Source organism: Zootoca vivipara, chromosome 2 (assembly GCF_963506605.1).
Source record: "Zootoca vivipara chromosome 2, rZooViv1.1, whole genome shotgun sequence".
Classification (NCBI taxonomy): Eukaryota; Metazoa; Chordata; class Lepidosauria; order Squamata; family Lacertidae; genus Zootoca; species Zootoca vivipara.
Window position 1 is genome coordinate 42,311,119 of NC_083277.1, and position 269,444 is coordinate 42,580,562.

A 269,444-nucleotide genomic window follows, 5' to 3' on the forward strand; every position below is an offset into this window, starting at 1 on the left:
AGGGATAAACAGAGGAGAAGATAGAATGGGGTGGTAGAGCAAGAGAGAAAGACAGAAAAGAAGGGGCAAAAGGAAGGGGAAATGTGTGCACAGGCCACAGGTGGACAGGACTGTCTGCTACCTGACATAATATGGCATCAGGTGATTCAAACTTTGAGCCATGGCTACAAAGCAATATTGTATTCTTGACCTGAATTCAAGCCGGGATGCAAAAGATCTTGGGCAGAAAAGGGAGCCAAATTCCAAAAGCGCCAACTTTGGGCAGCTTAAATTCAAGCCATGGCTGCATAGGTCAACTCTTTCTTGAACTTTCCAATACCTGACACCATATGACGACAGTCTCAGTCTCAGCTAAGATGAGGCATGGTTTGCCCAAAACAGCCTGCGAAGCCAACCTTCTTCAAGGCCTGTCAGGCCTAAAATGAGGCCCGTGGGGTGGAGAGATCATTATTATTGTTGTGACGTGGGGTTTGTGATTTCAGCTCTCTTGACATAACATGCTGGAGACAGTTCTCTAGTAACAGCTCTTTATTAAAGTGAACAAGACTGACTGTGAGGGCAGGAAGGCTACATTTATAGGGACAGGGAACTAGCTAGAAAGGGATACATTTTGGAGGGAACAATATCAGGCAATCACAGTGCTGCCTTTTTGGAGGGAACCAATAAGACAGAGGATCCAAATACAGCAGCTTAAATGAACCAATAGTAGCTGTACCCTCTGGAACCAAAAGGAAGTTACTTTATCCTAATGCAAATACAGACAATAATAATACAGAGATAAAATCCTTTGACTCAATACACAACAATTATTACCCAAAGGCCCGATGCAAACTGCTGCTGATGGAAAAATGGCTAAGCATGCTACCACTCTGACAAGGGCTTCAAGTGAGTCAAATCAATTAGACGTTGCCTCTGAGGCACAATGAGAGGGAAGAAGCAAGTAGCCTGTATCCCAAGCAAAGAAAGCAATTTCCTCTGCTGATTTGATTTGCTGAATGGAGTCGCTAGGAAATCGCGGTGCTCAGAAGCACGGGTCACCATACCGCAAAAAGTCATGAGGGGAAGGCTTCAAAAGGGAACAGAAGGACCCCACGTCTTTATACAAGCAAACAAAGCAAGGGCTATGCAGATCAAACAGTTTTTTTGTGCGTGTGTGTGTGTTTTTTTTGGGGGGGGGGGGTTATGTGGCCAAGCAGGATAAAAACACCCCAAGGGCAAGGGAAGAGTCCAATTAGCAATATCCTGTGGAAAGTGGCCCAGTCAGAACAGTTGTCTGGTTCCAACCAGCACTGAACGGAAACAGCTAACTACTCTCCTCCTAATGGCACGCAATGGTGTCTGAATCTGTGTGCTTGCTCTGGTTTATGTCTGAAAGGATTCCCCCCCCCCCCGGCTGCCCATCATTTTAGTACAGCGAACCTGAATAAAGGAAGGCGTACTCTGAGAGAGAGTCTATGTATTGCTCAGAAAGAGGGAAAGCACTATCACAATCCACCAGGTTGCTGAGCCGTCAATCACAGTTCATTTAGCTGGCTGGGTTGCAAGTTTTATATTTTATAGCTATATACTATTTTTTTAAAATAAATAATGCTACTTCAGCCTTTTGGTTGAAATGATGGTCAGTACTTAAGCAGAGGGGGTGGGGGGAACCTGGGGAAATGGAGAGGAAGCTTATACAGTGGTACCTCGGTTTATGAACACAACTGGTTCCGGAAGTCTGTTCATAAACTGAAGCGTTCATAAACTGAAGCGAACCTTCCCATTGAAAGTAATGGAAAGTGGATTAATCCGTTCTAGACGGGTCTGCAGAGTACTCAACCTGAAGCGTACTTAACCCAAAGCATGGGTGTAATTGGTTCTGGAAGTCTGTTCATAAACTGAAGCGTTCATAAACTGAAGTGAACTTTCCCATTGAAAGTAATGGAAAGTGAATTAATCCGTTCCAGATGGGTCCACAGCGTTCGTAAACCGAAAATTCGTAAACCGAGGTGTTCATAAACCGAGGTTCCACTGTACTCACATTCTTCATATTTATTGGGGCTTAGCAGGGAATGTTAAGCTGGTGATAGATGACAAGACTTGGGAATGCCTCTGATCTCAGCATTAAGGCTCCTGGATTTATAGCTGTATAAGCCACCAATGATATAGTAGGTATAGCAGCACCTGTCTCGGCACACCCTATCATTTATTGGGTTTCAGACTGCACAAGTGCTGGCTGAAGTTCACTCCAAGCTATTTATATGGATTAACTAGCCCTGAGTGGAAAGGGTGATCAGGCTGGGGCTACTCAGTGCAAAGGCAGGGAATCCACAGTTCACAAATCTTTTTCTTTAATAAAGATGGCAAAAGGACATAATTATTAAATATTTATTTTTTAAAAAAAGACAATGGTCGATTGTCAATGATCACACTGGGATGCAATGCTGAGCAGATCACAGCAGTACTAGTACTAACACCTTCCCAGATCTACTTTGAAAGCCGCCCCCTCCCACTAAAGCTGTTATATAACAGCCCTGTTCTCCACAATTGCATGGGTGACAGCTTGAAGGACCCTATTTTTAGACTCTGCTCAGCTTTCTCAATTAAAACAAAAAAGCAAAAACGCTCACTGGGGGGGAGAGATATTTCCATTCTGCTGTGAAAACAACTTTGCTATAGTAATTAATTGTGCAGATATCAAATCCCCACAAAAGAGAGAACGCTGTGGGAATTGGAGGGGGCAGCATTGCTTTGTTCAGCAGATCATGCACAAAGGAACCCCCCTGATGCTTCTTTCGGAAGAGAAACAATGCAGCAAATACGAAAAGCAAATTAAATCCCAAGGGGCACAAATGAATGGGATCAAGAGAATGACTCAGCATGGGTTTGGGTGTCAAGCGAAACCATAGTTTAACAAGGAAAGAACAAGCATTGGATTCATGTGCTTCCTTACTCTGTCCCAGCACTTCCATGAGGAGCCTGGAAGCTTTTATTTGTGGTTGAGACTAACTAGCTTGCTGTGTAGTTGATACTAACCACAGTTTAGGGTGCACATGGCATGCAAAACTGTGGTTAGTTGAAAACCAGAGCAAAACATTTTGAATTCCTCCTCACAGCCATGCCAGAAGAGGAGAGGGGGCTTAACAGTTCACTGCAGTTTCTTCTTATTCTGCTAAACCAGATGTCTGAAGATGGGCTTTGAATGTTTCGTGAAAACAAGCCCACCCAGATGATTTCAAGTGGTTCTTAAAATTAGGGAAATGCAACCCAAAAACTCTAGCTGAATCCAGGTGTATTGTAGCATCACCAACCTAGTAAATGTACATTTTTCAAATAAATATAATAGACCAATACTTTTGCCCTGGTGTTAATAGATATTTTTTAGAGATGTAGTGGTGTACAGAGGCTGGGAAAGTTTTCTAGATGCAAAACAGAGATAATGGTACACACTGCAATGCCTCTTTAATACCACCCCGAACCACTTTTCATGCTACCTTCAGCTCTCCAAAATAACTGTCAGCTGTTTCCAGCCAGAGTGCAATATATGCCAGCGTACCTCTTGTCCTCTGCAAGGCTAGCAGCTCAATATGAGATGGGTTTCCTTATCAGTTGAAATCCCATTACTTATTAGGCATGTTTTCCTTTGCACATTCCTCTGACCGTGCACAATATTCAGCAACTTCTAAGAATCAATTAGCGTAACACCCCTGAATAGATGTGGAAGTGGGGAGAAGACCCCGGGGGGCATGGGCAGCACTGCTACTCCCCCTCCCCCTCAAATTAGAGGAATGGGCCCATCCCATGTGGGAGTCAATCCATGGGTAGCATATAGCCCCTAAAACAGGCTGAACCACAACTTGTGATCCACAGGCCCATCCCACCATGTGCCACGTTCAGCCACATGGTTCAGAAAGTGACTGGCACATTGTGTGGGCCCCATCCATTGTTTGCAAGGCTGCCTGCCACCTTCATCTTCATTACCATCACCCTGTCTTCCCAGTTCACCGATTGGCTGCTGCCTGCCCACCTCTGTTGCTTTTGTTACTGTGATATTTGCATTGCAAAGGAGTGCCTATAGATATGATATTTTCTAGGTATGGTTTTGAGTGTTCTTTTCCACTGTTGTGGGTCTGTTTGCTAGGGTTGCCATATTTCAAAAAGTAAAAGTTGTTGAGCTTTTAGGAAGACCTTAAAGCTTTTTGTTGTTGTTGCTCAGCTTCTTTTGGGAGCAAACCCAGGTTGATGAGCTTTTTGCGGGAAAACCTCCCCCTGAAAGAGTGATTTTGGAGCTGTTCCCGCTGCTTTTTTCCGTTGTGTTGCCATACATCCAGGTTTTCTCTTGTGTTTTGTCGGCAAAAATCCCCCCTAACACCATTTTTACACCCCAAAACCAGGACATGTCAGGAATTTTCCTGATGTACGACAAGCCTAGTATTTGCTAGCACTGATGATGATGTTGTCTCTTAAGTATCAACGCTATATTAATTGTGCTTTGTATATAGCTCCTGATGAAGAGGATGTCTAGGAAACATAATGAGATGAATGAATGTTTGATTATCAGAAGCACCGGCGCTTATCTCTTTTTGTTTTTTCTTCCCTGGTCCTTTACCCTCTCGCTGCCTGCCTGCATGGCAAGAGAGTGGTCAGCAAGGTTGCCAGGAGGCCCCCGGAGCACTTGCCCCATCTTTTCTGAGTCATTCCTCAGAGCAAGAGGCATCTAGCGAGAGAGTTTCTGTGCTGCCGCCATCTTGCCACAACAGCAGCAACTACCATTTCAAGTGACTTGAAATGTTAGGGTTACAAAGGTACTTTTAGATTTAAAATAACTTTAAGCAGTTGTTGCCATTGTTGTGAAAAAGTGGCAGTCGCACAGGTGCCCTCTGGGGCCACCTCACCCACAATGCTTCACTCTGAGGAAGGACCCAAAATATATGAACCCCAGAAACCCACTGCCACTGCTAACGTAACAGCAAGACAATTCAAAAATGCAAGCCAGGGAGGGAAGAGGAGGAGAAGGTTGGGTCCTCCAACCTAAGACAGTACACAACCTTCCTGTTTTTTTGCAGGTTCAAAACAGGAGGTTTCACAACCTTCCTGTTTGTTTGTTTTTGCAGTTTCAGGCAGGGAGCAAAGCAGGGAGACTGCCCTACATGGCCAGTGAGGAGTCGCCAACTGATTTGCAAGCTTCTTCCCTGTGCCTTAATTAGCAGCTTGTTGTGCAGACCTTAGCAGGTGATAAGGCTCCTCTCCCCGTGCCATAAAAAGCTTCGGAGGCACATACCAAACTCCTTAAGTGCAAAGAACAGGCCAAGTTGCTCCTCTAGCCGCATTCATCTTGGTGGGTCCCAAGTTGTGCAGGCCGGTCGTAATTTTTATTTTTACCAATGCTAAAAATGTAAACTAAAACGACCGATTACAAAATAATACCAGTGTTGCTATGGAGGCGACAGCCTGGTTTCTGTCTGCATCTTTTAAAAAAGAAAAGAAAAGAAATCTGGCTAGGTTCGATTTGTGCTAACCCTTTCATGGATTTTGGGGAGAAACAGTTGACCTTGATGGGTCCAGAGACTCCTTCCATTAAAGCAAAACAATCCTAACATACAGAGCCTGCCTTTTCCTCTGCATCCGCAAGACGAGGTTGTGGGTGCCCAATTGGTCTCGCCCTGTCACAGGGGAACTGGCACCTTGTTTCCCACCTCCCCTTCTTTCCCTGGCTAGCGATAAGCATCCTTAACCACTCATCTCAGAGGCACCCAGTGCTTACACCAAATGCCTGTCACCACTTCCTGATGGGCAAAGAGCCCATCCAGCAGCTCCTCTGTGGAGCACACTGAATAAAAGGGGGCTGGTTGTTTCTTATTGAGCAATGGGGAAAGGCCTTCCAAGTATGATTGAAGTCACTGTAAGTCTGTCTCAAATGAGACTAATTAGAACTGTTTCGTGAGCTTTCTTTGCTAACTTCTTTTTTCTCCTACTCTCATTAAATACATCTGCATGCTTTGGAATCTGGGATCTTTCTCCTGGCTCAAAGGATCTGTCCCACCCATGAGCTCAAGCCACTTGGTCCACTTGGTTAAAGAGGCAACAAGTCTGGGGGGCAAGTGGGATGCTTTGCCAGGGGTGCCAACTTGAATAAAATATTGGGGGTGGGCAGGTAAGCCCCGCACCACATAATACATGACATGGCATGGTGCACACACACCATTTGAATGGCAATGCCCATCAACTCTGAAAGGGCCCAGCCCCATCAATTATTTTATTGAGGGGTGAGTTGCCACGTGTCCTCTTTTTCCAGGACACATCCTCTTTTTTCAAGGGTAGAGTCGTCATAGCGATCCATAGTTTAAAAGCAGAAGTTGGCAAATGTGTCCTCTTTTTTGCTCTTCAATATATTGTAACCTATATGTCTTGAGTGTTCGCTGAAAGGACAGATCTTGAAGCTGAGGCTCCAATACTTTGGCCACCTCATGAGGAAAAAAATACTCCCTGGAAAAGACCCTGATGTTGGGAAAGATTGAGGGCACTAGGAGAAGGGGACGACAGAGGATGAGATGGTTGGACAGTGTTCTCGGAGCTACCAACATGAGTCTGACCAAACTGCGGGAGGCAGTGGAAGACAGGAATGCCTGGCATGCTCTGGTCCATGGGGTCACGAAGAGTCGGACATGATTAAACGATTAAACAACAACAAAGGCTATTTGGACCATGTTGTCTGAAGTATGTATCTCTGGATCACCAACAATATGTCTTGTTAAGAGTACTCATCCCACTCTCAGGTAGAAGTAAGATTATTTTTAAAAGGTCATGGGGTGAACCGGCACCACACAGAATCAGATCCTTCCACTTAACAGCTATTAAGCAGAAGAATTTGATCCTACGTGTAAAGGTAAATGACCCCTGCACGGTTAAGTCCAGTCAAACTTGACTATGGAGCAAGGTGCTCATCTCTCTTCAGGTTGAAGGAGCCAGTGTCCACAGACAGCTTTCTGAGCCATGTGGCCAGCATGACTAAACCACTTCTAGTGCAGCAGGACACCGTGACGGATGCCAGAACGCACAGAAATGCCGTTTACCTTCCCACCACAGTGATACCTATTTATCTACTCACACTGGTATTCTTTCGGACTGCTAGGATGACAGGAGCTGGGACAGAGCAATGGGAACTCACCCTGTTGCACAGACTCAAACTGACGACCTTCCGATCAGCATACCCAAGAGGCTTGGTGGTTTAGACCACAGCACCACCCACCGCCATTGATCCTGCTCTTGTGCGAGTGATTTTGCTGCATGCAACTGAAGCTGTTTGTGAAGGAGCAGCACCACACAGGACTGGATCCTTCAGGGGGCAAACCAGGAAGGCAGAGAGTTCTGGAAGTGGCAAAAAGAGGGAAAGGCATAGGAAGAAGGAGATACCTGGCAGAAAAGGCATCCCTCACCTTTTGATGGACTACTGTATTTTAACATTTTGTTGGAAGCCACCCAGAGTGGCTGGGGAAACCCAGCCAGATGGGCGGGGTATAAATAATAAATTAAATAAATTATTATTATTATTATTCTGTGAAGATGCAACCACCGAGTTGGTCTCTCCATTTCATGATTTATTGGTTTTCTTCTCACTCACATCTGCCTCCCTGCCTTCAGGTGGGTTTCTTCTGACTGGAATGCAGTTGGATACAACCCCTTATTTCTAAATCTGCATTTACACAGAGAAATTAGCACCTGCAAATCTGATGCAAGTTGGTGCACTCTTTTGTGGTAACCTATTTCTTCTTTTCTGGTGATATGGTAAGTTGCCTGGGCACAGGTTTACCAGCCCAATGAGAATGAGGCCTAAGAGGAACACAACGTCTGCCAAGAGAGTGTCCCCCGCTGCCTCATCAACCTACTTTCATTAAAGCAAATAACAGAGGAATGTTTGAATGCTACTTGTGGCGCCTCTATTTTTCTTCTGGAAACTTCCCCTCTCTCTGCTCCATCACTACCACCACCAGAAGGAAGAACTATCCATCACTCGATATGCCTACAGGGCCAGTGGGAAGCCTTCACAAAAGATTGACTTCTAGCGATTTCCTGACCCAGCATGAGATTCTGAGCAACATGTTGTTTAAAGGAGAGGGCTGTCTGCCTGTGCCAATGCTGCAATTATCGCTCACTGAACAGCATGTTGTCCAGCTCATCGGGCAAGGGGAGGGGCTCAGCAAAAAGAAACCCACCACACTAAGAACTGCAGCGCTCCAGATGTGGATGGGAAATGTAAATTATAACTTCCTGGGAGTTCAGATTCATTAATCTCGATTATTTCCTCCATGGGAGATACTCAGATGAGGCTCTGAGCAGATTCCCACAAATCACTGCTTGAATAAGATAATGGAAGCAAGGCTAAGGATGTGCACAGTTAGCTTTTATTCTTCTTCGCTGATTCTCAGCTTCCCACTTGTTATGTCAGATCAGGGTAGTCATTCTCCCGCACTACCACCACCCACTCACCTCAGATTTTGATCACTGGATGCTGCCTTGTCTCTGTCTCAGCTTCCTAGAAGCCTTGAAATGTTGACAGACCTTTGCAGTAGCATAGGAGTGGAGGAGATGCTGTATTTAGGTAATTCTGTTAAGTTAGTCCATTTTCTACACTACACATCTCTAAGGGAGAGAGATTCAGTGTGTTCTGGGAAAATCTACCGGTATAAGGAAGCCTGTCAGGAGTTTGTGAATATCCTTAAAGTTGGTCAAGTTTCTTCATAAAATAGGGTGCCCTTCAATATTGATTCCCCCTTGTGCTGGGCTGCAGCAGAAGAGTTCTGGGTAATTTGTCGCATATTTTAGGGAGCAGCACAATGAGGCCCAAGGATGTCAGTGCCCTGGGTGAACCGTGTGTGGATTGTACAACGCTCCACAGAATCGTTTGCAACACAACAGTGTGGGAATGTTCAGGAAGGCAGGAGAGGATATATTGTTTAATTATATCCTTTCCAACTTGTGTTAACAAGTTCTACAATTTGGCAGAGTAACATTCCCCTTTTTAAGCTTGTGTAGCGGATAGCGTTTGCCAGGCTTGTATAAGCCTCTAAAATAAGTTTCCTGGTAATTTCCCCATCATTCCCTCTTAAAAAGATTAGACACGACACAGTCTTGTAGAAAGGTATAAAAAGAGTTTACTCACTCACATTCTGTTCACAGATGGATCCCAGAAGGCAGACTTAAGTTACAAAAGTAATATATCTGAAATATCTCCCATAAAGAGATACTCCCTTTGTCCTCTCTTGGCTGGAAGCCAAGAGAGCATCTTAGGCTATGCAGATGTTGCTTCTTCGATGAATGTAGTCAGAGAGAGGGGTGGCAGCCTACACTGAGGTATTTTGTTACCTGCATAGGTGAGGTCATGCCCACCTCTGGTCACATATAGAGGAAGTCTGTCCCAGCCTAGGATGGAACAGGAAGTTACGACTGGCTGGTCCAGACATCCCCTTTTTATGTCCACTCTAGGGATGTTGTACTTGACTGCTCTGTGTTTCACATCCCACAAACAGGAGTTCTCAGAAGAAAAGGGGGGAAATCATAGTACTACCTGCAGCAGGACCACCAGCTGAAGCTGACAGAAGGCACTCCATGCCATCAAGGCTACTTGAGCCTCAAGTGACAGTAGTGGATCCAGAATTACTCCTAGGCTATGCACCTGCTTCTTCAGATGAAGTATAACTCCCGTCTAGATCCCATCCATCTGGTGTAGGGAGCCACACACTAAAAGCAATCCATCTTGTCTGGATTAGTCTTCAGTTTATTAGCTCCATGACTGAGGCCAAGCATCCGTCTAGCCTCATCCGCTGCCACACCTGCAGATCTAAAGGAAATATAGAGCTGTGTGTCATTAGCATGTTGCAGACAATGCACCCCCAAACTCTGGATGACCCCATTCAGCTGTTTTCATGGAGATGTTAAACAGCATGGGGGACAAAATTGAACCCTACAGAAACCCCACCCTTAAGATTCCACAGGGCTGAACAAAACTACCAAGCACCACCTTCTGGAAATAGTCATCCAAGGACCACTGGGCTCTAGCCCCTGATCTGCTTGTATCTACTTTTTGGCACGCTCCTCTCCTGGTTTCTTCCTCAAGCACCATCCAGGTAGTAGACCTATGTCTTTCAAGAGTTGGCAATCCTACTGTGTGCCTACAATGCAGTGCCCTGGTGCTGACATAAACATTGGCACAAAATCATATATGTTCTCCTATAAAATTCAGAGACAGCACTGTTTGGGGGAGGGAAAATGTGTACGCTACGAAGAGGCAGTTTTAAATAGAGCAACTCAATCTGCAGCATAAACCATTGACCTTGATCTGACATTTAAGAGACAGGAAACCCAACCCCGCCTACAAGAGGATCTCATTGTTAATGGACTATAATACATTTAATGACATTAACCCTCTGGTGGCCAACATTACAAAGCTTTCTGGCAAACTAGTTTGCATTGAACCTAGGAGAGCCAGTCTCTGGGTAAAGGGCCTGTCATTTCCCTGAAAGAACTTCTGTTTTGAACGCTGCTAATCGTGTGCATGAGAAGAGAAGAATCCTTGGAAAAGACCATGATGTTGGGAAAGATTGAGGGCGCTAGGAGAAGGGGGCGACAGAGGACGAGATGGCTGGACAGTGTTCTCGAAGCTACGAACATGAGTTTGACCAAACTGTGGGAGGCAGTGCAAGACAGGAGTGCCTGGCGTGCTATGGTCCATGGGGTCACGAAGAGTCGGACATGACTAAACGACTAAACAACAACAACAAATTGTGTGCTCATGTCCCTGGATATGGGCCACATCAGCATGACAGGAGACCGGAGTGATGAATCCTGGACGAAACTGTGTTGCAGCCTCAGCGTTATCAGCACCAGGCCTCAGCGTTATCACCCAACAAACACATGTTCCTGTTTTATTTTTACTTTTAGAAACACACTCTCCAACCTGCATTCACCACAAGATACACAAAATATACACATAGTAAACATGTTTGCTGTGTCAAGCATGAATCAGCACAATGCATGGCGAAGCATGTGCTTTTAATAAGTAGCCTCACATAATTACAGTGCTTCTGTATTTATGCTATGTAAGGTATATGAACCATGCATGTCCCATATACAGATAAGAATCCAGACCACATTCATACCATACATTTGAAATACTATGATACTATGGAATACTATGATACCATTTTAATCAGTCATGGCTTCCACCAACAGATTTTGGGAGCTGTAATTTGTTAAGGGTTCTGAGATTTGTTAGGAGACCCCTATTCCCCACACAGAGCTACAATTCGCAAAGTTCCCTTGTGTCAGAGGTTCTTGCGGCTACTCTTGAGTAACGACGCTCCACACCTGCTTGTCTTGAAGGTGTTTTTTATTGTGCATTCTATTTACAGTGCAAAGTGTCTGGAAAACACGTCTGCTTAGTCTGAGTCAGAACCTCACAATGGCTTCTTTCTGTTTCACGCCCAACATAACAGCTTGGGAACCCCAAAGCGCCTCCCTCTTGTCCTATGGGGTGCCGTGCGCCTCAATTCAGACGTCAGGGGGAAGTCTTTGCCCTCTTCTGTGTGATAGGTATTCAGATATTTGAAGATTGCTATCATCTTCTTCAGGCTAACACAGCTGCTTCCTGCAACATTTTTTTCCATTAATAGGACTTTCTTCACCATGTGCACTGAATGGTCCTGCATGCCAGCCAGCTACAGTCACACTGGCTATTTGGGATCTTCGGCAGAATAAATGGAGAAAAATAAATTGATGTGTCAAGAACATGAGTGCAGGATACATGCCATGGGCGCATGATGAAGCAGCCACGGACTCATGCTGCAACACAGTTTAGAAGTCCCACAAAGCTGCTGACAGTACACCAAGTGTCGGCACAGAGTGATAAGTGTGACTTGAGTTGTGAGCTGGCCATGTGGTGGTGCAATCACATTTCCACTCCACCAAATGAAGCACACTAAGGTGTGGGTGAGGAGGAAAGGTGTTGGGGCCTAGAATACGTAGGATCTGGTATGGAACAAGTGGTGGAAAGAGAACAAGAGTAATTTAAACATGTCACCCACTAAGAGACCAAAGGAGAAGGCCTACACAACAGATTATTCTTGCCCATGTAAATACACATCAAACAACTGCAGAATGACTTCATCCCCTCCTGCATTGCCAAAGCCCAATCCTTCCAAATGACTCATTAAGAGCTGCTCGCAAGTGGAGTCAGCTCTTAACAGCTCCCTTCAATTACTTCTCCATAAACATTCCCTTTAGCAGAGGCACACAGCAAGATAGAAAAACATAAGGGGGGGGAGGAGATCACACAGCAGTAATTATATACTAGCAGAGAGCAGAGAGCACAGAGAATTTCTCTGCAAACCTGTCAACATTCCCCACCTCCTAACCTCTAACATTTGCTTGGATGCGTTAGGCTTCAATCAAATGTACTCTTAGGTAGGAGCAAGTCTTTCTTTTGGGTAGACATGCATACAGGACTGCAGCGAGGAGCAGACATTCTCATGGATGGCACACCACTGTATATTTTTGAATTTCTCCACTATCTTTTCTGTCTCTTGTGCATTTGCACTGCTAATGCATGTTCTTTCTTCACTTACACATCCAGGAATTTAATTGGAGGGCAGAATATAAATATAATATATATATTTTTACTAATTGATTCATTTTCTTACATTTTTATTGCACCTTTCTTCCATCATAGAACCCAAGGTAGCATACATGTGATTCCTAGGCTGTCACCTATCCAGGCAATGACCAGATCCAGACCTGCTTAGCTTCATCAAGGTGATAGCCTTGTGTGCCTTCAGACTATATATCAATATGTGTTACTTCATCTGATTTGATTTGATTCTGAGAATACCAAAAGATCAGAACTCACTACAGTAAGTCATAGCTCTGATGACCCCACTATCATTTTACCTAACCACTTAGTAGCCATGATTTTTTTTCCAGCTGTCTGATTTCCCTAGTTATATGTCCCAAGAGAAGAAAAGGACCTTGTTCCTTTTCTATGTCTATGGGTAATGATGAGTGCAGCAAGAAAAACCAACTCTTGGATGATACTGTTTGAGCAGTAATGCAAACATCCCTTTGCACAAAACAAAATTATAACAATAACATGTGTACGTTTATAAGTGTGTGTGTGTGTGTGTGTGTGTGTGTGTGTGTGTGTGTAGCTGCACAAAAATACAGTATATACACACACATCTTTGATAACATTTGATGTGATTTGGTGACCCAGAGATATATACTTCAGACAACATGGTCCAAATAGCCTAAAAAGAGCTATTTGGACAACATGGTCCAAATAGCCTAAAAAGATATTATAAGAAGTGCTATCTGTGGCAAAGCACTGCAAGTACAACGCTAATGTATCTTTTGAATGTCCCTTTAACACACCCCTTCCCCTAACTTCCACAGATGACTGACCTACACTCTCTTGCCTGCCTCCTTTCCAAACTTCATATATACTTCACTAGTCATGTGGCATGCTGAAGGTCATATCATATATTCTACAGTATTAGATTATGAGCCTGAGGACAGGGACATTGCTCTCACCTTTTAATATATGTAAAGCGCTTAGAAAATGTTAGGCACCTTAAAACTGTTTATCATTGTTACTGATGATGATACCATCTCAATGAGCAAGCAGATTTGGAAGCCTCCTCTTGACTGTCCTGGCTTGCAACAGCTACTACAGGCAGCCAAGACTGTAGGGCTCCTATCCAACCTTTACTTTGGGCTCACCCTCCACTCTCCTTTGCAGCAGCACTTAGCATTTCCTTGTCAGGCAGAACAAGGAAAACACTCCCATCTTGTTTTCTCTAGTAGCCTCAGGTACCTAGCCTCCATTGCTTCCAGTGCCTTCATTGCTTCTTTTAAGTCTCTCAGGAAAAGTCACGATTTTCCATACTGATCCTAATGTCATGGATTCCCCCCTCCTGTCATCCAGGTAACAGAAGTGGCAATTCTATTTGTCTCTTTTTTATTGATATTTAGTGTTCTAGCAATCATGCATGTTTGTAGTTCAGAGTTTTAGTGTATGCCTTGCATGCAAAAGATCCCAGGTTCAGTCTCTGTGAGAATTTGTGGCACAGAGGGTCAGTGCAACTCGCTATTAACCAGATTCAAAACCGTGCAGCTTCAAAACAGATCCTGTCAAAGGTGGGCAATGGGATCTGTACTGATCATTCACATCACACTCAGCACATATTTTCCAGTAATCACTTCTTGGGCTATGCACACTGTGATGTGGTTAATGTGTTCAATGTTGTTGTTGTTTAGTCGTTTAGTCGTGTCCGACTCTTCGTGACCCCATGGACCATAGCACGCCAGGCACTCCTGTCTTGCACTGCCTCCCGCAGTTTGGTCAAACTCATGTTCGTAGCTTCGAGAACACTGTCCAACCATCTCGTCCTCTGTCGTCCCCTTCTCCTAGTGCCCTCAATCTTTCCCAACATCAGGGTATTTTCCAACATCAGGGTCTTTTCAATCTTTCCCAACATCAGGGTCTTTCCCCACTTTTCAATGTAAGTGGGTTAAATACATGCCCCAAGGACACTGGTGGATCTGCTGCATTGAATTTAGACCTCCTGTAACGGTGTTAGTCGCTTCCTCACAAGTAAGCAGCTCCAAACCCTGTGCTAGGTTTTTACAGGGTTTATTTATATACATATGTACAAGACAGAGCATCAAAAAGCATGACTGCACTAATTCGATCCAGAATCCGGAAGCACCTCCCGTCGTGACTTTCACCAACACAGCCCCCTGGGCACCCTAAACCTCCTCCGCTGTTCTCTCCTCTTTTCCCCCCTTCTCTGTTGGGGTGAGGGCGCTGGTGGAGCGTCCTCTCCGCTAGATCTGCTTAGCTGAGGAAACAGTGCTGTATCCTCTGGAGCATCCCCTTCGGAAGTGCCTTGGTCCACCCCCTGCAGCCCTCTCTCTGGAAAGCTAGCCCTCTCAGCATCCTCAAGAGTCTGCACCTCCTCCTGAGCCCCAGTCCCATCTTCCGGTGGAAGTTGCAAGACACTTGGTTCTGGGGCGCCGTCTTTATCAGAGAGCCCTTGCCCCGATCTCCTGGGCTCTCCGCTGCCCCCCCCCTGGTCCCCTGACACCTCCCCCCTCTTGTAACGGTCAAATAGCACTCTGGGATTCTATCTCTTCACGTTTTCTAGTTCTGCTTTTTCTCCACTGGCAACATTATCAGCAAGGCACACCTGGCACCAGCTGGCAATCTCAGCAATGGAGGACATGAGTGATCTCTTAGCTCTGAAAGAGTACAAGGACAAAATGGGAGAATATTATTGGGACAAATTGACAATCTGCTGCAAACTTGTAAGTCATGGTGTCTCGTAAATAAATACCATTCTAGGAACAATATCCTCCTGACGTCAGCTATGGTGAGATGCAGCCAGAGCCCTAATACATCAATAGTCCTATTGTTTTCAGTGGAAAAACAGCCCTTTTGAGACAATGGAAGGATTAAATCTATATTAATCCTAGAGCTGAGCTGACATTTCTCAGAAGACACTTTCCCTAGAAAACATCTGAGTTCCCCCACTTTTTCTCATCCCCCACTCCCCAGAAAAAGAAAGCCCTGAGTTTTTTTGGGGTTTTTTTTTTAATTGTAGCTGCAATTTCATAGCAGGGTCTCTGGAGGGACTCACAGCAAATGACTCATGCAGGCGTAAATAACATAAAACTCTCAAATGTCAAACAATAGCCATTTACCTTCTCCACCATCTTAGTGCTAAAACCAAATAGTCAACCATGCAAGTGCCACATCCTGGCTCAGTCCTGACAACAGCTGTGGAGCTGAGGACCAGCAATCAACTGCTATATGAAGTATGAAGTAAAACAATGGGCAAATGCTAGCAAGCTAAGGGCCTTTTAAGATTCCTGCCCTTGTTTTGGAAGCAGGGGACAGCTTGGTCCTGGATCAGGAAATAATAAGAGATTTGCACAAATGGCCTCTCAGAACCCCCCCCCCCATCCCCACTCTTATTTGTGAACATAGAAATTGGAGGTGGCAGCAATTTGACTGAATCTCTCCAGGGGCAGGAAAAATATTCAACAGGTTTTTGGTGGAATAGAGATTCACAGTGCCAGTAGCGTAGCTTCTTTCTCTCTCCCCACCCCCACCCCGGCATCTCCCCACCCCCATGCTGCTGTGAGTTAGGATGGGTGAGAGATTTGGCCCAATACTCATTTTAATGCAGACCTACCTAATTCTTACCCGCCAAAGCCACACACAAACGGAAACAAAGCTATCCTTCCAACCTGGCACATTTTGGGATGTAGTTCTCCATTCTATTTTTAAAAAATGTGCAAAAATATTAGGGTGGTGCTACTGGGAGCACATTCCAAAATGTGTTGCTTCAGTATCACCAAGAGGAAGGGTGTTGTGGCTTCACAGAGACTGTCTCGCTGCAGCACAAGCTTCCGCAGGCACCTATCTGTTTCATTACCTGCAAAGAAACAGAGAAATCAGAAGCTGTCTTGTACTGTCTACACCAGCCGAATACATTTTGGCAACCCCCTCCACCCCATTGCGGCTCTTAATGTAATGATTTTTCTCTCTGCATCTCTTGTATAACTCCATTTTTATAAATCCTTCATCAATCCATAGTTCAAAATTTTACTGTACAAGCTTTCTGTCAATCCTACCAATGTATATATTTGTTTACAATCGTTTTTCAAATAAATTATAAACTTTCCCCATTATTTATTAAAAACCTCTTCTTCCTGGTTTCTAATTCTTCTTGTAAGCTTTGCCACCACGGCATATTTCATCAATTTTGTCTGCCACTCTTCCTTGGTCAGAGTTGTAGCATAAGAGAGTCTGCGCAGCCATGGTCGCATACATAAATAGTTTATTCTGGTCCTTCAGGATCTCTGATCCAGGAGAAGAAAGATAAACATTGGGAACTGCTGCCCTGGTGCACTTTGCCACCTGAGGCAGTCCCCTCCCCTTGTCTCATGTGTGAGCTGGCCCTGGTCTACATTAACCGGTAGTGCTAGGGGTTTGAGACAGGGGTCTTTCCAAGCCCAACCTGAAGAGGCCAAGGATTGCAACTGGTGCCTTCTGCATGCTTTGTATATAAAGTCGTACAATCGAATGGAACCAAGGCGCAGCTTCCGATTGGCTGCAGGAAGCTCCTGCAACCAATCAGAAGTCACAGAAGCCACAACAGATGTTCAGGTTTCAAAGAACGTTCTCAGACCGGAACAATCACTTCCAGGTTTGCGGCGTTCAGGAGCCAAAAGGTTTGTCTTGAAGGCGTTCAACCTCCGAGGTACAACTGTACTCTTAGTTCCTGCACAAGATGGACTGCTCAAATCAGAACAAGAACTGTGGGCCTTGAAACTATGCCCAGCGACACTGTCTGTAGAACCTGCTTTAGAGCCCCTTCCTCCTCCAAGCCTCGTTTCAGCTGAACTTAAAGTCTGTCTTTAGTCTCCCAAACTGCTGCTCCCTTATGTGACAAATGTGTTCATAGAGTGTGCAGTTCCTGTTTTACAAGCCAAAGGAAAGGATGACTTAGAAAATGCCCTGTGCCGGAAAGGTTGCTGCCCTGCGATGTTGGAAATGGGTGTGTAGCTTAGACGAGGGTGGGGAGCTACCCAGCACATCAGTTAGTCCTTTGAACTATTTATAGTTTCTCTGGATTTCTTTTCGATAGTTAAGCCCCCAGCTGTTTGCAAAGGAAAGAGTAAATGCTTGGCAGATAAACTTAGCTGAGGCTCTTCCCTTGTATGGGCTCTTTTCCTGTATGGCACAGGTCTACCTACACGTACACAAAGTTTGCTGCACCAGCAGCAGGATGCATGGGACGGGACTGAGGTTATCGCACTTGGCTCGGATTGCTATTCTTATTTTTCTGACATTTTCCAAGTAATATAACACCCCGGGATTTCGCCTGCTGCCAACATCAAGGTCACTAAGTGACGTCCTTTGACAGGGGGAAAGAACTTCCTCGCGCAAATATTTATCCCAGGCCTCTGTGCCGTAAGTGTGTGTGTGTTTATGAAAATTGAGGGTTTGCCTGATATAAGGTCACCCTGGAGCTCTCTGTCGGCACATGGCCTTGGTGTCTTGCCCCCTCCTGCCTTGTGACATGCGTGCTTTGACAGAAGACCTCAGGGATGGATCCCTCCCGACCCCCTCATGATCCCATCGTCAGGACAAAATCACATGGGATCAGTTTAATAAGATGGCACAAGCAGAATGTCAGATGCAGGCAAGAGTAGAAAACCAGGAATAAAAAAGCATGCCTTAATAGATGGCAAAGATAAGATCTTCACAATGAGTTGAAGTAGCAAGTTACTGAGCTCTAGAAATGCCATAAGCAGCATTTGCCCTCCAGATAGTTGTTGAAACTAGGGCCAAAAGCCACTTATGTATTTCTTAGGTGGTGGGGAACAGGCAAATGTTGGTTGGGATTGGTAAAATTTATAAAGTGTGGAATTGATGGGTGGTAATTGCTTTCAGAGGGAAAGGAGAGCATGGGTCGAAAGCTTGACTTAATTCAGGGATGGGGAACCTGCTGGTGTGTGTTTTATTGATTTATTTTATCACATTTACATCTCACCTTACTTCCATCATGGAATCCAAAGTGGTGTGTGCATGCGGTTCCCAGGTGATCACGACACTGGCCAGGGCTGAGGGCAGTTGGGAGTCCAACAACATCTGCAGAGCCAAAAGTTCCCAATCCCTGACTCAATTGTATGGACCAGATCTGGAAATCTAAACCCACTTGCAGGGTAGCCAAAGTCAGAACAGCCACAGGTCACTGCTATCCTCTGCCATGCTGGTAGGTTCTGCAGCTGGCAGACCCCCCATGCCCCCCAGCCCCAGCCCTTGAAACATACTGACTCATTTCACCCCTTAACACTGCACAGGCTTAAACCTGGCCTTTCTCAACAATGTTATTCCAAGTAGCCTTTGCACCAAAAATTACATAAACGTACACAGTTATCTGATCGTTCTGGTTCCGTCTTCTTAGTTTCCTAGCAAGAGAGAAAGATCTTTTAGAAAGGCTCATTTCCATAATAAACACAAATGCTGTTTTCCCAAGTCCTAGCACTTGCCTGAGAACATACACGATGTTCTTTTAACAAAGCCCCGGCTCCTCTTCATGATTAATAGAGAAGCGGGGAGAAGGTGTCTGATATGTCACATTTTAAGGCAGCTGAAATGCTTCAGTGAAATAAGCAGAGGGCTTCGAGTGGGCCAGCTGCAGCAGCATTTTTAAGATGCTTTCATCCTTTCCAGCTGTAGCATTTCACCCACTATGATTAGTTCAGGGCTAGACTAGCTAAAGAGGCAGGCAAGTAACTGGATCACCTTCCTAAAATGGAATTTTTCCAATTCACAACAGAGATGAAGGAAGTTCAAATGCCCTGCTTAAGCGAGCCCAGTGAGTCAGCGCTTCTGAATTCAAGAACAATCCTAATTTCCCCCCACTCTCTACATTAATTTTGTTGACACAGGTGGCCTGATATTTCTGCACAATGATGCAGGGATCCAGATGGGAATCCTGAAGGCTGTTTTCTGTTTCCATGATATTGCCTATTCGCTACATGTGAACAACAATATTTCCCCGTCTCTGCACTGCATACCAAGGCAGTTCATACCAAGACGTATCAAGGCAGTAAGGCAATGGCTTTATTTATATAACACAATTTATATATTGTTTGATCTGCACCTTTCCCAGCTCTAAAATAGCCTTGTTGAGCTGTGACAATCAGAACTGTTCCAAATGTGATCACACCATGGCTTTCTTCAAAGGCAGTACACTATTGGCAGTTTTATTTATTATTCCTCTCCTAATGATCCCTAGCACAGAATTCATCTCTTCACAGGTGCAGCGAACAGGTCCCACATTTCCCCCTTTCCCCCCATAAACAGCCCAAGAAGATTCCAAACTGTAAACTACTCATCTGATCTACAGAAAGGAGCAGAAGACTTCTGCAAAGCTGTTCTATGTTTTGTTCAAATATATATCTCCCCTGCTTTACTTTTGATCCATTCAAAGCAGCCTAGTAACAAATCAAATTCTACTGTGGAAAACCTGCAGTCAACTTTTCATTCTCCAAGGAGAGCTCAAGATATCAGGGCAGGAGAGAGCTTCTTTTTAGCAGAGTAATACTTGCCTGCCTTTGGAAACCTACAAACACTTCAAAGGCCCTTGGGAACATTCCAGTCTAATCCCCTTGGATTAGTGGCTTTCAAAAAAATTGTTCTGTTCTCTCCTCCCCTCTTTAAGAAAATCAGATTAATAGTGATAATTGTGCATAACAGCATTAAGGATGAGCCACTGGATACCTTATCTGGGCAAAGGGCATTGTGTCATGATCAGACAACAAGGGACTGTCACATCTTCAGGGACAGTAGCAAAAGTGTCTGTCTCACTCAGATGACAAAACACAGTCTAGGGCAGGCATCCCCAAACTGTGGCCCTCCAGATGTTTTGGCCTACAACTACCATGATCCCTAGCTAACAGGACCAGTGGTCAGGGATGATGGGAATTGTAGTCCAAAACATCTGGAGGGCCGAAGTCTGGGGAATCTCATCCATAGTGCCTGGGCTAGCTTCACACTCTGGTTTGGGGTCTCCAAAAATTGGACGGTACGCATTCATTAATGCAGGATTAGGATTGCTATATTTTGTTTACCTCTCCCCACAATCACCTATGTTATTACACTCTTTGTAACCAGCACTGGTTGGTGCCTATTCGGATTGGTAAGGCAGGGTGGCCAATGACAGGCCAATACATGCCCTGACTGGCTGTAAATAAGAGGTGTGTGTGTGTGTGTGTGTGTGTGTGTGTGTGTGTGTGTGTGTGTGTGTGTGTTGCATTTGCCCTAATAGGCCATCCTCCCCTGTAATATGTTGTTGTTGTTTAGTCGTTTAGTCGTGTCCGACTCTTCGTGACCCCATGGACCATAGCACGCCAGGCACTCATGTCTTGCACTGCCTCCCGCAGTTTGGTCAAACTCATGTTCGTAGCTTCGAGAACACTGTCCAACCATCTTGTAATATAGCCACAGGCAAATTGTTAAAATCACAGGAAGGGATTCTTATTATTCTCTCTCCCCCATAATTTCATACAAGTCAGTATCTTCCTCTGCCTACTTTTCCAGCTAAGTAAACTACCCCCAAAATGCTGGTGCCAGAGATTTGACATATCAGCTCGATCCATTCATCATCCTGCTAGCAGACAGCTGAACTAGCCTACATAGAGGCTCCTTCGCTGCAGGTGCTGGTCAGCTCCTGCCCACAAGGGGACAGCTGGATGAGTCACCACTCATATCCCCAAGTGGCAGCTGTGAATTTTGCTTGCCATGCCAAGTTACGTGCCAAAAATGGAGAAGCACAAAGACTGCAATGACCCAGTCCTGAATATATTTACTAGGAAGCAGATACTGTGGAACTCAAATGGTTCCAAATTAAATGTATGTATTTATTTATTTATTATATTTATACCTCACCTTTCCTTCAAGTGGCTCAAGACGGGGTACATGGTTATCCCCCCCTCCCCATTTTATCCTCACCACAACCCTGTAAGGTGGGTTAGGCTGAGAAGCAGTGAGTGGCCCAATGCCACTAAGTGAGCTTTGTAACTGAGTGGAGATTTTAACCCCAGTCTCCAAGGTTCTGGTCTGAAACTCTAACCACTACACCACCCTGGCTCTCAGTTTAGGCTTGGGATGCTAAGGTCTTTGGCTTACATCCAACTAAGTGATATTCAGAATTGACCCACTGAAATCAATGGACTTAAGTCTATTGTACCGAATATGATGTACCGTATTGGCCTGAATATAAGCCGCACACAAATATAAGCCACACCTCTAAAATTGGGGGGGGGGAGAAGAAAAAATACTCCAATATAAGCCACTCCATTCCTTGCTGCTTCTGGTTGCATACTGGGAGGGGGGGTGGAGCTATGCTGCTTTGCCGGCAGCCCTTCCCCTTCCTCACTCTCTCCCTTCCTGGCCTTGGGGGAGGGGACAGGGGACTATGTGTGGGGTGGGCGCCGTTTTGACATGCTTCTGGCGCTGTTTGCCCATGCTCCTGGCTACATACCGTAAGATCAGGAATATAAGCTGCACTTTAGCTTTTCATGGTCGGAATTTGGGGTGAAAGTGAGGCTTATATTCAGACCAATACAGTAGTTGAATGCATCCCTTTGTTCCTTGCTCAAAACAAGCCAAGGTGCAAGAACAGGGATGATCAACTTGTTTTGCATACAAAGCCATTTGAAGGCTACCGACCATGCACAAGAGTCTTATAATCAGTACTGTCTGTGACCTTATTGCATATATACCCTACATGGAAATGTAACCTGAATCATGGGCGTAGGCAGGGGGGGCAGGAGGGGGCAGCTGCCCCCCCCTAGAAGCAAAAAAATTAATGTATTTTACAGACCATAACCAGCACTTTTCCCATCCAAAAACTGAAGTGGAAAAGGCTTTGCTTTAGCAAGAGCAGCTAAGTCTCCGCTTGCTGGGGGGGGGGGGCACAGCAGTAACAAAAACACATCAAATAAATAAAGCAAAGTGGCTACCAGTAGTTAAGCAGTTAAGACAATGGAGCATATATCCCCAGGCAAGATTTGATAGCTGACCATTTCACCCTATTGTTCTTAAGTGGGACTTGTTAATGAGCATTCAGGAGCATTAAGAGTTCTATTGGCGATTTAATGAGGGTGCAGACTCAGAGGATTCAATTTGACTAAGGTGGCTCTGCAAGGCTAAAAGGAAGTGAATAAGAAAGGGGGGGGGGCTGTAGCTTTGACAGACACAGTGATGTTTATAAAAAGCATTGGTGTTCCAGTCTGCCCCTCCTCCTGCATCTGTATACCGTAAATCAGGGGTGGCCACCTCCCAAGAGACTCTGATCTACTCAGAGTTTAAAACTGGGGGTGATCTACCCCCTTTTGGGGGGTTCAGGTCAAAGCTGTTGAGTTTTTTTTAAAGGAAGGGAAGCCCTGTTTTTTTGGGGTTTAGGTCAAACTTGTTGAGCTTCTTTTAGGAGGGAGGGAGGCCCATTTTTGTTTAGGGCTTCAGGTCATAGTTCAATTTTTTTGAGGGAGGAGGAAAATTTTGGGTGAGCTTTTTTTAGGGGTGCCAGTGACCTACCAGTGATCTACCACAGACATCCAGTGATCTACTGGTAGATCACAATCTACCTGTTGGACGTGCCTGCTGTAAATCAAGCAGAGAGAAAGCTGCTTACAAGGCTCCTGTACATGCAGAGTTCCAGCATCACAGCGTCACCCAGAGGCACCCACAAATATGAGTTATCCCTCTCTCTATTTCTTCCTTCCTTCCCTCCCTCTTCCATCCTTAATAAAATACAGGGGGGGCAGATAAGCCCCACATAGAAAGCCCATCAACATGGGGGATGACTCTTTCAAATATGGTATTTACCAGTAATTGGGGGGGGGGAGAGGCACCTAGGCCTCTAGGAGTTGGCTGCTATGCCTAGGAGTAGGACAATTCAAGAAAGCAGAACGATGCATATGGTATGGTAATATATCAATAGAATCGTAGAATTGTAGTCGGAAGGGACCACAAGGGTCATCTAGTCCAACCCGCTGCAATGCAGGATTTTTTTCCTAAGGTGGGGCTTGAACCATGGTTGAAATATTATGCTGATATGCAGCAACGCCTCGGAGCTGTCGTAGCTGCGGCCATGCCTTGCCCCGCCCTCGCCCGCCCTTCCACCCCCTCTCGCCTGCTCGACCCTCCTGTCCTCTTGCTGCAGAGTTCCAGCATCACAGCGTCATCCAGAGACACCCACAAATATGAGTTATCTCTCTATTTCTTCCTTCCTTCCCTCCCTCTTCCATCCTTAATAAAATATGGGGGGGCAGATAAGCCCCACATAGAAAGCCCATCAACATGGGGGGATGACTCTTTCAAATACGGTATTTACCAGTAATTGGGGGGGGCACCTAGGCCTCTAGGAGTTGGATGCTATGCCTAGGAGTAGGACAATTCAAGAAAGCAGAATGATGCATATGCTATGGTAATATATCAATAGAATCATAGAATTGTAATCGGAAGGGACCACAAGGGTCATCTAGTCCAACCCCCTGCAATGCAGGATTTTTTTCCTAAGGTGGGGCTTGAACCATGGTTGAAATATTATGCTGATATGCAGCAACGCCTCGGAGCCGTCGTAGCTGCGGCCGTGTCTTGCCTCGCCCTCGCCCGCCCTGCTACCCCCTCTCGCCTGCCCGACCCTCCCGTCCTCTCCAGCCAAGCAGGGTAGCCACCAATGCTACCAGCCCCAGAAGCACAAGGTGGCCGCTGCTGCCACCGCCACGATGTCATCAGGCCCGTTGGCCCTTTAGCCCCGCCCACTTTGTGGCCCCTCCCCTTCTGTGCCTTGGCCCCGCCCCTGAACGACCATGGCTTGCCCCCCCCTAGTTTTGATCCTGGCTACGCCCCTGACCTGAATCCTGGTTGGGTGGCTGTATCAAAATTGAGACCCTGGAACCATATCCAGGCACATACAAGAAACTATTTAGAGCTATGAAGACAAGCTGTTCCAAATGCTAACCAGCCTCGCCACACCTACTAGTTTTGTTATAGTGTGTGCTCTCTTGATCATAGTGAATGAACCTATCATTATGGTTTTACCCAAGGAGTCACCTGATGGCCAAATAACAGAATGTTCCTTGATGGCTTGGGCCTTTGGAATGCGACATCTGTCACAGTTTGGAGGAGAGGAGGCTGGTTTTGACAATACTTCTCCCCTGTTCCAGCATATGGATGGGGACAATTGCACACAGAACCCACCCCGATCTGGCATGCGGTCTCCACATGTTGGAGATTGTCTGATGGTCGCCTGCACATGTACATAACGTATTTGTTTTCCGAATTAAGATCGATATATTTATCGCCTGCCGATTGCTATGACCTGACTGTGATCAACTCACAGGAACAAGAAGGCAGGCTACTTCGATGGAGACACCTGTATTACGGAATGCAATCCCTGATAAGAACCAAGAGGCCCCATCTATATCGGCATTCTGACGGCTTTTGAAAACGCATTCCTTGATCTCTCTCCCTGAGTCTCCTGTCCTAATTGCTGGGTTGTTTTCATGAGATGGTTTTACTGTGTATTTTAATTATGGGTGTCTATATTTTAACATTTGTATAACTAGTTTTTACACTTTGTGAACCACACAGAAGCCTTTTTCGACCCTGGCATTAAGCGTTAGATTAATGAATGAATCACCAGGAAAACAGCTATACAATTTGTACATTCATAGGTAGCAGTCAGACAACCCATGCCCTCGTGTGCAGGTGGGAATAGCATACGGTTGGGCACTCTGTTGTGTAACAGGGAAGACCTGTGCACATTCACTCCGCTCCATGCATTGGGCTAGACTGGAAAGGAGGGGTCAGGAAACTTTTTCAGCAGGGGGCCGGTCCACTGTCCCTCAGACCTTGTAGGGGGGCGCACTATATTTTTTTGGGGGGGGATGAACAAATTCCTATGCCCCACAAATAACCCAGAGATGCATTTAAAATAAAAGCACACATTCTAATCATGTAAAAACACGCTGATTCCCGGGCCGTCCGTGGGCCGGATTTAGAAGGTGATTGGGCCGGATCCAGCCCCCGGACCTTAGTTTGCCTACCCATGGTATTTTCTGAAGCGACCCAGAGACAGCTAGGAAGAATTCTGAGTGAGGATAGTAATTTTGAATTGAGAGAGGGGAAAGGGAAATAGTGCTATGTTGACAGTTTCTACTGGGGGAGAAACCTTCCTGTAATTGCAACGGTAAATTTCTGAGAATCAAACGCAATACAGTTGTTCCTTGGTTTTCGAACAGCTTAGTTCTTGAATGTTTTGGCTCCCAAATGCCACAAACCTAGAAATGAGTGTTCTGGTTTGGCGACCTATTTTTGGAAGTCTGACAGGGCTTCCGCAGCTTCTGATTGGCTGCAGTTGACTTCCAAGGTATGACTGTAGTGTATTAGTGGTTATGTTGCCTGCTTTTGTTGTTGTTTAGTCGTTAGTCGTGTCCGACTCTTCGTGACCCCATGGACCATAGCACGCCAGGCACTCCTGTCTTCCACTGCCTCCCGCAGTTTGGTCAGACTCATGTTCGTAGCTTCGAGAACACTGTCCAACCATCTCGTCCTCTGTCGTCCCCTTCTCCTTGTGCCCTCAATCTTTCCCAACATCAGGGTCTTTTCCAGGGAGTCTTCTCTTCTCATGAGGTGGCCAAAGTATTGGAGCCTCAGCTTCACGATCTGTCCTTCCAGTGAGCACTCAGGGCTGATTTCCTTAAGAATGGATAGGTGCAGTTGACTTCCAAGGTATGACTGTAGTGTATTAGTGATTATGTTGCCTGCTTACAGGTCTGCATTTGCTTCCACTGTGTTCTGCTTGCACATTAATAACCAAAACAAATAGTACAAAGACACCTAAGTCTCTGCCGATCTCATTCAAAGGAAACGAAACCTTGTGTAACATCACCACTAGACTTCTTACCACTTGGGGAATTGGGAGTGGGGTGCATAACAGCATCTAACACAAATGCACCAAATGGGATAAAACAGCCTTTGGCTCTTTTTCTTAAATTTACTCTTACAAACCAGTTTGGTTTGGTCAAATAAATACTGAAAGAAGAAGGCTTAGAGATATGGGAATGCTTGAATGGTAGCTTTTTTGAAGTGGTCTTTAATGGATTCTGCATGACAGCAGCGGGGGGGGGAGGAGATGCAGGATTTATTGGCTTGGGAACAGCAAGCTCTTACTCTGGGATAGAATTATCTGGATCTAACAATCTTTAGAAGCACACCATTCATGCTAATTTGCCCGCTCTAGCTTGCATGGTTAATGTAATGGCCTTTGTACCTGAGATAAAATTCTGGAACCCGTCGTAATGGCTAGTGAAGAGTTTCAACATCCTCTTCTGAGAATGAAAACACGGTGGTGCCAGATTCAACAGAGAAACTCCAAATGCTGAGAAAGTGACTCTCCAGGGCAACAATTAAAGGCACAGGATGTGACCTGCCACTGAGTCATGCAGTGCCATTTCCAGATTTCAGAGGATCCTGGGAAAGATGCCCTCTGGGGACCCCACCACCACCCTGTCACCTTCCCTCTCCCCTAACCTGGAGAACATGTCACTTTTTTGATAAGTGAAAAGGGATCTGTTTACCTACACACACCCAACCTGTTTATTTGTTTGTTTGTTTGTTTGTTTTTAAAAGGAGTGGGGAATGAGCCCTTTTGTCATTTTGATTAGAATATGTAAAACTGCTTTTTTGGATATATTTTTTAAACTGTTTTATAATGTGTGATCATTGCTGTGTCTGCCTCTCGCCCTAGGCTCCTTCAGGTGGAAAAGTGGGTATCATCATCATCGTCACCATCTAAAACTGGGATTAGAGAATTACAAAGGTTGCTAGCACACCCAGCAATCTCTAACTTAAGAAACTTAAGAAAGGTTAGGGGAAAGGGTCCTTTCCCCACTGCCTACCTAGTTACTTATCACCTTCCCCTGTTGTTGTTGTTGTTGCTGCTGCTGCTGCTCCTCCTCCTCCTTCCTAGGCAGGCAGCTGCAGCCCCCACAGCATCTTAAAATAAAATAGAAAGTACAGCAGGTGCACTGCTGCAAATGGAGCAAAGCGTGCCCTCTTCAGTTCTCAGAATACCCCTCTGGACCCACATGAGACCCAGAGGCCCTCTAGGGATTAAAAAGGGTGGACACAACTGTTAGTTTTGGTTGCAACAATAACAAAAATTGTTTGCATGTGTGCCTTTCAGAGACACAATAGGTCGGAGACTACTGGCTATTGTGGGGCTGGCATTTGGGAGCCTAGGTTCAGTCCCTGTCATTTCCAGGTAGTGCTGGGAACATCCCCTGCCTGATGCCACGGGAACCTAGGAAGCAGCCTTCTTCTGAGTCAGATTATTGGTCCATCTAGCTCAGTCTTGTCTGCAATGACTGGTAGCAGCTCCCCAGGATTTCAGACAGGGTCTCTCCCAGCCCTACCTGGAGATGCTGGGGATGGAACCTGGGACCTTCTGCTTGCAAGGTGGATGCTCTGCCCCTGAACCACAGCCCTTACCTGATCATGGCAGCCGCTGCAACTGCGACTGCCACTGAGCTAGATGGAGCACTGAACTGACTCAGCTTAAGGCAAGTACATCAGTTCCTAGGCGTGAGCCTACTTAGAACTGAATAAAGATCTTACCTCTGTTCTAAAGCCTGCAAATTCTTTATGCTAATGAAATGGGTGGAATATCCCACAGCTAATCCAGTGGGAGTTAAATTCATTCTGCCTAGTTGCTGCCTGTTATCTTATTTTGTCTATGCGGACACCCTCAGTCAAATTTAAGCGAGGGAACATTGGGAGGCTTGAAAATATAGCTTCCTCGAGACTTCCGGTGAAGGTGCGCCAGAAGCAGGCTGCGTTTAAGACGCTCCGCTCAACTTGGAGCGTTAAATTCGATAGCGTTTGTCTTCGAGGGGGGGGAGTGGCGCTAAACACCCCCCCGAAAAAAGCGGGAGTACGGGTCTCCCGCTAATATAGTGAAAAAGCGGCGCGAAACGGCGGAACTGCGTAGCGGCACCGCTTTGAATGGTGGAGCTACGGAGAGGAGCCAGCGCAAAATAAAGAACAGACGACGCTGCAGCGGCGCCCTAGACCCTGCCTGGCGAGCACCAGAGCTCTTCGGCTTGGAGATTAAACAAGAGCTACCGACCCGTGAGTGTTGAGATTGCTTTTATTGGACTTTTAAAACAGACTCCGGGCGGGCGGTTAAGCCGAAGGAACGCCTAATATACCGCTGATAGACTTGCTTTGAAAGCCCTGCGTGTGGGGAGAAATTTTGAGAAGGGAGGCAATCACCAAGACAGCGTGGTGGAATATTAGTGAGAGAAAATTAAAATAGACGCTGCAAGGACAGATAAGAATTGTCATTAAAGATGGAGACTTGCCAGTAGCTGACTCATGTCGGTGTGTTCCTTTCCGGCGTCATTGCGGAAGTGAAGATAAAGGAACAGCAGCAATAGAAGCGGTGAGAGGAGAGACCAGCAGAGTTAATCTCTGAAAGATACACAGCGACACCCAGTGGATTGAAGTGGTAACTGAGGCTCTTTCTTTCTTCTTTGCTGCTCTCATTTAAAGACATTTTGCAAACTGTGTATGAGACAGCTATAAGACAAATACCCACTCAAATTTTATTTCCTTTATTTTAAAAAAAAAAAGAGAGAGAGAGAGATGAGACCCATTTAAGGAAGAACATAAGGGAACTCCCAATTAAAAGGGGAAACAAGGTATCCGGATTGAAGAAATTAAAGAGAATTAAAGAGAATTGAAACACAAAGAGAACATATAAAGTGAAAATGGCAGGCAGACGACAGAATACAACAAACTCAACAGTGACAGCAGGTAACCAACCAAGAAGACAATCAATGAATAATGAAAATGATGCTCTGGCTGACTTAAAAGAGCTGATAACTGAAATGAACAAAGCATTAAATGAGAAGTTGGATACAGTGGACTCAAAAATTGAAAAATTGGACTCAAAGATTGAAGGAAATTCTAAAATGATTGCTGATTTGACAGGACAAATAAAAGATCTACATTGTAAAAACAAAGAACTTGAGAAATCGGTTAAAGATCTAAATGCCAAAGTAATTAAGCAAGAAGAAGTAATTAAGAAAATGACAGTGGAAAATAGAGAATTAAGGAGGACAAAGGAGAAAGAAGAGGAGGAAAATAAAAAAATAAAGAAAGCACAAGAAGACCTAGCAGACCAACTTTCATTACTTGAGATGAAACAGAAGTCCACGATTCTACGGATGAGGGGCATTCCTGAGTCAGCAAATGAGCAAATAGAAGAAAAAATAATTAAGGAATTGTCAAAATGGTTGAGCGTCAATGAGGAGGAGTTATTGATGGATGTGGATAAGATCTACCGAATCAGATTAGACCGGTCAAAGAACATCAGAGGCCCCGGGGATTGCATGGTTTTTTTTAACTCAATGTTACTCAGAGACAAAATACTGCAAAAGAAAAAACAAGAAAGTCTGATAATAGACGGGAAAATCATCTCTATATATAAAGAAATTCCCAAGAGGATTCGGCAGAAAAGACAGAATTATAAAGTATTGACGGATGCCCTATCGAAGCAGAACATGTGGTATGTCTGGGAGTTCCCAGAAGGGCTCACGTTTACATTCAAAGGTAAAAGGAAAACGATCAGATCGGCGGAAGAAGCGGAAAGATTCTATAACAGACAAAAGAAAGAACTGTTTGGGGAAGAAGAAGAGAATTAAGACGAACTGACTCTAATTTACAAAGGCGGATAATTTAGTTACCAACTTCTGATTTATTTCTCGTGTACATGATGGAATTGTAAACAATAGTTGCCCACCCTTATTGCTTCCCCCCCACACATAATTTCTCCCCTTCCCCTTTTTATCTTTAATCCCTCCCTTCCCCCTTTCCCTTCCCCCCTCTTCTCTTCACCCTCCCTTTCCCTCCCCCCTCCCCCCTTTTTCTTCTTCTTCTTCTTCCTTCCTCCCCCCTTTTGGTTGCTCCTATCCCTCTCTCCCCCCTTCCCCCCTTTCTTTTTTTTTTTTTTCTTCTCCTTTTCTTATCCTTAAGAGTTTTTTTTAAAATTAAGCCGGCATTGATAGCCTACAACTGGAGTGACATAATAAAGTTATGAATTTAAAAATTATTTCATGGAATATTAATGGACTAAATGATAAAATTAAAAGAAATAAGACGGAGCATATATTGAAAAAAGATTCCTGGGACATTATATGTCTTCAGGAAACGCATGTATCCAAAGATCATGAAAGGGTATTAATTAATAAGAGGTTAGGTACAGAATTTATATCATCCGACGTGAAAAAGAAAAGGGGGGTGGTTACGTATGTGAAATCTAGTATAAAGGCCGAAAAGGTATTCCAGGATAAGGAGGGAAGGATGTTGGGAGTGCGCTTGACGTTGCCGACAGGGAATGTGACAATAATTAATATTTATGTACCAAATGGATGTAAATTGGATTTTTTCAAGAAATTAGGGAAGAAGATGGAAGAATATATAGATGAGGAAGAGGTAATCTTACTAGGGGATTTTAATGGAGTTGTATTACCGCAACTGGATAGAACAAAAGGAAAAGGGAAAAATAGAGGTAAATTACCGGACGTTTTTTTCAATATAATAAGTAATTATGAATTAAAGGATGGATGGAGAGTAAGAAATCCCGAAGAAGAGAAATTTACATATTATTCTGGGGCTAAGAAGTCGGCGTCAAGGATTGACATGATCTGGGTGTCATCTAAATTAATGTCTAAGGTAATAAAATGTGAAATACTAGCAAAATCTATAACGGACCACAACCCGGTTATGGTGAGAATAAGAGAATATAACAGATTGATTAGAAGATGGCGATTGGATGAGAGAATTTTAAATGATGAAGTATTTGTTGAAAAGGTTAAAGGTTTGTTGAAAGAATTCTTTAAAAATAATATTTCAGAAGAAATAGATTTGACAACAACATGGGATGCAAGCAAAGCCTTTATTCGGGGCATATATCTTCAACAAAAAAATAGGGTTAAAAGAGAGAGAGAGAAAAATATGGAAGATGTTAGGAGAGAAATGGAGGAGAAGGAAAAGGAGTTAGCTAAAAAACCAGACGATAGGAATTTGGTAATGCAGATTAGACTCCTACAAAATAAATTATCCACATTGACGAGCCACGAAATTGAGAACAAAATAAAATGGATGAAACAGAAGACATTCGAACATGGGGGGAAAGCAGGAAGGCTTCTAGCATGGCAGATACGTAAGAGGCAGAGTGAAAGAATGATTACAAGTATAGTAGATAAAGGGAAAAGGTTGAATAATAGAGAGGATATACAGAAATGTTTTGTCAAATTCTATAAAAATCTGTATAAAAAAGAGAATATTGATGGAGAAAAATTGGGAAACTATTTTACCAAATGTGATATAGGTCAAATTAATGAAGAAGAAAAGGAGTTACTTAACAAACCGATATCAAGACAAGAAATGTATGAGGCTGTTAATAGATTGAAATTGGGTAAGTCACCCGGAACAGATGGTCTATCAAGCCGGCATTATAAATTGTTTTGGGAGGAGATAGGTGGTGTGTACCAATTGTTAGTGAACGAAATTTTAGAAAAGGGAGTGTTTCCAAAATCATGGCGAGAAACATTTATAACATTAATACCAAAGAAGGAGGGAGAGAACGACCAGGTGGGATCCTTCAGGCCGATCTCTCTACTTAATGTCGACTATAAAATCTTCAGTGATATCCTAGCCGGAAGATTAAAAAAGATACTAAACAGGATCATTGGGCATGACCAACAAGGCTTTTTACCAGGGAGAAAAATGTCAAATAATATGAGAATTTTCCTAGATTTAATTGAATATCTAGATTGGATGCCTAGCAAAAAAGCAGCTTTTATCTTCTTGGATGCCGAAAAAGCCTTCGATAACTTGACATGGGAATTTATGAAAAAATCATTGGGGAAAATTGGAATAGGGGGCAAATTTATAGAGGGGATAAACGCAATTTACAGCGAACAGAAGGCAAGATTGATATTAAATGGAGAAATAATGGAAGAATTTGAAATCCAAAAGGGTACCCGTCAGGGATGCCCTTTATCTCCTTTGTTATTCATTTTGTCAATTGAATTTCTGTTAAAAGACATCCAAGGAGACAAAAACATCAAGGGGATAACATTGGGGAAGAATATTTATAAAATTAAAGCCTTTGCTGACGACGTGATCTTAATGTTGGAAGAACCATTGGATTCGATAATTAATTTAAAGGAGAAATTGCAAAAATATGGGGAAGTGTCAGGCTTTAGAGTTAATATGGGAAAGACCAAGATGATAGTCAAAAATATAGGGAAGAAAGAAATAATGGATTTGGAGAAGATTACAAATTGGGAAATAGTTAATAAAATTAGATATTTAGGAATTGTTGTTACCCCCAATAATATAAATTTGTATGAGAACAATTATCTTAGAGTATGGAGGGAGATTAAAAAAGATTTGGACCGTTGGAAAGAATTAAACTTGTCCCTATCAGGAAGGATAGCAGTGATCAAAATGTCAGTGTTGCCGAAGATCCTGTTTTTGTTTCAAATGTTACCTATCATAGGAAAGAAAGAAATTTTTGATTCGTGGAGAAAAGACCTAAGCAAGTTCATCTGGCTAGGGAAAAAAGCGAGAATACAATATAAATTATTAACAGACAGCAAGGAGAGAGGTGGCTGGGGGGTCCCGGATCTCAGACTATATTATGCCTCCGCATGTTTTTGCTGGATGAGGGAATGGATAGTACTAGAAAATTGTGAACTCTTGGAATTGGAAGGGTTTAGGAATAATAAAGGATGGCACGCGTACCTATTGCAAGAAAACAAAGGAAAAGATAAAAGTTTTATAGATCATATAATTAAAAAATCGGTATTTAAAATCTGGGAGGAATATAAAAACCTATTAGAAGCAAAGACGCCCTGGTGGGCGTCACCATTAGAAATGACAACGATGAGTGGCCGAGGTAAAAATAGAAAATGGCCAACCTACCAGGAATTAACAGTAAAAGAAGGGGATCAACTTATATTAAAGCCATATGAAGAAATTAAACATCATTGTACAAGTTGGCTACATTATTTACAAATACAAAGCTTATTTAAAAAACATAAAGAAATAGGATTCAATGAGGGCAAATCTAAATTACAGGAAATTTTGATTGATAATACGGCTAAACCACTGTCTAAGATGTATAAATTTTTATTAGAGTGGGAATTAAAAGATGAGGAGATAAAATCTGTAATGATAAAATGGGCTCAGGATGTAGGAAGACCAATCTATAAAGTGCAATGGGATAAATTGTGGAGATCGACAATGAGATTTACAGCGTGTTCAGGAATTAAAGAAAATATGATGAAGCTCGTATATAGATGGCACCTGACGCCAGAAAGGCTAGCTAAAATCTATAAGACAGAAACAAAAGAATGCTGGAAGTGCCAGGAAAAAACTGGTACGTATTTTCACTGTTGGTGGGAATGTAAGAAAATATATAAATTCTGGAGTGAGATATATGAAAAAATGAAGAAAATGATAAAAATTACGTTTGAAAAGAAACCTGAATATTTTCTATTAAGTTTAATCCCAGAAAGTATACCTAAAGATAGAATTAATATTTTCTTATATGCGTGTGCCGCGGCGAGATTAGTACTAGCTCAGAAATGGAAAGGAACAGAAACGCCAACAATCCAAGAGTGGCAAATTAAAGTAGTAGAGTTTATGAACTTAGCAAGAATGACGGCGGCAATTAGGAATATACCAAAACAGAGAATAATAACAGAATGGAGATACGTAGAAGAGTTTTTCAAAAAAGAAAATATCAAAACAGAGCTAGTGATTTGTCTGGAATAGAGAAAACATGTAGGAAAAACTTAGTTGGATTTAACAAGAGGGAAAGCAAACTAAAGAGGGAAATAATAGCAAGAGAAGCGATATGTTGGCGATTGGAAGCCAATTTTAATTTAAAATGAATGGATTTGATGGAGATAGGCCCATGTGTTAAGATCTAAGCTGGGGCTAATTTTCCTTCTTTTTTTTTTCTTTTTTCTTTTTTCCTTTTCCTTTTTTTTTCTTTCCCTTTTCGTTATGTTATGTTATGTTATATTATTATGTTATGTTATGTTATGTTATGTTATGTTATGTTATGCTATGTTATGTTATGTTATATTATGATAGGTTTGCCTAAGTTGATTTTGTATATTATTTGTAGTCTGATGGATTTAATTTATTTAGACCAACCTTGATTTGTTTACTTATGTTGATTAAGTTACGTTGGGTGGCTTAAATATGTAGTTATGTTATTTATATTACTTGATATACTATAGTATTTAAGTTGCCAAGTTATTTTATGTTATTAAGTTACTTTAAAAATTTTTTTTTTGGTGTCTGTACATCTTTTAAAATTTTCTAATAAAGTCTATTTTAAAATTTAAAAAAAAAAAAAAAAAGAAAATATAGCTTCCTCTCACTTGATTTGTATACTTTGACAAGGCCAGTGTGACCCCCTGTAGCCTTTGCAGGATGCAATCAGAAAACTTGAGAATGAAATCTAAATGTTACTGGCATGTCCAGCTTATCACCAATATCCAGGTAGTTTGTCCCCTTCATGAGGTTCAAGAAGACCAAGCTGAGACTTACTGGATTCCCTGAATCACCTTCCAGCAACTAACTGAGCAATATGTTTGCAGCTTGCTGTCCTCAGGAGTTTCCCGGTTGTGCTAGCTTAGTTATTGCATTGACTTTTCCTTGCATGTCTCCAGTCATTTCAAAGGCTCATAACTATCTCTGGTTTCATGTTATTTTAAGTGATGGATCACTTCCCACTAGCATATAAATTTTTGTTGACTCACTTTCAAATTACAAAGGCAAGAACACTTTATAGGGACACACTCTCAATATTTATAAAACTTTGTATGTTTGGGAAGAAAGTGAGTCAGTGCAAGACGGTTCAGGTTAACTCAGCCTTTGCTAACCTGGCGCCCTCCAGATGTTTTAGACTACAATTCTCATCACATAGCTGCCAAGTCTCCCGTTTCTCGCGGGAAACCCCCGGATTTTAATCCGTTTCCCGCTGTTATCCCGAATAGAAAAAAATCCCGTAAATCCCTCAATTTCCTACCTGCCAGGGAGGCTCCATTTCGGGTGCCACTCTGCCCATGTCTGGGCACCGGAATTCGGGCAGAGTGGCACCGGAAATCGGACAGCGCCGGCACCGGAAGTTGCTTCTACGCATGTCCATTTTATAAGCCCTCTTAATTCCTTGGATTCCTTCTCCCAGATCACAGAGACTAGGTTTCTAGGTTAAGTGCTTACCGGTAGATCCTTGGAAATTGGACAGCAATTTGCTGTTTGATCACAGGTGAGTTGACTGTAAATAGCAGTCACACAATAATTGTCACATATCAATCAATCTAATATAAGCTCCTACTGTTTTTGTAGATGTAGATATGGATAGGGAATAAAGCCACTCCTTTCAATCCACTCATGGAACTGTGGGAAAGTTCAGGGCCAAGGCTGGCCTAGTTCTTTCAGGAGACCTATTTCTGGAATTTCCTGAGGTGTCAGGCAGTTAACTGAAAGATACGGAAACTTGGCTCAGCCTCTTTCGCCTGGATTACTAAGAAACGGGATTGTGTGATTACTTGTGAGTTCCTATTCTTAGTTAGCCTCAGCAGAACGAGAGCCAAAGAAACTTCTCATTTCCTGATCCTATTAACGAGGGTCTATTTTGTAACACTGGCTAACCAAATGGAGTGATACAAGAGAAACTTTCCCCCATACTCCTGTTTCACTACTGTAATTTCCCACCCCTTCCCCCACAGTTGTGACTATCAGTAACACTGTTTTATTGCCAGATTTTTTGGCAAGCTTCCCTGCTACTGCTTTGAAGGGGACAGAACTAGAGTATGGGCAGTTTTTATTATGATTTATTTTATTTTTAAAGGGGAGCATGACTCTCAGAAAGCTTAGAAGTTAAGGGCGAGGAGCTAGTGCTGTACAGTGGTACCTCTGGATATGAAATTAATTTGTTTTGGGGGGTCTTGTGCACCCCAAAACATTCGTATCCAGAGGTGCCTGTTCTGCACAGGTGCGCGCGGCTGTAGCCCACTTATGCGCAGGTGCGGCCGCCGGAAGCCTTCCCATTACTTCCAGGTTTGCCACATGCGTATCCTGAAGAATCTGCAACGAGGGCAGTACGTAACCTGAGGTTCCAGTGTACTGCATTCTGGTATGGCTAGAGATATGCAAGGAGAGGTGTGTGGGGAGCAATGAGAAGTGAATGATTTTGCAGGCAGAGTTCTTAACAGAAGTAAGGGGGTGCAGCTGAGATAATGTAAGTCTAGAAAAGAAAAGTTGGAATAGTTAAGATGAAAGATGCCCAGAGGGGGCAGAGAGGAAGGGCCATAATTTTTTTTAATGTAAGAGGAAGAAGTGGCATGATTTGGTGACAGACTTAATACGGACAGGTCATGGTAGATGGCAGTACCCACTACTCTCTTGGAAAACAGGGGTCAAACCAGAAATTAAGAGGTTTCCGCCATTTATGATTCCTGGAGAATTTACTCAAATGATTGCTTCACCTACGCAGGGGTCAGCTCGATATATTTTCTTGCCTGAGGCAGAACAGCAAATGATGCCCACTTCCAAGTATGCCTCATACTGTCCAAGTTGTTTCGGCACATGAGGCAGGCAATCCCACAAATGTCTTTCCCTGGGAGTAAACCCAGGGAATCATCAATGAAATAGCTAACCGCTTGCTACCCATTCACGAAACCCAGAGTGATTCCAGATGGGACTTAATATTGCAAATCTTTTGGATATCACAAACAGGAAATTGGCAACATGGGGTTTTCCCCCCCTTGACAATCTGGATTCAATGAAGGAAAAATGCAGGCTGGCGTTTTGATGCCAACAACCCATGCGGACAATGTGAAAAATGGGCATGCATGAGAAACACCCATATCACAATAACTATGGGGACGGGTTGTAGCTTCCAGGCAGAAATTCCCAGATTCAATGCCTGGCACCTTCCGTTATGGCTGGGAGAGACTCTTGCCTGAAACTCTGGAGAACCGCTGTCAATGTAGACAATGCCAAGCTTTATGGACCAATGGTCTGGTTCCATATAGAATCATAGAATTGTAGGGTTCGAAGGGTCCCAAAGGGTTAGCTAGTCTAATCTCCTGCAATGCAGGAATCATGGGATTCCTATGTTCTCAACACTCATCCCCCCAAACCAGCTGCCTAGGGTAGCCGCCACAATCTGCAACACAAATCCCTGCATAGAGGTGAGGTATCCATTCTTTACAAAGGTTTGCAGGCCAACCCCTTTAGACAGAGGAAACTTTGTATTTTGGTCCTTTTCTTCTCAGGATTGTTGGGTAACAAGCAGAATGTGGGACAACAGGGAACTCAAATGGGTAAAAGGTAAAAGAATTTCACGTGGTTCGTTATGTAAAGGTATCAAAGGGCATCGACTGCAAGCTTATCTGCTGGGGTTTTTGTTTTGTTTGCCCGGAGCCATCGACTTAGGTTATATTTAGCAAAATGCTTCTGCAACTGGACAAAACTTCCTGTCCTGGCCATTCCCTCTGTGTTTGTGTGTTCTTAGGACATTTACCTCTTGACCTCACCGTAGTTGCTTAAGTTTCCAGGCCTTGCACACGGTACGTATGTGGTCCAGGCACCCGTTACAGCTCTTCAGCCATGCCATTCCACTTTAACGCTGAATCAGAACAAGCAGCAATTCACATTTCCCACAGATTGCTGTTTGCTCCAATTTAATGGTACAGAGCGGGTTTTCGTGGGGAAAGTGTCAGGGCAAGAAAAGAGACATGGAGCTTTAAAGAATGAACCTGTACCTAGAAACAGGACATGAAAGGAAGTCTGGGGGAGCCCTGAGTGATGCAAAATCATCCTTGTCAAAGTTCTCTTTTGCATACCTGCCAAGTGTCTTGCTTTAAGTGGGACGTCCTAAGACAGCAGCCACCCTGGCAGCATGGGGCAGGGAGCTGTCCTGGATTTTGGTACAGGTATGCTTTTGTATGCTGAAGCTCTTGAGGCAGTGCAACTTGCTAGGCATAAAAAATAAGTAATATTTTCATTATGATACTAGAAGTAAAGATCATTCTCATTTAACTGAGGTCTCCATTAAAAATGGTATGGGGAGAGCAGTTTCCTCTCATCTTTAACAAGGGAACCTTCCTTCGATCTGCACAGATTCGCCATAGAGCCGCGTTACCACTGGTTCCATGCCACATTTTAGTTTCCCGTGTGTGAAACAATATCTGGCATGCTAGGAACTATGACAGGTTCCTCTTGGCCAGCTGAGCCTTCCAGCCAGCTGAGATGGCCAAGAGCCACTTGTATTGCTGACATCAAATGCTCAGAAACATGAGTCAACAGTCCTGAACAAAATCACAGAACAATAGATTTCAGCAATACACGCAATAGACCCAGTAGCTCTTTTGATTTCAATTCACTGCAATGAGTCTGAGCTTTTTGGTTACGCCGAGGTCACGTTTTCAGCATTTCTCTGCCATGACGAGGGTAAATGAAACCTGAGCTTCTTAAAAAGGAGAGCAGTCATTTGAAGGCCACACAAATGATCCTTCTGTGCTCTGTAGACCACATTCTGCAATGGTGCTCCTAAATGACAGCAAGCAAATAAATAAAAACCAGCAGCGCTATTGCCAGCCACAGTTTCCCATTATATGGACAGAGCAAACATTATGTAGCAGATGTTCCAGCTTGCCAGTTTTGCCATAACAGCAGGACTTAAAGGGAAGAGTGTGCTGAGAGAGGAACGAGATGGGAGAGGATTTCAAAACCGCATGCAAGTGGAAAAGCAACCACACTCTCAGTCGGCAGAGCATGGTTTTCTTAATCTCAGGGTTGTGGGTTCGAACCCCACGTTAGGATTCCAAACAGATTCCTGCAGGAGGTTGGACTAGATGTTGGTCCCTTCCAACTCTGCAGTTCTAGGATTTGAAATTTGCACCTTTCTGTATTCTGCAAGGCACTTCTCCAGCAAAGTATACAAAATTCACATAGTGGGGTAAAGTGTACATATACATGCATTTACTGGGGAAAGTAATGAAGAGAGAGGAACTGCAAAAAATAAGCTAGGGAAAAGTGCATACCAAAACGTGTATATTAGGAGAAAGCAGGGCGGGCTCTAGGGGTAGGCTGGGTGGTGCGGGGTGCCAGGGCGCCGGCCCGGCAGGGGGGCTCTGCGCGGCAAAGCCGCACAGAAGCTGTGCTGCGCTCTGCGCCCGCCCACCAGGGCGGGGGCGCCGGAGCAATCTCCGTGCCACGGCGCCCGGGTGCCCGACATGCTTGAGACGGCCCTGGGAGAAAGCTAAAATGCTGGTGTGTTTTCAGGAGCACTTTTTGCCCATAGGCTTTACATGGCCCCAGGACTGTGGGGGGTCACCCACCCCTGAAACAGAGCACTCAATAAATGATGGGTTTGTGAAAATCCACCACCTTCTGCCCTATTGGAATGCTGGAGCATGCATGGCATGCGGAGGACAGAAACTGGTGAAATGGCTCCATTGACAAATATGCACAATTCTTTGAGGAGAGGAAGGCTAGGAATAAAGGTAGGAAGAACGGAGCATAGCCTTGTTTTTTGGCAAGTGCGGCAGAAATGCTTCCTGAGGCACGAATTCTCTTTCGAGAGGCAGAAGCTCCAGCCCCACAGCGCCCTCTAATGCCACGTTGCAGCACTGCGTAAACAACAGCAGGGACAGGCAGACTGTCCTTTGCAGCATCAAACTTTATCTCCCATTTTGCCCAGATCGCCTTGCCCTCTGCTTATATCCATGCCATCATAATTAATTTATTACTCAGATGAGCTGACATTGACCGAGAAGGGAAAGACAAGTAGGTTGCTTTGTTTTTAGCCCTGTCCTTCGCTCATAGGGGGATGGAAACCAGGCTAACGCGAGATGCATTGGATTGTAAGATGTCCAGGCACAGAACTCGCCTCCAGTCTAAATAGTTCACCCAAAGTGAGCTGATGAGAATGAGTGTGACTGAGCCACATTCAGAAGTGGCCGGGACTGGTTTGGGTGCCTTGAAAAACATTACTGGGTGTTCCCTGCACAGCAAAGAGAGGTCAGGGACAAGTAGAGGTTTTAAACAATTAAACAAAAGCATTTCCTGTATAAAGAGGCCGGCTGGCAGGCTGTTTAATCTCCCTTCTTTTAGCAATAAGGACATCAAGGTAAATAGGGACTTCTTGCCAAAGCCGATGGAGTGAATGACAGGACTGCAGAATCAGCGAACATGACTCAGTGAATTTTGCTTTCCAAACACTCCTCTGATCTGAGACGGGCATTTCTCTCTTTTTTTAACAGCTTCACTATTAAAAGGTCATAACGACTGTTAAATTGTTGAAGGCTAACCAGTTTGGCAAAGTGATCTGAATTGGCAAAAACAATGAATGGCGTGGCTGTTCCCAATTGCCTGCCATTATCGTTAGATCTACCAACCAGCCAGCATTTTCTCAATTTGCTCCCTAAAATGATGTTCTTGCAAATATCTAGGAGTCTGAAAAGCCAGAATCTGTTAGGCTCTGCTCAGCTCAACTCTGCCCGTTACCTGTTTGGCACTGCCTATCAGATCCACCACAATCCATTAAAAATAAAAATAAAATCTGCCACGGTCTCAAACTGTACTTAAATCACAAGAGGTTTTTTGAAAATCAATAATTAGAATCCACCCTGATGAGTATTTTTTTATTTTTATTTTTAAATGACCCAAGGATGCATGATTTGTCTCACATATATGCTTGCAAAAACTCTGAATTAGAATCTCAAAATGGGCAGTTTATCAGATGAAGGTTTGACTGCTCTGGAGTTTAGCTACCAGTGATGTTGACAAAGTTTGCAATTCCTTGCCTTGGAATGTTGGCATCCATCTTTCAATGGAGGAGTGTATCTTTGGGGGTGAAGTAAAAATATGAATATTAATTTTGACCACTTGCAATGCTAACTGTTAATACAATACTATGCACAAGCTATGTGCACTATGCACCACCCCCAGCTCTGATTTCAATCTAAGTCAGAGATGAACACCTCCATTCCAGTCCACCTCTGCTACGACTGCTACTCCAGCAGCAATAACATTGCCCTCCTCCTTCATACAATGAATGCTGCCCCAGCAATAGCATCTCGGGCACAAAGAACCCTGGGAAATATTGTTTCTCCAGGGCACCTGCCACAGAAGCAGAGCCAGCTGAAGATATTTTGCTGCCTGAGATGCAGCAGCAAATGGCATCTCTCTCCCAAGTCAATGCACGTAGTTCCCAAGGCCACTAAGTTATTTTGGCATCTGGCAGTGGCACACAAAATCCCGCATGCACCTCTCCTCCCTGGAAGTAAAAATACAATAGCAATAAACTAAATAACTAACAATATGTCATCCTTTAATGACACCCAAAATCAGCTGCCTGAGGTGGCTGCTTTCCTTGGTCTAATGGTAGGGCAGGCCCATTCAAGGAAGAGTGATGGATAGAGAGGAGAGAAAGGGAACTCATTTCCTGTTGCTTGTAGCCATCAGGTAATGGAAGATTGTCCAGAGTGGTAGTGAGCTGGGGGCTCAGAGGTGGCAATTAGGAATGAATTTAAGAACTCTTGGTGAGGGATAAAACTTTTCTCCTCTTCCAGTCCTGGGACAAAGCATAGCTATTCCACAGTAAATGTTCAGAGTGGAAGCATACTCAAGAGAATGAATGAATCTCCCCCTATATCACACTGTTTATCAAATATTTTAGCACATTTACCTTTAACTTAAGATTCAGGACCCCAAACTGCATTGTGACCAACCTAAGGTGGGTTCCACTAACTACTCAACCTCCATTAAAAATGTTTTTGTCTTTTTCAGAGAGGGATTGATAAAGAAAAGGAGGAAGAGAGGAGGAAGTAGGAAGAAGAGGGAGATGGAGAAAGATAAACATGTGGGGTCAGCAGGCCAGACATATATAGCTAAAGGAAAATGGAAAAGTGGATTTCACATAGCAGATCGGTTGGGGTAAAACATGGGTTGTTGTTGTTGTTGTATAGTCGTTTAGTCGTGTCCGACTGTTTGTGACTCCATGGACCAGACAGAGCATGCCAGGCACTCCTGTCTTCCACTGCCTCCCGCAATTTGCTCAGACTCATGTTCGTAGCTTCGAGAACACTGTCCGACCATCTCATCCTCTAAGAGGTTAAAATCTACTGGAACAGACTATTTTCTACTCACAGTTGCTTCAGGTTTTCCCTCATGAATGGCTGGGCATGGGGAAGGAAAAGAGATGGGATATGCCATTTGTGTCTCACAGCTTTGAAGCAAACATATGGCTTTGGATTCCTAGAATTTCCCAATTCCAATTTGTCTCCAGACAGACCCATGCTTGCGTGAACATTGCCTTTGCAGATCTCTCAGCACACAAGGCCTGTCTGTCATAATCAGAGTATCCTGGGATAACCTCTTCAAACTACTTCCTCTTTTCAGCCTTTGGTTTTCAAAAGATTATACTTTCAGGCACCACGATATAGCAGAACATGCCCCAAACTTTCCATACAGGGGCACAATCCAAAGTTAAGGGCCCCAGTTCCACAGAGCATGCATTTAGCACAAGCACGGCTACATTTGCATATGTGAATAAAAGAAAACTGGTATCCAAGTCCGTTCTATACCAAAGAAGAGGGGAAGGATGAATCCAGTACCCATATATATCCTGCATTTTATCCTAAGAAGTTTTTTTTGTTTTGTTTTTTACATACACAGAAAGATACAGAGAAAGCCCAGTTTTTGGATTGGGTTTAGAATTGCACCAATGCCTGTATCTATTATTATTATTAATAGAAGTATTAGAGGAAGCAGCACTGGCAGTTTTATAACCCTCCTCCCTTTCAGTCATATTTCAGAGTAGCTTACAAAAGTAATAAAACCAGTGCTCCTGGGGGGACGCAGGGGGATGCATACCCCCAAACATTTTGTGAATCTTTGCACTTTTGACCATTTACTGTATTTATTTCCCCCGATTTCCTATAAAATTGTGATTTTCTTGAGTCAAAATGAGAGTACCCCTAAACATTTTTTTAGGGAAAAAAAAGCACCGAATGAAACTATCTTGCTTTGGATACAGCTCCTACTTAGATTGGGTCAAATAATCTTTATCTGTCTTGGTGATCCCAATGGAGAAAGTTAAACATGTGCTTAGCTCCAGATATAGAGAGAATTTGTGCTTTGTTATTTGAAGGATGTATGATCCGTCTCTCAGAAACCCTCCCAAATATTCTGCGCTGCATTCTGCACTCAAGAATCCCCCACCAATTCTGCGATATTCTCTTCCTCGCGATATCCTGCAATTTGGAGGCAAAACATCCGCAGTGGACCTAAATTCATGAGAGAGTATATTGCACATACTCCTGTTTCTCATATTTTAAGACATACCCATAAAATAAGCCATAGCAGGATTTTTAAGCATTCGAGGAATATAAGCCATACCCCCGAAAATAAGACATAGTGATAGGCGCAGCAGCAATGCCGGCCGCGGCAGGAGGAGGAGGAAAAAAATAAGACATCCCTTGAAAATAAGCCATAGTGTGTTTTTTTGAGGAAAAAATAAATATAAGACGTGTCTTATAATATGAGAAACACGGTAGAAATAGAATGATGGTTACTTTGAATCAGTTATAGATTCACACCCTCAGTGCTCAAAGATATTTGACTGAGAAATCACAGGAAGGAAAGCTATCTACTGCCCCCGCAAGGACTCAGGGCACAGAGTGGGGGAGAAGCTGTGAATATGCCCCTTTTGCACTGAGAACCAAAATGTCTCCCCCCGTTCTGGAAACCTTCTGCTCTGCAGCACATTTCCCCATTTGGGTGCAACGGAGAATATTTGGTTCAGATAACAAAAGTGTAGGGGTGGGGAGAGAGAGGCAGAAGCTAGGGAGATCTGCTCATGTTGTCCCATGCGAGGACGGCATTGTGCAAAGCGTAGCTGTTAGCAGTGTGTGTGTGTGTGTGTTTCTGAGTTGAAAACTCCCCCCCTCAAAAAAAAAATATACAAAGGGGGCAAAGGAAGAGACGTGTGGCCATTGCTGGAGTGTGACGCAGCAGCTGAGAGTTGCCAGGCTATGTTAACAATAGCAGTAGATATTGAAAGGTCAGGGGGAGGAAGGGAGGGAATAAGAGAACGGTTTATTTTAAATACAGTTGATTGAAGCGAAAATAAGCACACACAAAAACCCCACTTGAGGCCAGCATTGGTAGATTATTCCTGGTAGGCTGGAAAGAACAATTTCCAGGGGCAACAAGGGTGAGGTTACTTATTCAAAACCAGTGAAATTCTCTTTTCTTCCCTTCCCTCCCTGGTATCATTCTGCTTTCTAAAAATAGTCAGCTGTAGATGTTCTATTTATTTCATATAATTTACACACTGTTTGGTGGTGGTGGTGGTTTTAAAAATAAGCCCTCAAAGCCCTTTCTTTCCATTCTGTTGGTGCAGTTAAGGAAGTGGAGCCCAGGAGAGGTTGTCACAGAGGCACCTAAATGTCCCCTGGCTAGAAGAACATAGTTTCCCTTCCCAATCCATTTCTCTCCTAGGAGAGACTGATATCTCATGGGATCAGGAAGAAGACAACAGATCTAAAGCATGACATATTGTATGTCCAGAGAACCACCACTCGTATGTCTAGGTAAGAGTCACATCTGTTGCTCCGCCCACATTTTTCTCTGGCCACACCCACTAAGAGCAGGTGCTCCCAGGAAGGTTGCCTATTGGGAAATGTTGCCCTTTGTGGGAATGTTCAGGGAGGCAGGAGAGGACATATTGTTTAATTATAGCCTTTCCAACTTGTGTTAACAAGTTCTACAATTTGGCAGAGTAACATTCCCCCTTTTAAACTTGTACAGCGAATAGTGTTTGCCAGGCTTGTATAAGCCTCTAAAATAAGTTACCTTGGTAATTCCCCTTTATCCCCTCATAAAAATATTAGACACGACACAGTCTTGTATAAAAGTATAAGAGAGTTTACTCACACATCCTGTTCACAGAAAGATCCCAGAAGGCAGGCTTGGGTTACAAAATATATACACGTGGAATCTATCCCATCAAGAGATAGTCCCTTTGTCCTCTCTTGGGTGGAAGCCAAGACAGCATCTTAGGCAGGCTTCCTCAAACTCGGTCCTCCAGATGTTTCGAGACTGCAATTCCCATCATCCCTGACCACTGGTCCTGCTTGCTAGGGATCATGGGCGTTGTAGACCAAAATCTGGAGGGCCGAGTTTGAGGAAGCCTGATCTTAAGGCTAAGCATTTGTTGCTTCTTCGACAAATGGAGAGAGAGAGAGAGAGAGAGAGAGAGAGAGAGAGAGAGAGAGAGAGAGAGAGGCCAGTCCTATGCTTTTGTTACCTGCACAGATGAGACCATGCCCACCTCTGGTCACATGTAGAGGAAGTCTATCCCAGCCTAGGAGGAAACAGGAAGTTCCGACTGGCTGGTCTAGACATCCCATTTTTATGTCCACTCTAGGAATGTTGTACTTGACTGCTCTGTGTTTCACATCCCAGACCCTTGGACCGAGAAAGGTTTCCCATCCCTATTCTAGGGCACAAGAACATGAGAAGAGCCCTGCTGGATCAGGCCAATGGACCATCAAAGCCCAGCATCCTGTTTTCACAATGGCCAACCAGATGCCTGCAAGTCGGACCCAAGTACAAGAGCATTCCCCTCTCCTGTGTTTTCCAGTAACTGTGTATTGAGAAATATTGCTGCCTCTGACCATTAAAGCAGAGCATAGCCAGCATGGCTAGTAGCCATGAATTTGTCTAATCCTCTTTTAAGGCCATCCAAGATGGTGGCAATCACTGCCCCATGTGGAAGCAAGTGTTATACCTGAACTGTATGCAGCATGAAGAATACTTTCATCTGTTCTGAATCTTCCAACATTCACCTTCCTTGGAGACCCCCCAAGTTCTAGTGCCATGAGAGAGGGAGAAAATTTTTCCTCTATCCACTTTCTCTATGCCATGGATAATTTTATAAACATCTATAGTGCCAGCTCTTAACCACCTTTTCTCTAAACTAAGAAGTCCCAAACACCCCTCACAGGCCTTGTAACCTTCTCAAGGTGTGTCGGGGTAACCCCAACTTTGCATTGTAAATTATATTACTGGGAAATAGACAGAGGCTTCATCCTGACTCACTGTTACAGTCATTCATTTTCATACAAAAACACACCTGTGCACACCCACACAAGTGCCTCACTCACACAGCCAAGCATTTTGATTGCTGCTCTGCTAGTAGAAACGGGAGCGGAAAGATTTTGCTAGTAGGTGTGTGTCTTTTACTGACTTCTAAACATCAGGGTTACTAATTAGACATATATAGGACCTGCAGCCAACAATCACAGCTTTGAATAACACATAGTTCTCTGAGTTTTCTACTGGTCAGCACAGCTCATTGGAAGTGACAAATACAGCGGCCTTCCACTTATGAAAGATTCACATGGGTGGAGCGGAAGTTAAGGAGAATCTCAAACTGTAACTTGCCATACACTGAAGCACTGCATATTCTATATGGCTTCTGCATGTTACTCAGCCTCATGGATTCCTGCACCTTATCTAAATGCAACAGTTGAAAATGAAGGTGCTTTGTGGTGGTATGTGATCTGCAAATCATCTTGACTGGGAATGTAAAGCAACTCAATGCATATCAAATATGTGCAGGGGGGGGGAATATCAGCTCATTAAAGGTATGTGTAAATGTAGCCTTAATAATGTTCCTTAAAAATAGTAACTATTGCCTTATACAGAATTTGGGCAAAGCTAAAAATCTAGCCCCACATGCCGAGGCACGCGAAACAATAATCATTTCAAGCTAGGAAATTTTGTGTAGACAGGTAGTTTGATGTTCCTAAAGTTTATTTCAGAGCAATTAGCAAGATTGGTGTCTAAATCCAAACCATGTTGGATCAGGACTTTGATACCCAGGTGGTTTGTACAATGTAAAGGCTGCAATGCCTAAATAGCACACATACCAAGAAGATGCCCCATTCAATTGTGGGACTTCTGATTCAACATGCTTAGGGCCACACTGTCAACTATGCAGCTAGATTTTCTGTTTGCTAGGCAGGTGAGGTTCTTTGGGGTTGGCTCATCCCGCTTCACCACCTGAGGCGAAATGGGAACTTGCTGCTCCCCCTCTGCCAAAGCCTCATTTACAGAGGTCATGCATCGGCTTCTTGCTTCTCCAGTAGCTTCAATCTGCCTCACTGGTGGGCCGGTCCTGAGGTTCACATATCCTTAAGCAGGCTTCCTCAAACTTGGCCCTCCAGATGTTTTGAGACAACAATTCCCATCATCCTTGACCACTGGTCCTGCTACCTAGGGATCATGGAAGTTGTAGGCCAAAAACATCTGGAGGGCTGAGTTTGAGGAAGCCTGTCCTTAAGGCTTCACATCACAGCAGAACTCCAAAATGACATCTACCTTCTTGCATGCAAGAAGCCAATATAGGGGGATAAATCCTAGCAGAGCAGGTTGGAGAGGGGAGCAAGGAGAAAGAAGCAAACTTGTTACTCAGCATCAGGCTTCCACCTTCCATGGAGTAAATGGGCACCACAGCTTAACTTTCAGCAGATTGCACGGACAGTCAAATACCCGTTTTCTGATTCACAAAAAACAATGAAAGCATATCCTCTTCTATCAGTATCCAGCAAAGACTTTTCCTTGCTGGCAATCTTGCCTACAATTCTGAGAATGCCTTTTTCACCCGGCAGCCTTAAATGGGCACTGGCATGATTCTGTCAAGTCCATTCTGATGGAAAGAGCCTGGCAGCCAGAGCAGAGCCTTTTGCCCCCTGTGCTCTGCCTTCAGGTTCCGCTGACTTGAAAGGAACAGTTCTTGCAGGCTGTTCTGACAGGCAAAGAGATGGTTAGATGCTGCAGTGCAAAAATAAAACTCTGATTCACAACCCGTCGTGCTTCACACACTGTGATGGAAAAGTCAGGCCTTGTCCGGAACAGGGCCATGCTGTCCTGTTATTCAAAACTATGCAGGGGTGTGTTTACAGATGAAGAATGCCGATTGGCGGGTGATCGAGGCAGCAAATCACCTCTGCCACCTCGGAACATGCTCTTGAATGGTCAGCCCTCACACTCACTGCAGACTGGGAGGAGGTGTGAAACTGGTGTATCAGGTGTGGACCAAGAAACTTGAAAGTGGGGCTGAACCAGAGGAAGGAAAGGAGCTTTAAAAGCTTTTTTGGACCACCAACAGCATACAAATCAATATAGCTAACCTGATCCAAAATACCTACCCACCCCACTCACACATGAAAACAAAGACCACCACAGCCAGCCACAAATGAACAACCACACCCTAGGCCAACCCCTGCACAAGCGACGCTCACACAAAACCCCACATATATTAAGTAAAATAGAAACATCGCCACCCGACCCCAACGCCACTCACCTTTCCCCCCTCCACCTCTCTCCCCCTTTTCTTCCTAATGTCTCGACAAATGAAACCGATCTGTAAAAAAATGTTACATGGGGAAAAAATAAGAGAGAGGAAGACAGTGCACATACTTTTGTAAATCAACAAAAACTTTAATAAAAATACATTTTTTAAAAAAGAAATGTTTTTTGACCTGTCCCCTGACTGGTGGAAATTGAAAGGCTGCTATTGTTGAGTGCTGTTCTTTTAACTTTTAACTCTCAGGTGGGCATCATTGCCATTATAAGAGAACAAGGGACAGGTGTTCATGGTGAGTTCTGGCACCTCTCTTTCTAGAAAATTAGCACTGTGTGTAGTATACACAGGGAATGTTGACGTGCATGTGGGTTCAGACGTGCATAGCGATACTAGGGTAAAGTATGCATCAAAATGCATATATTAGTAAAAATAGGATTCAAAAATATTAGGAAAATATGCAAATATATATATATTAGGAAAATTGCATATTGTGCATTTTATGAGAACATACTGTATACTAAAATGCTGATGAATTTCATTGGAAAACTGATGTGGAGAACTGAAATTAAAACTGGAAAGGTGAGAAACCAAAATTGATCTCTCTCGCTCTCGCTCTCGCTCTTTGCTGTGTGCAGTGCTTTTTTCTCATAAAATGTTTTGGGGTACTCTCACTTTTACTCAAGAAAATCACCGTTTTATAGTTCAAATTGGGGAAAAGAAATACTGTACAGTAAATGGACAAAAGTACAAAGATTCACAAAATGTTTAGGGGGTATGTGTACCCCTGCATCCCCCTAGGAAAAAGCGCTCTCTCTTTCTCTCTCTCTCTCTCTCTCTCTCTCTCTCTCTCTCTCTCTCTCTCTCTCTCTCTCTGAGTGTGTGTGTGTGTGTGTGTGTTACAGGTCTAGGCCAGTTGACTCAGAAGTGGAGCATCCCACTGAGTTCAATAGCAATGGATCTCTGTTATTTCTTTATTTCTTTAATTTGTATACCGCCCTTCATCCATAGATCTCAGGATGCTTCACATCTCTAGTAAGTGTGTGCCTTGGACTGCAGCCTTGCCTGCCTTCCAGTTGCTAGAGAGAGGGACAACTTAATCTTGGTAAATTGTTGATATATATCTGCAGCGCTCCTCTTATAAGTAGGTGCTCTCTGTTTACAGATTACTGCTGAGCATTGTAAGAGCAACAATGGACAGTTTATCATCCCAGCGGGGGGGGGGGGAGCTCTGAGTTTTTGTGTTGCCAGGACAGCTAACAAAATGATAATGTTGTTTGTTTTCAGTATTCCTTTGCCTCTGTTGGGCGTGAGCCGTTCAAGGAAGGGACTGTGACTTCTGGTAATGTTTGCGCTTGGCCTATGATATGATGTGACAAAGAGGAGCTTGACATCCCTTGAGTGTTCTGTTCCTCTGTGGGTTCAGTGCAATGTAAGGATTTCCTGTCAAACCCCTAATTCCTTGGAACAACAGCGCCTCCGAGATTACTCTTGTCTGTCTTCCTTTCGTGTGCCAACCATAGCAGATAGGGTTGCTGAACAGTGAGTCATAGCTTCCAGATGAACCAATCTAGCTCTCCAGAGCTTAAATATCAGTTAGAAAGGTATGAAACAGAGAAGAGTCTGAGGCTCTTGACCTAGCTGCTCCAGCCAACTGTCAAATTCAGTGATTCATTCATCACTTTATTTGTATGCCGCTTATCCATAGCCAAAACCATGCTGAAGGCGACTTACAACATGACAAAAATTACATAATTATAAACATAACAAAAGTGGAATCATAGAATCATAGAGTTGGAAGAGACCACAAGGGTCATCCAGTCCAACCCCCTGCCAAGCAGGAAACACCATCAAAGCATTCCTGACAAATGGCTGTCAAGCCTCTGCTTAAAGACATCCAAAGAAGGAGACTCCACCACACTCCTTGGTAGCAAGTTCCAATGTCAAACAGCTCTTACTGTCAGGAAGTTCTTCCTAATGTTTAGGTGGAATCTTCTTTCTTGTAGCTTGAATCCATTGCTCTGTGTCCGCTTCTCTGGAGCAGCAGAAAACAACCTTTCACCCTCTTCTATATGACATCCTTTTATATATTTGAACATGGCTATCATATCACCCCTTAGCCTTCTCTTCTCCAGGCTAAACATACCCAGCTCCCTAAGCCGTTCATCATAAGGCATTGTTTCCTTTGACCTGGTTGCCCTCCTCTGGACACGTTCCAGCTTGTCAGTATCCTTCTTGAACTGTGGTGCCCAGAACTGGACTCAGTATTCCAGGTGAGGTTTGACTAGAGCGGAATACAGTAGTCATAAACAATAAATAAAACATCAAAAACATCAAAAACTACCAAAGTGAACAATTTTCACATAAATGATAAGAACAAAAAATAAAATATATCAAAGAATCAATTATCAATAATAACAACAACCCCTTCCCCAACTAAAACCCTGTCCAGCTTTTGTAGCTGGAGTCAGTCAGGGCAAGGGTTGTTGAGGTAATGCATCAGCTTGGACGGATGCCAGTTCTGCTAGTGATGCTTGCTTGGAAAATGCTGAACATTCAAGTCCTTCTGTCTCTAGGCCACATGACCCACATATGCATTCCTGTCAAATCAGGTCTGCACTTAGTTTCTGTGACTTTTGGTACCCACTGAACGGAACACAAGCCTGAAGTTGGGTGTGTTTTTCATTCATCCTACCAAATCCTGCTATGGCTTATTTTATGACTACGTCTTAAAATAGGGGAAACAGGGTAACTCTCCAAAACCCTCCAAAAAAAAAAAAACTTCAAAATTATCTACCTCAGAAACCTTGTATGTGTATTGGCAGGCTTATTATCTCAGGGGAGAGCAAGTGATTCCCTATTTATCTACCTAAAGCAGTAATGGCTGCCATAGTAAGAAAACTACTGCAGCTATTTTTCTAAAAAATTCTGAGGCTTTTCCCTACAAATTTCATCTGTTTCTGCCAAAAGCTTTTTAAAAAGTTACATACATTTCCTTTTTTGCTGGGGGTGGTGGTGGTAGGTGAGTGAGTGAACTTTAAAGGTGTCCTGCACAAAAAACCTTGAAATAGTTTGACTGTAATTTGGGAGGATTTATCCATTCTGGACAGCCTGCATATGCCTGCAAAATTTATCCCTTTCTGTCAAAAGCTGTTTTTGATTCCCCTTAAAAGTGAATGGGAGAAAAATAAGGGTTCTCTCCCCACTCCACCCTGGCCCGAAGCATATTCAGATTCAGGCCCCAAGCCAAATCAGGCAGCCTCTGAAGCACTTTGCTTTCTGAAGTACTGGACTGAGATCTAAGCCAATCTCGAGGCTTGTGTACACCTCTAGCTTTTACACAATGCAACAGATATTGCTCACATTAGGAAGTTGAAATGACAGTGGTAGGGAAGACACAGAGGGGTTTCTTTTACACTGACTAAAAGAAGTTAAAGATGACAACATCTACAAGATTATGTTAACTCAAAGGCCACAGTACAACACAGTGCTGGATTAGGCTAGGTAAATGTTAATATGGGCTAAAAATGATTAATAATGCAATTACAGTGGTACCTCGGTTTAAGTACACAATTGGTTCCGGAAGTCTGTACTTAACCTGAAGCATACTTAACCTGAAGCGAACTTTCCCATTGAAAGTAATGGAAAGTGGATTAATCTGTTCCAGACGGGTCTGCAGAGTACTCAACCTGAAGTGTACTTAACCCAAAATATGGGTGTAATTGGTTCTGAAAGTCCGTACTTAACCTGAAGCGTACTTAACCTGAAGCGAACTTCCCCATATGTAATGGAAAGTAGATTAATCCATTCCAGACGGGTCTGCGGAGTACTTAAACTGAAAGTACTCAAACCGAAGCGTACTTAAACCGAGGTATGACTGTACTGGTATTACAGAGCCCGAGTGGACAGGTGCACAGGCGGGGGACGGGGACGGGGACAAAATAGATTATAAAATATTTCCTCAGTAGAACATTTCCTTCTGCAGAAGTAGTTTGTGCCCACAAAAACAAAGAGAAATTCTCCAGGACTCAGCCTGTTATTCTTTCTGGCTCTTCCCACCAGCTTTTCCTCACCATTTTTAGATTGTTTTTCTAATCCCAGAGACACTTCAATGGATGAGATTCCTTTGGGTACTCTGCAATATAGATGCAAATCACATCTCCTTGACAGATACATGCCTCCGTAGTTGCTACTAAACCAGAGCACAGGGGCGGCAATCACCCTTCACCAAACAATATTGTGTGAGTGAAACATCCCACACTACTACAAGAGGAAAGATTTCCCCTTTAGTGTGGAAGCTCAGAGCCTTTCAAACATCTGGCCTGCTGGACAGCAGAAACTCCTCTATTTTCACTTGTTCTGAAGGGAGAGAGCAAACAAGGTCAGCCTGGATCAGCACACACACAGTTCCTGGGATTGTAAGACCTTTAGACTGCACCATGTCAGAGCCAGTTTAAAGGGCAGCTAAGGACTTTGGTACAGGGAAAGATGACAGCAGTGGGAGAAGAGGATGAGGAGACAACACAACGATACCACTAGAGGAACAAACAACTATGGTATGTTCAAAGTACAAGCCGGCATATCTGAAAGGATTGTTGATGCAGTTGTGGTAATATAGACCAGGTTGGATTGAGGGACAATGTTCTACTCTCTGCCTTATAACCAGGGCCGGCCCTACCAGCTGCGCCCGCCCGCCTGCTGGCCGCTCCACCTCGCAGCAGCGCCCTTGGCAGCCGCACTGCGTGCTGAGCCCGCCCGCCACGCTGTAAAACGGGGCGGCAGGGGGCGCCGGAGGGATCCGTCGCACCACGGCACCAGGGCGCCAGAGGTGCTTAAGACAGCCCTGCTTATAACCCCACACTGAGCCAGTGTGGTGTAGTGGTTAAGAGCGGCAGACTCGTAATCTGGGGAACCGGGTTCGCGTCTCCGCTCCTCCACATGCAGCTGCTGGGTGACCTTGGGCTAGTCACACTTCTCTGAAGTCTCTCAGCCCCACCCACCTCACAGGGTGTCTGTTGTGGGGAAGGAAGGGAAAGGAGATTGTTAGCCGCTTTGAGACTCCTTCGGATAGTGATAAAGCGGGATATCAAATCCAAACTCTTCTTCTTCTGCTGCTGCTGCCAAATCCACCCTGTGTCCACTCTTCAGATGTGCTGCTTTGTGCCTGGAACAAACCACAAACCAGGGCACTTCAATTTCACACCAGAGGCTCTGATACAGGGATGGCGCAGAGGGCTCAAACCCCTAAACCCCCCCCCAACATTTTCAGAGGGCAAACTGGGGCACCCCCTACACCAACCCCGCCGCTTGCCCACAGTTTAGCATTCTATCCAAACCATAGTTAGTCTGAACTATGGATTATTGAAGTCCAAAACATCTGGAGGGAACCAGGCTGGAGGAGGCTGTGAAAAATCTGAAAGATTTTGGACTAGAAGAATGAGCTTGGGTCTGTATTCACACAGCAAAAAAAAACCCCTCCTTTGTGCTGCTGGTCTTTCACACCTTATCATGCCCACACCCTCGTCCCTTGATACTTTATCCCAAAGATGCTTACGAGGCTAGTAAATAATTAGCTGTACTGGAGCAAATTGCTGACTGAGCCTGTGACTTTTGCCTTTTAAGGAAAGGAAAATATGCAGGATAGGATATTTCTCCCACCATCGCTGTATCTTCTTGTCTTCTCCACCTTCTGTAAATGCCAACCTGCCTGGAAAAAGGACTAAGCAAGTGGAGCTTGGAATGTCCTCCTAATCCCCAGGTCAGAGAGTGGTAACCGACGATTGAGAAATCGCCCTCGGGTGGTTTTCTCTTGAAGCCACAGCAATGGACTACTAGGATTGTTCGGCCAGCAGTCTTGATAGATTCTGTGCGTTTAGGGTAAAGGAAACCTTGGACACTTTTTTTTTTCCTGCCAGGGATGCTATGGAAAGAGGATGGGTTTGGGTAGTGGGACATTGCCCCTCTTGCATTTCAGAACAGCTGGTGCTGTGCTTTGGGAGGAAAGGTATTTAGGAGACTCTTGAGAGTCCCATGGACTGCAAGAAGATCAAACCTATCCATTCTGAAGGAAATCAGCCCTGAGTGCTCATTGGAAGGACAGATTGTGAAGCTGAGGCTCCAATACTTTGGCCACCTCATGAGAAGAGAAGACTCCTTGGAAAAGACCCTGATGTTGGAAAAGATTGAGGGCACTAGGAGAAGGGGACGACAGAGGATGAGATGGTTGGACAGTGTTCTCGAAGCTACCAACATGAGTTTGACCAAACTGCAGGAGTCAGTGCAAGACAGGAGTGCCTGGCGTGCTATGGTCCATGGGGTCACGAAGAGTCGGACACGACTAAACGACTAAACAACAACAACACCTATTCTTCCTTCAGAGTAGCTATTAAAGTGGGTCATGTACTAGATAAGATGGGGAGGACGAAAAATTTAAGCAAGGAAAGAATCACCGACAATGAACTACAAAATTATTTTACCAGGCTTCCTACAAATTATCAACACCTATATGACCATCGAAAGATTTATTTGGCAAATTACCTTAAGTCGGTAGATAATCCTAAACATCATTGGGCATTTTCTAGGGCCCGCTTCAACGTTCTCCCCTCAGCGCTATTAGCTGGTAGGTATAACAAGACTCCTTTTGATCAAAGATTATGCCCGTGTAACAACAAAGAGATTGAAACAATCAGGCACGTTTTGCTACACGGTTCGTTCTACGAAGAGACGAAAAAAGAGCTAATTGAACCGCTCCGAGCCAAACAACCCGGTTGATCAGGAGAAGCTTACACCAATTATCTGCTAGCTGACACAGATATAGAGACCACTAGGGCTGTAGCTAAATATTGCCACTTGGTGACAAGAATAAGACATGCCAGGACGAAAGCAACCACCAAAGATAAAGATCCTAGCAGATAGAGAGGCGACAGAGGCTCAGTTTTATAACAGCCATGTAATATGTCATAAAATTTTAAAACTGTGTAGTGCTCAATATTATAACTTATGAATTGAATTGTATTGCTCTTTTGCTGGTCTTTGACCGTATTAAAGTCTTACTTACTTACTAACTAACTAACTAACTAACTAACTAGATAAGATTGGTATTGTTATTATTATTTCAGTTATGAATCATTTCCTTTGAAATGTCTCATAATGAATTGAACACCTATGTAAAACAACTGCATGTATCAAAACAATTTTAAAACTGCATATAAAAGAACAATGATTTTATTATTTATACCCCACCCATCTGGTTGGGTTGACCCAGCCACTCTGGGCGGCTTCCAACACATGTAAAAACATAATTACAGGCATATGAATGCATGAAGAGAGAATCCTGTGTATGAATAAAGAATCCAGTTTTCCTTTTGCTAGTAAGAAATTACTCTATTGTTAGATCAGAGCCAGCTCCATACAGGGTGCTGTGCTAGGCAGGTGCCCTGAAACTAGCTGGAGGTCTTCAAACCGAACTAGATAACCAATTGCTGGGGATTTCTCTAGCAATGGCTTTTCTGCCTTGAGCCAAAGATGGCATTAAGTAGACTCATAGGCTGAGTGGGCCCTGAATGTTAAGATTGGTGAATGAGGGATGCCTCAAGACATAGGTCTTGTGCCCCCCAAAAGCCAGTGAACTGGCAGAACAGCTGAAGATAAATAGAAACAACTACAGTATATGATTATCCCTATTAGCAGTGTTTGGGGGTTTTTCTGGGAGGGATGCATACCCCTAAACATTTTGTGAATCTAGGTTTGGCCTCATTGAGGGGCAGTATTTCAATATGAGTAGGAAAATGAGAGTACCTCAAACATTTTTTTTTAGAAAAAAAGCACTGCCTATTAGGAATGCCTCTAGGTCCTTCAAGCATAGTTGACTTGTAGCAGGGCCAAGGGATGCATTTATGAAAAGCAAAGCGTTGCAACAGTTTCTGTCCCAAACTCATTATCTTGAAGCAAATGATTAAAAAAACAACAACCAACCACCTTTGGAAGAACTGTGCCTAGGATTGTACCCTAAGAGCATTTTCAGCCAAAGCGTCTCCTCCCTGCACTTTCCTTACCCCTCTCCAGAGACACTCTGCAAAGAAAGCATTTGCTCAGGAAATGTGCTGTGCAGAGAGAACATTTTCCCTCCCTAATTCAACGGTTCTAGGAAATGAAGACCACACAATGGACTGCAATGCATATTCTTTTTTTAAATTTGGTTGAATTCCAGACAGGAACGCAGCAGGCCGAGAGCCAAAGGTGATGGTGGCAACCATGTTTGCTGTTTGCCTGACTACGCAGTTCATGTCTAATGCAGGGGAGCAGTGGGTCATAGAGGTATAAGAAGAGTCTTTCCCTGGGGTGGCTCATTGCCCAAACAACTTTTCTGCCCAGCTTGGCTCCAATACCAAAGTGAGCTCAGTTAGGAGGAAAGTGTTTGTGGCAACAGCCCATGGGGAAATAAAGTGGAGCTGCCCTTATGCATGCACCTTTAACATTATATCCTGCCCACCACCACTGCCACCTTCTACATGAATATGGAAGATACAACCTAGATCAGACCAAGGATTAAGGAGATAGTTCATGAGACTCTTATTCTCACGATCATGAGTTCGAGTCCAACGTTCGGCAAAAGATTCCTGCATTGCAGGGGATTGGACTAGATGACCCTTGGTATCCCTTCCAACTCCCTGCCAAGATCCCATGACTTCACCAACCTAGGTTGTGTACACCAGCACACTCCAACCCCTGGTATTTAAAGCCAAGTACACATGATGTTAGCCACAATCAGTGCAGTTTTTCTCGAAAAAGAGGTGCCGGAACTCACTATGAACACTTTCCTTGTTCCCTTGGAATGGCAATGGCACCCTCCTGAGAGGTGCCGGAACTGAGTTCTGGTGAGTTCCTGCTGAAAAGCAAGCTCTGGTCACAATCCATTTTTACCCTGGAGTTTCTTGAGAAATACCCCCATTTGATGTGCTTGCACATGCTCAGTTGACAGCAAATGCACAGGTGACAATTCCCTTGCATTGAATGGGATTGCAGGTGCAGGGAAGCAAATCTGGTGATATGCATTGGGCAAAGACATCCTGGTACCTTTCCGGCATGTTCAGCAAGTGCAAATGCAACTTGAAACACAAGTTGGGAAACACAGCATATGGGAAAATCTTTGCTGCATTTTAAGCCACTAACACAGAGCTTTCCAAACTCTGTGTCGGCTGCAGAATGTGTCATGTGAACGCTCCCCGCACTCTTCCTGGGGCTAGAAAGGGGGTTAGTTTACCTCTGGTTTGCTAGTAAAACTGAATTACTCTGTCACGAAATGATGCATGTCTAAAAAGTGCATCGCCAACATGAAAAGTTTGGAAAGCTCTGCACTCGTGTGTATGTAGCCCTGGTGCCCTTCATCCTTCACCATTGGCCACACTGGCTGCAGCTGATGGGAGTTGGAGGTCAACCTCACCTGGAGGGCTCCAGACTAGGGAAGCCTCAACAAAATCGAGAAGTGATCAGGGCCGTCTTAAGCCCATCCAGCGCCCTGGCGCTAAGGTCCCTCCAGCGCCCCGCCTCCAGAGCCTCTCCAAGGGCCCGGGAGTGCCAAGCGGACCGCGGCAGCACCGGGAGGCCACCTCCAAGGACTCCGCGCTGTGCCTCCTTCTCGTTTCCCCAGCGCTGGGTTCCGCTCAGTCAAGCTTCGCCACCAGCGCGTGCACCGCGGGACCAGCAAGAGCTGCTTGGGCGCTGTGCGCACGCTGGTGGCGAAGCTTGACTGAGCGGAACCCAGCGCTGGGGAAACGAGAAGGAGGCGCAGCGCATAATCCTCGAAGGAGAGAGACGCGGCGCAGCCTCTCAGCTCGTGGAGCGCAGTCCTGGTCAGCGCCCTCCAGCACCCGGCGCCGTGGTTCTCCGCGCAACTAACCTCTATGGCTAGGACGGGCCTAGAAGTGATGCTAGGCAGCAGCTCATTGCCAGGTGGTTTCCATCTGGCAAACTCCAAGGGCGGAAGTAAGGATGTTGTAATGAAAATGAGAGACTAGGGTCAACAAAAACAACGAAGGGGAATACAACAGATTGATAAATTTCACCTCAGGGAACTTATATTAGATCACAGTTGCCGCAATAGGTTCAGGGGTCTCCATTTACTCTGTCTTCCCATTATTTGTGTCCCTAAAAGGGTCCCCAGAGAGTATGGCCATTTGAGATTAAAGAGCCCACAGTTTAGGATCATCTGCTTCTGGCGAGAAGGAAACCCAATTTCTGTATATTATCCTCAGTTGAACTGTTATACGAGAGAGACACGTGAAGATGGCCGAGTGAGAAATATAAACAGCATTTCTGCCAAAAGACAAGTTGAAAACTAGTAGGGAGGGAGGGGAGGAGAGGCGGGAGGTTGAGAGAGAAGCCAGGGAGGGTTTAAGATCACAGGCGCCCGGGACAAAAACAACAGCGAGGGCTAAAGCAATAGCATGGAAGTCAATGGCACGAGCTGGAAGTGCCAGTGGGGTGGGGGCTCGTGCATCCCCAACAAAGCGGGCGGCAATTTGCATAGAATGCACAAGTACTGTACCCATTTATGTGTATAGGTGAAAATTCAGAAGTAATTGTTATAATTTAAATAGAATTACTATACATCTCAGCAGAGTGGCAAAGGCTGCAACCCCCAGGTGATCTGAGCACCTGCCCTTTCCAGCTGTGTGTCCGAGGTCCCCTGGGGACATGGGTGGCGCCGTGGGCTAAACCACTGAGCCTCTTGTGCTTGCTGATCGGAAGGTCAGCAGTTCGAATCTGCACAACGGGGTTAGCTCCCATTGTTTTGTCCCAGCTCCTGCCAACCTAGCAGTTCGAAAGCACACCAGTGCAAATGGATAAATAGGTATCGCTGCGGTGGGAAGGTAAACAGTGTTTTTGTTTGCGTTCTGGCATTCGTCATGGTCTTCCATGTGCCTGTAGTGGTTTAGTCATGCTGGCCACATGACCCGGAAAGTTGTCTGTGGACAAACGCCAGACCCCTCAGCCTGAAAAGCAAGATGAGCGCCGCACCCCTTAGTCACCTTTGACTGGACTTAACTTCCAGGGGTCCTTTGCCCTTCCTTCTTAGGGTTATTTATGTTTAAACTGGGCTTGGATCATATAGGCCACCCAAAGTTTAAGATCCGGGGGAAATTAAAGAAAGCTGGTGTTTGGGGTGATGGCAGTGCAACTCAATGAGGAAGTTATCAGAAAGTGAGGCCAGAAGAAGATGGCTCCTCTTTCTTTCTTTCTTTCTTTCTTTCCTTCTTTCTAAAAGCACTTACTTAGTGCTTTTAGAAGCCTATTAGGGGGCTTGGCTTGGCTTATGTGTTTCATTAGCAGCCTTTCTTCCTACAATTTGAGCACTGGGGCACTTATGGGGCAATGCTTATCATTACCATCATTGGGTGGCATTCAACTAAGTTTTACTCTGAGTAGACCCAGTGAAATTAATGAACATGACTAAGTTAGGTCCATTAATTTCAATAGGTTTACTCTGAGTAAAACTTAGTTCCATGCCACCACATCAGGACCTAATAATCCCCACAGGCTAGAGCAGGCATGGGCAAACTCGGCCCTCCAGATGTTTTGGGACTACAATTCCCATCATCCCTAACTACTGGTCCTGTTAGCTAGGGATGGTGGGAGTTGTGGTCCCAAAACATCTCAAGGGCCGAGTTTGCCTATGCCTGAGCTAGAGTTTCACCCTGCCTTTAAAAGGAATATCTAGCTTTATATATATTTCTTACACAAAACTTTCTCAGGGCTCAGTTCAAGGTTTAAGCATGTTTCAGCATCGCTGTCATTCCTTGGTCTGTTCATGGCCCTTGCACGAAGTCTCTCGATGGCATCTTTGAGCAGCAAGAGGTCTTTTTTAAAAAGCTTTGGAGGAAGAGCAGGTTGAGAAAGGGTGGGGTTAGCGGCAACCATGAATTTTGTGAAGTAGCATGCTCAGAAAGCTGAGATGTTTTAGTGGGGCTAGCAGATGAAAACCTCCTGGGCTGCTGGAAACCAAGATATAGAACTGACCTCATTATGTCTTTCTAAATGGTTATCCAAATTTCTCAGAGCAAGCCTTTTAGTGTGGCTGCCTCTCTTCTGGGGAATAGTATTCCTGTCAAGATAGGACAGGAGCCCGCTGTCTACACCTTCCAGGAACAACTGAAGATAGTTTTTGTTCTGACTGGCTTTCCCAGATGGATAAATGGTTGGGTTGTTTTTGTTTTTCCACGAGTGCCCTCTTGTTGGGGTTTTAGTCTTGTTTTAAGTATATTTGCTGTTTTTTCCTGTCTTTAACAGTATTCAATAAAACTGCCTTGAGACAGTTGTTTAGAAGGCAATTAATAAACTGAGGAGGAGGAGGAGGAGGAGGAGGAGGAGGAGGAGGAGGAGGAGGAGGAGGAGGAGAGCCAGTTTAAAAATCCAGATTAATGCTCGAGATCAAATCACCACTCCTGAAACCACAGGTTTCAAACCAGGTATGATTTCCTTACCGTATTTAACATCGCTCTATTTGCCAGTGACTATACCCTGAGGCACGCTCTTACACCAATAAATCTTTACTAACTCTCAGTGCCTGTGTGTAGGAGTGTGTACGTGCTGGATATAAACTCCAGGGAAATATTTATGGGAGGGATTTTAATTCTTCTTGGCTACAGGATCTTGTTTGTTTCCTTGGGTGATGTGTTGGCAAGGGAGGGATGGGTAAGGGAAGCCTCATGAGAGAGTATGTGGTTCTTCGGAAGGGAAATGAGTCTCTGCTCAGGATAACGGACAGGTTTTAACAAGCAGTGGCACCGCACACCTAAGGCCGAAACTCATGGCGTGATGCTGGAAATTTGTGATCTCCTGATTTGTTTTTGTTTTTTTAAAATTAAAGCAACCACAAGCATCTCTGATTCTTATCAAAGCAGTAGTACTGGGAAAGTAGGTGTTTAACCCTTTCCTCTGTGCTATTTGCCCAATATACAAAGCTCCTTCCTGAAAAGCAGTCACATTAGGTTGGAAAGGCATGATACAGGTAAATAAAGAAACTAATACCAGGATATTTTTTTCCTGTAGGAACTAGGGGAAAGAATTTATATGGGATACTACTGGATCACCCCTTTCCACATATTTATCAACCATCTCAACAAATTCAAAAATGTTAGAGAGGACTTACTGCTTCTTGGGAGAAAAGCAATGACAAACCTAGACAGCATCTTAAAAAGCAGAGACATCACCTTGCCTACAAAGGTCCGTATAGTTAAAGCTATTGTTTTCCCAGTAGTGATGTATGGAAGTGAGAGCTGGACCATAAAGAAGGCTGATTGCCGAAGAATTGATGCTTTTGAATTATGGTGCTGGAGGAGACTCTTGAGAGTCCCATGGACTGCTAGAAGATCAAACCTATCCATTCTGAAGGAAATCAGCCCTGAGTGCTCCCTGGAAGGACAGATCGTGAAGCTGAGGCTCCAATACTTTGGCCACCTCATGAGCAGAGAAGAATCCTTGGAAAAGACCCTGATGTTGGGAAAGATTGAGGAAACTAGGAGAAGGGGACGACAGAGGACAAGATGGTTGGACAGTGTTCTCGAAGCTACGAACATGAGTTTGACCAAACTACGGGAGGCAGTGCAGGACAGGAGTGCCTGGCGTGCTGTGGTCCATGGGGTCACGAAGAGTCGGACACGACTAAACGACTAAACAACAACAACAACAACCTTTGGAGAAGCCATGCTTATTCTTCACAAGACTTGTTCTTCTATTTCAGGAATGGGGAACTTGTGACCCTCCTGATATTGTTGGGGCTGCAACTCCCATCAGCTCCAGCTACTGTTAAAATGTTTACTATTGAAAGGTGGTGGACTCTCCTTCAATGGAGGTTTCAAGCAGAGGTTGAATGGCCATCTGCCAGGAATGATTTAGTGGAGATTTCTGCATTGCAAAGAGCTGGATTAGATGACACTTGAGTCCTTTCCGACTCTACAATTCTGTGATTCTATTATCTCTGTCCTACAACTTGAAAGGATTTATAATAATATAAGATGACTCCTGCTAGATCAGACAAGGGAGCATCTAATCCATTTAGTTCCCATCCATCTGTGGAGAGCTCAGAAGCAGGACATGAGCACAGCAGCACTCTCTCCAACCGGTAGCCAGAGATGTAATGTACTATCTCTGATCCTGGAGGTAATAGTGCACAGTCAACATGGCTACCAGCCATTGACAACATTGTTGTTGTTGTTGTTGTTGTTAGAATTTATATACATCCCTATACCCGGAGGTCTCAGGGCAGTTCACAGAAAAGATCAACATAAAAACCACAATATCTATATAAATAAAAATGTAACTCTCCGTTTGTTACTAATCTATGCTCTCCAAAAGTACTTGACCGATTGCTTTGAAATTTTTACACAATGTTGCATTCGCATACGTGGGTGTTTTTATATACCTAGATTATATAGATGTCACCTGCGACAGGTAAAAACATCCTTTTTTAGAAAACCAGTGCCATCTGCTGGGTGTTAAAGCAACATAGCTGAGGATGCTGTATCATAATCTCAGGCGTCAGCTGCTGCCATTGGATAAAGATTATCTGTGACATCACAAAAAACATGGCAACCTACTGAATATAGTTCAGGCTGCTGGGAGTGAATATCCGGCGGGCGGGGAGGGCAGGGGCCGGATCCTGTCTCTTCATCCACCAGGACCCGCCAGGGGAAGGGGAACCAGCCCGGCCCTCCCCAAGATGTGCATGGGGTATGCAAGGGGGATAGGGAGAGGGGTCGGGGTGGTGAATGCCATCACGCGGGAGAATTATAACATCACCCGGCAGGGGGACCAGAGAGAGGGGTGTCATGACATCATGCGGCTGGGGTGGGGAATGGGGGCACTGATGGGTTTGGGGAGGATGAATTGGTCAGGACGGGGTGGGGGGACTTTCCACAATGTGCGTGGGTGGGGGAGTTACTTTCCTATTTAACAGACTGAGCCACAGTAACGCGTGGCTGGGAACAACTAGTGTATATATATATATATATGTATATGTATATGTATATGTATATGTATATGTATATGTATATGTATATGTATATGTATATGTATATGTAAAGGGCTCCTGACAGTTAAGTCCAGTTGCAGACGACTCTGGGGTTGCGGCACTCATCTCGCTTTACAGGCCGAGGGAGCCGGCGTTTGTCCACAGTTTTTCCAGGTCATGTGGCCAGCATGACTAAGCCGCTTCTGGCGAACCAGAGCAGCACATGGAAACACCGTTTACCTTCCCGCTGGAGCGGTACCTATTTATCTACTTGCACTTTGACGTGCTTTCGAACTGCTAGGTTGGCAGGAGCTGGGACCAAGCAACGGGAGCTCATCCTGTCGCAGGGATTCGAACCGCTGACCTTCTGATCGGCAAGCCCAAGAGGCTCAGTGGTTTACACCACAGCACCACCCACGCCCCTAGTCAATATATATAATCAAAATAAAAACAACAACTCAATAACACCCCACCCCAAAAAGAGCCACATTTTAAAAGGGCATAGGATGTCAATCAGATCAACCAAAGGCCTGGTTAAAAAGGAACGTTTTTGCCTGACGCCTAAAGATGTAGAATGAAGGCTCCAGACAAACTTTGCTGAGGAGAGCATTCCACAGACTTATTTTTAAAAACATGAATAAACCGTTTTTGATAGACTCCAATTTGGTGGCCATCACTAGATCGTGTAGGTCTTCCCCTTATGCAGACAAATGTTTCACCACACCTTGATTAAAATTTGGTGAAGTCACCTGGTAACATTTGTTCCCAAATCATAGCCCAGGGCCCATTTGCTTGTTGTGCCAGCTCCAGGGGAAGGAATTTTGCTTGTCTGAGAACCAAGCACTGTTCTAAAGTACCTGCTATTGTTTTCTTCTGCTGGGATTTCCCCACAGTCCCTTGGTTTGTTTTGAGGGGGGGCGGGGGAGATCTGAGTGAAAAGATGAAGGATCCACAGTGGAGTTACCCAAGACCTTTAATGACTTGATCCAGAGGTGTAAATTCTTACAGGGTCCTTTTGCAGACCAGTTAATGATTTAGCCTGTTCAGAGCTAACTTGCCCATTAAACTTCCAAGTCCAGATATTTTATGGAATAAGCTTTAGCCTCAACAGCTATCAGCTCCAAAGGGTCTGAAACCCAAACCCCAGGCACAGCTTGCTCTGCACATAGTAAAGTCTCACTCATTGCAATGCAATGGACATTCTGCTAATCTAGATTGTGCTGTGTAAGAAAACTTCCAAAGGACAGCACTGAACACGGTTCTTTATCAAATAATCACTGCAACCACACATGTCTCCTCAGATAAAAAGGGTAAAATAGAATCATAGAATCGTAGAGTTGGAAGAGACCACAAGGGCCATCCAGTCCAACCCCCTGCCAAGCAGGAAACACCATCAAAGCATTCTTGACATATGCCTGTCAAGCCTCTGCTTAAAGACCTCCAAAGAAGGAGACTCCACCACACAAAGCCGGCACTTTTTTATTTCCTCCCCCCTCAAAAACACACACACACACACACACTTTGTCCCTGTTTCCAACGCAGGACAGCAGCACCTCAAGGGACAGACCAGCCTCCCCTGACGCGGCTCTTTTCTTGCCGCCGCCGCCGCTGCTCGGTGCCAGCAGCCCCCCAGCGCGCTCGTGCCTGGCCCCACGCTCGTGCTCGCTCGCCATAGATTGATGAATCTAGACAAGAGGTTTCCTGTGCCACTAGAATGGAAGAGTCCTTCTTCACCTTTGGGGGTATTTGCTAAAGTGGAGCACTGAATCTCCATCCTGATTGTCTGACTTGCTCCTGTTCTGTGTGCCCTACCTTTTTGGGGTAGATGATTGACAGTAGATCAGGGTCTACTAACCAACAGATATTGTAGATGATTTGCAGTAGAGCAGAAACAAAAAGCCCCCCCCCTTCCAAATGCTGCTGCTAAAATGCTTGCTGGGGGTGGGGTGGGGGTAAATCAGGAGTGGATTTTTCTGTGACAGGATTGTGAGCTCAGTTCTGGTAATAAAAACAAAATCCTCATCAACTGAGCATGAACTCAGAGGCACTCCATTCCTTAATCCTAAGCATATGTCTGGTCCTCTCTGAGTTGCTATTTTACAACTGCCTTTGGCTGGTCAATCTCAGGGTTCCAGTAAAAATGAAAGGTAGAATCCAAACTGTTTGAAGCACACCCACCCACTCAAAAAAAGAATTCCGGGAAGCATAGTTTACCTCCTCACAGTGCTACCATTCCCAGCACCCCTTAACAAACGACACCTCCCAGGATTATTGGGGGAGGTGCTTAGAAGTGCACTGTGTATATACAGCCTGAGTAAGTTGAGGTTAAGTCTCATTGTCTCGCTGGTTTCAGTGGGACCCAAATCCAAATTAACTTAGCCTGGCTCCCACATCTCCTGAAGTCTGCCTGCCCTTGCTTATAGTAACTTGAACGGTCCAGAACAATTTTACTGCTGAACTTCTCAAACAAATTCAAAGAACAACCTGATTGGGTGTCAAGGAAGGGGAAGAATGAGACATTAATATATTTAAAATTAGGTAATCAGAATAGGCTTTCTCCACGTCTGGTTAGCCCCACCTAGAAATACCTAGGCTTGCACCAAGCAGAATAATCAAGAGACTACATCATCAACCCATCTAATGGAGGAGATTTACTTAAGCCATGTATCTTAGCCAGTGCTGAGCTCACCAAGGGGGGAGCGAGTGGGAAGAAGTGTTCGCTTTCCTTCCCCTTTTGTGATGGCATCTTCAGTTCCTGTTTTTAGAAAGGGGGGGGGCATAATTTGACAGCCTGCTTAAAGAGTTCTTCTAACTTTGGGGCCCGCAATTGAAGACCGATCTTCCTGATGCAGTCCTCCAGTCACACTAGCACAAAAGCATTTGTCTTCTCTTTCACAGCAGGCATCTATCAGCTGCCACTCCAGCCAGCTGGACCCAGTAGCACCCAGGCCACCAGCTTAACTGTGGGTCCACCTGTCTCCCCACCCTGACCCCCCCCCACCATCCCTGAACAGTTGCATTCAAGCTGACCATCCTAATAACTTTGCAACTTTATGAGCCAAGAGACTGCGATGTGGCAGAGCAGTGCTTTCATCCATCGCAAGGGACAGGGCAGCCATTCCTGACATTTATTACAACTACCGGTAGTATAAACAGCTCAGCAAAAAGGGTGGGTGACCCTCATGATTATTGCTCCAAAGAGAGTACTGTATTTCCTTTGCCGTTGTCATCACTTATTTTGTTCGCAACCTCATTTTCTAAATTACAGTATAATTCATCATTTACCTATATAATAATAATAATAATAATAATAATAATAATAATAATAATAATTTATTTATTTATACCCCGCCCTCCCCAGTCAAAACCGGGCTCAGGGCAGCTAACACCAATAAAATTACAATAAAACATAAAGGTAAAGGTAAAGGGACCCCTGACCATTAGGTCCAGTCGTGACCGACTCTGGGGTTGCGCGCTCATCTCGCATTATTGGCTGAGGGAGCCGGCGTATAGCTTCCAGGTAATGTGGCCAGCATGACAAAGCCACTTCTGGCAAACCAGAGCAGCACATGGAAACGCTGTTTACCTTCCCGCTATAGCGGTTCCTATTTATCTACTTGCATTTTGATGTGCTTTTGAACTGCTAGGTGGGCAGGAGCTGGGACCAAGCAACGGGAGCTCACCCCGTCACAGGGATTCGAACCGCCGACCTTCTGATCAGCAAGCCCTAGACTCAGTGGTTTAACCCACACGCCACCTGGGTCCACAATAAAACATAAAAAACCATAAAAAGCAATTAATTAAAATACAATATTAAAATTTAAAATGCAGCCTCACTTTAAGTAGTCCATAAATCCAAGCCATAAGGGAGGAAAACACAGGGGTCAGACTAAGTCCAACCCAAAGACCAGGCAGAACAGCTCTGTCTTGCAGGCCCTGTGGAAAGATGACAAATCCCGCAGGGCCCTGGTCTCCTGTGAAAGAGTGTTCCACCAAGTTGGGGCCAATACTGAAAAGGCCCTGGACCTAGCTGAGGCCAATCTAGCCACCTTATGGCTCGGGATCTGCAGAATATTGTTGTTTGTGGACCTTTAGGTCCTCCGCGGGGCATACCAGGAGACGCGGGCCCGTAGGTACAAGGGTCCCAAGCCGCATAGGGCTTTAAAGGTCAAAACCAGCACCTTAAACCTGATCCTGTACTCCACTGGGAGCCAGTGCAGCTGGTAAAGCACTGGATGAATGTGATCCCACGGCCGGGACCCCGTAAGGAGCCTCGCCGCTGCATTCTGCACCCGCTGGAGTTTCTGCGTCAGCTTCAAGGGCAGCCCCGCGTAGAGTGAGTTACAATAATCAATCCTGGAGGTGATCGTCGCATGGATCACTGTGGCCAGATCAGGGCGAGAGAGGTAAGGGACCAACTGCTTGATACGGCAGAGATGGGAAAATGCCACCTTAGCTGTAGCTATGTTCTACACGGGACAGTGTCTGCCCGCAAGCTTACAGACTAAAAGACATGACACAAAAGGTAAAAGGGATGGGGAGGAAAGATAACAAGCGAGCTCAAGCACCTAGCCAATATCATTTTACCATCACTTAAGCAATCTTGTGTCCTTTACAGATATTCACTGTACAGAAATCGTGGAGTAAACACCAGTGGCCACATTGGGATACACTAACTAGGCTAGTTGTGCCAGGAGCTGAAGATCAGGACCCTGTGTTTAAAACCCAACAAGCAGGCATTGTAGGAAGAAGGAAAAACAAATACCGTATCTTGGCTTAAGGAAAAGTACAAAAACTCCAGCAATCTTAGCTAGAAGAATCCTTTTAAGGGAGGCAATGCTGCCACCTGCTGCCACTGTTAGGAACTTGCACCATCCTCTGTACCAGAGCTTTTAAATGGCAAAATCCAGAAATTTGTCAAATCCCCTTCCCTTACCCTTTTTTCTCTTAGCCCAAAGAATAGTGCTGGGACAAAACGGGTTTGCTTTTTGCAGTTACATCCCCTTTTCTTCATTTGCTCTCCTCTGGGTCTTCATAGTTCCTTCAAGCCACTCCAAATATGGCTGTTCTTTCTTCCGAATAAATGATGCTGTTTGCAGGGCTTTGCTGTCAGCAATCAAACTGCACAAGCCTGGTCCTAGCAGAAAGCAAGAAGGCTGGATTAGCCTTCTGCCAGGAGATGGCCATGCTGTCAGATAACATTTTTTAAAAAGAAAATGTTTTAGATGAAGCGGTGTGCTCAGGAGCTGAAGGGTTTGTTTACGAGCAAATCGCTTCCCAGTGAAAACATGCAAAGCGATGAACATTTCAGCATTACATCCATGTCTTCAGGTGCAGCCTCAAGATGCACAAAAGCCACAGCATCTGTGTGAGGGCCACCCCTGTAAGGACTTCCCAACAGCCTTCCGGCCCCCCCTCCATGAAAACTGGCTCCTCTGTCTGTGGGGTTTGCTTCTGAACAGCAGCCCCTTTACCGTCACAAGAAGAACCAGCAAATCATTATCTGTGTGGACACGCATGCATGCCCTCCAAGTGTCCCTATTTTCCAGGGACCGCCCCAGAATTACAAAAGCCACCCCAGCTTCTGATTTGATCCCGGAATGTCCCTGTTTCCCCTGCCAGTGCCGCCTCTGCTGAGCTCAGGGAGGAGGAGGAGGAGCCAGCACTTGTCCCAAGTGGCGATGACAGTGGTGGTGGTCATGGCTGTGAGGGAGCATCCTATTGCCTCTTGGTGGCCTCCGCTGCTGGCCTCCTCCCTCCGTAGCAGCTGCTGAAGAGCAGGTGAGGAGGAGGAGGAGAGGCTGCTAACTCCATAGGACACACCACCACTGAGGGGCAGGCAGAGGGCAGGAAGAACGAGGAAGCAGAGCAAAACTCAAGGAGTCTTGAGTCTTGGTTTTTGTTGATTAAAAAAAGAGCTTTGTGTGCCTTCGTCTAATCTTGTCCCTTTCTAAAATTTATTTATTGGTGTGCACGTTTCTTTTTGTAAATCTGCTAAGGAATAAAATAAAATAAAATTGGGATTAAGGGATTTTCTCAGGACGGGGGAGGGTGGGTGTGCTGTGTCCCATTGGTGCAGTGGTGCCTTTCTTCTGATAGGAAATTGTCTGCGGGGGCAGGGGACAAGAAATGGGGGAGTCAAGGAAGGCCACTGGGGTGGTGGTGAGAAAAGTCCCTGTTTTCATCTGAAGAATGTTGGAGGGTATGAACATGCGCACGCACGCACACAGATACATGCATAGCCAAGAGAGACCAAGCACACTTTTTAAAATAGCAGGGATCCTCCCATCTTCCCATCCCCATTCTTGCTTTTAGGCTAAAGAGCAAAATAATTTGGATCCCATCATGCGACTGGGAGGAAGGCTCTTTAAATAATTAGATCTCCTCTGGTGCAGATCCTTCCCCCAATATATTTTCCTCTTTCCAAGTCACCGTTTAGTTGCTTGGATTTTCTGACTTCTTTGCTGGTCTTGCAAACATGCCTGAATATGTCCTTACTCTTCGTTATACAACAGATCACAACACACACCCTTCCATCTTTTTGCTCTCAACCCTTTGAGTGTGAGATAGAACTGATTTTCTATCGTAAATGGCTTGCTCTTGAAACACACACATACATACACACACACACACACACACACACACACACACACACACACACACACCTGCCTCTGGCTGCCACCTTCACAATTCATGCTTAAGCTCATAGCCTTGTGGGTTTACTGCCCTTTGTGGTCTCTAGATGGTGCTGTCCCCTTTGAAAATCCCATAAAGCTAATATTATTTTGCGATGAAGATTTTGTTGCATGCAGAATGCAAATACATCACTACTAAGAAAGGAATTTCTCAGCTGAAACTTGTATTCCTGTTGGGGGTTCTCTGCAGGAAACCAATGCCTCTCATTTATCCAGGGCCATTGTTCGCCAGGTGGAAATACTAGTGACAGTGCAGACCTGCAGGGGAGCCAGATGTCCCCAGAACATCAATGTGCCATTGAACAAAGCAGGCGTTCCTTATTTCAGAACACTACACAGAGCAGCTATATCACAGCCCAAGAATCCTTTCAAAACAAGGCAGGTTGCTTAAAAAAACCCACTGGGGTAGCCTTCAGAATGGTTTCTCCCACCTGATGTCTTGCTAAATTCTCTCTGCATTGGGTTGATCAGGGAGTGGTTGAGAAACAAGGGATGGGGCTAGAGATCCTGTCAAGCAGAAGTACCATCCATATTGTCGCCCGAGCACTCTGTTCCTTAATGGTGTCTGAGAACCACGGGGCAGTATTGTGAGGACACTGACATGTCCTTGCAAGAAAAGGACTGCAGCTCAGTAGTGGAGCACATTCAAAAAGGCCTCAACTTGCACCCTTAGCATCTCCAAGTAGGTCTGGGAAACAGTTCTCACTGAAAGGCTGGAAAATGTCTGCCAGTCAGTATGGACCAGACTTCTTTCAACTGTGGATCCAACCAGGTTCTCCCATCATCCCTGACCATTGGGTTAAGCTGGCTTGGGATGGCTGGGGTTGTGCTCTGACATCATTTAGGAACTGAAGATGGAAGGTGTTGGTGCAAAGTCTAGACAACACTGAGCCAGGTGGAGCAATGTTCTAAGGCAGCTTTGTGTGTTCCTGTGGCATCTCCCTCACAAAGGGCAACATGGAGAATTATTGTCATCTATTCAATTCCCTTCCCAGTCACAAGAACTACACATTTCTCTCCTTCCTCCCCCATATTGCTCAGAAATTACATGGAAGGTGCATGCACACCTTCTGTGTCTCAACGCAGCTTGTTGTTAATTTCCCCTTCCACCTCAGGAGCATTGTAATATATCATATTCATAAGCATTTAAGGCGAACATGGGGAAAAGAAATGGATAAACAACAAAAGCCCTTTGTAGCAGGGGAGTAGGAACATCACTTCAGGCCTTCCCACGCAAAGCAAAACAATGTGGTTTCCTTCTATCCAAATGTACCACAGGAGAGCAGAAGGCTGGATGAAGGAAACAGCAAGTGCCATTTTTCAAACTCAAATCTGCCTCACTGAAATGAATGAGACTGGCAGAGCCTTTCTTTCTACAAACAGCAATTGAACTCCTTTTCTGCCTGGTTGTATTTTGCAGCACTTTTGAGCTTCCACTGAGCTCTGAGCCCAGGCCTCTTAGAAATGGCCTCCCGTCGTGTTTTCACATTGCAGCCATACACAGACATGCCAATGTCCAGGCTCTCTTCCCATACACCAGGGTCTAAAGTTCAGCCCTCCACATCAGTTTCAGGATATATATTTTTTAAGTCCTTACAAAAATCTACCAGCTTTGTAGTGCAATTTTCTCCCAACAGGCACGTTTGCAAGTAATTGTGCATCACATGCACAAATTTTGCAAAGAAATTATCCCTTTTAAAAAGCATCTGTGTGTGCATTTTTAATGGACACTTTACCCAAGTATATGCATTCTTGTAGACATTTCTCAGCTGGAGAATGGCACTGCAAAATTCAGAGTCTCAAAGGACGGCTGCGTTTCAATTCATGTACCGTTTCGGTCCACCTTTAAATGTGGATGGAATTGAATTTCTCTCCCATCTCTAGAGGGAGGATCTTTTTTTAATCTGCTGGAGACTGCAAACCAGCAGTGGGCAAGGCCAGAGCCAAAGGCACCCCCTTTCCCCCTCACTGTTACTTTCTCCCACCCCTTTGTTTTCTTGACCACTGCCAACCCAAGTCAGAGAGGAGAGCATCATTCCCACCCACTGTCAGGAGCCAGTCAGCAGTAAATCACACCAAGCAAGCTGGAGTTAACTCTTTATTAGCAAGAACATGATCTGCACAGACTTGGCAGTGTTTCATGCCTAATGAGCACAGCAGCTCATCCCCGGGAGGTCTTGCCCCATAGATCAGTTGCTGGGACTGAAAGTCCCCACCTCTCCTCAGCCATATAAGTCCCATCCTCTCCAGGGTTTTCCCCAAGCAATCAGAGACTGTGCCTGTGTGAAGCCAACCTCTCCTCCGCCCTTTTCATGTCTCTTCTGGTTCTGGGACACCAGTGGGAAGGGGAGCTTGTCACAACAGGAGGGGGAGACACCTGTGGCTCTTCACCAGGTGGATTCATCTCTGCCTCTGGGCATCCTTCCTCCCCTGCTTCAGCTTCTGCCTCTGATTCTGGGACGTCTCCCTGCCACAGACTCCCCCCGTTCACTCAGCCCTATTGCCTCTTCAGCTTCTGACACTGTCTTCTCCCTCTGACCACCCATCATTGTCCCACCACCAATCCTTGGGCTCCAAGCCTTCTTCCCTTGAGGGTTCCCCAGCTAGTACCACCCCCACTGTTCAACCTGGACACTAAGGTCCAGCTCTGAGGGCCTTCTGATGGTTCCCTCACTGCGAGAAGTGAGTTTACAGGGAACCAGGCAGAGGGCCTTCTCGGTAGTGGCACCCACCCTGTGGAACACCCTCCCATCAGATGTCAATGAAATAAACAACTATCTGACTTTTAGAAGACATCTGAAGGCAGCCCTATTTAGCGAAGTTCATTTTTAAAAAGTTCATTTGTGTTTTTAATATTTTGCTGGAAGCCGCCCAGAGTGGCTGGGGAGGCCTGGCCACATGGGTGAGGTATAAGTTGTTGTTGTAGTTGTTGTTGTTGTTGTTGTTGTTGTTGTTGTTGTTGTTGTTGTTGTTCCTCTGCACCCATCCAGTCAATGACATCCAGCCCCCCCCAGTTCCACACACAAAAGAAAGATTATTATTATATTATTATTAAAATGTTGTGATGTCAAGCTTTGTTCAGCATACACAAATTGTTTGAAGCTGTGTGTGAGAGAGGGGTGTGTGTCCATTATTCAGATCTTTCTTCACCTCTCTTAATTAGAGGGAAGGAGAAAGAACACAAGAGAATGCATACTAGCAGCTGCTAAGCTGCTTATGGGGAGAAGGGGGGCAGGTTATGGGGAAAACGGAACTGTTTCCAAAATTACAGAACTGCGCAGGTGTTGGGGTGATACCTGCACCCCTGCAGGAAAACACAGGTAGACATTCTCTGCAGGCAGCGCAATGTATCCAAACAACATGCAATGCAATGGCTCTTTAAAACAGGGGCAGATGGTGGAAACTCCCTGCAAGAGATGAGATCTACCTGCACTGTTAGACACAAGCAGGGTTTGGAGGAGCGTGGGCAATTCTCCAGATGGCAACTGTTCCAGCAGCAACTTGAAGCTTTGGCATGGCCACAGCTGATGCGTAGGCAGTAACAGCACAGACAGAGCCTTGGGCGACTGCTCAGAGTAGGCATTAAAAAGTAGCAGCCAAAAAACTAGTATGACTAGAATATCACACCTGGCTGGCTGTTAACCTGCTCTGTTCCCATTATGGGAACCCAAAACTCAACTAAGAGCATGCAAATGGGGTCATGCATTCTAACCCAACAACCACACTTTAAAGGACTTGAGCTTAGCAGAACTCTACCTGAGCCCCTGGATATAAGAGTTGACCGTTAACTAATGTCCATAATATTGGTTTAGATACCGTAGATGGCTGCTAACTCCCAAGCCAGGAAGTTACTTGCAGCGTTCTGCTGGAGGTCCAGAGAGAACATGTAGGAGCATGAACTGCACATCACTGAATGGCACAACGCCCAAATAAAAAAGAGCCTTTATTATGACATTGATTTAAAAATAAAGAACTGGTCCTTTATTCATGCTAGGTGGTTCTGCCAGTGCCTTGTGTCTTAAAAGAAGAGCAGAAAACTCTGTTCTGTTGTGGGACAGACAGGATGAATTTATCATAATGGCAAAGGCAGAAGCAGGCTGCCCTCCAAGGGTTTTTCCTAACTCGTGCACTGCTAAAACCTTTCTGTCCCTCTACAAACTGAAATGTCATAAGAGGATAGTTAGGTCTAGAAAGGTGCAGCCACTTTGGAAAACAGGAGAAAGCAAATCTCTCTCTCTCCCTCCCACCCACCCACCCACCCTGCAAGTTGCAAGAGGGCTGTAATAAAGCCCAGTCTTGGAACAGCAAGAAAGGTGAAACAGAGGTCAAGGTGATGTCATGCTTAAATAAATTGTGCGAGGCAGGCCTTTAAACAGTTACATGCTCCAACCTGAAAAAATCTAAGCCCTTTCATTGTCACTGGTGAACTGGACAGCTTCTCATTAAGCTCTTAGCAGTGCATATATGAACAACAACAGTTAAGGATTAAATCTATTGTAATCACTTTAATTACAAGAGAGGACACTTATGGAGCAAAAAGCCGCTAACAGACACAGGCAGAATTTCCATCCCTGCTCTAATAGGCTGAACACGTTATGGCATTTGATGCAAAATTTAGCTCAGCATCCCCATAAGGATCACTAAGCCACGGGGATTTAAAACCAGACAATGGTGGGGAGAGAGATGTTGCCGGTTCCTCTGTGGACTGATCTCAGTAAAGCAATATGCCCATTTCTCTCTCATACAAGACTCACAGCAAGTTCTGCAACAGGGACACGCCCAGAGTAAGAATTATTCTCGGTCACTTCCCCCCTCCCCCCGGGGTGCATTAAACCCAAATATCCTGCTTTGCCGCAGTACTGAAGTGCTACCATTTCACAAGAGATTGGTCAGTGAAGGTTATGCATTATTCCTGAGCGTCAATAACTTTGCTTTTTAACTAAACGTAGTCCCGTGGCACTTGCATTGAACATCCATCTGTTCTTTTTCTGAGGAAATCAGAAAAAGGATGGAAGCTGAAACCTTATGATGAAATTAAAGACTCTTTGACTGGATGGTTGCAATATCACCAAGTAAATGATGTGTTTACAAATGATAAAAAAATAGGTTTTGAAGATAAAAGGTCCAAATTTCAAATAGAATTGTTGGTAGGCAGAACAAAATTGTTGTCAAAAATGTATTATTTGTTGTTAGAATGGTATACGAAGGATGAATTGACAAAAGATGTGATGATAAAATGGGCAAAAGATTTTGGGTATAATATTGAATATGATGCGTGGTTGAAATTGTGGAATCAAACATTGAAATTCACTGCATGTACTGCCCTGAAAGAGAATGTCTTGAAGATGATGTATAGATGGTATTTAACACCAGTAAAACTAGCTAAGATGTATAGGATGAGCAGTAAAACATGCTGGAAATGTAAAGAGAAGGATGGTGAATTTTATCATATGTGGTGGACATGCGAAAAAGTTAAAAGATTTTGGGAAATGATATACAATGAACTGAAAAAGATTTTTAAATATACTTTCCGCAAAAAAACTTAAGCTTTTCTATTAGGACTTATAGGAGAGGAGATTGTGAAAGAAGATCAAGTATTATTTATGTATGCGACAACCGCGGCTAGGACTTTGTTAGCCCAAAAATGGAAAACTCAGGAGTTACCGACGATTGAAGAGTGGCAGACAAAAATGAAGGACTATGCGGAATTAGCAAGACTGACTAGCAGGATCCAAAACCAGGGAGAGTCAAAGTTCCAAAAGGACTGGAGTAAATTTGTGGACTATATGGAGAAGAACTGTAGAAGTTTAAAGACACTTGCGGGTCTGAAATAAATCCTACAAATTGACTTTAAATACTGTAGAAGGAATAAAGAAACTGCAGGATAGGAATGGACAGGAAAAAACTGACTGGGGGGAGGGAGGGAAGTCAAAGCTCGGCAGAGCAAAGAAAATTGTAATAATTGATAAGATGTTTAGAAGAAAAATGTTGTGTTTATGATGTCTATGTTGTGTTTGTGGTTGTTTGTTTTGTTATTGTTTAAATATGTTTAATTGGAAAATTCAATAAAATGTCTTTTTTTAAAAAAAAAAAGAACATCCATCTGGATTTTTTCGCGGGGAAGCTAGACGACGTTTCTTATTTAATGAGCATTCGCTACGATTTGCTTGTGGGGAGGTTAGACAACGTTGCTTCAAAATAAATGCTATCCCATGGGCTCCACTGCATTTCCCTGTCACTTTCCTTATCGCAAAAAGTCTGGTCTTTGGAGGGAAATGGGTTTGTTGCAGGTGACCTCCATGTTACCTTTAATTTGCTTGAATGCAGTTGAATCCCACCCCCCAAATAAGAGGCAGTCTGGAAGGGCCTCCGCATTTCTTTACCTGAATGGCCCAGGAAGGGAATAGAATTAAACAGGTTTGGATGTAGATGATCCATTTGCCTACAAACAGGGTGCCATTTACCCAGAACTGTTTCCAGAGGCTGGCATCAATAGGCCTTTGCCAAGGCTTACACCCCTGTAGGGGGTGCAGTGCCAGTCTCCGGAGGCTCCTTCCCCTGTTTCTCCCCATTTTGCACTTGCTGTCCATTCACACATGCACTCACATTCTTTTTTTAAATCCAAGCATAAAAACAAGCATTATAGCATATCAAGACTATCTATAGTGTGAGGATATTTAGTTTGGAGGGGGTGGATTGCAAACCGAATAAGGTCCCAGTATTATGAAAACATTTAAAAGAGAACTAGAGTTTTATTTCCGTTTACATTTTAATTACAGTAAGTCCTTTTGCCGACACGACATTGACTTCTGAAAGCCGTACCAAAATAAAATAAAATTCTAACTCCTCTGGTTTTTGCAGGCATTAAGATACCAGTCTCTTTGAGTGGTAGCTGACCAAGTTCTACTCAGAGCAGACTGTCTGAAATCCATGTACTTAAGTTGGTATCTCCATTAATCCCAGCAAGTCTACTCTAAGTATGTTTTAGTTGGATACCACCCTTTGTTTTTATTCCCATCAGTTGCAGCAATGTTGATCAAGCGATTACTGGATAAAAGCACACATTTTTCCGATCCCCTCGAATAAAAAGGTGGAACGTTTCCTTTCCCACCTGTGCAAGAGATAGACCAGTGTTTCCCAACCAGTGTGCCTCCAGATGTTTTGGGACTACAACTCCCATCATTCCTGACCACTGGTCTTGCTAGCTAGGGATGATGGGAGTTGTAGCCCCAAAACATCTGGAGGCACACTGGTTGGGAAACACTGAGATAGACCAGCAGTGGTTCAAACACAGGGATGCCATGTATCACGTTTCAAAAGGTGCTATGGCAGTCGTAAATGCAAGTTTAAAAAAATACACAGATACTTACAAATTAGAAGAAACCAAACCTTTAGCACTTACAACTGGGGAATAAATGGAGTAGCCATACAACTACATTTATGGTCCCATGAACTCAGCAGCCCCATAGAAAAGCAGAAGGAACGCTGAGAATCAAAGTGTGCCTACAAAATTATTCTGAAGTTGCAATATGTCAGCAGCGTATTTTGGAATGGATCCACTGACTTATTAGGGATATTTTGGAGTAAGCATACAGTAGGCTACAGCAGGGGTGGGGAAACTGTGGCCTTCCAGATGATGCAGAACTGCAACTCTCATCATCCCTGGCTGTTCTCCATGCCAATTGGGGCTGATGGGAACTGAAGTCCAACAATTGTTGGAGAGCCACAGGTTCCCAACCACTACACTACTGCCTAAGTACCACTCACTGTAAATTATAGCTAGACTTGACAATGATGTTTGCTGTGTGTTTCTCGGTATGGGAAATTTTCAGAAACCTCAGTAATGTGTGTGGGTTTTTTTTGTTTTTGTTTTTTAAAAAGGAGCATCACAAATAAGAAGACGAAACAAACCTGGTTCAGAAACTTCACTCGGCTAAAGAGCTGAAACTGCAAATGAGTACAAATACCTAGAAGAAAGAAGGCTGGTCATATTTTCTAAGCTCTTGTCCAATAAACTTGAAGATGCATCTGATAAATAATTCACTTTAGAGTACCCTAATTAGATTTTATTTTTACATGTAGACATTCCCCCCTCCCTCCCCCAGCCAAGACATTACCATTCACAGAATTCACAGAATTCATTAAGAAACTCAATTATTTACATCAAAATAACTCAGCAGAACAAACAATTAAGAAAAGAGCTGAGAAAACAGCTCATCCCAACTTTAACCTGAATTGGATCACTTGTGCATCTATCTACATACAGCATTATTGCTTGGAGAAAGTCCCATCTAGATGGAAAAAAATGGCTCCAGAAATGGCTCCACTTGGTTTATTGACTGCACAGAAAGATCACTTTTCACAGGGAATATGCTAACCGCTTGAATCAGGAACAGTCCTGTTGATTTCAGTAGACCTAAGCTGTGTGTGTTTGTTTAGTACATAGTCAGTGAATTTTCCCCTTGAGTCTGAATCCCGAAACCAGTTACTCCAAAATTGTTTGAATACTACAACCATAAAAAAACCTTTCCTGATTCAAATCAGATTATACCAATATTTCAGCAATACCGACTATTAAGGCAGTACAAACGTAAGAAACGGAGCTCTTGAGGGATACAAAAACTCATCCAAAATAAATCAGTGTAAACATTGCAGAGTTGCAGATTCTCTAAAACGTTTGTGCCCTTTGAATTTCACGCATTGCCTTCCTTCTCTGCTGAAATCATAAATTGATGAGAGGCATAAACAGCACTTTAGCAACCACCTGGATCCTAAGAGTCATTTGTAACAATTATTTATCATGCAAGGCCATATATACTAAGAGGCAGGAACATCCCTTCGCTCTCAGTCTATGAAGTTTTGCTACTTACTGATTTTTCCTATGTGTTTCAAGATGAATGTCATTGGCATCTACATTCCAATTAGCCAGATATTATGCTAGATCACATAACACAGCTGCATAAACCTAGGAGTGGCCAGTACATTCTGTGATATAGAATTTTCTGAATTGAGGTCATAGTCTAGTTAATATGTTGTATAAATAATTATATTACATGTATGCTAAAGGTAAAGGCCAATGGATATGCAGGGTACATACTTTCCGGATAATTCAGGAACTTTGCAAAGAAATTCACTAAAGTCAGAAAGAATCCAAAAGATCTGTCCTTCCAGCTTCTTTTCATGTCACTAGATTTACAATTCAATGAAAAATTACCAAAGACAGTCTAAGAAATGGGTACATTTCTGGCAAGATAAGATAGGTCAGAGGCTCTCCAGACTCTGTCTAGCTAGCATGCATGTTATCTAGCCCAACTTGGATAGAAAGGAGTGGGACACGTTATCAAAAAAATAGACGGAAAGTGCCTGAACGAAAAAGTTAGAGTCATAAATCTGATGGCTCTTTTACTACACCCAAAATATCTGGATAATGTAAACTTTACTGGACTTTATCAACACACGTTATCAGAAGTTTTCTCAGTATCCCATGAGCCACCTCACTGGCAGTCCTACAAATTAAATATATCGATTAATCTGGTTTCTTCAGGGATTTTGGCACAGTCACCAAGTTCTGTATGAGACCCCTGAGAATTGATCAAATCAGCAGTATTTCATCATAACTGAAACATCTAGCTTAAGGGTTCAACTTGACAGTGGGCATTTCAAGCCAGCTTCTTATTGTGATCCATATTCTGTACCGTAGCTAAAAACTCCAGGAGGAGCTTTGCCGTCTTCCTGGGCCGTTCCACGACTACCGAGTGTCCACAGTTTTCCAGAATGTGTACCTGACAGCCAGGAATCGAGTCTGCTAGCATGTCTGCTCCTGAAACATCTAGGACCTAGACGAGGAGAAAAAGGATTCAACAAAAGAGGAACTGGTGTCACTCATGTGGATGACATGCTTGTCAAAGACCGTGGAGACATGCCAAAGGGGAAGCAGGGGGCAACCTTTTGCTCAGTTCCTTGGCCTGGATCAGAAAAAACTGTCAGAAGAAGCATTCAATAAAGGCTAGCATTGTGATATAATGTGCCTCTTGAGGATGACGCATTTTGATTTTTTTAAATTAAGACTGACGTTTAAACGAAGTTGGGTCTAATGGAACTCCCAATGCAAATAGCAAGGGCATGTGGGTTTTTTCTTGGGGGGGGGCTGTTGTATGTGATCTTTATTTGGATTCCAGAGGAGGTATCAAAGCTGCACCCCAGTTCTGATCAGGGCCCCCACACTCTTACCATTCACTCTTGCATTCACACAACTGCTAACTGATCCAGTTGTGCCACGGTTAGTTTGGCCCATATGAAAACCTTAGCTGAGCAACACTAGACCAAATTGAAGGAGGAAACCAGCGATAATAGGGGTGCAAAAACAAAGAGACAGACACTCACACTCCCGACAGCTGAGCACTAAACCTGAATTTAATAAATAACCCAAACATTGTATTGGTGTATCCCCCCCATCAACTCAGGTCTCCTGCTACACCCCACCCCAACCCTATCTCCCAAGACCTCTGCCCTGCCCTCGGTTCCCCACAGATTTCCTCCTTGCCTGCAGATCTGTAGCCAAGGTCTGCCCCATTCAACAATCACGCTATTTCATTCTATGTGTGTGGCATAAGCACATGAGAATGGCTGTCAGTGTCGGAACTTCTTGACATTTGAAGCAGCTCATCATGGTCAACTCTTGTGGACCAAAAATATCTCAGCTTGCAGGGCTGATTTGTACCAGCTCCAGCATTGCTGCAGTTGCCCAGCAACTAGGGACATGCATGCTGGGGGAGAAGAGAAAGAGATCAACTACCAGCAGGAAATAGGATATGATAGTTGGAGGTTTTCTGAACACCACATATCCTTAGACCCCAAACCAATTCCTGTATCTTCTCATCCAAATCAGCCTTGCTTATATTCAGCTTTGCCCTCCACCCCCTGTCCCCCCGGTGCTCCTCCATGCACAATCATTTCCTCCTCCTACTCACTGATAATTTCTTCACATTCCCCTCATTTCCTTCCCATAGTTAACATTTTTCAGCTTTCTTCTTAACCGTGCTAGAAAACCCGTAGAACAGAGTTTCCCCCTTTTAGTTGTCATGGCAACATCTCTCTCTCGCCAACTTACAGATCTTGTGCTAATGGTACCTTTTCTCAAAACACATTTGGAACTCGCGGTGAATTGGTATACAGCGCAACCTTCTTCTTTTTTAATCATACAACCCTCACTCATCCCTCATCCAACCATTTTGTACAGGTGTGGGAACACAACACACCCATTCAATTCAATGGAGCCAGCAAATTTATACACAGGAATGTGCGCACGGGTCTGCTACCTCTGCTGAAATGAATGGGGAAATCTTTGAGCACATGTAAGAGTTTGGCGTGTCCAATGGAGATTTGCAGCTTGAGTCTATGTACACTCCATATTTTTATAGCACACAGACATACAACCCAAAAAATTCTGGGAACTATAGTCAGTTAACAGTGCTGGGAATTGTAGCTCTATTAGAGGGAAAACTGCAGTTTGAATGCGCTCATTCATTCAAAAGCGAGTTCTGTCCCATGATTATTATTTTTAACTTCATAAAACTTGTATTTAAATATGTATTTCACTATTTAAATACATATTTTACTTCAGCGTATGCATTTCTAAATGTATTTCACTCAAAAATGCATTTGTATTTTTACAATTTTAAGTTTTTTTTTTAGAAGGGGGATATCCAAAGAATAATGGTGTTCTGATCTGCACGAGGCACAAATTACGCCCGTCTCCTTAAAAACGTGGACCAAACGAAATTCTCCTCTGCCTGTATGTGCAATTCTCTCATCCAATATCATCCCCTCATCTCCCACTACATTTAATCAAGACAAAAGTGCACTTGAGCAGGCAGGGGTCTTTTGTTCTTGCACATTACATAGCAGGAAAATGAGCAGTAGAAGACAGGTGCAAATGCAGCTTTCTTAATCTGACGAAGTGAGGTTTGGTCTTACACCATATAGCATGTTTGCTAATCTTTAAGTTGCCGTCATTATCTCCCTGCTCTCCCTATTGGTTACTCTGCTGTTCTAATTTATTTTTACGTATTGCACTAAGGAAAGGAGAGGAGAGGGAAGTGGAAACAAATTGGCTGAGGCACCTGATCTTGCTTTCCCCAGATGATCTGTGTTGCAGCTTTGATCTTGCTCATGTTTTCATAAAGCGAGCTGATGGACTTCTCATCTACAATCTCAAAAAACACTTTCCAGAAGAGGAAAAAGGAGGAGGAGGGAGAGAAAAAAAATATCAGTCTAGCTCAGTTTCAGTGCACAGAACTCAAATTTTAACGAGCTGGGTTTTTAAACCTTTTACTCCTATCTCCCTGCCCGAAGAAAACCATCATGCAGTTTGGGTCAATGAAGCAGCAGAAGAAAGAAAAAGATTTCCCACAGCATAAATAACAAAAGGAAAACCTTCCTTGCCAGAGAGGGATGTGCGCAAAAGACTTTGGAGGAAGTTCCCTTTCTTCAAAGACACTTGATGTGTGGCTGACATCAAAATCTGAATCCCCACGTCCTGTTCTTCGCCACCCACCCCAACACTTTCTCATATAATTTAGGCCAGGCATCCCCAAACTGCGGCCCTCCAGATGTTTTGGCCTACAACTCCCATGATCCCTAGCTAAGAGGACCAGTGGTCAGGGATGATGGGAATTGTAGTCCAAAACATCTGGAGGGCCGAAGTTTGGGGATGTCTGGTTTAGGCCATAGGTGGGAGTCCGTGACCCTGCAGAAGTTGCTGGACTACAATTCCCATTACCCCTGACCACTGACCATGCTGGCTGTGATTGATGGGGGTTGGAGTGCAATTATATCTGGAGGACACAGGTTCTCCACCCCTAAGCCTGCAATTCCAAACCTCTGCTGTGAGACACAACAGTCAAACAGAAGCTCAAGATCCAGGAGGTTGTTGATCTGATAATACTCGATTCCAGGGGAAAGTATCTGCAATAGCAGTGGCCTCCTGGGTGTTGTTGCACCACAATCCCCACCAGCCCCAGAAAACATAAATCAGTTTGCAGACCCCTCAACCCAGAAAATTGCGGGAGTTCTGCACGACAGTTTTCCCGCCTTTTCCACAGGTTCACACTCCAGTCGCTCACGTGACAAGCCATGAGGCGGCATGCACAGTACTCCCTGTCCATTTCAAGGCTCATGCTTTGGGGGGAGGGCGGTTGGACTGACATGAAAGTGCCTTGTTATTTCAGCACAGAAAGTCATGCCCAAAAGGTATAGCCTAGAAGAATGGCAGAACTTAGAGGGGGAAGGACAGCATGGAGAAATGACATGTGTCAATGACGTTCACCGCAACATGGTGGTGGAAAAGCAGTGGAACAGGAGTACACACTGCGAAAAGAATACAGTGTTACCTCTACTTACGAATAACTCTACTTACGAATGTTTCTACTTATGAATGGAGCTCCGTCCGCCATCTTGGATGTGGTTTAGATAGGATTTTTTCTACTTACGAATTTTTAGATAGGGTTGCTTCGACTTACGAATTTTTTCTCCCAATGCATTCCTATGGGATTCGACTTACAAATGTGCGTTCGGAACGCATTAAATTTGTAAGTAGAGGTACCACTGTATTAGAAAGTGGGACCAAAGTGCAAGCCTTACAATCAGTTGAACTAATGCAATAAACCCCACGTGTGAATGCAGCTGTGATCCCACTGATTCTGGAGGGCCAGAGGTTCTCTCCACCTTTGTCTATGACCATGAGATTCATTTCTGGCCTGCAAGCTTCCCAAGGGTATATGGCTGGTTTCTGTTGGCAACCGAATGCTAAGACCAGGTGCACCTTTGGTCTGAGGCAGAAGAGTTCTCCTTTCGTTCCTACACAAAGCCACGGCAATCCCCATTGTTTCATTTCCTTAAAGACATTTTTAACCTGTGTGCTGCTTCAATACTGGGCAAAGCTGCCGTCTCGTGAGCCTTAAAACCAAATCACAGGCAACCCAGGGTGTAGACTGCACCTTCAGATAACAGAAGCGACAAGCACCCATTCCAATCCCAAGCTAGAGCCATCTAAGAAAGGATGTGATGCACTTACATTTGCGGTAGAAGTCATTGTGCGGGATGCGGACATCGACGAGGCCCTGCAGGATCTACAAACACAAAACGGCGCATTAGAAGAACGGCTTGTGGAGGGCAAGGCTCTCAGTGGCTTCTGGCCACTATGGCTATGCTCTGCCTCCACCGTCAGAGGCATCGTGCTTCTCCACACCAGGTGGGGAGAGTGTTGCTGCGCTCAGGTCCTGCTGGCAAGGCTTCCCATATGCATCTGGTTAGGCACTGTGAGAGAGCATGATGCTGGACCAGACAGGCCACTGGCGGGGCTCTTATTACGTCCCTATGTTACGTAACAGGGCAAGCACACCATGGCCATCTGCTGCCCCTCTCTTTCCCAGTAGGAGCGGTTTTCTGGACACACCACAGAATCCATGCAGACAATCAGGACTCTTGAACACTTGAGCAGCAGAGGAGTAAATCCGCTTGGAGATGCACTGCAGCAAGTAGAGGCAGGGAACCTTTGCAGCTGATAGATGGATGAGAGCCAACACAGAACACACTCAAACTAAGGGTTACAAATCTGTAGGGCATGGCGGGGGAACCTGAGGCCTTCCAGAAGTTGTTGGGCTACAACTCCTATTGTCCCCGACCACTAGGCACGCTGGTAAGGGAGGGGGGAAGGTGAAGGGCCTCAGGTTCCTCATCCAAGCTGTAAGGCAGAAGGGGGCAAATCTTCCACATAGAAAAAGTTTGAATCCTCCTTTGGAAAGATTGCTGAGGGGAGAATGAATCACAGCTCTGTGCAATTTTAAAAGCAATTGTTTCGCACTTTGCTTGCCCTGTGTAAACCCACGCAGCTCAGACTTCAAGGGAAATCAGGTTTCCCTGTCAGGGAAAGCTTGGATCTTCAGAACAGGCTACACACACACACCACATCCATTTCACTTGTTCTTCCCAATTTTAAAAATCATATCTTGCAGATTGAGGGCACCAGGAGAAGGGGACGACAGAGGACGAGATGGTTGGACAGTGTTCTCGAAGCTACGAACATGAGTTTGACCAAACTGCGGGAGGCAGTGGAAGACAGGAGTGCCTGGCGTGCTATGGTCCATGGGGTCACGAAGAGTCGGACACGACTAAACAACTAAACAACAACAATCTTGCATATAGCACCTATCTGCTCTCTGTACAAACACCCACATGGCTACTAAGGAACATTCAGCACATATCTTGAGAAAGGTGGGGAAGAATTAATGCTGCGGAGAAGGAAAGCAATACCAACCAGGTGAAAACTTAAAACACAATCTGAAGCAAGTGGCACTGAGTTCAGCAGAGCGCACTCCCAGGAGGCTGCGTATAGGGTTGCAGTTGTGCTAATCCTATTATATTTGCCATTGCGCTAAAAGTAGGGCTGTCCCTTGCTAGGTTGCGTGAGTGTGTTACTTAACCTGGACTCTCCTTGGAGGCTGTTGTGATGAGGTCCTACACTTCCAAATTTATCAGTACACCATGGGTTTGGTTCAAATCTATGGCTTTCAAAATCCACTAGACCTCATGGATTTTGAGATAAGGTATTATATCTGAAGCTCGGAAACCAGAAAGCTAAACAGGAGGTGTACAAGAGTGTGTTAATTTCCAAGTGTTACAATTTGTACAGTTGATTTGTGACTAAGATACTGATTCACGGTGGGTTTTGCTTTTTGAGTTGGAAAAAATAGGACTTTCTATTATCAAGCCTACCTAGGGACCAGGAAGCAGCTGTACAGGTGCTGAACTAAAATTTTAAGGATTAAAGCAGTGATGGGCAACCTTTTGAGCTTAGTGTGTCAAAATTTGCCAAAAAACAGAGCATAACTCGGGTGGTGTGTCACTTCGAGAAAAAACCCATAATTTCGTGATATTTATAATTTAAATAACAAAAAATGTATAATTGTAATATATAACTGTATTTAATAAACCAAAAACTAATTATTTAACCAAACCAAACCAAAAACCCCTTATTTATCACAAAGTGCCCAGAGTTGTTGAGCTTTTTGGGGGGAGCTGCTGACCAAAGTTTTGGAGGTTTTTTTAGGGGGTGCAAAAGTTGCTTTGCTTTTTATTTGGGGGGGGGGTGCCCCAAAGCTGCTGCACTTTTGGGGGGGGAAAGAGAACAGAAATAAATGACGAATAATACCTTCGCTGGAACTAACACGCAGCACTGACCTAGTCTGCCAAAGCGCCAAAAATACCAGCACAGAACAGGTTAAAAAATGACCACTGTTACACCCAATCATAGTCTGCCAAAGCACCAGAAAAACAGCACAGAAAGGGTTAAAAACCAACCTCTGGCTACCAGCAACAACAACAACAAAAGGATCCGGGTTTTAACAGTGGAGACAAGCTGTAGGAGGGGTGGGAGAACAAATGGGGTGGGGGGGAAACAAGTAGCAACAGCACAAATGGGCTGATGGGGCACGTGCCAGCAGTGAGGGCTCTGCGTGTCATGTCTGACACGCGTGTCATTGGTTCGCCATCACTGGATTAAAGGGACAGAATTCATTCATAAATAGTAGTTGAAGCCCTTCCTTTTTCAACGACCTATAACTGGATTTTGTTTTTTCATTTTTTTAACCCCAGTCTGTAGATATGTTAGATTTGAAACTGTCTTTACATAGGAAATTGTTTCATTTTTACATAGGAAACACTTCTTGTTTTTATTGCTGTTGTACTCATTGTCAAATTGCTTTAAGGAACTTCATAGGAAGCAATTCACAAATGGAATTTATTCATTAAAATGCATGTTACCTCAGAATCGGTACAAGCCAACCAGTTAGGTGGGTGGAGGGAGGGAGGAGGAGGGGATATTGTACTTTGCTTTAATCAAATGTTTATCAAGGCAGCAACCAGCCTTGACTTAAGAAGAACAGCCTTAGGGTGGGGGTGGGGGAGGGGAAGCTACAGAAGATTCCCAATTAAGGGCACCTCTGGGGCTGGAGGAGACTCTTGAGAGTCCCATGGACTGCAAGAAGATCAAACCTATCCATTCTTAAGGAAATCAGCCCTGAGTGCTCACTGGAAGGACAGATCCTGAAGCTGAGGCTCCAATACTTTGGCCACCTCATGAGAAGAGAAGACTCCCTGGAAAAGACCCTGATGTTGGGAAAGATGGAGGGCACAAGGAGAAGGGGACAACAGAGGATGAGATGGTTGGACAGTGTTCTCGAAGCTACGAACATGAGTTTGACCAAACTGCGGGAGGCAGTGCAAGACAGGAGTGCCTGGCGTGCTCTGGTCCATGGGGTCACGAAGAGTTGGACACGACTAAACGACTAAACAACAACTGCCATTCATACTTCTCACCTGCTGGGGCACTTTGAAGCGTACGTAAGAACAAAGCTTTAACATTTCTGCCATTTCCTCTGGGGTGGATGGGATCAGGGGAATCTGGCTGAGGGACTCAGACTCCTTCAGCTCCCTCAGTGTTTTAACAAATTTGCTTTCCTTGCCAGGCGGTAGCCCTGTAGGAAAAAAGAGAAGAACAGCCATATGCTGAGCTCCAGAAGCAACGCAATAGGAGCCTTGACGAGCTTTTAAATCCTCCAACAATCCTTCCAGAGAAAACCTGCCAACTATTTCTTAAAGTCACAAGCAAGGAAGGATCTTACCTCCCAAGGACAGAACCACCACATTCGTCATGTAGGGTGAAATGACACGTCAAGTTGCACACATGGCTGTCACCAAGGCACCTCCTGCGCGTTTGGATTCCTCTTGGCATATCAAAGGCAAAGATAGCCAGGGTGGAGCCCTCCAAATGTATCTGGACTACAATTCCCATCATCCCCGGCCATTGACTGGGACTGACAGGAGTTCAGCGATCCAAGCTCTAGGGCAGGCATAGGCAAACTCTGGCCCTCCAGATGACTACAATTCCCATCATCCATGACCACTGGTCCTGTTAGCTAGGGATGATGGGAATTGTAGTTCCAAAACATCTGGAGGGCCGGAGTTTGCCTATGCCTGCTCTGGGGGATACCGTGTCGGCCACCTTTCATCTAGGGTGACCCAGACTCATGGTGAGCTGTGTTTCCCAAACACTGCTGGGTGCTGCTGCTGATGGAGTGCCTGCAGGATGCTCAGCACTTTGACGCGTTGACATTATGATTAGGAAGAGGGTAGTTAGACAGAGATTTGCTCTTTCCAATAACAGCCATGTGTCTGTTATAACAGAACGGGCCTTTTCTGTAGCAGCTCCCCATTTGTGGAATGTTCTCCCCAGGAAGATTTGCCTGGCTCCTTCATCATCAGCATCAGAATTTATTATTTATACCCTGTCCATCTGGCTGGGTTTCCTCAGCCACTCTGGAAGGCTCCCAACAGAATATTAAAAACACAATAAAAAATCAAACATTAAAAACTTCCCTGAACAGGGCTGCCTTCAGATGTCTTCTAAAAGTCTGATACTTGTTTATTTCATTGACATCTGATGGGAGGGTGTTCCACAGGGCGGGCACCACTACTGAATTGGGAGGCGGGTGGCGGCGGCGTTGGCGAACAGAAGGGGGCTTAGACTGACTGCAGCCCGAATCACAGAATCATAGGGCGGAGAGAGACCCTGACGGTCATCTAATCCAACCCCCTGCAATGCAGGAATCTCAACTAAAGCATCCATGTCAGGTGGCCATTCCACCAGGCAGCCAAAGCACCTTTGACAGGAGCAGACTGTCTTCCAAAGCACCAGGTCAGGAACCAATCAACTCCTGTGGTTGGTGCACATCCCGGATGTAAGGGGGCGGAGTTACAGAGAACAGCCCCCCATCATAAAGTCCAGCTCCTCAACCAGTCAGAGCTCCAGCAGCGGGTCCAGTGAAGGGCAGGAGGAAGTGAGCAAGTCGGTACAGGGCTCTGGCTGCATCTAAGACTGCAGCCTAGAGCTCCTATACAGGAAATGGCCAGCGGTGGAGCATTGGACAGGTGCCCTTTTCCCCCAATGCCTGATTTGAGGTGTGCCAGCTCCTGTAGGAACAAGGGGCGGCGCTTTGGGGTCCCCAAACTACTTTGCTGGGCGCGTAGCCGGAAAGCGCCATTGCGAGATTTTGATGAAGACTGAACAGTCATGTTTCCCCTATTTCTTGCACTGTAAATAAGTATGCACAAATAAAAGTCTTAAAGACACGACGGTGTGGAGAGCCGTTACTCGAGGGTAGCCACCAGCATCCCTGACACCGAGTATTTAAATTCACCAGACACATGGACCGTGGACACATCTCCTGCCTCGGGAGGCGAGGTTCATTTGTGGCACTCACCCGCAGGGCATACAAGACTTAAGCTACAGATCTCCGCTGGGTACTGAGCAGCATAAACTCCTGCAACGTTTCCGCCCATGGAAGTTCCAAGTAGATGGAAGGGTTTCCTGTTCAGATTGATACATTCAACAAACTGAAAAGATAAAAAAAGCAACACTTAGGTTACTATGGGACAGGCAGCAACTGCCGTAGAGTTGGGAGAGATGAGAGGAACTGGCTTGGAAATTAATACCCACACAAGTAATAGCACATGAGATTCAGCACCATAACAGATGTTAAGGGGCAGCCCAGAGGAAGTTAGGTTATGCGCAGGGCCCTACCTGTCTCTTCTTTTAGTAGTGTTAAGTAGTATTAAGTATTAGTGTGGCTTACCTGTGCTGGGGAGAGAAAAGGCCTCAGAGCAGGCACTGCAACTTTAACAGCAGCTAAATTCTATCCTAGGTCTGGGAAAGCTAAAAACAGGCATTGAAACCCTCTTCAGGTATTCAGAGTAAATATGTGGAAAGGGTAGTGTTTATTTATCTCATTTATATCCAACCTTTCCTCCAAGCTGGAGTAGATGCTTCTCCCCCTCTCACTGAATCCCCACAACAACCCTGTGAGGTAGGTTAGGCTAAGAGACAGTGACTACGCCAAGGTCACCCATCGAGCTTCATGGGCAAGTGGGGATTCAAACCTTGGTCTCCCAGGTCTTATTCTGACACTCTAACCACTGCGCCAGGCTGGCTCTCTGTGCGCACACAAACCCATCCTCTTTGCCCTCATCCCCACAGGAGAATTTTGCTCATCAGTCACGAAGGTCTGAAGGGGGCTTCTAGGCATGTTCGGTGCGTGTGGAGTTAAAAGAGGGGAGGGGTGCACAAAGAAGCCCCCACCCCCAACATCCCCATGAAAGTCAGCTTCACTTCAGACCTTCCCTTCCCATGCTGAGAGGGAAAATCTGATGAGGATGTCTACATGTGTCTGAGGGAATGAACATAGAATCCTTGAGATCCGGAACCCTGTTAAGACAAGGCTCCTGATCACAGGGAGGATTCTAAGTAAACTCTGCTGAGTCCTCTAATCTCCCTTCAGGGCGTGCGTGGCCAGCGTGGGAAGGTTTGAATAGGCGCTCGACGTCCACAGTGACACTGTAGGTGGGACTTGTGGGTGCGCCCCTCCTCACCCTTCATTTTAGCCCTCAGGCAAATGGGGTTTCTGTCCCCAGGGGTTCAGAACAGCAGCCTTCAACACTACTCAGTGGACAGACAGGAAAACCAGCACATCTTATGAACAGGCCCAAAGCAACTGAAAACAAACATCTTACCAGAGGGAAAGCTTGAGAGCTAAGAGAGTTTGATGGCTGTCCACTGATTCTCAGGCCCTGGCTCTGAATCGTCTTTTTAATACATTTGATCCACTTATGTTTATGGAAATGCTGAGAGCATAAACAAGTCTGAAAAAGCGGGCCACATATTAGCAGCTCAGCTGCTGACAGAAAGGAGGGGGGGGGCATTTTTACAAGGTAAAGAAGCTACTTCTTTGATAACTTCTCAGAACTCCGGATGTATGGGAGATGGGAAAGGAAGCGGAAGATATTAGCCATGCTCTGCAATTCAATTCCTTTGGAATACAGTGGTACCTTGGGTTACAAACACCTTGGGTTACAAACACTTCAGGTTACAGACTCTGCAAACCTGGAAGTAGTACCTCAGGTTAATAACTGTACCTCAGGATGAGAACAGAAATCACACAGCGGCGGCGCAGGGGCAGCAGGAGGCCCCATTAGCTAAAGTGGTACCTCAGGTTAAGAATGGTTTCAGGTTAAGAACGGACCTCTGGAACAAATTAAGTTCGTAACCAGAGGTACCATTGTACAGAGGAACCCCACAGTTAAAATGTGAACTGACTACTCACCCAGTCAGAAGGGTGGCCGCTTAAATATAACCAAAGGGGAAAGGGAAATGTGCCAACACTAAATTACCATGTGCTGATTGTATATGTATAAATGCAAGTTTAGAAACAGTTGCTATAATTTAAATTTTAAAAATATATCCATCTTGCCATAGGATGGAAGGCCATGCTGCCTGGCAGTTCAGAAGTCCTGTACACCTGGTGGCTGAGTCTGCTGTGCAGGTGCTCACTGGGTAATGCCAAGGCCCTTCCTGCTCTCATGATTTTTTTTTCCTTTAAGCCAGTCTTTTAGCAGACAGCCCTTCAAATTGGAGCTCTTCCCTTTGTAAAGGAGGAAACAGACAGTCACCTTACAGCCTGCAAACCAATTCTTTCGATCACAGGGATCTTCACAGGACAGAATGTGAAGAATTAAAGAGATTAAGGATTTGAGAGTCAGAATGCAGACAAGAGAATCTTTTGAGACTGTAAATAGCTAGCATGTCTGCTGGCCAGGAAGGAAGGAAGGAAGGAAGGAAGGAAGGAAGGAAGGAAGGAAGGAAGGAAGGAAGGAAGGAAGGAAGGAGAGAGCTTTCAGAAGGGAGAGTCGCTGTACTGAAATATTGGGATATATCTCCAGGGTTTTGCTGTAACCCATCTCCCATCACTCTTTACAACATTGCTTAATCTTGCCCAAACTCTCCACATCAAAACACTAGTCACCTCCAAACACTGAGTTATGAATCAGTCCATGGACTCAAGAAAGTGGAACAGAGAGAACTCCCCAACCATTTCCAGGGTCATTTCTGGAGTATTTATTACCTGGTGTATTCGTTTCACTTGCCCATAGATTGAGTAGTCATCAAGGGATGAGCGAGTCGTACCCTCATGGCCAGGCATGTCAACACAAATCAAGTGCAGGTTCTTTGGAAGGAACTGTGGGAAACAAGCATCGTGTGGTTAGGATGGAGGAGAGATCACACCAGAAGCAAATCTGAACAAATTTCCAACCACTGCCATCATGGTGGAAGTGGAGCTGAGCAAGCACTGCATTGGCAATGGATGAATTGTATTAACACTGGCCCCATGGCAAGCTGTTCGTTAAAAGCTAAAATATATGAAGAGAATTCTTATAAAAGAGAGAGGGAGAGAAGCATACACACATGCCCATACCCCAAAGTCTTCTGTGTGAATCCTAATATCCTCAGCATATTGTGTGTGTGTGTGTGTGTGTGTATATATATATATATATATATATATATATATATATATATATATTAAAGGCACTTTAGGCTGATCCCAAAGTAAGCAAGTCGGCAACCTCCCCTCCTAATCTTATCACAATAATTCATTTGCCGTTAGCAAGCAACAGCCCCACAGGGATTAAAAAAAGGAGTATTCTGAGCACAGGTGGCTCCGCAGTAGATGCAGAAGTGTGACAGCCCAAACTTTCCACAGAACTAACAGTGACGACCGTAGGATGCTCATTTTGAGCAGCTGGCTTTCCACACTGAACATGTGGGTGGTCAGGAAAATAGTACCTACATTTTCCCATGGTGAAAGCCAGGCATGATCCCAACCAAGTGGACCATTTGAACTTATCCTCAAGGTTGATTCACCCCTTACTTTTTCAGCATGGCTGATAGCACAAACCATAGAATCATAGAGTTGGAAGAGACCACAAGGGCCATCCAGTCCAACCCCCTGCCAAGCAGGAAACACTATCAAAGCCTTCTTGACATATGCCTGTCAAGCCTCTGCTTAAAGACCTCCAAAGAAGGAGACTCCACTACACTCCTTGGTAGCAAATTCCACTGCCGAACAGCTCTTACTGTCAGGAAGTTCTTCCTAATGTTTAGGTGGAATCTTCAGTGGAACCCACTGCTGGCACACTAATATATGTATTTTATGTCACATGGGTACTTCCCCTGTAGCAGCGCTGATGGAAGGAAAACATTCACATGGGCCTGGTCTAAAGTGGGAAGCCTGTGCCCTTCTGGGAGTTACTGCATTACAACTCCCAGCATCCCTGAACTTTTGGCTGATGGGAGCCTAACCACATACGTAGGTCCGCAGATTCTCCACCTTTGGGATGTAATACATACACCTGATGCTGCACAAATCAGTCATAGAGAAGTGACAAGGGCACACTGGAATTGGCTGCAACTTAGCCCGAGAGCAGAACGTTGTCCCTCCCAGGTGAAACTGTTATTTCCTCATAGAGAAGGAGAAGTGTACCTTGACTACAGAAAGCCACATATCTTTGTGGGCCGAGAATCCATGCAGCATGAGCACAGAGGGCCGGTGGCCAGGCCTCCCTCGGTAGGAGTAGCAGAACTGGTAGTCGTCGTCGTTCACGTATCGAACTTGCATGCCCAGGGCGCGGCGCCAGTACCTGACAGCAGCAGGGGCAGGACAAAGGAGAAGGGTTGCAACGCAGCAGCCTCAGCACAAGAGCAAAGCATTTCTGCAACAAATTCAAGACACCACTGCCTGCTCCCCCTGCAAGAGACCGCAGCGCAACTGCCACACTTTAACTTGTTTTTTAGGAACACCCGGTGTCTTCTCCAGCCCTACCTGGTAATTGAACCTGGAACTTTCCACATATGAATCAGACTCTCCACCCTGAGCTGCAGCCCCTGGCATCCCAGGCCTTCCTTCCCACAAGGTTGTGAAATCACAACGTGACCCTCTCCCGCTTTCCCTTGCACCAACCTTTTTCACAGTTCTCCCTTTACTGAAACAACCTGAGCCGCCGCTCTAATCCCTTTGTAACAATTTCCCCTGCTTAGGCATTTAAAATAGCTTTACTGATTGATGCACCTTCCTGGCAAGCAATTTATCTCCACTCAGAAACGAACCAATGACATCTGCGCCCATGGGGAGCTAAGCCTCCGAGTCAGCCAGAGTAAGCGGGGTAATAAAGGCCTGCCTAGCAACAGGCGACAAAGGCAATGCTTTGGTAATAAGATAATGCAGAATTCTCCCAGAAGCATTTACATTAATGGAACAGCCGTAGCAATAACCATCTGTACAGGAAGGGATCTAAAAATCAGTTAAGAAAGATTATGCATCTAGACATACATATGTAGACTTAGCAGCCCCTCTATAAGCATAATAAGGAAGCTGGAAGGCAGGGAGGGACTTTTGGTCCTCCAGATGTTGTTGGACTCCAGTTCCCATCATTGCTGACCATGCTGGCTGGGGCTGATGGGAGTCCAACAACATCTGGAGGGCCGAAGATCCCCTAAGGTAAAGGTAAAGGGACCCCTGACCATTAGGTCCAGTCGTGACCGACTCTGGGGTTGTGGCGCTCATCTAGCATTATTGGCCGAAGGAGCCGGTGTACAGCTTCCAAGTCATGTGGCCAGCATGACTAAGCCACTTCTGGCAAACCAGAGCAGCACACGGAAACGCTGTTTACCTTCCCACCAGAGCAGTACCTATTTATCTACTTGCACTTTGACGTGCTTTCTAACTGCTAGGTTGGCAGGAGCTGGGACCGAGCAACAGGAGCTCACCCCGTCACGGGGATTCGAACCGCCGACCTTCTGATCGGCAAGCCCTAGGCTCTGTGGTTTAACCCACAGCGCCACCCGTGTCCCTTAAACACCCCCTAGTCTAGTGTTAATGAGTGTGCATGCGACTCCACTAACCTACAACATACATACACGACAACTGTTATGGTTGGCTCAGCAGTTGAACACCTTCTTTATATGCAGAAGGTTCCAAGCTCCATCCCTGGAACCTCCGATTTAAGAAGGAGGAAAGGCAGCAAGTGCTCAGAAAGACCTCTACCTGAGGCCCTGCTAGCTGCTAGCAGACAGAGTAGAAAATACATGTATTTTAAGAAGTACGTTGGCCTTGTGTTTTATGTTACGGCATTTTAGTGTACATTGCCATATTTACTAGGAGCTTATAAGCACTCTTATACATAAAGTAAATCAATATACTGGATTAGATGGACAAGTAGTTTGACTTAGTGAAAGTCATCTTCCTGCGTTGCTATGAGGAGGCTGTATGCGCAGATGAAGCCTTCAGGAGGTGGTCGAGGGGAGAGACTGAACTTTCTGTCTATATCCTTTATCATGCAACACCACAAGTATGGTGGGAGTCCATAAGTGTTTCATACTTCCAGGCCATGCCTAGAGAGGAGCCAGTTTAGCTGAATATGTGAAGCAGGCTTAGAAACAAACACTATCTGATCAGCACTGGTGATGAGAAAAGGCTTCGTTATCCTCTTGGGCAGCTTAAGGCAGTCCGAGTTTAGTGGACAAGTTGAAGGAGCTCCGTGCTCCCAAATGGTTCTAAGTCAGTCTTCATCAACCTGACACAGCTCCTGCACAGCTGGAGAGCATCAGGTTGGCCAAAGCTGTTCTACATGCACACCGGGCTTTGTCCAATTACCTCTTCCAACAATGAACTAACCGTGCTACATTGGACACCACTGCCAAAGGGGACCTTTGACTTTTGGGGGAGGTGCTGTATGAAGCAGGAGTCTAAACAACAGAAGGATCAAGGAAAGGAAGCCTTTGCAACTACTGGTCATTCAGAAGTTAAGAACTATTGATCATTCGGTTTCCGGCAACACCCACAATTCAATGGTGGTGGTTCTCTGTAGCCCCTCTGGGGGCTGCAAAGGAGTTCAGGCAGGGGGAAAGAAGGGAATGAGGCATAAACCCTCCTGATGTTTTCCAGTGGGGTCTAGGAAGTTCACTGCATCCTGCAGTGCCACACAATTCCATGTCTACCAATTTGGAAGGCAGAACGGAAGCGATCTTGGATGAGCCTCCATTATTGCATGAATAGTGGAAGGTTCCTCCTCAATCTGGATCATTGGCGTTAATCAAGAGGTGCTCCTGAAACATCATATGGAAAATAGGCTGCAATCAATCAGCTGCCCAAAGAACTGGGACTGATTTTTAAATAATTTTTTTAAAGGGCTATTGATCATTCACTCTAATTGTGGCAAACTTTTTTTGGAAGTACATATGCTTTCTAGGAAGGCAACACCAATCAGAGCCAGGATTCTGAACAACTTACCAGTAGTATATTCTGATCAGTGCTGAAGGCCACAGAAGGAAGGATGCCACAAATGCCAAAATTGGGATAGCCAGGGTGCCTCCCGCTATTACAAACATGTTCAGCACATCAAGGTCCATTTTGTTCTCTTGGTGGCTCTACCTCAACTGCAAAAATAGATTTTTAAAAATGGTAAATTATAAGCACTGGAAATCATGAACAAGAGGCAGAAGGCAAGTATATCCCAGTATGCAACATATACTTTTCAAGACCACAAACAATGCTTTGAAACCCTGCCCTACCCTTGAAAATGCCCCCTGGACTGTTTCCAGACCATTTCTCACCAGTTATGCTCTAAGACCAAATGTAACTACATCAAGGAAAGGAGATGGTGACCCGGGGGGGGGGCATTTTCAGGAAGAGAGTCAGTGGCTGTAGAGGAAAAAAGGATGGGAGGCATTCTTCCTTTCATTCCCTCTCCCTGTGATGGTACTGGAGGCAAGAGGGAAATACTTCTCTGGCCTGAGTCAGAGAAGAACTCCAGAGTATCTACCACTTTATCTCCAAGGCTCCACTACTCTGGATGGGTGGTGATGGCAACAAGAGGCCAGCAATGAAAGAGAAGGACCAACACCTGCACTAATCTAGGCTCCCTGGTTTGACTTCTGCCCTCACCACTCATTCAGGAAAACCTAAGCAAAGGGAATTCCCTTCCCAATGCTTCTGGGCCTCTCCTAGAGCCAGAGTGGGTCCAAGAGGGACTGGAGAGAAGGAAGATGATGTGGAAGCAGAGGCTGAAGCTATCTCACCCAGAGAGTCTATTTACCATGTAAAGTAAGTAAGACCCCTCAACCCCAAAATATACATATATATATATAAATTAAAGAAGAGGCCAATGTCAGCCATATTCAACTCCAGCATTTGCCTGACCATGCAAATGCTGACACCACACAAGATTGGTACATGCATTTTCTTCTTCTGCTTCTTCCCCATTCCTTTTGTATCCCATCCCCTACACAGTAAGCCGTTTCTGTGTTATAATATATAAACCATGCCCATGGCGATCTAACGGAAAGAAAACCATTCTATAAACATGGTAAATACACGAAATATTTGTGAAACAGCAGAGCTTTGAAACAGTAGACTCACATTGCTCTCTTCGAAAGATGCAAATTTAAGTTTCTATAACACCAGCCAACAAAACTTCTCTCAAGCTTTACCATGGCAATAACCATAAGCACACATTTTGCCCAATTCACAGAGAATTTCTCTTCTGGTTTCCCAGAGCAGCCTATCCCACCCAGATGTGCTCCAGATTTTGCTGAACAGATTTTGTATGACCATTGGCCATGTTCTCTGGCGCTGATGGGAGATGGAGTCCAACCCCATCTGGAAGGGCACTGGGTTCTCTACCCACAATTTAAACACTACATCACAAGCGGAAATTCAACAAGTATAGCTTTCTTCACCATAGCGATCGCATAAAGCTGCATTCCTAGAATATCTTCCTCAGAGCCTAAATAAGGCCCCAAACCTTACGTTTTATATAAAAATGCAATTCACAATACGAATATTCTCAATCACAATTTCAAAGAAGCATCTGGAAATTAAATGCACAATGCTGCTTACTCAAGTATTATTAATCAGAACTGTTTAAGGAAACACAGAAATGTCAGATATTTTCTTCAAACAATCTCCCTCTGGACACATTGAAGTTTCTTATTCTGAAATGAAATTCCCTCTAGATTTGTGTTAAGGATACTAGGGCAGCTTTTTATGTCCTGGAAACACAAAAAAAGGCTCAGAAAACAATTGGGGCAACCCTTACCACACAAGCCAACAGCTAACCATGCCAACTCATCTTTTTTAACAAAACCATATCTCTGTCTGATACAAGCAGCATCAAGGAGTACTGAATGTACTGTACAGAGTGTGTGACAACTTGAGACATCCTGGTCACTATGAGGCCAACTGGAGAGTTGCAATAGACAGGAACAAAACAATGCTAACCCTTCCTAGATTGCTGGGAATCCCTCTCCAGGAAGTGAGCACTCCAGCTCTGGGGAAGCAACAGAGAAGCAATTTGAAACTAGTTTGCAGTTTGAATGAGGAGTGGAAACTATGAGACTGAGAATTAAGGATTGCCTGAAAGTGAAGCATCTTGAAGTGCAGAAGCTTCTCTCTTTCTCTCTGGAAATCTGGTACAGGACGAGTAGATCTGCTGCCCGCATATACTTTATAGGCAACTGCTTACTTCTACTTTGCCACTGTGTGGATATTTCTAAATGGAGCAAAGACTACAAGCATCTCACTGCTCAGAAATGGGGAATACATAGTAACAGACCAGAGATAGCTAAATGAGGTATAATACATTTCACACTTAAAAGTAGCCTCAACTCAGAATACATTCTGAAGGCACCATGTACGCACACAGGAGATGCATCTAACTTGTAATGGGCAGAACTCAGCTATTGCTTCCCTGATGATTCCTGTGAATGTTTCCTCTTCTCACTTCTTCTTTCAAAATTTTCTTCAATCTACAAGCACCAAGGTACATCATTCTACAGCTCTGACCAATAAGTGCAGAGTATTTTTCATTGCAGTCAGCAAATTCTTGTTCAGTGCATCTCTCTCCCCCCCCTCTCTCGCAGGATGCATTACATAATCTACACAGCGAGTTTCTTCAAGGGATGTTCAGCAAACTGAAGATAAATGGCAGCATCCAGAAATGCTGGGACAGCAGACCAGATTAAAATGCTGGCAGTTGCGATAACTGCAGGTAACTGGCTGTCTTGCTCAGAGAGAGTAAAGCAGGGATGTTACAGGAGATGAACAGGATCATGGAAGAAACTTCAGACCCAAAGAAAGTGTATTGAGGAGAAGCAGCCATCAAGTTACAGGAAGGTCCAGATCTGTTTTTGGGCAGATCTTTTCCACATGTTAATACACATTTCCAGTTTTACAAATCAGGAGTGGAACACATGTGGCCCACCAGATGCTGCTGAAGTCCAGTTCCCAGCAGCCCAGCCAGCATGGCCAATGGTCTATGGAGGATGATAGTAGACGTTCAACATCTGGAGGGTCACAGGTTATAAACCAGCACTAGTTGCATATGAAGCACACTGGAAATTAGCAAAGCTTCAAGTTAGATATGCAAGTAGATTTTACCAGCATATAACTAACAAGCATTTTCTGGAACACAGTAGATCAACAGGAAAAACTTCAAGACAAATCCCACAATCTACAGTTCAGAGAAATGTCAACTTTGGGAAAAGTATTGGAATGAAGACATGGAAAGCATAGCAAATTGCAGGTATCGATAAACCAGGGTTCCCCCCCCCATTTCCTAATAATTACTTTTATTGACAACATGACATGTTTCCTGCCCAACTGCTACCTTCTAATTATGAAGGCCCCAAACCATGCTTCTTACGTGAACACCTTCCCCCCCAAAGTATGGCCTTTAAGACTTGGAGTACAGAAACTCAAGTGATGTAACTAAGCTGCACATGGCAATCCCTGATCATGGGGGAAAGTGAGGCATCCCTGAGGCAGGATATCAGAAAACAAGGGAACTGAAGCAGTAGTTGTGCCAGGATTGGATCTTCTGGAGAAGATCCAGGCAGAGTCCTAGGACAAGCCTCCATTGTGGACGAAGGGTCGGAAGTCCAGCAAGGAGCAACCATGTCCATTCCTTTCAGAGAACACAAGCTTAAGAGTTTTGCTCTTTGTCACCAAGAGCCAAGCAAAGCTCCTGTGACCTTAACAGATTGGAGTACTGGGCCCAGGCTAACAATGAATTTCAATAGGGACAAGTGTAAGCTTCTGCACTTAGGCAGGAAGAACCAGATGCACAAATACAGGATGGGAGACTCCTGGCTTACTAGCAGTACACGTGAAAAGGATCTAGGGGTCTTGGTGGACCACAAGCTTAACATGAGTCAAGAATGCGACGTAGCAGCAAAAAAAGCTAATGCTATTCTAGGCTGCATCAATAGAAGCGTAGTTTCCAAGGGAACTTCAAGGGAAGTAATAGTACCACACTATTCTGCCTTGGACAGACCACATCTGGAATACTGTGTCCAATTCTGGGCACCACAATTTAAGAAGGGTGTTGACAAGCTGGAAAGTGCGCAGAGGAGGGCAACCAAGATAATTAAGGGTCTGGAAACTAAGCCTTACGAGGAGCACTTGAAAGAGGTGGGTATGTTAAGCCTGGAAAAGAGGAGACTGAGAGGAAATATGATAGCTGTCTTCAAATATCTTAAGGGCTGTCACATGAAAGAGGGGACATGCTTGTTTTCTCCTGATCTGAGGGGCAGGACTCGAACCAATGGCTTCAAATTCAAGAAAGGAGATTCCAACTAAACATTCAAAAAAACTTTCAGACAGTAAGAGCTGCTTGGCAGAGGAACAGATTCCCACAAGAGGTGGTGAACTCTCCTCCTTTGGAGGTTTTTAAGCAAAGGTTGGATGGCCATCTGTCATGGATGCTTTAGCCGAGATTCCTGCATTGCAAGGGGTTGGACAAGATGACCCTTGGGTCCCTTCCAGCTCTAAGATTCTAATCTTTGATATCCTCATAGAAGCTCCTTTCTACACCTTTTTCCAGCTCTGCAGTATTCTTCTCAAAGTACAGTGATGAGAACTGGTCACATATTCCAAGCACTGTTGCACCACAGATTTATATAAGGGCATCGTGGCATTGGCAGATTTATTTTCAACTATATTCCTAATGATCTCTAATATAAGAGCTCGCTTTTTCACAGCAGCCACACATAGGGCCAATGTTTTCCTTGAGCCACCTACCACAATCCAAAGAACTCTTTCCTGGTGAGTTGCTGCCAGCTCAAATCCCATCAGCATACAGTATATGCAAAGTTTGGATTTAAAATTATTTTTTTTTGCCCCAATGTACATCACTCTACATTTGCTTACACTGGCTCACATTTGCCATTTTAACATCCTTTCCTCCGTTTTGGAACAATCCTTTTGGAGCTCCTTAGAACTGTAAAGTTGGAAGGGACCACATGGGTCATCTAGTCCAACCCCCTGCAATGCAGGAATCTTTTGCCCAACATGGGGCTCAAACCTACAATCCCAAGATTAAGAGCCTCATGCTCTACTGACTGAGCCATGAGCCATAATCCTTGCTGTCCCTTTTTCTTTTTTTTAACCACCTTAAATAATTCAGTGACAGCTGCAAACTTTGCTGTTTCATGGCTTACCCCTAACTCCATCCTCTGGCACCCACTATCAAATCTAACTGATGTCCTTCATGCAACCTTACAACAAACAGTTACAACATACCAGTTTACTTATCTTCCTATTTAGCAAAGATCTGATCATCCTCCCTAAAACCTTTCTATGAAAGAGATTTTCCCCTGTGCACGGTCCTAGTCCAATTTAAACCGGAGACTCCCTTGGAGATGCGTTCAAAACATTTCCACCAGTTGGCAGGTCTTGATGTGGGACCTGTAGCTGGGCTTTTAACAACCATTTGATCTGCAGCATGTAGCAAGTGCTCATGCTTGTCTTGCTGGTTCTCTGCAACTCAAGCCACTTTTAATGCTTTTAAAGGCACATGAGGAGGCAAAGGCAGGTTTCCCTCTCTCCCCAAGTAGCTGGCAATCCTACGCATAGGTTTAAGAACCAGGGAATAATTGGAAATACCAATCAAATTGCTTCATCTCCTGGGACCTTTCAAAAAGCCACCTACACCATGCTGAAATTTCTTCATCTACACCAGGCATAGGCAACCTTGGCTCTCCAGATGTTTTGGAACTACAACTCCCATGATCCCTAGCTAACAGGGCCAGTGGTCACAGTCTCTCAGCTCAACCTACCCCATAAGACTGTTGTGAAGATAAAGTGGGGAAAGGAGAACATTGGGCACCACTTTGAGCTCCTTGTGGGGAGGGAGGTGATATAAAATATGTAAAATATGTAATAATAATGAATAAAGCACTCATCTGGCTTCCTGTTGGTGAAATGCTATTACAGTGGTACCTCGGGTTAAGAACTTAATTCGTTCTGGAGGTCCATTCTTAACATGAAACTGTTCTTAACCTGAGGTACCACTTTAGCTAATGGGGCCTCCCGCTGCCGCCGCACGATTTCTGTTCTCCTCCTGAAGCAAAGTTCTTAACCCAAGGTACTACTTTGGGGTTAGCGGAGTTTGTAACCTGAAGCGTTGGTAACCCGAAGCGTTTGTAACCCGAGGTACCACTGTATAAGGAAATCATGTGGACTAATCTCTGGCTCCTTGATTGTTAACAAGTTTCTGACTATAAAAAGCCACCTCATCCTTTGCCAGATAAGCCTGGCTTCTTCTACTATGACTGCAAGGGGTCTTTTCCAGTCCAGCAACATTTTTTGATAAATCAATCCATTTTTCTTCCTTTTCTTTTTCTTTTATAGAGTATATTGTTTCAAAAATTAAGTGCATGCTTCTTGGCTCAGCACCCATCTGATTAATAGTCTCTCTTCCCTTTTGCAAAAACGAAGCTGTGCGTCACAGTCCTCTTCACACAGTGCAGTGAGCAACATATAACCAAACAAATCCTCCCTGACATATTAAGCTTTCTCGGCCGCATCCAGTATTTCCTCTAGTCTTCTCGGGACTGGCATGGTCCTCCATTAAAGTCTCAAACCATCAAGCGGCAAAACCTTCCTGTCCTCCAGTCATGGCTTCAGAATAGAAGGTTCTTAAAGTAATAATAATAAAGGGCATTGCGAGAAAGTACATTACTGCTTTCGTATTAGAACGTGGGGCTGAAATTGTGGTGCTTTCACGGCTAAAAGGCTAGATTGGGGTAGTGAATGTGGCATTCTCCACTGTGCCATAAGAATTCCAGACATATCTGTGTTAGGCCTAGCATTCATCAAAGTTCACATCTGAGCCTAGGAAGATATAAATGCCGGCTCTATCGTTAGGCGCAGGCCACCTCAGGCGGCAGATGCTGAGATGCAGGGGGCAGCAGTGCCAGTCACTCCTTCTAAGACCTTTAGCCATTCTCCTGTTAGAGGACAACAAAAAATAAATGTGTGCATCATGCAGTGTGTCCTGTCCCCACCCCCAAGCTAGACAGATGCCCTCAGGTACATAGAGGGTGTTGTCTCATCATAAATGTTGAAGTAAGAATCAATGGCTAGCCTGTTCAGCTTCTATAGGGAGACACTGCATTGTCCTTTGCCCCATGCAGCAATTGCCTTGCGCTGGCACTGGGAGGTTCCTTCCCTCCTTCAGCTATCATATGTGGCATGGATTCCTGGCTGGCATCACCCAGAGCCATTTGCTCTGCAGGCTTCTTTTGGCAAGGTAACTGCTTTCTACTTGTGGTCTGCTTGTGGCCACAATGGCGGGACATGAGCGCAACAGTTTCTCTCCCCACTGGTGTTTCCTAGCAATCGGTATTCGGGGCACGCTGCCTGGTTACTCTCACAATCCCTGGTTACTATCAGCAGCAGCGGTGGCATAACTGGTGTATGCTTATTGCCGAAAATCAGCTTCACTGCCTCTCCGATATTTTGCCACTGGAAGAACCACATTACAGCAATAAGTTGAAGGACCTCTGGATGGTTAAGTCCAAAGGCAACTATGAGGTACGGCGCTCATCTCACTTTCAAGCCGAGGGAGCCAGCATTTGTCCACAGACAGGTTTCCAGGTCATGTGGCCAGCATGACTAAATCGCTTCTGGCGCAATGGAACACCGTGACAGAAACCAGAGCATACAGAAATGTCATTTACCTTCCTGCCACAGTGCTACCTATTTTATCTACTTGCACTGCTGTGCTTTCGAACAGCTAGGTTGGCAGAAACTGGGACAGAGCAACAGGAACTCACCCTGTCACGGGGATTCGAACCACCAACCTACTGATCGGCAAGCCAAAGAGGCTCAGTGGTTTAGACCACATCGCCACCCATGTCCCAATTTAGCTTTACCTATTACAGCAATACTTCCACACAGCAATAAAGGGAAATGGATATGGTTTCGCAGACACAAGCCAGTCCAGCCTGTGTCTACAGGCCCACCATATTTAGCAATGCATACATTGCTGCTCATACTTGATGAAAATACCCTCCCTCACACAGTGACTTCTTGCGCAGAGTGGGAAGCAGCTCGAGTTTTAAAAAATGGGGAGGAGCTGGAAGAACATACCCATTTTTACATCCACACTATGAAATTAGTTTCTTCAGCTTTAAAGCAAGTACAGTATAAGGAAACAGGATGTTTTTGTGGGGGTGGAATTCATGCAACCTAAAGAACACAGGGATTTTTTGTCTCAATGCAAATAGCTACACCGGTGATGGAAATGATTCTTACATGTGATTTATATAAAATAGTTCTCAACCATCCTTCATCACAAAATTTCGGGGCAATGTCATGATAATGGCTAGGGGAGGAGTAAACCTTTCAGCCCTGCCTGCAAGGTCCCAATCCTTCCCACCACAGCTATTTGCATGGGGTGGGGGGACCCACATTACTGGTTAAATGCAAAACAAACTTTCATTTAGCCCCATCAGATTTCTACATAGCAACCTGGAGGCTCTCCTTCCTACAGCATAGCAAAATCAAATATTCAGGACTTTATATAGTCTCCATTTTCTCTATACCAGAAATGTACCACATACCAGGTGTTATCGCCCTTTGGTTCAGCTGTCCACAAAACACATGCCAAGTCCTTTGACAGAGCTAGGCATGCTTCAGGTGCTTTTCACATGCCACTGCCAGATGGATGGTCATGCAGGATAAGAAGCTGAAGAAGAAGAAGAAGAAGAAGAAGAAGAAGAAGAAGAAGAAGAAGAAGAAGAAGAAGAAGAAGAAGAAGAAGAAGAAGAAGAAGAAGAAGAAGAAGAAGAAGAAGAAGAAGAAGAAGAAGAAGAAGAAGAAGAAGAAGAAGAAGAACCTACTTTCTACAACCAGTGCACCTTTTACACTGACATTACAGATATAGGGAAAGACACGGGTCACCAGGGGTCCTTCATGAGATCGGATCACACACACCTATCTTCCAGTAATCCGGAATAACCGCCGATTATCAGCACCTGACTCTGTCCTCCGAGCACTAAAGCAGATTACAGCTGCCACTCCGAGCATAAACAGACAGCAACGAACCGAGAAACAAAGGAGAGGCGAGCGTGCCTTCGACGGAGTAACGGGGAAGGTGCCCGGTTTCCAGGGGAACTTACAGAAGGTTTTGGAGCCTTTCAGCCCGGTACTAGAAGTCTTGCAAGTCCCACCGTGTCCAACGGGGGCTGGCTCCCCGAGGTGGTGGATCCCAGCCGACATGCCAAGCGACCGTGTGAATGCGCCAGAAGCGACACCGCTTCCTGGGCTGACACAGCAAAAACGTCCGCTCGCAGAGGGGACGCAAACCGGCGGATCACTCGACCCATACATTACGCGTGGCCCGTCGGTCGGCGGAGGAGAGGGGGCTGCCTGGCCTAAAGAACGAGCGAAGAAGATAGGCGGGCCTGGGCATTTATTTTAGTCGAGAAAGCGTCCTCCCTCCTTCCCTCGCCCGCCCGGCTGCCTTTGCTGCACTGGCCAGCACCCAAGCCAGGGATGCCCGTGCAAGCGCGGCCTTGAGCCACGCCGGCCCGGCCCTCCGGAGTCCGACCCCCGCTGCCAACATAGTGACACAGCAGGGCCCTCTGCTCGTCGCACGGTCCCCGATGCGCCACCGACCGGCGCCTGGGGGCGAGCCACGCAGGAGGAGCACCGCACGCAAGCGATGCCGCAGCGCCTTCCTCCGGCTGCCATCGCCTGCCTGCCTGCCTGCCTTGCATCCCACCGAGTCCGCTCACTCCATCGCAGCAGCAGCAGCAGCAGCAGCTGAGGCTGTCTTCTCTCCCCCCACCCCCGCCGGCCTGTTAACCTCCCAGCCCCTCTCCCCACCGGCTTCCCCCCCCTCCCCTTCCCGGGCGGTCCCCGACCCCAGCCGCTCTGCAATGCAAACCCCACCACCACCACCACCTTGCGCCGCACCAGCTCGCTTGCCTCGCTGCACCTGCTTCTTCGGCTGCGCGGCGGGCGGGCGGGGGGGGGGGTGTTCCAACCCCAGGAATCGGCGCTCGCAGCGCCCCAGCACCACCACCTCGGCTCGGCCGGCCGGCGCCTTTGGCCACCACCCCCTTTCTTTTCTGTCGATTGAACCTTAAAGGCAAGGGGCCGCGCGTGATTCCCCAGCCTCCGACAGAAAAGGGGTTGGCTCAACGGAAGGCCCTTCCCCTCCTCCTCGCACGACAAGGCAGGCCGATGCCACCCAGGCGGCTTTGCGCTCGGCTTCGAAGCCGAGAGAGCTGCTCGCCCGCGCCCGACGATGGACGGAGATGGGGAATAAAGGCGGTGGAGGATCAGCCCGCCGCGTTCTGCACTTACTGGATTCTTGGGATGCGATCCAAAATTAGTGTAGAGTCGCGACGCGGAGAGATTCGCCTTTGGCTCAAATTAAGCGGCATTTTCCCGGTGGCACCTTTGGGGATGCCTCCACGCCGCCTCATCCCGAGCAATGCTTTCAACCTGAGCAAACGATAAAACAGAGCTATTATCTAAATTATATAATTCGGTATTTGAACGATTGGTATTAATAATTGTATTATAAATTGGTATTGTTATAATGAGGCTATTATTGGATTGTGATTGAAAACTAATAAAAATAATTCCGAATTCATTGGTTCCCTTCAGAACAGGAAAAAACAAGCTTGTTCCATCTGGGTAACCCAGCCAGATGGGCGGGGTAGAAATTTATTATTATTATTATTATTATTATTAGTGACAGCCCTTTAGATATTTGAAGACAACTATCATATTTCCTCTCACTCACCTCTTGTCTAGGCTAAACATATGCAATTCCCTCAACTGTTCCTCATAAGACCTGGTTTCCAGACCCTTGATCATCTTGGTCACCCTCCTCTGAACACGTTCCAGCTTGTCAATATCCTTCTTAAATTGTGGTGCCCAAAACTGGACACAGTACTCCAGGTGTAGTCTGACCAAGGCAGTGTCGCCATCCAGAGAGGGCTGAGAGGCCAGCTAGCTAGCCCCCAGCTGGATCATGCCCTTCCAGCCGACATGCTGGATGATCCCCCGATCTCTGGAGAGACGTAGCCAGCGACTCAGACTTCAGAAGTCTGAGTACACTAAATTAGCAGAGCATGCTGCACGAACAGAAGTGGCATGGAGAGGCTTGTGAAAGCATAATTACAAACAGATTTATTAAGCACTAGCTGGCCCTGCATGCGTTGCTGTGTGTTAGACTGTGAAATGGAGGGTAATAGCCCCCCTTCAGATCCCTCTGAGCCTCAGAGTCCCCCTGAGTCAAGGCGAGATACTGTGGAGAGGGCAGGTTTTATCCCTGTGTCTCCCCCCACCCTGTTCTGACCCATTACGTATCCCTGCCCTCTATTCGGACACCCCATCCCCCCCCCAGGCAGGCCCCTACCTCCATTTGGCCTAGTCTGGAAAGCGGCCTAGTCTGCAAAGCCGAGGTGAGATACTGTGGAGAGGGCAGGTTTCATCCCTGTGTCTCCCCCCACCCTGTTCTGACCCATTACATATCCCTGCTACCTATCCCCCCCCCGCATCCCCTCCAGGCAGGCCCCCACCTCCACTTGGCAATGTTGGTTATTTGGTGGGGGCCTAGGGGTCTGATAATGGCCATCTTGGTGGTTTCAGTTGCTTGGTTGATGATGTCATTTGGAGGGGTGGAGGGGGTATTACGCCAGTTGAGGGCGCTGTTTGACTTGGTGGAAAACCAGGTCTATATCTGCCCAGATGTGTGATTTGAGGGATTTTTGTCCCCAACAACGCTCGGGGAGTAGCCTGGATTGTTGTGTCAAAATTTCAGGACGATCGGTCAAGCGGTTACGGAGAAAAGTGGAAAATGCTGTTTCACGATTTATATATATATATAGATTAATCAGGACAAAGAAAAACATGTCGTCTCTCCTTCGTCTCCTCAGAAAGAGTCCCAAAGCAAAAGCTATACACAGCAGAAGTTCCCAGCAGACTGTGCTGGAACATAAACAGGCATGTAACATGTAACAATCTCACACATCTGCTCCTTAAGGTAGAATGGAATATCCCAACAGGCAGAACAGAGTGGTATTATTACTTCCCTTGATCTGGACGCTATACTTCTGTTCATGCAGCCTAGAATAGCATTATCAAGTAGCCCCAACACGCCAAATGCATCCTCAAATCCAGGGTCAATGATCAGTGGTGTTGTTGTCCCACTATCCTGCATCCTAGGTCTATGTCATGCATCTATGTCAGCATTTCCCAGCACTGCTTCAAAAAGAAAATGGGGCGGGGTGGGGAGAGAGAGAGAGGTGAAAGATGGTGGGAAGCAGGAATGATGGGGAAATTCTTCTGCTCCCAGCAATTGGTTGGCCTGCTGTACAGGTTATTTATCTACTATCTCTTTTGGAATGTGGTTTGTTTGTTTGCTGCTGTGCTTTCAACCTATGTGGACATTTTCTTCATCCGCCAACAGTCACCATTCACTCAGGAGACAACTGTGGTTGTCAGAAAGCTAGTCCATTTCTGTGTATGCTTCAAGGCTTTGTATCCATAGCTGAAGGACTTCTGAAGTGAAACAAACCAACCAGCCATGAGCAGAAGTAAGGTGGCCAGGTGAAAAGGGGGATAGGGCTCCTGCACCTTTAAAAGTTGTGTAGAAGAGGTGGAGTTTGCCTGGTAAACTACATCTTCCTCTCCTATTGAAGATGCGGGAGCCCTACCTCTGGCTACTCCATACAAAAGCAGGCCACACCACCAGTTTCATAATCTCCCCAAGGCAGCACTATGTTACCTGGCAAGTGTTTACTTCTAGTTTTAAGTAGACAATAAGCCATTTGATGAAAGTGATAGAGAAATGTTGAAAGGCTTGAGGCTCCGGATTATTTGGTTACCAGGTGTAATTAACAATGGCATAAGCGACTGGCATCATCATTCTTATGATGAGAGATAATTGTTTCTTTGCCAAAAAGAATTTTGATCCATTTTTCACAAGGAACCTATTATCCAGCTCTTCCTTATATAATGTTCTATATCAGTGTTTCTCAACCAGTGTGCCTCCAGATGTTTTGGGACTACAACTCCCATCATCCCTAGCTAGCAAGACCAGTGGTCAGGAATGATGGGAGTTGTAGTCCCAAAACATCTGGAGGCACACTGGTTGAGAAACACTGTTCTATATAATCCTAAAAGAGGAATAACTTGTTTGACAGAAACAGCCTTGTGTGCTGTCATTCCTGACTCTGTCTTAAGGAATATGTTTGTTCGCCGACAAGCTTTAAATTACACAGGAGTAAATCTAAAGTAAAGCTAGTGAAGTAAAGTTCGGGCATTCCCCCACACCCATTACCTGCGTACTACTCACGTGGCTCCAGGAAATAAACAAACAAATATTATCGTACCAGGAAATGCTGGGGAGAGCTGGGGAGTCCTCATGGCTTGTGAGGAGCCTCCCCAGAGCCCAAAGAGACGGTCAGTGAGGGCAGAGGAAGCCCCAAATAGACTGGAGGCACACTGGGGCTTTGTTTAGGCTGCTCAGCTTCCCCATCTAACAGCCGACACACAGCGTAGAACAGCAACAACAGGAGTCACTTTCCCACACGTCCTTCAGCCTCCAACTGGCCCCAAAGTTTCAAGTGTAGTTGAAGAGAGAGTTGTGTGGCAAGAGAGAGGGAGAGAGATCTGAAGAGCAGGGGGAAAGGGGCACTAGAAACTTTTTAGTGGGTGCACTTTATTTCACTAACGCACATGGGGTCCCGGAATGTAACCCACATAAGGTGGTGGGGGCTGAGTACAGTAAATTAAGTAACGTGGTCCAAAAATTCATCCATTTAGTTGCATACAAGCAAAACGGTACATGTTTATTCAGAATAAGTTAAGTCCCACTATATTGAATAGGACTTTCTCTCTAGTAAGTGTGTTTAGGATTGCATTGCACCCATAAGAATTCAGTGCTACCTGATGTAAGAATGGGAACCACATTCAAGTCTGTTTCATGCAATCGCTTTTCAGCTACGAAGACTACCTTTTCTTGCTATATTCAAATAAGGCAAGAGTTTGTGTGAATGACTCTCCAGCACCCACAGAGCAAATGGTCATCTATTTCCATATATGGCACCATGTGCATATTCCAATTCAGGAGGCCAGGAAAGGTCTGGACCTTTCTGCTAACAAATGAGTTTGCTAACCTACCATATCACTTCCAGGGGTATGGTGTCAGGAACATGGCCCCCCAGAGCACAGGGGAAGAGTTAGACTCAGAAATTGAACTAAGTGAATGAGGGACTGACTCTGCATATGAGAGCTGGCTGACAGAGTCAAGAAAGGGCAGTTCAACCCCCCTTCCCAGGGAAGACTCCGTTAGCTCTAAGAGGAGGAAGAGTTGGAAGGCAGCCAGAGCAATGCTAGGCAATCAGCAGATAAGCAGAGGTCTGAGTCTGTGTCGAGTGGAAGTGGGGAGGGGGCAGGCCAGCCTCTCAGTCCCCGTTCTAGGCAACTGGATAAGATCAGAGGGCAATGGAAGGGCAAGAGGGAAAAGGCGGGAGTTTGGCATCCTTCCTGCTGCAGGAAGGACGAAGATTCAGACTGACCAACTATCGTAAATGCAAGCAGGTGAGAAGCCATGCTCTGGGTGTCTTTTTGTAAATAAACTTACATAAAACTGCCAGAAAGTCATTCCTTCCTATCAAGGCTTGTTTGCCTACCAGAGATCATTACATGTGGCTTGGGCTGGATTTGAAGGCCAAACTCCAGGGGCTCCCAAACCACTACCCAGAGAGTGACAGAGAATGAGGTTAGATGCTAACATTTGCCTTGTTTGCACCATCAGTCAGAGCGACCACTTGCGCGCTAGACCCTCACCCTCTAGGCTGATAAAAACCAGCAGAGGGGGAACAGCTGGCTGGGCCAGGGAGGTAATCAATGCCTCCTTACAAGAGTGGGTGATTCCTGCCTGGTTGAAGGAAGCAGTGGTAAAACCACTCCTTAAGAAACCTTCCCTGGATTCAGAAAACCTAACTAACTACTGACCAGTTGCTGATCTCCCTTTCCTGGGCAAAGTTCTGGAGCAAGTGGTTGCAGACCATATCCAAGAGCTTTTGGAAGAAACTGATTGTCTGGATCCATTTCAATCGGCCAGGTTTTGGCAGAGAAACTGCTTTGGTCGCCTTGTATGATGACCACTGTCAAGAGAGAGACAAGGGAAACATCCCTGTTAATTCTTCTCGACCTCTCAGCAGCTTTCGATACCATCGACCATAGTATCCTTCTGGAGCATCTCTCCAAACTAGGGGTAGGTAGGTGGCAACCTTTTTTTTCTTTTCTTTTTTGATTCAAAAGGTTGCAGGGCTCAATCCTATCCCCCATGTTGTTTAACTTCTACCTGAAACTGCTGGGTGGGGTTATCCAGAGTTCCAGAGTACGTTGTCAGCAGTATGCTGATGACACTCAGCTCTGTTTCTCCTTTACATCTGCAGGTGAGGCAGTGGAAGTGCTGGACCAGTGTCTTGCCTCAGTAATGGACTGGATGAGAGCCAACAAACTGAAACTCAATCCACATAAGACTGAGCACAATTAGTGGGTGGTATCCTACACTGGATGGTGGAAGATCGCCTGCTGTTGATGGGGTTACACTTCCTCTGAAGGAGCAGGTTTGTAGCTTGGGGGTATCCTGGATCGTTGGCTGTTGTTCAAGGCTCAGGTGGCCTCAGTGGCCTGGAGTGCCTGCCATCAGCTTCAGCTGGTGGCCCAGCTATGCCGCTATCTGGACAGGGATAACTTAACTACTGTTGTCTATGCTATGGTAACCTCAAGGTTAGATTACTGCAATGTGTTATATGTAGGCATATAACGCATGTAGGCATGTGTTATATGTATATATGTAGGCATATAACAAAGGCGGTTCAGAAACTTAAGCTTGTGCCAAATTCAACGACCAGGCTGCTCACCAGAGTAACATGGTTTGATCATATTACACCAATCCTGGTCCAAGTGCACTGGCTACCAATTAGTTTCCGGCCTCAATTCAATGTGCTGGTTTTGACCTATAAAGCCTTAAATGGCTCAGGACCACAATACCTCAAGGACCACCTCTTTCCATATGAACCTACCAGGACCCTGATATCATCTTCTGAGGTCGTTCTTCATGTGCCTCCTCCTCAAGAGGTCCAGAGGGTGGCAACACAAGAATGGGCCTTCTCTGCAGTGGCTCCCCGTCTGGGGGATGCTCTCCCCAGGGAAGTTCACCTGGCACCTTCATTATATACCTTTAGGCGCCAAGTAAAAATGTTCCTTTTTAACCAGGCCTTTGGTTGATCTGATTGACATCCTATACCTTTTAAATGTGGCTCTTTTTAGGGGGCGGAATGTTATTGAGTTGTTGTATATATATTGTGTTTTTTATGTTGATCTTTTCTGTGAACTTGAGCTTGAGACCTCCGGGCATAGGGCGGTAAATAAATTCAATTATCGGTAATAATAATAATGAGGAGGAGGATTGGGGCAGGTCACCACAGTATCTCTCCTTCCTTCCTTGACTTTTTAGCCCAGTGTAGCTAGCAAGACATGAACATGGTTTCAGATGCCCATGTATTATGTTTATTTTAAATTATTCTTTTCTACAAGAAAATAGTGCTTCTTTCCAAAGAAATGTATTGAGCACTAGAGCAGTAGAAGTAACCATTTTATTCCCAAAGATGTGATTTTGCTATAATTTGAGGGCAATTAAATTGCAAAAGTGCAGGCGCTTGTGGTGTTTCTTTCTGATCAGGGTTAGCAAACTGCTTTTTGTTCATTTGTGGCCCTAACGTATCAGGAATGTAAAACGATTGTAAAGCGTGAAATGACTGCAGGGAGACCGGCAAGGAAGAGTTATGTGAAGTGAGTGTCTCACAACTGAAGTAATACACATTGCAATTTAAACAGAATACAGAGGATAAGGCCATTAAGTCCATGCCCTAAAATTACTTAGCCACCCCCACTGCTGGTTGTTTCCCCTCAAATCCAGCTATGTTAACTAACCTTGGTATTTTGTCCTACCCCCTTATTTGCAGCTGTTTCAGTGCAATCAGAGGCTCCAGATGTCACAGTTAAGGATGAGACAAGCAAGGATGCAGCTAGACAGCTCTGCCTGGATTCAAGTAGCCTCTAATGAGATATATCTGTTTCCACAGCATTTCTGCAAAGCAATTCTATGCTAGCTTTCAGACCTCTTGTTAGCCACACTGCATTTTCCCATTTGCACCTCGCACAACCGTACTGATGGTCGCTGCTGCTTGGCTGCAGGGGGACGAACCAGCTCCCTGGGCCAGAGTGAAATAATATGGCTGTGATCCAAAACCACTTTTCCCGAAAGTAAGCCCGAGTGAATTCAGTAGGACTTCCCTCTGAGTAGACATTCTTAGGACTGCTGTAACAAACTTTTTGCTGCTGGATCCAGTGTTCTCCTAGGATCCTTCATTTGTGTTGTTGGAATCCATCTGTCTCAATAGAGAATGGAGTGCACCTCCAGGGGTGAAGACTGACCAGCAGCAAAGAGGCCCAAAAAATATTCAATTCCCCTCTGACTGGGCTCTGGAATCCATGCCATTGATCTAAACTGTGTTGCACAATTGGATCTGCAGTTTAGAAAACAAACACGAAACCTTGCTTTTCACTCACCTGAGTGCAAAGTACCCTGCCTGCGCTGCCTAATAATCCTGGGGATTTCTAAAAGACTCAGATGACTCGAGTAAACAATTATAAATCCTGCCACCTGCTGGACACAATTCCTTAGCTCAAAGGCCATGTTGCCAGCTGCAGTTACAACCCTGTGTGTGTTTCATTGTAAAACGACACCTTTGACAACCTGGAATGTTCTGGCATACCTGCCAACACTTCACCATTAACCCAGGAAAGTAAATTTGAGTTGAGCTAAAGACCTCAAACCACGCCTGGTCTATTTCATTGACATTTCACACATTTTGATCCAGGGCGGGAGTTTCAAACTAATTTTAATTAGGTCACCATGTGATAATTAAGTAGTTACACCTATTGCTGAAATTGTAATAAGGGGGATAAAAGGGCACACGTAACTGTGGGCAGGTTTCCATGTGTGCGTTTGCAAATGCCCTGTCATTATTGGATGATGCACCTTCAGGTGGTAAGAACATGGTATTTATCATGCGCTAGAAAACTTGACTTTTTATTAGCCCCAGAATTCAGAAGAGGGTTGCTAACTGACTGTTTGCAACGTGGTGCAAATCAGCAAACAAGGCAGGGATGTGGTTGGACTCCATCATCTCAGACGGATGTTTTATGGTGGGTGTATCCTGCAATAAAGTCATGGCACAATTAGTGTGCATTCGACGTGGATTTCCCCATGCTGCCATGTATTGCTGCTGGAGGAGCTACAGCACGAAAAAAAAAAAGGACAAAAAGAAATCAGAACATTGGGATTTCAGCAGGATATGCGCTGATTGGAAATGAAGCAATGTGTTCACTCCAAAACTTTTGCAAAGTGGGATTTCATGTGACCACACCAATAGCATCATGAGCACAATGGACGCACAATAGAAAGGATGCATGGAAGGGTCCTGGCTTTGGCCATGCTGGCTGGGTGTCATGGGCCAGGAGTCAGCTTCACCTGTTGAGCAGCAGGCTGAAGGAGCAGAAGGCAAGTCACACCTGCTGCAGATCAGCCTTCTTGCTCCAGATGAGAACTTAAGCTGGGTTTCCAGCCTCAGTCAGTTGCTGGAAACATTTGTCGTTCCTGGCCGATTCTTGCTTCCCATGACCTTGGACCCTCGGCTTTCTTGACTCCTGTATTGTCTGACTACGTGAACTGAGATATTCCAGACCTTAGGACTGGACTCAACCTTGTATACAGACTCTACCTCCAGGCAAGTACCCCCACCCCCACCTCGAGACTCAGCTGGTTGGCTGGCAGCACAGGACTATGACACTGGAGACTGATGGTCCAATGACATTGGGGGGGGGGACTATTTGTTCTCCATTATTGATCTAAGGGTGCAATAATGTTATTGCTTCCAGACCTTTGGCAGCAAACATTATTACCTTGAAGCAAACCAGTGATTGCCGCTTGTAAATTAGGGTGGTCAGTATAGATTCAGCCAACCCCAAGCTGTTCCATAGGTTCCTTAGACTCCCATTCCCTATGCCAACTCATCTACAGAGTGGACTTGGATGATGGTGGTGATTTTCTAACCTCCTGCAAAGTTGGTACCAGGATAGTTCTATGCTTAGGATACCTTCATCTGCCCCGGCTGCAACAAAACATGTCTCTCCCATATTAGTATCTACAGCCACAGCAGCTGCTATAACTCTCCACTGGTCTGATATTACTCCTGAAGGCTCACTCATCCTTTGTCTCCCAAGACAGACGGATGCCAACAACAACATGTGTGTGTGTGTGTGTGTGTATGGGGGGCTGTCACTGACAATTTGTTTTCTTACTGTTAATAGTAATAATAAATGATTTTGCCACTTAATACCAAAAGAAACTTTTAAGTGGTTTCCAAGCATAAAAACTAATTGTTGCCGTTTAGTCGTGTCCGACTCTTCGTAACCCCATGCCTCCTGCAGTTTGGTCAGACTCATGTTCGTAGCTTCGCCGTGGCGAAGGGGCTTGAATAACTCAGAGAAACAATGAGCTATGCCATGCAGGGCACCCAAGATGGACAGGTCATAGTGGAGAGTTTTGACTAAACGTGATCCACCTGGAGCAGGAACTGGCAAGCCACTCCAGTATCCCTGCCAAGAAAACTCCATGGACAAAGACAACAGGCAAAAACTAATTACATTAACATTAAACTATAAAAACCCATAATTAAAAGATGTAATCAAACAGTCCCATTAAAACAACACAAGTACTGTAATTGAAACAAGTCAGGAGATCAATTCCCACATTGTGACTACAAAAGCCTACACACACACACACACACACACACACACACACACACACACAGGACAGGGGAAGTTTGTTGAATCCGTTTATTGACAATCAACCAGTCTCATAATGTGCCAGGCATTGAGCAAAAGGTATAAGCCCAGTAAGCATTGCACAGGTTTATTGAGCCAAGAACAATGCTCTGTTATGCCTGCCAACTTCTGATGCATTGATATGTCATTATTATTTATGTTAGCAACTAAATAAAAAATAGTAGTAAAATTATCATTAGTATCCAAGGGCGAGATACAAATTAAAAATATCTGATGGAATGCGGCATACTGTATATTCCGGCGTATAAGACGACTGGGCATATAAGACGACCCCCAACTTTTCCAGTTAAAATATAGAGTTTGGGATATACTCGCCGTATAAGAAATACGACCCGGCGTATAAGACGACCCCCGAGTTTTGAGAAGATTTTCCTGGGTTAAAAAGTAGTCTTATATGCAGGAATATATATATATATATATATATATATAGTATTCCACAGTCTTCTTCCTGCACACACCAAATTTCCATTTAAAGTTCATGTCGCTCTGCCTTCATATTTCTCCCAGGCTGAAGGTTTTGTGCTTTCCTTTTGTCACAAATGCTCCCATCTTCCTCTATTTGTCTATTTCTGGAACACTCACATCTGTGCTTTCATTGTTGCTTGTGCCTTGACCCCAGAGCTATTTTGGAAGACTAAGATTTGCCACCTAAATGGAACTGATGAAAACCTGCCAGAGCCGCTGCTCATTTGCATTTGCAGTGCATGACAAAATATAGAACTGGAGCTGGGGTGCCAGTTCAGAATTCACCCAATGGGCATTTTCTTGCACGTTCCCCTCCACCCCCCAGCAGCCTATCTCCAGAAGATCCCTACCCCCTTCCTGTTTGGCTGTTGCTAGAGAAGCAAGCTGTGCCACATTTCTCTGCTGCTGATCTCTTATCTCTCCCCCCCCCCCCGACTTCCTCTCTGCCTTGGAAAGGATCATCAGAATAATTGCCAGGTGGCTAGAGAATTAGCAGCTGTTGCCCTTGGAACTTCCCTGTTGACTTCCCACTTCTGCTCTTGAGTTTCCCTCATGTGGCTTTGGGCTTCCCTACTTTCTATTTCCTTCTCAGGATTTCTGTTTTGGGTACAAGCACTCACAGAAGAAGGGCCATGCTGGATTAGGCCCAAAGCCTATCTATCTCATCAGTCCCAGGCAGCATATTCAGGGACTGGCACGAATGATTGACGAGAGTTGTAGTCCAACATCATCTAGAGCAGTGTTTCCCAACCTTGTGCCTCCAGCTGTTTTTGGACTACAACTCCCATCATCCCTAGCTAGCAAGACCAGTGGTCAGGAATGATGGGAATTGTAGTCACAAAACATCTGGAGGCACAAGGTTGGGAAACGCTGATCTAGAGGTCTACAGGTTCGCCGCCCCTTTTTTACCATTTCCCCTTTGGGGGGTGTCTATGGATCTAGCCATGAGTGTGAAAGGGACACAGGCACTCTTCCTAGCTCACAAACCGCTTGCTTGTCATTCTAGAGGGTGTTTCATGCAGGGGTATAGCTAGGGGTTGGCTAGGTTGGCTCCCACCCAGGGGTGTGTGCAAGAATTGTGACTCTCCACTCTTGCTAGGAGTCTGCCCACCCATCTGCACGCAGTCCGGGCCACTCCTCCTTTGCTCTGGGCAGCAGGGCAAGGCACACAGGCTCCTCTGGGCACCTTGGCAGATGAGGTTGCTGGCATGGACCACCACAGCAGTCCTGTGGGGGCTCCTGCCCAGTAGTCCAGTGGCACTATTAGAAGAGCAAAATTTTGAGTTTCTGCTCCATGGTCTCTCCTGGCTCCAGAGCTGCCAATACATCTCCTTGCCAAGAGTGCAGAGAAGCCTATGCACACCTCTGGTTTCATGATAGGAATTTCCCATAGTCCTCTCTGGAGGTCCTCTTAAGAGTGGGAGTAGTAGTATTACCAAGTTTGCATCACTGCCCCGTCCCATTGCCCTGATTGTTCACTCCCTCTCCTCTGCTAATCTAGGCAAAAATGGTTCCGGGAGGAGGGTGAAGACAAAGGAAATCATTTATTTATTTATTTATTTATTTATTATTAATCTTTAATTAATTTATTGAATTTGAATTTATTTGAATTTCTTTATTGAACTTATATACCTCCCTATACCTGGGGGTCTCAGGGTGGTTCACAGAATAAAATCAAGATATAAAACCACAAAATACCTAATAAAAAGAAAAACCCATTTCTTCCCTTCTTGCTGACTGTATAGTAGAGGAGAACTGGATCCCTTTTAAAGCATTAGATTGGGCACAGTTGTGGACCATTTCATAGGGGGCACTTTTATAGAGAGGTGGATTGCTCCAAAACCAGTAGGAGAACACTTCAATCTCCCAGGACATTCTACACAAGATCTCAAAGCAGCTGTTTTATTACAGAAAATTTTCAGAAACAGACTGGAAAGAGAAGTTGCTGAATTGCAACTCATTACCAAGCTTAAAACCATGGAGACACCTGGTATGAACAGAGACATAGGATTCTTATCTCATTATACATGATCAAGCTTTCTTTAGCACCTCAGCCCTTGCTTCCCCCCCCCCCCGCAAGACCAACTGCAGTCATTAACAGTCATCAACAGGTTTACCACTCCTATCAGCCCATCACCCATTCCCATCACACACACCCCACCCTCTGAATATACATAAGGGTCTGGTTGCTTCTGTTTCAGTGTATCTGAAGAAGTGTGCATGCACACGAAAGCTCATACCAAAATAAAAACTTAGTTGGTCTTTAAGATGCTACTGAAGGAATTTTTTAATTTTGTTTCGACTCAGACCAACACGGCTACTTACCTGTATCCAAAATCTTAGTCGGAGTGCACATTCCCACTCCCTTATCTGCAATGATCATCTGGGGGGTCATCGTGCGTTTAAGAGCGTTGTGGCAAACCAACAGTTTTGATTGCAGAGAATTGTTGTGGACCTGAAAGCAGACACACAAAAAATATGGGGTGGGTCAGCATTTCTTATGAGGTGCAAGAGCACATCAACCAGTTCCTTATTAAGTCGTCTTATTGAACTTTGCTGGGAACGTTTCCATAAATAAGGAACTTGGAACTCAGAACAAACTTCAGTTTTGTATTCTCCCATGAGGTTCAAGAATAAGCCTAGTCAATTGTGGAAGTTGGCTCTAAATTCAGGTAATCCCCTATGGCAAAAAGTTGAGTTCCTCAGCAACAGATGTTAGTCCCCAAAATAGAGAAGTTGATGACCTGTGGAAGGAGCCAGTGACATGCAGCTTAATTTGCATAGCAATCGTGAAATATAACAGCTAAATTCCATCGGTTTTTGCAGACCAAGTGCTGAATGAGAGGACACCTCACTGTTTTTTTCTTTTGGCCCAGGTTTGAAAAGATGTTGTGCGTTTCTTTGTTTCTGCTTTTCTCTTTTCATGGAGCTCTGAGCCTTAAAATCTGCTCTTTCAATGTGAGGTCATTTGGAGAAGCCAAGCGAACAAGACCAGAAATCTTGGACGTCATTGTAGAGGTATGTTGTTTGCTCTACGTCTACGGGATTAAATCAATACTCAGCTGAACGGAGGGGCATTTTATCTAGCTCATCTTTCAGGGTATTTTAACTTCACACAGCCAAGTCCTGCTAATGAATGGCTGAGCATTAATAAATCTGCTGTGCTTCTAACAGCGGAAAAATCTATTTGCAGACCTGAAGCCATATGTTCAGCAAGATTTATTTACACATTAAATCTAGCAGAAATACAATGTTGAATGCTGTTGCAGATGAACATGAGGGATTATGGGAACATTTTGATGGGCAAGAAAAATTGCCCCCTTCTCATCTATAGTCTCATCAGACGTTGCTTCGTTATTAGCATGCTTAATTTGTTTAATCACCACTATGAAGTACCCTGGTCTCATTAAGGAGAAATTACAATCACAAAATAAGTTGGACCCTTGCAGACAAAAGTGATTGTATTATAAACACCTTCTGAGTGATTTAAGCACTTTGGTGCCTGTGTATCAGATGCTTGTAAACAAGAAAATACATCGCCTTTGCATTGCAACGAGCTCTGCTTGAAGCCATTTAGTGCTTCTAAAGAGTACAAGAAAACGTACAAATGCAACCGCTGTTCTGAATCCTTCCTCTCCCAGCAAATTATGAACTTCAAATCTTTTGTTTGACAGTGACAAAATGAGGACACATGCAGCGTTTTGTGACATGACTATTTCTGTATCTGCTTGCAGACTCATTTCTGTAATTTTATTTTATTTTTAAAATTCTCAAAAAAAATACAGTCTCTTCACAAGCCCCCTTGTATTAACACTCCAGGACAGATCCTCCTGTAACTCAATGCCTAGAAATCTAAACGCTGTTACCCTCTTCACACAGATTCCGTAAATCAAAAGTGGCTGGACCTTGTTCCTCTGTCTCCTAATGTCCACCACAAGCTCCTTTGTTTTCTTTGTTTTTATGAGCAAGTTATTAACTCTGCACCACTCTGTCAGCCGCTCCACCTCATCTCTATAGTCTGTTTCACCCTCCTTATCAGAGATGAGCCCGATCACGGTTGTGTCATCTGCAAATTTGACAACCCTATTACTAGGCTGGGCAGCGACACAATCATACGTATAAAGAGTATAAAGGAGCGGACTAAGCACACATCCCTGTGGTGTTCCTGTGTTAGTCCTAAGCATATTAGAGGTGGAAGGGCCCAACCGGACCCTCTGGGAGCAATCTGAAAGAAAGTCCAGTATCCACCCACAGAGTGATAGCGGGAGCCCCAGATTTCCCAATTTAGTTATCAGACGTCGCAGTAGAAGGTATTAAATGCTGAGCTGAAATCTACAAAAAGCAGTCTGGCATAGCTCCCCTGCTCCTCCAAATGTGCAAGAACAGCTTGGAGGGCAATCACCACTAAGATAGGTTGTGTAAGATAGGTTGATTCCAGGGCTTGCTTTTAAGCTAAATGCATTATTCTTCCCTGATTCTATATTTAATGTTTCCCCTCCCTCCAAAGAGATCAAGACAACATGGACAGGGGTGTCTCTCTCCTCATCCTCTACATTATCTTTGTCGTTGTTTCAGTTTTATTTATATTTTCTATGTCTATTCAGGAGTTCCATTGAGTTCAACAGGGCTTATTCCCCCGGTAAAAGGGCATTGGGTTGCAGACTTATTTTATTCACATCCTTGTCTTTTCATTTTTGGGGGGAAAGGGGGAATCACAAGGTGGCTTGCAATCACACAAGAGGACAATAAAATAATATTAAAGACAACGTGAAATGCTTGCAAAAAGCAGATCGATAAAGCAGCAGAAACACAGCATATAGCACATCAAAACAGCACTAGAGGAACATAGCAAGAAAAGATTGAGCTAGCCATAAAGCAACTTTTATCCTCATATCAATTATTTGGGTATGTTAGGCTGAGAGATAGTGACTGGCCCAAGTTCAGCCAGTATGTTTTATTGCGGAGCAGCATGTTAAACTGGGACTCCCCCCCCACTCCACTTCAGTTTAAATCCAGCACACTAGCCATCATATGCTGCTGTAATGTGATATAAGTAACAAGCCAAAGAAAGGGGTTTTTCAAATGTTTCAAAGAAGCACCCTGGCAGTCTGGTTGCACCTGACCTGATAGACTTCATTCCCCAAATATTTTGCCAATATACTCCATCTCACCTTGGTTGTTTCTGCGAGAAATAGAGAAGGTTTGGGCACCTCAGCTGAGTGCCTAACTGAACTCTCTCCCCATAAGAAACCCATCTCAGGTTATTGCCACCTTATTTAGTGTTGCAGCATTTTGTCGATATCTTCTAGTGTTTATATTTTTAAGGTGGGGTATTGTTTTCAAAAAGCTTTTACTGTGTAAGCCACCTTGAAGTTCTGCTTTGAGGAGCAGCCTATAAATTGTTTGAATAAATGAATGAAATTATGACAATGTTTTTAGATGTTCTTAATGTTTTGAACTGTTTTAATAGGTCTTTGTTCATTTATTCATTGCATCGTTTTGCCAGGGGTTTCTTTGGCTGTCACCCAGAGCTCATTTGGGAGGGATGGGAGATAGAAATTTAATAGTTGATGTAATATAAATCATAATTGTATTCTTTTATTGGTTTGCTGCTAATGAATGCATAGTACGGAGGCGTGAACCTTTCTGTGTGCCTTAAGACACTTTAAAATTTTCACTTACGCAACCCTTTCAATCTCTTGCAACATCATCCCATTTCTTAAAGGATTGCCTCACAGTGTTTATATTGTCTTCAACCCATTATTTTCCATGGCTTCACAATAGATGTGAATACCAGCAAATCAAATACTGCCTCAGCCACTAGCTTTGAGATATCTGGAATTCTAGAATACACAAGACATTAATTGGCTTTGCCTCCCTCTAAATCCTTTCATCTACCAAGAACAGTGGCCTGCAGATGGGCTATACACTTTTTTTTCACGTACCACATAAATTTATCCACCTTTTTAAAGAAGAGTTGGTGGGGTTGCACAAAAGTACTCTGGAAAATGGGGGAGCATGTGAAATCACTGAGGGATCGGCTAATCAGTGCCATGCACAGACGGTTTATTTCAAACTTGCAGAACCAGTCTTTTTCATAGTATGGATTTGGGAAAGGATAGATATGTTTGGGCTGAACTTAGTGAGAGTGCTTCCAGAATATTCCTGCTCCTCTCAGAATTTTGCTTCTGCCTTCCCTCTAACCCAGGAGCTCTCTAGTACAGGAGCTGAAAGAACAGGAATTTTTTTGAAGCCCATTTCTGATGGGGGAAATGTTCAGGAGGCATGCAAAGCCTGTTCATTCTGGGAATTCCATGTGTGTCAAATAAAGCATTCTTAAGAATGTTATTTCTTTCCTCCTGCAGGTTATTTCTCGGTGTGACATCGTGCTACTGATGGAAATAAAGGACAACAGCAACAGGCTATGCCCCTTTCTCTTAGAGAAATTGAATGGGTGAGATGTTAATGTCAAATTTATTAAAACATGGGCAATATCTATCATATGTGGTGGCGATGTAAAAAAGTGAGACCTTATTGGGAAATAATATATAATGAGACAAAAAAAATGTTACAGTATACATTCCCAAAAAAGCCAGAGTTGATCCTACTATGCTTAATAGGGAATGAAATCAAAAAAGAGGATGTAAAAATATTTATGTATGCCACCACCGCGGCCAGAATTCTACTTGCACAAAGGTGGAAAACATCAGAAACACCATCAGTAGAGGAGTGGAGAGGAAAGATGACCAAATATATAGAACTAGCCATGCTGACTGGAAGGATAAGAGAACAAAAAGATCAAAAGACCTATAAGGAGTGGAGTAAATTTTGGGAATATCTTAAAAGGCATTGTAAAATAGCAAAAACACTTACAGGAATGACATAATATCTACAACTGTTAAAATAATGTATGAATAGAAGATAGGACAATATATGTTGATATAGCGTGGAAAAAAGGGGAAAAAGCAGATAAACTAGATTTTGACCAAATAAAACCAAAACGATGTAAAGGGGAAGTCAAGTTCGGCGGAACGGATCTATTGGAATGTGTATTTAGTTTTTTTATCTAGGGGGATTGGTTTATAATTTTGTGTTCTGTCTGAGTTGGTTTATATTGATGTAAGAAAAACAATAAAATTACTTTAAAAAATTTTTATTAAAACATCAAGGGTTTTTTGGAGAGAGTTGGGGTCTTGGGCAAAAAGCTTTCAGTGGGCCCATATCTCAACTGGTCCACCTCCTTGCTACTGCCATCGCTGTTCATTATGGCCAGGTGGCCCATGAGGCAGGATGAGGCAGCCTCCTTTGGTCGTAGTGCCACAAGGCAGCACCCCCAGAGGCTCCCCACCCTGCCAACCCCACTAATGTTGGAGGAGCAGTGGTAGTTTCTGGTGAGATCTCACAAGATCTCTTCAGAATCCACCGCAGCTTCATGGGCACTGCTGCACGACCCAAGTAAGAGAGACTGGCAGCAATTTGTCTTTTCTCCTGGGAGTTTATCTTAGTCTTGTAGTTTTCCTTTAGGGAGTTCTACTCACTCAGCTGCAGGTTTTCTTCAGCTGTCAATCCTCCTTTTGATTAAAAGAATAATAAAACACTAGTAAAATAATACAATATTAATGCAGAGCTCGAACGGTGCTTCCACTACCGCTGCCATCTTGCTTTTCCTGCCGAGACTGGCAGCGGTGGCATCAGCTTCCTGTTTCACCTCAGGTGACTAAACAGGATGTGCCGCCCAGTGGAGGACCTACAATTTTGGGGCCCTGAAGCTTGAACTGTCATGGAAGGCCCCTTCGCAACCAGTAACTAGGTCTGGACAACCACTGTTATCTTCTTCAATAGGGTTGCTCCACGACAGATCACCACACCTGTGCTACTGACTCTCAAACTTTGTTGAAGTGTATATTCAACAAAAGAAGTTAATCAATTTGAGATGTGTGACTCAAATTGGATCTACTATACCCCAAATCTTTAAGCAATGTGGACTGAAGTAGCTCCTGGGGCCCTTCCAGAATTAGAGGCCCTGAAGCTTAAGCCTCATTAGTTCCATAGTAGATCCATCCCTACTGTTCATTCATTTGCCCAGAAGGAGAGGTCAAAGAAAGTGAAGGTGGCTGTTGTTGTTGTTGTTGTTGCTGCTGCTGCTGCTCCTTGCCCTTGTCATAGTTTGTACACTTGGAGAAATTGAGCATGCAGGGCCACAACACAGTAGTAGAGCACCTGCTTTGCATGCAGAAGGTCCCAGGTTCAATCCTTGACATCACCAGTTAGGGCTGGGAATCTTCTTCTTCCTTAGCAATCACTCGTAGCCGAGTAAGATTGTCTTCCATAACAGTGAATCCTTAAGTGACTGTGGAGGCCAATTCTGGATCCGCACGTCCTTCCACAGTGGGGACATAGGTTTCTGGGTGGGAGTTGATCATGGTGAGGGTTTGCCAAGCATGCCTTCCTTGTAGCGCATTTTTCTCTTTCGCCCTGAGTTCAAGCTTCTTCAAAGCCCATGACACCTTTGACTTGGAATATTCCCTGCTATAAACCCCTGAGAACCACTGCCAGTCAATGAGGACAACACTGATCTCATTGAAAGGCAACTTTCAATGTTTCTAAGCAGCAAAAGCTAGGAGTAGGAAGAGAAGGGCCAGTGGGTCCCTTCTGGGATGTAGGCCTCAGGAGGTGACCAACTATGGCAGAGGAGAGGAGAATCAATGCTGAAGGAGGTCTCCCCTTTTCAAGCATGCCATGGTGGATACATCCAATATGGTGGATTAATTCCTTAACTCATGCTTCAGGCCCCCATTGTTTAGGAAATCACTGCACTGGCCTTCTCGAGCGCATTTCTTTCTCTGCCAGAGATGGGGAACCTGTGGGTCTTCTTATACAACTCCCGTCATCCCTGACCATTGGCCATGATTTTGCTCAGATAGTTGAGCAGTAAGCTCCTCCACATGCCAAAGCCAGAAGCCATGACCACTGTTTGTGATTTACAATGGTGTGTGTGTGTTTCATGTGGATTCTTTCAAATATATCAAAAATAATCATTCTTCTCCAGTCATTCGCAAGAAAAGTACAGTTATGTGGTCAGCAATCGGTTAGGAAGAAGGACCTATAAGGAACAATATGCTTTTTTCTACAGGTAAGTGCATTTCGGAACTTTCTGCATGTGGCATTCTTTGGAAACTGCAAGGATATAAGCTGGAGTATTAGCCTTCAGTTCCCAGTTTAGATTGTATATCTCAGGGGTCAGCAACCTTTTTCAGCTGTGGGTTGGTCCACCGTCCCTCAGACCATGTGGTGGGCCGGACTATGTTGGGGTGTGTGTGTGTGAACGAATTCCTATGCCCCACAAATAACCCAGAGATGCATTTTAAATAAAATGACACATTCTACTCATGTAAAAACACGCTGATTTGAGATTATGAAAACTAGCTTGCTTTTTTGCAGCATTTTCATTGTTGATTGTAGTCTTACCTATTAGCTACCTTGTGGATCTTGGGACAGAAAGTCAGCCTATACATTAAAAAAAAAATAGGTCTAAACTATTTGAGACAGCTGATATTCTGCCTGTATGTTAATTCACACTGCAGATCGAAAATGGTGTCAGTGAAGCAAATCTATCAGTATCCCGATCTGCAGCCTGGTGACGAAGATGCACTTTCCAGGGAGCCTTATGTTGTCTGGTTCTCTTCTCCAAAAACTGGTGAGACATTGCTGAGCATGCACTATCCTCCTTCCTTCTGTGTGTTTCATAACCCACAGGAAAAGGATGAGCACTAGGGAAGCCCAAGATCTTTATTTTAGACTCCACTGATGAGCTCTGAATGGCAAGCCTTAATGGAGGGCCTGCTGTCTAGGCATCTTATGGGGCCAAGCCTGCTTAGCTTCAGGAGTGGAAATGCATTATGGGCCTTCACGGGATTCTGAGAGCCACAGAGAACTCTTCAATCCCAATTTGGCTGAGGTTACTCTGCAGCTTCTTTAACTTCATGATTAATCCACCCTTGATTGCAGCCTTTCGTAGAACCACAAGCATAATTCAGAACTCGCCGCACGTTGACTTATTTGTGCCAAATTTAATTAAGGTCCTAAACATTAAATAAGTCAAAGACTGTAAAACTCCAAGTGCTTTGCAATGAGATCTGTTGACTTCAACATTTTCCAGCACTGCATGCCAGCTAGGCTTCTAAGCGTGATTAATGTCCTAGAGCTAGATAGCTGGACAGAGAAAACATCTGAAGATAGGGTGGTAAGTAGGTAGCAAGAGGAATGTAGTGTAGCACATGATTTAAATTGGTGAATTCCAATTCTCATTAATATGTTGAGGCTTAAAGGTCCATACAATAATGTGCAGGGCTGGGTCTACAAATTTGCTGGAGGGGGCAAAAGTCGGCACTGCTTCCACCCCTTCACTTGCAGCTTCATGTAGTCTCCACCGCCATCAATGAGAGGATGACGGAGGCACAGGCTTCCTTCTCTTGATGGCACCAACAGAGGACAGGACACAATGAGAGAAAATCTTTTTCCCCTTTATGTCCCATGCAGGCTTCCATCTCTCAGTGGCATAGCTGTCAACCCTCCTTTTTTTTGCGGGAAACTCCCATATTCCAAGCCACAGCTGTCAGCCTTCCCTTTCTTTGCTGGAAATTACCTATCCTGTATCTAGCTGTTCCTTTCTTATGCAAGATTCTTATGTCTTTTGGTGTGTTCTCCCCAAAACCAGCTTTGATCTTAATTGAGAAAAAGAACAACCTAGCTGCAATTTAAGCCGGTAATGGGTATACAGCCCAAGAGTATGGAAGGAAGGAAGGAAGGAAGGAAGGAAGGAAGGAAGGAAGGAAGGAAGGAAGGAAGGAAGCTATTCAAGAGGTGTAGACCTGTGTGTACAAAAGTGTAGCATGAGAATTGATGCTAACCAGAATCAGGCAAAATGGGCCTGCTAAGATCTGGAAACCAATCTGGGCCCTAACAAAGTTACAAAACTTGATACTTGATACCGGAAGAAAGGTGGACAATGGGGGTTGTTTTGTCTTTAGAAAGACAAAGAATATTATGTTTTGGTAGGCTCAGGTGCCATATGAGCTTAACTCAAGACCTCCAATATCCATGACCTTTAAAGGGCAATATACCGTGACAGGGTGAGCTCCCGTTGCTTGGTCCCAGCTCCTGCCAACCTAGCAGTTCGAAAGCACATCAAAGTGCAAGTAGATAAATAGGTACCGCTCTGGCGGGAAGGTAAACAGCGTTTCCGTGTGCTGCTCTGGTTCGCCAGAAGCGGCTTTGCCATGCTGGCCACATGACCTGGAAGCTGTACGCCGGCTCCCTCGGCCAATAACGCGAGATGAGCGATGCAACCCCAGAGTCGGTCACAACTGGACCTCATGGTCAGGGGTCCCTTTACCTATACCTAATAAACATATTAGATCTGTCAGTTTTTCTGACCATAGTGGGAGTGAGTTTGGGAAATGCTGATCATCTTTTTTTTTTTAATGTTTGCTTCTTAAGTGGTTAGGGAATTTGTGGTAATCCCTCTGCACACAACACCTGAAATGGCTGTTCGGGAAATTGATGAACTCTATGACGTGTACTTAGATGTAAGACAACGCTTGAAGTCTGAGGTCAGTCACTGTTTCCTTGGTGCATTTGTGCTAAAGTTGTGCTGAATATCACCCCACCCACCCCTGTGAACGTCGGAACTTAGAAAGCTGCCTTCTGCTGAGTCAGACCAATGGTCCATCTAGCTCAGCATTCTCTGTGTTGACTGGCAGGAGCTGTCCAGGATTTCAGATGGGGGTCTCTCTCAGCACTACCTAGAGACCAGGGAATGTGATCTTCCACATGCTAAGCAGAGGATTTACCACTAAGCTACTGCCCTTCTCCTAAAGTTCCTAGTCAAAGTGTGGCTTGGTTGTTCTGAGCAGCCCAGCAGTTCCTGGAGACAGGATTACTACTGCCTGTCATCTGTACTAATGAATGAAGTTGTTTCATTCATAATGACACACCATTAACTTCCTCCTTTTTCATTTCTCTGATACTCCCCATAGATCTCTCTTTGTATCTGAAGATCCATTGAGATAATTCTCATATGTGGTTGGCACACCCAGGGAAATTCATCAGTGACTCTGTGAGCCAGTCTGATCTGGGTGCACCCGCTGCCATGATAAGGCGCCTTTGTTAAGAAGCTCAAAATAGATCACTTAACTTTCCCAATAATAAAAAGTGGTGGTGAGGGGGGGGGGTTTGTCATACCTTTCTGCCCTACTTTCTGCAATCCTATCTCTTCAAATTTGTCTTTTCACAATCTCCTGCCTCCCACCTTGTAGAATTTCATCTTCATGGGAGACTTCAACGCTGGCTGTGGCTATGTTGCCAAGAAACACTGGAAGAATATCAGACTGAGAAACCACACTGAATTTGTTTGGCTGATTGATGACAAAACTGACACAACGGTGAAAGCCAGCACCCGCTGCCCCTATGACAGGTAACAGCTGGTTTTAGAGCTGACTTGTGAACCCTCCCATCTAGAGCCTCTGCTAAGCTACCTATTATCTGCAGTGTTAGAAGAACTCTGCTGGTTACCTTAACAAAATGCATGTTGATTTACAACAGGTCGTTAATATTGTGAGGGGGAAAATGTGCACCTGGGCTATCTATGCATGGATAAATTATTGCATATTTGGTCTCTTACCTGTGTGACATCACACCCAGCTATTAATCTATGGATAACCAATCTGTGACAAGTGCAAGAAATGGGAGGCAGCTGCGGACTGTGGCTTTCCTGGACCGGAGCAGATTGGCCAATCTAGCTTCCACTGCTCCATTATTTCTTAAGAACATACACAGGAACACAAAAGTCCTGCCAAAAACCTATCAGAGTCCAGCATCTTGTTCTCAAAGCAGCCAACCAGATGCCTAAGGGAAACTCACAAGCAGGACCTCACCCCAACAGCGTTCTCACCACTTACAATTCCTGGCAGCAAGTATTCAGAGACATACTGCCTCCAGCAGTGAAGGGTGGAACACAGTCATCATGGCCATTCATTTGTCTAATCCTTTTTTTAAAGTCACACGTGGTGTCTGTTTTGGAAGTGAAATCCATTGTTTTTGTGACAGTGTGTGAAGACATTCTTCCTGTTCCTTGGCTCAGAAGAATAAAGCTATACCAATGCTGTACTCAAACCCTCGGTGAGTTAGGGACTTCCCCTGGCAGATTGAGCGGACAAGACCAACAGCCAAGAAGGTGATTTCTGCATGTGCAGTAGAGGAAAGTGAGCGGCAGATGGGGCTCATCAACCTGGGACGGTAGCTCATCTAGGAGAAGGAAAACTCTGATCCTAAACCTCCGCTGCCTTGCAGGACATCTTTGGGGGAAGAAAATACCTTCTTTTAGTAACTCGTGCAGCAACCAACCTGACGCCCAAAGTATTGCTCTACTTTCCTTTGGACCATATCTGCAAGGCAGAGCTGGGGGTCTTGTCGCCTGGGCAGCCCAGAACTCCATACCCACTGCCCAAGTTTATGCCTCGGGAGGTCACTTCAGTGCTGCTAACACAGCGATTTGACTTCACCCCGAGAAGCACACTCCATTGTGTCTCAAGACAGACAGATGCCAACAATTACCAAGGCACAATGGGCTTCCTAGAGAAAAGTTTTTCTTCCTCCCTCACAACCCTAGAATTCATGGAGCTCCAATGGAGCTGAATATTGGAAGATTTGGGACACATAAAAGAATGTACTGTTTCACACAGCTCATAAGCTATGGAACTCACTTCCATTGATAGCCAGTGTGGTGTAGTGGTTAAGAGCGGTGGACTCGTAATCTGGGGAACTGGGTTCGCGTCTCCGCTCCTCCACATGCAGCTGCTGAGTGACCTTGGGCTAGTCACACTTCTCTGAAGTCTCTCAGCCCCACTCACCTCACAGAGTGTTTGTTGTGGGGGAGGATGGGAAAGGAGATTGTGAGCCGCTTTGAGACTCCTTCTGGTAGTGATAAAGCGGGATATCAAATCCAAACTCTTCTTCTTCTTCTCCACCAACTTGGATGGCTTTAAGAGGATTGGACAAATTCATGGGGAATAAGCCTATCCATGGCTGCTAGCCAGGATGACTATGCTCTGCCTCCACAGCTGGAGATAGCAGTGCTTCTGATTCCCAGTTGCTGGGAGGGGAGAGCTTTCTTGGGCATGCAGATTTCCCACAGGTATCTAGGTGGCTACTGTGAGAACATGATGCTGGGCTAAAAGAGCCATTGGCCTGATCCTGCACGCTCGTCTTATGTTCTTGTATGTACTACTGTGTGAACTTGAATGCCACCGCCTCATACTTCATACCTGCCTTGTTGCACACATTTTGTTTAATGCGCTATATTCCATCATTCTTGCATATCCTACTGCGCTATGCAAGAAAAAAAGAATGAGAACAACTGAAACCATTCTAAAATATTTAAAAGTCTACAAAAGAGTCAAAATGTTGAGTCAAAATGGTTAGCTACCCACACTGTGATCCCCCATTGAGAGGCAGTAAGGGCAAGTTAATTGCAGCTTTTGCAACAGAACCATTCCTGGGTTGCACTTTGCCATCCTCCCTGTGCAAGCTCTTCGGTTGATTTCCAGACAGAAAACTTTTGACCTCCATGAAGTCTGCCAGGATAATCACCTGAACATGCTGATGCTCACAATGAGCTCATTCCCTCCCTCTGCCCACGCTGTTACCCTTGGCAAGATCACCTCCCTTCCTTGTTCCTGAAACAGCTGGCAAGCAAGCGCTGTGTTAGATAGGAGTGTACTTCTGAGTCACAATCCAGTCTCCTTTCCCAGCAGTGTGCATCAGGTAGTGTCAGGATGATTAGTGATGCCTGAACATAGGATGGGCAGTTCGGGAGAAAGAGAGAAATCGCTTGGGGAAGCTCTTCTCCGGTTGTTTTTTGCACAAAGCACTGCACGGACAAATGTTTCGGCTTGGTGGGTGGGAATCCCTGTGGCAGCCTACCTGCAGTGGAATGAACTTTACCCAGCTGAGAGCAAACATTCAATCCCTGAAGATCTCCATAGGACTTCGCAATGCAGAATTAGATGGAGAAAAGGGCTGGTATCATTGGGTTAGTAACTGCATTCCTAAGCAGTGGTGAATTGGCAAGAGTCCCCAAGGCCAAGATAGAGGGGCCTTTTTGCTTCCCCCCTGGGCCTGAGGTTCCCCATCCATGATCTGAGACATGGGTGTACCCGGCGCGGGGCGGGGGCAGCTGCCCCCCCCAGAAGCAGGGCAGCTAGAGAGCACAGCACGACAGGCAGGGACGCTGCCAGCTGTGCTCCGCCTCGGCCTGCTCGGCTGAAGCGAAACGGCAGCAGCGGCAGCGAAGCTGCCTCCGTCGAGGGGGACCTGGACCTGGGCTAACTTCAGCCCACACTCCTTCCAGTCACAGCAAGAACAGCACAGAAAGTGCTGCCCCACAATGCTCTGCGGCGCTTAATTTGCATACATGTCCAGCTCCAGGTTTCCCTTGACGGAGGCAGCTTCGCTGCTGCTGCCTCGCAACGGCTGGAAACGGCCCCCTCCCCTCTGGGGGGCGTGGATGTTGACCACGCCTCCTGGGGGGATCCCAGCCACGTCGTCGTCAGCCAGCCAATCGGGGGGCTGGGGGCGTGGCTGGCGTGCCCCCCCTAGTTTTGATCCTGGGTACGCCCATGATCTGAGATACGCAGCTGGCTAACTTCATGCTTCTCAGAATTTTGACTTACCAAGTAAGACCTGATACCAGAACAAGAAGAATATCAGAAGCAGTCCTAATAACAAGCACCAAAGCTTACCCGTATCTATGCAGCTCAGCCAGAAATACTTGAGAACCCACTACGTTTGGGATAATTTTAATTGGTTATTCTTTTGTTTTTCCTATCTTTATGACTAATGGAAACTGATGCACTTACATTGCCATTTTCCATCATCCTCTACCACCCACAGAAAGATGAAATAGCAACTCAGAGACAAGCTATTTGTGGATCAGCTTAATTGCTGAAGTTTACAGGCAACTCTCCTAGCCCTGCCTCTGGGGCAGTTGCGAATCCACCGTTGTGCTATCGAAACCCACCATGCTCCGCTGCCTGCCTTTTCTTTCTGACAGCAGCATATGTATTCTCCTCCTGCACAGCAGGCTAACACCCAGTGGTTTTCGGCTCTTAAAGGATTGTGCTCCGTGGGAATAAACTCATAAATGCTGTTGTGCCAGACTCAGCCGGCATCTTTGATTTCCAGAGGGCCTTTTTGATGACTGAAGCACAGGTTTGTATAAGACAGGAATAGTACACAAGCGGGGCGTTTTTGCGTTCTCGTCCTGCATCCGCCGGGGCTTGAGTCCACAGCTGCGCTGCATCAAAACTGGGGAAACAGACCAGTGAGAAAGGCAGGCTGCCAGGCGCGGGGAAACAAGAAGCAGGTAGAGCAGAGAAGCAGGAAGAACCATGAGCAGAGAAATATAGGGAATCACATGACAGAATTCCAGGCCCATCTGCACAGATACCCAGGTGTGTGCCATGTGTACAACCAACATACTTCCATCACTTTATCCCCCACTGTGTTTGTCTACGCAAATCAGAGGCCGGTGTGGATCAAGCTGCGTAAACAGCTGCAGTAACACAACTCCAACGACGGAGGAGCCAAGAATATGATTTATGTAGTACCTGCAGCTGCATCAGTGGCTAAATTGTGAGCTGATAACAAAAGACTCCACTTTAGAGCTGTACTTTGGCAGCCTTTGGACGAATGGCCCATGTGCTCCATCAGCGAGTCCTGCCACTGATAGGGCACTCCGACTAGCCCCTGCCCCCTAGTGTCCCTGGGAGGAGATAGAGCTCAGTGGCAGAGTATCTGCTTTGCATGCAGAGGGGCCCAGTTTCATATAATTATAGAATCACAGGACTGTAGCATTGGAAGACGCCCTGAGGATCATCTAGTGCCAGGCATGTCCAACAGGTAGATCGTGATCTACCGGTAGATCACTGGATGTCTGTGGTAGATCACCAGTAGATCACTGGCTCCCCCCAAAGAAGCTCATCAACTTTGGCTCCCCTAAACTTTGCTCAAAAACTTTCCCCATCACCCCTAAAAAAAACAGGGTTTCCCTTCTCCCTAAAAAAATCTCAACAACTTTGACCTGAACCCCACAAAAGGGGGTAGATCACTGCCAGTTTTTAACTGTGTGAGTAGATCGTGGTTTCTTGGGAGTTGGCCACCCTGATTAGTCCAACCCCCTGCAATGCAGCTGTCCCATACAGGGATCAAACTTGCAATCTTGGCATTATCGGCACCATGCTTTAACCAACTACGGTAGGACTAGGGGGCACTCTTGTCCTGATGGGGACAATGCTGAGTTACAAAGACCAGTGGTCTGATACACACAAAGCAGGAGTATCTGCAAGGAGGGAAACTTTGTGCAGGCTGCTTGCTACACACGCAAAGGAGCCCATGTGCATCTAGAATCCTGATTGTGCAGGACACCGTGGCGTAGTGTGGGTGGAGCCATGGGGCAGTTACCCTGGGTGCAAAATTCTTAGGAGCACAAAATTTCAAAAGAAAAGTATTGATAAAAAAAATAATAGTGTGCCGTCCCGTTCAGACAGAATATCTCCCAATGTTTATGTGGACGGGCTGAGGAGCGGATCTGAGCTACGGCTGGTTGCTAGGGCACCTTCTGCATGGGCGTTAGAAACATGACCACTCTCCCTTGGCCATGGCTGACACTTAGGTTGGCTGCCAAGCTATTGCCCCTTCACTCCAGCCTATTGGCCGGCAGTGCCAAGGATACTTGCCTCGCCCCAGACATTGGCAACCCATGCTACGCCACTGGAAGGATCTAGGGTGTGATGTCATGGTCAGGGCTACTCAGCACAGCCTTCTCATATATTGGCAGAATGCACAAGAAGTTCCCCCGAAGAAGGCTAATGTGGCATGGGGAAACCCACACTAACACAGTGTATTGTGCTGCAGTCTTCATGATCTATTTATAATGTAGTAGAGCTCTCAGGTTGGTTGCATATTCCAAGTACAATGGACTGCCCCCTATGTGTGCTTGTCGGCCAGATGCATCCATAGCCTTCCTGAGCAATTCGGCTTTGGATGTTTGAAAGCATAGCAGCCAGATTTATTGGTGGCGTCCCTAGAATAAGGGCTATGCACCTCGCTTAGGGGCTATCTTTGTGTGGCTTCATGTAGCAACAAATGGCAATTACTCAACACAGTATGGCTTTTAAATATTTGTATGCAAGGGACAGGGTGTCCAATTAATCCACCTATTGTGTCCCTTACTCTGCAGGCTTTAGCAGTGAGTGACCACTTTCCAGTAGAGTTCCAGCTGCGAGCCAGCAGACATTCCCCAAGACGAGCAAGAGCAAGCAATCGTAGGCACCTCTTGCAACAGGGCTAGACAGGATACTGCTGTTCTCCGAAGAGAAAAGAAATTGGATGTATAGTCATAAGAAAAGAATGGGCTTCGTTTTTGACCTTTTCCTTGATGTATGTTGGCCTCCCATATGGCCTATTTCACCAAAAATATGCAAAACAAAACTATTTTTATTGTTAGAAGCATTCAAGGCTAAATAAAATAAACGAGCTAAAATTAACTTTGCCGTAACCTGAAAGACAAATGCAGTGAGGCAATCTGAATGCCTTAGCAATATCTTCAGCAGGGGTTGTTTGGTGAAACAATTTGTTCAGAGTGGTTCGGCATCTCTGCCCGTTCCCAACGTCAGTCTTCTGGCCAAAGATATTTTACAATCAAGAACTCAGAACAAAGCTACAGAAACACACTTTTTGCAATTGACTGACTCCAATCTTGTAGGTGCGTGCAGACAGACACACACGCCACATCACTTCTTTGAAGCTAGAGAAATGTGAAATTGTTGATTTAGGCCAGGCATCCCCAAACCTCAGCCCTCCAGATGTTTTGGACTACAGTTCCCATCATCCCTGACCACTGGTCCTGTTAGCTAGGGATCATGGGAGTTGTAGGCCAAAACATCTGGAGGGCCAAAGTTTGGGGATGCCTAATTTAGGTGGAACTCCAAAGGTTACCGAAATAAAAACCTAGTACTGAGACACTGAGCATCAGCTCAACTCTCCCCTCAGATCTGATCCAAGAAGAATGTGCCCTTTTCTCCACATCACTTTGCGGAGGGAGGAGTTTAACCCTCAAGAAATTCCATCAGCATTCTAATACATACGTTTTTATAAGAAAGCTTGCCTAACATAAGCATTTTCATCTGATGTAGTGCAGTTTTGAGTGATATTTTCACTAGCATACATATTTGTTCACACTCCCCCCCCCCCCAAGAATATGCCTTTTCATGCACATTTCTTGGTTGGAGAACTTTGCTGCAAAATTCAGAGAACTGCAAATATTGAACAATGGCAGTGTTTCTGTTAGCATATGGTTCCAAGGAGGGTGAATGACTGGGTATACACCTTACATACAAACTTAATCAAGTCTTCTCCCTCATCCTTAATCAAACCCAAATTTTCAGTCTGGATGAAACTGAGAACAGGCAAGTAGGTTGGAAAATGTGAGTATCGGATGCTTCACATTTGCCTTTCTAGATTATTGCAATTTTGAAGATGGGCCAGTAGGATTAATGTTGTAATGCTAGACTAAAATTTATTTCACAGCTTGATCTTGCTTGGGTGCTCAGGATCTAATTTCTTACCGTATTAAGGTGACAGGGAAAATTATCCTCAAGTCAGACTGATTAATGACACGGGTGGCTTTTTGTCCTTTTCTCTCTCTCTCTTTGAGCCATCTGTTTTATCTTCACTCAAATTGTTTGTTTTTGCACACCATGCACGAAGTGATGTCCTTTGTTGGATCAATTAATATGCAGCATGTTGGAAGTGAGATGCAAGTAACACATGTAGCATTGCATGGCAGGCTGATATGAACCTAGAAAAAGGATTGCCCTTAAAAGCAAAGCAGCAAAAGGGGTGAGAACTGAAGAGGAGGAACACACCTTTGTTTAGATCTGTAATCATGTACAGTCAGTACCTTCCCACCCTCCTCTTTGCATATTGCAGGACACCAGTGGGAGTGGAAGAAGCATCCTGAGATAGCTGGTTGGTGCATTTTCCCTTTTCATTCATTCATTGCGATTGTATCTCACCTTTTTCAAGGAGCTAAAGGTGGGACACATGGTTCTCTCTCTCTCTCCTCATTTAACCCCCCACAACCACCCTGTGAGGTGGATTTAGTTGAGAGGCAATTACTCGCCCAGGGTGACTCAGTGAGCTGCATGGCATAGCTGTCAGCTTTCGGATTTGAAAATAAGGGATCAGCAGCCTCACCTGTCCCAGGGACAGTCTATGGCAGGGGTCCCCAAACTAAGGCCCAGGGGCCGGATGCAGCCCAATCGCCTTCTAAATGGTCCGAGAATCAGCATGTTTTTACATGAGTAGAATGTGTGCCCTTTTATTTAAAATGCATTTCTGGGTTATTTGTGGGGCCTGCCTGGTGTTTTTACATGAGTAGAATGTGTCCTTTTATTTAAAATGCATCTCTGGGTTATTTGTGGGGCATAGGAATTCATTCATTTTTCTCTCTCCAAAATATAGTCTGGCCCCCCACATGGTCTGAGGGACAGTGAACCGGCCCCCTGCTGAAAAAGTTTGCTGACCCCTGGTCTACGGTATATCTAACAATCCAGGATACAAGCGGGAAATGGTGCTGAAATAAGGGGGTTTCCAGCAAAAAAAGAGGGAAGGTTGGCAGCTGTGGCTTGGAATAAGGGAGTTTCCCGCAAAAAAGGGAGGGTTGACAGCTATGCATGGCCAAATGGGACTCACAGGTCCCAGTCCAACACTCCTAACCACTACACCACATTGGCTCTCTACTTTGATGTTCCAGTACTCACTACCATGAACCACAGAGCCCATGGTGCTTCCATGTGTCAGCCACATGGACCAGCAGGAGAAGGATCAGCATGGAGATATATTGAAAGCAATCCTAAAATGGGCAGGAATTGGAGCGAAAAGGGGGCGGGGCATCTCCTATTTTCAAATTTGATGGATGGTAGGACTTATATTTTCTTGGAAGTGTAGCCCACCAGTGCTGGGCAGCCGCACTGTACTTAGTGCTACCTGGTGGGTAGAAATGGCATGTGGAAACAAGACCACCATGAATGGTGAAAACATCAAAGGGCATACACAAGGGAGTACACAGATATGAGCTGTCACCAAGTCTTTGCTGCAGTGATCGCCTTTTCTTTGTTTTTATATCATTGCTGCTCTTTACAACTGTGGTGTTTGATATTTATTTATTTAGCAAGCTTTTTATACCGCTTTATCAAAAAGAAAATCTCTAAGTGATTTGCATAAAATATTACGAAACGTTCATTTCAAAAAATAGCGATAAAAGCAGACATTTAAAACATTTCTCAGAAGTGCAAAGCACGGGTCACAGCACCAGTTCTGCACTTTTTATCACTACTAGAGACATAGGACGTCACCCAACTAACATCAGTGCAAGGATTTGCGCTTTTGCAATGGAACTGTCCCTAGTTTTGTCCTTCTGTGCACCTCCTAACCTCCCCAATTCTGCTCTGGAGGTTTGGGAGAACACCTAGATCGGATTAAGCAGGGAGGGGTGAAAAATTCAATTGGTGGGAGTTTTATTTGGATACCACCCATAGGGTTGTATCCAACTTGGTGCACAATGAGCTGCAATGGAAGTTCCTCTTTCTCTCTTTTCCCTGTGCCCCCAAAATGTGTTGATGGGCCACCCCCCCCCCATCCTCTGGAGCAGATTTTGCAGCTGCATAGGAGGGCTGTAGTGGAGAGGGAAAAGATTTCTGTTGTGCAAGCGGAAATCTGTTGCAGAACTGCAGCATTACCGTATAAGACGACTGGGCGTATAAGACGACCCCAACTTTTCCAGTTAAAATAGAGGGTTTGGGATATACTCGCCGTATAAAAAGTAGTCTTATACGCAGGAATATACAGTACTTAATTTTGCCCCAAAGGAGGAATATTTGAACTAGCCAATGACATACCAGAGAGAGAGAAGAGAAATGTATTTTTTGTGCAGGCAAACAGCCAGATAGTGACACAACAATGCCCTACTTGTTCTCTTACTTTCATCAGCCAGCCATATTCCTACAAACTATAGATCAGGGCTCTAATGCGATTTCTTATAAGAGAACTATAGATCAGGGCTCTAATGCGATTTCTTATAAGAGAACTATGGAGATATCAAATAACTGCTTTGTTAACAAATAGGTTTCACCCTCCCCAGACATCTCTGTACTGCAGATTTTTGAAATGCCATGGGAAATGTTTAATGACCATGAGTATTCTGTCTTTCCGCCTTTTCCTCTGCTTTCTTCCCTACAAAAAACAAAATTATTCAACTTCTGTTTATATACTTTGGCCTTTGGTCCGGCTGCTGGGACAAAAATATATGAAAGCTGACACAGTGACTCTAAACATGGCAGTCTCCCGAAATCAATGCTCTTTAACATTTAGTAGTTGGGGAATGCAAACAAGACACTGTTTTTAAAAGGAACACGCACTGGCACATGGAGACAATTATCCCATTGGGAGGATGTGCTCAAACTAGGACAATGGAAGAAGTTGATAGGGAAACAAAACAGGAATAGACAATTCCATAACCTCCTCTTGTCTTAATCCCCCAAGACTGAAGACAGAATAATGATAAATATAGAACATGCTGACTGGCTCACTCGATAGGTTTCAATTACAGGTTCCTGGACAAGAACTACCATTATCTCCAGACCTAATGCAGCGATTCTCAAAATGTGGGCTTGCCCTCCCTTAGGAAAGGCACATTCCAGGAAAAATAGGATTCTGAGACAAGGAAAGGACTCGGTAGAGCACATGTCCTGCATGAATCATAAAATTATAGAATTGCGAAGTCTGAGAAACTTGACAAGATGGGCAGAGTTTCTCAGAAGCTATCAGAAAGAAAGCATATCACTCAAGAAACCACAATCCAATGAAAATGGCTGTAGTGAGCTCCCAAGTCCCTGATTCAAATCTTACTGTAGGCACAAATTTACTAGGAGTCATAGGTATGCCATCACTTTCTTAGCCTCAAGTCCTCTCTCCACTGCCACCAATTGGCAACATGGAGATAATTACAGGTCTTTTGTTCAAATAACGGAGATATTGGGTTTGATGCAACTTTAAATGTGCTGTACATGCAGGTCCTGCTTACTGAACACAATCCATTCCCACAATCATTTGGTAGACAAGTGTTTGCATAACAAGCCCACAGTGTCCATTGATTTCTATGGGAACATTTCTAATTCAGGATTGCTCCAATCTCCCTATCCCCACTCCCCCCCCCCTATGGTTTCTTCCTGAAATGTCTGCAGCCAACCAACAAAGAGAGACAAAGGGGGGAAACTTATTTGTCCAATAGCTCCTGCTCTCTGTTTCATCCAACTTCCCCCTCCCTGAATGGGTTCTGCCCCAAAATGGCTGCTGCCGACCAGCAAAGCAGAAACAAGCAAGAAATTAAGAAAGTGGGCCAACTGTCTGTTTGGATATCTGAATCTGAATCTGGCATGTATATACAAAGTTTGGGGGAAATTATATTCGGATAAGTGACCTTTTGCATAGCGAGCATGCAGATAGCAGGACCTGCTTGTATATAAAATATTGTCATAATCACCGCCACCACATTTCTTACACACCCTTCACCAGCACGTCCCATGACAGGTTACAACAATTTAAAATTCAGTATAAAAAAAATCAGTTAAATGACTGGACTAGGGTGGATCCTGAAAACACACAGTTCAGGTGTCAAAGGTCAGGGTAAGAGGCATTTCATGATGAATAACGCTGCGATATACTAGAAGGGCTGATCACACCACTAGGTGGAGTGAGTTTGTTGCCCAGGCAGCTGATTTTGGATGCAATGGTAGCAAATTGTGATTTCATTTATCACTGCTGTCGTTTTATTAGTGGGAAGAGACCCTGTGGCATTTTCTGCCAAAAATAATTGGACGAGTCTTGGGTACTGTGCACCATAACTTTGAGGGAAAGGGCAGTACTTACTGTTCCCCTTGTGTGTGTCAGGGCGGCGAAGGCTCTGTACTGCAATCAAAATTCATGTTTGCTTCAGACGGGACATTGGCTGCTTCCAGTGGAAATACAACCAAGCAAGAACTCAGTCATTCCCTGTACTATTAGTCTAGGACAATAGACTTCTTTTGTTCTCATATTTCAGCAGGGGATAGCTTTTAAATTTGCCAGGGGCTTCAATAACCTAAAGGTTTGTGTTGTAACCCACCCTGTGATCTTCACTATATAAATTTAATAAATAATAATTAATAAATAAGCCAACCACCACATGGCATACTATATACTTTGGTCCAAGCCCTTCCTGAGACTTTAGGAGGGCATTGTGGGAAGAAGACTTTAAAAAATCTTATCTTATTTCCTTACAGCTCTCAAAAGCAGGAGCATTTCTACATTTTGTTTTGTATTTTTTTGTATCAGATTTTCCCCACCAGGGGGAGCATGAAGTCCTTGCTGTTGAAAACAAGGCAACGATTCAGATATAAAGCATTTGATTTATTTTTTCTGACAAAAAATCAGAAATATTTGTTTGGTCTGCATTTTGTTTACTTCAAGTTCCCCTGAGATTTATTTTCAAGCTCTACGAGTGTGTGCACACGCACGCACACACACACACACATTCATATAAATGGATAAACAACGCTTTTACAAGCCCAGTTGCCCTCTGAAGCCTCGCTGGCCAAGCCCAAGATGACAGCCATGTTTTCATTAGAACAATCCTAGCTGAGCAAATACAGAGCTCAGATAGGAAAAACTGAGGGCTCAGTACTTCTGACTCAGGACAAACTCCCATTTTCTCTAGTGAAGTCATTTCCTTGTGACTCGTCTGGGAATATCCACAGATAATGGTTTACAGAATTTTGTGTGTGTCAACAATGAAATTATTCCTCTAAAATGGCTTCATTCCACTCCGAAGAAGCCAGAAATGCACAACCGCACCTCTCTTTCCATCAAAAAGCTATCAACTCTTGGTCCCCACAGTGAAATACACTCACATTTTAAAGTAAACAAGTGTGGTTGATGTGGCTCCTGTTTGTCTTCCATGGGGTTTCTCTGCTTGTTTGCCATGGTCTCATTTCTTTGTTTATTCACTCAAATCAATTTTTGGGATTGTTTATATATTTTCGTCTATGTTGCATTGTGTTGAAAAGCTCCTTGCTTGTTCTGTCTGCCCTTGACTTCACCGGCTAACTGAAAAAGAAATAACTGTCCATTTGTAGCTGGCTTTGGTGGGCAGACTAATGTAACTACACAACGTGAAAAAGATTTGAGGCATTCATAAATCATAGGAAGGAAGGCAGGAAGGCAGGAAGGCAGGCAGGAAGGAAGGAATCCTAACATAAGCTTTGCTATGTTTTCATCACACCACCAAGCTATGGGTCGTGTTCACTCAGTGTAAACCAACTGAAATGAATGACCATGGCTAACTCAAGTCCATTCATTTCAGTGGGTCTACTTTGAGAAGACATTCATTGATTACAATCCTATAATTCCCATGATTCTTCAGGGCAAGCCAAATTGGCCCATAAAAGAGATACATTTATAGTTTTGGCATGACCTCATTGTCCTTCTTTGCGGAGAAAAGCATTATATTCAGATATCAATGATTTTAGCAGTGAACAACCCACTGTGAAAGTGCAACTCACTGTGTTTGTATTTCTAAACAATCTTATCATCTGGATCAAGCTCAGGGAAAACTAAGATGGAATCTACACACACATAAAATATGCTGTGAAAATGCTTTTAAAACATTTTGAAAAGCACATTGAATTTTGCATAGCTCACTTTCGCCATCTAGTGTTACATTTGTAGAATGCACTCTACAAGACATTTAAAATGTTTTATTTGCAGCCGTGTAGCTGAGTCCCAATTCACTCTGTCTACAATAGAAGTCATTTGTGTAGAGTTGGTTAAGAATGGGAGAGCATTTCAATTCAGTTTTATTAAAGTATAATCAATTTCATACATTCCAAAACAATGTCAGCCCCAAAACAAGTATAACCATCAAAATCTGCACTTATCTGAATTTTTCAAGGGAGTTTTCCAGCCAAACAATATTTACAAAAATGCATCTATTGCTGGAAATTATGTACTAAAGTGCATTGTATCAGGAGAAATCACTAGCAAAAATGCATATGTTAGTCAAAACTGTATATAGGAGAAATTCACACTAAAATGCTGAATAATTTTCATGATTCCCCCCCCCCAAAAAAATGCTAGTTGCTGCAGGATTGAATTTAAGAATGAAAAAATGAGAAACTGAAAGAAACAAAATTGACAAATCCTTCCATCTCTAGTGCTGACTGGGCTGTAGATGTGACATCATTAATCCACCTCCCATAAAACAATTTTTGCCGTGTTTTAAATTTTATTCTCCTGTTTTGAAGTAACATATTAATGTATAGTCAACCGAATAATGGAACAAGTTCTGATTTCTCACTCTGGGTTGCCTGACCACCAAAGTGGAGAATAACAACCGAGAGAGACTAGAACAGTCTGGAGGAAACTGAGTGCCCCTCCTCTTATGGCAGATAGATAAAGGTAAAGGGACCCCTGACCATTAGGTCCAGTCGTGACCGACTCTGGGGTTGCGCGCTCATCTTGCATTATTGGCCGAGGGAGCCGGCGTATAGCTTCCAGGTCATGTGGTCAGCATGACAAAGCCGCTTCTGGCAAACCAGAGCAGCACATGGAAACGCCGTTTACCTTCCCGCTGTAGCGGTTCCTATTTATCTACTTGCATTTTGACATGCTTTCGAACTGCTAGGTTGGCAGGAGCTGGGACCAAGCAACGGGAGCTCACCCCGTCACAGGGATTCGAACCGCCGACCTTCTGATCAGCAAGTTTAACCATAGCAGCACCTGGGTCCCTCTTATGGCAGATATGAAGGCTCAAATCTGTTTCTGAAGCAGAAATTAAAACAAAACAAAACACTACAATTAGGAATGAGAAGAATAAAACTAAGCAGTGTTAACTTGTCAATTTTCATCAAAACCATAACTTTTCAACTGCTTGGTCTTTAGCCACCCAGCCACAATGTACCCCCTTGTCCTGCCATTCATAGCTCAGCATAGCCCATTAGGACAAAAGCTAAGTATATCTTGTAATGCCAAAGTAAACGCAAGTGTTTATTATTTTTTGCTGGAGCAGAAATGTCAAGGATTCACCCGGCCTTTTCTGTTTGTAACCTACATGCCCCTTGTAGATACCTGAAATATGTCACCTCCGCAAATTGTATACATCCTGATGCATTAAGTGGGTGGGGGAAAGTGAAGAAGAAAAATCTTTGTGTGGCCATCGAGAAAGGTGGTGTTGATTTTATGGTTGGCTGCTGCTAATACCACCCAGGTTCTTATTTCAGGCTGTGGCCATATTTAGTGCACAGATTTCTAACCACATTTTTTTCACAGTCCTGTAACAACATATAGTCTTTTAAAAATGTATACAGATAAAAATGAATGAGCCATTGGAATGAACACAGGTGTGAGGATCGGAATAATCCCCCAAACTTTCCACAATGTGGTACAAATATTAAGTCTGTCTGAGTAAAATGCAATATTCCTTTTTCTGGATTGAAACTATCCCATCTTCAGCATGATGTGTCAAACCTGTATCCTTCAAATGGCTCAGTGCAGTGTACACTTGGTTCTCATTTTGCCTCACAACAAAATGTTGTGTGGTAGGTTAGCAAAGGCTGAAAGCTTGAATGCACAAATTAACAAGTCCCATCAAACTAAAAGGGAAACATACAAAAGATTGCTCTGTAAGAGGATTGTTGTTACGTAGGCCATGGCAGTATTATCCCCACATTCCACATGGGGAAGCTGAGGCTGCAGGATCAGGCCTGGCCTAAGACGCCCCTAGTGCATTTATAGTTGTGACATTTGAACCACTTAGTTCTCAGCTCACATTCTTGAGAATGTTTAAGCTATGTGAAGTTTAAAATGCCTCTAAACCTCTCCCAGTCTCTTTGTGCAAATATTTGATCATTCTTAACACAGAATAGAATAGTGGTTTGTTTTTTTAATTGTGTATGAGCATTCTAAACTATAGGTTTTACTTTCAAATTACAAACTTACTGTAAACCTCATGGTGGGGATTACACAGAACAGTATATTCTATTTGTGTAGGGTGGTCTTCAATAAATGTGTCACGACAGCGCATGGGTTTCCATTTGGGCAATGGGACTTTCCCCCTCTCTCCACCCCAAATCTGCTACAGGGTGTTGGCAGAACCACTAGAACAAATTTAAGGGGCACACAAGGAGAGTTCCATTGTTCAAGCAGAAATCCTTGCACTAATAGGGATGTGACGTAGCCCTTCTTTGAATATAACCTTTCACCACTAGGTGGCACTAGGCTTAGTTGTGCCTAGACGGAGTCAGGAGTTTCCTCTTGCTGTTTTTCTTCTCTGGTTTCCTGACTAGTCTGACTTCTAAGCCTCCCATGCAGCTTCATAGCTAAATGGGGATTAAAAATCTGGCTTCCCACATCCAAAGACAACACTCCTGTCATTCTATTAGTGACTCCTCACAACGCCCTTCCTCCTGTACAAATTAGCGCAGTTTCAAGCCCTCACCACGAAATGTTCATGCATGTGCTATTTTATAAAATGAGAAATGAGGTTAAAATACTAAAAAGCATATTTACTATAGCTTCTCTGTAAACTAATTAGACAAATTAATTGCAGGATTTGATATAACTTAAAGGCCTGCTTCTGTTTAAAAATTCCTGTGCAGGAAATACTACCAATTCTGGGAAGACAAAACTAATAAGTACAGTAAGCAAGTTTCAGTGAAGCCGTTTTGATAACCTTTTAAAATAAGTGGCTCACCATAGATTAGGATGCCAAATGGTCTGATCATGCTGCTTCATCCTTGGTCCATATTCTGAAGGGATCTCGAAAGGAAGCTGTGCTAGATCACCTCCTTGTTTATTTCCCATCATCAAAATAATATTGCACTCTCAAATACAAAATCTACATGTAATGTAGATGTCATTTCCTAGCTGAAATGCTGCCTAAGGTAACATAGCCACATGAGGCAAGCCCTGCCGTTTCAGATGTGGGACTCAATCAGACAACTGGCTTATTGGGCACTCATCCTGCTCTGCTTGTGCAGTCTTTATGCAAAGGTCGGACTATGTTCAGTTTTTACTGAGCATTTGTTACACTTCGTTTGCAGGGCAGTTATATGACAGTGTTAATCCTGATTTGCTTGTGCCGTGGTTGTGGGTCTTCCTGTGAATCAATCATTCATTCTGCATTTGTTTGCACATATAGAAATTGCTGGGGGGGAAATAAAATCCTACACTTGCATTCCAAGAAACTGATGTGTTCTCTTAAGTACACTGGCCTTGAATGGAAAGAGGAGCTCCCTGTGGCTTTTCCTTAACTTCAGGGATCTTTAGAGGAAGCGAGTCTTTAGGGGAAGAGATTTCCAAAGGCCGAGCATGGGAAAGGGCCATAGCTCAGTGGTAGAGCTTCTGCTTTGCATGCAGAAAGTCCCATGTTCAATCTCTGACAAGTCCAGGTGCAGCTAGAAAAAAGTAGTGTCTGAAACCCTGGAGAGCTGCTGCCAGTCAGTGCAGAGAATACTCAGCTAGATGGACCAGTGATCTGAATTCAGGCAGCTTCCTACATCCATATATACATCATCCGGAAGATGTTTTTTATTAAATTGTTGTTTGCTAGTCGGGGAGGGTGTAGAATAATTAATATACTTCTATCTGTCCTGAGCCCTGTCCAGAGAAATGCAAAGAGATGGTGAAGCCTAAAACCAAAATGAAATGGAGTAAGTATTGGTCTAGACCAGGCATCCCCAAACTCAGCCCTCCAGCTGTTTTGGGACTACAGTTCCCACCATCCCTAACCACTGGGTCCTGTTAGCTAGGGATGATGGGAGTTGTAGTCCCAAAACAGCTGGAGGGCTGAGTTTGGGGGTACCTGGTCTAGACGTAGCCTGTTTTTCAGTCCATGGATCGGCATAAGCTGAATCGCAGGACTAAATTGTGGCTTTACTGAGAGCAGATAAAATATCAGCAATATATATCACACACGGGTTGAAATTTTCATCCCTTATTATTCCCTGCTGGCCCATTGGACAACATTCCTGTAGTAAATCACAACACTGAAAGTATATTTCATGTTACTATCAAATTTCAGTCAAGGGAGGCATAAGACACTACGAAATTATTCACATATACTTGAAAAAGAGCCACCTTTTAGATACATCAGCACACATAAATTTATGGTTCCATCCGCTAAATTTATTTTGCAGCACTCTTGCGTTATGCTATTTTGTTCCAGTCAAGTGGCCCCTGTGGAGCAGTGAGTCACTGGATCTCTTCGACTTCTCAAGCAAACAAAGCCAAGAAAGAAAGAAAAATTATCACCACCCTGGTTCCGGATCAAATAGGGAGAGAGTAGCTGAAGTTACAAAGTCCATTGTATGAGTGCATATAGAATGAGGGTTACACAAGCTGTGAGCTGAAGCAGCACAGTTTGTCTTGGCTCCAGGGAGCACCTTCAATCCTTCGGGTATCTCAATTTTCATTTAAAATACTTGTATGCCATAGCTGTGGAGACAACCTGGGAAAGCATGCCTGCCTTATGCACCCTTCAAAGCATGAGCACCCACACAAACCCCCATTTTAATTTTAAATCTCATGTTTTTCAGCCAGGCTTGTTCGAGCTGCGAGTAACAACAGAGCTTTTGTCCACTCTTCTGGCTGTAACACAGCAGTTGGGAGCCATGGAGGCCTGTCAGCAAAAAGCTTTCAAAACAAGGGGCATTCCGAGGCAGTCACGACTGTTCTATGGAGTGGGGCGTTACATATCTGAAAATAACCCTTAGAAAAACAAGGGGATTCTGGTAGCCCCAGGGTCACCTCACTACTTGGGGGCCTCTGTCCCCTGCAGGCAGCAACCTTGGGCTCATAGATCAATTTCCTGCTCAATCTGAGCTTTGCTGTGGATGTGACACACAGCAAAGCATGGCTTTCTCACATGATCTTTTAAAGAAACCAGGGTACTCTCACAAGTCAGTTACATCCATGTCTGAAGACCTTTAGGGAAAATAGCAAAAGCCACAGAGCTACCCATTTCTGAGGGCTGTGTCCTGTGAATTTTTTGCTCACCATTAGTTCGTTGTCTCCATGACTAATCAGCTGATCAGCATACCCGGGTCTGACATAAACATAATTGCAGCTATAAATTCCTCATAGTCTACCTTTATTATACAAGTGAATGATGGGTTCGCTCCCATGAGTGAAAATAGTAAAGTCGTTTTGGTACTCCACCCTACGTCTAAGGAACAATACAACGGCTCACACAACCTCCAAGGAAGAATATGATAATGTACCCAATCACTAATGGGGCAGACTTGGTCCAGCTAGTCCTATACTGTTTACTCTGACTGGCAGTTGTCCTCCAAGGCCTCAGTCAAAGGTTTTTCAGAGATCCACTACCTGGAGAACTGGGAATACTTTGTCACAAAAGTTTTTGTTACAAACCTGCACCCCTTTTGAATTTCAAAGCAGTTCTCTAACTTCATCTTGGTATAAACTGTGACAGGTGCTTTTTTTTAAAAAAAATCAACCTATGGTAGGTCTTCCTTCAGGGTGTCACCACAAAAGGAAACTATCACAAGAAACATCACAACAGCCATATGAATTAATTGGCTCTAAATCAGACTCAGGTCCCAAATGTATGCAAGGTTGTATACACATCCTTGACACAGAACTCAGTAAGTTACTCTGCCAGAATGATAGGTGCTGTGCTCCAGGGAGAGGAAGGCTAGAAGCAAGTTTTAAATCTGAAAGAGTAATTATGGAGGGAAGTAATTATAGAGGGTTGTCTGATCCAATACCACAACAAATACCCATGCTAGGCAACATTGCACAAACATTTCCACATGTCAGTTAGCAATAATATTCATGACAGCTTGTCAGTTTTTGATGGATGATAGAAGATGCCGTTTTTGAAGTAGAAAGTATCCTTTACAATTCGGGATTTGCCATGAATTGGTGTCCTCATGTCCTTAACCACGTCTCCTGGAAAAAAATAAATGTGTAATTGAGCGTTACAATTTGCATGCCTAAGATAACCTAAAGCCCATTTTGAGCAGAATGCCAGCTGCCACATGATGTGATTTTCAGATTCCCTTACAGAACAGTCACAATTTGTAAACTGATAAGCAAGGAGCAGTATAAACCTGTCATCCATTTCCTGGATTTGGGGGAATCATCACCAGGCGTTTAACTGACTGCCATACAAATCATCATGAGTTCACCACCTGTAGCTGTGATGACTACATCGCCTTCCCGGGGCTGCCCAGGTAGTTCCGCCTGCGTTTACAACTGGCTAAAGCCAACATGTGCTCTTAACTTAAGTAGAAAGCACAAAAACCTGTTTGGGTCTTTTGGAATGAGATCTGGAGAGCTGCAATGCGTTACAGCTCCCACTGAACAAAACTCTGCTCCATAAAACGATAATTCACAAAACAGCAGCTTAGTTCCACTATTAATAAAAGATATAAACGCTTAGATAATGGCAAACTTTTCCCCTGTCTGTAATAGCAGCAGACTATACAGAAATTCAGCAGGTGCACCCTTGCCCATCATTTTTTCTTAAAAGCTTCATCTGCCTAATTTCTACCATTCAGGGGCAGGCAATCAGTCATTTCCTCCAAGGAGCTTCAATGTGGCTTCCCCCTCCTTCCATTTTATCCTCACAACCACCCTATGAGGCAGGTTAGGCTGAGAGATGGTGACTGACCAAAGGTTCATGACTGCATGGGGATTTGGACTCTGAAGCGGGGCCTGTAAGGGTGGCGTCATCCCAAGCTAACACCGCCAGCTTGTGCTTCACTTTATTTAGTTCTTACTGTTACGTATTTCTTCTTAACATTTACACTCAGAGCAAAGTCACCATGTAAGCAAATGAAACATTATTCAGACTCTGGCTTACAGAACTAGATTGGCTTCTGTCACCGTGACTCAGGGAATAATGCTTAGCTGGCAATTCAGTGGTTTGTTGGGGGCTCATGCAGAATGAAATAGGAAGGCTGCTAAGTGGTAACAGATAGAAAGGCAGGCATAGGGCAACTAGAGCAAGCGGGAGGTACAATTTAGCTACTGCGCCTCAAAAATGTGTTTTTGAACAAGGCTTAAGAGCAGGCATCCCCAAACTGCGGCCCTCCAGATGTTCTGGCCTACAACTCCCATGATCCCTAGCTAACAGGACCAGTGGTCGGGGAAGATGGGAATTGTAGTCCAAAACATCTGGAGGGCCGAAGTTTGGGGATGCCTGCTTAAGAGGGTGACCATGCGGCCTACCTTAGAGAGGACAGTCCTCTACTGAAGAATAGTCTGCTCCAAAAGAGACAGGTGTCAATGGAGTTGTCAATCCAGCGTTGATACCTGGACTGCAGGCACACAGGCCACCTGGTCACAGTCTTCCCATTTGACCTATGGTAATTATTTTCAAACTTGCAAACGTATAAATTACCTTATGCAAAATACTGCGCTGATTTCTGGCCTCTTTTGAGGAGATACATTTCCTCGGGTTTTTTGCCAATGTGTAAGTGGGCCACCATACTTAAAACTGTTCAGGAGCCGACGTGTGCGCATAGGAAAGACAGACAGCTGTCAGAGACACATCCTGTTAGTGCCCTGTGCCTTCCCAAATCTGCTAGAGATCAGGGGGAAGTCCTACAACAAATTTAAGTGTGTCATGGCAGGGGAGAATATTACATATGGACAACAGACAGCGCTACGCTACATTCCACCCTAATAATTTTCCCTCACAAAGACAATTAAAGTAGGGGAGGCAGAAGCAACTTGAAATATTTCTTCGTCACTGGTGAAGCATTCTCTTAAGCCTACTGCATGCCTCTCATGCTCTGGGATCCATGCAATAGCCATTACTGGTTCATTACTCTTACCTAAGCGCCAGCCATATTCCCATGACGACAGCACTGGGTAGCAGAATTTCTCCTCGGGGCTCTTCATCTTTCTCTGCTTGAGGTAGTGCTGCCTCCCTTTGCCTTCATGGGAGAAGCCCTGGTAGAGCAGCTGAGTTGTCTGTGGTGTGGGAACCCTCATCTCGGGAAGAGGCTCCTGAAGGCTTTGGGCTTCCACCTCCTGCTTCTCCTCCTTCCCTGACAGCTGCCGCCCGTCCTCTTTTTGCACAGTTACTTCTTGACACCGGAGGGAGCTTGCACTCTCCTCAGGAGGGCAGATGGCAGGCAAGAAACACTTCCTCTTGGCAACTCCATAGTCAGTCACCCGCCTGGGGTATTTGTGCCCGTATTTTGCCTTCCAGCTGACCCTGCAGGAGGCCTCCCTCTTAATAAGCTCCCTCCAGCCATCTTGCTCCCGCGTGGTCAGCAGATCCCTCATGGCCCCAGAGAGATGGCAGAGTCTGTGTGGTGACTACTGTGCGCTCGGCAATGTTACTTCCTGCCTCTGGTGTCCAAGGAAACATACACAAAAGGGCCAGTGAAGCTATTCTCAAATTACAGCCTCTGAACAGGGCCTGAGCGCTCTCTCTCTCTCTCTCTCTCTGACACACACACCTCCTGCAACTAGGTGACTACAAGGCACAAAGCTGTGTTGGAAGGGTTTGTTTTTGGTGAAATGTTGAAAACCTTAGGTGGGCTTCTTTGCAGCTACAATTGCCCGACAGGTGGAATTCGTTACCTTACAACCTAGCTGGGGCTTTGTGACTGCAGAGCTCGTAAATCAAACTGAAAATAAAGAATAACCTTGCCCTCCCCACCCTTCCCACTTGTGCTGACTACAGAGAATATTTACACCTGAGACACACACGAGTGTGCGCACACGCACACAGAGTGTGATTTAACCAAAACACTTGGTTGGTAGTAGTCCACCTTGAATGCAAGTTGTGCACAAGCAAGCAGATTTGCCAATCTTCATTTCCCCGATTTTAAGTTGCATTGGACTCAACCCAAAGAAAATCAAAGCCAAACTCAGCGGAAGCCACAAAAAGTTAGATTGGCTACCATTCCATGTGGTGCCTGTGATTTCTCTCTCTGAAACCACGAAACTGGCTGTGTGCCCTTGCTCAAAACCCACCCTGGGGTTTGGGTGCGTAATACAGCCCCAAAGCAGGCAAGTTTTGACTGGTTCTCTGTGTGTTACACAAAGAATTCAAACACCTTCTTAAAAGCCCCCTGCCTTACAATGCAGTAGTCATAGCGATAGCTGAAAGGTAGCACAGTAGGGGGATAAATCTTTTCCAGAGAAATGTACATAGCACACAGCTACGGAGTGGAAAGTAAAATGCATGCAAAGGTACTCCCTCTATCTTTCTTGTCCCGTGGTCTTAATCAGAGCAGTTGCCCTTTAAAAGCAAAGCATCTTAAAATAACAGAATCAAAAGCATTTGTAGCCGAGAGATGGGTAAGGCAGCTGTATAGAGATGATCTCCATGCCAGCCATTTGGTTTCCTCCTCTAATGCTTTCATCGCAATGCAAGAACTACCACACCCATAAAGAAATGGGAAAGTTTTAGACCTCTGGAGTTAAGCCATAAATTAGAAGATTCAAATGCCAGGCCTCCACCCAAGTTTCAAAGAGTACATGGTGAGTAAACTAATATAAAGAGGAGAGAGAATACTGTATTCTGAACAAATTCATAACACTGAACTTTGAAACCGTGGTGTGTGCCTAGGAGTGGCATGGAAAACAGTGAAAGATTTTGTATGTAGCTCTAGCTATTAACCGCCCACAGATGTAAGAATCTGACATCTATTAGAAAACATGGCATGGCCCTTTTAAGCTACGGCCACAGTGGAAGAATATTAGCACCGAAAAAAGAACTTTGCAAACAAAACCGAAACAGCAACCATTACTTCTGGTTCGATGGTAGCATTAGTTACAAAGACTAATAAATTCCACATACACTGTCCATCACCCATAGCTCAGAAGTAGGGTGCATTCTATGCAAGCAGAAATCTTGGGTTCCATTCCTGGCATTTCCAGAGCAGGTTGGAAAAACTCCTGACTAAAATGCTGATGAGCTGCTTCCATGTCAACACAGCTCAGGCTTTTTTCAACCTGGTGCCCTCCCAATGTTTTGGATTACCAGCTCCTACCATCCCAACCATTGGCCATGATAACTGGGGTGGGTGTGAGTTGGTAGTCCAAAACAACAGGAAGGCACTGGGTTAGGGAAAAGCTGGTTATGGTCAACTGATAGCAGCTCTGAAAAAAGAAACATTTTACATAATTTGCTACCTGGTCTTTATCTGGAGAAGCCAGGACTCTGCATGCAAGATGTATACTCTACCACTGAGCTACAAGCCCTCCCCAAAATTCAGATCTCCAGAGTGCCTTTCAATGGCATGGCAAGAACCAAATGATTTTAGGGATTAGGGGTAGACTTTGGCAGAGCCATGCAAACAAGTAGGAGGCTTAAGAGCTAAATACTTGACCAAGGGCTAGCTCAAGCACCCCCAAACTTCGGCCCTCCAGATGTTTTGGACTACAATTCCCATCATCCCTGACCACTGGTTCTGTTAGGTAGGGATCATGGGAGTTGTAGGCCAAAACATCTGGAGGGCCGCACTTTGGGGATGCCTGGGCTAGCTTGTTTTCACAGCACAAGACCTAGAATATTTAGTATAAAAATCTGTGGAAAAGACAGAGCATACCTAACTCGGCCACAGAGACAGTCTTAAGAGCCAGGAAGCCTGTGTGTTTAAAATCATGTGTGATGAACTAAAGACTATATCTGCTTTTACCATTGCCAATTATGGTCCATGTTCAAGATCTCCGTACTACTGTAAGGCACTTTGTTGCCTGGCTTATGCCATTTCCATGTTTCAGTTCCCATTAAAAAAAAACAACCACCATTAGGAATGACATTTGATGCAGGTACAATACAAGTTAGTCCATGAGTTAGTTAGACATGAGTCATGGCAAAACAAAAAAAATACTTAGAAGCCCACCTGTTTGTTTTTAACATGCACATTTTATTTCATGAAGCCAACATTCATGGTTTTTAATAAGTTATGGGATACAATATTACAATCTTGCAATTATTCCAGTTTATTCTGCTTTTCCTTATAGTTTACAATGTAGTGAGCATTTCACATTAAGGCACACAGCACAGTAAAAAAAGAAAAGGAAAAAGGGTGTCTTGTTACTCTAGCTCCCCCTCCAAGAAGCTGTGCTCAGACTTAGCACTGATATACTACTACAAAAATAAAGCTGACCAAGTAGAAATCTTTCTCTAAACAGAGGGAACAAATTTCCATCAAGTCTCTTCTTCCCTTAGGCACATTTAAAGCTCTTTGAGAAAGAGAAAAATCTGCTAAAAGCCACAGGAGTTTTGTAGTAACCGTTAGTTGCATACCTGGAATGTCTTTTGAAATCTGGAATGGCCATGTGCTCATTTCCTTATCCCAAAACAATGAAGGGAATAAACACTTTGTGCATGAACAGGCTCAATAAACTCGCACCATTAGCAGAAACGTTCAGAGGTACACTTAATATTGTCTGTCTGACTGACTAGGCTAGTTTTCACATCACCCTGATCAGGGATACGATGAGCAAGTCAGAAGCTACTTTTTTATATACTCAGCTAAGAGCCTCGTGTGCTGGAGATAAACGTGTTTCTAGCATAGCCAACGTGTGAGCTGCACAAGCATGAATTTTACATTGAGTGCAGAAACAAGCAGATATCTCTTGGAAGAAACAAAGTTCCTGCATGTTGCACCTACTGTGTGTCACACAACCGACCAAGCGCCCAGCAAAACGCACCTGTGGCAGAATATCAGCTAATTTGGCATCCTGTCAATCACAACAATCATGGTTAAAGTAAGCTAGCATTGTAACGGTACACAGCAAAAGAGGTGAAGACTTCCAGGAACAGTTTGATACCCCTTGCAGTTTTCATTTTCTGCTAATGTAAACAGCCAAGATTTCTGTTATGATGTTTTAGTGTTTAGCGGTAACGCTTGAGAGTTTTCAATGTTACTTAAAAAAAAAAATCAAGTATACAAAAAGGCACAGTAAGTACCAGTTTTACCTCATTTTCTTTACAGAAGAACTTTAACTGGCAATAGCCAAAGTGATTTTCTACAGCTAAATTTAAAAAGTTTCCAGTCTAAAAAATGTCCATCAAAAGTCAGTAGTTTAAGCTACCCAATTATCAAACACAAATTCCAGTTCAACATGTAAATTCTAAAATCCACAAAAAGGATAGTGCCCTTGTTACATGATTGCATATCGATCCGAAAGGTACATTGGTTTACATTTGTATAGGAGGGAAATAGAACACTTTTAAAAAGTTGCGGAATTTAAGTTGGGGTGCATTAAAAAAATGTGTTCTGTATACATGAAGGTATACTCTTTCTCACAGGAATGCTCACAGTATTGAATTGTTCAGATTTCACTTGAACAGAGCTGAATGTTTTGAAACAATACGAACTTAGGGAACTGTAACGTGAAAGGGGCTTCCAGGAATGTGTTCTTCACCCCACTTCACGGCTAGAATATAGTCACCCTTCTCCTTGACGACGTACTTTACACCATACTGTTGGTTCCCAAGGTGTTTCACAGATACTTCTTCACAAGGAGTTGTAGGTCCATGGACACCAACTAACAACATATTTGAACCTAAAGCAGAATGAAGAGCGTTACTACCATACCCCAAATTCAAACAGCTCCAATCAAGCTTTACTAAATATTTTTTAGCTTTACTAAATCAGACTCAAAATTAAGAGCCTTGCTAGATCAGGCAGGCCAAAGGCTCACTTTAACCCAGCACCCTGTTTTCGCCAAGTTGGGATGCAGAATCTGAATTCACAGCACTTTCCCCATGTGAGAGTCCCATACTTGGCTCCAGAGGCATACTGCCTCCAACAGTGCAAGACACCCATTACGCTTAGTAGTTTTTAATAGCATGCTGCTCATGGAAGATAATGCTATTTGCAGGGCAAGGTATTTCTGCAGAGAAAAAGCACTGGGCAAAATTCATCAAGTAAACCTTGCTGACTCCTGTGCAAGTCAAAGAATTCTAGTTCTTTTCTTAGCAGTTCATCTTTAGATCAGGCTTTCCCAAACTTGCATCTCCAGCTGTTTTTGCACTACAAATCCCATCAACCCTGACCTGCTTGTCCTGCTAGCTAGGGAAGATGGGAGTCGTAGTCCAAAAACAGACGGGAGACCCAAGTTTGGGAAAGCCTGCTTTAGATGCTCTTAAATGCTTTGGAATGCTGGAATGGTGGGAGATGCCAACATTCCACTGCCAATGGCAATTGAATACTTTTCTCTGGGGCGAAAGAGGCGCTAAAGATTCAGTGGACACTTACAAGGTGAAGAAACTCAGGTCTTTGGTCACTGGACCAGTAATAGAAACCCACATTCATTCATTCATTCATTCATTCATTTTAAAAGGAAGTTACCAGCTTTGCTGCAGTCGACAGAAAATGTGTTTTTCTGGCCCACGAAAGCTCTAGAGAGCCCTGCTCCCATGGAGATCACTCTGCTTGCATCAGATGAAGATTTGGGAATGGCACTATAGCAGGTATCCGTTGTTGATCTGGTCACAGATTCCACCATGATGGAGGATGTTTCATTGGACACACCTGGGCTAACCAGCCGCTGGCCTACAGAGCAAGATAACCAGAGCACAGTTTAAACAGTGTGGCAATACCCCTGCTGCTACGTGCAAGAGCTCAATGGCTACCACCAACTACTGTAGATGCCAGTCACTGTGCCACCTTGGGAAAGTCCATCTCTCTGCACCCACCCTCCCGCTGAGAACACAACCAGGTAGGTAATACTGGCTCGTGAGTCTTACCTGTCACTTTTGCTTTGAAAGGGCTGCCCGCTATGTGATTGGGCCCTCCGTATTTAATTCCAATTAAGTAGTTCCCTGGGGCCATAGGTGTGTACATTACATGGTAGCCCTCCGAAGCTTCTTGACAATCCATTTTCACCTTTGACGGCCCCTCAATTGTAACAGCAAGGGTTCCAGGGCCCGCTTTGGTGGTGTCTATAGTAAATGCCGATTGTAACCCTAGAAAGCAAAGGAGAAATAGGAAGCATGGGTTTCAAGACTAACAGTTTGTCACTTCACACTTTCATGTGGCAATCTTGTTTGCCAAGTATATGTCATGGATACAGCCTCCCACCCTGCAACAATCTGCCATTGCAAATTGTGTATTTTTAATTTTAAAAAACCAGACCACTCTCTCAAAAAATACCCGAAGTGAGTCACGACCACTAATCCATCAAAAAAGCAAATACTCAAAAAAAAAAAAACCCTTGTTCCACCTCCTAATAAAAGCAGCCCTTTCTTTGATGCCTTGCGATCACAAATTTCACACTTTCGCATGCTGCTGCACAGGCAAGTGTAGGCGCGTCCAACCTGCGGCCCTCCAGATGTTTTGGCCTACAACTCCCATGATCCCTAGCTAACAGGACCAGTGGTCAGGAATGATAGGAATTGTAGTCCAAAACATCTGGAGGGCCAAAGGTTGGGGATGCCTGGGCAAGTGTGTGAAGACAAGCAAAAAGCAAAACAAAACCCAGAAGAACTGATGAATGCTTCTTCTAAGGTGGAATCTACACACATATAAAAACTTTCTGAAAATGCTTTCCTTTAAAGCGTTTTTAAAAATACATTGAATTTTCCATAAGGCTCACCATTGCCATCTAGTGTCACATTGTACAGTGCACTTAAAACACACTTAAAATGTTTTATTTGCAGCTGTATAGCTGAGTCCTAAGTGCAGCCAGACCATCAGTAAGTAATGTTTGGCTGTGTGGAATCCATTACGGCTTGATCAATAGCAGGGACCCAGCCCAAAATGTTAAGCATCAGCGCTGGTGAATGGATATGTTGCTGGTAATACTGACAACTCATTTGTCGAATTTCAGTTAATTTCTCCCTCCAAGGGCCTCAGAAGATATAAACGGGCACTACTCCTGTTGTGTATTGAGTCAAAGGATTTTATATCTGTATTATTATTGTCTGTATTTGCATTAGGATAAAGTAACTGCCTTTTGGTTCCAGAGGGTACAGCTACTATTGGTTCATTTAAGCTGCTGTATTTGGATCCTCTGTCTTATTGGTTCCCTCCAAAAGGCAGCACTGTGATTGCCTGATATTGTTCCCTCCAAAATGTATCCCTTCCTAGCCAGTCCCCTGTCCCTATAAATGTAGCCTTCCAGCCCTCACAGTCAGTCTTGTTCACTTTAATAAAGAGCTGTTACTAGAGAACTGTCTCCAGCATGTTTTGTCAAGAGAGCTGAAATCACAAACCCCACGTCACAACAACTGGCGACGAAGGTGGGATCCGGAATGCTGAGGAGCGGTTAAACACAACCCTGCCTCAGAGTCCGGATTGCAGCTGAGAACAAGACTCACTGGCCAGCTGAGAAGACGACCCTGCCCGCTAGGACAATGGAGAGTCCAAGGGTATTGGAGCCCTTCCAGCCATCAGAGCCCCACACCTGGGAAGACTACGTCGAACGCTTCGAGTTCTTTGCAGTGGCTCAAGGGATCACCGATGCCAGCAAAAGAAGGGCCACATTCCTGAGCTACTGTGGGCCCGAGACCTTCAAGCTGGCCAAGGCATTACTTGCTCCAGCGAAGCTGAGTGAGACATCTCTCAAAGATATTCTTGCCTGCCTAACAAGCCACTTGGCGCCTACTGAGACCAAGATGGCCCGGCGGATGGAGTTCCATAAGAGGCAGCAGCATGCTGGGGAGTCTGTATCCACATTTCTGGCTGAACTCCGGAAGCTCGCTCAGCACTGCGGCTTCCAAAATCTGGAAGAGACTCTCCTGGATCGGTTTATTGGTGGTCTGAGCAGCAAGAAAGCCAGAAGACGCATCGTGGCTAAAGAAGAGGTTACCCTTGCTTCAGCCTTGAAAGAGGCCACCGCCACGGAGAATTATGAAAGAGAGGAGCTTGATGCCAGTCGCAAGGCCACTAAGCCACAGATAGAAGTTGCGCATGCCATGGACGAGCTAGAGGCTACTCCGAGCCAGAGCCCAGTCCGTGGGGTTGAGTTGGTGCGTCAGGCCTGCACAGTGCACAAAGATCGCCGAGGCAGTTGCCCAGGTTGTGGCGGAAACCATGAGCGGAAGAGTTGTCGTTTCAGGGATGCTATGTGCCGGACGTGCGGAAAGACGGGTCACATCGCCAGGGTCTGTAGATCGGCGGCGTCAGGAGCGACAGGAGCACCTAGACTGGAGCATCGCAGACCGCCCACAGCACCTCGTTTTCTAAAGGACTGCCACTACGTAACGGAGATCAACGGGAGGGCCGTGCAGTTTCCAGCGCAAGGCAAGGCACACGTCAAGGTGAAGATTGAGGGTCAGCAGTGCGACATGGAGGTGGACTCCGGATCTGCATTCACCATCGTGTCGGACCAGACTGCGAAGACATTCTTCCCCAGGGGTAAGTTGCCCCCTCTGGAGCCCTTCCCGGCAACCTTGCAGTCGTACTCAGCAGGCCGCATCCATGTTATGGGAATGTGTGCCGTGAGAGTACAGTTCCGGGACAAACAGGCTGTACTCAAACTGGTGATTGCGAAGGGCAGTCGCCCCAGTCTCCTGGGCACTGACTGGTTCCCCGCCCTGGGACTGAGTATCTCAGGGCTAAATTCAATCCAAACCTGCCCTGAGATGAGCGAGGCATTATGCAAGGAATTTGCTGGTCTCTTTAATGGAAAACTGGGTTGTTATAAAGGGCCCCCAGTTGACTTCGAGTTGGATCCCGGGGTGGCCCCAATCCGACTCAAACCAAGGCGAGTGCCATTTGCACTGCAACCCAAGATCGAGGCAGAGCTGGATAAATTGGTCAAGCAGGGAGTTCTCTCACCCGTGGACTCTGCTAAGTGGGAGACTCCAATCGTCACGCCCCTTAAAGCAAATGGGGAAGTCAGGATATGTGCAGATTACAAATGTACTATCAATAAGGCACTCAGGGGAAACTCATACCCCATTCCAGTCGTATCACATCTGTTGGCTAAACTGGCTGGGGGCAAGGTGTTCGCCAAAATTGACCTGGCACAAGCTTACCAACAGCTGCCAGTAACCCCACAATCAGCGGAAGCACAGACTATTGTCACACATAAAGGGGCGTTCAGAGTTAACAGATTACAGTTCGGAGTTTGTGTGGCCCCAGGGATTTTTCAAGGGCTCATGGAACGCCTGTTAAGGGGTCTGCCGGGGGTCTTGCCATTTTTTGATGACGTTTTGATTGCTGGAAAAGACCCACAGGAACTGGTTGCGCGTGTCCGTGCAGTGTTGCTCAAGTTCAAGGAGGTGGGGTTGCAACTGAAAAAAGAAAAATGCAGTTTTGGGGTGCCAACTGTGGATTTCTTGGGGTTTAAAATTGATGCATCAGGCATCCACCCCACAGATGCTAAGATTAAGGCCATCATCGAGGCACCACGACCACAGAACAAGACGGAGTTGCAGTCATTCCTGGGACTTATTAACTTTTATCATTCATTCTTACCCCAGAAAGCTTCGGTAGCTGAACCATTACATAGACTTTTGCAGAAAAAGACTGTGTGGCGATGGGGGCGGGAGCAGCAGAAGGCTTTTGACTCCTTGCGAGAAATGCTGAGTAGCAGGAGCGTCCTTGCTCATTATGATGAGTCGAAGCCGCTGGTCCTGGCATGTGATGCCTCTCAATACGGCCTGGGGGCTGTGCTGAGTCATAGGGAACCGGATGGGTCGGAAAAGCCCATCTCTTTCTATTCCCGTACGTTGTCACCCACGGAGCGCAACTATGCTCAAATTGATAAAGAGGCACTAGCAATTGTGTCAGGAATCAAAAAGTTCTATGATTATTTGTACGGTCGCCATTTCTCCATTGAAACGGACCACAAACCACTGTTAGGGTTGTTCAACCCAAACAAACAAACGCCACAAATTCTCTCCCCCAGAATGTTGCGTTGGTCAATATTCCTGAATGGGTTCCAGTACACCTTGACCCATGTGCCGGGGAAACAGTTGTGCCACGCTGATGCGCTGAGTCGATTGCCCCTTCCTGGCGGGAGCAATGAGGATCCTGCTCCGGCGGAGCACATTATGATGCTAGAAACACTTCCGGGGGCTCCTGTAACAGCTACTGATATAGCTGAGAAAACGAGGAAAGATGCTGTTCTCTCCCGTGTGCTCACTTGGGTGGGGAGGGGGTGGCCAGGTGGTCCGCATGAAGAAAAATTCAGGCCTTATGCGACAAGGCAGCACGAATTGTCCATGCATAAGGGTTGTCTCCTATGGGGAGATAGGGTGATCATCCCAGCACCACTGAGAAACAGGGTTCTTGAGACGCTTCACATGGGACACCCAGGAATGGTCAGGATGAAGTCGCTAGCCCGATGTTATGTGTGGTGGCCTGGAATGGACCAGAACATAGAACAATGGGTACGAACATGCAAGGCATGCCAAGAGGTGCGGCCAGAAGTGGCCAGAGCACCAGTCCACTGGTGGGAGCAGTCCAGGACTCCCTGGAGCCGGTTGCACATAGATTTTGCTGGGCCATTCCAAGGGAAGGTCTTTTTGGTTATCGTTGATGCATATTCCAAATGGTTAGAAGTGGCGATGGTCCCTAGCATGGCATCAGCTGCCGTAATCAAGGTGTTGAGGCAGCTGTTTGCAACCCACGGGTTACCTGAGACCATTGTATCAGATAATGGGGCAGCTTTTGTATCCCAAGAATTCAGGGCATTCTTGGCTGATAACTTCATAAGAGGGGTCACATCCGCGCCCTTTCACCCATCCTCCAATGGGCAGGCTGAGCGCATGGTACGAACAGCCAAAGAATCCATTGCGCGCTTAATGGAGGGTAACTGGTCGGCTCGCATTGCACGAATGTTATTTTTGCAGCATGCGACGCCGTGTACTGCGACGGGCAAGTCGCCAGCCGAGCTGCTCTTAGGTAGAAGACTGGTAACGGTGCTGGATTATGTCCACCCAGATAAAATGCCAAACCGTAATTCAAGAGCAACCCCCCAGGCTGAGAGTGACACAACAAGGTATCTCGCCCCTGAAGATCTGGTCTGGGTGAGGAACTATTCACGAGGTCCGCGGTGGGTGGCCGGTGTGATCACCCGGGCTAGTGGACCTGTGTCCTATTATGTGACCTTGGAAAATGGGCAAGTTTGGAAGAGACATATAGATCAGCTGAGGCGCCGGGCGCTCAGCAGGGAGGAGTCAGATAATTCATCCCTGGCTAATGACGCACAGCTGCAAGACCAGAGTGAAAATGGCCCAGAGGTGCAGTCACCAGGGCTTCAGCAAATGAACCAGGGTCTGCTAGTCCTCAGGATGACGAGGTACAGGTAGGGGACCCTGAGATGTCTGGGACTCCATCTGTTCCTGACGAAACCCCCATAGCAGCCCCTCCACCACAGGTAACACCCAATCCAGAACCTGCAACACCTGTTGTCAGGAGATCAGGTAGAAGTTGTAGGACCCCACAGTACCTGAGGGATTACGTCTGCTGTGCTCACTAGGGGGGGAGGGGTGTTGTGTATTGAGTCAAAGGATTTTATATCTGTATTATTATTGTCTGTATTTGCATTAGGATAAAGTAACTGCCTTTTGGTTCCAGAGGGTACAGCTACTATTGGTTCATTTAAGCTGCTGTATTTGGATCCTCTGTCTTATTGGTTCCCTCCAAAAGGCAGCACTGTGATTGCCTGATATTGTTCCCTCCAAAATGTATCCCTTCCTAGCCAGTCCCCTGTCCCTATAAATGTAGCCTTCCTGCCCTCACAGTCAGTCTTGTTCACTTTAATAAAGAGCTGTTACTAGAGAACTGTCTCCAGCATGTTTTGTCAAGAGAGCTGAAATCACAAACCCCACGTCACAACAACTCCCATGTGACCTACTGGAAACTACACAGCCCAGAGATGGAGAGCCTGTGTTGTGGAACTCCCAACAACCCAGCCAACATGACCAATGGTCATGAATGATGCGACCGTGTGATAAACTGCTAAACTGAATTGTTCAAATCAGTTCAGCATCCATTTCTCCATTTTCTTGCATATTAGCTTTTCCCTGTTTAACTGAAATGAACCGAGACCACCACCCATTTCGAAACGTATTGGCTGAGCCTATTAAAGGTAGAGCCCAACTGTGGCCAACAGAAGAGTGCTAGCTAGTGAGACAAAGGCAAAATCTCTGGGTCAAGACCATCCTATTTTTCAGAATTCTAACACAGAAATAGGAAACCTCTCACCTGTTACGCCACTCTCAAGGCCTGGCCCATAGGCGGTGACAAGAGCTGGGCTATCTGCTTGACCTGGTTCCCCGACTCTAACTTTAAAAGGACTGCCTACCACATGGCTACCGTTGAACTTCACATCAATAGAATGAATGCCATTTTCACGTGGAATGAACCGAACAGCGTATTTATCTGCAATACATATACAGGCCAATCATCATAAATTTAGGTTGAGAACTTGATGTCAAAAAGCGGAGCACACGGCATCTAAAACTACTGTGCCAGATTTCTATGACTCACATGCCTGGGCCATGGGAATGTGGCACATGAAACATGCCTGAGGAGAAGCAAAGCCTCTGAAATGCAATCCTCATGTGGAGAGCATGCATACCCTGTTTCTCATATTTTAAGACATACCCATAAAATAAGCCATAGCAGGATTTTTAAGCATTCAAGGAATATAAGCCATACCCCGAAAATAAGACATAGTGATAGGCGCAGCAGCAATGCTGGACGCGGCAGGAGGAGGAGGAAAAAAATAAGACATCCCTTGAAAATAAGCCATAGTGTGTGTTTTTGAGGAAAAAATAAATATAAGACATGTCTTATAATATGAGAAACACGGTAGGAGTTGGAGCTGTCACTTAAAAACCCGTTCTTATTGCTTTAACCACCAGCGTGCTGCAAGTTATTTTTCCAAGGGTCTATTATAACGGCTGACAAGCAAGGCAGGACGAGTCCCCCTTGAAAAATGGTTATCCACTTGCACTGGTAGAAAACTGCATTTCTTTATTCTACAGCAAATATTATAATTATAGCACAATTGAGTATAGCTTGTTCCTTTTAATCAGTGACTAGTCTGAAAACTGTCTGGGAAACAGAATCCTAGAATGGTAGCGCTGCATGGTTAAAAGTAGCTAGAATTGGCTATCAAAAATGTAAGGCCAATTTAAACAAATCGGCACCGGCATCAGACCCTGTTAGAATCAGCCTACAGATATACCATGTATTTCAAAAGTGAAGGATGAAGGGAGAAAGAGTTAACGAAAATGTATAGGGGACAGGATGGAAAGACAGGAGCCATTTCAGGTAGCTAGAGTTGAAATATCTACAGCAGGCTTCCTCAACCTCAGCCCTACAGATGTTTTTGGCCTACAACTCCCACGATCCCTAGCTAACAGGGCCAGAGGTCAGGGATGATGGGAATTGTAGTCTCAAAACATCTGGAGGGCCAAGGTTGAGGAAGCCTGATCTACAGGTACCTGCCCTATGTAGGATTATAACTTTTCCTTGGGCCACAATTCAGTTAAAAGTTGTGAAGCAATCTCTCTACTATGCAGAAAGATGCATATGCAGCCATTCAACCAAGATATTAAGCACATGCAACCTCATGCACACCTCTGTTCACAGGAGGACTTCCTCTCTGCACAAACGAACAACTGGGGTTGTGGTAAAATGCACATGCCAATTAGCCTTAAAATGGGTTATGCGGAAGTATTTTGTTCAGTACAGGGGAGTTCCTTTTTTCCTTTTACCGCCAAGGAAGTAATACAAAATTCCTTTGTGGAACAAAGTCCTTTGTACAATACTGTAATTCTATGCTGTTTCTATACTGGCATGAACTGAAATTGCCACCTCCTGTTTAATTATTACAACCATTTTGACTGTTTACATATTTAAAGCAGTTTTTGAGTACCGAGTTTACGACACACCCTTACCTTGCTCCAATTCAGAAACATGGCATTCTTCTACAGCTCCAATTGGGCTATGCACTTTAGCGTCAATCTTGCCCTTTGCCCCGTTAAGCCTTATAGCGAAGGATGCTGGCTGGTTAACCTTCAACCCAGACTCCTAACAACGCAATAGTAAGATCCTCACATACATATTGACATTTGGCTTGCAAGGAATATGTAACAGTTCAGTCCTTTATGCCTCCAAAATTTAGCAGCAGCTTTGCCTATTTTGTCTAACACAGAACCAATATTTGACACATGGTAGCCCTGTATCGCATTTGCAAATGTAAAGTTATTGCATTACAGAAGTTATGGTTGTGGAAAAACATTATCAGTCTCACTATTTACAAAAATATGTCTGACAAGGACATAAGCACCCCTAACCCTGCTATGTTATGCTTTTCCCAATTGAGTACTGTATTCTCATGTCTTAAAACTAGGAATATTTTTTATTTTTAACTTCTTAGTTCCGAGGGTTCCAGATACCACCAAGTGATGTGATCTTGTCTTAGTGAGCTAATTATATTCCTGAACGGCAGTAAAATACATTCCCAAAGTGTGGGCTTGGTTAAGTTTGTCTACCCACGCACTTTTTTCTGGTCTGACTATAAGTATGCAAGGTCATCATTTTGCTACAAATGTAGGATGCCAGCCCCAAAATCATCAAATGCATCAGCTTTAAAACAAAATGCTTGTCTGAACTTGCTTTGCTATACTCCCAAAATCCCTTGAAATCTCTCTTCCTAATTGTGTGGCTAACTCATTAACATGCTGCCAAAAGCAAATTCCCATATTGCATCTAGAATTAAGCCTGGGGCTTTCTGCTTAAGCAAAGCATGTTTCACCCCATGCCAACAAATAAAATTTTGGAGATTTCTGTTAACACGCCAGCAAAGGTGGAACCAAAAGCATATACCAATGCACACCTGCTCCCCAGCAGTGGCCACCACACATACAAAAAACCACAGTCTCCTGGTGTTATGAATGTGTGATTCCCGCCCCCAGGCACTGGAAAACTGAAGTTCCATCAGGGGAGGGTTGCTGGAATGCTGTGCTTTTGCTTTCAGTGCAGAGCTTACCTTAATTTCCACTTAACAGTTTTATCCTCAAGAGAGAAATAAACTGAAACTGACAAAACAGCCAGCTAAAATACACCAAGGAAGTTTTTTATAAAGTGCCAAAAGACATCTTTTGTAAAAAGATTACTCCTCCCCCCCCAAAAAAATATCAGTTTTATTTCCCTCTTCAGGGTTTAAGTCAGCTGACACCACACATTCTGTCAAGAGTCTTTAAATGAAACACAAGAAAAACATCAGTACCACAGCAGCTAATTATCGTCCTTGTAACTCCTTGTTCTAAGTTCAGCTCTGGCTAGAAAGTTACACCAAATGTCAGTCTATAAAACCATAGTTCTGAAAAGCAGTGCAATTTAACTAATACTGCTGCCTCAAGCTGCAGCAAATCTGCACATGATGGGCTGGATGACGCTCAATCTGAGACTTCCAGGCTTCTTATTTTAGATTAAAGACAGTCACTTAAAAATGTTGCTTGCTGCACACCGCACAAAAGTCAGGATTGTGTACAAACTCAAGCCGCTAGAAGTCTGGAATCCACTCAGACTTTGGCTGCTGTTTAAGAATCATTTAAAGTACAAGCTTGTGGTTTTGCAACATCTGCACATGTGTGAATTACTGCTCTGTGCTCACCCCAGAGCCTCATTTGTTCAACCATGTGCATTCTGGGAGCATATGCCAAGCAGAAATGTTGCATGTTAGCCTAACTGCCTTGTCAGCATGCAATCATGCAAGCCAACTTACCCCTCTTAGTATTGCTTCATTGCTGAACGCTGTCATACATAGACAAACCTTGTGAGAAAGTTAACAGCAAGGTTTATAGGACTGCTTAGTGCCACTGTGCAGGGAGAATGGAGGCCATGGTTGTTCCTTAGCTGAATAGCACTAGGAAAGAGTCGCCCCTTTTCAGATGCTGTTTCCTAACGTGGAAGGCCTACATGCTTGCCAAGGGATTTCCTCTGAAGAAGTGTAGCTAGTGAGCAAGTAATAATTTTAAGGAGCTTGAGCACAAGGATGGTATCAGCTTGTGGTAGGCTATGGGAGATGCTTCCTTATGTCTCACCTGAAGGCTCATAACAGTGAGCCTACGAGCATCATCGGAAGGAGCAATCACAGGAACCAGGTAAGGGCTTTCCGGAATATGCTCATCGTTGAATTTGATGGACACTTCGTAGTTACCTGGAAGAAATAAGAACTTTGGTAAGCAAGGAGGAATTGTTTTTGTGGTGTTTTGCTTCATTTCAACTTGCTAATACTTAAGATATCCATACCAGGCTCTTGGGCAGTGTACGATACACCACACGACCCGTCTTTATGGTCTTCAAAAGCAATTTCCGCCTTACTTGGTCCTTCTACTGCAATGGAAAGACCTCCAGCTCCAGCTTCCCTTGTCCAGATGCTGAACTCAGCTGTTAACAACAACAACAAGCACCCAGGAATTAGAAGCAGGCAAATGACCCTCCAATCCCTTTGTGATATGGGGCTCTGCAACACAAAGTGGTAGTGCAGGGTCACCAGGCTTCTAGAAATGTGTTCTAGTGCTACAAGGTGTAAGCACCCTGTTCCAAGGTTACAGCTATCGTCCCCTCTCACTGCAAGGCCCTTAGACCCATGCCAATCTATTCAGATGAAATTTAGTGAAGGTCTTACCTGGGATGCCTGCCTCTGCTCTTTCAAGTCCTGGACCGCCAGCTCTGACCTTATTGGCCCCTCCTTCACCAAGCGGCCCAACAGTAAACTGGAACGGACTGCCTGGCACATGCTGTCCTCTGTATTTCACATCCACATTGTGGACCCCCATTTCTTGCGGTACAAAGCGGACACAGTACGTGTTTTTATCATGCTCTACTATTTCTGCGTCTGTCATTCTCCCAGATGGGCTAGTGACCCGAGCTGACATGTCACCAATGTCGATTTCTTTAAAAGAAAGAAAGGAGCTGACCATTAATGGGGAAGCAGGTAGATTTGGTTTCTAAACATCTTACTCTGTCACACAATGCCCAGTGCACGAGGGCAGAATTCCCCAGTATTTCAGTTGTTTTGAAACCTTCCTCATAGGAAACCCAGTCACCAAGTTCAGTTGACTATACAACTGAGGTTCTTGGGATCTACTGGAAGTTCCAAAGTCAGCTGCTTTCAGATGTTTGAGCTGCCCTCAAATGTTACATGCAAAGTGGCCCTTGAGTGCACATTCGTCATACAGTGGTACCTCGGTTTATGAACACAATTGGTTCCAGAGGTCTGTTCATAAACTGAAGCGAACTTTCCCATTGAAAGTAATGGAAAGTGAATTAATCTGTTCCAGACGGTCCGCGGAGTACTTAAACTGAAGCGTTCATAAACTGAAACGAACTTTCCCATTGAAAATAATGGAAAGTGGATTAATCCGTTCCAGACGGGTCGGCAGAGTACTCAACCTGAAGCGTACTTAACCCGAAGCATGGGTGTAATTGGTTCCGGAAGTCTGTTCATAAACTGAAGTGTTCATAAACTGAAGCGAACTTTCCCACTGAAAGTAATGGAAAGTGAATTAATCCGTTCCAGATGGGTCGTAAACCGAAAATTCATAAACCGAAGTGTTCATAAACCGAGGTTCCACTGTACACCAAAACACTTATCTGGCAGACATTTGCTGGGAACCTGATGGAACTCAACTTCCCAGAACTGCAACCAGCAAAACATAACTGACAATCAAGTGAGTGCATACCAAGCATTCACCTGTGCATTCAAAGTGTCAGATATATATTAGGGACGAGCACACACACCTATCAGTTCACCTCAAAAACCAAGAATGTCCACAAATCCAATTATTTTGTCACCCACCACCCTTGACAAGCAAGTCACGGTGTCTCCATTGACTGCAGAAAGCAGAGTTAAGAGAGCCTGCAGCTGGTAATGAGAAATCTTTGAGCCCCCACCACCCATTTTTGAAGCTATAGAATCTCTCAAATGAAATTAAAAGAGAATATTTCAAAAGAGTTAAGCATATTAAGCGGCTCCCTTTTCCTGCAAAATATGGAATTGGGATAGAGCCTCAACTGCACTCACACTTAGTCACATGCATTCAAGTGTGGGGTAACAGTTAAATTTGAGCCCACTCCCCCCTTTTTTGAATGTGCAGGTGCACAATTCAGAAAGCAGTCTGCCTCTTTCTGAAGCACTTGACAAATGAATCAAGAGCTGAATCACCCAACTTAAGTCCACTTCATCCCCCATCCCAATAACTACTGGGAAGTAAAAAATGACCTTTTCCTGTTGACAGAAGAGGATTGAATTTGCAGGCACAAGAGACTCCCCCCCCCCACAACACAGCAGATCAAATCTACCAAGTTACAGACAAATATGGCCAGGATGGGTTGTGCTTAGATCCTTTGAAGTTCAAGGAAAGGAAAGGAAAGGAAAGGAAAGGAAAGGAAAGGAAAGGAAAGGAAAGGAAAGGAAAGGAAAGGAAAGGAAAGGAGGGAGGAACGAAGAAACAAATTTTATTTGGGAACATAATTGGATTTATTGCAGTGAACATCACCCATTCTGAGGACTGATAGGAATTGGAATTCAACAATATATGGAGGGTCACAGGCTCCAATACTGACTGAGGGTTTGTTACAGGTCTTCGTAACAAATACTTTTGCTGCTTACTTGCCATGCATTGCACCTTAAAGCAGATTTTATTGAAGTATGTAATGTGGTTATAGGACAACCTCAGTACTACAACGTACTCACTACCCCTAAGGAGCCAGGTATGTAATACATCTGTAGATCCCATAGAAGGAATGATTGGAAACTTTGTTGTCTGATGTTGGCTGGGTTTTTTATGAAACTAGGACACCGAGATTCTCTCAATTGAGTCTGGCAGTTTTCCTTCTGCTCAACACACAGGAAAGTGGGAATGAACTGGTGTGAAACACAGGACAATCTCTCCAGACATATAGCCATTTGGAACCATGTAACTATGAGAAGGCAATAGAGGGAAAGAAAGGAACAGAAGACAGGAAGACCAAGATTGATTAGAGCAGTGGAGAAATAGACAGAAACAGACGTCAGAACATGTATTAAACTGAAGGGGCATGCTGAATATATTCTGTATATTAGTGAATTCTATGAGCAAGATAGCATTTAAAGAATATTTATTCCTTAACCAGTCAATTGTTTTATGTGTCTTCCCCAGTTAGATCCACATGATACAGATCTCTATAGTAGCAACTGTGCTCCTACCCTTCCAAAAATACAGCTGAAGTACAAACTTCTGTGATCATTCTAACACCTGTACTTCACACATAGCATGAATGCATGAATTCCCAGAACAGAAATTTTGGGCATATTATTGCTGTGCTACAGTGAGTTAAGCCATGGTTTGGCTTAACATGTAGCCCAAACTCAAGCTCATGGTTTGTTTCCTCTAGACCAGGCATAGGCAACCTTGGCTCTCCAGATGTTTTGGAACTACAACTCCCATGACCCCTAGCTAACAGGGCCAGTCGTCGGGGATCATTGGAGTTGTAGTTCCAAAACATCTGGAGAGCCAATGCTGCATATGCCTGCTCTAGACAAACCATAAACTGTAAAACCAGGAATAAACCTTGGTTAATAAAACAAATCTGGGTTCAGCCGTGTGCTAAGTCAAATTGCGGCTTAGACTCAGGTAGATTGGCAGCAGGAGGAAGGTCTACGAGGCAAAAATAATGATATCATTTTGAATAGCTTTAAGTCCACATTTGGCTTAGCATTACATGTGAACCAGGTCACTTGTTATTAGAACTGAGCCAGTGTGTGATGTGCTGGAAAGCAACAATTAAATGCCAAGGCTGCTTCATGGGGCTAGGAAGAAATGAGTGTGAGCCCTACCATGCAAAGCCCCGATCTAAATAAGAATGCCTTCCCTGATCTCTAGAAGTATTTGGATAACATTCAGTTTTTAAATCTGATTGCAAAGACTGCCCAGAAGATTCAATGACTTATTGGTTTGTGGTTTCCAAAATACTGTAGCAGATGTATTAGTAGAACTAACTTACCTGGAATTTTTAAGTTAAGATCACACAAGCTTCCAACCGTGGCCACAGAAGGAGCCCGCCGGGTACGTGTAATGCTTTCCTTCACCCTTCCTTCACCACTTATTTTCACGGTAAACGGGCTCCCTGTAGTTAGTAGAGACAAAACAACATTGAGTTCCATCTATCAGTACAGGAAGCGTAAAGACTTTCACAGGCAATAAAGTAGCATATCGTCTACTAATAGTTATTTCCACTAGCATCTTAGAATTCTTTCCCACTGAGGAAGGCTGGACCACTGCATTGTTAACTAAGGACATTAAGCATGAGACTTACCAGCGATGACCATCAAGGAAGCCCCATCTTCCTACATAGGTCAACTTGCTATTTACACACATTCAGCTTTACATGCTTCGTGAATTTTAAATAAATTAAAGGCGGGGCAGGTGTCCGGAGGGGGGGAGGCTTTGGCAATCCCAACCACCAATGACCCCAAAGTATTTTGACTATACGTGATTTTGGCTTTGCGAGCTACACCCTAGAACGCAACCCCCACGTACGTTGAGAGTCACCTGTACCAAACTAATATTCTAGTTTGAGTAACAAAGAGGTAAGTGTTACACTGCAGCAGGAGACAACCCCTCAAACAAAAGCATATTCAAGGTGTGCAAGAAGTTTATTATCCTGCCTTCCAAAATTTAGCAATCAAGCTTCTTCAGGCACTTTCACAACATGAAGGCCCTGGTGGGAAGCCTAGCTAGTGTCCTATAGACTCTGCACTTATTACAAGAGGTCAGCGCTGGTGGGGAAGTGGACGACCAATGGCTCTCCTATGACGGCTTCTTTTCTCTTACCTGGGATGTGCTCATCAGCAAATTTAGTAGATACTATGTAGACACCAGGTACAGTTGGAAAGTAGGAAACTCTGCAAGTTCCATCCTCTAGATCTTCTGTCTGGATATCTACTTTGCTAGGTCCTTCAACTGCCAGCGATATCCCACCATAACCTAGAAAAGAAAGCAGCCGAGATGAGTGCAAGCAGTTGTGAAGAGCTCCAACGAGCACTGCCTAAATCTTTATGGAGTCGAAGGGCTTTACGGATTGCAGTCATTGTATATTAACCATTACAAGTGAGCCAGACGTTTCAGCTCATGGTCACATATGAGGTTTTGCTTGATATGCTACTTGTGGTATAGAGCTGTGAGTTTTAACCTATATGAATTAGCAGATTGACAGAGCTTCCAAAGCTGTTCTACATCATGGCAACCGCCATTTACAAGTCAGAGGCAATTTTGCTCTGCTCAGTTGCTGTGATGATTGGACAACGGCGTCTCAGAACAGCAACAGTAGATCAACCACATCACAGGTGGGCACCCACAGCCCACAGGCATCCCTTAGATACTCTCTGGCAGCCCAGGAATTCCAGTACTGACCTGCATCTCTTGTATCTACAATGAAGTCACACATTTCAAACGTGCGTCCTTCAACCAAGCCACGTCCAGAAACCCTTGCTCTGCTCGCATCACCAATCTCGGACTGGACCACCATAATGGACACCGGACTGTTGGGGACGTGGCTCCCGTTCTTCATAATACTGACCAGGTGCTCTCCCACCTCCCGTGGAATGAATGAGATACCTGCCAGACGGAGGTTAGCGGCATGACAAATTAGTAACTTGGCACTTTATCTTTTCGTGTCGTTCCCCCCTCCTCCCACACTGTCAAATCACAATACAGAACTGGAAGATAGCTGGCATTAAATATTATTTGTGGCATCAAAATCCCACTCTAGTCACAAATCAAAAGTATTATTTGTTTCCAATTGTGGCCCAGGCTCACAAGCTTCCCCAAGACCACCCTTGCCAGCACCACACAACCAATACATCAGCCTCCCTAGAAGATGATTAAGACTTACCAATGTGGTTATTGGGTAGCCTTTTCAGAAGACAAGGTTCATCTCGGCCAGATGGGGCTTTAATACTGGCTGTCAAGAGGCTAAGATCAGTCTCGTTAATGTCTAACAGGAAGTCAGCAGCAGAGCCCAGTTTAACTTGAGATTGCTTCCTATTGTCATCTTTAAGAAGGAAAATTTCCCATTAGGGTTTTGGATTAAAACACTACTAGATATTAACATTACTGGATCTTAACATTCTGGGCGAGGGACATGGGTGGCGCTGTGGGTTAAACCACAGAGCCTAGGGCTTGCCGATCAGGTCAGCGGTTCGAATCCCCGCAACGGGATGAGCTCCCGTTGCTCGGTCCCAGCTCCTGCCAACCTAGCAGTTCGAAAGCACGTCAAAGTCCAAGTAGATAAATAGGTGTACTGCTGCGGCGGGGAGGTAAATGGCGTTTCCGTGTGCTGCTCTGGTTCGCCAGAAGCGGCTTTGTCATGCTGGCCACATGACCTGGAAGCTGTACACCGGCTCCCCCGGCCAATAATGCGAGATGAGCGCCGCAACCCCAGAGTCGGTCACGATTGGACCTAATGGTCAGGGGTCCCTTTACCTTTACCTGTAACATTCTGGGCAAACCACCCAAATGCCTTTCCACTTAAATTTACAAAGTAAGCATCGATGAGAATCAGAAGACATGTATGCTGCTTACAAATGCAAATTTATGCTCCATGAAACCAGGACTCTAGTGGACAATAACTGGACAACACTTGGCAGCTCAGAAGTTATTGCAGGGAAGATACCTTTTGGTTTTGCAATTCATCCTAAATTACTGGGCAAAAGCCAGCTAAACACAACATGTCTTCATCACACAGCATGGTTAAAAACAAGTTGTCAGTTGTCCGTTTGCAGCCTACACAGAGTATGGTGTTCAAGGCAAGTCTTTTCTTTATGTAAATTTATACTAAATGCAATGGATTGCAAACACAAAGCTTTTAGGCCTATCGTAGCTGTTTCAAGTGCTCCTCGTACCTGTGATTTTGGCAGTGAATGGGCTTCCTGGGATGTGTTTGTCATTGTATTTGACTAATATACTGTAGTTTCCTGGAAGAGTTGGCAAGTAAGTCACGGTGCAAGTGCCATCTTTGTTATCAATACAACTGATCTCTGCCTTGGAGGGACCTTCAATTGCTAGGTCCAAACCACCTGTCACATTGGAGAAAAAAGTGCCACAATAATTCTCAAACTTACATTTTTCAAGACATGGTCCGAAATAAAAATCAGTGAACTTCAATTAAGAACCAAGTTGCAGTTTCAGATGCTTGGATTGAGCATCATGGCTAGCCCTCTGAAGATCTCATTTGTCATATGCAAGTGATCTTCAAAAATGTTTTATTGGGAGTGAAAGCAAGCAACTTTGAATTAAGGGAATTAAATCTGTGTCAAACTGACTGTAATAAGCTCTGGATTTCCTGCTGCAAACAAGGGGTTGGACTACAAGGGCAGTAAGACGCTGGGCCCCAACTCTATGGGCTCTATACAGAAACATCTACGTTTCTCCTAAAGGAGGGTTCAGTGTCCAGAATCGTATTTGGACTTGCAGGTACACATCCAAGCTCATCCATAAAGCTCACTTTGTGGCTTTGGGTAGCTCTCAGCCTAACCCATCAATAGGGTCACCATAATGTTAGATGGGACAGTTGTAACACATCATGTAATCTGCAAAATGCTTCAGAAGTACAATCTGTTAGTGATGCTATGTTGAACCATGCACTGGTTAGGATCCCTAAAGTTACTGGGGAAATGAAGAACATGAATTATTTCTATTCACCCTCTATGAAGTCTGATTATAGCATCTGCCTCGGAATTTAAATTTTGGGGCATGCTTACATGGAAGTTAAACATTCCATCAAAAAATCAAACAGGATTCATGTCAAGTAAATTCTTTAGAGACTGCGGAATAGACTACTTACCCTCACCAGCATCTTCTGTGACTATTGTAAAGGTTGCTGGCTTGTTTGCTACACCATAGACAAGGCCAGGTCCATAAGCAGTTACATGTCCACTGTTGGGATAGTTCACATAGAACTGTAGAGGGCTCTCTGCAAAGGTTGAAAAACTATGCATAAACACACTTGAAGTAGGATATTTAAATTATGTTAGCATCTTTTTGTTAATCTTTCTAAAGAGAACGAATATAAATTTGTGTGTTTACTCAGCAATTTAATACGTCTTAAGCTTGCACACACAGAGTTTATTTTCAGTTCCTCCCTATATTCCCTTGCGTATGACAGAGAATGCTACGTATTAAGACCCCTACTATATAAGACCAAGATCTATCTACTCCAGCATCCATTTGCCACAGTGGATAACCAGATGCTTATATAGGAAACCCATAAGCAGGAAGACATGGGGGCAATCACTCTCTTGTGCTGCAGTTGTCCAGCCATTCATATGCCTCTGATGCTGGAGAGCCTTGCAAGAAACTAAATGCAAGCTCCACTGTCAATCATGAGCATTTAGGAAAGTTTTCAAGCATGCTGCTCAGTTCCAGTAACTTTATCTTCCTCTGATTTCAGTGTTTCACTAGTTTCCATTTAGGTTTCACATTTATTCACTAGAGCACTCCAGAAAGCCTACTACTGCAAATAATGAACATATGCAGCACCCAACCCTCCATCAAAGTCTCCCACAGGACTTTGCCTTACACCTCCCAACTTATACATCCACACAGCAGGGACTCCAACCATCTGGTGCAATTGCTTTCTACCGGCAAGCAAACACCAGGTCCTCGGTGATGCCCACGTAAAGGATCCTATTCCTTACAAATTTATCAACTGGTTGCTGCCAGTGAAGTTTGAGTTTGCCAGGTGGTTACTAAGCCAGTCATTACAGAGCACATTTAAAAAAGCCAATGCTATTTTTTATATAATAAAAAAGTCCAGATTTGTGCAGAGTCTGTTTTTGTGGCTGGGACTTAACTGGCACTTCTATTTCTAGCTGTGTCACAGGCTTCAAAGCTGAATGTGTCCCAGTCCCCAAAAGCTATGAGCCGGCTCCAGTTTGTATGGATGTGCCCCAGTTCAAGGAACAAAAAGCTCCTTTTGACATGGGCAGAAACCTGCAATGCCGCTTCCATGAGTAGATAAGGAGCTGTACACACAGGTAGTATGGAACAGGATGTCCACCTCTTTTTGTTTTATTTATTTCGAAAGCTGCCTAGTCAGAAAACTCTAAGGGATGTAATAAAAATTATTTGGGCCCTGGCACTACAGGTGCAAAAAGGCACCGAGTGTGACCCTCGAAGCACTAGTGTGCCAAAGAGGAAAAATATCTATGCAGAATTATTGGTTGTATCAATACCAGTAACCCAGGAGAATGTGTATGCAAAAGCTGACCTACTAGGGATTTGTCCATTTTTCCAGATAAAATTAATTGAAAATTCTTGCCAAGTAGTAAACCTTAAGCTAGCTAATAGTGTTGGCTTAAGAGAGGAGGCGGGGGAGTGGGGGAGGCCAGATGGATTGTATTCAGATTTCATTTTTACAACTTCTCAATGAAGATGATGCATGCGAGACAGCCAGCAAAAGTGGCGCAGGCAGTCAAAACTGGTAACGTAAGTACTTCACTAGGAAATTGGGCCGAGCTCTTTATAGCTTGATCCTTTCCACAGATTATAGTTTAAGCAAAGGAGACCTAATATTTTACACATGCATTTCAAAACTTTTTCTCAATTCTAGTTGTAGTACCTCCTCACTAAAATAAGTTAATTATAAGTTCCAAGCTAACTGCAAAAGTAAGGCCACAAAACTCTGTCCACAAAAGCCAAATCTGTTTTAAGTCTGGCACAGGCTGTAAACCCACTAAGAATTCCTCCTGCCTTCACTCAGCTACCCGCCGCCATCACCGTACGAGACATGCAATACAACCCTAGACCAAGACAACTCATAGGATTGAAGTGTCCACCATTGAAGAAAATAAAGTGTGAATAAAGGCAGCCCTCACCCTGCAAATCAACAACAACAGCTGAGTTCTTATAACATAACGTAGCGCTGATTTGAGATCAGCTGGCACTCACCTGGAATATGACTGCCCATGTATTTGATATGCATTTCATGCAATCCAACCTCAACAGGGGCATAGCTGACTGTCACAGTGCCATCCTTGTTATCAACAATATCTGCTGGTGCAGTCTTCCCCGAGGGCATGTGAACTTCCCCTGAAAACGCAAGGCTCAAATTGAACTCAAACTGCACAATACTTCAAAAAGCAAATCCATATGTTTTGGTGTTTTCACACTCAAATCCACATGGTATTGGGGCCCTCCCTTTCACTCATATAAACAGGAGAGGAGGAGGAGGTTATATAAAGGTGCAAAGGTTTCCCTACATTTCTTTGACAACACTTCCAAAAATTCTCCTGCATTAAGGCTTGGAGATCCATTTATTCTTCTGATAACGACCAGAGTGTAACGCACTAATATTTTTTAACATAAGTCGTGTCCTTGAAGGTTGGGCTTAGACAGGCAAAATCCATAAAGCCATCAAGGTCTGGTGGCATCTACAACTCTCTCTAGAGTTTGCCATGGCCTGCCAAAGCACAGACTGTTTCAAGCTCAGGACTGCAATACCTTTCCCCATATGAAGCTACCCAGGCCTTGCAATCATGATCGAAGGCCCTCCTCTGTGTGTCTCCTCCATAAGAGATCTGGAGGGCGGCAACATGAGAACAGGCCTTTTCTGCAGTGGCTTCTCACTTATGGAATGCTCTCCCCAGGGAGGTTCGCCTGGCACCTTCATTGTAACACCTTTAGGCACCAGGCAAAAATGTTCCTCTTCAACCAGACCTTTGGCTAATTAAACAATCTATGGCCTTTTCAACAGTGTAGGGGTGGGGTATTATTTTCAGGCGCTTTGGTTTTAGCATTTTGTGCAAGGCTTTTTCTTGTTTTTGTTGTGAACAGCCCTGAGGTCTATGGATGAAGGGTGGTATACAGATTCAATAAATAACAATAATGATAATTGTTATGGTATGTATTTTTGTGTTTTTATATTGTGAACTGCTCCATGATCCTCGGATGAAGGGCAATATAGAAATTCAATAAATAATAATAATAATAACTGAAGGCCCCAATAAAGAGCTGTTGCTCTGGGTGATGCTTAAGAGCAGATTAAATAGACTTGCGCAGTGGGGCACAAGGACAGGACAATCGTGGCTACTCTAGGAGAGCTTCGTTTTTATCTCCTCCCAGCTCTGCTAAGGCCAAACAATAGCGCAATCTTTCTGAAAGATTATCTTGCAGGATGAAATCTATGCTTCTATTACAATGTATTACAAAGCTAAACTACTGGGCCATGCAAGGGGCACCCAAAAGACAGGTGGGGGCAAGGCGTTTTCCTTGACATTAACTAAGGGATGGTGACTCTGTGGCTCTCCAGATATTGCCTCTAACCCACATCAGCCCCAACCAGCAGTCAGGGACTGTGGGAGTTAAGAGCCCAACATCTGGGGGTCCACAGGGTCCTCACCACTGCTTTAAAGAGAGTCATCAACTGTGTGCTGAAAGCTTGTTTACCAGTTATTTCTCCTTTTCTTACTGCGAAAGGAATGACCATATCAAAGGGCTTAAACCCAAGACCATTCATGTCACCATCAGGAACATAAGCTTCTTCCGTGACCTATTGTGGAGGGAAAGTTATTGTCATTTTAGGAGTTCTAGCACAAAACAGTTGCATCCAGAATGAAGACACCACTCAACAGCGGACTGTTGACCACCCAACAAAGCTTTGCTCCCATTCACTGTTTAATGTGAAACACATTCAGAAGAGAGTTTTAAAAACATACAAAATGGAAGAGTAAAAGATGTAAGGATAGCTCCGCCCGAAGGAACACTGAAGCTAGCTATGGTCTGGAAGAAAGTTGTGGGTTTTTTGTAAGCAGAAGAGAAACCAAAACAAAGCCAGAACAACATGGTCAGTGACAACACTCTAGGAAGAAGCCGTTCACCATCTGAAGTCAAGAAGGAAATAGCTCCCTAAGGACAAAGTACCATAGATGCAACGTTTAAAATGATTGTGATGTTAAGAGTTGTTAAATATATATATATATGTATATGAAGGAAGGTTCTGAATCAAATCCAAGTTGCCCCAAAGTAGCTTTCTGATCACCAGTAAGATATGACAAGAAAGCAAGCTTAAGCAGACCCAAGAGGCAGGATGTCAATTCTTGAATGGAACATGGAAGACAGTGTAAAAAAACAAAACACTAGGTACCCAGGGATGGAATCCAGGGGGACATGCTGCATTTAGTGGCTCCTGAGACAACACTGCAACTTCATCTGCATCTGTAGCCTAGTTAGTGGCAAAAGGCAAGGTATAGTTTTAAAAACCCTCTTCATTCATAGAGCTTATAAAAAACATCACAACTTAAGAGGTACATATGCATAGGGTTCTGTGGCACACACAGTGTGGGAAAGGTGAAAGCAGCTACACCAGAATTCAAGGGTTGTGTGACACTTCCAAGCTAGCCACCTTTCCCCTCTTCCGCATGAAACAAGAATGTGCCCCAAAGCCCTTTGTGACGGAACTCCATTCTTGCGCACGCACTCTGCGTTGGGCTGACTTCTTGCTCACAGTTCCCAACTAGCTGGGATCACAACGGCGAAGAGCCTTGAACAAGGAGGAAAGTGGTACAACAGCAGATCTGAATGGAAGAATGGCATTTGACACTAGGTTTTGTGAAGCAGTACTTCTCATAGCCGAAAAAAACAATACTTTGTCCACAAGACCCACATAGGCAAAACGTTCAGCTCACTCCAATGCTAATTTAGGCTGCAATCCTAGCGCCACTTACCTGTGAGTTTGTCCTACTGAACTCAACAGAACTTTCTTCTCATTACTCTTGCTAAGGATTGCACTAACAGGCTGCAAACGACTGTGTGTCAAACTTCATGTGACTCATTAAAGCTAACGTGCTCACTACTTATCAGTCTACTCTTAAGTTCACACAAAGGGTTTCTAAACCAAAAGCCAGACACCTTACCATGACAGTGAAGGGGCTGTTTGGAATGTCCACTCCACCGAAGCGGACATGAATTACATAGGTTCCTGGTTTAGCAGCTGTATAATAGATGTCGTATGTTCCATCCTCGTTTTCAATGACCTCTGCTTCGACTTCTGTACCCTCTGGTGTCAGAACAGTGCATGTCACTTTGCCCTTGCCTGCAGATTTAGCATCTACTACAAAGCCAACTTCCTCTCCTGACTTCACTGTGTCTGCAATGCCAGGACCTAGGAGATAAATGGTATGGTGAGCATCAGAGCAGTTTCTCGTATCTTCTGCCAAGAAAATCCTTTGCGGTTTCCTTTTGGACACCTGCATTATGAAACACACAGCAAGTTAATCCCAACTTCTGCAGACCAGCAAGCCTAAACCAGGCTTTCGTCATGAAACCTTTGCAAACCACCCCAGGTGTAGCACAAGGTCCCCTGGGTGCATGCGGAGGTGGATGAAGTGGGGAAGAGATTCATTTGCACCTCCAGATCCATTTCTCCTTTTATCTAGCACTCGTAACACATCGAAAGCATTTTTCACACAAAACAGCAATGTTTTACAGATGAGAATTTTTATCAGGGTACCACAGCATACTTTGATAAGGAGAGGTATGTACGTTTGTGAACACTAAAGTAGTTTGGCTTAACTTTAAAAAATCCCTGCACAATTTGCGATCCACATGAGCAACACAAAGCTGTATTCATGCAGAAAGCATTATCCTTGTATCAGCTTTCAAACAACAGGTTGCTGGTTGTAAGGTGGGGGGGGGGGGAGAAAGGAGGTGGTTATTGCAGCAGAGACAGCTGCTCTTTCCCTTGAAGCCCTCTGTGCCCCTTTAATGCCGTTAAAACAGCCAGAAGATGTCACAACATACACCCTACCAGAAATGGACCGCTGTGGATCAAGGCAACAGTGCAGTCACTCCTTTGGTGCAAACATGGTCTTTCCCTGCAGTCAACCCTAGGCTCTTGCATTAGAGCTTTGCTTCAGCCTGTAATGGATGCTTTCCTAAGAGACTGGCATGCTTACCACCACTTCCATATTCTTTGTGCTTGAAAGATGCCTATTGGGGGCACATGGTTGGCATCTGGCCACAGGCTCCACTTTGAGCTACTTCTGCAGCAGATTTTTGGGTTCAACATATTCTTGCATCAAGCTGCAATCACCAAGGGGAATAACTGTGCATGTGGGAGGGGTGCAGCTCAGTGGTAGAGCATCTGCTTTGCATGCAGAAGGGCTCAGGTTCAATCCCTGGCATCTCCAGGTGGGGCTGAGAAGGCCCTTTACATGAAACCACTGCCAGTCAGTGTAAGGCAAAACTAAGCTAGATGAACCAAAAGTCAGACCTAGTGCAAGGCATTTTGTTTAAAGGCTGTACATCAAAATGCTATCTTGGCACAAATGCAGATTTTAAAAGTTACTGTTTTAAGTATTTGTACTGATCATATAGGGCAGATATCCCATTTCACTTCAATATATCTGTACAAAGGCTTTTAGGAGAGTTGTTTGCATAGCTTGCCTGGCTCCAGTACTCTTATAAAACACTTGCTTACAGTGAGAAAACAAAATTAATTTACCTGTTGCCTGACACTTGCTAGCATCTCCTGCTGGCGACACACGGATTCGGTATGGAGAAAGGGGGATATCGTCCCCACCATATTTAATGCCAACTGAGTAGCGACCAGTCTTGTCAGGGAGGTAAGTCACTGCATAAGTGCCATCTTGGTTGTCTTGGACGTCAACCCTCTTTGGTTTGCCTTCTTGGTCCTGAATGCCAGAAGCAAAGCCACAATCAGCAAGAAAGCCTCAATCACAAAGACGCAGAGCGCAAGCTCTAAAACCAGCAGACGTTCAGGTTTACATCTACCCTGAACTTGACAGTTTCTATAACATGCTGTTTTTTATTTTGAAGGGGGACCTGGTATTTAAGCTATCAAAGGGCAGTTTGAGGTTGACATGGAAGTTCGAACGAATATGATTTGTTGCTGCCTGTAAAAGCCAATCTTGTGACAAGAAAAAACCCCAAGGACAAGACTTGGCAGTAAATATCCACGTTGCCTGGATCCTGCAAGAAATACCACAGGCTTTGGATGAGCGATGTGCAATTGGCTTGCTTCTGTGGGTAATGCAAACACTTTCCATGTTACACTGGAAGCAGTCATTTTTGTTAACCTGTTTCTTCTTGATTAAGAATGGTCTCGGTTTATACTGAAACAGGAGTCTAATGCAAGACTGTTGCATATCATAATGCCACCAGACAGCTTTTAGGCGTTGTATCTGTGCAGTTTTTGACCAATAGCTGCAAGTCAAAGGTCCTTTTGGTAAAATGCAAGCTCGACTCTTCCATTATTTTTCATAGCACTGCTTATTAGGCAGGAGAGTGGGGCACCATGCATTATTCTGGTTTAATGCATACTTGTTTGCTTTAACAGCTTTAATGGGCTGTGGGGGTTAACTAGTATCCCTCGAAACCAAGGTTTGTCTTTGCAAATACTCACGACAAAGCTGCCTTGAAACAGAGCCCAGAACAGCTATGATTACCTCTGAAGTATGCACTGGCCCTTCCACAAAACCTTGTCTATGTTCATTCATGGTGAAAACTCCAGACTGGCCTAGTTTATGGGGATCTGAAAGGGCTAGGAATAGTTCACATCAAAAAGCACTGTACTATGTCCAGGGCATCCTCTATCTATTAGGAGCCACAAGCTTTGCCTAGAAACAGTCGGCACACAGTAGCCTTGCTAAATTTGGGTGATATATAAAGCAAGCGAAATTTGCCAACTTATACTTTTAAAGGAAGGCTTTAAGGGCACTGCTGAATGGAGGTCTGCCCTGTTGAGCCCCCACTGAAGCTCAGCAGTGCAACAGAAGGAAACATTCTAGTTCTCCTACTCAAAACACCAGAGGTCTTTGAGTTCAGCGTGTGAAGATTCAGCTCCTGTGTTAAATGGTCAATAGTAGGAAGAAGTCGTATCTTACGGTCACATGCACTGAGAGAAGTCCTTGGCCTGCATCTCTAGCATCAACAGCAAACTCAGTGGGCATGCTGGCAGGAACCCCATGGGAGCTTAGCCCTGGCCCACTCGCCGTCACTTTACTGGCATCGTACGTTGGAAGCACCTTAACTTTGAATGGGCTGTTGAAAGAACAGAGCAACATATTTCAGCACTGAAGATCATGAATGTTTATGTAAGTAGATGCCTCACCGGCATGAAGAAAGTACTTCTGCAGGTTAAACAAAGGTGCAGGATAACCACCGAAGCCAGACACTGAATTAGTCACTGAATCTTTTTGATGTAGGAGTTAGGGAACCACTCATTACTATATGTACAAACCTACTAGACATTTGGGGAAGATAGTGGGACAGACAACTGTTTACACAGGCCTTCCCTAGAGATCTTTTGACCCCCATTTTTAATTGCTGCGTTGTTTCGTTGTGCCTTTCAGCAACGGGCACTTGCATTTTAATGCTTGTGTAACTGGTTTTTGTGCTTTGTAAATCTTCTCGGAAGCCTATTTTGGCATTCAAGCAATAATAGCAGCACATAAATAAACAAGCTGGCCCTTGGCAGAAGAAAACACTGGTCTAATTACAGAATGTTTGCTAGATTCAAGGAACTGCACAGCACTTTGTAGCCTCTTCCCCCTCTCTGACAACCATCAGGAGGAATCAAGTCCTTGCTGTAGAAGCATTTCTTTAAAGCCTCTTTACCAAAACTAAGTGCAAAGACTAAGCTCATGAATAACAATGCAACCCACCTCAAATTTGGAGGACAGCCAACAGAACTGCAGTTTGCACAGTAAGCTCTGTTTCCTGCACCCCACTCTTACCTGCGAGGAATCTCTTCATCTGCATATTTTACTGCAACTGTGTAGGGACCTTCTTTCGTAGGTGTGTAGGCTACTGTATGGGTGCCATCGCCATTGTCAACTATATTTACAGGTTCTGCCAAGCCTAAGTAATAAAAAGACCACATTTCAATTCCTTTGGCCACCTTCTCATCAAAGGTCTCAATGACACACGAGCAATTTTTGCCGCTTTGAGCATCGACACACGCACGCAATGCTGATATAAAGCTTTGCAGGAAATCTACAGAGACATCTGCTTTGTGGTCTGTTCAGATAAGCCAATTTATTCCTATCATTCCCAGTCTGTGACCTCATCAATTAGAGAGAGGTGAAATCACTAGCAGTTCCTTGCCTGGCTCAACTCCAATGTAGCTGTAAGCTAAGAAACCCCCATCAAATACGGGTTGGAACGATTTATTGTTCAAAAATTATACAGCTGGTTAGGTCAGTTATCGGGCACATTTAAATATAAGCTTCCAGAAAAAGGAAGACTTTTTTATTTATTTAAACACTACTACTGATTGGGCTCAATATCCAATTCAGTACTGCGTGTTAGTCTGGAATAGTTAGTAACTTTCGTTATAACCCAGGAAAGGAGGAGAGATTTATTTGGTCTGCATCGATGAGCAAACCAAATCAATTTGCACCTCCCAGATTAATACAAAGATCAGAACAGCTCTCCAAATTTTGCAATACACTTCTCAAAAACAGCGAAATGTGTAAAAAATTAAATTGCATATTTTAGCATTTAAAAGGTTGAGAAACTGATAAAATATGCATTTAAATGACAATATGTATTTGAATACAAATGTCCATGCTTTTTTAATATAAAAAATGCAGATGTAGAAATGGGATTGAAATGACATATGAATAAACATATGAAAACTGGCGCAGAATGGAAAAAAATTCCCTGCCTTCTTTAGGCTCTACCCCTCAGTATGACATTGAGAAGTTGAGTGCAGTCAACAAAATTTGGTGCTGTCAAACAAGTGCTATGATCGGCTAGTTCAAGGTAAGAAGAGCTCCAAGGACCTATTTCCCAGGAAATCAAGATATGTGGATTTGCACATGCAGCTATTTCACAAGATTAGTTGCAAACATGATTACAACTGCCTGCAGCTACAATTTAGATCAAGGACCAAAGTAAGTTTCCATATAAATCAAACAAGGAATTGTTTAGTAAAAAGGATAACTCAGTGGAGAATTAATCGTACAGCAGCAGTTAAGCACAGAGGTTCAATTAAGCTCATTCACAGCAGCACTTTATACAGTTTAGAGGATTTGCTGGAGGCGCAGGTAATTAGTTAGTAAAAGTTCAAACCTGTCTCATTAGGTTCACCCTGTGGGTCACCTTTAAAGAACTCTGAAATTGCTTTCAGCGGACTGCGCCATGACTGGGTATCCGGCTCATCAGCTAGAATTAAAAAGCTATTAACTTAGTAATACAAAATCAGAGCTCTGTCAGTTGTCTCTTGAGACATGTTTGCCTTAAAACCAATTACACAAAAGGTGGTTATTCATGCAATGGCTACGTTAGACAAAGTGCATCCCATTCAGCATAGGTTCACGGTGTGCGGTGTACATGCAATTTAATTCCAAATGCCATTGCCTCCCCTGGCCCTTGGGCTGAGTTGCTTTCACAACTTCAGCGAAGAAAGACTTCTTAAGATGAAGCTGAATTAGATCTGCTAACAGCTGAAACGTACTTGCTCCAAGAGGTATTTTACATACTCAAGTATTCTTGGATAAGTCTGCAGTACTCAGAACAATGTCTACCACGTTAAATAAAAGTCTGTTAGGTCTTCAGTAACTGGAAGAATGAGGTAAGAGAGGAGACCCAACTACAATTTATGGGGCGGGGAAGGGTTTCATTCATCAGACGTTCAATGCATTCACATTCTATATCTGGCAATGTTAGATAGTTGACAAGCAAGAGTGCTTAGCATCTAGTAACATCAGAATTGCTTTGGGTTTCTTCCACTAGCCCTCACCCCACCAGGCTGTTCCTTCTTCCAACCCTCCTTTCCTTGACACCCCCTAGCAGAGCTTTCCTCAGGCCTTTACCTCTGTCCCCTTTCCTCCCTCAATCTTTCTACATGCTCTTATCAAGGATCAGGGCACTTCACAGACAAGGCAGCCAGACACTTACGTCTCACAGGAGTGGATAGGACCAAGGGGAGCTCAATGAACTTGCTGCCAAAGAGATAACCACCTTAACATTTTCTAGTACATTCACAAATAAAGAGTAAGCGGTAGTGTATCTTTAACATGTTGTAAGTGGCCCTTCAAGGTAGGCAAGAAGTGTTTCAAAACGCAGCCCCCCACCCCGATCAGCTGTCACATGATCCTAGGCCATTTTTCACCACCCTAAGAATATACAGTACTATTTTTACCTAAGCTACCTTGATTTTTTTTTAAAAAAACAAACAAACCCAACATTAATATATTTGGATCAGCATGTACCATTTGTTTTTATTAATTAAATTTATATTCTCATAACAGCTCACAACAGAACAAAAATGCAAATCAATACATCATGAAAACAAATATTAATACTCCTGTCTGCCGCTTTCTATGCAAGATTTGACTGGTTGAAAAGCATATTGTCTTAGCGCAAGAAGTTCGTTCAATGCCCAGATATGCTCCACTCCAAGTTTCAAGTACAGTCGTACCTTGGTTGTCGAACGCCCTGGAACTTATACATTTTGGCTCCTGAACACCGCAAACCCAGAAGTGATTGTTCCGGTTTGCGAACGTTCTTTTGGAACCCAAACGTTCAGTGGGGCTTCTACAGCTTCTGATTGGCTGCAGGAGCTTCCTGCAGCCAATCAGAAGCTGCAATTTGGTTTTCGAATGTTTTGGAAGTTGAACAGACTTCCCGAATGGATTTCGTTCAGCTTCCAAGGTACGACTGTACTCAAACTGCTGTCCTCCCATGTCTGTTTAAACACTAGACTTGCCTTGAAGACTCCCAACTGAGTTATAAAGAAGCACCTTGATTACTGAAGCTCCCAACTTTCTGAAGCACTACAGAGTAATAGCTATATCAGCAGTGCCCAAAACTTTGCACTTCAGAACCGTACACAACGCTACTTTTTCTTAGCACTTCCAATTCAACAACTCCTACCAGTTACCACTCAAGTGCTTCCAAGTGATGACAACTGTAAAACCTCATTTAAAAGAAATATCAAGTGATTGCAGTGGAACACATTACCTCTGGGCGCTGTTACTGTAACATCAAGTGGTGCTACCCCAGCTTTACTGGTATCTACAGTAAACGACTGGGGAATTCCGGCACGGACTGCTGTTCCCAGGCCTGGTCCAGAGACTTTCACCTTGTAGGGGTCAATGACATCTTTTACAGGAACCTTAAATGGACTCCCTGCCAATGAAGCAAGTGCTAGCTTAGTACAAAGGGGAATGTGGCAACTTATGTAAATGTGTGTCAATAGCCACCCCTAAGGAGCCCAGCTCCTCTCTCACTGCTCCCTTGGTCCCCCACTGATGACTATCCTGATAAAAGCGGGCAACTTAAATCAGATTTATACTGGCTATTTAGATGGACAAGGATTAAATTTTAATTGAAATGGGACTGTGCAATGTGAACTTGATGCTCTAATGAGGTGAGAAAAATATGTTTTGGGGCATTGAAAGTTGGTTGTAGCACCCACCACGAAATCTTGATACATTTGGGGAAGAGCAGTGGCTCAGTGGCAGAGCATCAGCTTCACATGCAGGAAATCCCAGATTCTCAATCTCCGGACAATCCAGGTAGGGCTGGGAGATACCCCCAAACTCAAAACCTGGGAAGCTGCTGCCAGTTAGTGTGAGAAATTCTTATGTAGAGGTCAAAGAGCAGCAGTAAAATATACTATAATTGTGTTATAGGTCAATATGGCTATTTGCTGTGTATTCCCAAAAATCTAAAGACTCTGCTACGAGACCCACTGGGAATGTTCTTACAAAAGCATGATGTGTTGACTTTTTCAAATGCAACACACATTATTTAACATCCTTTTTAAAAAAAGTGTTCTCGAACATGAAAGCCAGTTCACAGGCTTTTACTTTGAATCCAACCTCAGGATGCAAGCGTCTTACCAGGGATGTGTTCGCCCCCATAAGTTATGTTGACATCATAGTCTCCTGGAACGTAAGGAATATATTCTGCACTGCAGCTGCCATCCTTGTTATCTTTACAACTTATTTTGGATTCTGAGGGCCCCTCAACAGTTATTCCAAGGCCGCCAATTCCAGCCCCTCTGCAAGCATTTAAGAAAAGAAAAAACAGTTAACATGTTTCTATTACACATTTTAAACTCAAGAGCTCACTTTGCTTTGCATGACTGCAACTAATTGTTTTCTGCTGCATTCTCTCAAATTGACAGTAGCCTACCAATCAGTTGAGAAGAATAAGAACCTGTAGTGCAGGTAGGTCTACATGTTGATTGATTAATGGTTTCTTCAGTTCTTCAAGTCCAATTTAGCCTGGGGAATTCTGAAGTCATTGGTGAGGGCATTACTTGGCAGGCGTGTGAATCACACAAAGACAGTTTAGTGAAAGTCATCAAGAATCAAAGCAGTGAGTTGAAGGTGTGTGGGCGGGTTTGTAAGGAAGATGACAATGTGGTGATGTCAAGAGCTCTAAGTTGCTTCTTGCTATTTGTACCTAGCCCATGGCATGCCCCCGTCAATCAGCTACTTTGGGAGGAGAAGCAAGGACACCAGCAATTCTATTTCATGCACCTACAGTCAGATCTCCCAACTTTATTTTACAAATACACAGCTTACTCTGCCCACATTAACGTATCAGAATACTGTTAAAGTCTGAGAAAGTAAGGCAGCTTTGGAGAAGCAATTAGAAAGCTGGCAAGCAGCCAAATTGGCTAGACTAAGTGACTAAAGTTTGCCCAGCAACCTAGAGTCCTAGCAACAGGCTGTGATTGGATGAAAGTTCCCTGCTAAGCAGCATGATACTGCAAGGTCGTTGTTGGGGAGTTTTGAGAGAGTCTGGAGATAGCTGGTGTGTGTTAGATGAGAGAGCTGTGTATGGTGACTTGCAAATACTTTGCTTTTGGTTTTGCTCTGCTGTATATAATAAAAGCAACTGGAACTCAAGTTACTGTTCCTGAAGTTCTGTTCCTGAACCAGTGCACTGGGCTGCACAGTCTTGCAGGGGGTCCACTGCGGGAGGATCGGTGTAAGATCCACCAATAAATATAGTCCATCATACTTACCGAGTGACAACAGTGAATGGGTTTGGTTTATTTGTGAAGGCTTCTTGTAGCCCAGCTCCTTGGGCCACCACCCGAGAAGGATGGCATCCTTCCGTAACATCAACCCTGAAAGGGCTGTTTAGTACAGGAACATCATCATAGGTTACTTCAACCGTGTGAGGACCTGCAAGCAGATGATGAAGGTTTACTGGAGAAGTCTCTGAAGCATTGCGAAAGTTATATCACAGGTTTTTGACCTTTAGCCTCCACCTTACTTGAATTAACTATTTTCAGAATGCAAGAGAGTTTACTCTAGAACATGTAGTGCCTTCCCCATGTTGTCCAACTACAACTCTCATGAGTACCAGCCAGCAGGGCCGTAGCTAGGGGGTGGTGAGGTGGGCCCCTGCCAGGGGCACAGGCGATGGGTGTGTGTGTGCAAAATCAGCTAAAAATATGTCCGTAAATATAAATACTGATTATTGCCTCATAAGAAATCGTTTTAAATAGAGGGTGAATTGAATGGGTGGAAGGTGGGGGATTGGAGGAGAGTCGGAAAGAAGAGCTAATTTGTCCATGGCTAGGGGGCGCAATCTGGGCGGTTCTGCCAGGGGCGCAAGATCACCTAGCTACAGCTCTGCTAGCCAGCATTGCCTATGGTCAGGGAAGATGAGAGTTTTAGTCTAGCAGCATCTGGAGGCCATCAAGTTGGCTCCCCTTGTCCTGGAGCAAGCCTGCCCTTTAACGTGTGTTAAAATACAGAATGGTACTGCTTAGTACGATCTATTTCCTCCCTTATTCTCCCAAAGTCAGTAGCAACTAGCAGACTTTACCTCTTTCATAGGGCGTGAACTCTACTGCATATGTCCCATCGGCATTGTCTTTGATGAGGCAGTCTGTGGAAGCTCCAGAGGGATTTGCAATCTGAGCTTTGATATGGTCTCCGCCAGTCTTGGTCAAGGGTCTAGCATCTACGGTGAAATCAGTGGTCGCTTCACGGAAAACATCTATGAAATAAAGTTGGAAAATAGCTTCATTTTGGGCAAGAATTCCATGCTTCTGCATGGAAATAGGTTCAACCACTCTGAGACAGCAATGGTACTCAAGAGACCCCAATGGTATCATGCAAGAATGATCCCAACCAAGCAGTTTCCCGCAAACCTGCTCACCTAAGACACATTTTGGCAGGGTGCTTTTCTACAGTCTCATGAGTCACTATCAACCCACAGAAATGAGGAAGTGAGCCATGTGATTTGGTAGCGGGAAGGGTGCTTTCCTGGAAAGCACTGTGAACTGCCAGGGCACATCTAAGCATGTACTGGGATATGCAGGTTAAGAGTCATGCGAGTGACGACAAAAGTACAGTAGTACCTCTGGTTATGAACTTAATTCATTCAGGAGGTCCATTCTTAACCTGAGGTACCACTTTAGCTAATGGGGACTCCTGCTGCCGCCGTACTGCCGGCACACAATTTCTGTTCTCATCCTGGGGCAAAGTTCTTAACCCGAGGTACTACTTCCGGGTTAGAGGAGTCTGTAACCCGAAGTGTTTATAACCCAAGGTACCACTGTATAGTGTGTGCATGCACACGGAAGCTTATACCAAGAACAAACTTAGTTGGTCTCTAAGGTGCTACTGGACAATTTTTTTATACGGATCAAGGGAAGTAGTAGTACCACTCTATTCTGCCTTAGTCAGATCACACTTGGAATTTTGTGTGCAATTCTGGGCACCACAATTTAAGAAGGATGTTGACAAGCTGGAATGTGTGCAGAGGAGGGCAACCAAGATGATCAAGGGTATGGAAACTAAGCCTTATGAGGAGTGCTTGAAGAAGCTGAGTATGTTTAGCCTAGATAAGAGGAGACAGAGGAGATATGATAGCCATCTTCAAATATCTTAAGGGCCTTCACATGGAGGAGGGAGCATGATTGTTTTCTCCTGCTCTGGAGGGTAGGACTCGAACCAATGGCTTCAAGTTACAAGAAAGAAGATTCCGACTAAACATTCAGAAAAACTTTCTTCCAGTAAGAGCTGTTCGGCAGTGGAACAGTCTCCCACGAGAGGTGGTGGACTCTCCTTCCTTGGCGGTTTTTAAACAGAGGTTGGACGGTCATCTGTCATGGATGCTCTAGCTGAGAGTCCTGCATTGCAGGGGGTTGGACTAGATGACCCTTGGTCCCCTTCCAACTAGATTCTACAAGTGCTACAAACCTATAAAGAAACTAAGGAAGGCATACCTTTCCCTTCAATTCCTGGCCCAAACACTTTGACTTGACTTGTGTCCACAGCCGGATCAACTTTGACCTGTGCGGGGAAATTTGGCACAGTTTCTCCGCCGTATTTCATCTTGAGTGTGTACATCCCGGCAGAAAGGGGGACGTATGTAACTGCGTAGGTCCCATCCTTGTTATCCTGAACCTCGACATCTGCCTTGGAGCCAGAATCAGACACAGCTTCCATATCCAGAGTCCCAGGCCCAGCTTCTGAGCAGTCTACATGTAGCAAGCCCGCTTCCCCCACTTTGCCACGTTCAAGCCCAGGGCCTGTGGCGATTACTTTAGAAGCGTCAAACGGCATTTCAACGTCTGCTCTGAAAGGAGAGCCAGGAATATGGACGTCTTCAAAGAGGATGTTCACAAGGTATTCGCCAGGTTTCGTAGGCAGGTAGGAGACTGAGCAAGTGCCGTCCCCATTATCGGAACATTCTATCTTGGCTTCGCATGGGCCTTCGACTGTCAACCCCAGACCACCAGTTCCAGCTCCTTTGGTGTCTATTGTGAATTCAGCAGGCTTTCCAACAAGGCCTCCTTGAAGACCTGGACCATAGGCTCTCACCTGGGAAGGATAGGAAAGTGCTAAATTAAGTATTTAACCAGGAAGGGATCAGAGCCAGTTCTAGAGTTCTCTTATGTTAGTGGTCTGCATTCACTAAATAGATATATAAAGACCAAACAGTATTTCTACTGTTCAAAAGTACTGTTATCATCACTATCACAAGTTATCATCACAAGTCAGCAAGATTTCAAGCTCAACATTATTTTTTTCTTCAATTTTGAAAATGTAGCGACATTGCACAACAGTTGGCCTAATTAGCATATTGCCGCCAACCTGATTCTCATTAGTCTAATCTGTTTTGAAAGCAAGAGAGTTGACCCAATCAGCACAAAGGAAAACAAGAGCTAAAATGATCCCATGTGATTTATCATTAACTTCTTCAGAAATCGCCAACATTTCTTCAACAGGAACTACGAAAGAAATAGGCCTTTTAATCCTGCCTACAAGGCTCAACATGCATTAAAATAACGTAGAAGCTTAGATCGTTACCAAAACGCCTGACATTAATGCCTAATCGCAGATGATCCAAAATAATTCTTCGTAAACTCATTGCATAACCAACGAATTTACCAATTTGTAATATATGAGAACGCCAAGAGAGAAAGCAATTAAGATCCATGGCTATTACTATACATCTTTGGGGACATTTCTGAGTCCATAATGAATTTGAGGGAAATTGAATGGTGGGGGATAAATATCAACCATTTGAAGAAATAATGAACGGGGATAGCATGAGCGCAATTTGATCAAATTAACTGAAGAGGAAGTGCTCCCAGGTGATCTGAGAGGGTGCAAATTAAATAATTTGGATGGTTTTTAAAGTCTTAGTTTCTGTGAAATTTGAATGGGTAAGGTTTGCAAATGCACATCTATGTCTGTGGGACCATGCCCCAAATTTGCACCTATGGGCTTCTGCTAAAAGATAACACTTGCCACACTTTTAAAGAGTGTGATGCACATACATCACAACTTGCCAAGCAATGGAAGCATCCAAATCTCACCCACCCATGTAGCAGGGGTTAGCAACAGCTCACCTTGGAAGGATCTGGTGGCAGAGTGGCTTCCACAGCGTAAGGGCTTCCTGGGACTGGATTCCCATCATAATTTACATCGACTAGATAAAGGCCCTCCTCCCGTGGGATATACTTTGCAGTGCTGCACTCTTTGCCTACTACAGGCTCCACAAGACATGGCACGGCTTGCTTGCTGGGGCTGAAGATGTTCACATCGAGTTTGCCCTGTCCACCAGCACCTTTTGAATCAATTAGAAATTCTTGATCCTTCCCTACTTCGACTCCTTCAGAAAGGAAAGGAGACTCAGTTACAGAATGTTCTCTTTCTCTACACGGATCATAGGTCATATTATTCAGAACAAAATTCATACCGGCTATCAATACAACGACATAGGGAGACCGTACATTCCAAAATATGTAGAGTTACTATTCCATTTTGCAAGCCATTATCTCAATATATCCAACCAAACATTTTAGCAAGAGCAAACATCATACAGGAAGCTTTGGTGAAGGGTTTAGAACCAGGAGAATTTCCTGCTTTCCAATAGTTTAATGGGCAGAACTCAGGAAAGCTTCAACGCCTTGCTTTTTTCTCTCTCTTACCCCACATTTTGGGTATTGAAAGGAACTTATCCAAGGAAAGTCCAAGGTCAATGTCGACCTCTAAGCTCACAACTTCTTTTATTGCCGATACAGGCAGAAATCTCGCTTCAAGTACTTGCCTTAAATGGGCTGCTCTTTCCAAAGCAGAGACCAGCCAATTTCAATTTAACAGCGAGAACATATACATACACCCTTCTCCACCCAAAATTCTCAAGTTTGAACAAACTCAGGAGTTCTACACAATACACAAAACAGTGAAATCTGTCAATTCAGGTGTCTACTAGCATCTTGACCTCTTTTCCGGATAAGTTTATTCTGTACACGAGTAAAAAAAAAGAAAAGGCTCACGTTACTTAAGTTACTTACTGTTTTCCAGGCCATTAACTTTAATTTTGCTTAGGTCAAGTGGAGCAGCAACACCTACAGTGAAAGGACTCCTAGGGATGGGATCACCACCATAGCTCACTTGAACATTCATGCTCCCCTAGAGAGATTGGACAGATTGGAAAATGTTGTTTCTTTTTTCGATATTTGCTACAAGCCAGAAACTACAGCAGCAGAGTCTGACATACAACTGCCCCCTAATACTTCATCATGCATATCTTCAGACACCAGGAAGCAAAAGCCCATCCCAAACCTCCAGAGTTCTACTTAAAATTGTCCGGCAATATATACAAGCAAAGTTGTAGAGGCAAGTAAATAACTGGTAGGAGAAATCTCAATTGGTAGCGGAAGCAAGTTTTGTGCAGATGCAGCCTTGGCGTGAAGCTTTAAGAAGTTCTGGATTTAAAGGCTAAAATACTACTATGCTTTTACTAGGACACCAAGATGCTCTGCCCTGTTATGGATGAAAGCCTGTGCTCAGTCTTGCCCTATAAGGATCCGTATTTTGCCAGCTTCACTCTTAAGCCTACTGTGTTTCAAACTAATCTATTTTCTACAAATTTCAGTAAGTTAGCTACAGTTAATGTGCAAGGGCTTAATACAAGCACAAAGCAAAACATCAGAATTAACACGACGACTACTCTGCAGGTCAAGGTTCACTGTTTTACCCTTCTTATAGATGTGCAAAAATACTGTTGGGGTCCTCTACATTTTTACTTTATTTATTTATCTATTTTATTTCTATACCACCCTATAGGGATGCGGTGGCGCTGTGGTCTAAACCACTGAGCCTAGGGCTTGCTGATCAGAAGGTTGGCGGTTCGAATCCCTGCGATGGGATGAGCCCCGTTGCTCGGTCCCAGCTCCTGCTCACCTAGCAGTTCAAAAGCACATCAAAGAGCAATTAAATAAATAGGTACCGCTCTGGCGGGAAGATAAACAGTGTTTCCATGCGCTGCTCTGGTTTCGCCAGAAGCAGCTTAGTCATGCTGGCCACATGACCCGGAAAAACTGTGGAGAAACGTCGGCTTTTTTATACTGCCCTATACTTGAAGGTCTCAGGGTGGTTCACGTTAAAAATTGCTTACATAAAATTAAAACAAAAACCAGATCTCACACACACGGAAAAGTGCCAGCATTTTAAAAAGGGTATAGAATGTCAGGTCAGGCAAAGTCCTGGTTGAAGAGGAATGTTTTTGTCTGGCGCCTATAGATGTATAGTGAAGGTGCCTGGTGAACTTCCCTGGGGAGAGCATTCCACAGACAGGGAGCCACTGCAGAGAAGGCCCATTCTTGTGTTGCCACCCTCCTGACCTCTACACTGTGTATAATGTGGATATGTATACTCTCAAGTCTGTAACTATCAAATTTATAATCTACAAATAAGAGATACAGGAAGGGAAAAACAAAAAACAAAAACAAAAAACCACTAATGAAAGTGTTAGAAATTTTCAGTTGATAAAACCTTTGTGTATGGCAAAGGCTGGTTTTATATATCAACTCCAATCGTTTAAACCTAACAGACCAAGCCCATTCAAAATCCAACGTTCTGTATCTAAGGCATTTCTAACAACTTCAGAACAGGCCACCCATAAGTTGGCTGCAACCTGCTTTCCTAGTTTCCCATTCACCCCTTACAGTCTGAGCTGCACCTATTAACACCACAAAAGACAGACGGTCAACTTCACTTTTGATTCTGTAAAACAGCTAAATTAGGTGCCAAGAAACGAAGCATTTACTGCCTAGAAACTGCCATGCATTCGTCTGCAATGTTCCCATATGGGCACAAGATTAATGCATCCAGAATCTTCAGCCTCCCTTTGTTCATTTGCTGTAGAACACTAATAAATTTGAAGGAACAGAGGCTGGCTATAGAGAAGAGACTTTGAAATTCAGATTTTTCAGTTAAGCTAGTTGGGCACGGGCCAGCAAAGCATAGCATGTTAACTCCCTGTGACTAAGGTGCATATCATGCGGCAGTTCTGGAAATTAATCCCTTGGATAAGGCGTTTGGGAATAGAAGTTACATTTTCACAGGGCCCGGAGCAGTTTAATGTTTGATAAGTAGTATTTGTCACTGCTATGTTTACAGACTGACAGAGCAAAAGATCAGACTGCAATGTTTGCTTACTCCACCCCTTATTCACTTTAACCAGCTCACTCTCCCCTTCCGCCTCCAGAACCTCTATCAACGTTCGCTTCAAAAATGCAATGTACATATGGTTCAGTGTTCAAATAAGGCAGTATTTCTCAACAGTGCCACCACCTACTATGATTTTCAACCACTGACAGAATGCTGGCAGAATGCCAGTGTTCAGTTTCCCGAGTTTATCTCCGCTTCCTTTATCTAAGCTGGGAGCCTATGGGCCAAATATTCTACACAGCACCCAGAAAATGGGTCACATTTTTGAATGCTCTCCATGCAGAAGTGGTTCCCGGCACACAATAAGCCAGCATCACCTGTGAGTTAGGTCCAGTGTAGCCTTCTCCCAAATGTGCTAGTTTATGACACACAACTTGGATAACTTTAAAGGACGATCAGGCTATTCTTGGCCGCTAGACGCAATGACTATGTACTGCCTACACTGTCAGACATCATGCCTCTGAATACCAGTTGCTAGAAATCTCAATTGTGGAAAGTGCTGTTGTACTCAAGTCCCACTTGTGGCCACTGTGAGAACAGGATGCTTGGAGAGACGGGCCTTTGGCCTGAACCAGCAGGGATGTTCTTGGGACACGCGGGGAACTTTTTATGCGAGGAAGCATTTACAAACAAGGCTCTATGCAAATGGGTAGAAACCACAATTCTACAATTCTGTAAGGAAGCAAGAGTAAAATGGCTTAGCTGTCATCCGTGTATCTTGGATTTGGTAAGCATAGGGAAAAAATAGTACTTTGAGGTGTAAGCAAGCCAGGAACAGTTAACTGGCTTCCAAAGAACACAGTCAACACGCGTCAGCCATATTTTGAAGACAGCCCCTCAAATGCACCCCACCACTTGCAAGCTTGCTGCAAGTTGCTGGAGCTTAGTACACAGCACTACTGTTTTCCAAAGTCATAAACTCCAGTTCTATTTACACCAGCCAGTGTCACAAGCGGCATGCCAAAGAGAAAGCTGGCATTGAAGTTTCTGCTACCAAGATCCAACTAAAACAAAAGCCTATAGAACCCAGCTATTCCAAATTATGGACACCTAAAAGTTGCACAAAATACCCAAAGGCTCATCTCAGCATGAGCTTAGATGAGACACCACCTGTATCAATGGACCAATACAGATGCCCGGCAGTGCAGAAGCCAGTGTCTGCTCTGCTAAGGATTACAAGAAGAGTTATAGAAGGATGTTAAGGATCCAATCCAGAATGACCTGTTGGGTTTTTCAGTTTTGATTTACATACAAGGACCAACAGAAACACCACTCACCAGAAGCACACAGCAGTCACTATACTTAAACTGCTAGGGGCGAAAATGAAAGTTGCAGCTAGCAACATAATTTTGAACATAAAGTGATAGTTCAGCCAAACCACCCCTGGGAGAGGAGATCACAGTCCTCCTCTGGGTCCTGCTGCTATGATGCTGCCTGGGGCCAAGCCATGAGACAGAAGAGAGATCACATTAATACCCCCTTATAGGAAATCCTACCTGCTGTACTGGAGTGTATCTTACAGTGTGAGAATAATCATAGTTGTCAATTATGTCCAAATCTTTGACAGCATCTCCTGCCATCGGCCCACTGAACTGAACATCCAGAGGGGCTTTTCCAGCACCTTTTGTGAACACAGTGAAATGTGTTGGCTTCCCATTTTCCACACCTAAGTAGGAGAAAAAGTAGAATTTATCATCACCCCTTAAGGCATATTCAGAAAGAAGGTGTGCCATGCTTTCTTTTTCTTGTAACAGAATGAAGACACCAGGCTAAGACCAAACTGGACTCTTTGTGACACAAATTAAGTTTTTTTGTATCAATGGACTGATCTCTCCTAAATGCAGAATTGTATAGGTAAGAGCCAACAGTGTCCTAGTGGATTTCCCCTTCCTTCTCCTTCCCACTGCAGTCCCCTAAGGCTAAAGAACACATTTTGGACACAGGGAGCTGTGAGAGAAGAGGAAAAGCAAGTCCTTTCTGCTTAAGTGGGAGTCCATTGCACAAGGAATATGCGCAAACTGGGTATTGCTGTGTTTTAATATGAAGACAAAAGAAACAAGCAAACAGCTATCAAGACAGCCCCCCAAACTTCCACACTCACCAAGTTAAGGTGAACTCTCACCTGTTTTACTTAGTCCAGGCCCTTCAGCCTTCACCTTGCTTGCATCATGTGATGGTTCTACTTTCACTCTGAAAGGACTTGTAGGGATTTCCTTCAAGACAAAAAGAAAAGCTTTGATGCAATACAAAGTTTTTTTCCCCCAAGTAAGACAGTACAAAAGAACTAGCTCATGAGACACCCGGGGCATCTTTCCAAAATGTATATCTTCAAACATACACCAGACTATGAAGTGATTGATTTCCTTCTATTTAAAACAAAGAATACCAAAATGAAATCAACCGTTTGTGGCAGAGATAATCAATTCTGTGTGTGTACTCAGAAACCCTAATATTAATCTAATTTTCTGCTCCAGAAGATCGAAAGGCAAATGCTGATCCTGCTTAGAACACCCTTGGCCTAAATGCACATATCATGGAACATTTCAAGTGGTCATTCAATCAAATGCCAGAGTGTGGTCAGATACCCTATAGAGAGGAAGTGATGCTTTGCATGGTGCCTTTTCTGCCATCTGTTGAACAAGCATTCCTATTTCTTGGTGTGTGCCTTTTAGAAGTGCCCTACATTCTTATTTAACTGATGCTAAATGAGAAACTTGTAAGGACTCTTGTTTGGAATTAGTTCCAACTACAATCACAGAGCAAGAGAACACCAAACTTATTACCCTTTTTTTTGTATTATCTGTGTATTAAACAGGTTTCATTTCTAAAGAGCAAGCACTGAATTTCATTTTACTCTTCTAATATTAGTGACAACTGCAAGGGAGTCAGAAACAACTGCAGAACATGAAACCAAGAGCCCATTAAGTGGTTTTTTATCTGCTACAACAATCTCTATATATCAGATACGTTTTTATAATTGCTGTTCATTGTCATAAACCACCCTGAGGACCTTCAGGTGTGAACCCCTGAGAGGTGAAACAGAGCTTAAAATAAATCAGTCATGCAATAATGCCATACATACAGAAACTTCAGCTAACCAGAGAGCAATATAACATGGCATCTCAACTCCCCCCTCCACCATAACTACACACCTCTCCAGCAAACAGCACTTTGACAGTGTAGCGCCCAGCTGCAGGGGGTGTGTATTTAACTGTGAACGTGTCATTAGCATTATGTATGATGCCAAAGTCTATGTCCTGCTCTTCTTCACTCAATACGTGAGCATCACATTTAATGCCCACACTGACATCACCTAGGAAGAAAACAAAAGTATCAATTTGTTAGTAAAAAGACTTCACAATTGCTCCCTCATATCACTAGTTGCGGCTTGACGCCCAGTATGGAGAACCTTAGGCCTTCCAGATGTTGTTGAATTACCAACTCCCATCTACCCCTGGCCACTGGTCATGTTTGCTAAAGCTGATAGGAGTTGCATTTCAGCAACACTGAGAGCCCAAGGCTCTCCACTCCTGCTTAACACATTTACACGGACTAACAGCTTTGTCAGCCACTTCCAATAGCACATTTCTTTCTAGAACAGTTCCACTGGAACAGCAGCAAATAGAGCTTAGGTTAACAGTGTTAGTGATTCTGGTTTTACCTTCTCCTGCCTCTGTGCAGTCTACTGTGAAGTGTGTAGGTTCATTGGCTTTCAGACCAGTTCTCTCCACCCCAGGTCCAATAACTTTCACCTTCTGGGGATGACTGCCTTGCCCAATCTGGACCTAGGGGGGGAACATTTCATCAAATTAAAAGAGGAGCCACTTTGATTACAGTAAGTATTAGACAATATGGAGACAAAATAAAATCATAAACAGGAACCTAAATACAGTGGTACCTTGGTTTACAACCATAATCCGTTCCGGAGGTCCGGTTGTAAACCAAAACAGGTTGTAACCCAAGGCACGCTTTCACCAATGGGGCCTCCCAAAAAAATGGGTTGCAATCCAAAAAAGGGGACACGCACTTCCGGGTTTGACGTGGTTGTAATCCAAAACGGCTGTAATCCAAAGTGGTTGCAAACCAAGGTACCACTGTACATGGTAACAAAACCTGTAGCAACCCCCAAAAAATAAAAATGGATTTAAGAACTGAGAGGACCAGAAAACATGAATATTTCTGAATCTGCTTTATTTTATGGTCAGAACTTTTCCTAATCTCATTTACATCTTTAATGGTGCATTATTATTATTATTTCAATTTATATACCACCCTTTATCAAAAGATCCTAGGACAGTGCACAACATTAAGAACACATTTTGCAGTGCATAATTATAAAAACTTAATAAAAAGCATAATAACAGAATAATAATAAAATAGTCATAACAGTTTTCCCCACCCAAGCTTTAACAGGCCATAGATTATTTAATGGCCAAAGGCCTCGGTAAAGAGGAATATTTTTGCCTGGCACATAAAGATGTGCAACGATGGCACAAAGCAATTGAACTTTTGGTTACAGCAGTGGTGGAGAACATCCAAATCAGACCCACCAAGCCTCTCCATTTGGCCTACAAGACCATTTAGGCCTAAACCACATCGACCTGCCCTACAGCCTCATATGATGTCAAGGGTGCTTGGGGAATAGGGCTGAAATGGAATTTTCAGGTACTGCTCAGCAGCACCAGCAAAACTGTTGGGTCTTGCAAGCACGTTTTTCTTTTAAAAAAACTGGTCACCTGGTATCAGGTGACTGACAGCTGGGTGGCACCACCCTTTTGTCAAACTTGGCCTGCAAGCAGGTGAGGGAGATAAAGATCCAGCCTGCCAGATGGATCTAGTTTTCCACCTCTGGGCTCAGTGTAATACCACCAACAAAACGCCAGTTAACATAAGCAAAGGTTTGTGCATAAGGCATGGTATGACATGCTACAACTGGAGGTTAAAGAGCTGCAGCTATTTAGCTTTTAAAACTTACCCTGTAAGGACTATTGGGCACATTAGCTCCTCCCCAAGTAAGAGCAAGTGTGTGCTTGATTGGTTTTGTTGGATTGTAAGAGCAGGCATAGATACCATCCGGCTTGCTTTTCATCTGGATGTCAATAGGATTCCCTTCTGCATCCTGTAAAGAAAAAGGAAGAACGTGGATCCTCTTAAGAGGGGCGACATACAGACCGACATGGTTTTAGAATCCTATCACTGCTGGTTTACCACAAATGATGGCGAGTCAAGAGTCTTCAGTGCAAGCTTACTGGTCAACATTTAAGGCTTCCATGCAGAACATGTTCCGATACCTTGTGGCACCGTATGATCTTAACGGTACATAGAATGTATAAACGTTTTGAAGGCAAGAACACAATAGAGATATAGAGGATGGAGACGTGTTTTGTTTATCTTCTCATCTACAGTCCTAGTAAGTGATGGAAGCCCTTCCTGTTTTCTCTTCACTGCCACCATGTACTGTAAAGAGCCGTAAAACTTGTTCCACTTTAATCCTACAGGCTATAGCTAGATTTCACAGAGCAGGCAGATTGTAATATCACTTACAATAATTAATTATTATTAATTAATACCACTTAGGACCAAATTCACACTAAAATGTGTTGCTAGAACCACGTACCAGAAACCACCTGGGTAACAAGACCAATAGTGCAATTCTTTCCTATCAAGGAATAAACCTGACCCTGTATCTTATAAGGACTTGGGCTCACACACTCACCAATATGGCAAATGCCAGGACCAGGCTAATGGCCCATCAAGTCCAGCATCCTGTGATGCCTGTGGCCATATGGCATCTTAAGTATTTCTGCCCGTCAGACTAATACCCTTAAGAAGAAAACTCCCAACTTCTGAACACAATTCCAAGGCTACAGTTCCAGATGACTTGGTGAGAAGAAAATGCAGCCTGGAACTCTGGACCTTACTTGTGCATAGATCCTCAGGGGGGCACTCCCAGCTTCCTTTGTGTCAACTGTAAACTCTGCAGGGTTGTTCACAATGCAGCCAGTCCGCTCCAGCCCTGGGCCGTAAGCTTTTACCTAAGGAAGATCAGCAGAAACGTAAGAAAATATGTCAACATACCTTTACAGGTTGTTAATAGCTCAGGCTACAATGCCCAAAGTTTGTTCGAGTGAGATACCTGGATATACCTTGCATGTCACTGCTAAAGTAAGTACCGGTAGTTTTCCAGTTGATGTTCTTGGGAACATCTTACAATGCAAAAGCATACATGCACCAGTGCCTAAATTTGCAGCGGTCCTCAATGGAAGGAGCTTTTCCAGTAGTGAACTTCTTACCTGGGACAGACTCATATCTGGTGTTGCCATGTCACTGGACAAGGCAGCAACTTTTCCAAAACACCGTAGGTTTCCTTTAAATTGGGGCTAAATCCTGACCTTGAATACCCTCTAGCACAGTTTATACAGAAGGCTGACAGATTAACAGCTTTTTTAAAAAAAGAGGCAGCTCCTCAGATACTTGCCTTGTCAGAGTTGAAGCCTGGAGAAGCAGGCTGGATGAACGCCATGTAGGGGCTGTCTTTGATATCTTCATCATCACACATGATGTGAACAGCATATTCGCCAGGCTCTTTGGGCCAGTATTTCACATCGCACGAGCCATCATTCTGATCATCACATTCAATTTTGGCTTGAGATGGGCCTTCAATGGCAAAACCTAAAAGAAGCAAACATGTTAGCAGTGCTGTTAAGATGTGCCATGCTTTAGCTATAGGACTCAAAGACCTTGGGTTGCCTGTTCAAAACCATTTTTTAAATCAACAGCATTAAAGCCTGTTCAGCTGGTTTTGTTTGAGGTAACCCTTATGTGAGCTGAAACCATCTATTGCAAAGCAAACCTGAAAACTCACTGCAGTTATTGTGCTTCAGGGGCCATGTGCTAAATTTCTCATCACTTTCGTCAGAAGTCAGTTTAGTGTTGTGGTTAGTATGCTGGACTGGGTGGCCCTGGGGCTAGTCACAGTCTCTCAGCCTCACAGGGTTGTTTGTGAAGTTAAAGTGGGGCTAAAGTGGGACAAAGAAGAATAATATGTGCCACGTTGAGCTTCTAGGAGGAAAAATGGCTTATAAATGTACCCATTAGTCCTTGGTGTTATACGAAAGGCAGGGTCAATAATGAAGTTACCAGAGACATTGTAACCTTCACAAAACCATGAGAAACAAAGGCATCACCAACATTTACTGCCTGTCATGCTAAAACTGGGCAGAGGACAATGTCATTGTTCTTGTCAGAAGTGCTATACAAACCAATTTCTTTTAAATCCAATTGGATGCGATTCCACACCCACTGCAATGTGATGTTGAGAGACTTTCTCCATGTGAAGTTAGCCAGGCGTCACATAAATGCAATAACCATTTAGCAAAGCAGGGCAAGCTAGGCAAGTTCTTACCTAAGGATCCAACTTCTGGGCCAATGGATTCTACCACAAAGTCGGCAGATTTACCAACAACGCCTTCATGAAGGCCTGGCCCCCACGCTCTTACTTTCTGAGGACCAGGTTCAGGGCCTACTTGAACTTCAAATGGGCTATGACAGAAACACCAGAAAGCAGGATTAGGAACAATTAATATCAGATACTAAAGTTGGGCTCAAGTAGAGCTACAGAGATGTAGCTAATTAGAAACATTGTCCTCCTGCGTTTTTGTAAGCACCTCCTGGATTGGATCCAGACTTCAAAAAACCTCTTCCTTTCTTTTCCATTTCTGCCACTGGATTCAGATCAGATAGATTGGGTAGGGAGAGGATGGATATGATGCACCTGGGACTCTAGGAAAAGCTTGGGACTGAAAGCAGCAATGGTCAGCACTACCCTTCCCTACACTGTCAACGATTCCAATTACAGCCTGAATCCAGAACAAGGCAGAGCTTACTGTGCAATCACCTCTGTCCAGCTAAAAGAGTAGGAGCTGGGAGCTACAGATAGATGAAGTGGGAGCCTAACCTCTATGTGGTGCATCACTTGGAAAACAGACAGGGACCGACAAAAGTTAAAATACGGCAGATATTCCAAGGTTGCCTACATTAAAATTCCACTCTTTAAATAAAATCTGAATAATCTTGGTGCTACCAAATAGTAGCACCAAGATTACAATAGATTATTGTATTTTAATATCCTTCTGGAATTCACCCAGAGTGGCTGGGGAAACCCAGCCAGATGGGTGTGGTATAAATAATACATCATCATCATGATCATTATTGTAATCTGATACCTAGAAATACAGATGAAAGCTTGTGTCACAATAAAGTTTGTTGGCCTTTAAGACACCACATGATTTGGTTTCTTTTTACTGCAGCTGACATGGTCTACCTCTTCAGAAATTGAAATATACAATTTGTCCAAACAGGGTAGTACCCTTGTACTAGACACTACTATCCGTTAATTTGCTCTTGGCAGCTGTGGAAACTTAAGCAGTTCCAACATGTTTGGTAGGGAATACACATCCATTGCTAAAAACAAACAAACCTGTTCTAACTCACCTTTTAGGGATGTTGTGGCCTCCCCATGAGATTGTCACAATGTATTTTCCTGGGGTTACTGGATAGTATTCAAAGGCATACACGCCATCCACATACTCCTTTTGTTTCACAAGTTCCTCCAGACCTTCTGCAGAAATACCATCAATCTAGTTAGCCTTCCATAGTTACAGCCTCGATCCTCTGGTTACAGGCAACTTTGCCCCTTTCCAGTATTTTAAGAAAAATTGCTAAGAATGAAGTCATTTCCCCTCCCCCCAACCAAAAATAGTTTGGAAGGAGGAGAAATGGCCTCTAAGTTGTCATGCAAAAAAGATGGCATAAATATTTCCAGAAGAGATCGATGAGTGAAAGTGTTACGTTACCTCGCTTAACTCATTCCCTTATGTTATTCCTTAGTCTGAAGAATTATGCGTGTCATGTTAAAACAAGGGAAGCTTAAGCTTCATCAGACCTCATGACCACAAGTATTTGTGGAATGCCTACTTGATTTAATTTTCCTGCAACAGTCTAAATATGCCGAAGTTTGTTGATACAAGCCTATTGTCTTTAACAGTGCACAGTTGGCAACCCTGCCGTAGCCAACGCTTTAAGCACATTACAGCTCGCAAGAGGCCCACCAGAATCCCCACCAATTTGTACAAGGCTGAAAAGGATTGCCATTCATTTTGATCTGGGGCCAGAAGGTAACAAAGCCCTGCATCTATTTCAAGCCATACTGTGATTCAATAGTAGAAAAAGGTGTCTGCCATATGATCAGCAAGCCAGCGGGGGACTTTCTGTCCATTATGACTCTTGAATGGAGCATTAACATGCTAATGCGAAGCAGAGGGGAAATGATCCCCGGGGTTCAGTTTTGAGTACCCATTTTTAAGGTCAGAAATCCCAGAAATGTGTAAAATTTAGTATCCTGAACTGCTAAGTTTCACTTATTATTTTACCAAGTCTGAGACAGGGAAAAGAATGACCGTCTGAAATCCTGAAACAGCCAAGTAAAGTTGCATAAAAATTGACAGATCATGTCCAAGTTACCTCAAGCAGCTGAGGAGTATTTCAAACAATAAATACAAGTACCATTAGTTTCCAGTATTTACACATGGAATAAGCTTTGAACGCTGCCCATGTTTTGCCGCAAGAAATATCCTTCAAAGATGTTCACCAAGAAATGCATCACACATTACTTCCACCCAACCGAAAGGGAATGCCAAATTTGGGGCAGACATTAATTCCTTCCCTTTATGTTCAGCTTCAGATATAAACCAGAAGCTAGACCTTCCCGATTGTAAATTAGAACTTAAAGTACTACATATCCAGATCTGCACACCCAACAAATAGGGCTTTGGACTTAGCGTTCCAAAACAGCCCTTCCCCAGGTAAACCGCTTCTGAAGCAGAGGGGAACTCCTCAGCCACACACCTCATTTGGTTATCAGTCTGACACACACAGCCTCTTATTTATATTCCATTCAGGCAGATAAGCAAAGAAATGCAGGCACCTGATACCATCCTGTCTAGTTCGGCCTAACCTTTCTTCCCCTTTTGCATGTTTGCTTCACATTTCTTGAGCAATGTTGTCATGAAACATTATTACTGAATGTTTTTGGCTACACACACACACACACACACACACACACACACACACACCCTTCTATAGATGCTGAAGTAGAAGTTCAAGCCTTTCCAAACCCACTAAAGCAGTTGCACAGCTCAGGTTACTTCTGTATAAACAGGTAAACAAGGCAGTTATCACACCCAAAGAACCAGTCATTTCAAATTTTCAGCCATGTTTACCTAGTCTCCTCTTGTGCAATTAGATATGAGAGAGAAAAGAGTGGCTCCATTTCACTTCTGGAGTTTCCCCAGGGGATAAAGTCAACATACAGATACCAGAATCACAGGCCGATTGATTACACTTTTAAGCCCTTTGCAAACTTCCCTGGCCCCACCCCAAAGCCCGAGCAATGCTAAGAAGCCAAGCACTTACTTGGTCCTTTTATTGCCACATGGATATCTCCACTCCCTGCGGCTTTAGTATCAACCTTGAAGTCTGCGGTTTCTCTGATCCGAACTCCTTTAGGTTGGAGGCCTCTACCACTGGCACGGCAGGCATTTGGATTGCACGCTGCAAGCGAATTGCAGACAGACATCAATACAGCCTTTGATTCCTAGAGATATTTAACTTAGCCAAGCTAGTCTGGAACGGCTTCTCTCAGCTTGCTTTAAGATGGATGAGATTTTAAGTTTATGAAATGTAAAACCTGAACACCATTTTGCAGGCTTAAGGAGGCAAGACCGAGGCTGTCAATGCACATTATATTAACATATAAATTGGGGGCTGCAGTTTTTCTGCTTCACATGCTTCACTATGTACAAACACAAGTCTCATTTAAATGAACTAAACTCCTAACAAATTTACATCAGCATGAAAGACAGGGGGGGGGGGAAACTGCAGAAACTTGTTTATTAAAAAAAAGAAAAGAAAAGTATTTTTGGTCTTACAATAGTAAAAGGAGCAAAGTATCCTCATTTTCAAAGTTTCAAAACTTAGGAGAGCATATTGCCTTAGGGCAGGCATCCCCAAACTGCGGCCCTCCAGATGTTTTGGGCATGATCCCTAGCTAACAGGACCAGTGGTCGGGGAAGATGGGAATTGTAGTCCAAAACATCTGGAGGGCCGAAGTTTGGGGATGCCTGCCTTAGGGCATGCATGCAGATGAAACCTTCCAGTTTGAACCAGACCTTCTTTTTCCCAGCGAAGTCTCAGGTTTCAAGGGGTGGGGGGTGAAGAAGAGGGCAAGAAGTGAAACATAGCATGAGACAGGGAGCATCTCATAGAGATGTTGCACCTTGCATTGTTGAGACAGTGTTGCTATGCTGATCCTGCTATTGCCCCTAAATTAGCAAATCCAATCCCCAGAGGAAGCCCCATGCAGATGTGTCCAAAATGAACAATACCATGGAGATGGGAGAAATGTAATTCACACACAAGTGTGTAAACGTGCTTTCCTGAACACCGTCACCATTAGGGAAAGCAGGTCTGTATGCAGAAACCACTGGATACAGTGTGGAAAAGACCACATACAGAATGACGATTTATGGGAGATAAGCAGGCTCACAGTTGTCAGTATTTGGCCTAGCCATGAAATTGGACTGTGAGGCATGCAGGCTTAGGCGCCCAACAGCTCAACTCCATGCATGTCCTTCTAGAGTTGGCAACTATTTCCTTAGAGGGAAAACCAATTCATCCTACGAAAAGCTGTCCTGCTGCAAGCATGCAGGGAATTTTCATCCCCAGCCAATCTGCATTGACTAGTTCTACATCCATCTGTAGATGCAACAAACTGTGGATGTAGCAGCAAGCCGAAGTTCAGTTTCAAGCTCCTTGCAACAAAGTTTGGCAGTTTGTGGTTAAGCCGTTTGACTTCTTGCAAGACTGCCTGAAGCCTGACCTGCTGCTTGCAACATTTTCATACAACCCAGCTACTTCTGCTTAGGGCTACAAACCTGCCGACTAGGTGTTCAGAAAAAACGCAGCAACACAAGTTCACCCTGCACACCCTCTTACCGACAGAGCTTGCCCAACTATGAAGCCAATAGCAGTGAAGTCCAACATCTCACAAATTGAAAGTAGCTCAGGAGAGGTGAGCAGAAGTCTGAAAGCACAGGAGCAGGCAAGGATGGAATAGAAAGCCAAGTGTCAGTTCAAGAAGGGAAGAGAGTTGTGATACAAAATAAAGTGAATATAGTTGGTTTTAAAGAGAAACAGCAAGAAAGCTCAATTCTAAAAGTGTAAGAAGGAACAATGCGATCATTTAGGATGACAAGACTGATTAAACCCAGTTAGTTAAATGTGATAAGATACTATCACTTAAAAGTCATTTTGGGGGGAAATGACTTCCATGCAAGAAATGAACTGCTTTATCCAAGCCAAAAGACTGAATTCCCACATTTAGAGAGTCTCATAGATACTGCATTTAATGTGCACATTTATCCAGTAACATGGTTAAATAGTTCTACATCTGCCCTAAACACATACCTTCACCAACATGAATACCCCAAGGGCTTTTGGGAACTTGCTCTCCAGCGAACACCACTTTAATGGTATGGGGACCAGCTTGAAGAGGTTTGTAAACGCAACGATAGACTTGATTCCCTTTGTCTTCTATTGCAACTTCCACGAGGTTCTTCCCTTGAGGATCTTCAACTTCGACGCTTATATCACCAACACCAGCCCCTAAAAGATACAAAATAGGAGCTCAAAAATTATTTCCACAATTAGGGAAGTCTCCCAGTTTCTTATATTGGCCAGTAGCCATCACAGTGGAAAGAGGGCCGAGTAAATGCACACTCTATATAGCCAAGTTGGGGTGGTGGGAAGTGGGACACCGAGACCATCTCCCCTCAAGAGCACATTGTTTTGAATTTCCAGTTTAGCTTTTCAAAAAAAACCCATAAGCTATTGAATATGATAATGATCCATAACAAAGGGCAGGAGGACCTCAAGGTTTGCAGCCTGAGGAACTTAGTTGCAAAATGCCTGATAATACACCTTTGACATTTGCAGCCAGAATTCTCCTTATCTTTATACCAAGGTCCTGCTTGTTTTGCAGAAAACACTCCTAGATTTATTTAGACTTATGTCTAGTAGTTTTCCTATTTGGAAGGATTTATAAGCAGCTTTAGTTTTGCAATATAGCCTAACAAGACTCACATCCCCAGTTGGGAAAATCCTCGTTATACTCAATTCACAGTCACCTTTTAAAGTTTCTACTGCAAAATTCAAGCACTATAAACTCCTAAGTCTAGTACTCAATAAGTTCGTCTTAAGTGACTTCTTAAGAAACAATAGCGAAGCTACATGGCGAGATGCAAATGGCATAGCTACGGTTATGTGAAGTGGGGAAGCAAGTTTCAAAATTAAGTTATTGTGCATAGTAAATACACTCTTTCCCACTGCCTTGTTCTGATATGTTGGAACCAAAGACCTATACCAAAAAAAAAAGGAAAGAAAGTGTGCCTGTGGATGTACGCATGTATGCATACTCCTGCCGAAAGCATACTGCACACAAACACCCAACTGAAAGAGATTGCTGTCATGCAGCACTATTTACTATGACTTGTACAGAATGGTAGGAAGGCTCTACAATAATGTGAACTATTAAAGGGCCACCATACCTGTTGGAAGCTGTAGCTGCAGTCAAAGCCAAGGACCAGCTTGAGAACGGAACTACACAGAACACTATGCCACAGACATGCTATGCACTCCCAAGAACAATGAAGAATGCTTAGTTCAAATGCATGAACATCATGCACCTTACACAAAAGGCTTATACTCTGCACTCCCCTGAACACATTGGCAACCTTTCTTCCCAAAGAAAGCCAAGGCCATTGCCATCCCTGATTGGCAAATCAGAAAAAATGATGTGAATTCATATCAATGCCTGCTTTAAAAAAAACCTGTTGGAAGACTAGTAAGTGTTGGTGTGAGGCAAGCTTCTGTACCTGACACCAAAGAGATGTAAAGCCGATATACACCCCTTCATGTGCAAACTAGAGGTGTTGTTATTAAGTAACGTGGCCATGAATTGCAAATTGAACCCTGAAGCTTCAAATGCACCTTGAGCATCCTTAACCCAGTTATTTGTATTTATTCTATCTAGCAAATTCATAAACCACTTCATAAAAAAATATGTCAGTGGTTTACATAAAGTGGCATGATACTAATTAAAAACTGAAATAAAGACAATCCTGTAAAAACACCGCAAATAATAAAATTTTAATAAAAGTAAATGCCCAACCCATGGAGCACCGTGCATTCCTTCCACCCTCACATACGCTTTGTGTGTCAGGGGAGGAGTCTCTGGCTATGCATCCAATTCCTATCACTCCTGACGTCTGGGAAGGTGAGATTCAGTGCCCCAAAACATCTATAAGAAGAAGCAACATCCATACAAAGAGAAGGCAAGGCTGCTCACAGCTCCATGTTAGAAAGGAAGGAATCCATTAAGCCCATCTTACCTGCCGTGTAAATTTCAAAGAAAGTAGGTTTATTTGCTATATTTCCTGTTACTTCCAAGCCTGGCCCTTTTGCGGTCACTTTGCTGGCATCTCCCTGGGCTTTATCAACATTTACTTCAAATGGGCTCTTTGCAATGTGCTGGCCAGCAAACAGAACTGTAACCTAGAAGTGTAGTAACCGTATTCAAGTTAGATATGCACCACTGCAAGCAGGTAGCCAGTTTGCATTCACTCAATAGATCTAGAGGAGTTCTGAATTCACAAGCTGACATTTAAAAGCCATTTTAAAAAAAACAAAAAAAAACCCAAAGCTTCTGGAGAAGTGTCTGCAGGTCAAACGTTGAATGTGGTATGCCAGCTACCATATCCAGATGAATTATGCACATTTTTTACAGGAAAAACACATTTTAATAGGGCATTGAATGTCAATCAACCATATAGTTCACTTTCTCACCAAAAGAGAAGGCAGGATTTTAAAAAGGCAGCTTAGCTACTCTAAAACAAAACTGACTACCAGTGTTGCCTCCACCTCCTCTTTTACATGAACAATTGTTAGACCAGCCAATCAGTACTTTAAGCTGGGGGGGGGGAGTGTTGTCACTCTCAACTACAGCTACAAAACTAGACAAACTTGTTTTGAGATAGAATTACAACAACATTGTCCTGAGCAAAATGTACTTGGGCAGTTAAAACTCACATCTCCATCCAGAATCTTCAGATATTCTTACCTTGTGAGGTCCTGTAACCTTTGGGAGGTACTGAACAGCATAAGTCTTGTTCTTATCGTTGTCAGGAGTCACCATGGCCTAAGAAAGAGGAAGGCAATAGGCAACTCTGTCATGCTTAAGTCTCTTGATCTTTTTCACTGGTTTTTTGTATTGGCTGCTGTGGTGGTTTTATGATTTTAATTCTACACATCGTGCCTATTTTTATAGTGACATTTTTGTAGCCTGCACTGGAGAGCATTTTGTAAAAGGCAGGCTAAGAGTACAAATAATCAAATACTGTATATTCCTGCGTATAAGACTACTTTTAAACCCAGGAAAACCTTCTCAAAAGTCGGGGGTCGTCTTTAACGCCGGGTCGTCTTATACGCCAGAATATACAGTAAATAAAATGCCAGGGACTAAGATTAGGACGTTCTATATGGCCTGTACCCCTTAACCGGTATGGTCCATCCTCATGATTCATGAAGCTCACTCAAACGCCAAAACACTTGAAGAGGATTCCTTTACCATAGTGGGTGGCGCTGTGGGTTAAACCACAGAGTCTAGGGCTTGCTGATCAGAAGGTCTGTGGTTCAAATCCCCACGATGGGGTGAGCTCCAGTTGCTCGGTCCCAGCTCCTGCCAATTTAGCACTTCGAAAGCACATCAAAGTGCAAGTAGATAAATAGGTACCGCTCCGGCAGGAAGGTAAACGGCATTTCCCTGCGCTGCTCTGGTTCGCCAGAAGCGGCTTTGTCATGCTGGCCACATGACCCAGAAACTGTAAGCCGGCTCCCTCGGCCAATAACACGAGATGAGCCCCACAACCCGAGTTGGTCACGACTGGACCCAGTGGTCAGGGGTCCCTTTACCTTTAAGTGTTCAACCCATTTCCCTTCCCTGGCCCAAGACCTCTCAATATGCATACCTCTTCTCTGTTTCCTTCTGGATCTTCTACAAAAACCAATACCTCGCCTTGGCCAGCACTGATGGTGTCTACACTGAATTTGGCAGGCTGTTTCACCATATTTCCATGTGGTTCAATTCCTGCAGGAATAAAAGGCTGTGCTTAGCTGGCTGTAAAGACAACATGCAGAAAGTGTATACTTACTAAACTGTGATGCAAGTAAATTATTTCCTAGAATTATCAGCACCAATTTGTAGCTATCCTCGCTCTTAATGTTGCATCAGGACATGATGGTGAAGAAAGAAGCACTGCCACAAAATATGGGAGGTTCAATTTGCAGCTAATGTGGTTAATTGCTATTGACAGACAAATCCGTGGTGATGGGGCTGGTCTTAGCGACAGTCACATTAAACTGCATTTTTAAAATAAATGTAAATACATACTTTCTCAATGCACAGATTTCCAAATGCATTTTATCCTAATGCACAGGTTCTGAGTAGTGAATAGTATTTCAAAATTTGGAGGTGTGCAGAATCCGAAAGATAATTACTTTCTGAACTGTGTATTCATCTGTGATCTGTGAATTAGGAGTTTGCTTTAAAATTCTTAGTGTTGCTTAAAAAAGAAAAAGAAATCTAGTGTTGACGACATAGATACCCTAGATTTTGGTAGTTTTCTGAATATACATGTGCATTAGTTTTTCATGGTCTTCACAGGATCCCTGCTTGTTTACCTTCAGTAGAACTTCTGTTCCTCTCCAGGTTCTCATCCCATCCCCTCTCATTCCAACCCCACTCACCAGCCTGTCTCCATCCACCTCCAGTTCCCTTGTCACTCACCCACCCAAACCATGCCCCTCTTACAGCTTGGCCAAATGACAGCCCAAGTCAGCTATGGAGGAATAGGTCAGGGAAGCTCCTCAGCAGACACGCCTCTTACTGAGGCCACCTAAGCTGCTGAGGTTCACAGCGAGAACAGCAGGATGCTTGCTGAGGAACCCTGGATGTTCCTCTATAGCTTGCCTAGACCAGCCACCACTGACAACACTCACCTGGGCCAACCATTCACCCACCTGACTAGGATGCCTTCCTGCCTATCAGCAGTCATGCAAACTGCAGTGTGACATTCTTACAATCTTATTATACACTAAGATATATTGTATTTTGCTGTATTATTTGAATACAAACTGATGCAATTTGTGCAAAATAAAAGCAGCAATCAAAATACATTTAAAAACCATACAGCACCTAGCATAGTGCATTACACTTGCTACAACAGGAAGAAATACCATTAAGTGGACTGGACCCTCTGCAACATTCCAGGTGGTCCACGATGGAAAAATGTTTGGGAACCACTGCCTTAGTTAAAGCAATTGGTCCCCGCCCACTGACAGTGATGAAGTTTAGGTTTACATCTTAGAACAAGACAATAGCCTTGCTAAACTGGTTCTCAAAGTGGGAGTTCATGTGAAAGTAGGAGTGGCTTTTGGACTATTTCCACATTTTTCTGAATCTCAGCACTGCACTAAATGAACACAATGCAACTTGGAAGTTTGTCTACAAACATGATTTAAATAGAGCAAGAACCAACTGGTTTTTTAAAAGCACAATAGTTTTGAATGTATGTAACAAGATATAAGTAACAATACACCCAAATTATAAGAAAAGCATTTTAGACCTCACCTCTGCCATACGCCCTTGCCTTCTTTGGATTAAGTTTAGGCTTCAAAGGAGCACCAGGTTTCAGCTTTGCTTTGGGAAACTGTGACAAGTACGTCATTACAGAGTGTTCATCCACATCAGGGTGTATGATTTCTTCAGGAGCGATGACCTGGTAAATAAGGATATATTTTCATTAGGATTGCAACATGTGAATCAGAGTTCCCCTCGTACATTCCTACACATCCAAATCACTGTCCGTCCAATAATTCCCTAAGTTTGGAAATATAGTTAACCAGAAGCATTCCTAAGAGCAAGAAGCCTTTTGAAAGATTACACCATACAATTGCAACACATAGAATAAGTGTATTTTATTTGCACACATAGCTTAGTAGCTCGGTCATTTGCAGTTGAGTTACTACTGCCAGTCAAAAGGTTATGATGCCACCTTCCTCCCAACAGCCAATCACTTGAGGAAGTTGCACTGAGTGTTTTACTGGTCCCCTTAAACACTGCCTAGGTTCTATGTATAAACTGTTTTAGACCTGTCAAATAAACACTTCAGTAGCACCAATTCGAAAGTACATAACAGCAGTCAAGGACCTTAATTATACAGAGACGGAGGGCAGCTAGGTAGATTTATTGAATATTATTGGCACTGACACAGTAAGTTGTAAGTGCTTTCTTTAACTGGAGCAAATAATGGGCATAATATGAGTTATTTCAATAAAGGCAAAGGAAAGTGTTTCTAGCAGGGGTAGGATCCAGCCCAACCTTTATAGGAAGAGGGGGAAGGGGGGCTTCTATCCTTGTAAAAATGAGAGGGGAAACTCAAGTTTTTCAATACTGTAAGCCTGCAATTTACGCACATTTAATTTGTATGCATTCAGCTTTACAGGCTTGGCAAATAAAAATAAAAAGGGTGCGTGAGCATCCAGGTAGCGATTTTGGCAATTCCACCTACCATTGAACCCACTGTCTATTGACTATACCCAATTTTGGATTTAGGCATGATTCCCAGAATGTAGCCCATGCATAAGTTACCATACACTAAAGAGGCAGCTTTCAAGGAAGCAGTCTCAAACGCATTCTGTGCGGTGACATTTCATATACCACAGCAGGTATTTTTAAACACAGCTGATTGTGTGGAACCGGGACTATCAGATGCTACAAGTAAAATTATTTCTGTTCATATCCTGCCACCTGATTATGCTGAAGCTCAAATGCCATTCTCTTCTCCATACCTGAGGGACACCCAGCCAGTCATCTGCTTGCTGCATGGCTTCACGGGCATTATCAACAGGCTTCTTAGGGTCCCAGGTTTCCCAGTCTGGGCAGAGACCTAGCAAAGCAAGAATTAGAAAGTTTAAAATGCTATGAACACCCAGAAGCATTTACACTTAGCATACCTCTATGCTTATCTTAGCTAGTAACTGCTAAGGTCTACCCACAGAAGTGCACTTGCATTGCACAGAGTAGGAAGCAGAGATCATAGCCTGGCACCCAAGGTTTTCAGACAGCAAAGTCAGGATGTACGAGATAAATCCTGTTTGTATTGTTTGGCCTCCACTCTTATTTGTGGGGAAAGATTCAATGAGATCTAACAGATTGGAACTGCCTACTATCCACTGAGCTACACTGACTGCTGAACCACTGACTGGCTTTTCCAGCACTCCATGCTGCCAGTCTTGTCAACTTCTATGATTCCATAGCTGCCAAGTTATCCCTTTTTTACAGGGATTTTCCCTTATGCTGAATAGGCTTCCTCGCGAGAAAAGCGAAAACTTGGCAGCTATGTGATTCTGACAAACTGCTCTCTAATTTACAATATGCACATTCAGCCCAATATACCATCAGCACAAGATCCCTGGTATGAAAGAAGTCCTCCTAGAAGTTGCTGAAACCAAAACTACAAATTGGGGTGGAAAAATAACTAAGGATTATCCTGAAATTCTGGATGCAACATTTATCAAGTTGTTCTGCAGTGTTGAATTTTCAGGAATTTTTTTTTTGCCAACAGCAGGAGCACCCTTCTGCCACACTTTCACCAACCCCAGACAGCCTGCCAGCGGCCAGGGGTGACAGCAGGTTTAATCCACCAACATCCTTCTTAGCTCAGAAACAGGTGTCAACATCTATAGGGCTACTGGCTACTCCTGGACCACAAGAAGGTTAACTTAGCCAACTCTCATTCACTTGAGAGTTGGGTGCAACAAAGGTAACAGCTCCTAAACATGACAAAACAGCTCTACTGTTGCATTTACATCCAGAATATTTTGGGGTTTTTTAAAAAAAAAACCTGTAGAAAAGCTTTTAGAATCCATGCAATATTTCATGAAGCTAAAAACATGCTGCTCAACAACTATGATTGGACATTTTGGAATCCATAAAATATGTACCAAGTTTTTTTTTAAGATGCATTGCCTAAAAGCTGTGAAACCTTCATGAAGGGTTGCTGACCTTTATACAGACATTTAGAGCTTGTTTTCATAGGTGTGACTTCTAAGTCAAGCACAGGACCTCTCAAAGCAAGGGAATCTTATTTACATTAAGGTAAAGATAAATCAACTGCTACTGACATAGGGCGAGAAAACAGAAAGGTCGCAGGAGGCTTACCTGGAGCACAGCTATCAACGAGGGCACCTAATGCTTTGCCATCTTGCCAGTTTTGATTGAAGTTTGTTATTGGCAAATAAGGGATTTTGTTCTGAATCCATCCCAACAGTCTCTGTTTGGGAGTCTGTTTCTTGGCATCGTCATCTCCTTCATCTTCCCACACTGGCATCGAGATTGAGTAATGGAGGATAAGAGTCCATACTAACCCTAGGATTAGTTTCAAGTTCCCATCAACAATAGCTTTACTATCTGAAAAGAAGAAGAAACACAGAATTACTACTAAAACCACCATTAGGCATCAAGTCAAGCTGAAAGGCAACAAATCCACAAAGGTATTTGCTTGGAGCCACCAAACTAACCACACAGGAGTCAGGTGGATAAGATGATTGGCAGACGCATTAGTTCTTCCCATCTACCTAAGTCTCTGTTGAGATCTTTTTACACATACTTTACTATATGCTTGATTAATGGTTGGAGTAGCTTCCTCCAAGTTTCTACTCAAGCCATCAGTTCAGCTGCCTACTGTCAACAGACAGATCATAATAAGGTGAACTTGGGAACTAGGACAACCAGCCTATTGTCCTCAATCTAAGACCTTGCCCTACAGGAGAGCATAAAACAGTTTATATAGGTTCATTATGTACCTCCATAGTAAGTGGCAGTAAGCCAATCATACTAACTGGTAGATATCCCAAAAGGGTGGTAATTTTTTGCTCTGGTTTCTCAAGAGTTAATCAACCATGCTTTTAGGTTAATGTTTTACTCAGCTTCTTGCATAATTGCAAAATTAAGCAGATTGGCAGCAAAAGACTTTGGGTTTAAAAATGGGGGTGGAAACCATGAGCTATTATTTCTACAACACAAACCTTTCTTGTAGAAAGGTACATTACATGGTGAATAAGATATACAAAGACAAGATTGAACCAATCTGCATCAGTCATTTAGAATTTAGAGAACAAAAGGAGCATTTACACAGCTAGATTTCCATCCCATTGCATATTTGGCTATAGCTTATTCACATCAATATGAAAATGTTATTTTTAGTCCAAGTATTTCCCCTCCTTATCACTCAACTATTAGTAGCAGACTTTCTACCAAGCTAGAAATTCCTTAGTACCCTAGTCAACATTTACCCAGGACACACCAGTATGTTGATGAAACTAGAAAGCCAAACAGATGAATGTGCTTCTAAAATGGCATCATGCCGACAAAATTGGACTTGGAAAACAAGCTTCCCTACTACCTAGCTCAGATGTATAATAAGCAAAAGTTCATTTCTACATTGACTCTTACAACAGCTATTTGCAACTGGGTACCAAAGAGATCTAGAAATTAAGAACTTAAAATGAGTCCGTGCATAAGTGATACTGTGGCTAGAAAACTTATAAAGCAGTTTGCAGTGCACCACCACTCTGGCCAGTGGTAAAACCAAAATCACACCAGGGAAATTTAAAGAATCGTAGTTATGAAAACAAGTCCTTCCTGGGAACTCTTATCCAAGTATTTTCAGGACTCACATCAAGCCCTGTTGGCCAGGTCTGTTTGAACTAGACCTGGACTCACAGACTATGCCAATACACTGTTTCATGATGAGAAACTGCTCACCTACACAACTCTCTCCATTGCAAAGCTCTATTGTAATGTTTCTGGCCCCAAGCACAAATACATTTCATGAGCAATTAACAGTGGAATTTCTATCTAGCCACTGTCATTTGTTAATTGCATCTTAAAACTGCTTAAGCAATGCAGCTTCAGTCTGGAGGTTATTAAGGTACATGGCCTGAGGAACAGTGTTTAGCTAAATTGCAACATTTAAGCTGCAGACTCACAAAAGCCAGGTTTGGAGGGTAGATCAACTGCTGAAGACAAGTTAGCTTTGTGGCTGCATACTGGCCTTTTAACATGTGAAGTCTGAGATTTGTCGGATTCCAGAGGGTCATTGCTCAATTCATTATACAGCTACAATACGCACACAAGATTTAAAGGGGTCTGCAATCGCCTCTTCTCACAGCTACAAGGGCTTGCAAGAAAACAGTAAAGGTAAAGGTAAAGGGACTCCTGACCATTAGGTCCAGTCGTGACCGACTCTGGGGTTGCGCGCTCATCTCGCATTACTGGCCGAGGGAGCCGGCGTATAGCTTCCAGGTCATGTGGCCAGCATGACAAAGCCGCTTCTGGCAAACCAGAGCAGCACATGGAAACGCCGTTTACCTTCCCGCTATAGCGGTTCCTATTTATCTACTTGCATTTTGACGTGCTTTCGAAGTAATTCCACCAGTGAACCAAAAGTTGCACAAGTGTAAGAACTCATTTCACAACAAGAAGGGCTGATTGGACATTTCCTCCTTATGTGGAAAACATTTCCACTCAAGAACTAGTAATGTGTTTGGGTAGCAGGAACCAAATTTTTACCTGCACATTTCCTAACTGAATCATTGTATTTTAGATAGTATACAGTCATATTAGGGCAGGCCCTACATTAGCTGCAGAGGGATAGCGCTATAATGTAATGAATTGAGTTGCTTAGAGCTGTTAGCCACAAGATTTACAAGCATCACTGAAGAAAAAAGGTTCAGGCAGAAGCAGGCTTCCATAGTGATACAGGCACCACAGGTCAAAAGTGCTCCAAATTTAAGTCTGCTACTTTGTCTATAGAAACACAATGGGGAGGCCTCCATATGATCTTGCGTGGTGACTACTAGAGCATGGGCTGCTAACTTGTAGCCCTGCAGATGTTACTGAACTACCATCAGCCCCAGTAAGCAAAGCCAATGGTCACAGATGATGGGAGTTATGGTCCAACAACATCCAGAGCTGTGTTAGAACCTCTTATAAAGTTCATTACCAAATAGCACCTTCAACCTGGGTTACGGTCACAACAACAAGACTGTCTAGTTGCCTTTTGGAAGTGGTGATTTAATCATCATCATCATCATCATTACAGTGGTACCTCGGTTTAAGTACACAATTGGTTCTGGAAGTCTGTACTTAACCTGAAGCGAACTTTCCCATTGAAAGTAATGGAAAGTGGATTAATCCGTTCCAGACAGGTCCACGGAGTACTCAACCTGAAGCGTACTTAACCCAAAGTATGAGTGTAATTGGTTCCGGAAGTCCGTACTTAACCTGAAGCGAACTTTCCCATTGAAAGTAATGGAAAGTGGATTAATCCGTTCCAGACAGGTCCGCGGAGTACTTAAACTGAAAGTACTCAAACCGAGACGTACTTAAACCGAGGTATGACTGTATTCATTTCATTTCTATATCACTTTATGCAATTTACAGCACATTAAAACAGCAAGTAAAACAATCCAAAATAAAATAGTGACAAGACATCTCCGCCGATCAGCCGACTGTCTATGCTAGAGAAGACAAATTTAGCATAATTATTTTCTGTTTTTCCAACAGTGAATTGTTTTAAGTGTTTTTGCTGGTGGCCTTTTCACTTTCAGATGCCAGTTCTTCAGAAATGCTGTAATTTGTTCCAAATACATCTTTGGTTGTTACCCAAGCATTTTAAAACCTGGGACATGTTCAAAACAGTAGTAACATTCTGCCCCTTCTCCTACTTACAGCCCATTGTGAACCTCACATGACTGATCAATACTGAAACTGAGCAATCTCGCAAGTATGTACTTGCAGCCCTGGGAATTAGTCAGATCCTGGAGACAAGTGTTAAATATTTACTAAAAAGAAGAATAGTTATTCATGTTTATTACTGGCATTTACTAGCTGGGTTAGTTAGCTTTCAGATCTGTGCTACAATCCAAAGAATTCTTTTCAACACAGTCCAGAGTGACACCCAATAGGACCTTTTGCCTCGCTTAGAAACAGTTCTCATTTTGCCAGCAACCCACTATTCTGCAGGACCACCGTTCAAAACAAAGTATACGGCTCAGTTTATTCACACAAGTGCCTGGACTGGGGAACACCAACTGAAACCTCGTTGCATAAGAGCCAAGTGAATTTGTTAATTTTTAAAAACTTTGTCCTGCTGCAGTACTACAAGGAATTTACTCTTAGACAATTAGCGGAAACATGATAAGCTACTGTGGTCAGTTTCCTTGGTAACTGGAATACACAGAAGAACTATGCTTTTTACTGGCACAAGCAAGAGATTAGAACATGGGCAAAGGAAGGACAGTATTGTTATAAGCTAGATTTGGCAGCTTGAGAAAACCAGGTTAATTGTCACTTGAAATAGGATAGCTCAGTCGGTAGAGCATGAGACTCTTAGTCTCAAAGATCATGGGTTCAAGCCCCCCCATTGGACAAAAGATTCCCGCATTGCAGGGGGTTGGACTAGATGACCCCCATCCCTTCCAACTCTACAGTTTTATGATATTATGACTCTGGAAGTAACCAAACTGGGACATACCTATGGTGAACAAGCTCCTATGTAGTACTACTGGCCAGGAATGCAAGGTGGCCAGTTCTTAACATATTCACTGGCATAGCAACCATTTGGAATTGTGGAAGTAAGAAGTTCAGCAAACAGCACAAACTCCAAACTTTGACACCACTTTGCAACAGGGCATCTCGACTGTGCCACCTGTGCACCTAGTTTAGAACAGCAAGGGCAGCCCATTCCGCTAGATTTTCCTAACCCAATCCCAAAATAGGTTTTACTTGGGCTTGCTTTCAAAGCCTGAAGCAAAGCAAGTTGAAGGCAGGAAAGAGACTATTTCTTGAAAGGGTATCCACTTTTTGCAATGTTTTCAGTAAGAATGATGTCACCGAGATTGTCTTCTTCTGGCCTAGCCTTGATTTGAGATTACACCCAAGACTCCTACGGAAGGGAGACAGATGTATTATACTTCTTTTGGCAAGCCTTCAGAATTTGTACTTAAAACTTAAGGTAATAGGTCAGAGTGATTCCTATTATTCTACAAGGCAATACAACTAAAATATCCCCAGTCATTATGTTTCTTTTTAAGGGATTTACAGTATATGGGTACCAGCCGCTATAACTTAAAAGGCAGGATTTCTTCTGTAGCCAAATGCACCCCTTCACCTTGTGTGACCTCTTACATTGGGTTCCAGACATTGAAAAACGGTGTGCCTTATAGGCAGACACCCACATATGTGCTTGCTGCCTTCTAGACTGCACCTTTTCCAACCAGGGTTCCACAGAATGCTTGGGTCTGCCAACATTTTACCACTCATTACCTGTTTTGACTTTGTAGGGTGGATGTCGGGGGCAGGGAGAAAGGGCCACGGTACTTAAAAAAAAGGTGTGTTTCCTCTAACCTAAAAGGGCTGAAATCCACTGGTATAGCACAGCTATTTTTCCATGAAAAAGCGTAAGCCAATATTGTAGGTTTGATGCAGATCATGCAGATGTTGTTGTTGTTTAGTCGTTTAGTCGTGTCCGACTCTTCATGACCCCATGGACCATAGCACGCCAGGCACTCCTGTCTTGCACTGCCTCCCGCAGTTTGGTCAAACTCATGTTGGTAGCTTCGAGAACACTGTCCAACCATCTTGTCCTCTGACGTCCCCTTCTCCTAGTGCCCTCAATCTTTCCCAACATCAGGGTCTTTTCCAAGGATTCTTCTCTTCTCATGAGGTGGCCAAAGTATTGGAGCCTCAGCTTCACGATCTGTCCTTCCAGGGAGCACTCAGGGCTGATTTCCTTAAGAATGGATAGGTTTGATCTTCTTGCAGTCCATGGGACTCTCAAGAGATAACAGCAGCTAATAGTACATAACTTGGTAACTTCTTTTGGGGGGGGGGGGCCTTCCGCTGGAACAGAGGGCAGAGCTTAATGACACATCTGCAATTTAAAATGACAAATGTGACCACTGAGATTATTGTAAGCCCGAAGCATGTTATTTTTGGGACTGTTAGTTTATAGCCTTAAAAAAAACCTACTAGAACTGAGCCAAGATTACTATATGCCTTAAAGGGGCAGCAAAGGTTCTGCTACCAAGCTGCAATGCAGTCGTAAAAACCGCATTTAAAATTTGTAAATCGAGGAAACCGCATTTAAAACCGCCAATGGTTTCCATTCAGATGTAGAAAAATTCGTAAGTGTGCGGCCATTTGTCCTGTTTGTAAGTCAAAAACTTCGGATGTCGAGTCATTTGTAAGTCGAGGGACCACTGTAGCCCTGAGGAAAGTCGCAGCAACCCAATATGCCTGCATCTGCAAGTTGTATTCCTTGGAAGCATATCACCACCGTGACAATAATAGTAATAGTAATAATAATAATAATAATAATAATAATAATAATAATAATTTATTATTTATACCCCGCCCATCTGGCCAGGTTTCCCCAGCCACTCTGGGCGGCTTCCAACAAAATATTAAAATACAGAAATCCGTCAAACATTAAAAGCTTCCCTAAACAGGGCTGCCTTAAGATGCCTTCTAAAGGTCTGGTAATTGTTGTTCTCTTTGACCTCTGGTGGGAGGGTATTCCACAGGGTGGGTGCCACTACCGAGAAGGCCCTCTGCCTGGTTCCCTCTAACTTGGCCTCTCGTAGCGAGGGAACCGCCAGAAGGCCCTCGGCGCTGGATCTCAGTGTCCGGGCAGAATGATGGGGGTGGAGACGCTCCTTCAGGTATACCGGACCGAGGCCGTTTATGGCTTTAAAGCAAACAGAGGGTGCCAAATAGCTTTCTAGTTGTAGCAGAGACTTTGGCTTCAAAGGCTTACCTTAAGATAGGTCGTTTAGGCAACATCAGCCATAGTTTGTTGAGTTTGGAGGAAATGGCATGTTGCAACTCATCAAACAATGGAAGCATACAAACATGTCTCACTACAAATTGTTCCCATTGTGGTAGGCTATGGCTTGTCATAATGTCTGAAACAGGTCATTCCTCCTGACCTTAAGACTCAAGCCTGTGGGTCCAAACCATAGCAAGAGGACAGTACAAAGAAAATACAGAACATACTAGAAAAGGTGTGGGGGAGGGGGGATATGTGGTTATCCGTATGCTGACTACATCTCCCAGCATCCCTGGTTGCAGCTGATGTGAGTTGGTCCAGCAAGTGGAGGGCCACAAGATCCCAATCCCGCCATCATCAGTTGCCTTACAATGGCTGCAAATGCATCCTTAGGTGTCTTGTAAACTAGGGAAGATGAAGCTGTTGCACTTAATGTTTCAAATCAAGAGTCTGTTGCAGACAATCACTTGTGGTTCTTTGGGTAAAGGGCCACAATGACCCATTGTCAACCCTCCGGGGGCCACATATCAAAATGGGTGTTAGTATGAGTGTGGTGCGAACTGCAGTTCTCAAAGCTGCCTTGCAATGGCCCCATCAGCCATTGTGTATCATTTCAAACGATTGATCATTAAATTCAGTATAAGTTAAATTATAATATAATTTTGAATGGGCAACACATCTTGGGAGTACACAGAACCACCTTTTGGGAGTGCCAAATACTGCCCGTGGGTTGGGGGGGCCATGTTTAAGGGAAGCATTTTTATACCCACAACCACCACAAGGACCAACACTGTCTATTCCCTGCACCTCCCGCTTCTCAGAAGGTATTTAGTTTTTGAGTGTTAGAAGTTTCAAGTTTCTTAGTACAGAGCCACAAGTCATTTGTCTTTGGCAGCTGTAGTACAGTGGAACCTCGGGTTGCGGACGTAATCCATGACGGAGGCACGTCCACAACCCACAGCGTTCGCATCCTGAATCGCCGTGTCTGCGCAGGTGCGATTCGGCACTTCTGCACATGCGCGAGTGGCGAAACCCGTAAGTAACCCGTTCCGGTACTTCCGGGTTTCCCACGGTCCGCAACCCGAAAACATGTAACCTGAAGAGGTCATAACATGAGGTATGACTGTATTTAACATGGAAATACTGTCTCCATGTTAAGCAAGTGTCAACTCTTATGGTTGCAAGGATGATTTAGTCCTGCAGGTACTGTGTGCAACATTCAGGAATGGCATTCATGCCCTGCCCTGTTTACTCTTGTAGTACACTGCCCCTTAAAACAGAACTGCTAACTTTCCCATCACCGGCCTCCGAATAAAGCACACAACTATCAGAAGTGGGAGGTTTTCATGTTTGTGATTTACCCTGAAAGTAGTGTGAACTGGACATCATGCAACCAGAGCCACATTAGCAAAGTTCTTCTCCCAAGAGGATTGTGCTTTTAAAGAATGCTGTAGGCATTTTAAATAAAAATGTAAGGGGTGTTAGGGAAGGGATGGTAACTCTGATGGGGGGCACATTGTACCCCTTCTGGGGTAGTTTGTCCACCGTTAGTCCCCACCCTGCATTCAGCTTTCACCTGTGGCTCCTAGAAGCTGTCAGAATGTGACAGTAGCCACACCCCGGGAATGGCTCCCATTGGCCAGCTAAATCAGGTGAGGGTAACCAATGGGTCTCAAGCCCTTGGTAAGTTAGCGACTTCCCCCTGCATGTAAACACAGGTTCTGGTGGATTAAGCAGACGAGACCAATAGTGACTCAAACAGTCTGGAAGGCAGTTACTGCACATTCTGTAGAAAGAAACGAGGGGCAGATGGAGCTCATCAACCTGGGAAGGTAGCCCATCTAGGAGAAGGAAAACTCTGGTCCTAAAACTCCACTGCTTTATAAGATCAACTTCAGGAGAGAAAATGGCTCAAGAGTAAACCCTACACATATACAGAGTAGAGTCCTTAAGATGGTTGGATGGTGCCTTGTATCCCTCCTTCTGACAACTTCTACAGCCAAGCTGGTGCCAAAAGAAGTATTGGACCACAGCAGTGAGGCTGGGAGGGCAGTCTTGTACCCTGGGCAGCCCAGGACCTCCACACACTGTTGCTAATGCAGCTGTTTGAGCTCTTGAGACAGATGCCAACAAGTGGGCTGCATGTGTATGGCAGTGAATACTGGGCTGCTTTATTATGCTGCTTAGAAACCATCTGTGGCACATTTGCTAAGTGATCACTACTTAAGCCCAAGCTCAGGTTTGTTTTTCACCAGTTCTTGTTATCACTTAACATTTACCACCACAGTTCTGAGTTAAGAGCCTTTTGGCTATTAAGATCTGGCACTAGTGGTATAACAGGAGTCAGCACCTGGTAATGCTTCCTTTTCCAATAAAATTTTTCTACAGCCAACCTGGAGAACTTTGGTTCCATTTATTACTAAAACATAAACTTCGGCTTTCGAAAAGCCCTTCCTGTGTCCTTAAAGCCTGCTGCAGCATGCTTTGAATAAATGACATCATTGGCAAACTTGTTATGCTGACAATAACCCCCAGGAGAACAGGCCCCCCTCTTACACTAAGCAAAGCACATTCCACATTAGTGAGGTCATCCCTTGTTCCCCATGTATGTGAAAAGCCCCCAGAAGCTGCAGATGAGATCAGTTTGCTTCATTACTGGCTTGACTGGAACACTGCCTTGCGAAGCATCCGAATATCGATGCACGTATTCCCAGGAGATTTTCTTGGCAGCCATTCTAACCTGCACATGCACAGAATCATTCCCCAACCCCCCAATGCTGCCATTCATTTCGGCGCAAGCTGCCTCAAGCGTTTATAGAGATCTATCGTTCTCGCTTCTATTGCAATTGCTCTGGCAGCCCAAATTCATCTCAGAGGTTCTAGATTCATTCATCCCACAACCGACGGGTGAATGGATGCTGTGGAAGCAAGCATCCTGAAGAACAGAGCTGCGCCACTGGACCCCCAGGCGCTGACGGTCAAGGAGTAGCAGCTCCAATGGAAGCACATGACAACTGTGCTAATTGCTGCTAGGTCAAGTGGCAAATCAGGAACAGCATGGATGGGACAGTCCAAGACGGGTTATGCAAAACAATGTCCGGAAAGTGCTTTCAGAGGTAGCACTATAGTGTGGGAAACTATTGTCTGGAAAGCCCTACGGTTACGACTGCACCCACATTCACCCACCATTCCCAGTAATCTGCCACCATCCGCATGAGTACAATAGTGTTCTGAAGTAGCCCTGCCTGCTGATTAAGGCTCCAATCCTGCATTTCATTTCAGGTATGCCAGAAAGGCGGTATTAACTTTTCCACAACATTGTTCATGGTAGCTGTCTAGACATACAACAATGCCCCCCTTCAAGTTTGCTGCTTGAGGCTGCTGTCTGGAACATTTGTTCATGGGTCTATTTTCAGGCAGGCATCCCACCAGCCTGTTCTCTGAAATACTAGAGTGCCCACTCATGAATAAAATGCACCAGTCAGTGGCAACACATCACAAGCACATGAAAACCAGTAATAATGGGAAAACACCAATTCTAGAGGTAGATCATTTAGGAAGGAGACAGGACCCCCATCACCAGGCCTCAATGGGGGCTGAAGACTCTGGTAAGTATTTTTGTTTCTCCAGCAGCTCACTGTGTATCTAGATCAACTAGCCACTGGCTTGGAATAAGGCGACCATATAAAATAACCGTTTGAAAGGCACATTACACTTATGGCTCCTGCCTAGCATGCTTCCATGTCTTCAAGCCTCACTTCAAAAACAACAGCATATAACTGCAGGGTAAGATAAGATGCTCCATCTTCCAATGCTATTAAATTTAGGTAAATATAGGTAGAAACTCCCATTATTCTGCTGTCAAAGAAATTCGGGGGTGGGGGGGAGGGGAAGAAAGTATGAAACAGATAGCATACACATTGCAGAGACTTTGCATGGCCCCATGAAAAGTATAGAAACCTAATGGAAGGGGGGGGAATTATTTTATAATGAAAAAAAATATTTTATAAAATACACTAGACTTCCCCCAAACTGGTGAGTTTGAGCTGTTGCTGGACTATAACTCCTACACCCCGGCTGAAGTGAGTTGAGGTGATCATTACCCTGGAGAGCACCAGGTTGGGGGAAGACAAATTACAACAGAACTGAAAAAATACTAGGAGGATTCTGTTGTTTAGTCATGTCCGACTCTTCATGACCCCATGGACCAGAGCACACCAGGCATGCCTGTCTTCCACTGCCTCCCGTAGTTTGGTCAGACTCGTGTTGGTGGCTTTGAGAACACTGTCCAACCATCTCGTCCTCTGTCGTCCCCTTCTCCTTGTGCCCTCAATCTTTCCCAACATCAGGGTCTTTTCCAGGGAGTCGAGTCTTCTCACGAGGTGGCCAAAGTATTGGAGTCTCAGCTTCAGGATCTGTCCTTCCAGTGAGCACTCAGGGCTGATTTCCTTCAGAATGGATAGGTTTGATCTTCTTGCAGTCCATGGGACTCTCAAGAGTCTCCTCCAGCACCATAAGAGGATTCAGTACATGATAAATTGCACAGTCATTTGCTATTTTTCCCACAAAAGGCCTCTCACAAACCAGAACTTCATTCTGCAAAAGGCAAGCCTGTCTTGCAATTTGACATTTGCAAGACAGAAGTAAAACAATCCTTCCAGAAAGGCTAGGCAGAAGAATGCAGGTTCTGTGGGCTTGGCAACCCACACAACCATCATCAACATATGCCATAGTTCAATGCATATTATTCTACTACAAGTAAACATCAACAGTATGCAAAAGCTTTCCAATTGGACAAGAATAGTGCCACCTCAGATTGAGGCTGGAAGGACTATGCACACCACACTCCTATTTCAGTGGCTAATTGCAGACAACAGACCCTCCTTTAAGCCTGCAGTTATCTTTAAGGTATGTTTGGCTTTGAGTCTGTGGCATTAAGAGTGCAAATTATGTCAGCTTCAAGCCACTGTTGCCTTCTCATTTCCTGATCGCAATACCCTCTCATTTGATAATACAGAGTCTTGTCAAAATGTATGGTTTATGCAGACAATTATTGCTATTTACAGTTTACATGCACAGATCATAACTGCATCTGAGGTTCCTGTTGCCAGGAAGGCAGAAATCAAGGAGCAATGAGCTTTTTTCAACACTTAACTAGATGTATGCATTGACATCCTTTATATGTCTCTGCAGTATTTTCTGCTACAAGTACGCTGCCCAGAACAGAAAATCAGACCCTTCTTGGCAGTCTACGTTTCCTAAAGTTGTCCTTATTACAGTGACCTATCAGAGGTCAGGGTGGTAGACCTGAAATAAGTAGGCCCAAACACTATTGACTTGCACTCTAAGTTTAAAGGGAGTTGTGCAAGACTTCCTTAGGCTTCATTATCTAAAAGCACAATGTGAATTTATTCTTAGCTTTTCCTAAAGCCAAACCCTTTGCAATACCAACTCTCAAACTATTTGGCATTTCAGGTAACAGACTAGCTAGGTCTCAAAACCAGCCAACTAAACTTCACTCATCTTGCTCAGTTTTGATCACTGAATACTGTTCACAGGAACTATTCAGAGACCCAGCCCTCAATACTCACCTTCACCATGAAGAGTAAACTACCACCTGGTGCCCTTTGTGGGGGATCAGATAAGGCTGCTTCATAGAGGGGTGGCCAATGTGGTGACCCCTAGAAATTGCTGACAGACAGCTCCCACCATCCCTGATCACTAGCCATGCTGGCAGGGGCTGATGGGAGCTGTAGACCAATGACTTCTGGCCTTATCTATCCCCATTGGTAGAGCCATGCCGACTCAAAATACTGGAGACCTCCCAGAAACAGGAAAGGGTACATTTGACCCAGGCAGGCTTGGGGTGAAGCTGGAAGTGGGCATCTTTCCCACAACTACCGGTAGGTAAAGGGAAAGGGAAAGGGACCCCTGACCATTAGGTCCAGTCGTGACCGACTCTGGGGTCATCTCACATTATTGGCCGAGGGAGCCGGCGTACAGCTTCCAGGTCATGTGGCCAGCATGACAAAGCTGCTTCTGGCAAACCAGAGCAGCACATGGAAATGCCGTTTACCTTCCCGCTGTAGCGGTTCCTATTTATCTACTTGCATTTTGATGTGCTTTCGAACTGCTAGGTTGGCAGGAGTTGGGACCAAGCAACGGGAGCTCACCCCGTCACAGGGATTCGAACCGCCGACCTTCTGATCAGCAAGCCCTAGGCTCAGTGATTTAACCCACAGCGCCACCTGGGTCCCCTTCCCACAACTACCTTAACCCAATATTTGTTCCTTATCCAAATAACCATGCTAAAAAAAAAAGTCATAAGATTCCAGCCACTCATCTGCAGCAGCTTTTTTAGCAATCAGTCAGTAGTATAGGCTACATGGTTAGTGACAAAGTCTGGGGAGCTTCCAAGACCAACATCCACAGCATTAGCAAGCATGTTTACTCACACTGGGTGTGGGTCAAGATGCTTCCAGGCAGCCATCACACCAGCAGAGGTCTGCACAGATAAGTGAAGCTATTTAGATATGGTAGAGCCAAATATCTTCTGTGCAGCACACGCCAAACACTAAAGCCACAGTGTATACGGGTTTTTTAGAGCCAAAACCAACACGTTGGAAGTAATCAGAAGTGATTACTGTTTGGGGAAATCCTTGACTACAATGTACACTTTGATTCAGTTTTTCCATCTGAAACCATCCAGAGTCACCACACATAACAGGATTGGCGAGAGGAAATCCCATTCATGAAAGTATGCACAGTTCAGCCAGGCTCCATCACAGGCAAAGAGCAGCATTCAGAAAAAGGAAGTGTTCTAGTTAAAGGAAAAACATGTTAATGTTCATAGCCTGGTACACCTCTTAAAACTTTTTGATACACGCAATATTTTGGCTACTTCCTCAAACTAACCTGTTTTAAAGCATTTTGATCAAGGCAAGCAACACAAGACTCATGGCATAAGCCTAGAAGATGTTCCCATTTTTGTTAACGAAACAACCAATGTTTCACCCAAGTCACACTTATTGTGGCCACCACATTAAGCCCTGGGCCCAAAATTACAGAATAGAGCCGTAGAATTGTAGAGTTGGAAAGGACCCCGAGGGCCATCTAGTCCCTACTCACCTAGACTAAGCAGGAATAGGGGAGAGGCCAGAGGCCATCTTGGCTGTGAGTCTTGGGAGAATTGGGGAGGTGCCACCACAATGAAGGTCCAAATACCATGGCATACAGAATGGAACACCTGATAAGGTCGTATCTGCAGGAGACCCTCTTCTATAGAGCACAGTGATTGGTTAGGTATGTAAAGGGGTGAGACAATCTTTTAGGTGGCCTTTGAACACCAATACCAGCACTTTGAACTTAGCCAGATAGCCGATTCGTAACCAGTGCAACTCTTTCAGCAGCAGGCAAGCCATCTGTGCAGCTTCTCTCCTGAAGAGCAACCAGTATGCTGCCACCGCATCCCGCCAGGGCTAGCTGGACTCTCCCCCATCAGACAGGCACCCTCCTATCAGCAGCCGTTCAGGTTGGCTACAGCCTCACTTCACTTGCAGTTGCTCCTTACAAAGAAGCGGCAGGAATACCATTTTTGAAAGGGGGTTCTTTTTTTCGCTTGGCTTGCTGCTTGACGGATCTTTCCCCTGATAAACACAGAGGTTGCAGGCGGGAGTGGAAAGCATAAGTAAAATATGTGTTAAGATGCAATCCCAGTGTATAGGGACTTTCCAAGTCTTTTAGTCACTGACGCATAAACCTGCTCCTCAGCAGTTTAAAGTCAGAACCTTGCAAGTTTCTGAGCTGACCATCTCCCTTTCCTGTTTTAAGCTGCAGGGCCACTAATTTCCTCAGCTGCCTAACGAGTTCCAGTTCCCCCCGAGCTCTTTACTCAGAAATCCCACCTTTCACTCCACCCCTGAAGAGCCCCATTAGCAGCCACAGTGCCCAGAGGGAAGGTTTCCCTTGTACCGTAGTTTGTAGAGCTCCGAGCACATTTTCATGTCAGCTGTGCTGCAGATCAAACAGTTATCTCCACCTCCACACAGAAGTCTTTTTATGATTTCTGCCTCCCACCCCCACTAACTTAATTGAAGTTTGGGCCTGGTCCCACTGCAGCACTCAGAGCAATGTTATGTCAAAGCGGCCTTGGCTTCCTAAGAGGCAGCAGCAAGTGGAGCTGTGCTGCTAAAAGCATTAAGCCATTTTGCTATTCATTCATAAAGTGAAGGAGCACATCTTAAGCGTTATTTTCACCTGTTTAATCCAATTAGGGATCCCACAGCAGCCGATGAAATCAGAAAGTATAGAACTTGGTCAGGTTTACACCACCAAGTTTCTAACGGCAGAGATAAGGACGTTGGCACAAGTCCCAATTCAGTTGTCAGATCATGTTCACCCATTTCTTGAGCTACTTCACCCATTGTTCACCCATTTCTTGAGCTACTTCCAAGACACAGAGCACAGCAATGCAAAGTGCACATGAAACACTCAGACTGCCTGGGTGGCCTCTATCATTGTAGGCCATATGGATGCAATACCCTAGCTTTTAGCACACTTTGGAAAAAAATTGCACTGCCATAAAGAATATGACTTTGCACTACCACAAAACTCTATGTTATGTCTTTGACTTCTACTGAACAGAACTGGGCGGGAAGGGGGAACCACAGATAGTCAAGCCTGAGTTTTCCAACCCTCGTGCCAGAAATATAAAGCAGGCAAGTGGGGCGTGGCTCCCATCCATAAAGAAAGGGGCCGGGAAGCCACTGGCCCTACTTTTATCTCAGCTTCATGCTAATGTTTGGGGGGGGGGGGAGTCGAAAGCAAGAGAGTTGCTTCATGTATTTAATGTGAAGAGTTGGAAGGAGAAAAGAGTGGCAAACATACTTGCTGCGGCCAGCTTCCTCAAAGCTTAGAATGTTTTTTTTAATTAATTCTACCCACTCCTTCCAAGTTCCCAGCATGTGATAGACATGAGCTGTTTGCAGCGGAGCAAGCCATTTCCTACTTTCCTTTATCAACAGCACCAAAAAAAGCACCTCTAAACAAATTAGACTAATAAAACACAGTTGCAAAGGGGGCTGGGGTGAGGAGAGAAACACAAGGAATTAGCAGTTCTGGTACTGAAAACAGATTCCTGGGCTGAGCATGTCCTCAGAAGCTCCTTACGGTAGGATATATTCAGCCCCACCCTACCTGCAGACACTATTTTGCAGGCCATGAGATGCCAGCAAAAAATACCCTGAAGGAGATTCCCCCAAGTCTGAAGTCTGCCCACACCTGTGGTAGAGGATTTGTGGGAGACAAAAAGAGTACACACAGCATGAAGTGAGAAACCCCTCCAAGTTAAAAGTTACCTACAGTGTCCGAATTGAATCTAAAGTTTCAAGTACTGTAGTGACTTATATAAGAGTTTGTGGGACCCCTGCCCTGAACTCAAGGAGATGACCCACCATATGTTACTTTTTCCACGTAACAATTCCTTTTACAGAGAAAAGAAAATATAGAGCAAATTCATTAAATGCTCAATGAAAACAGGAGCAGCAAGCCCAGCACCCACAAACAAATGTTGGATAGAAGGAATAGTCTTTCTTAGGTCACAGTAGGAGCCTTGGTTTTCTATCTCCACTATGACAGCTCAATAGCACCAAAGAGTTATGCCCGGCCTACAGTTCTCTAGAACTGTACAGAAGCATATTTCACGTGATGAATTGAGTACATCTTTGCCAACAGTCATTCTTCAGATTAACAACGCAGTTCTGCACAGATGGTTCATTTTTACATGACATGATTGCGCTGCCAGCAGCAGCACAGCCAGTTTCTCTCCTTTCTTTTTGGTCATGTTGAAGGGTCCCAGAGGATTTGCAAGTCTATTAAACCCAAACGTACCTACTTCTCTCTTATAGGAGAAAACCTTCAGAGCGGAGGCAAACAGTGTGAATCTGTTTGCAACCCTCGATTTTGCATACTCAGAAGTAAGCCCCATTGAACAATAGGACTTACTCCTAGGTAAGCATGCATAAGATTACAGCCAAAGTCAATCAGCCAGTCTCATTTGGAAGCTGTTCTATTTTGTTGCATTCCCATCCCACTTTTTTCCTCCAAGGAAATCAGGATAGTTTACACGGTTCTCCCCCTCCTCATTTAACCCCCACAACCACCCTGTGAGGTAGGTTCAGCTGAAAGATCACTGTCTCAAGGTCACCCAGTGAGTTTCATGGCTCAGCTCAAGCTATAGTCACGAAACTTTACTTTTAAAAAATGGGAGCAGTTGTCACTTGTTTATGCCAGAATTCCAGGTTTAACCAAATACTTGCAAGGATCACAACACTGGCAAGCACCTAGCAGGCTAAATCATTTTTGCAATCTCCATCTTTAGACTTGAAGACCCAGCCCATTCAATTTTTATTCCCCATCCCTTGCTTTGAAACTCATCTCACCTGATTAAGAGTTCTGCAGAACTTGAAAGCTTGCACATTTCATGATTCTTGGCTTGTCCTAATAAAGGTATTGTTATGCTATGTTGAGTTATTGTTATGCTATGGGTGTTGCGAGATATTTTTTAATCCCAACACAGCTGTCTTTGTTGCTTTGTTTTTCTGCCTCATTTAGGTAGTCGTCTTTCATTGTAACTGCATCTGCCCTCATATTCATTCTCTCTCTCTCTCTTTGTGTGTGTGTGTGTGTGTGTGTGTGTAAATATATACATTAGATATCAGGATTTATCCAAACCTCTAAGAGAATTACATAATATAAAATGTGCATTAAAATTTCTGATGAAAACTTACCGATTTAAAAAAGTTATTCTAAACAGACACTACACATACTATGGACAGGAATTATTCTAACTTCCCAGCTAGCCAGGGCTGGGAATATGTTCTAAATTACCAGGACATTTAGATACCCAGGCAATCAAGTGTTGGGGAGGCACACATGCACAAACATGTCATTGCAAGGAATAGGGCAGAGTGAGTCAGTGTTTCATGTCCCTGTGTCACACAAACTATAAAGCTGGGCAAAAAAAAAAGCCTCCTACACAGCAATTTTATCTACCGTACAATGATTTTACATTTCACCCATTATTAAAACCTAGCACATGATAGGAATAACAATTATTGTGTTCACTAGCAATAAAGCAGTAATGCCAGCTGAAACTCAGTGGTAAAGCCCCGAGATAAGTAACTGTTTTTCAAGTAGACGAGTTTCAACTAAGGATGATTAAGGAGTCAGTTAACAGGCAGAAAGCAATCCTTGAACCTTGGGTTCCTCCTCAGGAAGTTTGTCCGCTAAATCATTGTTCTAGGAGCAAAGGTGGCGAGTTGTGCTTTGCAGCACCATTTCCACTGTGATAATCTCTAGGCATTTATAGTTCCTATGCAAGGTTCTGCAAAATGGGAGGAGAGGGAGGAGGAAACTGCCAACATTCCTTTCAACAGTAAGTTGTAAGACGCAGCATTTGCTCTGATCAGGCCACAGGAGAACATGCTTTTTGAAACAGAAGAAGTCTGTTTATAAGTTCAGGTTACACATGCATTTCAGCTACCAATGCCACCCTTTATTATGAGTATATAAGAAGCTTCCATTTCAAGATCAAAGACGACAATCTAAGCACCAATAGTTCCAATACTATCACACACTCTCCGAAACAAGATTTGCCAATGAGATTTCTATGTCATTTCACCCAGCACAGTCATTTTTAATTGCAACCAAAGCCTCTTTGCACACACCAACCTGAACAAAGCTATCAACTCACAAGTAGAGAAGGGGGAAAAAATTTTCTATAGTAAAGGGCAAGCGTGTTTTCTCAAAGACTCCCAGCACTTCATGCTTTGTGTGACTAAGTTCCAATCATCAGCATCCCTAGGCAAGAAATTTCAGGTTGCAGGACTGGGGAAGTCCTCTCTGCCCAAGACCTTGAAAAACCATTGCCACTCAGAAAGGACAATACTGAATTTGTGTTGAAGGTCTGAATTTTTCAAGTCCAATGGGTGGCAACAGCACACAAACCCTAGGGCCCGATATGGCAGAAATCTTTTTGGAATGTTGCTCAAAGTATTACGCCACCTTCCCCTGACCAGAGAAGGGTCATTAACCACTGTCAAGAGGATTTTAAGGCATATGCTTTCATCACTCTGCTCCTTGCCTGAGGAAACTAGAATATTACCACAGTATGAACATCATACTAGGCTGGGGGTGAGTCTGCAATTACACAAGGTATGTTCCTGCATTGTACAGACTAGAAACATGCTGGTTTCTAGTCCCCACATCCTAAAACAGCCAATTATTGCTGCATAACAGTAGCTAGCTTAGTTACCTAGGTTTTTGAGTATATATAAACATGGGGTGTGGACATTAGCTGGCAGCAGTGAAACCACCCTCTCTATTTAAAAAGCTACTACTTCTGTTCACGGAGACAACTGCATATGAAGAAACCCATAAATCAAACATTTCATTTGAACTACTCCACCCAAAAAAAACCAAGTACAGGTTCGTTCCTTCAACTGCAACATGAAGACAGAAGTTGCTTCAATAGCATTACTAATTGCAACTCAATTCACACACCCAAACACACACCCTAGTGAGCCACTGATAAATAGTACAACTGTTGCATGATTGAATGTCTAGCACGAATTGGTTCGGTTTTTCTCCGTATAGTGACATCAGAGTATTGCTTATCAGTGTTCCTGCTAAACTGAGTCAGCATAGGTGTAGTGCTTTTCTACTTCAAAAGTTATCTGCCCTATGTTGCAAAGAGCTATTGCCTCTACCACACGATGGAGGTAAAAGATTATGGATTGGATCAAGACTTTTCTTTCTGCAAATGGAATGGCACCTTCTGCTTGTGGTACATGCCGTCCAATCCAAATGGAGGCTTTCAGTGGAGTAGGGGAGATAAGAAATTTGCACCAATTCTGCTTGCAGCCTACAGCATTCTGAAAGATCCCCAATCCTCCTGAGCAATTGGCAAGGGCATAGAGGCTTCAGGGGGAGGGGCATGGGGGAATAGCTCCCCCCTTCCATCGGCAGAAGCATCATCGGAACGGAACTCTGATCAAAGGAAGTCTGGATCCAAAGGAAGTCTGATCAGTCGAGAAGAGACCACCACACTCCACTTACGCGCATATTACAACGGGTATTCAAAAAGGAATATATTAGGAGAATTCTGAATTCCAAGCTGACCCAGGACAATAAAAATGATTTTGCTTACTGGTGCTCATGGACATTTGGTTCCATGTTTCCTCTGAGGCTTTGCCATTAAACCAAGCTGCATCTCCTACCACCAGCAGACCACTGCATTCAGTGCTGCAGTTTATAGTAAGTTATTCAAGACGTCTGGTTCACTGAAGGCAACCCAACTGCTCACTTGGGTGAATCATTAAGGAGTGTAGTGCAGGCGATGTACTAGCATTTTACTGCTCATGAAAAAACCTGCCAGGTTTACTGAAGGAAAAGAATTCCCACAAAGATCAGGCAATATATACTGAATGAGGCGCACACTCATAACCTGTGCTTCAGGAGTGGCACTCTCAATCACACAGCAATCACAATTTTAAAAGTTTGGATCAATTCCCACTTCTTACACTTCCATTTGCAACCCAATTCTGAGCCTAAGAAGAAAGCTACATTGGAACCTGCTTGGGGCAAATGAACCAAAATGGTTCACTAAAATATCAGTTATTAAATTTGATAGCTAGTCATTAGCTGCATGTTAACTGCCAAAATACAGGTGCTTAACTACGCATCTTCCAACAAAAAAGGATTCATATGTCTCTTGTTGACTGAAGCAGCTTTCAATATTGAGGTATATGTGCTAAGTAAGTGTCTAAATTCCAGCTACCACTAATGGTTTAACAGAGTACAATTCATTACAGTGGTACCTCTGGTTAAGAACTTAATTCATTCCGGAGGTCCGTTCTTAACCTGAAGCACCACTTTAGCTAATGGGGCCTCCCACTGCTGCTGCGTCGCTGGCGCACAATTTCTGTTCTCATCCTGAGGTAAAGTTCTTAACCCAAGGTACTATTTCTGGGTTAGCAGAGTCTGTAACCTGAAGCGTCTGCAACCCAAGGTACCACTGTACGTAAATCTGCATCTAGACATGAGCTACAGGACACTAGAGGGCTGATCATTCAGGGGAGGGTTTCTAGCAGTAATATTCAAGGTTTCAGTATTGCTAAGTAATATAGAAAGAGGGTGACAAAATAAGGTATTCTTTATAGTGATGCACTTATGTTTGAAATGCGATATTTTAGACCTAAGCACCGCTGAACAGGGCTATCCAAAGCAATGCCAGATTTATTCTGATTCAGGAACAAACACCTGGAGCAAAATTAGTATGGCTGTTTGTACTTAAGATTTCAATAAGAGAACTTCATAACAAGCTGTAAGTTTATAGATCACATTGATCCTCAATCCTATTTCAAGCAAGGTGATTGTTTTATAAGATAACCTATGCCAGCAATTGAATCAGAGGTATAGCTGCATGCTGGTGGAACCTTCATGTGTACACTTGGGATTCGGAAGTTCCCCTACTTTGCTTTAGGCTGTGATCCTATACCTGGGTGGGCAAAGTCCAGTGAACTCAGTGAGACTTAACTTGGGAGGCAACATGCATGGAATTTCATGTTCAAGTTCTAGCTATGGCACAAAATGCCTTCCAAGACCATACAAGAACTTTTGACCCTTCCTGTCCCATGATGAGTGACAAAGAATACCTAAAAGGAGGAGGATAGTCTGCTTGTGCCTCACAGGAGGTGAAGCTAAAGCAGCTGTAAAGCAAAGCTTGATCCTTTGATCTCTAATCCTTTGGAATGTATCAAAATGATGCAGCCATCAAATTATACCTCTGCTATTCCCTGGCCCGAAGATAAGTTTATGCCTCTCTTTAGGTGACATGACATGTTAGCATTTAAAGCAGCTTGGAGAATTCAGGATATTTGGGAAGAGCACTTGCTCCAGTATCCTATTCTCACAGTGGCCAGCCAGATACTTACGTGAAGTCTGCAAGCAGGTCCTGAGTGCAACAACACTCTCCCCCACCTATGACTCCCACCAACTGATATTTAAAGGCATACTTCCTTCAACAATGAAGGAAGAAAACAGCTATCATTAAGCTTACCCAGGGCACACGTTTCAGAAACTTTCCTTAAAACATGTTGCAATCGTAATTTACAAATCTGAATCAAATCTATTGCTGCTACATAGCATGTACTGTACTGTAATCCACACATGCAAGAGCCTACACACTTCCTGCTTTGCCCAGACATTGGAGTACCAACTTGTAAGAGGCAGTTTGCCATCTCCCAGGGGCAGTACAGGATGGGCGGGGCCTTGTCTAGTGAAAGGCATTCCCCCACCCACCACAACACTTTTTAATTGGGTTTCTGAAACTAGCAGCACCCAGCACTAGTTGCAGAAGTACACATGATTCCGCTTGTTACTTCTGTTGGCGCTTTGCACCAACAATATTCTGCTGTTAATATTTAAACTGAAAAGAAACCAGAGTGAAGTAATCCCTGGAAAAGCAAGTTTGCAACAGCTGTCAAAGGTATTTTCCCACAAGGAGTCTGATTCACAGCTCAGCAAGGTTTCCGTGCTTCAAAACATATGGGTTACATACAGAGAACCAACATTCTTTTCTCCTATACTTTTCCTTGAAGCCTCAACTCTATTTACACAGACAGGACGTCTCTGAAGTTCTGCTTCAGGTCTCTAACTCAAGGTCACGTTTTGCTCATAACATAGTTCTATACTCCAGAGACACCACTGCAGAGAGAACCGAAGTTACTTCCCCAGTTAAAACTCAGACAGACTTCCAAACAGGGCAACAATTGTTAGAAAGTTAGATTTCAGCTCCCACAGGCAGGTATTAGTTTTATTTTATTTTGCTTGTTAACACACCACTTCTGTGCTACTACTTGCCTGCTAATAGAGAACACAGCAAGATCTGGCTATGAGAACCACTTGCTATTAACCCATCTTTTAAAAAGTTTGAAAGCTGGCTTCATTTGCAAATAATGTACTTTATACTCATGCCCCCACTATTCCTGTTGGAGGTTCAGAGTAGCATTCAGTGCTGCCCAAGCTGCATATGCGACTGAGAGCATTAAGCTATCATTGAGAATGGTTACCAAATTGCTTGGCAGCAGAGGGTTTTTTTTGTTTTGGGTTTTGGCCAATGGATGAAGTCTCTGCCCAGAAAAACCCTGCCAACCAAGTTTATCTTTGTGAAAATGTTTTGAGAGTATTTGTCACTTTACTGATACCCCATTTGCAACTTCTGCTCTTAAAATGGGAATTATGGGCAGTTGCTAGTAGAGGCATAATTTCCTTCCTAAATATCACATAACCTTCATCCATAAACACTCACGGACAAGTTGGATGATGCGCCTTTTCTGCCTCAGGGTATGGATGGGCCTGCCTGGGTAAAAACCTAATTCTGCAATACTCCTTCCTGCTTTCATGCTGTATGGACCACATTGTTTCCTGCTTCAGCCCAGAACATTCAGGTGAAGTGTAGCTGAGATCAATAAGGATTGCCAGTGGGCACTTTCCCCCTTCAATTTGGGGAGAAAAGCAGATTTTTAAAAAAAATCTAGTAAAATACAAGACTTTTCCTGCAACGGGCTGTGCACACTCACTCCCAATTATCCCCCTTTGACTTACTTCCCAGAAAACATGCAAAGGTTCATGTAGCTCTTAAAAGCAGAAGTATTCGCTTTTGTGTCACTTTAGAATTGTGATTGGCAGCAGAAAAGTGGGTGTGCTGATGGTGGAGCTTCAGCTGCTGAAAAAGCCATTTAAGCTTTTTTATAGTTAACATTTCTAAGCCACAGTAAAATATTTTGTTTGTGCTACCTACATGTTTTCACAAACACAACTGTTGTGAAGTATATCCTGCATTCTTGCTATACACTACAGGTGTCCACAAGGCATCAGGTTTAGCCTCAATAATTTCAGCTGGCATTCTATCCATGCAATATTATCCAGAAACACCTCCTATTGTTGTTCTGCATTATTTATTCCCTCCTTTAATACAAGTTCTGCATTTTGCAAGAAAAGATTCCCAACACAAAAGATACTAGAAACAAAGCAACAGTACTTAGGTGCAGAGCTTTCTATACTGTAATCAGCTATTGTAATCAGACTACATTTATCCATTCTATAGTTCAACTGTATCTTGGAAGTTTGTTGTGCTTAGGACACTGGCAGCCTTTTAATCACAGCATCTGAAATGCCATCTAGTCCTTTACAAATGGTTTCTAACTAGACTGAAGCTGACTAGTATATTCCCTCTCTACCACTACCACCTCCCAACCCGTAAGTTTAGGAAAATGCAACTTCAAAAGAGAAAATATGGAGTATCATTATCCATGGACAATTTTTAAGGGAGTCCCAATGCCAGGTTCTACAGTTTCCTGTATTCACAGAGGAATGGAGTAGATGACCATGAGATCCTTTCACACTTCGATTCTACAACACACAATGCATATGTACCTGCAACTCAGGATAACACCATGCATCTAATCTAGTGGGCTAGTCCACAAAAGCTTATGCCACCAGGATGTCAGTCTTTAAGGGCTCAACAAGATTGTATTTTGCTGCAGCTATCCCTTTGATAGGTGACAAGTTAATAGTGCACAACACCTTATAGATGTGATGTGTCAAATATGTATGCCCAGACTACCATACATAGCCCATCATTTTGCAGTTTGTCCCACTGCACCAAGAACCTAGTCACAGCTGACTCAACAGCAGTGCCAATTGAAAAAATAGGTGTGAATAGTCTCTACTGAATTAATCTCAGGTTGTAATGTCAAATCCTAATGATCAAAATTGATGTACTATCACAGTCACACTTTTAGAAAACCAGACACTTTAGAATGCTTGCTGAGGTATTAAAATAATTTAACAAGGAATTATTAGCATTCCTTATATACTACATCCTTAGTGCACAGAACCAACAGCACAGAGCATTTTGGCTACACCATATTCTCCAGAGAATAAAATGAGAAGGCCGGCTACGGGTTTTTTCCCCTGACAGATGCTACTTGAGGGGCAGATCACTGCATTGCAAACTATCACCACAAGCCCGGCAGCTGCTCTTTTTTCATCTTTAATTTTAAACGGGAACCAAGTTCAGCCCAATGCCTGCTTCTCCCAGGAAAGCAGAGAAGAAACTGGTCTCAGATCAGAGGACCGGGCATTTATACAGCGCAAACCCTTCAGAAACTTCCAGCATGGAAACCGAAGTCTTTGCCGCCAAAAGGAAGTGGCTCTACCTGCTGGGAGGGAGGCACCTCAGGAAATCCTGTCTGAGCAGCGCCAGCCATTTCTCCGCTTTCCCAGGATTAGGCTCAGGCCCCGTTTGCGGTTCAATGCGAGCCCGGGAACGGGGCAGTTTGTAGATGGTAGAGACACCATTAACTGGGGCGGGGGAAGAGAGCATGCAAATACCCGACGCCTGGATGTCCTTCCTCCTTCTCCCAACCGGCGTGCTTTACAATAGTACAGCACTTAAAGAGACCGGGAAGGGGGGGCTCAAGATAGCTTAGGGGTCCTCCACTGGAGGGCAGTAGGCTAAGAGCCGAGCTGGTTTCAAAGCTCGCAGGGTGCAACAAGCCGGCAGGTATCCGCCCTGGGAGGGTCCGGTTGGGCGGCTCCTCCCCACAGCCGCCCTCCACGCTGGGCTCCCGGGGGCTCGTCGGAGCCTCAGGAAGACGCTCGGCAGCAGAGCCGCGCCCACCTCGCCCACCCACCCGCTTGCTACTCTAGCGGAGCGGCAACTCAACGGGGCACCCACTGCCATGCACTTTAATAATAATTTATAATAATTTATTATTTATACCCCGCCCATCTGGCCGGGTTCCCCACGTCTGCCTTCCTCACGCCGGGAGGAATTCAGACACCTGGTTTGAATTTTCCCCAAAAACCTTTAGTCGCAACCCCCAGGCACAAGAGGTGCCCGAACAGTTGGGTTGAAACAACGTCCCGACTAAAGAGGTCCGGGGATGCAGAAGCTGAGCTGTTTCCCTCAGGCAGCCTGCAGCCCGTAAGAGCTGCTCTCGCCACACACGGAAGCCCGCCCGGCCGCCCAGGCGTCCCTGTTCTTTTGCCCAGCCCCGACGGGCGCGCCGCAAGCTCACCGATGGAGACCAGCTTGATGTTCTCCTTCTCCAGGAACTCGAGCGCCACGGACACGTTCTCCAGCTGCATCTGCCGAAAAGTGGGTCTCTGGTGGTACTTGCGGTACATGCGCTTCTGGCTCAGCACCTCCAGCAGCGCGATGAGGCGCAGCCCATCGCTCAGGTCGAACTGCAGGTTACCGATGCGCTTGTTCACGCAGCGGAGGTGCTCGTTGCACCAGCGGGTGAAGGTGTTCTGCTGGATCCGCTTCCAGGGCGCGTCCTCGGCCAGGTCCTTCTCGGTCACCGGCATGGCTGCGGCGGGGTCGCCTTCGAGGTCGCTGAGGCCCAAGGGAGGAGAAGGAAGGTGGTGGTGGAGATGTTGTTGCTGCTGTTGCTGCTGCTCCTGCCACTGAGGCTGCAAGCTGCCGCTGCCACCGCTGCCGCTCCAGTCACTGCGAGCAGCCTGGCCCCGCGCCTGCGTGCTCATGCCGAGGCCGCCGCCGCCCCGCCTCCTCCTGGCGGTAATGAGCGGGCAGGCCGACCAACCCGCCCGCCGAGGCTGGTTTGCTGGCTCCCTCCCTCGCGCTGCTGCTTCTGGGTCGCAGCCAAGTGTACAAGCGGCGAAACCTACAGGGGAAGAGAAGGAACAGCGCCGTTAGCTTGCCAACAACAGCCTGCCCGGCTCCACCAGCCCAGCGTCGCCTCCGGAGCGCACACGTGCTCGCCTCCAAACAATCCTGCAGAGAGGAACTATTGCGCGCCGTCTGTGCCTGGAGATGTTATATATACCCCGCGGCGACCAAGGGATTGGACCCCAGCCAGGGAGGGGGCGGAGCAGGCGGAGAGGCACAACTGCGCGGGGGGGGGGGGGAGAAGAGGAAAACGCTGCCCCCCCCCGTCGGGTGCGCTGCGCGCAACGCATTGCGCTCCTGGTTTTGTCATGCCCAGATTCAAATCTCTTCCACCAATAACACTTGCGTGAAAGAAATGTCAAATAATATTGAGGCACCTTAAAGATTAATAATGCTCTAATCAATGGAAGCTTTGCCATAAGGTATTTAGTAGGCTTTTAAGTTTCGGGTTTATGGCACCACCTATATTCCTGCAACAGTGTGATGTAGTGGTGAGTGTCAGGACTAGGGCCTGGTGGGAAGCCAGGGTTCAAATCCCCACTCAGCCATGAGGAAGCACACTGGGTAACCCTGGGCCAGCCACTATCTCTTAGCCTATCCTACCTTGCAGGGTTGTTGTGAGCATGGGTGTAGACAGGGGGGGCAGGAGGGGGCAGCTGCCCCCCCTAGAAGCAAAAAATTATTGTATTTTACAGACCATAACCAATACTTTGCCCCTCCAAAAACTGAAGTGGAAAGGGCTTTGCTTTAGCAAGAGCAGCTCTCCACTTGCTGGGGGCGGGAACACAGCTGTAACAAAAACACATCAAATAAATAAAGCAAAGTGGCTACCAGTACTTAAGCAGTTAAGACAATGGAGCAGAATATCCCTTCAGGCAAGGTCCACCCTATTCACCCTATTGTTATTCAGTGGGAGTTGTTAATGGGCATTCAGGGATCGCATTAACAGTTCTATTGGCGATTTAATGAGGGTGCAGAGGATTCAATTTGACTAAGGTGGCCCTGCAAGGCTAAAAGGAAGTGAATAAGAAGGGGGGGGGCTGTAGCTATGATAGACACAGTGATGTTTATAAAAAGCATTGGTGTTCCAGTCTGCCCCTCCTCCTGCATCTGTATACTGTAAATCAGGGGTGGCCACCTCCCAAGAGACTCTGATCTACTCACAGAGTTAAAAACTGGGAGTGATCTACCCCCTTTTGGGGGGTTCAGGTCAAAGCTGTTGAGTTTTTTTAAGGAAGGGAAGCCCTGTTTTGGGGGGTTTAGGTCAAACTTGTTGAGCTTCTTTTAGGAGGGAGGGAGGCCCATTTTTGTTTAGGGCTTCAGGTCATAGTTCAGCTTTTTTTAGGGAGGAGGAAAAATTTGGGTGAGCTTTTTTTAGGGGTGCCAGTGATCTAGCAGTGATCTACCACAGACATCCAGTGATCTACTGGTAGATCACAATCTACCTGTTGGACGTGCCTGCTGTAAATCAAGCAGAGAGAAAGCTGTTTACAAGGCTCCTGTACAGGTGTACCGGTATCTTCCTCTTGCTGCAGAGTTCTAGCATCACAGCGTCACCCAGAGGCACCCACAAATGTGAGTTATCCCTCTCTCTATTTCTTCCTTCCTTTCCTCCCTCTTCTATCCTCAAAAAAATACTGGGAGGGGGGGCAGATAAGCCCCACATAGAAAGCCCATCAACATGGGGGGGAGGACTCTTTAAAATACAGTATTTACCAGTAATTTCTTTTGGGGGGGGGAGGCACCTAGGCCTCTAGGAGTTGGCTGCTATGCCTAGGACAATTCAAGAAAGCAGAATCATGCATATGCTATGGTAATATATCAATAGAATCATGGAATTGTAGTCGGAAGGGACCACAAGGGTCATCTAGTCCAACCCCCTGCAATGCAGGAATTTTTCCCCAATGTGGGGCTTGAACCCACAACATGGTTGAAATATTATGCTGATATGCAGCAACGCCTCGGAGCCGTCGTGACTGCGGCCCTGTCTTGCCTCGCCCTCGCCTGCCCTGCCACCCCCTCTCCCCTGCCCGACCCTCCCATCCTCTTGCTGCAGAGTTCCAGCTTCACAGCATCACCCAGAGGCACCCACAAATATGAGTTATCCCTCTCTCTATTTCTTCCTTCCTTCCCTCCCTCTTCCATTCTTAATAAAATATGGGGGGGGCAGATAAGCCCCACATAGAAAGCCCATCAACATGGGGGGGATGACTCTTTCACATACGGTATTTACTAGTAATTGGGGGGGGGAGGCACCTAGGCCTCTAGGAGTTGGCTGCTATGCCTAGGAGTAGGACAATTCAAGAAAGCAGAATGATGCATATGCTATGGCAATATATCAATAGAATCATAGAATTGTAGTCGGAAGGGACCACAAGGGTCATCTAGTCCAACCCCTGCAATGCAGGAATTTTTTCCTAAGGTGGGGCTTGAACCCACAACATGGTTGAAATATTATGCTGATATGCAGCAACGCCTCGGAGCCGTCGTGACTGCGGCCGTGCCTTGCCTTGCCCTCGTCCACCCTGTCACCCCCTCTTGCCTGCCCGACCCTCCCGTCCTCTCCAGCCAAGCAGGGTAGCCGCCGCCGTTGCCAGCCCCAGAAGCACAAGGTGGCCGCTGCCGCCGCCACGATGTCGCCAGGCCAGCTGGCCCTGTAGCCCCGCCCACGTTCCCACTTTGTGGCCCCGCCCCTGAATGATCATGGCTTGCCCCCCCCTAGTTTTGATCCTGGCTACGCCCTTGGTTGTGAGGGTAAAATGTGGGGAGAAACCAGCCTTGAGGGCTTTTCAGGAAGGGGGGGGGCAGTATACTGTACTGTACATGTAATTCTGAATAAGAAAAAGACTTGTTTCTGTCTGTGGAACTTGTATCTGCTGAAATCACCTCACAACTAGGCAAGTGTGAGACCACAGGAGCACATGTTCTCTTTTGATTTTTTTTTTTTGTTCTCTGTCTTCTTCGGCTGTTGCTTTTAAAGCTAAACAACAACAACAACAGAAGAGTAGCGGTGTTAGCCCCCCAAGGTCACAACAGGATGCAGTGACAGCCACCTGTTCGGATGGCTTTAAAATAGGACTGGCCAGATTCATGGCCATCAGTGTGCCAGAGAACAGGGAATATAAGAAAAGTAGGATCAACATCAGGGAACAGCACTGTTAGGCTCACATCCAAGTACGCTGGATGCCCTCCTGGATGCCCAGCTGAAGCCCATGCCCTCCTTTGTCAATTTTGGCAAGGAGGGAAGGCCTGCTTGAGGATGTAGGCCCACTGGGAGCATCTTGCCCAAGAGGTCTTCCCCCAAGAATATGGAAGCAGTGATGAATCGCAGCACAATCCACTTTCATCCACAATCCATCACTTTTAAGGTCAGTGTGGAGAGGGTAAATTTTCTTTAAGGCCGAGGTCTCCAAACATGGCACCTATAGGCACCCTGGCACCCCCAGGCATGGCCCACTGCTCCTCTCAATTTGTATGTATGTGTTATAGAAGGTTTTTCGGTGCTCTTTTCAGGTGGTTGCCTGCTGTTTCTGTGTCTGTTTTTTATTTGTTTTGGGGAGAGTTGGTCATTGTCGCTCTTTCACAAATAAGGTTCTGAAGCATTGCCAGATTTCGTTGTGTGGGATGTGTGTTTGCTGCTGCCCAGAACAGTTCATTGTTGTATTTTTCTAAATGTGCCACCAAAAGGTTGTGCACTCCTGCTTTAAGATATGATGAGGTGGAAGGACTAAGGAGTGAGGAGGTGTGGCCAGCTGCAGAGAGGGAGTGGGAGAGAACAAGCTGGAAAACCAGTCAAGGTGGAAGCCTCCTGTTTTAAAGCATAAAAAATGCCACTAGCTTACAACAGTTTCTAGCCTTGTTCCATAAATCCATGGAACACAACACACAGTGGTCTACACAAGTGAATACCAATCCTACACGGGCTAGGATTGCCTCCCCACCCCCCAAAACTTTGTGACTAGGAGAAGTTCAGTGGGTGAAGTCTTTCCCCTAGCATGGTGGGAAAGCGTTGACTTTCATTTCTGCCTGGAATGAGTAGGAAGCTTCCTTATACTAAGATGGCCCATTGGCCCATCTAGCTCATTATTGGTCACACTGATTGGCAACAGCTCTCCAGGGTTTCAGGCCTGGGTTTCCCACTCCTCCTTGGACATGCAAGGGATGGAATCTGGGAACTTCTTCATACTCAACCACTGAGCTACAAACCCTTCCCCTGTTAACAGGAAATGTGTGTAGGATCAGCCTGCCTTTTCAGCCAAGGGCCGTGTTTGGATGTTCTAATGCAGGGATCACCACCCATGGGTGTCATGCTTTCCTTGGTGCCCCTGGAATGAAGCGCAATCCCCAAGTTTCATTTTTTTGCTATCATTTTTAGAACCTGAGATTTGAGGCAAAGCATGCAAACACCATTCTTCTCATTTTTTTTGTGAGAAAATCGCCTGCTCCACCCTTTCAATGTTTTATTTTGCCCCACCCCAGGAAAAATACCCACCCCAGGAAAATATCTGAGGATGCTCATGTGTGAGAGAGGGAAGGCTGCACTAGGAAGAAAGAGGGAGGGGGGAAGAAAAGTTAAAAGAAGTGGAAATAAACTATCTCTTTGTAGACTTTTGTTGTGCTTCTCAGTTTGCAGGCTTTTTTTTTACCCAAATGCTCACTTAGACATTTAAATATATTAGTCTACCTGTATTTATGTTCTGACTGTTCTTCAATTTCCTATCCTCCAGGACTCTCACCACAAGAATTCTGGCTGTGATCCTTTTTGAGCTTGTGCACCGTTCTGCGTTCGTATTTATTGGTAAGGGCAACTGGCTTTTTGAATCATGAGCTCAGATTCCTCTTCTTTCAGAAACTTCCTCTGTATGGTTGGGTTAGTCACAAAAGCACTGTGTATCTGACTGTGGCTATTTGCTCAACCACAACACAGGAAAGAAGATCTATGTGCCATAAATGTAACTGGCACATCCCCAAGATAACGGATGCATACATCATAGCATACATCTAAGTGGCCTGTGCCACAAACAGCACATGCCACATTAGGTCAGGAATGGCAGGAAGGACTCCAGCAGCCCCCATCTGCAATGTCTTTTGGTGTGCTTCCAGAAGCCCTTCCCTGAGATTTAAAGGGAATATGTCATACTTGGATAATCCCTTTCCTGTTATCATGATAGTTAGGAACAGTAATTGCATTTCCTAGCCAGCCATTGAAATGCCACGAAGAGCAATCCCTGTGAGGTGCCCTCTGAGTTGATGCCAAGTCCAGTGTATTTATGGGGACAGAGGGGTTGGGAGACTAAGCAACGTGTTTTGGGTCATGGAGGAAACCAACTTCAGTGCAAGGTTGTGGATATTTTATAGACCCCCATTGGCACTGTGAGAATGACACATGCTCCTGCCTTTCCAATTTGATTCAGGGTTGCTGGTGGAGTGCTTGTTGCAAACTTACAGCGCCTTGCACCTCACCCTGATTTGGCCACAGCACAATGGCTTGCTGCCGATTTGGGAAGGAAGGGAGAAGCAGATTCCAAACTAATGCAAATGTCAGCCATGGAAAGAGCTATGTTTGGAGCAAGCCTGGCAGGAAGGTTCATGTTCCCAGCAGTCGCAGGAAAACAGGATTCATCAGTGGAGGAATGGTAGTGTTGTCTCTTATTGTGGCCAGGATGCTGCCCAACCATGCCTACTCAGGAGCAAACCCTACTAAATTCAGTGAGGCTTACTCCCAGGTAAATGGGATTAGGATTGGAGCCTTAGCCATCACCAGCAGTGAAGGACTTGCTGGTGCCAGAGAACTTTAATTGCCTGCCAAACCGGGTGTGACAGCTAGTGGTGGAAGAGCCACTGTTGCCTCTCAGAAACAAGCCGCAGGGATAGTTGGGATCATCTTATGATCCCCTGCTCTTTATTTTTGCTACTGTCGTAAAAGTATTATAAGGTGGGATTTTTGTATTGTTTTTAAGTATGAATAATGTACTAAGGGGCTGGCCCACCCACTTGATAAATTGAGCAACTGTACACAGTAAATGGCTTATAGGCAACTATGCAGCAACTGCCAGCTGCAACTCATGACTATGCATGGCCTTTTGATACTTCATCTGGTTGTTCTGGTTCTTCCTATAAAGGGGGAAATAACTGCTTTTATAGTTATACTGTTGTTAGGAGGGATGTTTGGTGTGGGCTGCTGGTAACCAGCATTATGAAACATTAACACAAAACACCCAAGACTTGAGATGGAATCGGCAAGTAAAAGTAAATAAAGTTTCTTTTATCCACCTACTTAGTAAAAAGTTTTTGATCTGATAACAGTAGAAAGTATGTATGTCATAGGGGGTATAGAATCTACCTGCCACTGATTTAAAATATCTGGATTTTATGCTTAGCTTTTGTATCTGTTCTCATATATTTTTTTCTGAATCTGTGTATGTTTGATATTTTTATTTAACTGGATGAACCTGTATGTTCGTTGGAGGGGCATCCATCCATAGACTGCCATTGTGGAAGAGCCCCTCCAGCTTGTCATCATAAGTGGTATACGCATGGTGATAGCCACAATCCATATCTGTGCTAGAGTTTCTTTTGAAATACAGTGGTACCTCTACTTACGAATTTAATGCGTTCCGAACGCACATTCGTAAGTCGAAAAAAATTGTAAGTCTAATCCCATAGGAATGCATTGGGAGAAAAAAAGCATAAATCGAAGCAACCCTATCTAAAAATTCGTAAGTAGAAAGAAATCCTATCTAAACAGCATCCAAGATGGCGGACGGAGCTCCGTTCGTAAGTAGAAACATTCGTAAGTAGAGTTATTCATAAGTAGAGGTACGACTGTACTGCGTTTTGATGTGTTTTCTGCCAAACCAGCTTCAATCCAAATTGAGAAAAAGAACAACATAGCTGTGTTTTAAGCCAGTAATGTGTACACAGCGACAGAGCAGCGGTAACCAACTTAGTGCCAACCAGATGTTATTGGTATGCCACCTCTATCATCCCTGGCCAATGGCCATGCTAGCTGTGGCTGATGGAAGTTTTACTCCAACAACATCTGGAGGGCATCACATGGGCTACCATTGCAAGGTACATAGCTGATTAAAGATTTTGATGGCCGTCAGTTAGAGTGTTGTACTATGACTTGATAGACCGGGGTTCAAATTCCCACACAACCATGAAGCTCACTGGGGGACTTGCATAGCTGTCAAGTTTTCCCTTTTCTCACGAGGAAGCCTATTCAGCATAAGGGAAAATCCCTTTAAAAAGGGGATAACTTGGCAGCTATGGGGACTTGGGCCAGTCACTGCCTCTCAGCCTAACCTACCTCACAGGGTTGTTGTGAGGATAAACTTGGGAGTTGGAGAACAATGTGCACCACTTTGAGCTGCTTGGAGGAAAAAGTGGTAGATTTTTCCCCCAAATAAATAGCTAACCTAATGTGCCTTCGCTTTATGGGCAGAGACTCGCTGTTGTCCAATGGAGACAGCACTCCCACGGGATCTGGAATGCCATGGTTGTAACTCAGCTATGATCTCACTGGTCAGTTGTGGGCAAATTGCTTTCTTTCAGAATCAGTTCCCCATTTGTAAACTAGGAATAATAATGACCTACCAAATAGGCAACTTATCCATGGAGTGTAGAAGTACACTCAAAGATTGCCAGATACGTGGAAGAGCCCTTGGTGCTTTCATCATGCTGGCAAAGGAATCCATTGCCCAGAAAGGGAATATGTACTTTCGGATGTACCCACTGAAAATTCCTGTCCATGTTCCCCTGAATCTGAGCAACAGCCCTGTGAATGTTCAGCGGCTGGTGAATGGAAGGAAAAAATTAATGCCTTATAAAGTCATGATGCTGTCTACAACCTGAATGCTTGCCCTTTGGTTTGCAATCTCTTTTGCAAGGTGGACTCACTGGCTACTTTTGTCAGTTCCTCCTTGGTATTCTGGTTATAAGGTAGCTATTTAAAGGTCTTAACTTTGGACAAAGATCAATTAGAAAGGAATAATATACCTTGTAACATTGATAGGACAGCTGCTATGTTCTAAAACAAACCATCTCTAGTTCTTTCTTCCTTTAATTCATTAAATTAAATTTATTTAGTTCATTCTTAATAGGCCTTACAGGAACAGAAGAAGGTTCTCATACTGAGTCAGGCCATTGGTCCATCTAAGCTTAGTATTGTCAACTCTTATTGGCTGTGCCTCTCCGAGGTTTCAGAAAGGAATAGGGGGGTTTGAACCTGGGACCTTCTGCATTCAAAGCATGTGCTTTACTACTGAACTATGGTCCTTCTCTACCAAGAAAAGAAAAACACATCCCAAAGTATGCCTGGAAAATGAAAAGCAAACTGGGAATCAGTGGAGTTTTTTTTATTTTGTTTTTTTGTATAATGCTGGTGAGATACATTCCAAGCAGACAGTACTGCATGCTGGTCCTGGCTGCCACATTTTAAACCTATTGTTGATTCTGAGCAATCTTCAAGGGCATGCATAACGTCTTGCAGTAGTCGAGTCTGGTTGTAAATATGACCTCCACCTCCTAACAGCACTAGGCTATTCACATTTACTTGGAAACACTGTGCTCAGTGGGGCTGTATTCAAGGGAGAAGTGTGCATAAGACTGCAGCCTAATAGTTTCTCCTTCTTAGCAATGCTATTCAAATATACAAAGGGAAGGCTGTTTTCTCATATCCCTGCTATGATCCCCATGCCCCCCAAATGTATAATTGGCTGAGATTATTCCATAGTGCAAGTATGCTAAAGATGCTTCAAAATAGTTACTACAAAATAGTTACTATCAGGCATAGGCAACCTTGGCTCTCCAGATGTTTTGGAACTACAACTCCCATGATCGCTAGCTAACAGGGCCAGTGGTCAGAGATCATAGGAGTTGTAGTTCTAAAACATCTGGAGAGCCAAGGTTGCCTATGCCTGAACTAAGTGGTGGTTAGATACCACTCCAAACGTCTGGTTCACAAGTGCTATTTTGGCTCATGTTTTCTGCATGGTTGGTGAATATGTTTTATATACAATCAGCTTCAGATCTAGGTACATATTTAAGTCAATCAAGGGTCATTTTCCTCTGTGTGGATATCTGCTTTTTGCAGATCAAAGTGAGAGCTGAAGCAATGTAGGTGGCAGCTCTCTGGCCCCTCTGCTTCACAGAGATGTGTAGGACCTCCCGTGAGTAGATATACATAGGATGCTGCAGTCGTAATCACAGAATGATTTTGTAGCTGCTTTGAGACTCGGGAGGGAAGGGGGAGGGCAAATGCCTACCCTTGCCATAAGGCAGAGACAGGCCAAGCACTTCATCCATGATCTTTAGCCGAGACTGTCTAGGGGGCCAGGATTCAGCCCCAAAAGCTGACCGCGAGTATCATTACTGTTCGCTTGTAAAGTGAATTTGAATGCTTATTAACATCGAGCACATGTTCCAAGTTATGTTTTCATCAGGAGACACTGAAAGAAAACATACGTTGGAAACATGCGTCCAAATTTGCTGGAATATCTTCTTCGTACTGTATATTATTACAAGTGAACTAGAGCACAGGGAAAGATCTTGGCTGTATATTTAATGAGCAAATGTTTGTATATGTGTGTACATTACACACACATGTACTTCCACACTATCATCAACATCAGATCCTGTTCCTTTTTGTTTGACTTCTACAGCAAACACAGAGAAGGGAAGTTTCCTTGCCCATCCTTATGTATTGCACTATTTTAGATGGATATCCAGAGGGCGTTTTCCACTATGGTCTTCGCACTTCTTCCTTGAAACAATGATAGGGAGATATGTTTTTTACTGAACACCCCCCTCCTGCCAAAAGATAGCAACTGGGGCAGCTTTGCTTGTTAATAGCATCGTTCTTCTATAGTCCTGTTGATTGGCTATCAAAGAGCTGTTCAGAGCCTTGTGGCTCAAGGCTGTTGAATGTCCTGCTGGCATTTATTTATAGATTCATAAGGCTGGAAGGGACCGCCAGTGCTGTTAAATTATATTCATTTCTCTGAAGCAGGATTCACTACACACAAATCATCCCAGTAGGAAAAGTTGACCTAGCTTCTTGTTGGGAAAAAACCCTGCAGGAGGAGAAATAGACATTTTGAACAGTCAACATGTTCTTCAGCCACCCTTTCACTATCATTCCTTAAAAGAAGGTCATCCATATGGTCAGAGAATAGCATCATGTGAGCAACCCAGGGCTTTGCAGGCCCAGCTCCTAGCACCCTCTCAATAGTAACAGACCTTCTAATGCTCCTCAGATGAAAATAGGGACATTTCTCACTCCCCTCCCCCAACTGACCCTCCTCAGCTCCCCATTTTTTTGTCTCCCGCCCCCACAGAGCATTTCCTATCAGAAGAAGGGCAAGTGCTACTACACCAACGGAACACATATTGAGAAAACACATTAATCCTGATTTTATTTTATTCTTTGGTAGATTTACAGAAAAGAAAAATGACACTGCAATAAATTAATTTTAAAAGGGGCAAGATTTGACATGGATACACAAAGCGTGTCTTGAAGAAGAAGAAGAAGAAGAAGAAGAAGAAGAAGAAGAAGAAGAAGAAGAAGAAGAAGAAGAAGAAGAAGAAGAAGACAAAAAACCCAAGACTCCTTGCACTCTGCTCGGCTCCCCTTTTCTTCCTGCTCTTGCAGCCATGCCCTCTGCCTGCCCCTCAGAGCCTGTGTGTCATGCGATGCTGGGCCTCAGCAGCAGCAACCTCTGCTCCTTCTTGCCTTCTCTCCAGCAGCTGCTACAAGCTGCTCAAGGGAGGAGACCAGCAGTGGCAGTCATGGAGAGGCAACAAAATGCTCCATCACAGCCACCACTGCTCAGGCAAGCATCAGCTCATTCTTCCTGAGCTCGGCAGAGGCACCACCGAAAGGAAAAATAGGGACATTCTGTTATCAAATCAGAAGCCGGGGTGGTTTTCATTATTCCAGGACTGTCCCTGGAAAACGGGGACACTTGGAGGGTGTGTAAGAAGAGGTCTGGTCTTTGTGCAACCTGGCCCACATTGCAGGCCTTCCCATAAGCCACAAACCCCACCCCATCTCTGTCTCTGGTTCCAGCTCATGAGAGATAATTTTTACTCCAGGCCTTATTCCATGGCCTTCCCTGGTCCTGCCTGACAAAGGTATGCAAAACCGCATGCAAGCCAATCCTTTAAAGTAAACAACACTAAATAGGCAACCATTGATCTACATTTGTTTTCCTAAAATCATTGGCTTTATAGAGGTTAATCCCCTCCCATTAACCAAAGTTGTGGAGGTGCCAGAAGAATGCCTTGAACTAGATCCGGAAAACCTAATGCACCAAAATGCTTCCCGGTTTCCACACTTACGAGTACCTCCTCCTCCTCCTCCTCCTCCTCCTCCTCCTCCTCTTCTTCTTCTTCGATCACTCGTAGCCAAATAAGATTGTCTTCCATAAACACGATTTTAACAATGGGTCCGTAAGTGACTGTGGAGGCCAATTCTGGATACACATGTCCTTCCACAGTGGGGACATTGGTTTCCAGGTGAGAGTTTATCACGGTGTGGATTTGTCAATCATGCCTTCCTCTTAGCACGTTTCTCCCTTGCGTCCTGAGATCGAGTTTCTTCAAAGCCCATGACACCTTTGGTAAAGGCTGTTCTCCAACTGGAGCACTCCCAGGCCAGTGTTTCCCAGTTGTCAGTGTTTATACTACATTTTTTAAGATTTGCCCTGAGACAGTCTTTAAACCTCTTTTGTTGACCACCAGCATTGCACTTTCCATTTTTAAGTTTGGAACAGAGTAGTTGCTTTGGAAGACGATCATCAGGCATCCGCACAACATGACCAGTCCAACAAAGTTGATGTTGAAGGATCATTGCTTCAACACTGGTGCTTCCAGTACACTGATATTAGTTCGCCTGTCTTCCCATGTGATGTGTAAAAATTTTTGGGAGACATCGTTGATGGAAACTTTCGAGGAGTTGGAGATGGCGTTTATAAGTGGTCCATGTTTCACAAGCATATAGTAAGGTTGGTAGTACAATAGCTTTGTAAACAAGCACTTTAGTTTCCCTGCGAATGTCCCAGTCCTCAAACACTCTGCACTTCAATCAGGAGAAAGCTGCACTCGCAGAGCTCAGGCGATGCTGGATTTTGGCATCAATGTTGGCCCTTGTGGAAAGGTAACTGCCTAGGTAGGAAAAGTGATCAACATTTTCCAACGTTACACCACTGAGTTGGATTTGTAGCGCTGCAGAGGGGTTATTTTGTACTTGTTGGTGCTGCACTTTGGTTTTTTGGATGTTGCGTGATAGGCCAAGCTTTTCGTAAGCTTCTGCAAAGATATTTAGGATTGTTTCGAGGTCATCCTCTGAGCGTGCACACCCTACATTGTCATCAGCATACTGAAGCTCTATGACAGAAGTTACGGTAACCTTACTTTTTGCTTTCAGCCTGTTCAGATTGAAGAGCTTTCCATCTGTTCGTTATATGATTTCTACTCTGGTGGGGAGTTTCCCGTTGACAAAGTGTATGATCATGGCAATGAAAATAATGAATAGAGTTGGGGCAATAACACAACCCTGTTTAACACCTGATCCTACTGTGAATGGTTCACTTTGAGAGCCATTGTTATCTGCGATGATACTTATATTCCATTAAAAAAAAAACTTACAAGAGAAGTAACTTTTTCCATACAAGGAACATGAACTGGGTACTACATGGCTGGTGTTTGCAAATGCCTACTTATGTGGTCACCTCCAGGTCATGATTTAGTTAAGCCTGGTTACTAGTCCCTCCTTCTTGTGGGGAACAAGTAGTTGTTTGCAAGCACCTAGCATGTAGCACCCACGTAATGTTCCTATGATGCAAAATGCTGTTTCCCCCCAATTCACATTTTTTTGGTAGCACAAGTCTGATAGCATATAATCAACATGATTGTATATTGGGGAGCTCCTGGTGTGGGGTGCAAAAAAGTACAAAATATACCTTTCTCCAAAACTGAAAAGCTTCCACCTGTGGTGTCTGGTGCTCATTCAAACTGTAGGGCGGAAGGCAGGGAGGCCACCAGCAGGTGGCACCAGAGTAAATGACAGGTGGTCCCAACTAATTCTGGTTTCATTCCCATCCTCCTCCCTGCTAAGTTCTATAAAGGAAACAATGAGACTAAGGAGGAGGCTGACAGCCAGTGCCCCACAGCCCGCATATTGCTGGTTGTAAGGAGGCAGGTTTGTGGGGTCTGGCTGCGGGCAGACTTGGTGGGACAGTGCCCCACAAAACATCCACTGGCTTCTATACTAATGCCATAGTTAGATTGCGGCAATAAAACCTTCTCTGCTGGAGACCTTTTTGGTTTTTTTCCTGAGGATAACAACAATTTCATTGTCGTTATTTCATCAAGGAGTGGTTTTGCAGCTTTTCTTCCAACGGAAGGGTGTGGGAGAGAGAACTATTGCTGGCGTTCACTGATACTAGTAAAACGAGAGTGTATGGTTGCGGCTGACTAATGCAGTCTGAGGTTTGCTTCATGCTAACCAGCTTTTATCATAATCTTATGTGCTTGTATATTTCTGAAGTCCCCCATATCGCAGAGTGCTTGCAGAACAGCCCTGGGGCAAGAAAGATCCAGTGCATACTTTCAATCCCCAAACATCCTGCATTTTGCAGCAAGAGCTCACCATGATCTTGGGAGATAAAGGAATTGAGATTAATATTAAAATGCTAATGTAACATCTGCAAAAGTTTTAGGAGACTGAGAACTGGTTGCAGCTAAAGATATTGGTCTTTGTTCTACTGGCCAGGCAAACAAACAAAAATCCAGTTTTCCCTCATGCATTTTACATAGCTGTGCTTGTTGAATATAGTTTCATCATGTATAGCAGCAAAAGATGCACATTAAAAATATTGCACAGCATCTACACAGCAGGAGTAAACAATTAGTTTATGAAGAGGCATTCTGCTTTGAAGAGGCATCTAATGTCAGTAGCAATGATTTGTACAGAAGAAGAGATGGCATTTGTCTTCCCTTTCTTTTTTTTAAAGACCTCCCTGGATGATCCAACTTACAGGGAAAGGTTTGTGCCTCATTTTTCCCCGAGACATGTGGGCAGGCAGCCTGGGTATGGCATTTGAAACAACTGGGGCAAAAAAGAATAATGTTGCAACCAGATGTTTTTGGAAAATTAGCACTTGGTTTAAAATATAAGTTTGCAGCCACGTAAGAATCTTGTGCAAACATGAGGCCTCTTTGTATGTTTCAACATACATGAATCACAACAAGCTACAGAGTTCAAGTACTGTATATTCCTGCGTATAAGACTACTTTTTAACCCAGGAAAATCTTCTCCAAAGTCGGGGGTCGTCTTATACGCCGGGTCGTATTTCTTATATGGCGAGTATATCCCAAACTCTATATTTTAACTGGAAAAGTTGGGGGTCGTCTTATATGCCCAGTCGTCTTATACGCTGGAATATACGGTAATTAACACATTTGGTACTTTAGCATACACTTCTAACTCATTATGGACCTGGGAGGTAAATATTGCTAAATATCCATTTTCGGCATTCAGGAAATATAGTATTGCGGAAACATAACAATTTGCTATTAGAAATTAGATAGATAGATAGATAGATAGATAGATAGATAGATAGATAGATGGCAATTAGCTATCAAGTGGCTGAGATCAATAGATTGATCCAGGGAAACTTACAACCCAACCTTAAACATATGTTAAATCAGAAGTCAACCCACTTCAGTTGGAGTTATTCCCAAGTAAATGTTAAGACTCTTCATATCAATGCAACTCTAATTACAGTCTTTCTATTACGCCCCAAACAAAACAAAAATCACAAATAATTTTGCCCAAGCTGTGAATGTTTAAACGAAATACCTACACTTCTCTATTTGTTTTGCTTTGCCATTTTTCAGACTCTGAGACAGAAACAAGTATAGAATATTGGCCCTGGTCTTCCTTTAGACATCTGGAGGGCCTTTTACAGGGCAGGGACTTTCAATCAAAGCTATCCTGGGTGGCCGCTGCTCAGTAACCTACAAACCTACAGATCAAAGCACATATGCACACATTATTTTCTACAGGCTTTCTTAAAGCCAATGCATGCAGGTACATCGGCTCCTTATTGAATCTGCACACTCTTTCCTAGTGTTATCAGACTCTGCATGAATACTTTTTGCAGCAGTCAGCTCCAATTCCTTTGATTGGGCTGGCTTTGTTGTTGTTGTTGTTGTTGTTGTTGTTGTTTAAGCTGCCAAAATCACAGAAATGGTTGCCATGTGCTCTACTTGTGTCCAGCCTGGTTTACACTAGGAATATAAGAAGCTGCCTTGAAGTAAGTCAGGTCAATCTCACTCAGTATTGTCTAAACCAGGGGTCCCCAAACTAAGGGGAAATCAACATGTTTTTACATGAGTAGAATGTGTCCTTTTATTTAAAATGCATCTCTGGGTTATTTGTGGGGCATAGGAATTTGTTCATTATTATTTTTTTCAAAATATAGTCCGGCCCCCCACAAGGTCTGAGGGACAGTGGACCGGCCCCCTGCTGAAAAAGTTTGCTGACCCCTGGTCTAAACTGACTGGCAGTGACTTTCTCGAGTCTCAGATGGGTCTCTCCTAGCCCCACTTGGAGTTGCCAGGGATTGAACCTGGAGACCTCCTGAGACTGCTTAGCTGCAAAACCTTTCCCTACAATGAACTTTGGATGCACTGTCCTATACATGAGAAGAATTGCATGGACAGCTTGCTTGTGCAAACTAATCCTTGCTTCTCTCCAGAAATGCTCTCATACATACAATGCACCCCCCATCTCATTCATCCAGAGACTGGTGAAAGGAGCTGAGACTTATGGGGCGGGTCACAAATTGTACAAAACTGGCATCGTGGAATATATAGTATTTTAGATTCCAACTTCCAATGGGAATGTCAAAGTGATGAATAAGGTGTTGTTGCTTTTTAATGACAGAGAAAATAATCCACACTTTTTCTAAGTCAGAACAACTCAGAGATTTTGATCCAAATTTATTTCCAGCACCATTGTCTGTCCTCGTATGCTTAAAGCAAACACAGATATGCTTTCTGCTTATACCTAGCACCTTGCAGGATTTAACCCTTCTGGGTAATTGCTGTGAGCCAAGGGAGACAGAATTAGATCTACAGATAGATCACAAGAAAGGGCCAGTGAAGGGAGTGAGTCGTCAACATCATTCTAATGGATTAGAGACCAGATTTTAAAAATGGAAGACTTCTGTTCTACACCTGCCTCTACCATTGTGGCAGAGGAGGAACAAGATTGCCTTTCATCTCTGTTTAGCAATCTTTACAATGGAGATAATAAATCACAGTTGTCTTAGTGAATTGCTCTAAGTTTCAGTGGATAAAAAGCATTGGCCATAAACTAGACAAAAGGTCATGGGTGGTGAAGAAGCCAATATGTTTATCAGCACTATAAGGTTCGCTGTGCTTATTTTGTAGCTTGGTGTCCCTCCCCTTGTGCTGGAAAGATGGCAAGTGACTGATAATGGAAATTAGGGCCCATCCTATTATGCATGTCCAGCTGACAGCAACAAAACAAAAAACTCCAATTACAATACAGATGCATTTTAATTCAAACTGAGTTCTGCTTAAGCAGTACTGAATTAATTGCTATGGAGTCATGCAGGAGGCATCCCACACAAGCCTTCTAGTGAAATAAATCATACAGTATTTTATGCACATAGGCTTCTTTCCCCTTCCTGGTGAAGACTGAAACAGAGAGAGAAGTACAGGCGGCACAAATGTTAACAAGCAAATATTGTCACTGAGGCTGCACTCCTCAAATCAATTCTCTGAGAATAATCATATTTAAATTGGTTGGCTACTCTGCCAATGAGCTGTTTGGTCTGCAGCTTAAATTGCATGCTTGACACAGTTACTCATGGCTAGGCCTATTGACAGCAAGAAGTCTGATCTTGGGTGAATTATTTAACCTGCTGGTTGCATGTTCATGCTGCACTCCTAAAAGAATAATGCCTTGTTCAAGCCACCAGTGCAAACAGACCAAATGTGTGGGTGCAGAGAGGAATATGATTATGGCTTCAGGCTCTGCCCACAACCTCCACATACGAAAATGAGTCAATGAATATGGAGGCTATAGGTGGAGTCTACTGGGTTTGAGATAACTACATTGTCTGCATGTATAGCACAGTATTCTTAACTGAATTCAGTTGAATGGCTTTTCAAACAAACATGCATATAGAACCAGGTTGCATTGCATCAGTTGTTTATTATATTTATTATTTAATTTACATACCACTTATATGCCCAAATGGCCTCGAGGCACTTTATAACTATACGTTCAATTATAAAATCCATGCATAATTAAAATACACAATGATTCCATCAGAGCAGTAAAACATGCTTAATTAAAATAGACAATAAAACAAGCCAGCTAAAAAGAATGACAATTAAAGCGGTTAAAATCCCTGCATCTCAATGCTGGGGGGGAAGCTGCTCTTGCTAAAATTTCTGACTGCCTTTAGGGTGGCCAGATGAAAAAGAAGACTGGGCTTCTTTAACAGTTGTGCAGAGGGAGTTTTCAGCAGCTGCTGCTTGTCATGCAGCACGGCCAACTCAACCCGACAAAGCTGCACCTGCTGATATTCCCTTTCCTGTGTAAATATTAAAGGTGCAGGAGACCTGTCCTTCCTCGACACAACCCAGCCCGTGCACCCAAATTGTCACACAATGAGGCTTGCGGGGGATGGGGAAGGTGGCAGCTGTGTTGTAGCTTCTCCTGTCATGTGGTGGGGAAAGCTTCATTGGCTCAGTATCTGCATAAAGTCTGAAAGATACAGAAGATGGCAGCTTTTCCAGGGAAGCCCTCGTTCAGTGGTAGAGCATACAGAAGGTCTCGGGATCAACCCCAGGCATCTGCACAGGTTTTAGAAGACATCTGAAGGCAGCCCTGTATCGGGAAGTTTTTAATGTTTGGTGTTTTATTATGTGTTTATATGTGCTGTAAGCTGCACAGAGTGGCTTGGGAAGCCCAGCCAGATGGGTGAGGTATACATGATAAAATTATTGTTATTATTATCTGGTAGGGCTGGATCTGAATCCCTAGAGAGGCACTGTTTGTTTATATAGATAACACTAAGCTAAGTGGATCAATGTATTGACTCAGTCTTAAGTCACCTGTGTCTCATAAGCTGCTTGGGGGTACTGAAAACTCTGTGGCTAATGGGTGTGGCAGACAACATGGGTTCAGAATAGCCAAGAGTATTAGAGAACATAGACCAAAAAAAGGGGCACCTTGTCGTGAACCAACAAAAGAAAGAAAGAAAGAGAGAGAGAGAGACAGAAAGACAGAAAGACAGAAAGACAGAAAGACAGAAAGAAAGAAAGAAAGAAAGAAAGAAAGAAAGAAAGAAAGAAATGTCTCTTTCAAGAAGGGCCGAATATGGGTTGCCAGACTCAATAGAGGACAGGACTTCTGTGCCTTTAGTTGCCCTGCTCTCTTTTGAGTCTGGAAATCTTAAAGAGAAACCTGCAGACCCTTTGCTTGGAAATTAAACAAAGGGTCTGCTGGTTTCTCTTTAAGGTTTCCAGACTCAAAAGAGAGCAGGGCAATTAAAGGCACAGAAGTCCTGTCCTCTATTGAGTCTGGCAACCCTAAATATGAGCCCTAACTTGCAGTACTTGCCAGGCAGGTCATACCTGAGAGAAATGGCCTTGAGGCTATAGTTAATAAATGATAATAAAGCAACAGAGCAATAAAGGAGGAAGAAGCATCTTCGCAAGCCCGGCAGGCACCTGCTTTCACCACAGAGACATAGATCCACCCCCAGGGTGCCATGCAGAAGTCTTGGGCTGCGGGGATTTGGGAGATGCAGCAGTGATAAAAACTGCATGTCCTGAAATAAGAGATGAGAGTTGCTCTGTGGCTAGACCTTAGGCCTTTCTTGTAGGATGGGGTGGGGATTCATTTCTACCCAATTTTTACTTTCTGACACAATGCGTGAACAGAGGAGGAACGGCCATCTTCCAAAATCTGCACCTTTCCAGATTTTACAGTACAGTTCGCTAGCCAAGAAGCGTCTACAAAAAATGTACACACTAGGGGTAATTGTGTATTTATTAGTGGAAATAAATGGCAAAACACATCAGGCAAGGTAAAATTGCTTTGCAAAAATGTGTACAATTGAGTGAAATTGCATTCAAAAATGTGTATATGAGGAGAATTTCACACTAAAATGATGAGAACTGGGGGGGGTGTCACAAACTTGTGTGGAAATGTGAACTAAAGATTGGAAAAATTATAAAGCGAGAGAAATGAAAATTGACAGGTTTGTCCATCCCTGGTTTGTAGGCAGATGGCCTGAGGTTCAATCCTTGGCATTTCCAGTTAGAGGGCTGGCATTTGTCTAGGCGCAAAGGGTACAACTTGGAGTATAAGGAAGTTAAATAAGCCAGCGTGGTGTAGAGGCTAGAGTGTCAAACTAGGACCTGAAAGACCAGGGTTCAAATCCCTGCTTAGCCATGAAGCTCACAGGGTGACCTTGGTTCAGTTGCCACCGCTCAGCCTAACCTACATCGCAGGGTTGTTGTTGGGACTAAAATGGGGAGAGACTGTGCGCTACCGTGAGTTCCTTGGAGAAAAAGGTGGACTTGAAATAATAAGTAAATAAATCCCCCGTTCTTTGCCCCTGTTATGCCGCGACCTACTTTCCCTCTGGTTATTCTACGTGGGATTAGTGCAATCCTAGATCTTACTCAGAAGTAAGTTCCCATTGAGTTTGCACCCAAGAAAGTATTAACAGAACCTAGTACCCACACCTGTGATGTGGCAGGCTAATTCAGGGAAAGGGGGACTTTGTGTTGCTATGAAAGAGAAATTCTTCTTGATCAACTGCAAATCATCCAGCAATCTGCCAGTACAGTAGTTCCAGTTTACCTTCTACCCACTCCCTGGTTTAGCTAATTTCCAGCAGCAGACTGGGAATCATTTGTTTTAGTGCACTGTTCTTACAACTTCAGCAAACTATATTATTGTGTCACCAGGGCTTTACAGGGTTGGGGAGAGATATTAATTAAACTATAACAAGTAGAGCTGTGTTTGATGTTGTTCCAGCTCCTTCATGGGCAAATTCCTTGCCACCCCACCTATCAAGCTGTGAGGAGAATCAATATAACCCATTAGCCCGGGAGAATGAACAGGATCCCAAAGCTGTTTGTTTGTTTGTACCCTGCCTTGTTCCCTGATGAGACTCGGTTGCTTTTCCTTGCAGCTTTACTGTGTGCCCGTTATTGCCTGTCCCCAGTTCATCTAGTGACTATATGAATATCTAAGAGACCTGCAGGAGAAAATAAAAAGAAGACTGTTTGCACTCATTACCTACCCATTGATTGCTTTTGTGAAATGGGGCTGAAAGCTTCTTGCGTTGTCATAACCAACCAACTAATTCCAACAAATTCCAACAAAGTAGAAAGTAGATCATCAGTCAAGGAGGCGAGCAGAACAGGAATGGGAAGGTGCAGTTTCTGTTGGCCTGAGCACAGTAAGAGCGATTTTGAGAGATCTCGGTTGCGATAATGAGACAGAGCTTGTAAAGCAACTTATGCACCAACCAACCGACTGCCACAGATTTGAGGAGTAGTCATAAGATTACAAGGAAAGGAAGGGAAACATTTCATTCTGTTTGGATGACTAAATATATGTCATCATTAAGAATTGCCATAGTTCCCAAATGATACATTTCAGTGCCGAATGAGAAGTTCGTGGTGTGTGTTTCTTCATTCCTATAAACAGCAATATTCCCTTAATGGAGGATGTAAAAAAAGCCAGGATGCAGAGGTCTTACAGAAACAACACTGGTGCCACCTACCGCCTGCAAATAAAACTAGCAAGGGGTTTGTTAGTTAAAACCAAGCATTCAAATACTGTACTAGTGGCAATCTTTAAAGCCCAGAAAATCCTGGGCTGTGTGTTCTTTCGGAAGCAGCTCTTCATTACCTGCCTGGGAGGGCTGTCCTCTAAATACTTCCTTTTCAGACAAGTAAAATCTGTGGGTGGCGCTATTATTGTGGAAAAGGTTGTCCAGAGAAGCATGTGATGCAACACCCCCAATGTATTTTTTTATTGCGGGTTTTTAAAAATGTAATATTACATTTCCATCCCATTTCTAATACTCAGAAGCACTGCTGAAATAGTTTTGCATATTTACCCTGAGTGTTACATTAACCCCATCCAAACATGGAGGGCAGGGGAAAGGGACACAGGATTAAACCAGCTCAACATATTCAGAGCTGTTCTTTTGGATGCTGTGCAAAGGTGCTTTCTTATACCAGGCTCCGTACATATGCGCCTGTGAAATTGCACCTCGGAGGCTCCAGGTTTTAGGGGCGCTTGGGCAAGGTATCTTCAGCGGGGTCTCCTTTCTGTTGGGCCCTATCTGCTCTCCACGGATCTGCCCTTGGTTTGCCCTCCCACTCTCTGCTCAATGCACACAACTTCCCAAAGGGAGAGCACAAGGAAAGTCTTTGCTCTTGCCTGGGGACGAGGGAGAATTTTCATTCGGTTTGCAATTCGGTGCAAAACTATCTGATTTGCACTTCCCAAAACAATATGCGATCCAGCACGCGAAATTCACACTTCTCTTAGTTTTGTAGTGCAGGTCTCCAACCAAACGATGCGTGTGGAAATATGGGTATTAGCGGGAAGTGCGCCAATATCTGTGGAAATGCATTATATTACAGGAAGCTGCATGGCAAAATGTGTCTGTTAGGAGAAATGTGCACTTGGGTACTGACGAATTCTTGTGATGTCTTTATTTATTTATTTATTTATTTATTAAAAAAGAAAAAAGTGGTGAACTGAATTTAAGACTAGACAAATTGAGAAACGGAGAGAAAATGAAATTGACAGGGTTGTCCATCCCTACCCTTGTCATTGCCTTCCTTCTCACTCTGTCCATTCCATGCATGCATGCTTGCTTGCTTGCTTGCTTGCAGTGGGGAAACTGGCAGCATCCACAATATTGCAGCATCCACAATATGAACAGGCAGTATCCCAAAGGTTGAAGAGGAGGCAGGGTTAGGAGGCTCTAGAGAGTGGTCCTCACATGGGTGCAGACCTTGGCAAGCACCTAACAATTTCCACCTGTGACACCAGCCCTGTCATTGGATTTTCATAAGCAACAGTAAACGTCCTTTTGGGAGAAACTGGTTACTTGCAAATGGGGCGGCTGCAGGACTGTATTTGGAAAAGAGGTATTTAAAAAAAAATCATTTTCTATTCTGTGTCCTAAGAAGTTAAGCGAGGAATGTTAGAAGCTCCCACATGGATTTGATCTTAAGGTACTTCCAGATGTCGCCTTTCCCAGTAATGGTAGCAACAACACAGTCGGTTCAACAGGAAGCACCCCTATGTTTGCTTTGCATTCAAATTGCAGATGGAGGAAGCACAGAAACAGACGGACGTTTCCCTTGTGAAAGCAGGCATCTCATAAGATTGGGTCAATAAACTTCTGGGGAGCCTGCGCTGCGTATCAGTCGATCAGCACTAATCGAAGGTAGAGAATTAGGCAAGAGCATTTGTGAACATTCTCCTCTAATGCTCCAGGCATGCGATTATGTCATTGAAAAACCCGCTCACCTTACAATTGCCTCATCGCCCTTCTGCTGTGAGGAAACACTATAATGTCCTCACAGACTATGGAGGGGGAAGTGTGTTGTTGAAAGTGAGGCACAGCAAACTGCTGAGAAGCCTTTTTCAACAGGAAGATAGGCACGTCTCTGCCACAATGGGCTATTGAAACGAGGTTACAATGACATTCCACATGACCCAGAAAGCAGGGGTAGAGGAACCTGAAACGCTGTGAGTCAAAGTTTACTGTCTTGTGGGAGAAGCCGAGGGAGTGAGCGATCCAAAGAATAGCTGAGATTTAGCATAACATGGAGCATGAAGACACAGTCTGTTTTTTTTTTCATTTGTTGTGTTTTTGTATCCTGTCAGCCAAGTTGCTCAGTGTGACCTTTTATTTTGGTTCTGTTTTTATTTTCACAAAATGTGGTCCAGACCACCTATAAAGCATGCATGATATATTCACATATTAAACAGATGAAATAGAAATAAGGACACATATAGAATCCTCCAAAGATCCTTCACTTGGAATCTTGGTATGCTCAGGTTTGGACTTTGGCAGTGGTGGAAAAGTTGACTTCTCAGCTTTGAGCAGCCAAAGGGGAATCAAATCTGTTGTCTTTTTATGTAGCTTGGCAGCTGTTTGGCGCCTTTATACATCCATGAGGTCCATTCATAAGATGTCCATAACCCCTCGCCCACATGGGGGACTGTGGAGAGATTTGTTGGACTAATACAATAGTGCCAGGCTCACCTTCTTCCCTTTTGGGGAACAATGGTCTTAATCCAACCTTGCACATGTGAAGTTCCACTTCCACAACAGGGCTTCCCCTTCTTCTCCTCTCCCTATACAGCAGGCACCCCCAAACTTCGGCCCTCCAGATGTTTTGGACTACAATTCCCATCTTCCCCAACCACTGGTCCTGTTAGCTAGGGATCATGGGAGTTGTAGGCCAAAACATCTGGAGGGCCGTAGTTTGGGGATGCCTGCTATACGGTCTCAAAATCTGCCCTGTTGAGTCCTCCAACTTTCTGGAGTAGATCTTGAGGGCGCACAGGGGACTGCAGGAAAAACTCAAGTGCACAAGTACCAATCTCCACATCAACACCAATCTCCACCACAGTTCTCCTCTCATACAACTCACACCATATGTTTTTGATCTGGCCCTTCACAGAGTATGCAACTTTTGCCAACCTGTCCGACTCTTCCACCATTGCTAAATATCTCTTTCTCCTCCTGCCCACATCCTTTGCACCATGGTTCCGATGCCAGTTAAAGTTCCATTGAAATGAATGGTTTTACTTCCAGATTAATTGGACTTCCATCCTCCCATCCTGATGCCTATGAATCTGCTCCAGGTCTACCACCGTGGGGCCAAACCAGATGCACACAAGGCAGCAGACAGCTGCCTTGATTCTCTTAAATAACTACAGATTCAGGAGAAGGCAGTGCGGAGAGAGGAAAGGCTTGTTTCTTCACTTCCCCCACTGCACTCGAAATGAACTTCAGGCTCCCAGCATCGCTAAGAGCCTTGTCAATCAACCATAGTAGTTGTCCAGCATAGGACAAAGCATCACCCTGTCAAAACTCAGCAGAATGGTTTTATCTGCTCCACTAGTATATGCTCATCCTGCCCCTCTTTTTGGCTTGTTACAGGCTCTCCAAAATTAAAGGATACCTTTGTTAGCACTGACATATTTAATTAGAAGAATTTTAATTTGCTATGGAAACATCCAAATTATATATTATAGAGAGTACAGTTTTTGTGTGAGGACATTCCTACAGTTGCAGCCCAAGAAAAACTCAAGGCCTCTGCAGTTATACATAATTTTGTTTATCAGGAATGTTCAGCTGCTTGGTAATAGCATGGTCTTATAAACAGAAAAGCATGTAGGATGTGGTATGTCTGTAACCAAATGATTCACAAAGGGTGAAAGCCAAGATGGCTATATACTTTCTTCTGTGGTGGAAATCTAAATTAATCTTAATAAGTGCAATAAAGCAATTCATCACAATCACTAGCAAGGAACAGGACTGATCTTTTGTTGGCTTTGGCTGTGCGCTACAAAATACTGACTCTACTCTCTTCCAGAATCTTTCTTGTCTAAAAGGTTCCTACCAAGGTGAGGAAAATATGCTCCTCTACCACCCCATAGTGGTCTAAACCACTGGGCCTAGGGCTTGCCAATCGAAAGGTCGGCGGTTTGAATCGCCGCAACAGGGTGAGCTCGGTCCCAGCTGCTGCCAACCTAGCAGTTTGAAAGCACTTCAAAGTGCAGGAAGATAAACGGAGTTTCCATGTGCTGCTCTGGTTTCGCCAGAAGCGGCTTAGTCCTGCTGGCCACATGACCTGGATAAACTGTCTGCGGACAAACGTCAGCTCCCTCGGCCTATAGAGCGAGACAGCGGCATAGCAAGCCGCTGTGACACCCGGGGCAGCAAATTGCCATGCACCCAGGGGGCGCGCGGCGGCGATACGTAATGATGACGCATGCGTACAACGTAGAGGGGGATCGCAACACCCCCACGACTTCAAAACGGAGCCTAAACGGAGCGTCCAGGCTCCAGGTGCCCACTGACGCAGCATGCTGCGCCTCACCAAGCGGGCTTTTTACTGGGAGGCTGGAGGGGCTCGCCTTGGGAGTCACTGGGTGGGGCGCCAACTGTCACCCCCCCATAGTGGAACCTGGGGCGGGCCGCCCCCTACACCCCCTAGCTCCACCCCTGGAGCAAGATGAGCGCTGCAACCCCAGAGTCATTCGCGATTAGACTTAACTGTCAGGGGTCCTTTACCTTTACCTTTTTACCACCTCAAAATCAAGCTGTGCATTTAAACCTGAGATCTACAATTTAACCCATTTTCATCCCATTAATGTATACAGGACAACCACCTTCGATTGCAGCCCTATCAGGCCCAAAGGCTACATCTCATGAGATGCCTTGTACTCAGATATGGCTTGATCCCATTTGGAAACAAATGGGAACTTAACACCAAGAACTTCCCAAGGTTATGTTTGCGATTTTGATCTGGCTGAAGCTATGATTCAAAGCTTTGGCACACACTCAAGAGCTGCTAGCGGGTCTCAACAGGCACTTCATTTGTTCTGAGTACCAGATTTATGGCACGGGCAAAAGTTCTGTTATCGATGTCGCAGTTTTAGCTTTCCAAAGACTTTCAGCTGCAGAAAGCAAATTGCTTTCGTGTAGGTGCTTCCAAGGTCCCCCTTGATTTGATAACTGTTGCGTTTCCCTTTGTTCAAATCTTTTGCCATCCAATTTTTAACGATGTACGGTATGCTATTTTTCTTATATCCCCAAGAGAGCCAGACGGACATTTTTCCAATTGTTTCCCAACACGTTTGTTTTTCCTGCTGCTTTGGAGAGGAAAAACTCTGCACAAAAATAGGAAGCACCAGTCATCTGCACAT

At 44.4% G+C, this 269,444-nt stretch overlaps 4 protein-coding genes and 1 non-coding gene across 8 annotated transcripts; 2 read left to right on the plus strand and 3 right to left on the minus strand.

Annotated features, from left to right (window-relative positions):
• Positions 1-76,852: 76,852 nt before the first annotated feature.
• Positions 76,853-106,478, minus strand: ABHD6 (abhydrolase domain containing 6, acylglycerol lipase). Its single transcript, XM_035106408.2, has 9 exons — positions 106,207-106,478; positions 97,034-97,179; positions 94,229-94,385; positions 92,813-92,926; positions 90,119-90,251; positions 88,176-88,333; positions 84,874-84,928; positions 82,922-83,022; positions 76,853-80,635 (listed from the first exon to the last, which is right to left on the minus strand). The coding sequence occupies exons 2-9, from the start codon at positions 97,150-97,152 to the stop codon at positions 80,459-80,461; spliced, it is 1,014 nt and encodes a 337-aa protein (XP_034962299.1). The 5' UTR covers positions 97,153-97,179; positions 106,207-106,478; the 3' UTR covers positions 76,853-80,458.
• A 13,858-nt stretch (positions 106,479-120,336) lies between these two features.
• DNASE1L3 (deoxyribonuclease 1 like 3) lies at positions 120,337-136,283 on the plus strand. The gene is made up of 8 exons (XM_035108077.2): positions 120,337-120,517; positions 123,865-123,953; positions 126,549-126,632; positions 127,084-127,196; positions 128,999-129,111; positions 129,817-129,974; positions 133,672-133,768; positions 135,798-136,283. The coding sequence occupies exons 1-8, from the start codon at positions 120,338-120,340 to the stop codon at positions 135,906-135,908; spliced, it is 945 nt and encodes a 314-aa protein (XP_034963968.1). The 5' UTR covers position 120,337; the 3' UTR covers positions 135,909-136,283.
• Positions 136,284-141,887: 5,604 nt separating this feature from the next.
• Positions 141,888-152,332, minus strand: LOC118080726 (protein SPMIP1). The gene is made up of 2 exons (XM_035106405.2): positions 151,516-152,332; positions 141,888-149,623 (listed from the first exon to the last, which is right to left on the minus strand). Exons 1-2 carry the CDS (start codon positions 151,970-151,972, stop codon positions 149,505-149,507), a joined length of 576 nt encoding a protein of 191 aa, XP_034962296.1. The 5' UTR covers positions 151,973-152,332; the 3' UTR covers positions 141,888-149,504.
• Positions 152,333-154,548: 2,216 nt separating this feature from the next.
• On the minus strand, positions 154,549-243,241 carry FLNB (filamin B). 4 transcript variants are annotated; one of them, XM_035106401.2, is made up of 47 exons: positions 242,793-243,241; positions 216,975-217,223; positions 215,603-215,700; positions 214,383-214,530; positions 212,722-212,840; positions 211,815-211,892; positions 211,087-211,249; positions 209,105-209,302; positions 207,053-207,190; positions 205,073-205,199; positions 203,985-204,121; positions 203,058-203,251; positions 202,501-202,614; positions 201,555-201,698; positions 200,241-200,364; positions 199,732-199,892; positions 198,702-198,792; positions 198,076-198,245; positions 194,419-194,536; positions 193,471-193,733; positions 191,839-192,436; positions 190,431-190,604; positions 189,619-189,781; positions 188,483-188,643; positions 187,599-187,766; positions 185,706-185,798; positions 184,367-184,490; positions 183,515-183,671; positions 182,113-182,302; positions 180,524-180,771; positions 179,755-179,832; positions 179,058-179,160; positions 177,561-177,701; positions 175,456-175,584; positions 174,515-174,688; positions 173,506-173,664; positions 173,025-173,228; positions 172,446-172,598; positions 171,616-171,738; positions 168,257-168,523; positions 167,878-168,015; positions 167,670-167,785; positions 165,519-165,651; positions 163,816-163,992; positions 157,404-157,622; positions 157,006-157,209; positions 154,549-156,217 (listed from the first exon to the last, which is right to left on the minus strand). In XM_035106401.2, exons 1-47 carry the CDS (start codon positions 243,082-243,084, stop codon positions 156,030-156,032), a joined length of 7,908 nt encoding a protein of 2,635 aa, XP_034962292.1. In that variant the 5' UTR covers positions 243,085-243,241; the 3' UTR covers positions 154,549-156,029. The 4 variants fall into 4 exon arrangements, with proteins under 4 accessions (XP_034962292.1, XP_034962295.1, XP_034962293.1 ...); XM_035106404.2 differs by lacking the exon at positions 185,706-185,798; XM_035106402.2 differs by lacking the exon at positions 179,755-179,832.
• TRNAA-UGC (transfer RNA alanine (anticodon UGC)) lies at positions 181,725-181,798 on the plus strand. The gene has a single exon. It is a non-coding gene; the product is annotated as a tRNA-Ala (tRNA).
• Positions 243,242-269,444: the final 26,203 nt, after the last annotated feature.

Coding starts and splice junctions, on each gene's coding strand:
- ABHD6 (XM_035106408.2), bottom strand. CDS start 97,152: ATGGACCTTGATGTGCTGAACATGTTTGTAATAGCGGGAGGCACCCTG. Junction 92,927..94,228: donor TGTGGCTTTCTGTAGTCAAG/GTACACTTCTCC, acceptor TGTTTCCCACAG/TTCCTTCCAAAGAACCTGCA. Junction 80,636..82,921: donor TCTGGGGAAAGCAAGATCAG/GTGCCTCAGCCA, acceptor CTCCTCGTCTAG/GTCCTAGATGTTTCAGGAGC.
- DNASE1L3 (XM_035108077.2), top strand. CDS start 120,338: ATGAGAGGACACCTCACTGTTTTTTTCTTTTGGCCCAGGTTTGAAAAG. Junction 123,954..126,548: donor CTCTTAGAGAAATTGAATGG/GTGAGATGTTAA, acceptor ATTCTTCTCCAG/TCATTCGCAAGAAAAGTACA. Junction 129,975..133,671: donor ACCCGCTGCCCCTATGACAG/GTAACAGCTGGT, acceptor CGGCTCTTAAAG/GATTGTGCTCCGTGGGAATA.
- LOC118080726 (XM_035106405.2), bottom strand. CDS start 151,972: ATGAGGGATCTGCTGACCACGCGGGAGCAAGATGGCTGGAGGGAGCTT. Junction 149,624..151,515: donor GGAATATGGCTGGCGCTTAG/GTAAGAGTAATG, acceptor ATTTTTTTCCAG/GAGACGTGGTTAAGGACATG.
- FLNB (XM_035106401.2), bottom strand. CDS start 243,084: ATGCCGGTGACCGAGAAGGACCTGGCCGAGGACGCGCCCTGGAAGCGG. Junction 214,531..215,602: donor ACTGGCTGGGTGTCCCTCAG/GTATGGAGAAGA, acceptor CTTATTTACCAG/GTCATCGCTCCTGAAGAAAT. Junction 179,833..180,523: donor ACAGCCCCTTCACTGTCATG/GTAAGGTGTCTG, acceptor GCCACTAACTAG/GCTACAGATGCAGATGAAGT.